Below are 252,130 nucleotides of genomic sequence, written 5' to 3'. Positions count from 1 at the left end.
AACCAGTAAACGTAAGTAAGTGTTTCCCTAAGTTTTGTGAACCACTCCAGCAAGTTAAACAAACTCAAAGAGGGAACTCCAACTTGAAGCCAGTCAGTCAGAAGTTCCAAAGGCGCAACTGGGGAACCTGGTGTCTTGGGGACTGAGCCCTCAACTTCTGGGATCTGACACTATCTCCAAGTAGATAGTTTGATTTGGGGAACATCCAGCTGGCGTCCACTGCTTGGTATGTGAGGAAAAACTCAAACACCTTTGGTCACAGAAGTCCTCTATGCTGATTATTGTTGTGGTGGTGTGAGAACAGATGGTTTTATGGTTTAAAAGAGTTTTCCTGAAATAACATCATGATCTAAAATTAAAAGGCAGGCTGGCTGCAGTGACCCATGCCTGTAATCCCAGCACTTTGGGAGGCCAAGGCAGGACAATCACTTGAGCTCAGGAGTTCGAGACCAGCCTGGCCAACATAGTGAAACCCTGTCTCTACTAAAAAAATACAGAAATTAGCCAGGCATGATGGCACGTGCCTGTAGTCCCAGCAACTCGGGAGGCTGAGGCAGGAGAATCACTTGAACCCAGGAGATGGAGGTTGCAGTGAGCTGAGATCACTCCATGGCCCTCCATCCTGGGCAATAGAGCAAGACTCCATCTCAAAAAATAAACTAATTAATTAAAACAAAATATAGCGTTATCATACCTAACAAAGGGTTTCTTTCTTTCTTTCTTTCTTTCTTTCTTTCTTTCTTTCTTTCTTTCTTTCTCTCTCTCTCTCTCCCTCTTCCCTCCCTCCCTCCCTCTCCTTCCTTCCTTCCTTCCTTCCTTCCTTCCTTTTTTATTATCATTTTTTTTTTTTTTTTTTTTTTTTGAGACAGAGTCTGGCTCTGTCGCCCGGGCTAGAGTGCAGTGGCCGGATCTCAGCTCACTGCAAGCTCCGCCCCCCGGGTTTACGCCATTCTCCTGCCTCAGCCTCCCGAGTAGCTAGGACTACAGGCGCCCGCCACCTCGCCCGGCTAGTTTTTTGTATTTTTTAGTAGAGACGGGGTTTCACCGTATTCGCCAGGATGGTCTCGATCTCCTGACCTAGTGATCCGCCCGTCTCGGCCTCCCAAAGTGCTGGGATTACAGGCTTGAGCCACCGCGCCCGGCCCCCTTCTTTCCTTTCTTTCCTTTCTTTCCTTTCTTTCCTTTCTTTCCTTTCTTTCCTTTCTTTCCTTTCTTTCCTTTCTTTCCTTTCTTTTCTTTCTTTTCTTTCTTTTCTTTCTTTCTTTCTTTCTTTCTTTCTTTCTTTCTTTCTTTCTTTCTTTCTTTCTTTCCTTTCTTTCCTTTCTTTCCTTTCTTTCCTTTCTTTCACAAAAGACAAGGTCTTGCCCTGTCACCCAGGTTGGAGTGCAGTGGTGGGATCTTAGCTCACTGCAGCTTTGACCTCCTGGGCTCAAGCGATCCTCCCACCTCAGCCTCCTGAGTAGCTGGGACTACAGGTGTGCACCACCACACCCAGCTAATTTTTTTTTTTTTTTTTTAAACAGATGGTGTCTCATTATGTTGCCCAGGCTGGTCTGGAACTCCTGGGTTCAAGCGATCCTCCCATCTCAGCCTCCCAAGTGTTGGGATTACAGGCATGAGCCACCACCCCCAGCCCAAAGGGCCTTTGTCTTTAATATATAAAGAGATTTCACAAAGTAACAGTAAAATATATAGGCTAAGAACAGAAATAGTTGCCAGGCGCAGAGGCTCAGGCCTGTAATCCCAGCACTTTGAGAGGCCAAGGCGGGCGGATCACAAGGTCAGGAGATGGAAACCATCCTGGCTAACACGGTGAAACCCTGTCTCTACTAAAAACACAAAAAATTAGCCGGGCATGGTGGCAGGCACCTGTAGTCCCAGCTACTCGGAGGCTGAGGCAGAAGAATGGCGTGAACCTGGGAGGTGGAGCTTGCAGTGAGCCGAGATTGCACCACTGCACTCCAGCCTGGGTGACAGAGCGAGACTCCATCTCAAAAAAAAAAAAAAAAAGAAGAACAGAAATAGTTAATTTATAAAAGAAGAAATAACAAACATGAATTTGGCCGGGCGTGGTGGCTCAAGCCTGTAATCCCAGCACTTTGGGAGGCCGAGATGGGCGGATCACGAGGTCAGGAGATCGAGACCATCCTGGCTAACACGGCGAAACCCCATCTCCACTAAAAAATACAAAAAACTAGCCAGGTGAGGTGGCGGGCGCCTGTAGTCCCAGCTACTCGGGAGGCTGAGGCAGGAGAATGGCGTGAACCCGGGAGGCGGAGGTTGCAGTGAACTGAGATCCGGCCACTACACTCCAGCCTGGGTGACAGAGCGAGACTCCGTCTCAAAAAACAAACAAACAAACAAAAAAACCCATGAAATTAACAAACAAAAGTTCAAAGTCACTAGTCTTTCAAGAAATATATATTTGGTGGGGCGCAGTGGCTCATGCCTGTAATTCCAGCACTTTGGGTGGCCGAGGCGGGCAGATCACCTGAGGTCAGGCACTCAAGACCAGCCTGGCCAACATGATGAAACCCTGTTTCTACCTAAAAAATACAAAAATTAGCCAGGCATGATCCCAGGTGCCTGTAATCCCAGCTACTCCATAGGCTGAGTTGGGAGAATCGTATGAACCCGGCAGGCGGAGGTTACAATGAGCCGAGATTCTGCCATTGCACTCCAGCCTGGGCGACAGAGCAAGACTCCATCTCAAAAACAAACAAACAAATAAACAAACACTCATGCTGGCCGGGCGCAGTGGCTCACGCCTGTAATCCCAACACTTTGGGAGGCTAGGTGGGCGGATCATGAGGTCAGGAGATCGAGACCATCCTGGCTAACACGGTGAAACCTCGTCTCTACTAAAAATGCAAAAAATTAGCCTGGCCTGGTGGCAGGCGCCTGTAGTCCCAGCTACTTGGGAGGCTGAAGCAGGAGAATCACTTGAATCCGGGAGGCAGAGCTTGCAGTGAGCTGAGATTGGGCCAGTGCACTCCAGCCTGGGCAACAGAGCCAGACTCCATCTCAAAACAAAACAAAACGAAACAAAACAAAACTCATGCTGAAGAATAGAAATATACTTAGTAATATATATGTTGATCTTGGTTATGCCAGAAAAATACTGTCTGAGGCATAGGCATGGGAAACATTTAAGAGGATATTTGCCAAAACATGAAAACTGATTTTCTCCAACTAGTGGATTATAAATTATTCATTTTATCAAATCTATTGCATCTAATAAATTTGGACAGTGTCAGATAATACGTCTTTTCTTTTGTGTGGGGGAGGGAGTCTCACTTTGTCACCAGGCTGGAGTGCAATGGCACGATCTCGGCTCACTGCAACCTCTGCCTCCCGGGTTCAAGTGATTCTCCTGACTCAGCCTCCCTAATAGCTGGGACTACAGATGTGCGCTACCACGCCCAGCTAAGTTTTGTATTTTTAGTAGAGATGGTGTTTCACCATGTTGGCCAGGATGGTTTCCATCTCTTGACCTCTTGATCTACCCACCTCGGTCTCTCAAAGTGCTGGGATTACAGGCATGAGCCGCCGTGTCTGGCCAATATGTCTTTTTTGATTGCTATTGTACCATGACCTCTTTTTGGCCTTAAAAATGTTTCTTTGGTATTTATAAGAGACATTGTTGGATTTCTACCTCACATTCCTTTCCCCTCCTTTCCTTTCCCACAACTCCAGTTTTATCCAGGTGCTCACATTCTTCTTTTGGTTTGGGGAGGCTAACGCCAGTTGCAGGCCGAGAGGTAAATCTTTTTTTTTTTTTTTTTTAAGCGACAGGTTTCATTCACTCTGTCACCCAGGCTGGAGTGCAGTGGCAGGATCATAGCTCACTATAATCTCAAACTCATGAGCTCAAAGGATCCTCCTGCCTCATCTTCTTAAGCAACTGGGACTACAGGCACATATCACCACTCCTGATTAATTTTTTATTTCCTTTTTTTGAGACGAAGTCTTGCTCTGTCGTCCAGGCTGGAGTGCAGTGGCGCGATCTTGACTCACTGTAACCTCTGCCTCCCAGGTTCCAGAAATTCTCCTGCCTCAGCCTCCCAAGTACCTGGGGCTAAAGGTGCATGCCACCATGCCTGGCTAATTTTTTGTATTTTTAGTAGAGACGGGGTTTCACTGTGTTGCCCAGGCTGGTCATGAACTACTGAACTCAGGCAATCTGCTTGCCTTGGCCTCCCAAAGTGCTAGGATTACAGGTGTGAGCCACCACACCCAGCCAATTTTTTTATTTAAAAATTTTTATTACTACTTTGTATTTATTTTGAAATAAATAAATAACAAAAATTTATTTATTTATTTATTTATTTATTTATTTATTTTTTTTTTTTTTTTTTTGAGACGGAGTCTCACGCTGTTGCCCAGGCTGGAGTGCAGTGGCGCGATCTCGGCTCACTGCAAGCTCCGCCTCCTGGGTTCACGCCATTCTCCTGCCTCAGCCTCCTGAGTAGCTAGGACTACAGGCGCCCACCACCGCGCCCAGCTAATTTTTTGTATTTTTAGTAGAGACGGGGTTTCACTGTGGTCTCGATCTCCTGACCTTGTGATCCGCCCGCCTCGGCCTCCCAAAGTGCTGGGATTACAGGCTTGAGCCACCGCGCCCGGCCAATAACAAAAATTTAAAACACAAGTAAGACACTTATAACACATTTATTTTGAAATAAATAAAAATTTAAAACACTATTAAGTAAAACACTTAAAACTCATTTAAAACACTATTAAAACACACTATTAACTATTTGCAATCATAAGATTTTACTTTCATGTAGCTAAATATATTACAAGGTCTCACTCTGTCACCCAGGCTGGAATGCAGTGGTGCGATCGAGGCTCACTGCAGCCTCAACCTCCTGGGCTCAGGTGATCCTCCCACCTCAGGCTCCTGAGTAGCTGGTACTACGGGCACACACCATTATGCTCAGCTAATTTTTTGCAGAGACATGGTTTCACTTTGTAGCCCAGGCTGATCTCGAACTCCTGGGTTTAAGTGATCCTCCTGCCTCAGCCTCCCAAGCAGCTAGGATTACAGGCGTGAGCCACTGCGTGCAGCCATAGGGGTATATCTTGATTGGGCGAAGTCTTAGACTCTAAGCCAATTATGATTATATCAGTCCCCTTGCCAGGGATTGTTTAAGAGTAAGGATGTGACCCATTTCTAGTCCATGAAATACGAAAAGTATATGAGAGGGAGGGGTCGCTTCTGGGCAGGTTTTTGGGGTTTTTTGTTTTTTGTTTTTTGTTTTTTTTTTGAGACGGAGTCTCTCTCACTGTATCACCCAGGCTGGAGTGCAGTGGCGCGATCTCGGCTCACCAAAACCTCCACCTCCCGGGTTCAAGCCATTCTCCTGCCTCAGCCTCTCGAGTAGCTGAGATTACAGGCATGTACCACCACACCCAGCTAATTTTTAGTAAAGACAGGATTTCACCATGTTGCCCAGGCTGGTCTTGAACTCCTGACCTCGTGATCTACCCACCTTGGCCTCCCAAAGTGCTGGGATTACAGGCATGAACCATGGTGCCCAGCCTGGGCAGGGTTTTTTTTGTTTGTTTTTTTGTTTTTTCTGCTTGTGGATGTTGTTACGTCAAGGTGTAAAACCTAGAAATACTGAAGTCATCTTGGATCATGAAGAGAAGCAGCCTTGGAATGAGATTGTTACTGAAGGTGGCCGAATGGAGAGTTGGAAGAAATCTGGGTCCTTGATGACACCATTACCCACAGGTTGTACTATGCCCAGAAACAGCTAGTTTCTTGATTTTTGTTGTTGTTGTGGTGGTGGTAAAATAATAAATTTCTTTACTGCTTAAGTTTATTTGAATTGGTGTTATCTGTTACTTGCAGCTAAAGGCATCCTGATTGATACAGTACATCTTGGAAATAACAGAGTTCAGCAATCTTCCTATAGAGAATTTTGTTGTAGCATAACTCCTGTGGAGTAGGAGGAAAAAATTAGGATCCACAGGTTATTCAAAACAAAAAGGGATCTTCTAGAATTTGAGGAAGTTAGAAATTGGCAAAAATATGTTTTGGTGAAATCTTCTTTGATCAGAACATGATAAAAGGAAAGGAATTAAACATTTTTCTTCTATAATTAAATAATTGTCATTTTATATTAAAATTGTTTTCTAGAAAAAAACTTGATTTTTGTTTGACAAAAATGTTCAAAGCAAATACTATTTTTTATTTTTAAAATTTAAAAATAACATTCATTATTCTCTAAAATTTTACTCTTCTCTAAAATCTTCCAATACATTTGTTTTTGAAGAACACTATTTACTATTCACAATCATAACATTTTACTTTAGTGTAGCTAAATCTATTAAGTAATCAGACAGCAATTCAGCATAACTAGTTCATTACATTTGTATAGAAGTAGATAATTTCATAGAAATCTATCAAAACAAAATGAAAAATTGATTATTTGCTTACAAATATTAGAAGAGTGGTTCAGCTTTAATGTCTTCTTTATTTTATCAGTAGCAGAAAAATCTGTCATGTAAACTTTTCTTAACTTCTTTTCTTCCGAAATTCCTTACTTTCTATAACTTGGCCTTTTGACAGTTGTTAGAATCAGTTACTGACAATTCCTTTTTATCATTCACAAAATATAGCTGGACACCTTTGCTCAGAAAGGAAAGCTCTGGTATTAATTATCAAGTTTATTGTTTCAAGCTTGGGTTCTGTACTCATGTGAGTTTTCAGCTATGAATTATAGCTGCAGTAATTACCATGCCTTTGTTGATAATTTTAGTTGAGTTACTTGTACTTTAGATCATACCTCTTTTTTTCATAACTAATGATTTTAAAGTTTTGGCATTTGGGAATTATAATGTTTCTGAACTTTGTTTACTTTTTTTTTCTTTTTTTTTAGTTAGGGTCTCACTCTGTTGCCCAGGCTGGAGTGCAGTAGTTTGATATGGCTCACTGCAGCCTCAGCCTCCCTGGGCTCAAGTGATCCTCTCACCTCAGCCTCCCAAGTAGCAGGAACCACAGGTGTGTGCCACCATGCCTGGCTAGTTTTTGTATTTTTTGTAGAGATAGGGTTTTGCCATGTTGCCCAGGCTGGTCTTCAACACCCAGGCTCAAGCAATCCTCCCACCTCAGCCTCCCAGTGTGCTAGGATTACAGGGGTGAGTCACCATGCCCAGGCTGGACTTTATTTAAATGTTGAAATTTAAAACTCTTGGTTAATGATAGGAGGCATTTCAGGTGGTTCTCTGTGGCACTTCTCAACTTTTGTCCACAAGGATGCACTTGGCCTTCCTATAAGTTATATGTAAATCCCTCTAATTTATTGTAGCTCCACTTCTTTCTCTCCACCTAGGAAGAGCTTTACAGACATTACCTTTAATCTAAAACCAAACCGATAGGAAATAGTGGCACTTTTAATCAGTAGCAAATTACTGGAACATTCCTCCTGACACTTCATCACTCTACAATGACGCCACATGATGCCTCATGACTCCCAGTGAAAAAGACTACTTTAGTAGTCACCGCAATGCAGTGGGAAACAAGAAACAAAAGACAAAAAATAAAGTCCCTTTCACCCCCCATTTTGTAGAGTAACCTTTGTTGGAGCAGTAACTTAACCTCTCTATACTTCAGTTCTCCTTACATACAAAATGAAAGCTAGAAGTTCTTATGAAAATACCAGTTGAGTGTTTTTTTAATTTTTAATTTTTATTTATTTTCTTTTTGAGACGCAGTCTCACTCTGTCACCCAGTCTGGAGTGTGGTGGCATGATCTCGGCTCACTGAAATCTCTGCCTTCTGAGTTCAAGCAATCTTCCTGCCTCGGCCTCCCTGGCAGCTGGGATTACAGGCACGCACCACCTCACCCAGCTAATTTTTGTATTTTTAGTAGAGATGAGGTTTCACCATGTTGGCCAGGCTAGTCTTGAACTCCTGACCTCAGGTGATCCACCCCTCCTTGGCCTTCCAAAGTGCTGGGATTACAGGTGTGAGCCACTGCGCCCAGCCAAAATATCAGTTAAGTTTAATATTGTTTTCAGAGCTTCACTTCAATAAAATAGGATGGAGGGCCTGGCAGAGTAGAGAGGGATTCAAATGTAGAAGGCTTGAAATCGTAGGCTGAGGAACTGAATCATGGGGGCTTGTAAAGATTACTGAACAGGGTAATAGCATAATCATCAATATCTGTGTTTCAGGAGGAACACTCGCAGCAGTGTGTAAAATAGGAGAGAGTGATGGAAAATAGTAGAGTCAGGAGAGTATTGCAAAAGTCTAGACAAGAGTTGATGGTAATTGCTGTGAGAATTGGAAAAATTTGACTAATTAAAGAGGTATGGAAGACAATCAATTGCAGAAGCCATAGGATTTGGTTGGATATGAGAAGTAAGGGAGAGTAAGGATTTCTTTTTTTCTTTTTTGAGACAGAGTCTTGCTCTGTTGCCCAGGCTGGAGTGCAGTGGTACAATCTTAGCTCACTGCAACCTCTGCCTCCCGAGTTCAAGTGGTTCTCCTGCCTCAGCCTCCCGAGTAGCTGGGATTACAGGCGCACGCCACCACACCCGGCTAATTTTTGTATTTTTAGTAGAGACGGGGTTTCACCATGTTGGCCAAGATGATCTCGAACTTCTGACCTCAGGTGATCTGCCCACCCTGGCCTCCGAATGTGCTGGGATTACAGATGTGGGCCACAGCGTAATCCTAGAGTACGGATTTCAATGGGTTAAGGGTTTCTGGTCTGAACATCTGAAGATGCCATTCCTTAACTGAATGCAAGCTCAGGAACGTGTGGATTCTAGGATTAAGAATGATTTTCTCCTGTTATTTGAAATGTGGATCCCGTGTGATACTAACCACCTGGACAGTTAGAGTAGCTGTGGGGAAATTTCTTCGAACAAAGGAAAGGAATATTCTTGTAATGAAAACAGCTCATTTTTGTAGTTCGCAACCATTAGTGCCCCCAAACTCTGAGGTAGTTATTACCTCGCCAGCAATAAAAGCTTGATTATAGTCCCTGATTACTGACTCTGTGAAGGTCCTTGTTTCCAGCAACTTCCATAGGCAAAATATTATTGTGATTAATTATCGTGTGGCATAATACAAAGACTAGATGATGTATTGTGGCTTCCGGAGGGCGCCTGCTTCGTTTTTTCGCTGGAGCCCTCGGGGCAGGGCTACTGGAGAAATCCCTGCGTGGCCTTCGGCCCTTCCCTGGTCAGAGCCCGCCAGCAGCGAGGTGCTCCCAGCCATGAGGTCTGGGTCCTCAGGATCTCCCGACTTCAGTGCCTTGACCTTGGGCGGAGGGCCCTGTTACCCTTCCTTGCTCACGGACTCCAGCTTTCAGCGCCGGGGACGGGGCGGGACCGCCCTTAGGTCCCGCCCCTCCGCCTCCGCCTCGCCCCGCCCCGCCCCGCTCGCTGCCGCCGGCTCCCGCGGGCAGCAGGGGGATGCGCGCCTGCGCTGGCCCTAGCCTCGGAGCAGCCATGATGGTGGGTGTTCTCCGCGGCGCCGAGCCCCGGGAGCGCGGTGGGGGCGGCGGGCGCGGGGCGGGCGCGGGGACCGCGCCAGCCTGGCACTAATGTCTCCCTTTGTGTCTCCCCCATCCCATCCTTTTCTCCGGCGCGTCGGGCCCGCCGACCCCGCAGGAAGGCCTGGACGACGGCCCGGACTTCCTCTCAGAAGAGGACCGCGGAGTAAGTTCTGCCTCCGTTTCGCTCGCGGAACCCTGCCACCCTCCCTCCCCATCCTGGGTCCACGGGTGTGGTACGGGGAGGGGTCCCCGGCCGCGCCGCACTCCCTCTCCGTAGTCCTCCTTTCGGTTTCCTCGCTGCACCGCGCCCCACCCTCCTGCAGCCCTTCCTCCCTGGGGGCCGCTCGGTTCCGATTCCCGGGGACCCGCGTCTGCTTTCTTGTTCCCCGCCGCTGGTTCGGGCCTTCTGATGGACCTCCACTCCCACCCAGGGCGGGGTGCAGGTGGGGAAGTGGAAGTGGAGGCGGGAGCTGGAACGCCCCCACCCTCCCTCACCACTTTAGGGCCATGAAAACCCATTCTCGGACCTTCCGGCGGCACCCTCAATTTTCACCCGGTGTTGACATCTCGAACTTGCTCCCGCCCACCCTTCTCTCTGTCTCTCAAATAGTACCGGTGTAGTCTACATTACCATTTTGCAAAGATTTTTACAGTAGCCGAATCAACTCCTGTCCAGTGCCCTACTAGATTATACAAAGTGCGGGTAGCCCACGGTATCTTTACTTTTTCTAATATCCAACGAATCCTGTCTTTGGCAGGATTTCCTTGGTGTTTTATTCTCCCTTAGCTTCTTTGAGGTATATTGAAAAATACTATTGATAATTGTATATACTTAAGATATACATTATATTTTAATACACCAATACATTGTGAAATGAGTACCACAATCAACCTAACATATCCACTGCCTCACCTAGTTACCAGTTTTTTTTGTGTGTGAGAACATTTGAGATCTAAGCAAATTTCAAGTCTGTACCCTTTGACCAACATCTATGCTCCACCCCCCCACCCCCCACATACACACCCCGCCAGGCCTTTGATAACCTCCATTCTACTCTCGGTGTTCTGAGGTTAGTTGCATTCTACTTCAGAAAGAGCCTTCCGGTCTCTGATTCCTCCCTTCCACCCCTCTCTCCACTCCCTTTTTTCTTGGCTGAAGGGTGGTTATCTTTATAGTCCCTTGTACAAGTGAGCACTTGGAAAATGTTGATATATGATAATTACTATTCATCAAGGTTTCGTGGTTCCTTCACATTTCACAGCCTGCCCTTCAGTTTTCCCTTTTGCTTTTTCTTAGCCGTCTTAATGTGAAAGAGACATCTGTTAGTGCATATTTGGTAGGTGATAAAATATTGTGGGATGTTATTGCTGTTTGTAATAACAAATTAGGTAGTTAGTATGAACTGATGACTTTTATAAAGCTTTTATTTATTTATTTGGTTTTATGAGACAGTATCTCCCTTTGTTGCCCAGGCTGGAGTGCAGTGGCATGGTTATAGCTCACTGCAGCCTTTACCTCCTGGGTTTAAGTGATCCTCCCACCTCAGCCTCCCAAGTAGCTGGGACTACTGGCATGGGCCACCATGCCTAGCTAGGTTTTTGTTTGTGGTTTGTTTTTTGAGACGGAGTCTTGCTCTGTCACCCAGACTGGAGTGCAGTGGCACTATCTTGGCTCACTGCTAGCTCCGCCTCCCGAGTTCACGCCATTCTCCTGCCTCTGCCGACCGAGTGTAGCTGGGACTACAGGCGCCCTCCACCACGCCCGGCTAATTTTTTGTATTTTTAGTAGAGACGGGGTTTCACCGTGTTAGCCAGGATGGTCTCGATCCCCTGACCTCGTGATCCACCCGCCTCGGCCTCCCAAAGTGCTGGGATTAGAGGCGTGAGCCACCGCACCCGGCCTGTTCGTTTGTTTTTATGGAGACAGGGTCTCACCATGTTGCCCAGGCCAGTGTCAAACTCCTGGGCTCAAGTGGGCCTCTTGCCTCTGCCTTCCAAAGTGCTGAGATTATAGGCATGAGTCACCGTGCCCAACCGAACTTTTAAATAGTAGGAAAGATGGAGAAGGTGCTGCATACTTTATAAATTAAATTCTCAGTGTAAACAAAGACATTATTTAGAATTTCAGGTTAAAGCAAAAGCATCATATGGAATTACTGGTTGTTTCTAAGATTTTTAGTTTTGGCCAGGCACAATGGCTCACACCTGTAATCCCAGCATTTTGGGAGGCCAAGGCAAGAGGATTGTTTGAGGCAGGAATTCAAGATCAGCCTGAGCAACATAGCAACACCCCAACTCTACCTAAAATTTTTAAGATCGGATGTGGTGGCTCAGCCTGTAATCCCAGCACTTTAGAAGGCCAAAGCGAGTGGATCACCTGAGGTCAGGAGTTTGAGACCAGCCTGACCAACATGGTGAAACCCCATCTCTACTAAAAATACAAAAATTAGCTGGGCATGGTGGTGCATGCCTGTAATTCCAGTTACTCCGGAGGCTGAGGCAGGAGAATCACTTGAACCTGGGAGGTGGAGGTTGCAGTGAGCCGAGGTTGCGCCATTGCACTCCAGCCTGGGCAACAAGAGCAAAACTCCATCTCAAAAAAAAAACAACAACAATTTTTTTTTTGAACTTAGGCAAGCTTGGTGGTATATGCCTATAGTTCTAGCTATTTGAGAGACTGAGAGCTTAAGAACAGTGAGCTATGGCTTGAGAGGGCCTGGGTGACACAGTGAGATCATGTCTCTAAAAAAATTTTTTAAATTGTATTCTGGATTTTAAAATAGGGGAAACTAGCAGAGTTACTTAATGAAGTGAGAGGAGTTGATTAGAGCACAATTAAACTGATTTTTCTAAATATAAAGCATATGACCTTTATATTTAGATAACTTTGTGTCCTATTTTTGGGGTCTACTAGCACAAGCAAACAGAATTTGCTTTCTTGAAGGATCTTACTAATAATGTTCAGTAAAAATAAAAATATTAATTTTTGAGTATGTCGATGATGTGAAAAGTATCTTTTGGGGAATATTTGTGTTCATGGCTTTATGCCTTCAGGAAGATTTGCTCATGGATCTGGAAGCACTTAAGTAATTTGTCCAGAAACTTTTTCTTTTTCTTTTTTTTTTTTTTTTTTGAGACAGAGTCTTGCTCTGTTGCCCAGGCTGGAGTGCAGTGGCGCCATCTCAGCTCGCTGCAAGCTCTGCCTCCCAAGTTCATGCCATTCTCCTGCCTCAGCCTCCTGAGTAGCTGGGACTACAGGAGTCCGTGACCATGCCCGGCTAAGTTTTTGCATTTTTTTTTTTTTTTTTTTTTTTTAGTAGAGGCGGGGTTTCACCGTGTTGCTTAGGATGGTCTCGATTTCTTGACCTTGTGATCTGCTTGCTTGGCCTCCCAAAGTGCTGGGATTACTGGCGTGAGCCACCACACCTGGCCCCAGAAACTTTTTTGTGTATTACAAAATTGAAGAGGAAAACAAAAGAGCATGCCTGACGGAGATGTTCTTATAGAATCCTGTAGATGAAAATTTTAATATGGAAATGGAAAAAAAACATGAATTAGAACACTTTTGGAACATCAGGATGGATATGTACACTTGCCCAGTTCTTCCTTATTTTTGTCCCATGGAACTGAGTGAATCATAATAATTATATAATTACAGGTGGGCACAGCATAATCATTGTTTCATTATATTTCATTATATTTCATCATCCCTCTCTAGCCTTTAGTATCCCCCTTTTTCTAATGAGAAATCTGAACTTCAGAGAAACTAAGTTAGTGGTCTGAGGTCACACAGCAATGAGTGGGAGAGCTGGACTTTAAACCACATTTCTGATATCAGAGCCACTGCACAGGTTTCTCAAAGTGGCCTTGAAATACTTGCCTTAGAATTACCTGGGTCGTTTGAAAATCAAAATGAAAGTTTCTGGCTGTCACCTCCTCACTAAATCAGCATTTCTTAGGGTAGGGAATACACAGTATTGAAAACTGTTGGTCACAGTTTGATCTCTTCAGCCCCACCTCTACATAAGGGCAGATAACTGCATTTTTTTGTTTGTTTTTTTTTTTTAATTTTTTTGAGACAGGGTCTCGCTCTGTCACCCAGGCTGGAGTGCAGTGGCATGATCTCGGCTCACTGCAGCGTCTGCCTTCAGGTTCAACCAGTTCTCCTGTCTCAGTCTCCTGAGTAGCTGGGACTACAGGCACATGCTACCACACCCAGCTAATTTTTGTATTTTTAGTAGAGACAGGGTTTTCACCATATTGATCAGGCACGTCTTGAACTCCTGACCTCAGGTGATCCACCTGCCTTGGCCTGCCAAAGTGCTGGGAGTATAGGCCTAAGCCACTGTGCCCAGCTGATAATTTTTTTTTTTTTTTAGAGGGAGTTTCACTCCTGTCGCCCAGGCTGTAGTGCAATGGCACGATCTTGGCTCACTGCAGCCTCCACCTCCCAGGTGCAGGCGATTCTCCTGCCTCAGTCTCCTGAGTAGCTGGGATTATAGGCGCCCACCACCACACCTGGCTAATTTTGTTTTTTTTAATAGAGACAGGGTTTCACCATATTGGCCAGGCGGGTCTCGAACTCCTGACCTCAGGTGATCTGCCCGCCTCGGCCTCCCAAAGTGCTGGGACTACAGGCGTGAGCCACCGCGCCCGGACGATAACTGCTTATTTAACGAGTGCCCAAGGAGTTTCTGTTTGTGACTGAAATTTGATTACTGCTGCACAAAGTTATCCTGCTATTTCCTCATTTTAGAAACAGAAATATCTGGCCTGTTTAAATTTCCTTACATTGTGTTTGTCCTGATAGAAATAGATTGCCATAATTAGAACTTTTAGGCATTGCATTTTTAGTTTAGATCATCTTGTTGAGCCTTTTAAGAAAGGGAGTCTTGGCGGGTCACAGTGGCTCACCCCTGTAATCCCAGCACTTTGTGAGGCGGAGGCGGGTGGATCACGAGGTCAGGAGTTCGAGACCAGCCTGACCAACATGGTGAAGCCCTGTCCCTACTAAAAATACAAAAAATTAGCCGGGCGTGGTGGCGGGTAGCTGTAATCCCAGCTACTTGGGAAGCTGAGGCAGGAGAATCACTGGAACCCAGGAGGTGGAGATTGCAGTGAGCTGAGAGCATGCCATTGCACTCCCACCTGGGCAACAGTACAAGACTCTGTCTCAAAAAGAAAAGGGCGTCTTGATAGAGAAAAAGCATGAAGTACATATTGATACGAGTTGCAAAGGGGGCAGAACATTCAAAAATGATAACTAGCATTTCATGTAAAGCAGTAAGCAATTTTTTTTTTTTTTTTTTTTCTCAGACAGAGTCTCGCTCTGTCGCCCAGGCCGGAGTGCAGTGGCACGATCTTGGCTCACTGCAACCTCTGCCTCCTGGGTTCATGCCATTCTCCTGCCTCAGCCTCCTGAGTAGCTGGGACTACAGGCACCCGCCACCACGCCCTGCTAATTTTTTGTATTTTTAGTAGAGACAGGGTTTCACCATGTTAGCCAGGATGGCCTCGATCTCCTGACCTCGTGATCTGCCTGCCTTGGCCTCCCAAAGTGCTGGGATTACAGGTGTGAGCCACCACGCCGGCCCTTTTTTTTTTTCTAGACACAGTCTTGCATTGTTGCTAGGCTGGAGTGCAGTGATGCGACCTTGACTCACTGCAACCTCTGCCTCCCAGGTTCAAGCTATTCTGCCTCAGACTCCTGAGTAGCTGGTACTACAGGCACTCGCCACCACGCCCAGCTAATTTTTGTATTTTTATTAGAGACGAGGTTTCACCATGTTGGCCAGGATGGTCTCGATCTCTTGACCTCATGATCCACCTGCCTTGGCCTCCCAAAGTGCTGGGATTACAGGCGTGAGCCACCACGTCTGGCTACAGGTAAACAAAATTAAAGTCAGTGTTTTTAAATAAATCTTTAAGTAGCCGCACATTTTCATCATGATGTTTTGCTTAGAACAGAATCTCAGCGCCCTAAGAAAACATTGTTTTGACCAGGCACAGTGTCTTATGCTTGTAATCCCAGCACTTTGGGAGGCCAAGATGGGCAGATCACCTGAGGTCAGGAGTTAAAGACCCTCCTGGCCAACATGGTGAAACCCCATCTCTACTAAAAATACAAAAATTAGCCGCGTGTGATGGCTGGTGCCTGTAATTCCAGCTACTTGGGAGGCTGAGACGGGATAATCACCTGAATCCAGGAGGCAGAGGTTGCGGTGAGCCAAGACCTTGCCATTGTACTCCAGCTTGGGCGACAAGAGCGAAACTGTCTCAAAAAAAATAATAATAAAAAAAAAGGAAAATACTGTTTTGTGAGAAATTTAAAAAACAGGCTTCAAGACTACATAGTGTTGAAAAATATTGGCCACATTTTCATCTCTTTAGCCCTACCTCTATATAATAGGTTTTTCTCCCTCAAATAAAGGACAGTAACATATTATTTGGTAAACAAATGAGCCCTTTGAATTGGACACATTTTTTTCTGATGTGCTTGTTAAATAAGAACAGTGCATGCCAGAGTGATGGCATGATTCTCTTTGCACTTGATTTCAATTCTAAATAATATGTTTATTGTTTTCAAGAATTACTTTAGGTAGAGTAACTACTCGTTCTCCTGTACTTCTAGCCTTGTTCCTACCTCTGTATTCCTTATCTTCGTTAATAGCATCACTTTCCAGTTATGCCGGCAAGAAACCTCTGAGTCATATCCTTCATTTTATATCAGAACAGTCATTGCGGCCAGTTAATTTCACCTTGGAAATGTTGTTTACCCCATCTTTCATGTGCATGGTCCCATTTAAACTCCTTGCTACTTCTTACTTGGACTGTAGCAGTACCTATCCTTAGTCTCTGTCTTTAGTCTTTCTACCTCCAATTCAGTCTTCAAATTACTTATATTACTGAAATGATTAAACCATATAGCACCATTAGTGAAAAGGACTTCCTTGGACCCCAGTTTTTTTGGGGGTAAGGTCCAAACTCCTTAGGCTAACATTAAACTCTGTTTATAACCTTTTCTGACCGGCTTCATTTCTCAATATCTCTTCCCCCATATTCTAGTCTATTCCCCATTGCCCAAGCACCTCTACACTTGACTGTCTGTTTTATGCATGCATTTCAGTGTTTTATTTTCCCCTCACCTTTTCTTTCACTTGAAATTCAACTTGAATTTGGCCCAGATGCTTGCATTTTGTTTTGCACCTGCACACTTTTTAGCTTAAACACATTCCACATTTATTGATAGTTATTTCACATAAAAATGTGACATATATTATGTTGGCTGAGGACTAAAAAGGTGAATAAGACAAAGTTCCTTCCCTGAGACCATCACAGTATAGTGAAGGAGATAGAGTTATAATCCCTTGAAATAAAGTGTATGGGAGTTCAAAGTAAAGTGTTCAACTTTAGGGGAAAGGGTAGTAGTAAAGACATAATGATAGTTACACATTTACATAGCATTCACTGTATGTCAGGCACTTTCCATGTATTAACTCAATTCTCAAATCCCTATGAAATACACCTACTGTTATTCCTATTCGGGAAAGGAAAACTGAGTTGCAGAGACATTAAATAACTTGCCCAAAGTCAAAAGCCAGTAGGAGCTGTGGTCAAATAGGCAGTCTAGCTTTAGGGCCTGGCTTTTAACCACTGTGCTATTGGTCTGCTTTCCAACGGGGAGGATGGCATGTGTTGGTAATTTGGTTCCTCCTAGAGCACTTGTTCTTACTGGAGCAGAGGTTGCAAAGGTACATGCAGCCAGTATGGACAGAGTATAAAGTGCATAGTGAAAGACTCCAGGCAGTGGGAAGTACTGAGGGATTTTAAGCTAGGAAAGACATGCCCAGGCCAGGTGCAGTAGCTCATGCCTGTAATCCCAGCACTTTGGGAGGCCGAGGTGGGCAGATCACCTGAGGTAAGGAGTTCAACACCAGCCTGGCCAACGTGACGAAACCCCATCTATACTAAAAGTACAAAAAAAAAATTAGCCAGGTGTGGTGGTGGGTGCCTGTAATCCCAGCTACTAGGGAAACTGAGGTAGGAGAATCGCTTGAACCCAAGAGGCAGAGGCAGCAGTGAGCCAAGATCATGCCACTATACTCCAGCCTGGGCGACAGGAGCAAAACTCCATCTCAAAAAAAAAAAAGAGGAAAGATATTTCCAGGTGAAAATATCATTGTAGATTATTCTAATATAGAGGATAGATTGATGCTTCCTTTCAGAAAGCAAAGAAACCAGTTAACAGGCTAATGCAACAGTCCAGATGAGAAATGACAAAGGTAGAACTAAGGCAGTGGAAGAGGGATGAAGGAAGGGATGTAGTAAAGAGATGTTTAGGAGATAGAATTGACAGGACATAGTGACTGAATAAGTAAGTACATGGGCTGGGCAAGGGAGAAGGAGAAAATAGGAAGAGCAGGGTTAGAGGTTAGGTCATAAGTCTAGTTCCAAGTATGTTGGATTTAAAGTGCCTGTGAGGCATCTAACCTGCCCCTGCCAAACTAGAATGTAAGATCTGTAAGGTTGAGGATTGTGTCTCTTCACTGCTGTCTCCTTAACATGTAGGACAGTGCTTGATACATTGAGGGCACTGAATTGTTTAATAAGCATATACATCCAGATGGCTATGTCTAGTTGGTAACTTGAAATTAAATTGGGAACTTAGAATAAAAGGTCTGAATTGGAGATGTAATTACTTAGGAATTATTAGTTGAGAATGGCTGATATTTGCAACATTAGATAGCACCCAAGGGAAACCAGCATTTAAGGACCAGAGCAAAGATGATTGCTTAATGGGGCTGAGAGGGATAGGAGGCGAATCAGAGGAGACTTCAGAAGTTGAGAGAAGCTGGGTTAGTGGCTCATGCCTATAATCCCAGCACTCTGAGAGGCTGAGGCAAGAGGATCACTTGAGCCCAGGAGTTTGAAACCAGTCTGGGGTATGTAGAAATATCCTGTCTCTACAAAAACTAAAAATTAGCAGGGTGTGGTCACACATGCATTTGGTCCTAGCTAGCTGCTTGGGAGGCTGAGGAAGGAAGATTGCTTGATCACAGGAGTTCAAGGCTGTAGGGAGCTAAGATTGTACCACTGTACTCCAGCCTGGGCGACAGAGTGAGATGCCCGTCACTTTTTTTTTTTTTTTTTTTTTTGAGGGAGAGTCCCACTTTATCACCCAGGTTGGAGTGCAGTAGCACTATCTTGACTCACTGCAACTTCTTCCTCCCGGATTCAAGCAGTTTCTTGTGTCTCAGCCTCCTGAGTAGCTGGGATTACAGGCATGTACCACCATGCCCAGCTAATTTTTGTATTTTTAGTAGACACAGGATTTCACCTTGTTGCCCAGGCTGGTCTCTTTTTTTTTTTTTTTTTTTTTTGAGATGGAGACTCGCTCCATCGCCCGCGCTGGAGTGCAGTGGCCGGATCTCAGCTCACTGCAAGCTCCGCCTCCCGGGTTTACGCTGCCTCAGCCTCCCGAGTAGCTGGGACTACAGGCACCCGCCTAGTTTTTTGTATTTTTTTAGTAGAGACGGGGTTTCACCGTGTTAGCCAGGATGGTCTCGATCTCCTGACCTCGTGATCTGCCCGTCTTGGCCTCCCAAAGTGCTGGGATTACAGGCTTAAGCCACCACACCCGGCTGAGGCTGGTCTCAAACTCCTGGCCTCAAGTGATCCTCCTGCCTCAGCCTCCCAAAGTGCTGAGATTATAGGCGTGACCACCACGCCTGGCCCCATCTCCAGTTTTTTTTTTTTTTTTTTGAGAGGGAGTCTGGCTCTGTCGCCCAGGCTGGAGTGCAGTGGCCGGATCTCAGCTCACTGCAAGCTCCGCCTCCTGGGTTTACGCCATTCTCCTGCCTCAGCCTCCCGAGTAGCTGGGACTATAGGCGCCCGCCACCTCGCCCGGCTAGTTTTTTTTTTTTTTTTGTATTTTTTAGTAGAGATGGGGTTTCACCGTGTTAGCCAGGATGGTCTCGATCTCCTGACCTCGTGATCCGCCCGTCTCGGCCTCCCAAAGTGCTGGGATTACAGGCTTGAGCCACCGCGCCCGGCCCATCTCCAGTTTTAAAAATAATGATTTTTTAAAAGTTGAGATAGTTTTAAGAAAGGAGTGGTCAGAATGATACCAACGCAGAATACTGCAGAGAGGCCAAGCAGACTGAAAAATATCATTGGTTTGGAAATTAGGTACTCATGTAAAGAATTTTGTTTTTGTTTTTGTTTTTCGACATGGTCTTGCTCTGTTGCTCAGGCTGGCATGCAGTGACACCATCACAGCTTACTGCAGCCTTGACCTCCTGGGCCTCAAGTGATCCTCCCACCTCAGCTTTCCAAGTAGCTGGGACTACAAGTGTGTCCCACAATGACCAGCTGTAAGGCAAAATTTATTTGTAAAAAGGTTTGTTGGTGGGCCTGAGAGAATGAACAGCTGCTGGCATTTATTTCTCTGGGCTGGAGGAGGCAAGTTCACTTGTTGAGGGTGGGGTGTAATGTAGTAAAAGTTGGAATTGTTGCTGCAGGAAATCAAAAGAGGAGCTGAGTGAAGTTGCACAGGACTGGACTGCTGAGTAGTTTTAAAAGAGCATTTGCAATTTGGAGACCGTTAATTTGAAATGGAACAGTACAAACAATGGTGACTTTTCTGTAGCCATACTCAGCAGCCCAAATGTAAAAGTTGAAGATTATATTCATCTTGAGGCCAGGTGGCTCATGCCTGTAATCCCAGCATTTGGGAGGCTGAGGTGGGAGGATCTCTTGAGCCCAGGAGTTCAAATCTAGCTTGGGCAGCATAGTGAGACCTCGTCTCTATACAAAAATAAATAAATAAAAGATAAGTAGATCCTGAATGGGAATTTGTAAGCCAGCTATGGTAAAAGAGCAGTGAGAGTTGAAGGGGCCAGCAGGAAAGGTATTGGAATGGCATTTGCGGAGTAGATTGGAAAAGGAGTGAAGCAGAGGGAGTGCCGACAGACTGGAAATAAATGGAAAGGTCACAGGACTGGAGGTGTTGATGAGGTTACATTGTACATGTGGTAAAAGTGGTGGGGAGAAAGCAGGAAGCAGTTAATTTTATATTACATAAGGTTGATTGTCTTTCTCATTGCAAACAGATTTCTTGAAGGCAGGGCTTTTTGCTCACTTTAAATCTTCCGCAATACCTGGGACAGTTGTTTGCGTATAAGTGCTGCAAAAAAAGTTTATTAAATAACCGCATATTACTGTATTGCCTAGAGAGTCAAGTGTTTATATTTATTCTATCTATATATTTTTTGAGACAGAGTTGTGTTCTGTCACCGAGGCTGAAGTACCATGGCATGATATCAGCTCACTGCAACCTCCACCTCCTGGGTTCAAGTGATCCTTCTGCCTTAGCCTCCTGAGTAGCAGGGGCTACAGGCATACACCACTGCACCCAGCTAATTTTTGTATTTTTAGTAGAGATGGGGTTTCACCATGTTGGCCAGGCTGGTCTCGGACTCCTAACTTCGTGATCCGCCCACCTTGGCCTCCCAAAGTGTTGGAATTACAGGCATGAGCCACTGCACCCGGCCAATCAAATTCGCTTCTATCATGGGGTTTTTAATTGATTGTACTGTAATTACCTGAAAATAGTTTTGCAGCCCAGTTGTGGTTACCACCTTTCTTTCTTTCCTCTTCCCTCCTTTACATTCCACAAATATTTGTTGAGAACTTCTATTGGGAATATAGCAATGAACAAAATAGATAAAAACCTATGTCTTCATGGAGGTGAATTACAGTCATGAAAAGACATTTTTAAAAAGTAAAGTATATTAGGTTTTGAATAAGCATTATGAAGAAAAATGAGGGAGGAGTAAGGATTTTTGGGCTGAAAGGGAGGATGGTTTGAGCTGCACTGTTAGATAGGGTGCCTAGGAAAGGCCTTCCTGAGGAAGACGTAAGGACTTGAAGAAAGTGAGCTGTGCAGATAGATATCTGGGGGCAGAGTGTTCCAGGCAGAGGGAACCAGCGGGTGCAAAGAATCCCTGAGACGGCAGCATGTTTGTGTGTTCAAAGAACAAGGAGGGTGGGGTGCAGTGGCTCACGCCTATAATCCCAGTACTTGAGAGGTCAAGGCGGGTGGATCACCTGAGGTTGGGAGTTCAAGACCAGCCTGGCCAACATGGTGAAACCCCATCTCTACTAAAAATACAAAAATTAGCTGGGCGTGGTGGCGCATGTCTATAATTCCAGCTACTAGGGAGGCTAAGGCAGGAAAATCACTCGAACCAGAGAGGCGGAGGTTGCAGTGAGCCAATATCGCACCACTGTACTCCAGCCTTGGCGACACAGCAAGACTCCATCCCCCCCAAAAAAGGAGGCCATATGGCAGGACTATAGTGAGCCAGAGGAGTGGTAAATTAGATGATATCAGATGGAGATTTTATAGTGCCTGGTAGGCCACTGTAAGGTATTCAGCTTTTCTTCAAGCGGAAACTCCTTAGATTTTGAGCAGAGAAATGATTTCTAGTTTAATGATACCATAGTGGTGACCCTGTAGGGAATAAATTTATGAGGGGCAAGGGCTGAAGTAACATCAGTTCGAATACTATTGTAAGAGTCAAAGTTATTTTCTTTCTTTTCTTCCTTCCTCTTTGCCCCATCCCATCCACTCATCCATCTCTCTACATTTTTTTTCTGTCAAAATATGAACAACTGACTTTTTAGGGATGTTCTAAGCTAGATACTTCATAGTACACTAGTCAGTATAATAACTAGTAGTGAATGTCTTCCTAAGTCTTTTTTTTTTTTTTTTTTTTTGAGACAGAGTCTTACTCTGTCCCCCAGGCTGGAGTGCAGTGGCGCAATCTCGGCTCACTGCAAGCTCTGTCTCCTGGGTTCAAGCTATTCTCTTGCTTCAGCCTCCCAAGTTCCTGGGACTATAGGTGCCTGCCACTACGCCTGGCTCATTTTTTGCATTTTTAGTAGAGATGGGGTTTCACTGTGTTAGCCAGGATGATCTTGATCTCCTGACCTTGTGATCCACCCACCTTGGCCTCTCAAAGTGCTGGGATTACAGGCATGAGCTACTGTGCCTGGCCCAAGTCTTTTTTTTTTTTTTTTGAGACAGGGTCTCACTCCGTCACCCAGGCTGGAGTGCAGTGGGACAATCACAGCCCACTGCAGCCTCAGCCTCCTGAGGAGCTGGGACCACAGATGTGCACCATTACAGCCAGCTAATTTAAAAATTTTTTGTGCAGACAAGGTCACACTGTGTTGCCCATGCTGGTCTCGAACTCCTGGCCACAAGTGGTCCTGCCTTGGCCTCCCAACGTACTGGGATTACAGGCATAAGCTACCGTGCCTAGCCTTTTACTAAGTAATTATATATGGAACAGCAGGTCAAAGTCTTTAAATTGTTCTTCTAATGATACTACATTTATGTTACTTAATTTTTATTTTTTTTTGTCATAATCTTTCTCTTGACCAGTGACACAAATGTTTAACCTAGTCAGCCTCTGACAGAAGACAGTCCAATGTTTATTGTCCCAGAAAAAGATTAAGCCATTGAATGTAATCTAATTAGAAATTTCTTCAAACTGAACTCACTAGTTGCAGAAAGTTGATTAAATTTTTTTTACCTGAGACGTCGTGCTCTCTCAACCAGGCTGGAGTGCAGTGGTGCGATCTCAGCTCACTGCAACCTCCGCCTCCCAGATTCAAGCAATTCTCCTGCCTCAGCCTCCTGAGTAGCTGGGATTATAGGCGCCCACCACCACACCTGGCTAATTTTTTTTTTCTTTTTTGTATTTTTAGTAGAAACAAGGTTTCACCATGTTGGCCAGGCCAGTCTCAAATTCCTAACCTTGCGATCCTCCTGCTTCGGCCTCCCAAAGTGCTGGGATGACAGGCGTGAGCCATCGTGCCCAGCCAATTAAATTTTTATGAAACACATAACATTTTAAAAATTTTTATGAAACACAAGTTGTTTGCTTGACTCCTGTCCTTAGTAAAACCCTCTAAATGATTGACTTTTTGCTAAACTGAGAAGAAAATCTGCCTAGATGATTTGTGTACATTTTATGTAATGAACACTAAATCTCACACCTGTAATCCCACCCTTGGCTAATTTTTGTTCTTGTTAATTGTTTTCGGTTTTTTTTTTTTAGAGACAGGGTTTTGCCATGTTGCCTAAATTGGTCTTGAACTCCTGAGCTCAAGTGATCCAATCGCCTCAGCCTCCCAGTGTTAAGATTACAGGTGTGAGCGCCACACACAGCCAGATTTTTTTTTTTTTTTTTGAGACAGAGTCTCACTCTGTCGCCTAGGCTGGAGTGCAGTGGTGCCATCTTGACTCACTGCAATTTCCGCATCCCACGTTCAAGCAATCTGCTGCCTCAGCCTCCCGAGTAGCTGGGATTACAGGCGCCTGCCACCAGGCCCAGCTAATTTTTGTATTTTTAGTAAGAGGCGGGGTTTCACCATCTTGGCCACGTTGGTCTTGAACTCCTGACCTCGTGATCCACCTGCCTCAGCCTCCCAGAGTGCTGGTATTACAGGCGTGAGCCACCACACCCGGCCCCAGATTCTGTATTTTTAACAAGCAACCAGGTTGATTCTTACTAGGTGTGTTTTGGAAATGCTAGACTAAGCAATGAAAACGTAAGAAGTGGAGAAATGCCGCAGTTATTATTCTAAAACCTGTATGATAAATGAACTAGTTTCCTGTGGCTGCTGTAACAAGTTACCACAAACTTGATGGCTTAAAACTACATAAATTTAGGCCGGGTGCGGTGGCTCACGCCTATAATCCCAGCACTTTGGGAGGCCGAGACGGGTGGATCACAAGGTTAGGAGATTGAGACCATCCTGGCTAACACAGTGAAACCCTGTCTCTACTAAAAATACGAAAAACTAGCTGGGCGTAGTGACGGGCGCCTGTAGTCCCAGCTACTCTGGGGGCTGAGGCAGTAGAATGGCGTGAACCCGGGAGGCAGAGCTTGCAGTGAGCGGAGATCGCGCCACTGCACTCCAGCCTGGGCGGCAGAGCGAGACTCCGTCTCAAAAAAAAAAAAAAACTACATAAAATTATTCTCTCACAGTTCTGAAGGCCAGAAGTCAGAAATCAGTATCACTGAGCTGACGTCAGGATGTCAAGCTGGCAGGGCCAGCTCTCCCTCCAGAGGCTCGAGGGAAGGATTCCTTGCTTCCTCCAGCTTTCAGTGGCTACCAGCAGCAGCAGCCCTTGGTTTGTGGCTGCAGTACTCTAATCTGCCTCCATGGTCACAAGACCTTCTCATTAGTTATTGGAGTATTTTTTTCTGTGTCAAAGTTTTTTTTTTGATACTGAGTCTCACTCTTGCCCAGGCTGGAGTGCAGTGGCCTCATCTCTACTCACTGCCAGCTCCGCCTCCCAGGTTCACACCACTCTCCTGCCTCACCCTCCCGAGTAGCTGGGATTATCGGCATGCGCCACCACACTTGGCTAATTTTGTATTTTTAGTAGAGATGGGGCTTCTCCATGTTGGTCAGGCTGGTCTCGAGCTCCTGACCTCAGGTAATCCACCTGCCTTGGCCTCCCAAAGTGCTGGGATTACAGGCGTGAGCCACCGGCAGCACCTGGCCTCTGCTTTTTGTATATAGATAATGTGCTGGCTCGGCGTTGTGGCTCATTCCTGTAATCCCAGCACTTTGGGAGGCTGAGGCGGGTGGATCACCTGAGGTCAGGAGTTGAAGACCAGCCTGGCTAACATGGTAAAACCCCATCTCTACTAAAAATACAGAAGTTAGCTGGGCCTGGTTGTACATGCCTGTAGTCCTAGCTACTCGGGAGGTTGAGGCCGGAAAATCGCTTGAACATGGGAGGCGGAGGTTGTAGTGAGCCAAGATGGGGCCACTGCACTCCAACCTGGGGGGACAAAGTGAGACTCCATCTCAAAAAATAACATGTGATTGATTGCCTTTAAGGCCCACCTAGATAATCCAGGATAATCTCAAAATCCCCATCTCAAAATCCATAATTGAATGACATCTGCAAAGTCCTAGTCCTTTATTGACATACAAGGTAACATTTACAGCTCCCAGGAATTTGGATGTAGATACCTCCCAGGGAGCTACCACAATAAACATCTTAAAAGTGGCCTCGCCTGGCTCAGTGGCTCACACCTGTAATCCCAGCACTTGGAGAAGCCAAGGTGAAAGGATTGCCTGAGCTCAGGAGTTCAAGATCAGCCTGGGTGACATAGTGAGACCCTGTCTCTATTTAAAACAAAAAACAAAGGCCTGAATGTGATTAAAGAAAAAAAGGAGGCCAGGCACAGTGGCTCACGCCTGTAATCCCAGCACTTTGGGAGGCCGAGGTGGGTGGATCACGAGATCAGGAGATCAAGACCATCCTGGCTAACACAGTGAAACCCTGTCTCTACTAAAAAAAATACAAAAAATGGTGGCAGGCACCTGTAGTACCAGCTACTCGGGAGACTGAGGCAGAAGAATGTGAACCCGGGAGGTGGAGCTCGCAGTGAGCCAAGATTGCACCACTGCACTCCAGCCTGGGCGACAGAGTAAGACTCTGTCTCCAAAAAAAAAAAAAAGAAAAAAAAGGAAACAGGGAAACAGATTTTTTTTTTTTTTTTTTTTTTTTTGAGACGGAGTCTCACTCTGTCACTAGGCTGAAGTGCAGTGGCGTGATCTCCACTTTGTGCAACCTCCGCCTCCCAAGTAGCTGGGACTACAGGCACGCGCCACCATGTCCAGCTAATTTTGGTATTTTTAGTAGAGATGGGGTTTCACCATGTTGGCCAGGATGGTCTCAATCTCTTGACCTCATGATACACCTGCCTCAGCCTCCCAAAGTGCTGGGATTATAGGTGTGAGCCACTGCACCTGGCGTCCCCCCCGCCTTTTTTTTTTTTTTTTTTTGAGACAGGGTTTGGCTCTGTTGCCCAGGCTGGAGTGCAGTGGTGTGATCTCAGTTCACTGCAACCTCCACCTCTTGGGCTCAAGCCATTCCCCACACCTCAGCTTCCCAAGTAGCTGGGACTACAGGTGTACAACATGTGCCAGGCTAATTTTTGTATTTTTTGTAGAGATGGGGTTTTTCTGTGTTGGCCAGGCTAGTCTCAGATTCCTGAGCTCAAGCAATTTGAATACCAAGGTGGGCGGATCACTTGAGGTCAGGAGTTCAAGACCAGCCTGGCCAACATGGCAAAACCCTGTCTCTACCAGAAACTACAAAAAATAGCTGGATGTGGGGGTGTACGCCTATAATCCCAGCTTCTCAGGAGGCTGAGGTGGGAGAATCACTTGAACCCGGGAGGGAGAGGTTGTAGTGAACAGAGATCACCACTGCACTCCAACCTGGGTAACAGAGTGAGACCCTGTCTCAAAAACAAAAAATAAAATTTATATATACACATATATATATTTGAAATCATTGAGTAAACAATTTTGCATTTGCATTCAGCATTTTTTTCATTTACAATATAATTAAAATTTGAGATACTAATGACCAGGTGAGATTCTCTAAGTCCTAGGTTTTACAACTAGAGTACTGTCTTTGAAACAGTCTATTTCGCCGGGCGCGGTGGCTCAAGCCTGTAATCCCAGCACTTTGGGAGGCCAAGATGGGCGGATCGCAAGGTCAGGAGATCGAGACCATCCTGGCTAACCTGGTGAAACCCCGTCTCTACTAAAAAAAAATACAAAACACTAGCCGGGTGAGGTGGCGGGCGCCTGTAGTCCCAGCTACTTGGGAGGCTGAGGCAGGAGAATGGCGTGAACCCGGGAGGCGGAGCTTGCAGTGAGCTGAGATCCGGCCATTGCACTCCAGCCTGGGCGACAGAGCAAGACTCCATCTCAAAAAAAAAAAAAAAAAAGAAACAGTCTATTTCATGTCTTTGCAGCTGGCTAAGACTTACCTTTTAGTGTTTTGAGTCTTATCCTAAGTCTCAAAATTACCCAAACAAGTTACAGTATTTATTGTTTAAAGAGTAAGAAAAACATGAAGTTTAAAAATTTAAAACAAGAAGAGTCTTCTTTTTTTTTTTTTGAGACGGAGTCTCGCTCTGTCGCCCAGGCTGGAGTGCAGTGGCCGGATCTCAGCTCACTGCAAGCTCCGCCTCCCGGGTTTACGCCATTCTCCTGCCTCAGCCTCCCGAGTAGCTGGGACTACAGGCGCCCGCCACCTCGCCCGGCTAGTTTTTTGTATTTTTCAGTAGAGACGGGGTTTCACCGGGTTAGCCAGGATGGTCTCGATCTCCTGACCTCGTGATCCGCCCGTCTCGGCCTCCCAAAGTGCTGGGATTACAGGCTTGAGCCACCGCGCCTGGCCAAGAAGAGTCTTCTTACAGATGAGAAAGTGGAAGCACTATATAGGGAATATATTCATTTCTTCAAATGTAGCTTATGGAGTTATTTATTGAGTACTTACTGTATGTTAGTATTTTTCTTAGCACTTTACATTAATGTATTTAATTATATTTGATAGTTTCATTGTATATTCCTGAATATAAAGAGGCAGGAGTTAAACTTGTTGTTTGATAGTCTTTTTATTATTTTTCTTGTGCTTCAAGACGACACATTCCTTAATTTTAGAATACTTGAACTTAAATGGACCACTTTCTGGAAAATAGGTTTTTTGGGGTTTTTTTGAGACAGGTTTTTTTTTTTTTGGTTTTTTTGTTTTGTTTTGTTTTGTTTTTTGTTTTTTGAGATGGTTTTGCTCCGTTATCCAGGCTGAAGTGCAGTGGCATGATTACTGCTCACATCTCCTGCCTCAGCCTCCTATGTAGTGAGACCACAGATGTGTGCCACCATATTTGGCTATTTTCTTTTTTTCTTTTTTTTTTTTTCAATTTTTGTAGAGACAGGGTCTTGTTATGTTTCCCGGGGTGGTCTTGAATTCCTGGACGCAGTCAGTCCTGCCTCAGCCTCCTAAAGTGCTGGGATTACAGACATGAGACATCACATCTGACTGAAAAGAGTTTTCTTTTTGAATTAAACTGTAACTAAACTATAATTAATCATGATTAGCTCGGTGACTTAAGTAAAGCAAAATATAGTTGAATACTATAAAATGAAAATTCTAGAATTGAATACTACAGTATTAAGGTAATAGCGTTGCCCAAAGCAGCTGCTTCAAAATGTATATAATATGTATATTATATGGACATGAGTACCTCTTTAGACTTAATCTTTTGTTATTTTTGTTTTGTTTTTGTATTGTCTGAGAAAAAAATTATATAAAAGCACATGATTTTCATTAAGATACTGGTTTTCTTCTTCCAGCTTAAAGCAATAAATGTAGATCTTCAAAGTGATGCTGCGCTGCAGGTGGACATTTCTGATGCTCTTAGTGAGCGGGATAAAGTAAAATTCACTGTTCACACAAAGGTAAATGTGATTTTGTACTTTCTATTATTTTAGCCATTTATTATACTACGTATGTGATATGTTGACTGGTACTTGGATTTTAAACATAATTGGAAAGAGACTATTTTAACATAAATAGGTGTAGGAAAATGTACTTTTTTTAGATTAATATTCTGAGAATCAGAACCTAGACAGAGGGCAAATTTAATTTTTTCCAAATTTTTATTAGTATCTTTTATCATTCTTGTTACTTTCAATTTCATTGTTCTTTCTGTCAAATTACTGTCTTACAAATGATTATTATTACTATTTTTTTTGAGATGGAGTCTCTTTCGTCCAGGCTGGAGTGCAGTGGTGTGATCCTGGCTCACTCACTGCAACCTCCGCCTCCTGGGTTCAAGCAATTCTCCTGTCTCAGCCTCCCAAGTAGCTGGGACTGCAGGCACAAGCCACCACGCCCAGCTAATTTTTGTATTTTTAGTAGAGATGGGGTTTCACCATATTGGTCAGGGTGGTCTCTAATTCCTGACCTCAGGTGATCCACCCAACTTGGCCTCCCAAAGTGCTAGGATTACAGGCATGAGCCACAGTGGCCAGGCACAAATTATTATTGTTATTAGATTTCAGTTCTTGAGTGCATTTTCAGATTGCAGATTTCTTTCCTTTGTTTGAATAGGTGAGTTTAATATACACTAGTAACGTAACTTTTAAGTAACTGTAGCAGTACAATATAATAAGAGTCTGTCAGCTTACTTTCCCAACAATCCGAAGATAATTTTGTCCAGATATCTCAGGTTTTATGATAGACTTTAAAGGGCACTGATGGTCTTGAAATAAGATGAATTTTTTTAAATGATAGAAAATATTTATTAAAAACTTTTTAAGGCCAGACACAGTGGCTTGTACCTATAATCCCAGCACTTTGGGAGGCCGAGGCAGGATGATCGCTTGAGTCCAAGAGTTCAAGACCAGCCTGGGCATCTTAGTGAGACCTCATCTTTACAAAAAATAAAATTAACTAGGTGTGGTGGTTCGTACCTATAGTCCCAGCTACTTGGGAGACTGAGGTGGGAGGATTGTTTGAGCCTGAGAGGTTGAGGCTGCAGTGAGCCGAGATTGTTCCAGTGCACTCCAGCCTGGTGGCAGAGCAAGATGCAGTTTCAAAAAACTTTTTAGTGTAAATTTGATTTTTATTCAAGAAAATCTCTATCTTTACAGAGTTCACTGCCAAATTTTAAACAAAACGAGTTTTCAGTTGTTCGGCAACATGAGGAATTTATCTGGCTTCATGATTCCTTTGTTGAAAATGAAGACTATGCAGGTTATATCGTAAGTATTGAGACTCCATTTTAATTCCATTTTCTAGGAGGTTTTAGGTACTTTATTATGTTTTGGAATATTGTTTAGCATTTTTTGTGAACTGTTTTTTTGTTTTGTTTTTGAGATGGAGTCTCACTCTGTTGCCCAGGCTGGAGTGTAGTGACTCCATCTCGGCTCACTGCAGCCTCTGCCTCCCGGGTTCAAGCAATTATCCTGCCTCAGCCTCCCAAGTAGCTGGGATTACAATCACGCACCAACACACCCAGCTAATTTTTGTATTTTTAGTAGAGACAGGGTTTCACCGTGTTGACCAGGCTGGTCTTGAACTCCTGACCTCAAATGATTCGCCCACCTCGGCCTCCCAAAGTGCTGGGATTACAGGCGTGAGCCACCGTGCCCGGCTCTGTTATGTTTTTTAGAGACAGTGTCTCACTCGTGTTGCTCAGGCTGGAGTACAATGGTGTGACCTTTGTTCACTGCAACCTCTGCCTCCTGGATTCAGGCAATTCCCCTGCCTCAGTCTCCCAAGTAGCTAGGATTACAGGCACCCACCACCATGCCCTGCTAATTTTTTTTTTGTATTTTTAGTAGAGATGGGATTTCACCATGTTGGCCAGGCTGGTCTCCAAATCCTGACCTCAGGTGATTCTTCCTGCCTCGGCCTCCCAAAGTTCTGGGATTACAGGTATGAGCCGCCACACCCAGCCTGATATGTTTTTTTAAATTGTCAGTTATGAAACATGTTTGGTTACCACCTTTATCCTGAAATGTTTTCTTAGGGGATGTGGGATATGTTACGTTCCCTCATTTAAACTTAATTTCTTACCGTTTGTTTGAATTGAAATGGGCTTGTCCTAGGGACTAAGGAGATGTTACAAACCATACTGGTTTTAAAACCGTGGTTGGGGCTGGGCGTGGTGGCTCATGCTTGTAATCCCAGCACTTTGGGAGGCTGAGGCGGGTGGATCACAAGGTCAGGAGTTCAAGACCAGCCTGGCCAAGATGGTGAAACCTCGTCTCTACTAAAAATATTTTTAAAAATTAGCCGGGTGTTGTGGCAGGTGCCTGTAATCCCAGATACTCGGGAGGCTGAGGCAGAATTGCTTGAACCTGGGAGGCAGAGGTTGCAGTGAGTCAAGATCTCACCACTGCACTCCAGCCTATGTGACAGAGCGAGCCACTGTCTCAAAAAAAAAAAAAAAAGAGAAAAAACCATAGTTGGACAGATACTTAAGAGTTGGAAGTCTCGGCTGGCCACGGTGGCTCACGCCTGTAATCCCAGCACTTTGGGAGGCCCAGGCAGGCAGATCACCTGAGGTCGGGAGTTTGAGACCAGCCTGACCAACATGGAGAAACCCCCATCTCTACTAAAAGTACAAAATTAGCCAGGCCTGGTGGCACATGCCTGTAATCCCAGCTACTCAGGAGACCGAGGCAGGAGAATCGCTTGAACTCAGGAGGCGGAGGTTGCGGTGAGCCGAGATCACACCATTGCACTCCAGGCTGGGCAACGAGGCACGGTGGCTCACGCTTGTAATCCCAGCACTTTAGGAGCCTGAGGTAGATGAATCACCTGAGGCAAGGAGTTTAAGACCAGCCTGGCCAACATGGCGAAACCCTGTCTCTACCAAAAATACAAAAATTAGCTGGGTGTGGTATTGTGCGCTTATAATCCCAGCTAAAAAAGTAGATAACTTTTTTTTTTTTTTTTTTTTTTTTTTTTTTTTTTTTTTTTGGAGACAGGGTCTTCCTCTGTCACCCAGGCTGGAGTGCAGTGGTGTGAGTTTGGCTCATTGCAACCTCCGACTCCCGGGTTTAAGCGATTCTCCTGCCTTAGCCTCCCGAGTCACTGGGATTACAGGCGCCTGCCACCAGACCAGCTAATTTTTGTATTTTTGTCAGAGACGGGATTTCGTCATGTTGGCCAGGCTGGTCTTGAACTCCTGACCTCAAGTGATTCTCCCACCTCGTCTCACAAAATGCTGGGATTATAGGCATAAGCCACCACACCCAGCCTCAGGTTATCTAATCTTAATATGTACCAGATGTGACCAGTCATGTTTTCTCACGCCTGTTTATCCCAGCAGTTTGGTAGGCCAAGACAGGCAGATTGCTCTAGCGCAGTAGCTCAAGACCAGCCTGGGCAACACGTTGAAACCCTGTCTCTACCAAAAAAAAAAAAAATTAATAATAATAAAATAAATATGTGCCAGATGTTATAGTAAATAATAGATGGTTATTGTGGTCTCAGCTGTTAACCGCATTCAGATTTCTAAAATTTTTTTTTTTTTTAATCATCATGACCTGATTTCATCTCCATCCTTGTGGCTGCCACCCTTTTCAGTAATTTGTTTTCTTTTTCTTTTCTTTCTTTTTTTTTTTTTTTTTTTGAGATAAGGTCTTGCTCTGTCACCTAGGCTGGGGTATAGTGGTGCTAAGCATAGCTGAATGCAGCCTCCAACTCCTAGGCTCAGGTGATCCTCCTGCCTCAGCCTTCTCGGTAGCTAAGACTACAGGTGTCTACACCCAGCTAATTTTCAAATTTTTTTATAGAGAAGGGGTCTCACTCTTTGCTTAGGCTGGCCTCAAGTGATATTCCTTGGCATCCCAAAATGTTGGGATTACAGGCATGAGCCCCCACCATGCCCAGCCAACAGTTCTTATTTATGGACCCTTCCTCCTAAGACAGTTTTTTTTCTTACATCTTTCTCTTGAATGATATATCTCTTCTAAATCTTACATTTTTATTTAAGGTAAGTGCTTACTTACTCCCTGACTGTGGATGAATAGAGTGAAGTTAGTCATTAATCTGTGTCTTGTTCTTTTATTTTCTGTATGTGTGGTTTTTTTTTTGTTTTTTTTTTGTTTTTTGAGACGGAGTCTTGCTTTGTCGCCCAGGCTGGAGTGCAGTGGCACCATCTCGGCTCACTGCAAGCTCTGCCTTCTGGGTTCACGCCATTCTCCTGCCTCAGCCTCCGAGTAGCTGGGACTACAGGCACGCACCACCACGCCCAGCTAAATTTTTTTTGTATTTTTAGTAGAGACGGGGTTTTACCGTGTTAGCCAGGATGGTCTCGATCTCCTGACCTCGTGATCCGCCCGTCTCGGCCTCCCAAAGTGCTGGGATTAGAGGCGTGAGCCACTGCACCCGGTTTGTTCTTTTATTTTTAAAACAGTTCTTTCTTCTTGGTACATTCCTCCAATCCAGGACCCGTTTTAACATCCCTTGCTGCATTGTAATGTATTCATTAATTTAAAAATTTTTAATTAGTATTAATTTTAAAAAACACAATAGCATAAAGCTATTAGGAGTTCATTAATTTTTAAAATGCATTTTTGTTGGCCGGGCGTGGTGGCTCACGCCTGTAATCCCAGCACTTGGGGAGGCCGAGTCAGGCAGATCATGAGGTCAGGAGATCGAGACCATCCTGGCTAACATGGTGAAACCCCGTCTCTACTAAAAATACGAAAAGAAATTAGCTGGGCATGGTGGCAGGAGCTTGTACTCCCAGGTACTCGGGAGGCTGAGCAGGAGAATGGCGTGAACCCAGGAGGCAGAGCTTGAAGTAAGCCGAGATTGTATCACTGCACTCCAGACTGGGTGACAGAGCGAGACTCCGTCTCAAAAAAAAAAAAAATACATTTTTGTTTAATCATACCATTTATATACTTTTGGAAAGTGATATGCGTATTTGTTACACGTGTTCAGTCTGTGGTCAGAGCTTAGTACACGCATGAATTTGAGGATTCCAGGTTGCTGTGGGAGTCTGCAGATTGAAATTTATTTAGAATTGCTGTTCTAATAGCAGAAAGTAGTTTACCTATGCTGTATTTCTTCTTTAGTGTACAGGACCTCAGAACTCTTTTTTTGTTTGTTTGTTTTTTGAGACAGAGTCTTGCTTTGTTGCCAGGCTGGAGCGCAATGGCACTATCTCAGCTCACTGCAATCTCTGCCTTCCTGGTTCAAGCAATTCTCCTGCCTCAGCCTCCCGAGTAGCTGGGACTACAGGCGTGCGCCACCACACCCAGCTAATTTTTGTATTTTTAGTAGAGACAGAGTTTCACCATGTTGGCCAGGATGGTCTCAATCTCTTGACCTCATGATCCACTTGCCTCGGCCTCCCAAAGTGCTGGGATTACAGGTGTGAGCCATTGCGCTCGGTCAAAACTCTTAATTTTTGCAACTAGTCAAGTTCTCCAATCTGAATTTGGGTGTTCCTGGTGTTCAGCTCATTCTGGATACCCTTAGCTTTCCCAGACACAGTCTTTTATGGTGGCAGTAGTACAGTGCTTCAAGAAATGAAAATTTCCTTAAAATTAGTGATTTGGTCCTGTTACAGATTCCACCAGCACCACCAAGACCTGACTTTGATGCTTCAAGGGAAAAACTGCAGAAGCTTGGTGAAGGAGAAGGCTCGATGACGAAGGAGGAATTCACAAAGATGAAACAGGAACTGGAAGCGTATGTGATTTTTTTTTTTTTTTCTTTTTGTGGTCGTTGTTGCCTTTGTTAATTGTGCTTGCCTTTTTTGGTGTTTTCTGATATCCCATCATTTTAATTGTTTCACCATGGAGACCCTGTCTGGAAGATGCAGGTTTAAGTCACACAACCAGTATTAATGATCATGATCAGAGCCTACAGGAAAATGATAGAATGATTGTCTCCACTGTAAAATTATTTAAATTCATATTTGAAATAGACCCTGAAAGTTGAAAATGGAAGATCCAAAAGCTTATTTTAAAAAAGTAAAAGGTCCAGTCTGTCTTTGGACTTAAGGGAAAAAGAAATAGAGAACATGACTTTTTAAAGCAGAATAGACATTGTTTTGTTTTATTTCTATTTACAAAGCTTAGTCACTACCAACCTAGTTCTCTTTTTTCAATGTGGACATATTGCCATAATTCTCAAAAGAGAATGTACTGAGCAACTACATATATTCTGTTTTCTTAAAAATGCATGTGTATGCAATGCGAATTATCACAATTTTTTCAAGAATCTAATACATTTCTGGTATATATGAAACTAATACAGTCATTTCATGAAAAACAGTTTTTAACTATTCTCTAGTTACTTTGCTTCTGTATTCTTTTCCCTTTGGGCAGAAGCCACAGGCAGAGAAAGGAAGAAAGGGAAATTATGTACAGGTTGAGTATCAGTTACACAGAATGCCTGGGAGTACATTTTGGATTTTAATTTTTGGTTTTTTTTGGACTGTTTCCTTTATACTTACTGATTGAGCATCCCTAATCTGAAATCTGAAATGTTCTGATGAATATTTCCTTTGAGCGTCATGTCTTTGTTTAAAACTTTTCAGATTTTGGAGTATTTTAGATTTCAGATTTTGGGGTATATTTTCAGATTTTCAGCCTATATTTCACTTTTAGTGTATTTGCTAAACATACAGAATCTTTCCCCTTTTATTAAACATTTGGAGTAATTTTGGATTTGCTGGATATGTTTCTCTTTTTTTTTTTTTTTTTTTTTTTTTTGAGACAGTGTCTTGCTCAGTCGCCCAGGCTGGAGTGCAGTGGCGCGATCTCAGCTCACTACAAGCTCCGCCTCCTGGGTTCACGCCATTCTCCTGCCTCAGCCTCCCGAGTAGCTGGGACTACAGGTGCCCGCCACTACTCCCGGCTAATTTTTTTGTATTTTTAGTAGAGACAGGGTTTCACCATGTTAGCCAGGATGGTCTTGATCTCCTGACCTCGTGATCCGCCCGTCTCGGCCTCCCAAAGTGCTGGGATTACAGGCTTGAGCCACCGCGCCCGGCCTTGGATATGTTTCTCTATTTTGAGAGTTGTACAAGGAAATAATTTTCCTTAGTTATCATCTCTGTCACTTTTTTGGGTCATTTCTCCCCTTCATACATTTCCTCTCCTCTTCTTCCACTAGTTTCAGTTATCAGTTATATATTGACACTGCTACTAGACTCCTCTTCAGGATGCTAAACTCTTGAAAAGATAAATCAGCAAAGCAGGTCTTGGATGCAAGCAGTGGTCTGATAGCAGACAGATATATATTCAAAGTTTATAAGACTGAAAACTGGAAATGAGCAGAGCACATTAATATAGAAGAATCTGTGATTTTCCAGTGGCCCTGATCATGATTCTTTTGTGGTCTGGTTAGGGGTTGGATAACAGAGAACCTTGGGTTTATTCTACTGCTACCTCCATCCTCTGCATCCTTCTTTTTTGTCTTCACTGAATGACTACCCTCACAGAGATCAAACTTCTCCCAACATTGGTCCTGCTGGTTTGCTGGTATGTAAAACTTACCCTTCTTGCACGTAGTTGAAGCAAGAATATCAGGCCTTTTCCTTGAATGTTTGGTTTTTTTTTTCCCCCAAACTGACATGTATTACTTTGTGGTCTCTGAGATTCACTGCTGGTATTAAAATATTTTAGGCCGGGCGCGGTGGCTCAAGCCTGTAATCCCAGCACTTTGGGAGGCCGAGACGGGCGGATCACGAGTTCAGGAGATCGAGACCATCCTGGCTAACACGGTGAAACCCCGTCTCTACTAAAATACAAAAAAAATTAGCCGGGCGAGGTGGCGGGCGCCTGTACTCCCAGCTACTCGGGAGGCTGAGGCAGGAGAATGGCGTGAACCCGGGAGGCAGGGCTTGCAGTGAGCTGAGATCCGGCCACTGCACTCCAGCCTGGGCAACAGAGCTAGACTCCGTCTCAAAAAAAAATAAATAAATAAAAATAAAATAAAATAAAATAAAATATTTTAAACACATTTCCTTGGTGTAATGGCAAAAAAAATCAGTTTCTTCGTAGTGTGTTTCTTGTGTGTTTAGGTAATTAGATGAAAATAATTATTAACGTTGAAAATATGCTCACTGAGGTTTGGGTTTTAATTTTTTTGTACTAAGTTGTTTAAAAGCAGTAATTGGATATTGAATCATTAAGATTCTATCAAATAATTTGTAGCATACTTTCTCTAGAGCTGAGAACAAGCAGCCCTATAGTTAACTTTAACATCAACTCTCATAGTAAGAAAAATTTGTAAAACTTAAAAATATTAACAATCAGATATAAATATTATTAACTGGCATGAAATCTTTTTCAAACTGGGTTTTATGTATTTCATTAACAGTTCAACTAAAACCTTTGTTTACATGAATTATATCTTTGTATCTCTAATTTTGCATTTGGAATAATCCAAAGAATATTTTCTGAAAAAAATTGTTGCAGGTGACTTTTTAGTTGATGGAGTTTTTTACCTTTAATTTTCTGTATTGTTTCTAGTGAATATTTGGCAATATTCAAGAAGACAGTTGCGATGCATGAAGTGTTCCTGTGTCGTGTGGCAGCACATCCTATTTTGAGAAAAGATTTAAATTTCCATGTCTTCTTGGAATATAATCAAGATGTGAGTATCAGATTGATTGGTGGTCAAGTTTTCTTTCTTTTTTTGTTTTTGAGACGGGATCTCACTCTGTTTCCCAGGCTAGAGTGTAGTGGCATGATCTTGACTCACCGCAAGCTCCGCCTCTCAGGTTCACACCATTCTCCTATCTCAGCCTCCCTAGTAGCTGGGAGTACAGGCGCCCGCCACCACACCCGGCTAATTTTTTCTATTTTTTAGTAGAGAGGGGAGTTCACCATGTTAGTCGGGATGGTCTCGATCTCCTGACCTTGTGATCTGCCCGCCTTGGCCTCCCAAAGTGCTGGGATTACAGGCGTGAGCCACTGTGCCTGGCCCACGTTTTGTTTTTAAAGAGTCATTGGAAAAGGCAAGAGTAGTTAGAAAAGGCTCAAGGCCTTTTTTTAGAATGTTTGTATTTTTCTCTTTTTTTTTTTTTATTGAGACAGAGTCTTGCTCTGTCATCGAGGCTGAAGTGCCATGGCACAATCTCTGCTCACTGCGACATCCTCCTCCCAGATTCAAGTGAATCTCGTGCCTCAGCTTCCCAACACTATGCACCTGTAGTCCCAGCTAATTTTTTTTTTTTTTTTGAGATGGAATTTCGCTCATGTTTCCCAGGCTGGAATGCAATGGTGTAATCTCGGCTTACCAAAGCTTCTGCCTCCTGGGTTCAAGCGATTCTTCTGCCTCAGACTCCCAAGTAGCTGGGATTACAGGAATGCGCCACCATGCCAAGATGATTTTTGTATTTTTAGTAGAGACGGGGTTTCTCCATGTTGGTCAGGCTGGTCTCGAACTCCCGACCTCAGGTGATTCACCCACCTCAGCCTCCCAAAGTGCTGGGATTACAGGTGTAAGCCACTGCGCCCAGCCTAATTTTTGTATTTTTAGTAGAGATGGAGTTTCACCATGTTGGCCAGGCTGGTCTCGAACTCCTGACCTCAGGTGATCCACCCGCCTCAGCCTCCCAAAGTGCTAGGATTATAGGCGTGAGCCGCGCCTGGCCTGTTTGTATTTTTCAAGTTAAGTGACACTTTTTCAGTAGTAATGCAGTTATTTCAGTAGAACTTGAGTAGATTAATTGACAGAATGATTGTTAAGCATGTTACTAGCCAGGCATGGTGTCTCATGCTTGTAATCCCAGCACTTTGGGAGGCTGACCCAGACAGATCACCTGAGGTCAGGAGTTTGAGACCAGCCTGGCCAACATGATAAAATCTCATCTCTACTAAAAATACAAAAATTATCTGGGCATGGTGGCGGGTGCCTGTACCAGCTACTTGGGAGGCTAAGACAGGAGAATCACTTGAACCCGGGAGGCAGAGGTTGCAGAGAGCTGAGATTGTGCCATTGCACTCCAGCCTGGGGGACAAAAGTGAAATTCCCATCTCAAAAACTAAAAATAAAAAATAAAAAAATTGTGTTACTGGTTGGGCGTAGTGGCTCACGCCTGTAGTCCCAGCACTTTGGGAGGCCGAGACAGGTGGATCACAAGGTCAGCAGATCGAGACCATCCTGGCTAACATGGTGAAACCCCCGTCTCTACTAAAAATACAAAAACAATTAGCCGGGCGTGGTGGCGGGTGTCTGTAGTCCCAGCTACTCAGGTGGCTGAGACAGGAGAATGGCGTGAACCCGGGAGGCGGAGCTTGCAGTGAGCTGAGATCGCGCCACTGCACTCCAGCCTGGGCGACAGAGAGAGACTCCTTCTCAAAATAAATAAATAAATAAATAATCGTGTGACTTCAAGGGACACTGATTTTTTTTTTTGCAATCCTTAATTGCAAATCTCTTGAGAAGTAGGGGCGAGGCACGGTGACTCAGCCTATAATTCCAGCACTTTGGGAGGCCGAAGCGGGCGGATCACGAGGTCAGGAGTTTGAGACCAGCCTGGCCAATATGGTGAAACCCCGTCTCTACTTAAAATACAAAAATTACCTGGGCTTGGTGGCTACATGCCTGTCATCCCAGCTACTTGGGAGGCTGAGGTAGAAGAATTGCTTGAACCTGGGAGGCGGAGGTTGCGGTGAACCAAGGTTGCACCACTGCATTCCAGCCTGAGTGACACAGCGAGACTCCGTCTCAAAAAAAAAAACAAAACAAAAACAAAAGAAATAGGGTTATCACATTGACTAATGTTCTTAAATTTGAGTTCGGAGTCTTCTGAAGCCTTGTAGAGAATTCTGAGGAGGTGATTGAGCTAAAGAATTCCAGATTTGGGTAAATCATTGACTCTCAATCTGTTTAACTGACCATTGGTGCTGATCAGTCGTTATTTTTCCCTTCCCTACCTAAAAACTTTTTTTTTTTTTTGAGATGGAATCTCTCTCTGTCGCCCAGGCTGGAGTGCAGTGGCACAATCTTGGCTCACTACAACCTCCGCCTCCCAGGTTCAAATGATTCCTCTGCCGCTCCTGAGTAGCCACCATACCCAACTAATTTTTGTATTTTAGTAGAGACAGGGTTTTGCCATGTTGATCAGGCTGGTCTCAAACTCCTGACCTCAGGTGACCTGCCTGCATCAGCCTCCCAAAGTGCGGGGATTACAGGTGTGAGCCACCGCGTCAGGCCAGGGTGGTTGCACTTTAACGATTTCTTCGTTCATAGTGCTGGCAAAAAATTTTTTACTGAATCACTGATACAAATCTTGGAACCTATGTTTGGATGACAAGATTAATTCATAATTTTCGCAGAAAATAAATGTAGCATAGTGCTCATGTACTTACAGGTTAACCTCAAGATCAAAGAATTTGGGCCAGGTGTGGTAAGTCACACCTTTAATCCCAGTACTTTAGGAGGCCGAGGCAGGAGGAGTGCTTGAGCTGAGGAGTTCGAGACCAGCCTGGGCAACATAGTATGACTCTGTCTGTTTAAAAAAAGAAAAGAGGCCGGGCGCGGTGGCTCAAGCCTGTAATCCCAGCACTTTGGGAGGCCGAGACGGGCGGATCACGAGGTCAGGAGATCGAGACCATCCTGGCTAACACGGTGAAACCCCGTCTCTACTAAAAAATACAAAAAACTAGTCGGGCATGGTGGCGGGCCCCCGTAGTCCCAGCTACTTGGGAGGCTGAGACAGGAGAATGGCGTAAACCCGGGAGGCAGAGCTTGCAGTGAGCTGAGATCCGGCCACTGCACTCCAGCCTGGGTGACAGAGCGAGACTCCGTCTCAATAAAAAAAAAAAAAGAAAATGAAAAGAAGAAAGAAAAAAGCCGGGTGCGGTGCCTCATTTCTGTAATTCCAACACTTTGGCAGACTGAGGCAAGACATTCACTTGAGGCCAGGAGTTCAAGACCAGCCTGGGCAACATGGTGAAACCCCCATCTCTACTAAAAACACAAACATTAGCTGGGCGTGGTGGCGCTTGCCTGTAATCCCAGCTACTTGGGAGGCTGAGACATGAGAATCACTTGTATGTGGGAGGTGGAGGTTGCAGTGAGCTGAGATTGTGCAACAGCATGGGTGACAGAGAGGTTCTGTCTCAAAAGAGAAAAAAGAGAAAAGAAGCTAAAGTTTGTGAGTAAGGATGAGATGCTCAAAATTTGATTTGGGAAAGCTGTCCCAGGCAATAGAATGGATTGGAATAAGATGAGAATTATTAACTAATAGATCAGTCTAGGAAAGAGATGATGAAGAGTTTACTAGGAGAATAGGAGTGGAAAGGGACAGTTTTCAGTCATTTGCTGGTAGAATTTGAGCTATGAGGAAAAGGAAGAAGTTGTAGAAATTTCAAGATTTAAATGAGAAGTGTGGAATTTTAGGGAACATGTTGGAGTCAGACTGTTCGGATGAAGGGGCCACAACTCAAAGAGGGAAGACAGAAATTTTGGAGTTTAGATTTTTTTTCTTTTTTTCTTTTTTTTTGAGATGGAGTCTTGCTCTGTTGCCCAGGCTGGAGTGTGGTGGTGCGATCTCAGCTCAGTACAACCTCTGCCTCCCAGGTTCAAGTGATTCTCCAGCCTCAGCCTCCCGAGTAGCTGGGATTACAGGCACGTTTCACCATGCCTGGTTAATTTTTTTTTTTTTTTTTTTTTTGAGACGGAGTTTCGCTCTTGTTGCCCAGGCTGGAATGCAATGGTGTGATCTCGGCTCATGGCAACCTCTGCCTCCCGGGTTCAAAAGATTCTCTTGCCTCAGTCTCCCTAGTAGCTGGGATTATAAGCAGATGCCACGACGCCCAGCTAATTTTAGTATTTTTAGTAGAGATGGGGTTTCACCATGTAGGTCAAAGGTAGTTTCGAACTCCTGACCTCAGGTGATCCACCGGCCTCGGCCTCTCAAAGGGCTGGGATTACAGGCGTGAGCCACTGCGCCCAGCCCAGAGATTAGATTTTAATGAGCACTGTGTTAGAGTCATCTAATGTGAGGTTACAGTCACAGTCTCCATGTAAGGAAATCATGTGGGCAATTGGATATAACATGTAAGGTTAAGGAACGAGCTTATGGGTAGTATTCTAGTCTGTTTGGCTGCTATAGCAAAATACCTTAGACTGGCTAATTTATAAACAACAGAATTTATCATTTACAGTTCTGGAGAATGGGAAGTCCAAGATCAGGGTGCTGGCAGATTGCGTGTCTGGTGAGGGTGCTGTGCTTCATAGGTGGCACCTTTTTGTTGTGTCCTCACATGGCAGAAGGAAGGGGCAAGAGGGTACCATTCCCTCAGCCTCTTTTTTTTTTTTTTTTTTGAGACGGAGTCTCGCTCTGTCACCCAGGCTGGAGTGCAGTGGCGCAATCTCGGCTCATGGCAAGCTCCGCCTCCCGGGTTCACGCCATTCTCCTGCCTCAGCCTCCCGAGTAGCTGGGACTACAGGCGACCGCCACCTTGCCCGGCTAGTTTTTTGTATTTTTTAGTAGAGACGGGGTTTCTACTTGACACCTGAACTCCTGACCTCAGGTGATCCAACCACCTCGGCCTCCCAAAGTGCTGGGATTACAGGCATGCGTCACCACAACTGGCCCGTATCTTGAAGCTTAACTCCCAAGGTAATAATAATTAAGAGGAGGTGGGCCTGAGCCAGGTGCAGTGGCTTGTGCCTGGAGTCCCAGCTACTTGGGAGGCTGAGGTGGGAGGATCATTTGATGCCAGGAGTTTGAGGCTGCAATGTGCTATAACTGCACCTGTGAAAAGCCATTACATTTCAGCCTGGGCAATACAGCAAGACTCCATCTCTTAAAAATAGGTGGGGCTTTTGAGAAGTGATTAGGTCATGAGGGTGGAGCCTTCATAAATGGGATTAGTCCTTATAAAAGAGGCTGAGGGAGGCCGGGCGCGGTGGCTCAAGCCTGTAATCCCAGCACTTTGGGAGGCCGAGACGTGCGGATCACGAGGTCAGGAGATCGAGACCATCCTGACTAACACGGTGAAACCCCGTCTCTACTAAAAATACAAAAAACTAGCCGGGCGTGGTGGCGGGCGCCTGTAGTCTCAGCTACTTGGGAGGCTGAGGCGGGAGAATGGCGTGAACCCGGGAGGCGGAGCTTGCAGTGAGCCGAGATCATGCCACTGCACTCCAGCCTGGGAGACACAGCGAGACTCCGTCTCAAAAAAAAAAAAAAAAAAAAAAATTTTTTTTAGCATATGAATTTTAGGGGGACACATACATTCAGACCATAGCAGATAGTGATAGAGAGTTGTGAGTCATTTACATAAAGGTGGGCATTGAAGCAATGGAAGTACACAGGAATTAGATGGGTTGCTCCTTTATGGAGCACCCTGATGCAGCAAGTGCTAGGAGTCAAAGAGTTAGCTGCTGCTTGTTGGTTTTGCCCTTGGATAACCATTCATGTTGTTCAAAGTCATCTTTTTTGTGTCCCTTGTGCTATAAATTGCTGACCCCAAAAGCCAGACAAGAGACACTTGGATGAGTGCAGAGTTCCAAATGTATAGGATATGTATTCAGAGTTATTGTACAGTAGTATATTGTGCCCCAATAAATTTTACATGTTTAAAGGAATTCCCGAGCCAAAATTTTAATTGTCTTTTAAAATTTTATACAGCAGTGTTTGACAAAATATGGTGAAAGGGCTGCTTGCAACAGAATTATCAGATATGCTCATAAAATGTGAAATATCTAGGCCTTCTTGTTGACCAGCTGAACCTGAATCTTTGAGAGTGAGTCCTGAATATCTATATTATTACCAAACTCCTTTTTATGCCCTAAAGTTTGAAAATCATTGATGTACATGATGAAATTGCCACTTATATATTAAGATTAAAAACTAGGATCCTTTTGAGATTGCCATTTAAATATCAAAGAAAAAGGAGGTACTGCTTTCCTTTTGTAACCTTAAAAAATGTTAAATTACCTTTCAGTTGAGTGTGCGAGGAAAAAATAAAAAAGAGAAACTTGAAGATTTCTTTAAAAACATGGTTAAATCAGCAGACGGAGTAATCGTTTCAGGAGTAAAGGTAAGATTTTACTTGATTAACTGTGATATTGAGACTTCTTTTAAAAGGGAGATAGATTGAGATTTCAAATGTGCAGAATTAGAGTAAAAGACATTTGTACGGTTAGAATCTTTAGTCCTAGGAACAGGAGGAATCCACTTGACCTGGATTCCTCTCCTTAGAGCGTCCCCTTCTACAATGGATGAGAAGTCTTAAGCTAAGGGAATTTGCCCGACTGCAGCCCACACCCCTTCCCTTCACATCAGACCAGGTTACAGGTTTCTAGAATCCCCTATTTCCCTACCCAAATCCCAAGCCTTGCAGTTCCTACGTGGGCAACGTCCCTGAGTTCATGCCATTCATGTGTATTCCATGAGTGGTTAAGGGGCGATCATGGGGCAGGTGGGTGGAGGGGAGGGACAGTGTGCAATTTGGAATGTCCACCCACATGCACATGAAGTCCTCCTAGATGCAGGACAGACAGAGCTGCAGAGCGTACCAAGAGATGCTGCCTCTTTTTTCACATTTAACGTTTAGCCTTGGAAATGTTAGGGGCAGACCTAAGTTCAGCTTAGAGTTAGAAGATCTCTGTTGAGGCCGAGCACGGTGGCCCACGCCTGTAATCCCAGCACTTTGGGAGGCCAGGGTGGGTGGATCATTTGAGATCAGGAGTTCAAGACCAGCCTGGAGGTCTCGGGAGGCTGAGGAACCTAGGAGGTGGAGGTTGCGGTGAGCTGAGATTTTGCCACTGCACTCTAGCCTGGGCGACAGAGTGAGACACCCTGTCCCAAAAAAAAAACCAAAAAAAAGATCTCAGTTGGGGTTTTGGTGTTGCTTCAAGCTACATGTCTTTGGGAAAAGTTACTTTCTTTTATTTTTCTGGATCTTGGTTTTCCCGTTTTCTCTCTTTTTTCTTTTTTTTTCCCAAGATAGAGTCTTGCTCTGTCGCCCAGGCTGGAGTGCAGTGGCATAATCTCGGCTCACTGCAACCTCTGCCTCCCAGGTTCAAGCAATTCTCCTGCCTCAGCCTCCTGAGTAGCTGGAATTACAGGCACCCGCCACCATGCCCGGCTAATTTTTGTATTTTTAGTGGAGACGGGGTTTCACCATGTTGGCCAGGCTGGTCTCAAAGTCTTGACCTCGTGATCTGCCTGCCTTGGCCTCCCAAAGTGCTAGGATGTTACAGGTGTGAACCACTGTGCCCTGGCAGATTTTCCATTTTCAAAATGGGGTTAATAATACTACCCACCTTACTGACTTAATAAAAAGATTGAGATAATATGTGTGGAAAACACCTATTTTTTTTTTTTCTTCCTTTTTTTTTCTTTTTTTTTTTTTTTTTTTTTGAGACGGAGTCTTGCTCTCTCGCCCAGGCTGTAGTGCAGTGGCATGATCTCGGCTCACTGCAAATTCCGCCTCCCAGGTTCACACCATTCCCCTGCCTCAGCCTCCCAAGTAGCTGGGACTACAGGCGCCCGCCACCACACCCAGCTAATTTTTTTGTATTTTTAGTAGAGACAGGGTTTCACTGTGTTGGCCAGGATGGTCTCGATCTCCTCACCTCGTGATCTGCCTGCCTTGGCCTCCCAAAGTGCTGGGATTACAGGCGTGAGCCACCGCGCCCGGCCGAAAACACCTGTATTTTTCTTAATGATGTTCTAAAAATGGTACAAGAGTTGATTTATCTGAAGATTCTTACCATTAAAATATGAGAACAATGTTTCTATTATCAAGCAAATACTAGGAAGAAAAGAATGCTGCTTTGTCATCATTGCCTGTTTTTTTTTTTTTTTTTTGAGACGGAGTCTCACGCGGTTGCCCAGGCTGGAGTGCAGTGGCGCGATCTCGGCTCACTGCAAGCTCCGCCTCCCGGGTTCCCGCCATTCTCCTGCCTCAGCCTCCTGAGTAGCTGGGACTACAGGCGCCCGGCACCGCGCCCGGCTAATTTTTTGTATTTTTAGTAGAGACGGGGTTTCACTGTGGTCTCGATCTCCTGACCTTGTGATCCGCCCGCCTCGGCCTCCCAAAGTGCTGGGATTACAGGCTTGAGCCACCGCGCCCGGCCTGCCTGTTTTTATAGACATAATAAAATTGGTGTGTAGAGTACTATTTGATTTATACTCTGATTTTTCAGAGACAGGTCAGTGGATACTTGACAGTGCATGTGCTATGGCTGCTTTCCAATAAGGACTCAGCTTACTTCCATTTGATGCTGCTTATGCATTAATATCAACCATTTTTCTTAGCCATTAAATGTAAACCACTATGTTGATTATAATTTTGATAATTTTGTTAATAGAGTAATAACATTTTTGAACACTTATAATGTGTTGATTGGTAGCCCACATTTTCTTGTGTAATCTTCACAACAACCCTGCCAGTTTTATCCACATTTCTACAGTTAAGAAAACTGGCCTGGCGCGGTGGCTCACGCCTGTAATCCTAGCACTTTGGGAGGCCAAGGTGGGCGGATCACCTGAAGTTGGGAGTTTGAGACCAGCCTGGCCAACATGGAGAAACCCTGTCTCTGCGAAAAATACAAAATTAGCCAGGCATGGTGGCTCATGCCTGTAATCCCAGCTACTCGGGAGGCTTTTGAGGTAGGAGAATCGCCTGAACCCCAGAGGCAGAGGTTGCAGTTAGCCAAGATTGTGCCATTGCACTCCAGCCTGGGCGAAAGAGAAAAAGAGAGAGAACTGTTACATATGAGTTATGAATTTTATTTTAATATTTATTTTTTATTTTATTTTGTGTTTTGAGACAGGGTCTTGCTCTGTTGCCTTAGGCTGCTGTGCAGCCCCAATCTCGGCTCACTGCAACCTCTGCCTCCCAGGCTCAAACGATCCTCCCACTTCAGCCTCCCAAGTAGCTGGAACTATAGGTACATGCCACTGCACCCAGCTAATTTTTGTATTTTTTGTAGAGACAGTTTCTCCATGTTGCCCAGGCTGAACTCCTGGGCTTAAGTGATCTGCCCACCTCGGCCTCCCCAAAGTGCTGGGATTACAGGTGTGAGCCACTGTATCCAGCTGAATTACAGTTTTCAATGACATTTTGTCAGTACTGACTCTTGCTGCTTGTGTTCTGTTGATACTGGTCTCCAATTATATCCTGTCAGCTGATGCTTTTTCACTTAATTATTGGTAATTTTCAAGGGGGTAAAATACTATTAATTTCATTTTTGTGCCAGGTGCAGTGGCTCACTCCTATAATCCTAACATTTTGGGAGGCTAAGGCAGGTGGATCACTTTAACTCAGGAGTTTAAGACCAGCCTGGGCAACATGACAAAACCCTGTCTCTACAAAAAATACAAAAATTATCTTGGCGTCGTGGCATGCACCTGTAGTCCCAGCTACTTGGGATGCTAAGTCAGGAGGATTGCTTGAGCCAGGGAGGTTGAGGCTGCAGTGAGCCATGTTTGCACCACTGTAGTCCAGCCTGGATTACAAAGCAAGACTCTGTCTGAAGATAATAATAATAATTTTTATTTTTAATGTATAGCTAGCTTTGTTTCAAAAAAAAAGATTGAAGACAGTGGTTAATCGTATTATTGCCCTCAGATAGTTTGGCCAGGGTCCTCAGTGCAGTAAGAAAGGGCCTTAATGACTAAGGCTAGGCAGCCTTCAGGAATGGCCAGTAGAATACGTAACAGGCCAAGAAAAATAGATTTTCACTCTGTCCACCAGAATTGTTTTATTTTTCCTTAAAAACAATTGATCACTTCTGCTGGCAATAGTATGTTTACTGAAGAGGCAGAATTGTAGAGGCAGATCACAAATAAGTACATCATATGAGGCCAAGCGCGGTGGCTCATGCCTGTAATCCCAGCACTTTAGCACTTTGGGAGGCCGAGGCGGGCAGATCACTTGAGGTCAGAAACTTGAGACCAGCCTGGCCAACATGGCGAAATTCTGTCTCTACTGAAAAATACAAAAATTAGGCTGGGCGCGGTGGCTTACATCTGTAATTCCAGCACTTTGGGAGGCCAAGGCGGGTGGATCACGAGGTCAGGTGTTCGAGACCAGCATGACCAACTGGTGAAACCCCGTCTCTACTAAAAATACAAAAAAAAATTAGCTGGACGTGGTGGCATGCGCCCGTAGTCTCAGCTACTCAGGAGGCTGGGGCAGGAGAATCGCTTGAACCCAGGAGGCGCAGGTTGCAGTGAGCTGAGATCGTGCCACTGTGCTCCAGCCTGGTGACAGAGCGAGACTCTGCCTAAAAAAAAAAAAAAATTAGCTGGGTGTAGTGGTGTGCACCTGTAGTCCCAAGCTATTGGTACACCGAGGCAGGAGAATCGCTTGAACCCGGCAGGCAGAGGTTGCAGTGAACCAAGATCATGCCACGGCACTCCAGTCTAGGCGACAGAGTGAGACTCCATCTCAAAAAAAGAAGAAAGAATGTGAACTTGGACCTATTTGGGGAGCACATACAGCATGTGAACTTGGACCTATCTGGGGAGCCTTCAGTTACAAAATCATAGAAGATTTCTTACTTGATAGATAGAAATGCATGTCTATTAAAGTCTTGCTGGTGAAATTAGTACAGTAACATCTGACTATTAGAGGATAGCTGTGCTATTTTACTGATAATCTCTTATATTTATAAAGTTATTTACATATTAAACTAAAGCAAGTAAGTGAAAAAAGTTTGTATTTTCTTTTGATCTTATAGGATGTAGATGATTTCTTTGAGCATGAACGAACATTTCTTTTGGAATATCATAACCGAGTTAAGGATGCATCTGCTAAATCTGATAGAATGACAAGATCCCACAAAAGTAAGATGTTTCTGTGGCTAAAGCTTATATCTTTTAATGGAATAATTATAAAGTTCATATTATAGTTTGAAAAAGTCTTAATATAGAGCAGTAGTTCTCAAACTGTGGTCTGTTGGAGTCTAGGCTCCCTGGCTCTTTTATAGTGAGCCTGTGAGGTCAAAACTATTTTCAACTGTGCACAGTGGCTCACGCCTGTAATTACAACACTTTCGGAGGCTGAAGCGGGAAGATCACTTGAGCTCAGGAATTCAAGACCAGCCTGAGCAACAGAGTAAGACCCTGTTTGTATTGCACCAGCCTAATACAAAAAATAAAATTAACCAGACGTGGTGGCCCATGGCTGTGGTCCCAGCTACTAGGAAAGCTAAGGTGGGAGGATGCCTTGGGCCTGGGAGGTTGAGGCTGCAGTGAGCTGTGGTCGATCGTACCACCACACTGCAGTCGGGGTGACAGAGTGAGACTGTCTAGACAACAACAACAAAACAATAACTATTTTTATAATGATACTGTGATAGTTTTTGCCTTTTTCACCATGTTGACGTTTACACCAATGATGGATAAAGCTGCTGCTGCATAATTACATACAAATCGAGGCAGTGGCAACAAACTGGACTAGTAGTCTCTATATTCTTTCCTGCCATGCACTAGCTTTTTTTTTTTTTTTTTTTTTGAGACGGAGTCTCTTGTCAGCTAGGCTGAGTGCAGTGGCGCGATCTCAGCTCACTGCAACAACCTCTGCCTCCCAGGTTCAAGCAATTCTCCTGCCTCAGTCTCCCAAGTAGGTGGGATTACAGGCACCTGCCACCGCGCCAGGTTAATTTTTGTATTTTTGGTAGAGATGGGGTTTCACCGTCTTGGCCAGGATGGTCTTGAACTCCTGACCTCATGATCTACCTGCCTTGGCCTCCCAAAGTGCTGGGATTACAGGTGTGAGCCACTGCACCCAGTCACTTACAATTTTTTTAAAATGTGACTTTCACTTAAGAATGCCCTTAATGAGGCCGGGCGCAGTGGCTCAAGCCTGTAATCCCAGCACTTTGGGAGGCCGAGGCAGGTGGATCACGAGGTCAGGAGATCGAGACTATCCTGGCTAACATGGTGAAACCCCGTCTCTACTAAAAATACAAAAAACTAGCCGGGCGTGGTGGCGGGCGCCTGTAGTCTCAGCTACTTGGGAGGCTGAGGCGGGAGAATGGCGTGAACCCGGGAGGCGGAGCTTGCAGTGAGCCGAGATCACACCACTGCACTCCAGCCTGGGAGACACAGCGAGACTCCGTCTCAAAAAAAAAAAAAAAAAAAAAAAAAAAAAGAATGCCCTTAATGAAACAGTAAAAATTGATTGTAATCTCTACCCTTGAGTATACATTTTTAAATATTCTGAGTGATGAAATAGGAGGTATGCATAAAGCACTTTGGCTACATACTCAAGTATGATGGTTCTGTAGAAAAGCATTTTAGTGATTGAGTTGTGGTTGAGCTAGCTAATTTTTTCATAGAACACTACTTTTACTTTAAAGAATGACTGATAGACAAACTATGTTTATGAATATTTGGCAAATGTTTTCTCAAAAATCAGGTAATTATTTAAATTGGAGGAACCTGGCCAAAAAAAATCAGCTATTTCAAGAAAAACAAAGATAGTATTTGTTGCCAATGAAAAGTCAAACTTCAAGCGATAATTAGAATTTTGGAACTTTCTATCTCTCACCATGAGCTTACTTCCCAATAGATACTAGACTAGTAGTCTCTATATTCTTTCCTGCCATACACTTGCAATTTTTTTTTTTTTTTTTTTTTTTTTTGAGACGGAGTCTCTGTTGCCCAGGCTGGAGTGCAATGGTGCGATCTCGGCTCACTGCAACTTCTGCCGCCCAGGTTCAAGCATTCTCCTGCCTCGGCCTCCCAAGTAGCTGAGATTACAGGCGCCTGCCACTGTGCCCAGCTAGATGGGCCAGTGAAGACCTATATAGAGATTGATAATGTTACTAGTGAGTGTGATTTTTTAAAAAATTGTACATTTAAGTGTGTCACCACTTAGAACATCTGCATAATTCATTGGACCAATGTTTTCTAAACGGCCAAGTACATAATGCTACAAAATCATATATGTAAAAGAACCACTCAAAGTGCAAAATAGACCAATGAGGTTTTTTTTAACAGCTGTGTTGAGTGTAATTGATATCAGTAAGCTGCAGTAGTCAAAATGTACAGTTTGGTAAGTTTTGACATGTGTGAAATCCTTACCACAGTCAAAATAATGAACACACACATCACCCCCAAAAGTTTCTTGTGGCCCTTTGAAATCTCTCCCTCCCGCCCTATTCCCAGATAGCCACTGGTCTGCTTTTTGTCACTATAGATTAGTTTGTATTTTCTAGTATTTTATATAAATTGAATCATACAGTATGTATTCTTTATTGTTTAGCTTTGAAACTCAAAAAACTATTTTGAGATTCATCCAAGTTGTTGTGTACATCGATAGTTCATTTCTTTTTGTTGCTAAGTAGTGTTCCATTGAATGGATATACAAAAATTATTTGTTTCTAGCTTTGACTATTACAGATACAATTTATATGAGCCATTTGTATATAACTCTTTATGTGGACATCCTTTCCTTCTCTTGGGTAATACCTAGAAGTAGAATGCCTGAGTCATGTGGTAAATGAATATTTAACTTTAAGAAACTACCACATTTTTTTCCCACAATGATTGTACCATTTTGCATTCCCATGAGCAGGGCATGAGAGTTCCAGTTGCCCCACATCTTTGCCAACAAGGATAGTCAGTCTTTTTCTTTTTCCCAGTGGAATTTGAAGTCTTTTTTAACTTTATTCAAATAGGTCAGTGGTGGTAACTCAATGTGGTTTAGATTTGTATTGTCCTAATGACTGTTGAGGTTCAACATCTTTTCTTTTTCTTGTGTCCTTCCTTCAGCTTTACTCTTTCTTTTTTTTTTTTTTTTTGAGACGAAGTCTTGCTCTGTCACCCAGGCTACTGGAGTGCAGTGGCGCAATCTCGGCTCACTGCAAACTCCACCTCCCAGGTTCATGCCATTCTCCTGCCTCAGCCTTCCCGAGTAGCTGGGACTACAGGTGCCCACCACCACACCTGGCTAATTTTTTGTATTTTTAATAGAGACAGGGTTTCAGCGTGTTAGCCAGGATGGTCTCGATCTCCTGACCTCGTATTCTGCCCGCCTCAGCCTCCCAGAGTGCTGGGATTACAGGCATGAGCCACCATGCCCAGCACCAGCTTTATTGTTTTTTGTTTTTTGTATTTTGTTTTTTTTTGAGACAGGGTCTTGCTCTGTCACCCAGGATCAGTGTATTGGTGCAAACATGGCTCACTGCAGCCTCAATCGATCCTTCCACTTCAGCCTACCGAGTAACTGGGACCACAGGCATTCGCCACCATGCCTGGCTAATTTTTGTTGTTGTTGTTGAGGGGGTAGAGACAGGGTCTTGCTACGTTGCTCGGGTTGGTCTTAAACTCCTGGACTCAAGCAGTCCTCTCACCTTGGCCTCCCAAAGGGCTGGAATTACAGGCATGAGCCACCAGACTCCTTTTTTTTTTTTTCTCCCTAGACGGAGTCTCACTCTGTCATCCAGGATGGAGTGCAGTGGCACAGTCTCAGCTCACTGCCACCCCTGTCTCCTGGGTTCAAGTGATTCTCATGCCTCGACCTCCCCAGTAGCTGGGATTACAGGTGTGCACTACCACGCCTGGCTGATTTTTGTATTTTTATTAGAGATGGGGTTTTGCCATATTGCCCAGGCTGGTCTTGAACTCCAGGTTTGAAGTGATCCACCCAACTCAGCCTCCCAAAGTGCTGGGATTACAGGTGTGAACCACTGTGCCCAACTTTATTCTTTATCAAAGTGGTTTTTGACCCCTCTTAGAATCTTTATGTTTTCTTTGTTTTGTTTTGCTTTGCTTTTTGTTTTTGTTTTTGTGAGACAGAGTCTCACTCTGTTGCCCAGGCTGGAGTGACTGGCACGATCTCAGCTCACTGCAACCTGCACCTGCTGGGTTCAAGCAATTCTCCTGCCTCAGCCTCATGACTAGCTGGGATTACGGGTACTTGCCACCAAGCCTGGCTAATTTTTGTATTTTCAGTAGCGAGGGGTTTTCACCATGTTGGGCAGGCAGGTCTCAAACTCCTGACCTCAGATGATCTGCCCACCTTGGCCTCCCAAAGTGCTGGGATTACAGGCGTGAGCCACCACCCCCAGCCCTAGCATCTTTATACTTTTTCCTTTTTTTGAGACAGAATCTCACTCTGTCACTAAGACTGGAGGCTGGAGTGCAGTGGTGTGATCTTGGCTCACTGCAACCTCCGCCTCACAGGTTCAGGCAATCCTCGTGCCTCAGCCTCCCGAGCAGCTGGGACTACAGATGCGTGCCACCACACCTGGTTAATTTTTGCATTTTTAGTAGAGACAGAGTTTTGCCATGTTGGCCAGGCTGGTCTCGAACCCTTGACTTCAAGTGATCTATCCACCTCGGCCTCCCAAAGGAGGGAGTGATTACAGGTGTGAACCCACTGCCCTCAACCCTAGAATCTTTATATTTTCATATAAATTTTTAGAATCAGCTGTCTTTTTCTACACAAGTGGCTGCTGGGATTTTGATTGGGATTGTGTAGATTCTATAGATTAATTTGAAGAGAATTGCTATCTTAACAATATTGATCCTTCTGGTACATTAATATAGCATATTTCCACTGAGTTGGGTCTTTGTTAATTCATCTCAGCAGTGTTTTGTAGTTTTCATTGTATAGCTCTTATACATCTTTAGTCAGATTGGTTCCTGATTATTTGGTTTTTGATGCTATTATAAATGTTATGTTTTATTAAGCTGAAGACAGTGACTCGAACCCGTAATTTCAGCACTTTAGGAGACTGAGGTGTTTGGATCACTTGAGACCAGCCTGGGCAACATGATGAAACCCAGTCTTTGCAAAAAATAGGTGCCAGGCGTGTTGGCTCACGCCTGTAATTCCAGCACTTTGGGAGGCTGAGGCAAGCGAATCACCTTAAGTCAGGAGTTCGAGACCAGCCTAGCCCACATGATGAAACCCCATCTCTGGCTGGGCGCAGTGGCTCACACCTGTAATTCCAGCACTTTGGGAGGCCAAGGCAGGCAGATCATGAGTTCAGGAGATCGAGACCATCCTGGCTAACATGGTGAAACCCTGTCTCTACTAAAAATACAAAAAATTAGCCGGGCGTGGTAGCAGGCGCCTGTAGTCCCAGATACTCGGGAGGCTGAGGCAGGAGAATGATGTGAACCCGAGAGGCAGAGCTTGCAGTGAGCCAAGGTTGAGCCACTGCACTCCAGCCTGGGTAACAGAGCGAGACTCCATCTCAAAAAAACAACCCCATCTCTGCTAAAAATACAAAAATTAGCTGAGCATAGTGGCGTGCCCCTGTAGTCCCAGCTACTTGAGAGGCTGAGGCATGAGAATCGCTTGAACTCGGGTGGCGGAGGTTGCAGTGAGCCAAGACCCTACCACTGCACTCCAGCCTGGACGACAGGGTCAGGCCTTATCCCTCCCCTGCCAAAAAAAAAAAATAGCCAACCGTGGTGGCATGCGCCTGTGGTCCCAGCTACTCGGGAGGCTGAGGTGGGAGAATCGCTTGAGCCCAGGAGCTTGAGACTGCAGTGAGCCATGATCACACCATGGCACTCATGCCTGAGCAACAGAGTGAGACTCTGTCTCCAAATAAATAAATGTTATTTTTTGTTGGTGGTGGTGGTGGGTTTTTTTGGTTTTTTGTTTGTTTGTTTGTTTTGAGACAGAGTCTAGCTCTATCGCCCATGCTGGAGTGCAGTGGTGTGATCTCGGCTTACTGCAAGCTCCGCCTCCCGGGTTCACTCCATTCTCCTGCCTCAGCCTCCTGAGTAGCTGGCACTACAGGCGCCCGCTACCACACCTGGCTAATTTTTTTGTATTTCAAGTAGAGACGGGGTTTCACTTTGTTAGCCAGGATGGTCTCAATCTCCTGACCTCATGATCCGCCTGCCTCAGCCTCCCAAAGTGCTGGGATTACAGGCGTGAGCCACCGCGCCAGGCCATGTTATGTTTTTTAAAATTTCAATTTCAAATTGTTCTTTGCTAATACATAGAAACACAGTGTATTTTTTCAGTATTGATCTTATATTCTGCAATCTTGCTAAACTCACTTATTAGTTCTAGTAACTATTTTGTAGATTCCTTAGTATTTTCTATGTAGATGATCATGTCACGTCTGTTAATGAAGAAAGTTATATTTCTTGCTTTCTACTTTGTTTTTTTTGATTGTTTTTTGTTTGTTTGTTTTTTGAGACGGAGTCTCGCTCTGTTTCCCAGGCTAGAGTGCAGTGGCGTGATCTCGGCTCACTGCAAGCTCTGCCTCTCGGGTTCACGCCATTCTCCTGCCTCAGCCTCTCAAGTAGCTGGGACTACAGGCGCCCGCCACCACACCCAGCAAATATTTTGTATTTTTAGTAGAGATGGGGTTTCACCATGTTAGCCAGGATGGTCTCGATCCCCTGACCTCGTGATCCACCTGCCTTTGCCTCGCAAAGTGCTGGGATTACAGGCGTGAGCCACTGCACCCAGCCTCCAGTTTGTTTTTTTGTTTGAGATAGAGTCTTGTTCCGTTGCCCAGGCTGGAGTGCAGTGGCGTGATCTTGGCTCACTGCAACCTCTGCGTCCTGGGTTCAGGTGATTCTCCTGCCTCAGACTTCTGAGTAGCTGGGATTACAAGCATGCACCGTGACACCTGGCTGATTTTTAAATTTTTGGTAGAGATGAGGTTTCACCATGTTGGCCAGGCTGGTCTCAAAACTCCTGACCTCAGGTGATCTGCCTGCCCCAGCCTCCCAAAGTGTTGGGATTATTGGCATAAGCCACCATGCCTGTTGTTTGTGTTATTTTCTTTACTAGTGTGTCTCATATTACACATTGTTTGACAGGTGAGTACTCAGTAAGTATTTTTAAATCAAGGAATAGGTATACTAAATTCTTAAAACTTTCTCCATAGGTGCTGCAGATGATTACAATAGAATTGGTTCTTCATTATATGCTTTAGGAACTCAGGATTCTACAGATATATGCAAGTAAGTATTCTAATTTAAAACATGAAATAGGCCAGGCACGGTGGCTCACGCCTGTAATCCAGCACTTTGGGAGGCAAACGTGGGCGGATCAAGAGGTCAGGAGTTCAAGACCAGCCTGACAAACATGGTGAAACCCCTTCTCTACTAAAAATACAAAAATGCACACCTGTAATCCCAGCTACTCAGGAGGCTGAGGCAGGAGAATTGCTTGAACCTGGGAGGCGGAGGTTGCAGTGAGCTGAGATCACACCTTTGCATTCTAGCCTGGGCAATAGAGCAAGACTCCATCTCAGAAAAAAATAAATAAATAAAACTTGAAATATAGCTGGTCACAGTGGCTCATGCCTGTAATCCCAGCACTTTGGGAGGTGGAAAACCTGTCAGGAGTTTGAGACCAGCCTGGCCAACATTGCTAAACCCTATCTCTACCAAAAAATATAAAAATTACCCAGGTGTGGCCGGGCGCGGTGGCTCAAGCCTGTAATCCCAGCACTTTGGGAGGCCGAGGCGGGCGGATCACGAGGTCAGGAGATCGAGACCATCCTGGCTAACACGGTGAAACCCCGTCTCTACTAAAAATACAAAAAGAAATTAGCCGGGCGTGGTGGCGGGCGCCTGTAGTCCCAGCTACTCTAGAGGCTGAGGCAGGAGAATGGCGTGAACCCGGGAGGCGGAGCTTGCAGTGAGCCGAGATCGCGCCACTGCACTCCAGTCTGGGCGACAGAGCGAGACTCCGTCTCAAAAAAAAAAAAAAAAAAAAAAAAAAAATTACCCAGGTGTGGGTGGTGTGTGCCTGTAATCCCAGCTAGCTACTCAGGAGACTGAGGCACAAGAATCACTTGAACCCGGGAGGCGGAGGTTGCAGTGAGCCAAGATTATGCCACTGCACTCCAGCCTGGGTGACGGAGCAAGACTGTTTAAAAAAAAAAAAGTGTGTGTGTGTGTGTGTGTGTGTGTGTGTGTATATATATGTATAGGTATATATATATATGTGAAATATAAATAAAGCAGAGAAAATTTTCTATTGGCAGTCTGGATGCACACAATACTTTTGGTTTTTGTTTTAGTTTTTGTTTTGAAATAGGGTCTTACTCTCTCGCCCAGGCTGGAGTGAGGTGGCATGATCATGGCTTTCTGCAACATCCTCTTTCCACGTTCAAGCAGTTCTCCCACCTCAGCCTCCAAAGTAGCTGGGATTACAGGTGCCTGCCACCATGCCTGGCTAATTTTTCTATTTTTAGTAGAGACGGGGTTTCACCGTATTGGCCTGGCTGGTCTCAAGCCCTTGACCTCAAGTGGCCCGCCCAACTCAGCTCCCAAAGTGCTGGGATTACAGGTGTGAGCCACTTCTCCCAGCCAACAATACTTAAAATGCAAAACTTTTGGAATATTTTTGTCAAAACACATTGATAATAAGGACCTCCTTTAAAAACTTGGGTTGAGGGCTGGGCAGGTAGCTCATGCCAGTAATCTCAGCACTTTGGGAGGCCGAGGCGGGCAGAACACCTCATGTCAGGAGTTTGAGACCAGCCTGACCAACATGGAGAAACCCTGTCTCTACTAAAAATACAAAATTAGCCAAGTGTGGTGGTGGGTGTCTGTAATCCTAGCTACTTGGGAGGCCGAGGCAGGTGAATTGCTTAAACCCAGGAGGCGGAGGTGGTGGTGAGCTGAGATCGCACCATTACACTCCAGCCTGGGCAACAAGAGCAAAACTCCGTCTCAAAACAAACAAACAAACAAAAAAAAACTTGGCCGGGCGCGGTGGCTCAAGCCTGTAATCCCAGCACTTTGGGAGGCCGAGCGGGCGGATCATGAGGTCAGGAGATCGAGACCATCCTGGTTAACACGGTGAAACCCCGTCTCTACTAAAAAATACAAAAAACTAGCCGGCCGAGGTGGCGGACGCCTGTAGTCCCAGCTACTCGGGAGGTGGAGGCAGGAGAATGGCGTGAACCCGGGAGGCGGAGCTTGCAGTGAGCTGAGATCCGGCCACTGCACTCCAGCCTGGGTGACAGCACGAGACTCCGTCTCAAAAAAAAAAAAAAAAAAAAAACTTGGGTTGATATTTTTTCTCCTCCCTTTCTGTCCTTTTTTTTTTAAATCTGAGAAATAAAAATCGACTTTACTCTCTCTCTCTATATGTATTTTTTTCTTCCTCCCCTAACTGTGTTTTTTTATGAAAATGGGCTGATTTGTGTGTAAGAGAGTAGAAGAACAGAATTTATATTAGTGTTTTTAGGTTTTGATAAAGCTTATAAATAAGAACTGCTATTTGGAAATTAGAACATATATGTATATATGTATATGTGTGTATGTATTTCACTGGAGGTCAAATTGATTCCGCCCCCCGCCCCTCCCCTGCAAGACAGTGTCTTGCTCTGTCACCCAGGCTGGAGAGCAGTGGCACAATCTCTAAAAACACAAAAATTAGTCAGACGTGGTGGCACACACCTGTAATCCCTGCTACTTGGGAGGCCAAGGCGTGAGAATCACTTGAACCTGGGAGGCAGAGATTGCAGTGAACCGAGATCACACTGCTGCTCCCCAGCCTGGGCGACAAAGCAAGACTTGGTCTCAAAAAAACTAAAAATTAAACACATTTTTAAGCAGGAAAACTATTTTCTCTAGTATATTCTGTCTCAGATATTTAACCTTTTCTCTAGTATATTCTGTCTCAGATATTTAAAAGTCAAGCTTTTTGGCAAAGCACGGTATGATAGCTTACACTAATTAACATGCCATCGGCCAGGCACAGTGGCTCACATCTGTAATCCCAGCACTTTGGGAGGCCAAGGCAGGCAGATCACTTCAGGTCGGGAGTTCAAGACCAGCCTGACCAACATGGAGAAACTCCATCTCTACTAAAAACACAAAATTAGCCAGGCATGGTGGCGCATGCCTGTAATCCCAGCTACTCTGGAGGCTGAGACAGGAAAATCACTTGAACCTGGGAGGCAGAGGTTGCAGTGAGCAGAGATTGCGCCATTGTACTCCAGCCTGGGTAACGAGAGGAACTCTGTCTTAAAAAAAAAAAAAGGAAAAAAGCCACCTTCCCAAAGAGTTAATTCTTCTTATCAGGAAGAAGGAAAAAAGTAAACCTTGCCATCTGTTCTTTAACGTAAATCTGTCAAAGCAAATTCTCTTGAGTGAAAGCAAAGTTCATAAAATTGTTTTTGCTTTGAGTAGTATTTGCCCTAATTCATTTATAATGTCATTTTAATTATATATTTTACAGAATACTTGAAACTGTGCTGTGCCCTTTTTTTTTGAGAGCAGGTCTTCCTGTGTGGCCCAGGCTGGCATACAGTAGCTATTCGCAGGTGCAGTCATAGAGCACTGCAGCTTTGAACTCCTGTGCTCAAGCGATCCTTTTGCTTCAGCCTCCTGAGTAGCTGGGACCACAGGTTTGTGCCGGAACTGGGTGACAGAACAATAGCCCATCACAAAAAAAGAAAAGAAAAAAATGAATAACCAATTTCTACTTAAGAATTTATTTTCACTTTTACCTAGTTTATCTGTCAAATGCTTATACCAACTAAGAAATATCCCAGCACCAGACTTTTTTTGTTGTTGTTGAGATGGAGTCTCACTCTATTGCCCAGGCTGGAGTGCAGTGACGCAATCTCGGCTTACTGCAAGCTCCGCCTCCCAGGTTCACACCATTCTCCTGCCTCAGCCTCCTGAGTAGCTGGGACTACAGGCGTGTGCCACCACGCCACCTGGCTAATTTTGTTTTGTATTTTTAATAGAGACAGGATTTCACCATGTTAGCCAGGATGGTCTCGATCTCCTGACCTCGTGATCTGCCCACCTCGGCCTCCCAAAGTGCTGAGATTACAGGCATGAGCCACTGCACCTGACCAAGCACCAGAGTATTAAAGGGTAGTTCAATTACAGGATTGTGACACTGTGCCCCACTAATTTTTTGTATTTTTAGTAGAGACAGAGTTTCACTGTGTTGCCCAGACTAGTCTCAAACTCCTGGCCTCAAGTGAGCTGCTTGCCTCAGCCTGTTTGCTAAAATGAATCTAGATAAATTTTGTTGGCTGGGCACAGTGACTCACGCCTGTAATCCCAGCACTTTGGGAGGCCAAGGTGGACAGATCACTTGAGGCCAGGAGTTTGAGACCAGCCTGGCCAACATGGCAAAACCCCATCTCTACTAAAAACTACAAAAATGAACCAGGTGTGGTGGGTGCCTGTAATCCCAGCTACTTAGGCTGAGGTAGGAGAATCGTTTGAACCCAGGAGGTGCAGGTTGCAGTGAACCGAGATGGCACTACTGCACTACAGCTGGGGCGAGAAAGCGAGACTCAGTCTCAAGAACAACAACAACAAAAACACCTTTAATGTATGGCTTAGGCTGTCATCTTGAAATGGAGCCTGGCGCTCTGGCTCACACCTGTAATCTTAGCAGTTTGGGAGGCCAAGGCGGGCAGATCACTTGAGATCAGGAGTCCAAGACGAGCCTGGACTCAAGCCATCCTTCTGCCTTTGCCTCCTGAATAGCTGGGATTACAGGTGTGCACCACCACACCTGGCTAATTTTTAACCAGGTGAAAACTCGTCTCTACTAAAAATACAAAAATTAGCCAGGCATGGGGGCAATTGCCTGTAATCTCAGCTACTCAGGAGGCTGAGGCAGGAGAATCACTTGAACCCAGGAGGCAGAGATTGCAGTGAGCTGAGATTGCGCCACTGCGCTCTGGCCTGTGCAACAGAGCTAGACTCTGTCTCAAAAAAAAAAAAAAAAAGAAAGAAAAAATCAGGCCTGGGCGCCGTGGCTCACACCTGTAATCCCAGAACTTTGGGAGGCTGAGGTGGGCGGATTATGAGATCAAGAGATCAAGACCATCCTGGCCAACATGGTGAAACCCTGTCTCTACCAAAAAGACAAAAATTAGCTGGGCATGGTGGCAGGCGCCTGTAGTTCCAGCTACTCAGGAGGCTGAGGCCAGCGAATCGCTTGAAGCCAGGAGGCAGAGGTTGCGGTGAGCTGAGATTGAGCCATTGCACTCCAGTCTGGGTAACAAACGTGAAACTCCATCTCAAAAAAATAAATAAATAAATGAACAGATAGTCTTATCTGTAAACAGATTTCAAGTAATCTCTTTTATTGGTAGAAATACAGGGAGATTTTTGTGAAGCTAAATGAAGTCTGCAGTTAATAGGGCTATTGAATATAACTGCAATGAGACAAGGTGTTATTAATATGGTTTGGGAGCATATTCTCATACATTTGAAATGGAAAATTACTTTGAATGTGGCATATGATGAAAATATTTTCCTTTACAGGTTTTTTCTCAAAGTTTCAGAACTGTTCGATAAAACAAGAGTAAGTACTAAATTATAGAGATATATTGCATAATATTGTGCCCAGAGAGCTCATGTTAAAGGTTTTTACCACAATTCATAAAATTTTTTTTAAAAGAGTAATCATTATTGGCCGGGCACAGTGGCTCATGCCTATAATCCCAACACTTTTGGAGGCTGAGGTGGGCAGATCGCGAGGTCAAGAGATCAAGACCATCCTGGCCAACACGGTGAAACCCTGTCTCTACTAAAAATACAAAAATTAGCTGGGCGTGGTGACGCATGCCTGTAGTCCCAGGTACTCGGGAGGCTGAGGCATGAGAATCGCTTGAACCTGGGAGGCCGACATTGCAGTGAGCCAAGATCGCACCACTGCACTCTAGCCTGGCGACAGAGCAAGACTCCGTCTCAAAAAAAAAAAAAAAAAAAAAAGTAATCACTATTAACCTTTTGGCTATTTAAATATCTGCATATGGTAATATTTAACTTGCTATGGTTCTGTTTAACTCTATCGAGGAAGATGAGTATACTTCAGAAGGATGATGAAACAGATTCAGATTTGGATTCCATTGGGAGTTTTTCAGGAAATTCCATTTTTTGTTATGGCCTTTAGGTATTTGTATAAAAGTTCATATTCTTCTGGGTGCAGTGATTTAATGCTTGTAATCCCAGCACTTTGGGAGGCTGAGGCAGGAGGATCTCTTGAGCCCAGGAATTTGAGATCAGCCTGGGAAAACATAGCAAGATGCCATCTCTACAAAATGTTTACAAATTAGCCAGGTGTGGTGGTGCAAACCTGTAGTCCTACTTGGGAGGCTGAGGCAGGAGGATGCCTAAGCTCAGGAGTTTGAGGCTGCAGTGAGGTGTATGATCGTGCAACTGCATTCCATCCTGGGCGACAGGGTGAGACCCTATCTCTAAAAATTAAAGAATACCTCCTGGAACAGACAAACAAATTAATTAAATACTACATACCAATAAGAATAAAGGAACCAGGCCACGTGGCTCATGCCCATCATCCCATACATTGAAGGATGAGGCGGGAGGATCAGTAGAGGCCAGGAGTTCAACTAGCTTGGGCAATGTAGCGAGACTCCCTCTCTACAAAAGTTACCAAAAATTAGCCAGTCATGGTGGCGCACAACTGTAGTCCTAACTACTTGGGAGGCTGAGGCAGGAAGATTCTTGAGCCCAGGAGGTCAAGGTTATAGTGAGCTGTGATTGTGCCAGTGTACTCCAGCCTGGGTAGCAGACCCTGTATCAAAGAAAGAAAGAAAATAAATAGAAAATTACCAGCAACCCAGATGCCTGGCCGCCGCCTCATCTCCTCAGCTGCCTTTCAAGGCACTGCCATTACGGATTCGGGTTTTTTGTTTTGTTTTTTGTTTGTTTGTTTGTTTTGAGATCAAAACCAGGCTGGAGGCTGGAGTGCAGTGGCACAATCTCGGCTCATTGCAACCTCTGCCTCCCAGGTTCAAGTGATTCTCCTGCCTCCCGAGTAGCTGAGGTTACAGGCATGCACCACCACATCAGGCTAATTTTTGTATTTTTAGTAGAGAGGGGTTTCACCATGTTGGCCAGGCTGGTCTCAAAGTCCTGATGTCAAGCCATCTGCCTACCCTGGCCTCCGAAAGTGCTAGAATTAACAGGCATGAGCCACTGCGCCCGACCTGGCCCGTTTTTTAGTTTTATACATAATATAAATGCTTGTGCAACATGTATTCTTTTTCTTTTTTTCTTTTTTTTTCCTTTGGTAGAGACAGGGTCTTGCTATGTTGCCCAGGCTGGTCTCAAACTCCTGGCCTCAGGCAGTCATCCTGCCTCAGCCTCCCAGAGTGCTGGAATTACAGGTATGAGCCACTGTGCCTGGCTTATATTCTTTCATGTCTGTTTAATGTACTCAACATTATATTCATTCATAGGATTAAACCATGTTGTTGCACATAGATGTAGTTCCTTTATTCTTTTTGTTTTAGAGATGGGGTCTCACTTTGTTGCCCAGGTGGGAGTGCACTTGCATGATCATAACTCACTGCAGCCTCAAACTCTTGAGGTCAAGCATCCTCCTGCCTCAGCCTCCCAAGTAGTTAGGACTACAGATGTGTGTTACCATGCCTGGCTAATTTTTGTAGAGAGGGAATCTCACTACATTGCCCAGGCTGGTCTTGAACTCTTGGCCTCTATTGATATTCCTGCCTCACCCTTCAAAGCATTGGGATTATAGGCATGAGCTACCTAGCCTGGTTCCTTTATTCTTCTTGCTGTATAGTATTTTATTAATTTGTTTATCTGTTCTACTGTTGATAGGCATTTGGATAGTTTCTAGTTTGGGTTTCTTTATAACAATACTGCTAAGATTATTCTTGTATATCTTCTGAACACAAGTATACAATTCTGTTGGATATATATAACTAGGAGGGGAATTGATGGATCATAGGATAACCATGTGAAAAGCTTTTGCAGAAACTGCAAAACTTTCCCATAATGATTGTACCAATTTGCATGCCCACAAGAATAAGTATGAGCATTTAGGTTATTCTACAAGCTTGTTAAAACTGAGTGTTTTCTACCTTTATAATTCTTGCCATTCTGGTAGGTGTGTAGTTGTTTTAGTTTAACTTTTTTTTTTTTTTTTTTTTGAGATGAAGTCTCACTCTGTCGCCAGGCTAGAGTGCAGTGACGCAATCTCGGCTCACTGCAACCTCTGCCTCCCAGGTTCAAGCAATTCGCCTGCCTCAGCCTCCCGAGTAGCTAGGACTACAGGTGCACGCCTCCGCGCCCAGCTAATTTTTGTATTTTTAATAGAGATGGGGTTTCACCCTGTTGGCCAGGGCGGTCTTGATCTCTTGACCTCGTGATCCGCCCACCTTGGCCTCCCAAAGTGCTGGGATTACAGGCGTGAGCCACCGCACCTGGCCCCTTAACTTTTTTTTTTTCTTTTTCTTTTTTGAGACAGAGTCTCACTCTGTCATCTAGGCTGGAATGCAGTGGCGTAATCTCGACTCACTGCAACCTCTGCCTCCTGGGTTCAAGTGATTCTCCTGCCTCAGCCTCCCAAACTGAGATTACAGGCACATATCACTACACCCGACTAATTTTTGTACTTTTAGTAGAGATGGGTATCACCATGTTGGCCAGGCTGGCCTCGAACTCCTGACCTCAAATGTTCCACCCGCCTCAGCCTTCCAAAATGCTAGGCATGAGCCTTATTAAGGTGCCAGCCTTACTTTAACTTTTTACTTTGACGATAATTTCAGACTTATGGAAAAGTTGCAGAAAATAGTACAAGAATTCCTGTAATGCATCAGCCAGGTTTCTGAATATTAACATTTTCCCTTTTGTTTTTTTTTTTGTTTGTTTGTTTGTTTTGAGACAGAGTCTTGCTCTGTCGCCCAAGCTGGAGTGCAGTGGCACGATCTTGGCTCACTGCAACTTTCGCCTCCTGGGCTCAAGTGATTCTCATGCCTCAGCATCCCAAGTACCTGGGATTATAGGCGTGTGCTGCCATTCCTAGCTAATTTTTGTGTTTTTGTAGAGATGGGGGGTTTCACCATGTTGGCCAGACTGGTCTCGAACTCCTGACCTCAAATGATCCACCTGCCTTTTCCTCCCATAGTGCTGGGATTACAGATGTGAGCCACTGCACCTGGCGAATGTTAACGTTTTCTACATTGCTTAAAGTTCTTACATTCCAAAAAGTCCATCTTCATTCTGTTTTGAGTCCTTCATGCACATTTGTCTCTTTTTTTAGTATAAGAATTATTTTTAATATAGTCAATACTGTTACTAATGATTCCCCCTTAATGTCATCAAATATCCAGTATATACATTTTCCCAATTGTCTCATAAATGGCTTTTTATTATAGTATAGTTTGTTTGATCAGGATACAAACAGGGTCCCATATATTACATTTGGTTGATGTATTTTTTTTAATCCTCTGTCCAGTCATACTGAAGAGCTATCTTTTTAGTCTGACCTGACTACTTCCCCTTCAATCTCACCTTGTACATACCACTTCTGTTTATTACTCTACAGTGTCTTCAGGCACATTTTACTAATGCTTTGACTGTATTTCTGGTTGTCCTCAGCAGGAGGATTAGATTGAATTAACTAGTCTACCATTGCAAGCCTTCATTCCTTTAAAATTGTGTGTGCATATCAATTACAATAGAAATGAATAGCAGCTGGGCACAGTGGCTCACACCTGTAATCCCAGTACTTTGGGAGGCTGAGGTGGGCAGATCACCTGAGGTCAGGAGTTCGAGACCAGCCTGGCCAACAAGACAAAACCCCATCTCTAATAAAAAAAAATACAAAAAAATTAGCCGAGTGTGGTGACATACACCTATAATCCCAGCTACTAGGGAGGCTGAGGCAGGAGAATCTCTTGAACCCAGGAGGCGGAGGTTGTAGGGAGCTGAGATCATGCCACTATACTCCAGCCTGGCAAGAGCGAGACTCCGTCTGAAAAAGAAAGAAATACCTAGAAAGTTGTTTTTTTCTTTTGAGACAGAGTCTTGCTTCGTCGCCCAGGCTGGAGTGCAGTGGCTCAATCTTGGCTCACTTCAACCTCAGCCTTCTGAGTAGCTGGGATTACAGGCACACACCACCATGCCCGGCTAATTTTTGTATTTTTAGTAGAGACGGGGTTTCTCCATGTTGGTCAGGCTGGTCTCGAACTCCTGACCTCGTGATCCGCCCACCTTGGCCTCCCAAAAGTGCCAGGATTACAGGCATGAGCCACCGTGCCTGGCCTGAGAAAATATTAATGAAGGTAAAAGATGATATTGAAACTCATTTTAGAGTCTGACTGGGCATGGTGGTTCACACCTGTAATCCCAGCACTTTGGAAGGCTGAGGCAGGAGGATCACTTGAGGTCAGGAGTTTGAGACCAGCCTGGCCAACATGGTGAAACCCTGTCTCTACTAAAAATAGAAAAATTAGCTGGGCATGGTGGTGCATGCCTATATTTCCAGCTACTCGGGAGGCTGAGGCAGGAGAATTGCTTGAACCTGGGAAGCAGAGGTTGCAGTGAGCCGAGATTGCACCACTGCATTCCAGCCTGGGTGACAGAGTTAGACTCCGTCTCAAAAAAAAAAAAAAAAAAAAGTTGTCCTTCCATAAACTCACGAGTCTCATTTGATCTGATCTTTTTTCTGTTCATTTTATGTGAGAGTTGCCAAGAAAAGTAGCAGGCTAGTAGAAACAAAAAGGGAAGGAAAGCTAGATAAATAGGAATGGATACTATAGTTAAAACTTCAGTTTTTTTAAACTATAATAATAGTTGTAATTAAGAAGGAAACCACTGAGAGCAGAATGTAGTTGTTGATTAAATATTCAATTTTTTCCTTTCCAGAAAATAGAAGCACGAGTGTCTGCTGATGAAGACCTCAAACTTTCTGATCTTTTAAAATATTACTTAAGAGAATCTCAAGCTGCTAAGGTAATTTTAATCTTTTTTTAAATGAGCCATTTTACAAACAGCCATTTCTTGAGAGTTTGTTAGACTTCAGATTGTTAATGATGATTTATCTCCTTTATGTGATTTTAAATTATATTTTCAAATACGAATTTTATTTCTTCTTTTAGAAATTGTATATATGTATATAATTATACATATTTCACGTGGGAAACCCCACATAAAAGTCTCCTCTTTATTATATTTCTGATATAATCTAGAACTTTAAAAAAATGAATTTGTGGTCAGGTGTGGTGGCTCACGCCTATAATCCCAACACTTGGGGAGGCCAAGGCCAGAGGATCACCTGAGGTCAGGAGTTCAAGACCAGCCTGGCTAACATGATGAAACCCTGTCTCTACTAAAAATACAAAAATTAACTGGGCATGGTGGTGGGTGCCTATAATCCCAGCTACTTGGGAGGCTGAGGTGGGAGAATCACTTGAACCTGGGAGGCAGAGATTACAGTGAGCCGAGATCGCGTGCCATTGAACTCCAGACTGGGTGACAAGAGCAAAACTCCATCTCAAAAAAAAAAAGAGGCCAGGGGTGGTGGCTCATGCCTCTAATCTCAGCACTTTCGGAGGGTGAGGCGGATGGATCACCTGAGGTCAGGAGTTTGAGACCACCCTAACCAACATGGTGAAACCCCATCTCTACTAAAAGTGCAAAAATTACCCGGGCATGGTGGTGGGCACCTGTAGTCCCAGCTACTCAGGAGGCTGAGGAAGAATTGCTTGAATGCAGGAAGTGGAGGTTGCAGTGAGCAGAGATTGCGCCATTGCACTGCAGCCTGGGCAACAAGAGTGAAACTCTGTCTCAAAAAATAATAATAAATAATAAAAACAAAGAAAAAGAAAAAAAGCAAGACCTGGCTGGGCACAGTGGCTCACACCTGTGATCCGAGCACTTTGGGAGGCCGAGGCGGGTGGATCACCTGGGGTCAGGAGTTCAAGACCAGCCTGACCAACATGGTGAAACCCCAACTCTGTCTTAAAAAAAAAATGAATTTGGTATATTTCTTCGGGTAAAATGTCTTGGAAAACAAAAGTAAAATGGTCAAATAGCAGTTGTATTGCTAAAGGATTTCTTTCTTTTTTTTTTTTTTTTTTTTTTTTTTTTGAGACAGAGTCTCGCTCTGCCGCCCAGGCTGGAGTGCAGTGGCGTGATCTTGGCTCACTGCAAGCTCCGCCTCCCGGGTTCACGCCATTCTCCTGCCTCAGCCTCCCGAGTAGCTGGGACTACAGGCGCCCGCCACCTCGCCCGGCTAGTTTTTTTGTATTTTTTAGTAGAGACGGGGTTTCACTGTGTCAGCCAGGATGGTCTCGATCTCCTGACCTCGTGATCCGCCCGTCTCGGCCTCCCAAAGTGCTGGGATTACAGGCTTGAGCCACCGCGCCCGGCCTCTTTTTTTTTTTTTTTGAGATGGAGTCTCACTCTGTCACCCAATTATAACCTCTGCTTTCTGGGTTCAAGCAGTTTTCCTGCCTCAGCCTCCTGAGTAGCTGGGATTACAGGCGTGTGCCACCACGCCCAGCTAGTTTTTGTATTTTTAGTAGAGGCGGCATTTCCCTATGTTGGCCAGGCTGGTCTCGAACTCCTGACCTCAGGTGATCTGCGTGCCTTGGCCTCCCAAAGTGCTGGAATTATGGGCATGAGCCACATACTGCAAAAGGATTTCTTTTTTCTTTTGAGGTGGACTCTAGCTCTGTCACCCAAGCTGGAGCGCAGTGGCGTGACTGCAGCTCACTGCAACCTCCGCCTCCTGGGTTCAAGTGATTCTCCTGCCTCAGCCTCCCAAGTAGTTGGGACTACAGGCGCCCACTACCACGCCCGGCTAATTTTTGTATTTTTAGTAGAGATGGAGTTTCACCATATTGGCCAGGCTGGTCTTGAATTCCTGACCCCATGATCCCCTCACCTGGCCTCCCAAAGTGCTGGGATTACAGGCATGAGCTACCACACCCAGCTGCAAAAGGATTTCTAATTTGGTCTATGCAAGTCCTCCATTGAGAGTCAGAGCACCATAAAACAAAAACCTGTTTTTTTATAAGGCAACTCATGTTTCCCTTTAAAAGCCGTGGGCGGCAGGGCACAGTGGCTCACGCCTGTAATCCCAGCACTTTGGGAGGCTGAGGCGGATGGATCACGAGGTCAGCGGTTTGAGACCAGCCTGGCCAACATGGTGAAACCCCATCTCTACTAAAAACACAAAAATTAGCCAGGCATGGTGGCAGGTGCCTGTAATCACAGCTACTCCAGAGGCTGAGGCAGGAGAATCGTTTGAAGCCAGGAGGGGGAGCCGAGACCACGCCATTCCATTCCAGCCTGGGCAACACAGTGAGACTCTGTCTCAAAAAAAATTAATTAAAAAAAAAAAAAACTGCAAGACTAAAACACTAACCAAAAATTATTATTATTAATAATTAATTTTTTTTTTTTTTTAGACAGAGTCTCGCCCTGTTGCCCAGGCTGGAGTGCAGTGGCGTGATATTGGGTTATGGCAACCTCTGCCTCCTAGGTCCAAGCCATTCTCCTGCCTCTGCCTCCTGAGTAACTGGGACTACAGGCACTTGCCACCATACCTGGATAATTTTTGTATTTTTAGTAGATACGGGGTTTCACCATGTTGGCCAAGATGGTCTCGAACTCCTTACCTCAAGTGATCTACCAGCCTCAGCCTCCCAACATGCTGGGATTACAGGCATGAACCATCCCGCCTGGCCTCAAAAAATTTTTTTGACTGGGCACTGTGACTTATGCCTGTGAGCCCAACACTTTGGGAGGCCAGTGTGGGAAAATCACATGAGGCCAAGAGTTCAAGACCAGCCTAGGCAACAAAATGACATTCTCTGTCTACAAAAAGTTTTAAAAATTAGCTAGGCCGTGGTGGTATGTTCCTATAGTCCCAGGGGAGGTTGACACAGGAGGATTGCTTGAGCCCAGGAGTTCAAAACTGCAGTGAGCCGTGATTGTCACTGTATACTCTTGCCTGAACAACAGAGTAAGATAAGACCTTGTCTTTAAAAAAAAGTTAACACAAGGCCGGGCACGGTGACTCACACCTGTAATCCCAGCACTTTGGGAGGCTGAGGTGGGCGGATCACGAGGTCAGGAGATCGAGACTATCCTGGCTAACACAGTGAAACCCCATCTCTACTAAAAAATACAAAAAATGAGCCGGGTGTGGTGGTGGGCGCCTGTAGTCCCAACTACTTGGGAGGCTGAGGCAGGAAAATGGCATGAACCCGGGAGGCAGAGCTTGCAGTGAGCGGAGATCGCGCCACGGCACTTCAACCTGGGCAACAGAGCGAGACTCCATCTCAAAAAAGAAAAAGTTAACACGAATAACTGAAAAGCACTGAAAACTTAGTGGATCAGATAACCCAAATTCAGTGTTAATTTGTGAATTGAGATATTGTACACAAAATTCCCACCTGATCACTGATGCTGATCATTTTTATTAAATTATAACCTTTTAACTTTGAATTCTTAGGTACTTATAAATACACTGTTCATATCAAATTATATCTTACAAACTATTTACATTGGATGGGCAGTGCTAAAATATTCACTTTTGAAGACTTTAAATTATCAAATGTGGTTGTTTTTTGTTTTAATTTTTTGCAGAGACAAGTGTCTCACTATGTTGCAAACTCCTGGGCTCAAGTTATCCTCCCGCCTCAGCCTCCCAAGGTGTCAGGATTATAGGTGTGAGCCCCTGTTCACAGCCAAATGTGGTCGTTAATAGATAACAATTTCTTAGTAACTTTAAGAAATGATTAAAATGTAGTTGTCAGAATTAAAACTACAACAAGGTATCACTATACACCTTAATTAGAATGGATAAAAGGAGAAAAATTCTGGCAAAGATACATAGCAACTTAAACCATCATATACTGTTAATAGGAAAGTGGTGCACCTCCTTGGGAAATTTCCATAGTTTCTTAAAAGGCAAAATATACTATGCAGTGATCCAGTCAGTTCCCTTCTAGGTATTCACCCAAGAGAAATGAAAGCAGGGCTGGGCATGGTGGCTCACCCCTGTTATCCCAACACTTTGGGAGGCCAAGGCGGGAGGATTGCTGGAGGCCAGGAATTCAAGACCAGCCTGGCAACATAGCATGATCCTATCTCTATTGAAAAGAAGGAAAGGGCCGGGTGCGGTGGCTCACGCCTGTATTCCCAGCACTTTGGGAGGCCGAGACGGGCGGATCACAAGGTCAGGAGATCGAGACCATCCTGGCTAACCCAGTGAAACCCCATCTCTACTAAAAAAAATACAAAAAACTAGCCGGGCGAGGTGGCGGGCGCCTGTAGTCGCAGCTACCCGGGAGGCGGAGTTTGCAGTGAGCTGAGATCCACTGCACGCCAGCCTGGGAGACACAGTGAGACTCCATCTCAAAAAAAAAAAAAAAAAAAAGAAATGTGTTATGGATGCATGATATGTGTCCACCGTTATGTGTCCACCGTCATAATATGATACGTAGTATTTTTGTTGTCCTAAAAATCCTCTATGCTCTCTGCATTCATCCTCCTTTCCCTCAGTCCCTGGCAGCCACTGATCTTTTCACTGTCTCCATAGTTTTACTTTTTCTAGAATGTTATATAGTTGGAATCATATAGTGTATAGTGTTTTCAGATTGGCTTCTTGCATTTAGTTTATGCATTTAAGTTTCTTCTATGTCTTTTTGTTTTTTGTTTTGTTTGTTTTGTTTTGTTTTGTTTTGTTTTTTTGAGACAGTCGCCCAGGCTGGAGTGCCATGGTGGGATCTTGGCTCACTGCAAGCTCCACCTCCTAGGTTCACGCCATTCTCCTGCCTCAGCCTCCCGAGTAGCTGGGACTACAGGCGCCCGCCACAATGCCCGGCTAATTTTTTTGTATTTTTAGTAGAGACGGTGTTTCACCATGTTAGCCAAGATGGTCTCAGTCTCCTGACCTCGTGATCCGCCCGCCTCGGCCTCCCAAAGTGCTGGGATTACAGGCGTGAGCCACCATGCCCAGCCTCTTCTATGTCTTGTCATGGCTTGATAGCTCATTTCTTCTTAGTGCTAAATAATATTCCATTGTCTGGATGTAACACAATTTATATTCTCAGAATATATGAAGAACTCTTAATAAAAAGAGAAGGCCGAGGCCGGGTGCAGTGGCTCACGTCTGTAATCCCAGCACTTTGGGAGGCCGAGGCGGGTGGATCATGAGGTCAGGAGATCGAGACTATTCTGGCTAACACAGTGAAACTCCGTCTCTACTAAAATACAAAAAAAAATAGCTGGGCATTGTGGTGGGTGCCTGTAGTCCCAGCTACACGGGAGGCCGAGGCAGGAGAATGGCCTGAACCCGGGAGGCGGAACTTGCAGTGAGCCAAGATCATGCCACTGCACTCCAGCCTGGTGACAGAGCAAGACTCCATCTCAAAAAAAAAAAAAAAAAAAGGAGAAGGCCAGGTGCGGTGGCTCATGCCCATAATCCCAGCACTTTTGAAGGCTGAGGCGGGTGGATCGCGGAGTTGAGAGTTCAAGACCAGCCTGGCCAACATGGTGAAACCCCATCTCTACTAAAAATACAAAAAAATTAGCCAGACATGGTGGCAGGCGCCTGTAATCCCAGCTACTAGGGAGGCTGAGGCAGAGAATTGCTTGAACCGGGAAGCGGAGGTTGCAGTGAGCCGAGATCGTGTCACTGCAGTCTAGCCTGGGTGACAGAGCAAGACTTTGTCAAAAATAAATAAATAAAAAGAGAAATAACCCAATTTAAAAATGGGCAAAGGACTTAAAGTTTTCTCCGAAGAAGATACACAAATGGCCATTAAACCATCAAAAGATGCTCACAAGCTGTCAGGGAAATGCAAATCGTTAGTATGAGATAGGCCTGGCATGGTGGCTCACACTTGTAATCCCAACACTTTGGGAGACCAAGGCAGGTGGATCACTTGAAGTCAGGAGTTTGAGACCAGCCTGGCCAACATGGTGAAACCCCATCTCTACTAAAAATGTAAAAATTAGCCAGGTGGCCGGGCGCGGTGGCTCAAGCCTGTAATCCCAGCACTTTGGGAGGCCGAGGCGGGTGGATCACGAGGTCAGGAGATCGAGACTATCCTGGCTAACATGGTGAAACCCCATCTCTACTAAAAATACAAAAAACTAGCCAGGCGTGGTGGCGGGCGCCTGTAGTCTCAGCTACTTGGGAGGCTGAGGTGGGAGAATGGCGTGAACCCGGGAGGCGGAGCTTGCAGTGAGCCGAGATCACGCCACTGCACTCCAGCCTGGGAGACACAGCGAGACTCCGTCTCAAAAAAAAAAAAAAAAAAAATTAGCCAGGCATGGTGACAGGCACCTGTAATCCCGGCTACTCAGGAGGCTGAGGTGGAGAATTGCTTGAACTTGGGAAGCAGAGGTTGCTGTGAGCCAAGATCGTGCCACTGCACTCCAGCCTGGATGACAGAGCACGACTCCGTGTCAGGAAAAAAAAAATACGAGATATCACTTTATACCCACAAAGTGGCCTTCATTTAAAAAAGAAAAAAAAAACAAAACAGATAAGGCCAGGCACGGTGGCTTACACCTGTAATCCCAGCACTTTGGGAGGCAGAGGCAGGCAGATTACCTGAGGTCGGGAGTTTGAGACCAGCCTGACCACAGAGAAACCCCATCTCTACTAAAGATACAAAATTAGCCAGGCATAGTGGCGTGTGCCTGTAATCTCAGGTACTCTGGAGGCTGAGGCAGGAGAATCGCTTGAACCCAGGAGGCAGAGGTTGCGGTGAGCTGAGATTGCGCCATTGCACTCCGGCCTGGGCAACAACAGCGAAACTCCTTCTCCAAAACCAAAAAACAGGTAATAAATGTTGGCAAGGATGTGACTGAGGAAATTGGAACTGTCATATGGTGTTAGTAGGAATGTAAAATGTGCAGCCACTATGGAAAACCATATGGCAGTTTCTCAAAGGTTTGATGTAGAGTTACCATATGACTCAGCAATTTCATTCCTTAATAGTGAGAAATGAAGCCATGTCCATATAAACACTTGTATGTAAATGTTCACAGCAGCATTATTAATTATGTCCAAATAGTGGTAATAAACCAAATGCCTATCAACTGATGAATGAATTAATGTGATATAGCCATACGTGAAGTACTATTCAGCAGTAGAAAGGAGTGAAACAGCCGGGCGCGGTGGCTCAAGCCTGTAATCCCAGCACTTTGGGAGGCCGAGATGGGCGGATCATGAGGTCAGGAGATCAAGACCATCCTGGCTGACACGGTGAAACCCCGTCTCTACTAAAAAATACAAAAAAATTAGCCGGGCAAGGTGGCGGGCGCCTGTAGTCCCAGCTACTCGGGAGGCTGAGGCAGGAGAATGGCGTGAACCCGGGAGGCGGAGCTTGCAGTGAGCCAAGATCACACCACTGCACTCCAGCCTGGGCGGCAGAGCGAGACTGTCTCAAAAAAAAAAAAAAAGAAAGGAGTGAAACACTGATTTGTGCTACAACATAGATGAACTTGAAACATGCTAAGTGGTAGAAGCCAGGCACAAAAAACTCACATGATTCCATTTTTATGAAATGTCCAGAATAGGTGAATTCCCCATTTCTACTGAAAATTCAAAAATTAGCCAGGCGTTGTGGCACATGCCTGTATTCCCAGCTACTCAGAAGGCTGTGGCAGGAGAATCGCTTGAACCCGGGAGGCGGAGGTTGTAGTGAGCCAAGTTCACACCACCACACTCCAGCCTAGGCAACAGAGTGAGATTCCATCTCAAAAAAAAAAAAAAGACATGTCCAGAATAGGCAAATCTGTAGAGGCAACAAATAAGCGGTTGTCTAGGGATATGGGCACACATGGGAAAATGGCACATGGCTGTTGATGGGCATGGGGTTTCTTTTTGGGTGATGAAAGTGTTCTAAAATCGATTATGGTGATCCTCAATTCTGTGAGCTTGCTAAAAACCATCGAATTTCATATTTTAAATTGTGAGTTATGTGGTACATGGACTATGTAATTCAAGCTGTTACTTAAAAAACGGGCTGAGTGCAATGACTCACGCCTGTAATACACTTTAGCAGGCTGAAATAGGAGGATCGCTTTGAGGCCGGGAGTTTGAGACCTGCCTGGACAACATAGTGAGGCCGTATCTCTACAAAAATATTTAAAAATTAGAATAACTTTGGGAGGCGGAGGCAGGTGGATCACAAGGTCAAGAGATGGAGACCATCCTGGCCAACATGGTGAAATCCCGTCTTTACTAAAAATACAAAAATTAGCCAGGCGTGGTGGTGCTCGCCTGTAGTCCCAGCTACTCGGGAAACTGAGGCAGGAGAATTGCTTGAATCCGCGAGGTGGAGGTTGCAGTGAGCTGAGGTTGCAGTGAGCTGAGATTGCGCCACTGCACTCCAGCCTGGTGACAGAGCAAGACTCCGTCAAAAAAAAAAAAAAAAAAATTTAGAATAACTTCAGAGGTTGCAGTGAGCCAAGATCATGCCATTGCACTCCAGCCTGGGCCACAAGAGCAAAACTCCGCCTCAAAAAAAAAACTGGAGGCCGGGCGCGGTGGCTCAAGCCTGTAATCCTAGCACTTTGGGAGGCCGAGACGGGCAGATCACGAGGTCAGGAGATCGAGACCATCCTGGCTAACACAGTGAAACCCCGTCTGTACTAAAAATACAAAAAAAAAACTAGCCGGGCGTGGTGGCGGCGCCTGTAGTCCCAGCTACTCGGGAGGCTGAGGCAGGAGAATGGCGGGAACCCGGGAGGCGGAGCTTGCAGTGAGCGGAGATCGTGCCACTGCACTCCAGCCTGGGCGACAGAGTGAGACCCCGCCTCAAAAAAAAAAAAAAACAAAAACTGGAGTAACTAGCATGTAGTATATTCACTGTGTGTTAGCTCTGATGGTTGTGGTGGTGGTGACAGTGGTGGCTGGGTGTGACTACTGGAAACATGCAATATATATACTATTGTGAAGCATTCTGTTTTATAGGATCTCCTGTATCGAAGGTCTAGGTCACTAGTGGATTATGAAAATGCTAATAAAGCACTGGATAAAGCAAGAGCAAAAAATAAAGATGTTCTACAGGCCGAAACTTCCCAACAATTATGTTGTCAGAAATTTGAAAAAATCTCTGAGTCTGCAAAACAAGGTACTGTTATGTTAACTTTCAATCACAAGGTATGCTTTATGACTATTATGTAAATTAAATAATCCTAATTTCTTGTTCACAGAACTTATAGATTTTAAGACAAGAAGAGTTGCTGCATTCAGAAAAAATTTAGTGGAACTGGCAGAGTTAGAACTGAAGCATGCAAAGGTAGAGTTGTAATAAAGATGTAATAATTTAAGTTACTTGTAATTTAGAAATTAATCAGTTATGACATTGATAATTCTTTAATCTTAATTCTCATAGGGATACTGTGACAACTATTCCTGAATTGGAATTACATTTTCCAAGATTATTTCACTGCTTCAAAACAGTTGGTCTGGGTTTTTTGTTTTGTTTTGTTTTTTTGAGACAAGAGTCTCACGCTCTTGCCCAGGCTGGAGTGCAGTGGCACGATCTCAGCTCACTGCAACCTCTGCTTCCCGGGTTCAAGCGATTCTCCTGCCTCAGCCTCCCGAGTAGCTGGGATTACAGGTATGTGCCACCACACCCGGCTAATTTTTGTATTTTTAGTAGAGACATGGTTTCACCATGTTGGCCAGGCTGATCTCGAAATCCCGACCTCAAATGATCCTCCTGCTTCAGCCTCCCAAAGTGCTGGGATTACAGACATGAGCCACTGTACCCAGCTAGTCTGGGGGTTTTTTGTTTTGTTTTGTTTTGTTTTGAGACAGAGTCTTGCCCTGTTACCTAGACTGGAGTGCAGTGTCATGATCTCGGCTCACTGCAACCTCTGCTTCCCAGGTTGAAGCAACTCTCCTGCCTCAGCCTCCCGAGTAGCTGGCCACCATACCTGGCTAATTTTTGTATTTTTAGTAGAGACAGGGTTTTCACCATGTTAGCCAGACTGGTCTCGAACTCCTGACATCAGGTGATACCTGCCTCGGCCTCCCATAGTGCTGAGATTACAGGCATCAGCCACCACACCCTGCCTGGTTTTTTAAAATTGTATTTATTTAATTATGTTTTAGAGCTGGAATGTTGCTGTGTTGTCCAAGATAGCATCAAACTCCTGGGCTCAGTTAATCCTCCTGCCTCAGCCTCCCGAGTAGCTGGGATTACAGGTGTATGCCACCATGCCTGGCCCTCTGGTCTTTTTTACATTAGTTGTTTACTTTGAATTAAGCCTCTTCTTGTAGTTAATATAAAGTTTGGCCCAAACCTTAGAGTAATTTTAAGAATAGAGAATCTTAGAATTGAGAGGGATTTTAAAGATTATTTAATCAAGGTAAGAATAATATCTATATCATCTCCAATGGTCAGCTCTGAAAGAATCTAATACCTAATATGGAAACCAGTATCATTTTTTGACTAGTTTTTTTTTTTTTTAAGTCTTAATAAAAACATTTAAAAATTAGGCCGGGTGCAGTGGCTCACACCTGTAATCCCAACACTTTGGGAGGCCAAGATGGGTGGATCATCTGAGGTCAGGTGTTCAAGACCAGCCTGGCCAACATGGTGAAACCTCGTCTCTACTAAAAATATAAAAATTAGGCCGGGCGCGGTGGCTCACGCCTGTAATCCCAGCACTTTGGGAGGCCGAGGCGGGCGGATCACGAGGTCAGGAGATCGAGACCAGCCTGGCTAACACGGTGAAACCCTGTCTCTACTTTAAAATACAAAAAACTAGCCGGGCGAGGTGTCGGCGCCTGTAGTCCCAGCTACTAGGGAGGCTGAGGCAGGAGAATGGCGTCAACCCGGGAGGCGGAGCTTGCAGTGAGCTGAGATCTGGCCACTGCGCTCCAGCCTGGGCGACAGAGCGAGACTCCGTCTCAAAAAAAAAAAAAAAAAAAAAAAAAATATATATATATATATAAAAATTAGCTGGGCGTGGTGGCAGGCGCCTGTAATCCCAGCTACTCGGGAGCTGAGGCAGAATTGCTTAAACCCAGGAGGTGGAGGCTGCAGTGAGCCAAGATTGCGCCACTGCACTTCAGCCTGGACGCCAAAAAAAAATTTATTTAACATTTGCTATTTTTGTTTTCTGATTTCTTAGTCTAATAACCCTGTCAAAATGTTTTGATAAGTTTGGCATTGTTACTCTTACGGAGCCTGAGCTGGTTTCTAATATTCATTTTTATTTTTATTTTTTTTTAAAGAGAGGCCGGGCACAGTGGCTCACGCCTGTAATCCCAGCACTTTAGGTCAGGAGTTCGAGACCACTAGCTAAGATGGTGAAACCCTGTCTCTACTAAAAATACAAAAATCAGCTGGGCATGGTGGTGCACGCCTGTAATCCCAGCTTCTCCGGAGGCTGAGGCGAGATGATCGCTTGAACCTGAGAGGCAGAGGTTGCCGTGAGCCGAGATCATGCCACTGCACTCCAGCCTGGGCAACAGAATGAGATTCTGTGTCCAAAAATAAAAATAAAAAGTTATGAACTACCAGAAGTTTTGCTATACATCAAGGGTTGGCAAACTACAGCCCATCTTCTTTTGTAAAGTCTGTGAGACAGGAATGGTGTTCCCATTTTTAAATGGTTGGGATTTTTTTGTTTTTTGTTTTTTGTTTTGAGACGGAGTCTCGCTCTGTCGCCCAGGCTGGAGTGCAGTGGCGCCATCTCGGCTCATTGGAAGCTCCGCCTCCCGGGTTCACACCATTCTCCTGCCTCAGCCTCCCGAGTAGCTGGGACTACAGGCGCCCGCCACCACGCCCGGCTAATTTTTTGTATTTTTAGTAGAGACGGGGTTTCACTGTGTTAGTCAGGACGGTCTCTATCTCCTGATCTTGTGATCCGCCCGCCTCGGCCTCCCAAAGTGCTGGGATTATAGGCTTGAGCCACCGCGCCCGGCCTGGTTTTTGTTTTTAAGGTAGAATAATATGTCGGCCGGGCGACGTGGCTCATGCCTGTAATCCCAACACTTTGGGAGGCCGAGGCGGGCGGATCACAAGATCAGGACATCGAGGCCGTCCTGACTAACACAGTGAAACCCCATCTCTACTAAAAAACCAAAACATTAGCCGGGCGTGGTGGCGGGCGCCTGTAGTCCCAGCTACTCGGGAGGCTGAGGCAGGAGAATGGTGTGAACCCGGGAGGCGGAGCTTGCAGTGAGCCGAGATGGCGCCACTGCACTCCAGCCTGGGCGACAGAATGACTCCGTCTCAAAAAAAAAATAAAAATAATAATAATAATATGTCATGACATGTATTAATTATGAAATTCAGATTTAAGTATCTACAAATAAAATTTTATCGGAAGGCAGCCAAGCTCATTCATTTATGCTTTGTGGCTGCTTTTACGTAGTAGCATACTGGAATTATTGAAACAGCCTAAAATACTTATTATTTAGCCTTTTACACAAAAAGTTTGCTGAGTCCTGCTATAGACTGATGTCCGTGTCCAGTTTCCAGATTCTGCACTTTTTTTTTTTATTATTTGATATGGAATTTCGCTCCTGTTGCCCCAGACTGGAGTGCAGTGGCGTGATGTCGGCTCACTGCAACCTCTGCCTCCTGGGTTCAAGCGATTCTCTTCCCTCAGCCTCCCAAGTAGCTGGGACACAGGTGCACACCACCATGCCCGGCTAATTTTCGTATTTTTAGTAGAGATAGGGTTTCACCAGGTTGGCCAGGCTGGTCTCAAACTGCTGAACTCAGGTGATCCGCCTACCTCGGCCTCCCAAAGTGTTGGAATTGCAGTCATGAACCACCGCGCCTGGCCAGATTCTATACTTTTTTTTTTTTTTTTTTTTTTTTTGAGACGGAGTCTTGCTCTGTCCCCCAGGCTGGAGTGCAGTGGCCGGATCTCAGCTCACTGCAAGCTCCTCCTCTCGGGTTCATGCCATTCTCCTGCCTCAGCCTCCCGAGTAGCTGGGACTACAGGCACCCGCCACTTCGCCCGGCTAGTTTTTTGTATTTTTTAGTAGAGACGGGGTTTCACCCTGTTAGCCAGGATGGTCTCGATCTCCTGACCTCATGATCCGCCTGTCTCGGCCTCTCAAAGTGCTGGGATTACAGGCTTGAGCCACCGCGCCGGGCCGATTCTATACTTTTTCAAGTTCTTTCTGACCTGAGTTCTCTGTATTTAGATTTCTGATAACTGTTCTATTAACAGTACTACTCAATCAGAGGTGATTTTGCCCCCCAGAGGACATTTTGCAATAGCTGAAGACATTTGTGGTTATCACAACTGGGTGTTCTATGGTTACTACCAGTACATGGTGGGCCAAGGATGCTGTTAAACATCCTACAGTGAAGGCTGGGTGCCGTGGCTCACCCCTGTAATCCCAGCACTTTGGGAGGCCAAGGCAGGCAGATCACCTGAGGTCAGGAGTTCAAGACCAACCTGGCCAACATAGCGTAACCCTGTCTCTACTAAAAAATACAAAAAATTAGCCAGTGTAGTGGCACACACTTGTAATCTCAGCTACTCAAGAGGCTGAGGCAGGACGATCGATTGAACCCAGGAGGCAGAGGTTGCAGTGAGCCAAGATCATGCCATTGTACTCTAGTCTGGGTGACAGAGCAAGACTCCATATCAAAACAAAGAAAGGCTGACGTGGTGGCTCATGCCTGTAATCTCAGCACTTTGGGAGGCTGAGGCAGGTGGATTACCTGAGTTCAGGAGTTCAAAACCAGCCTGGCCAACATGGCAAAACTCCGTCTCTACTAAAAATACAAAAATTAGCGGAGCATAGTGGCAGATGCCTGTAATCCCAGCTACTGGGGAGGCTGAGGCAGAATTACTTGAACCCGGGAGGCAGAGGTTGCAGTGAGCTGAGATGGTGCCATTGTACTTCAGCCTGGGCAACAGAGTAATACTCCATCTCAGGAAAAAAAAAGAAAAAAAGAAATTTACTGAAGAATCTGGTATGTAGAAAGTATAACTGTATGTGAAACAAATTATGTAATTTTATGTGTTTAACCCTTTATGTGTATATAATGAATGGCTGTTTTTAAAAAGTCATATGACTTCTAACACTATATTTTATGTGGTTTCTAACAGTGTATTTTCAGTAGGAGTCTTCTAGATTGTTTGGACTAAAATTTATAATTTATTTTTTATCCCTTTTTTAGGGTAACCTACAGTTGCTGCAGAACTGCCTGGCAGTGTTAAATGGAGACACATAAGCCACACTCCGCCTTCCTGTTAAAAAGGGCTGCCTTCCTTCAAATGTTATTTTTGTTTTCTTAATGATGTTAAGCATTTATGCTCACTGGAAACCAACAGAAAACAGCTGAAAAAGTGCATCTACTCCTCTTTTTCTGAGAAACATAGAGCAGCACACACCTAGGCGATGCCAGTCTGTGTGCTGTGATGCTGCACTGTGTTCTCCACGACAGTGGTCCATCATCGTGCACTTGTCATACTCAGAAGTCCAAAGTTCATTCTTCTTTAAAGTAGCCTCTATAACTCTGTTTATTTTATAAATACTATTCCTTATGGCTGCCAATCTTATTTACCTTTAAATAATTTCTGAAGTTTAACCTTTTCAGAATGCATTGTTCAAACAAGATGAAGATTGCCTTTTTTGAATTTTTTTTAATTTTGTTTTTAAAAGCATTATATACCACCTTAGTTCATTCATGTATCCTGGTAAAGCATCTTAATCAGACTTATTTTTAATTACTGAATATTTCTTAGAAGTTTTGGGACAGATTTTATGTAATCTTTATAAGTATGATTTCTGAAGAAAAGCAAATGCATTAGTATGTTTGCCTTAAACTTGTAGACTAAACCAATTATTGTAAAATAAACAGCGATAACAGTGATAGTTTTTAACTCTCTGGTAATTGTATCACTCTGGAAAATGTGGAGTAGCTGTAATAAATCTACTCCTATATAATGCTTTACAGTGCAGGTCTTAGTTTTTCTTTTTTCTCGTTTCTTTTGAAATGGCATCTCGAACAAAGTCCACCAATCCCTTTACAAAAGAATGAACTGCTCCTCTGTGTGTACTTCATAGAAGGTGGAATCGGACAGAGGCAGGTTAGCGACAGTTATTCCTGAAATACAGGAGCAAAGTACAGTCTGTTGTGGTTTCCAGGATTCCACGCCTAGCTCAGCCAATTAAGCATGAGACATATACCAGTGAGCCACTTAGTAGTTATGCGAGTGGATAGATTGGTATGTAGAGGGAAAGAGGTCTGCTGTAAAGAACAACACTTGTTTGTCTGTGGGGAAAGAAAAGTAGAATACTTGAGATGAAAGTTGGCATACAAATAGGATACTGTCGCCAGTAGTTATATTACAAACACTGTCGGCCTTTCTAATGTGAATGAACATTACTGTCATTCCTAGTTTAAAGTTAGGTTGCGTGGTTGGATTTTTCCACTATCGTTTTCTAATTTTTCTACCATTTGGAGACCCATAGGGATTTGGGCCTGTCACCCCTTGGATGGGTTCCTAGTTTGTTTACATTTTCCTGAACCCTCCTGAGCGCCCATTCTTGGTCTAGTCCCCGGTCGTGATGATTCCACACTTCCTCAGCAGCATGTTCTCTTGTCTCATTCATGAGCTGATCAGTGTTTCGTCTCTTTAACTGACGTGTTCCCCAGTGCTGTTTGAACTGCTGATTTTCCGTTGCTGGCTGAGTGCGTTTTGTCCTTCACATAACCTTCACTGGTAAAAATAAGCCCATGTGATGTCCACCAGTGGATGAAGGCAGGACCAAGAGCCCTAGCTTCTGGATCCAGGTCTAGCCCCTTCATCTGCTGCTCTGTGGCCCAGGGCAGGTTTGCTTGACCTCTGCCTCAGTTTTCTACTCTAAAGGACATATTGACCTACCTCACAGGGGTGTTGTGAGGATTAATAAACGTTGGTACTGTGCTTTGGAAATGTGAAAACGCTGTGTAAATGTTAAGAAATACTAAGTATAGGGCCAAAAGCTATACAGTGTTTCACTTACCCATTTGCTATTCTGTACCAAGGTGATCTTTTCTGGGGAAGGAAGTAGAGTGGAAGGTGCATCCCTCGGCCCCTGGTTTACATTGTTAGAGTGCTTATTGTGGGAATGCACTCTAAAACGTGGGCGTAGAATGAAAGCAGCAGTCCAGTGGTCCTGCCTTTTCTGCAGTTTCACTTTTCTTCAAGTTACAGCAGTTACCTGAAATCTGAAAACATTAAATGAAAAACTGCAGAAACGATTTATGTTTTAAATTTTATGTTGTTCTGAGCAGCGTGATGAAATCTGTTGCCGTCCTACCTGGAACATTGAGTCACGCCTCTGTCCAGTGTGTCCATGCTGTATACACCGTCCACCCATCAACCACTAAATAGCTGTCTTGGCTGTCAACATAACAGATCACAAGAAGATTGAGGTTGGGTGCGGTGGCTTACCCCTGTAATCCCAGCACTTTGGGGGTCCAAAGTGGGAAGATTGCTTGAGCCCAGGAGTTCAAGACCAGCCTGGGCAACTAAGCGAGATCCTATCGCTAAAAAAATTTTAAAACAACTTTTTGGCTGCCAGCAGTGGCTCACGCCTATAATCCCAGCACTTTGGGAGGCCAAGGGGGGCGGATCACGAGGTCGTGAGATCAAGACCATCCTGGGTAACAGGGTGAAACCCGGTCTCTACTAAAAATAACAAAAAATTAGCCGGGCTTGGTGGCGGGCGCCTGTAGTCCCAGTTACTCGGGAGGCTGAGGCGGGAGAATCACTTGAACCCGGGAGGCGGAGGTTGCAGTGAGCTGAGATCGTGCTACCGCACTCCAGCCTGGTGACAGAGCGAGACTCCGTCTCAAAAGTGTGTGTGTGTGTGTGTGTGTGTATTACATTAGAAGAAAAGCAAACAAGTCTAGAGAGTTGGTTGTGGTCCTAGGACTTGTAACAGGACACGTAAACTGGAGCTGAGGCTGCCATCGTGGGGTGACCTTTGGGGATTCTATGCGCTGATGCTGAGCAAGCAAAGAGAAGCAAGAGTTTGGAGCAAACAGAGAGAAGCAGGGAGGCTTTCCGTGACCCCCCTGTCTAACATGTTAAGCCCTCAACCGCAGCCTTTTCTCTCCACGCCCTCTTCTCTATCCCGTGGTCCACGTTTTTCCCCCTTCTGCTGCATATTACTTGTCTGCTCACTGTCCGTCTCCCCGTTCCATTTCTCTATTGCTTCCCGAAAAGACCACCCTCAAAACGTAAGGGCTTTGCAACAACAATGATCATGCATTTCTATCCCCAAATCCACAGTTTTGATGTTCTGCTCCCTGATGCCTAGGGTCTCGGTTGGGGACTGAAACTGTTTCCATGTATTTCTCTCCACAAAGCCTCGGGCTTCCTCACGACAGGGCAGCCTGCGTAGTCAGCCTTCTTCCATGACGGCGCAAACCTCCCAGACGATTCCCGGAGACCCAGATGCCTTTGGAGCTGTAAGGATGCCTCCCACCCAGGCTCGGGAGCCCCTGGACATGGCTTCTGCCAAATGCCGTTGTGCATAAGGCCAAACCAGATCCAAGGAGAGGGGAATTGGACTCTACTTCTCAATGGGAGAAGTAGTAAAGAAGAAAGTTCTCGGGTTACTGTCCAAAAAAATCGGCCGGGCGCGGTCGCTCTGGGAGGCCGAAGCGAGCGGATCACCTGAGGTCAGGAGTTCAAGACCAGCCTGGTCTGCTAAAATAAAAAAATTAGCCGGGCATGATGGCGGGTGCCTGTAATCCCAGCTACTCGGGAGGCTGAGACGGGAGAATCGCTTGAACCCGGGGAGATCGCGCCACTGCACTCCAGCCTGGGCGGCTGAGCGAGATTCCGTCTCAAAAAAAAAATCGAGGACGGCTCACCATCTGAGCATAAAATGAAGGTTGAACAGATTACCTAGAATATCTCAGATCGGGTGAATTGACTATAAAACATAACAGTGGCCGGGCATGGTGGTTCACGCCTGTAATCCCAACACTTCGAGAGGCTGAGAGTGGGCAAATCACCTGAGGTCGGGAGTTCGAGACCAGCCTACCAACATGGAGAAACCCCGTCTCTACTAAAAATACGAAATTAGCCGGGCGTGGTGGCGCATGCCTGTAATCCCAGCTACTCGGGAGGCTGAGGCAGGAGAATCGCTTGAACCCGGGAGGCGGAGGTTGCGGTGAGATGAAATCGCGCCATTGCACTCCAGCCTGGACAACAAGAGCGAAACTCCGTCTCAAACAACAACAACAACAACAAAACAACAACAACAACAACAACAACAACAATAATAATAATATAATAATAACAACAGTGTATTTACAGATTTTCCCAAGTGTTTAAACACGGTCTGTTGTCCAGCGTTATACACTTAACTCGACCAGTGCACGCACGGTTTGCATAGTGGACAACTTTGTACTTTGTCCTGATTTTTTTTCCTTCAAAGTAAGAGGCTTGATTCTCCTCCGACTCCACCCGGCCCCTCTCCTTTAGGTTCTCCTGTTAGTTGCAGCCATTTCTGACAGGCCTACCAGGGAAGATGCTCAAGGAAAACGATGTTCTGTCAAGCTGCTTGGGGAAATCTTAGTGCTTAATGTTTAACCGGGGGGAGGAGGGGAACCTCATAATAGTTGTGTCCTGTGGGGAAGACTTCTGTTGGGCTGGCGAGAAGAGAAGGGGCCGAAACTTGCTTTTTGCTGAGAGGAAGGTGAGCCCAAACCCGAGCCCCGCCCGGCCCAGACGCTAGGTCCCTCGGGGACTGGGCGGTGGGGCCGCAAGCTCTTTCTCTCTCTCCCCTCCCTCCTCTCTCTCTCTCTCCCTCTCTCCTCCTCTCTCCCCCTCTTCTCTTCTCTTTCTCTCTCTCTCTTTCCCCCTCTTCTTCTTCTCGCTCTCTCCCTCTCGCCCTCTTCTTCTCTCTCTCTCTCTCTCACTGTCTCTCTCTCTCTCTGTGTGTCTGTCTCTCTCTCTGTGTCTCGGTGTCTCTCTCTCTCGTCCTCTCAGGGCTCCCTTTCAGGTCCCAGACTCCCGGCCGCGCCCCCACTTGCGCCCACCCAGCCCCGAGACACCCAGGCCTGTCCCTCAGTAGGTCCCCGGGCAGGCAGCTGGAGAGACCGGAGCGCCGGGGACGTCCCCCAGCGGGGGCGTGGCGTATGCAGATGAGCACGGCGCGCGGAGGCTGCCGGTCACGTTCGGTCTGGAACCCCACGTCCCGTGCGGATTTCCAAGTGCTGCCGGTGTGACTTTCCCTAGCAGCGAGGGTGGAGTAAGGGGACTGGAGAGGGTGAGGCGTCTGGGGCCGCATGAGAGAAGTGACCGTGTGTTAGAGAGTGGTGGGCACGAGAGTGTGAGAGGAAGCGGGAAGAACATCTCATACTTACCTGGCAGGGGAGATACCATGATCACGAAGGTGGTTTTCCCAGGGCGAGGCTTATCCATTGCACTCCGGATGTGCTGACCCCTGCGATTTCCCCAAATGTGGGAAACTCGACTGCATAATTTGTGGTAGTGGGGGACTGCGTTCGCGCTTTCCCCTGGTATTCAAGAGGTTGAAAAAACAGGCGGGAGCAGGTGGTGTTTTTTTGTGTTTTGTTTTTTTGGCCAGAAGACTGCTGTAGTTTCTCTATCCCCGCCCGCGGAAGAGCCTTTGGCAACGGGTTAGCTGAAAACGTTGCCATCTCTTGCTTTTCCAGGTCAAAGCCGCGTTTTTCCTGCAAGTTTGGGGTGTGTACAGGAAAAAGCCAGAACAGCTTTCTCCGGCGTGGACTAGGCCCGTAAGGAAAATGTCCCAGGATCTGTTAACCGCTAGCGGAAACGACAGAGTATGTATGGGCAATTAATCCTGGTACAGGCAAGTATCTTTAGAAAGGACCCGTCAGGGTTGACTTCCCCGCGTCCCCACCTAGGGGGAGATCGACTCCGCGGGAGCTGCTGATCCCACCCAGGCAGGTGCTGGGCTTGTAGGCAGCAGGATCTTCTGGAAGGACTAGAACTGACTCATCCCACTCCCAAAGAGAAGCAGACGTGTCATGCGTGACAGTGAAGGCCGGACTACAATTGTGGCCCTCAAGAACCGTTTGGGTCCTCGCTAATGGCCTTGGGAGACCACGCAAGACTGGTCAGAAAAGCCATGTAGAAAGGCTTTTCATGGGCCGGGCGCGGTGACTCGCCTCTAAACCCAGCACTTTGAGAGGCCGAGACGAGCGGATCACTTGACGCCAGGAGTTGGAGACCAACCCGGGCAACATGGTGAAAATACAAAAAATTAGCTGGGCGTCGTGGCTCGTGCCTGTAATTCCAGCTGCTCGAGAGGCCGAGGCAGGAGAATTGCTTAAACCCGGGAGGCGGAGGTTGCACTGAGCCGAGATGGCGCCACTGCACTCCAGCCTGGGCGACAGAGCAAGACTCCGTCAAAAAAAAAAAAAAAAAAAAAAAAAAAAAAAAAAAAAAAAAGGAAGGAAAGAAGGAAGGGAGGGAGGAAGGGAGGGAGGGAAGGAGGGAGGCTTTTCATGAATACTTTTAGAGTCTCCTGACAGCCTCTGTACATGTTCCCAGGAGGAAACAAGACACTCTGATGTTCAGGGCCACCATCCTGACATGGACCTTTCCTTCAATTATAATGTTGCCATTTTGCTATCTTAAGACCCTTATGTCCAAGCCTTCTCAGACCTCAGCACCCCCGGGATATGTGTAATAGAAGGGTAAATACAGGCTAGGCGCCGTGGCTCACGCCTTGTAATCCCAGCACTTTGGGAGGCCCAGGTAGGCAGATCACCTGAGGTCAGGAGTTCGAGACCAGCTTGACCAACATGGCAAAATCCTGTCTCTACTAAAACTACAAAAATTAGCCGGGCGTGGTGGTGCGTGCCTGTAATCCCAGCTACTCGGGAAGCTGAGGCAGGAGAATCGCTTGAACCCAGGAGTCGGAGAGGTTGCAGTGAGCCGAGATCATGCCACTTGTACCACTCCAGCCAGCCTGGGTGACAGAGCGAGACTCTGTCTCAAAAAAAAAAAAAAAAAAAAAAAAAAGTAAATACAGAACTGGAAGAAGGAAAGAAAAATGTTGGCCGGGCACGGTGGCTCACGCCTGTAATCCCAGCACTTTGGGAGGCCGAGGCGAGAGGATCACTTCTTGAGCCCAGGAGTTGGAGACCAGCCTGGGCAACACAGCGAGAGACCTCGTCTCTAAATTAAACCAAACCAAACCAAACCAAAACAAAACAAAAGGCAGGAGGAGGCTGCAGTGAGCAGTGATGGTGCCACTGCACTCCCACCCGAGTGACAAGAGCCTGCCTCAAAAAAGAAAAAACATGTGCCCCTGGTGCCATAACGAAAAGAGACGTTTCCCCTTCCTTTGAGGCGTGAGTCTCTGCTTTTTGAGACAGGGTCTCTCTCTGTCACCCAGGCTGGGGTGCAGTGGCGTTATCCTGGCTTACTCTGCAGCCTCGAACTCCTGGGTTCAGGCAGTCCTCCGGCCTCAGCCTGCCTCCTAGCTGGAACCACAGGTGTGCGTTACCACACAAGGCTAACTGGCTAATTTTAATTTTGTTTTGTTTTGTTTTGTTTTGTTTTGTTTTGATAGAGACGGTGTCTTCCTATGTTGCCCAGGCTGGCCTCAAACTCCTGGGCCCAAGCGATCCTTCCGCCTCGGCCCCCCAAAATGCTGAAATTACGGGTGTCAGCCGCCACGCCTGGCCTACGTGAGTCATATTAACAGCTAAATAAGCCTCTTGCCAGTTTTACAACCTAGGAAGGTTTACCCTTGAGGGCCTTGAAGCCACCAACTCAAAAGGTAAATATCAAGGAAGATAGTGTCCCCCATCTCCTTTCTATCTCTGGGAATGTACTTGACTGGTTGATTGATATTTATGTACTGGTTTTTTTTTTTTGTTTTTTCTTTTTTGAGACAGAGTCTTGCTCTATCGCCCGGGCTGGAGTGCAGTGGCGCAATCTCGGCTCACTGCAACCTCCGCCTCCCGGGTTCAAGCGATGCTCCTGCCTCAGTCTCCCAAGTAGCTGGGATTACAGGCGCGTGCCACCACGTCCGGCTGATTTTGTATTTGTAGTACAGACGAGGTTTCACCATGTTCGCCAGGCTGGTCTCAAACTCTTGACCTCAGGTAATCCGCCCGCCTCGGCCTCCCAGAGTGCTGGGATTACAGGCGTGAGCCACTGCACCCGACCTCTATCTCTGGGAATTTAGCCTAGGTGGCTGGCTCCAAGTTATCACTACCTCCTTGTCATGGAGGTATCAGAGGCTTTATTTTCCCTTTGGCTAAAGGCAGTTAATAACACAGCTGACTGCTCCAATTAGGAGTTGAATTGAGGATGAACTGTGTGTAGCAAATGGTGCTAAGTTTCCTTCTCGAGGACAAATTCTTGGCAACATGTATTTCAGGGCTTGCATCTGCCTACCTATGTAAAGGGGTGACATTTTCTGGGGCTATAAACGGAATTGTCGGCCGGACGCGGTGGCTCACACCTTCAATCCCATCCCTTTGGGAAGCCAAGGCGGGAGGGTCACTTGAGCCCAGGAGTTTGAGACCAGTCTGGGCAACATATGGAGACTTCCTGTCTACTTAAAAAAAGAAAAGAAAAAAAGAAACATTGCAATTCTGTATCCAGAAGTCCCAGAGTCTACCATTGATTTCCTCAGCAGTTTCTCCAGGCTGTCTCAGAATTTACTGGCATAGATCCAGGAGCAGATCAAAATTCTGCCCAGGTCTTAGCCCACCTTTGTCTCGGCTCTCTTACTGACTATCCAAACTCAAGTTAGGCAAAAAGTGGTAGAGGTCGGGTGCAGTGGCTCACGCCTGTAATCCCAGCACTCTGGGAGGCCGAGGCGGGCGGATTACCTGAGGTCAAGAGTTTGAGACCAGCCTGGCGAACATGGTGAAACCTCGTCTGTACTACAAATACAAAATCAGCCGGACGTGGTGGCACGCGCCTGTAATCCCAGCTACTTGGGAGACTGAGGCAGGAGCATCGCTTGAACCCGGGAGGCGGAGGTTGCAGTGAGCCGAGATTGCGCCACTGCACTCCAGCCCGGGCGATAGAGCAAGACTCTGTCTCAAAAAAGAAAAAACAAAAAAAAAAAACCAGTACATAAATATCAATCAACCAGTCAAGTACATTCCCAGAGATAGAAAGGAGATGGGGGACACTATCTTCCTTGATATTTACCTTTTGAGTTGGTGGCTTCAAGGCCCTCAAGGGTAAACCTTCCTAGGTTGTAAAACTGGCAAGAGGCTTATTTAGCTGTTAATATGACTCACGTAGGCCAGGCGTGGCGGCTGACACCCGTAATTTCAGCATTTTGGGGGGCCGAGGCGGAAGGATCGCTTGGGCCCAGGAGTTTGAGGCCAGCCTGGGCAACATAGGAAGACACCGTCTCTATCAAAACAAAACAAAACAAAACAAAACAAAACAAAATTAAAATTAGCCAGTTAGCCTTGTGTGGTAACGCACACCTGTGGTTCCAGCTAGGAGGCAGGCTGAGGCCGGAGGACTGCCTGAACCCAGGAGTTCGAGGCTGCAGAGTAAGCCAGGATAACGCCACTGCACCCCAGCCTGGGTGACAGAGAGAGACCCTGTCTCAAAAAGCAGAGACTCACGCCTCAAAGGAAGGGGAAACGTCTCTTTTCGTTATGGCACCAGGGGCACATGTTTTTTCTTTTTTGAGGCAGGCTCTTGTCACTCGGGTGGGAGTGCAGTGGCACCATCACTGCTCACTGCAGCCTCCTCCTGCCTTTTGTTTTGTTTTGGTTTGGTTTGGTTTGGTTTAATTTAGAGACGAGGTCTCTCGCTGTGTTGCCCAGGCTGGTCTCCAACTCCTGGGCTCAAGAAGTGATCCTCTCGCCTCGGCCTCCCAAAGTGCTGGGATTACAGGCGTGAGCCACCGTGCCCGGCCAACATTTTTCTTTCCTTCTTCCAGTTCTGTATTTACTTTTTTTTTTTTTTTTTTTTTTTTGAGACAGAGTCTCGCTCTGTCACCCAGGCTGGCTGGAGTGGTACAAGTGGCATGATCTCGGCTCACTGCAACCTCTCCGACTCCTGGGTTCAAGCGATTCTCCTGCCTCAGCTTCCCGAGTAGCTGGGATTACAGGCACGCACCACCACGCCCGGCTAATTTTTGTAGTTTTAGTAGAGACAGGATTTTGCCATGTTGGTCAAGCTGGTCTCGAACTCCTGACCTCAGGTGATCTGCCTACCTGGGCCTCCCAAAGTGCTGGGATTACAAGGCGTGAGCCACGGCGCCTAGCCTGTATTTACCCTTCTATTACACATATCCCGGGGGTGCTGAGGTCTGAGAAGGCTTGGACATAAGGGTCTTAAGATAGCAAAATGGCAACATTATAATTGAAGGAAAGGTCCATGTCAGGATGGTGGCCCTGAACATCAGAGTGTCTTGTTTCCTCCTGGGAACATGTACAGAGGCTGTCAGGAGACTCTAAAAGTATTCATGAAAAGCCTCCCTCCTTCCCTCCCTCCCTTCCTCCCTCCCTTCCTTCTTTCCTTCCTTTTTTTTTTTTTTTTTTTTTTTTTTTTTTTTTTTTTTTTTTTGACGGAGTCTTGCTCTGTCGCCCAGGCTGGAGTGCAGTGGCGCCATCTCGGCTCAGTGCAACCTCCGCCTCCCGGGTTTAAGCAATTCTCCTGCCTCGGCCTCTCGAGCAGCTGGAATTACAGGCACGAGCCACGACGCCCAGCTAATTTTTTGTATTTTCACCATGTTGCCCGGGTTGGTCTCCAACTCCTGGCGTCAAGTGATCCGCTCGTCTCGGCCTCTCAAAGTGCTGGGTTTAGAGGCGAGTCACCGCGCCCGGCCCATGAAAAGCCTTTCTACATGGCTTTTCTGACCAGTCTTGCGTGGTCTCCCAAGGCCATTAGCGAGGACCCAAACGGTTCTTGAGGGCCACAATTGTAGTCCGGCCTTCACTGTCACGCATGACACGTCTGCTTCTCTTTGGGAGTGGGATGAGTCAGTTCTAGTCCTTCCAGAAGATCCTGCTGCCTACAAGCCCAGCACCTGCCTGGGTGGGATCAGCAGCTCCCGCGGAGTCGATCTCCCCCTAGGTGGGGACGCGGGGAAGTCAACCCTGACGGGTCCTTTCTAAAGATACTTGCCTGTACCAGGATTAATTGCCCATACATACTCTGTCGTTTCCGCTAGCGGTTAACAGATCCTGGGACATTTTCCTTACGGGCCTAGTCCACGCCGGAGAAAGCTGTTCTGGCTTTTTCCTGTACACACCCCAAACTTGCAGGAAAAACGCGGCTTTGACCTGGAAAAGCAAGAGATGGCAACGTTTTCAGCTAACCCGTTGCCAAAGGCTCTTCCGCGGGCGGGGATAGAGAAACTACAGCAGTCTTCTGGCCAAAAAAACAAAACACAAAAAAACACCACCTGCTCCCGCCTGTTTTTTCAACCTCTTGAATACCAGGGGAAAGCGCGAACGCAGTCCCCCACTACCACAAATTATGCAGTCGAGTTTCCCACATTTGGGGAAATCGCAGGGGTCAGCACATCCGGAGTGCAATGGATAAGCCTCGCCCTGGGAAAACCACCTTCGTGATCATGGTATCTCCCCTGCCAGGTAAGTATGAGATGTTCTTCCCGCTTCCTCTCACACTCTCGTGCCCACCACTCTCTAACACACGGTCACTTCTCTCATGCGGCCCCAGACGCCTCACCCTCTCCAGTCCCCTTACTCCACCCTCGCTGCTAGGGAAAGTCACACCGGCAGCACTTGGAAATCCGCACGGGACGTGGGGTTCCAGACCGAACGTGACCGGCAGCCTCCGCGCGCCGTGCTCATCTGCATACGCCACGCCCCCGCTGGGGGACGTCCCCGGCGCTCCGGTCTCTCCAGCTGCCTGCCCGGGGACCTACTGAGGGACAGGCCTGGGTGTCTCGGGGCTGGGTGGGCGCAAGTGGGGGCGCGGCCGGGAGTCTGGGACCTGAAAGGGAGCCCTGAGAGGACGAGAGAGAGAGACACCGAGACACAGAGAGAGAGACAGACACACAGAGAGAGAGAGAGACAGTGAGAGAGAGAGAGAGAGAAGAAGAGGGCGAGAGGGAGAGAGCGAGAAGAAGAAGAGGGGGAAAGAGAGAGAGAGAAAGAGAAGAGAAGAGGGGGAGAGAGGAGGAGAGAGGGAGAGAGAGAGAGAGGAGGGAGGGGAGAGAGAGAAAGAGCTTGCGGCCCCACCGCCCAGTCCCCGAGGGACCTAGCGTCTGGGCCGGGCGGGGCTCGGGTTTGGGCTCACCTTCCTCTCAGCAAAAAGCAAGTTTCGGCCCCTTCTCTTCTCGCCAGCCCAACAGAAGTCTTCCCCACAGGACACAACTATTATGAGGTTCCCCTCCTCCCCCCGGTTAAACATTAAGCACTAAGATTTCCCCAAGCAGCTTGACAGAACATCGTTTTCCTTGAGCATCTTCCCTGGTAGGCCTGTCAGAAATGGCTGCAACTAACAGGAGAACCTAAAGGAGAGGGGCCGGGTGGAGTCGGAGGAGAATCAAGCCTCTTACTTTGAAGGAAAAAAAATCAGGACAAAGTACAAAGTTGTCCACTATGCAAACCGTGCGTGCACTGGTCGAGTTAAGTGTATAACGCTGGACAACAGACCGTGTTTAAACACTTGGGAAAATCTGTAAATACACTGTTGTTATTATTATATTATTATTATTGTTGTTGTTGTTGTTGTTGTTGTTGTTTTGTTGTTGTTGTTGTTGTTTGAGACGGAGTTTCGCTCTTGTTGTCCAGGCTGGAGTGCAATGGCGCGATTTCATCTCACCGCAACCTCCGCCTCCCGGGTTCAAGCGATTCTCCTGCCTCAGCCTCCCGAGTAGCTGGGATTACAGGCATGCGCCACCACGCCCGGCTAATTTCGTATTTTTAGTAGAGACGGGGTTTCTCCATGTTGGTAGGCTGGTCTCGAACTCCCGACCTCAGGTGATTTGCCCACTCTCAGCCTCTCGAAGTGTTGGGATTACAGGCGTGAACCACCATGCCCGGCCACTGTTATGTTTTATAGTCAATTCACCCGATCTGAGATATTCTAGGTAATCTGTTCAACCTTCATTTTATGCTCAGATGGTGAGCCGTCCTCGATTTTTTTTTTGAGACGGAATCTCGCTCAGCCGCCCAGGCTGGAGTGCAGTGGCGCGATCTCCCCGGGTTCAAGCGATTCTCCCGTCTCAGCCTCCCGAGTAGCTGGGATTACAGGCACCCGCCATCATGCCCGGCTAATTTTTTTATTTTAGCAGACCAGGCTGGTCTTGAACTCCTGACCTCAGGTGATCCGCTCGCTTCGGCCTCCCAGAGCGACCGCGCCCGGCCGATTTTTTTGGACAGTAACCCGAGAACTTTCTTCTTTACTACTTCTCCCATTGAGAAGTAGAGTCCAATTCCCCTCTCCTTGGATCTGGTTTGGCCTTATGCACAACGGCATTTGGCAGAAGCCATGTCCAGGGGCTCCCGAGCCTGGGTGGGAGGCATCCTTACAGCTCCAAAGGCATCTGGGTCTCCGGGAATCGTCTGGGAGGTTTGCGCCGTCATGGAAGAAGGCTGACTACGCAGGCTGCCCTGTCGTGAGGAAGCCCGAGGCTTTGTGGAGAGAAATACATGGAAACAGTTTCAGTCCCCAACCGAGACCCTAGGCATCAGGGAGCAGAACATCAAAACTGTGGATTTGGGGATAGAAATGCATGATCATTGTTGTTGCAAAGCCCTTACGTTTTGAGGGTGGTCTTTTCGGGAAGCAATAGAGAAATGGAACGGGGAGACGGACAGTGAGCAGACAAGTAATATGCAGCAGAAGGGGGAAAAACGTGGACCACGGGATAGAGAAGAGGGCGTGGAGAGAAAAGGCTGCGGTTGAGGGCTTAACATGTTAGACAGGGGGGTCACGGAAAGCCTCCCTGCTTCTCTCTGTTTGCTCCAAACTCTTGCTTCTCTTTGCTTGCTCAGCATCAGCGCATAGAATCCCCAAAGGTCACCCCACGATGGCAGCCTCAGCTCCAGTTTACGTGTCCTGTTACAAGTCCTAGGACCACAACCAACTCTCTAGACTTGTTTGCTTTTCTTCTAATGTAATACACACACACACACACACACACACTTTTGAGACGGAGTCTCGCTCTGTCACCAGGCTGGAGTGCGGTAGCACGATCTCAGCTCACTGCAACCTCCGCCTCCCGGGTTCAAGTGATTCTCCCGCCTCAGCCTCCCGAGTAACTGGGACTACAGGCGCCCGCCACCAAGCCCGGCTAATTTTTTGTTATTTTTAGTAGAGACCGGGTTTCACCCTGTTACCCAGGATGGTCTTGATCTCACGACCTCGTGATCCGCCCCCCTTGGCCTCCCAAAGTGCTGGGATTATAGGCGTGAGCCACTGCTGGCAGCCAAAAAGTTGTTTTAAAATTTTTTTAGCGATAGGATCTCGCTTAGTTGCCCAGGCTGGTCTTGAACTCCTGGGCTCAAGCAATCTTCCCACTTTGGACCCCCAAAGTGCTGGGATTACAGGGGTAAGCCACCGCACCCAACCTCAATCTTCTTGTGATCTGTTATGTTGACAGCCAAGACAGCTATTTAGTGGTTGATGGGTGGACGGTGTATACAGCATGGACACACTGGACAGAGGCGTGACTCAATGTTCCAGGTAGGACGGCAACAGATTTCATCACGCTGCTCAGAACAACATAAAATTTAAAACATAAATCGTTTCTGCAGTTTTTCATTTAATGTTTTCAGATTTCAGGTAACTGCTGTAACTTGAAGAAAAGTGAAACTGCAGAAAAGGCAGGACCACTGGACTGCTGCTTTCATTCTACGCCCACGTTTTAGAGTGCATTCCCACAATAAGCACTCTAACAATGTAAACCAGGGGCCGAGGGATGCACCTTCCACTCTACTTCCTTCCCCAGAAAAGATCACCTTGGTACAGAATAGCAAATGGGTAAGTGAAACACTGTATAGCTTTTGGCCCTATACTTAGTATTTCTTAACATTTACACAGCGTTTTCACATTTCCAAAGCACAGTACCAACGTTTATTAATCCTCACAACACCCCTGTGAGGTAGGTCAATATGTCCTTTAGAGTAGAAAACTGAGGCAGAGGTCAAGCAAACCTGCCCTGGGCCACAGAGCAGCAGATGAAGGGGCTAGACCTGGATCCAGAAGCTAGGGCTCTTGGTCCTGCCTTCATCCACTGGTGGACATCACATGGGCTTATTTTTACCAGTGAAGGTTATGTGAAGGACAAAACGCACTCAGCCAGCAACGGAAAATCAGCAGTTCAAACAGCACTGGGGAACACGTCAGTTAAAGAGACGAAACACTGATCAGCTCATGAATGAGACAAGAGAACATGCTGCTGAGGAAGTGTGGAATCATCACGACCGGGGACTAGACCAAGAATGGGCGCTCAGGAGGGTTCAGGAAAATGTAAACAAACTAGGAACCCATCCAAGGGGTGACAGGCCCAAATCCCTATGGGTCTCCAAATGGTAGAAAAATTAGAAAACGATAGTGGAAAAATCCAACCACGCAACCTAACTTTAAACTAGGAATGACAGTAATGTTCATTCACATTAGAAAGGCCGACAGTGTTTGTAATATAACTACTGGCGACAGTATCCTATTTGTATGCCAACTTTCATCTCAAGTATTCTACTTTTCTTTCCCCACAGACAAACAAGTGTTGTTCTTTACAGCAGACCTCTTTCCCTCTACATACCAATCTATCCACTCGCATAACTACTAAGTGGCTCACTGGTATATGTCTCATGCTTAATTGGCTGAGCTAGGCGTGGAATCCTGGAAACCACAACAGACTGTACTTTGCTCCTGTATTTCAGGAATAACTGTCGCTAACCTGCCTCTGTCCGATTCCACCTTCTATGAAGTACACACAGAGGAGCAGTTCATTCTTTTGTAAAGGGATTGGTGGACTTTGTTCGAGATGCCATTTCAAAAGAAACGAGAAAAAAGAAAAACTAAGACCTGCACTGTAAAGCATTATATAGGAGTAGATTTATTACAGCTACTTCACATTTTAGAGAGTGCTACGGTGTCTCAGTAGGAGGCAGGAACCCGAGTTCCTCGTTCAGAAACAGGGTTGGAAACAGTCTCCCGATGGAGATCAAGTGGCTGTCATCTGCCTGGTCTCCTCAAGTATCGAGTGGGATCAGTTGAGGGCTGAGCAAAAGTGGGGACTGGGAAGATGACGAGAAAATATAACTTTTCGGTAGATTGTCGAGGCCAAAGTCAGACTGAGGAGTGAACAGTGTGAAGGAGCGGTTGAGAGCCTCACGGTGTGGAAGGCATAAGGGTTAGAGGCGAGGTTGGCGAGATGCGGGTGCTGGTGTCTGAGGACCTATTGGATTTCGGGCCGTGTGTCCCTCAGCGTCTAGATTCCTGCTTCGTAGGTGATGAGACACTGCATGTAGCGTGTTCCCCTCAGAGACTACCACTTACGAGAGTGCCCATCATTATTTTTGGTGGCAAGGTAGCTGCTATTTTCCTGTAAGCAGAAGCCGCGGAAGAAAATGGTGGGATTAAGACCCGCCCCCGTCTCCGCCCCTTTTCGCTCCTGCTCCGCCCCTTCCCCGCCTTCTACGTGCCCCCCTTGCTTTGGTCGGTCTGCGCAGGCGCGCAAGGGGGACTCGGAAGTTCAGACGGAAGTGGCGTCAGGGGAGCTTTAGGGACTGGACCGGCAGTGTAAACAGAGACGCTGCAAATCGCTTGTGGATGGTGTAGGCCGCTGCAGGCCACCATGAACCGGCTTCCGGATGATTACGACCCCTACGCGGTTGAAGAGCCTAGCGACGAGGATCCGGCTTTAAGCAGGTGGGCCCCTGCCCCACCCTGGCCCCCGAGGATTTGGGTCGAGGCCTGGCTTTGATCGCCTCACTCGTTGCGCCTGCCGAGCCTATGCAGACCCTGGCGGCTCGGGAGCCTGTCGTGCCTCACTGTCACTTGTGCGAGGCTAAAGGGCTTTCCTGATGGGGTCGCGCAGCCCCGGGGGGGGGCGGGGCCGATGTCTCCTGTAGGAAGAGGGATATTCCGGAATCACGGGGGATCGCGTGTAAATCTTCAAAAGCAATGAGATCGAAACCTACCTCTACAGCTTAGTAGCAGAGTGACGGAAGGCAAGTCACTTATCCTCGATTACTCACCTGTAAAATTGAACTATAATAACGTATAGTTGTATAACCTATATAGCACAGTGTAACACACTACGTTTGTTGTGAGGCTCACAGGACTTAATGTGAAGTGTCCATCTTGAAGACTAAACTGCCATAAACAGAAATAAGGGAATGTTGAATAGCCTTTTTTTTTTTTAACGGGGACTGTTTTATGCTTGCTCTGAGCAACAGTGGGAAATCGGCCGGGCGCGGTGGCTCAAGCCTGTAATCCCAGCACTTTGGGAGGCCGAGATGGGCGGATCACAAGGTCAGGAGATCGAGACCATCCTGGCTAACATGGTGAAACCCCGTCTCTACTAAAAATACAAAAAACTAGCCGGGCGAGGTGGCGGGCGCCTGTAGTCCCAGCTACTCGGGAGGCTGAGGCAGGAGAATGGCGTAAACCCGGGAAGCGGAGCTTGCAGTGAGCTGAGATCCAGCCACTGCACTCCAGCCTGGGCGACAGAGCGAGACTCCGTCTCAAAAAAGAAAAAACAAAAAAACAAAAAACAGTGGGAAATCATAAGGTCCTTGTCTTCCAGAGGCTTATAGTATAATAAGGGTAATAAGATAAAGTACGGGCCGGGCGCGGTGGCTCACGCCTGTAATCCCAGCACTTTGGGAGGCCGAGGCGGGCGGATCACAAGGTCAGGAGATCGAGACCATCCTGGCTGACACTGTGAAACCCCGTCTCTACTAAAAATGCAAAAAATTAGCCGGGCGAGGCGGCGGGCGCCTGTAGTCCCAGCTACTCGGGAGGCTGAGGCAGGAGAATGGCGTGAACCCGGGAGGCGGAGCTTGCAGTGAGCCGAGATCGCGCCACTGCACTCCAGCCTGGGCGACTAAGTGAGACTCTGTCTCAAAAAAAAAAAAAAAAAAAAAAGATAAAGTACGTATATCTTGGCAGTGCGTTGTAGAAAATATTGACCTGAGATAGTCACAGAAGAAGGTTCGTGGTATTTCCAGAAGGGAGGTCTTTATTCTACCAGGGAAACTTGAAGCTATTTTGCCAAGAGATTTCCACACAAATTTAGTTATTTCTTAAGCTGTCAGCAAATCCTATTGTTAAACTTTAAAACATTCATTCTGTCCAAAGACGCTTTCTGTAAAGCTGTGCTTTCATTAACAACGTTGGCCAGGTGTGGTGGCCCATGCCTGTAATCCCAGGACTTTGGGAGGCTAAGGCGGGAGAATCTCTTGAGCCTAGTAGTAAAGGAACAGCCTGGGCAACATAGTGAGACCTCATTTCTTAAAAAAAGAAAAAAAATATCAAAAGAACAATGTTTCCTCATATTGTCATGGGGAGACATTGGATGCATGGGAAATCAGACTGCTGTTAAGATTTCTTTTGTGGGGAGTGAGGATGAATACCAGGATTCCCTACGAAAAAGAGTTTCAGTTAATGGGTCCTGTCTGTGAAAGGAGATATATATATGTCTTATTTATTTATTTATTTTGAGACAGAGTCTCACTCTGTCAGCCAGGCTGGAGTGCAGTGGCGTGATCTTGGTTCACTGTAGCCTCCACCTCCTGGGTTCCAGCAATTCTCCTGTCTCAGCCTCCTGGGTAGCTGGGATTACAGGCACGAGCTACCACGCCCGGCTTATTTTTTGTATTTTTAGTAGAGACGGAGTTTCACCATGTTGGCCAGGCCGGTCTCGAACTCCTGACCTTAGGCGATCCGCCCACCTCAGGCTCCCAAAGTGCTAGGATTACAAGGATGGGCCACTGAGCCCAGCCTGTTGTATCATTTCTTTAAGGAAGCTTTATAATCCTGTGACAGTTGCCACTGGTAAGGTAACTGTAAAGATAAATATTATAAAAACATAACAGTGTTATCAGACAATATTGCCTGTTGAAGGCTCTGAGCCAAATGGTTATTATTTTAAAAAGGGAGATTAGTGTTAGAGAGGTGTCTGTCAGGATTTAATTTTACACTATTTATAAGCTAATACATTGTAGCCTGTTACTGTTTCACGGTAGCTGACCGAAGACATGAGACTCCTGGGTCAAAGATAAGACTACACATAGCACAGCAAGCAGCATGAGCATCATGTTTGTGTGGCTTGCTCTTGCTTGTCAACCCTACAGGTATTATGCTGATGGTCCTAGAAGAATGCTGCACATTCAGTGGGTTGGCATCGTGGCTAAAGAATACTTGAGCTTGGAGAATCCACCTCTTTCATGGCAGACAGTAAATACACCTGCTCTTTGTCCTGGAAGGAGACATTATCTCATTCCTCAAGGTTGTTTGTTGCAAACACAATCCTGAGAAATGGCTGGAGTGAACAGTGGTCAGAACCTTGCATTCTTGGCATACTTAACTTGCATATCCAGTGTCCATGATTTATTATTGCCTTTCCCAGTAGTGCTGAAAACTGAGACTTTGGTTGAAATAATCAAAAGAATTGAAGAAAATTTGTAGAAAAAATAACTCTCGCTTTGTGATTCAGTTTTTTAAAATTAAACATTTTATTTTGAAGTTTTTGTAGATTCACATTCAGTTATAAGAAATAATACAGGTCTGGTGCAGTGGCTCACACCTGTAATCCCAGCACTTTGGGAGGCCAAGGCAGGAGAATCACTTGAACTCAAGAGTTCAAGATCAGCCTGAGCAACATGATGAAATCATGTCTCTACCAAAAATACAAAATATTAGCTGGGTATGGGGGTGCATATCTGTGGTGAGGGTGGGAGGGTGAGGCAGTTGGTTGGCTTGAGCCTGGGAGGCAGAGGTTTCAGTGAGCCAAGATGGCACCATTGCACTCCAGCCTGGGCAACACAGTGAGACCCCCATCTCAGAAAAAAAAATAATAATAATAATAATACAGAGAGATCCTGTGTACCCTTTCTCCAGTTTCCTCCAGTGTTAACATACTACAAAACTATAGTGCAGTATCACAACCAGGATATCTATCTATTTATAGATCTATCTATGTATTTTTTGAGACGGATTCTGAATCCTGAGGCAGGAGAATTGCTTGAACCCAGGAGGTGGAGGTTGCAGTGAGCAGAAATCATGCCACTGTACTACAGCGTGGGTGACAAGAGCGAGACTCTATCTCAAAAAAAAGAAAAAAAAAAAAAAGAAAAAGAAAAAAAAAACCCAGTCTGGGCAACATGGCAAAACCCCATTTCTACAAAAATTAAAAAAAAAAAGACTGGGAATGGTGGCATGTGCCTGTAGTTCCAGCTACTGGGGAAGCTGAGGTGGGAGGATTGCTTGAACCGGGGAGGTGGAGGTTGCAGTGAACTGAGATCATGCGACTGCACTCCAGCTTGGGTGACAGAGTAAGATGCCATCTCCAAAAAAAAAAAAAAAAAAAAGATTGGAAATATGCAGAACTGGCCTATTAAGTGAGAATAGCTATATGTAATATATAAGTATATCAAATGCAACCATGTAATACTTACAATTGTTGTTGAACAGTGAGATGCTGGGAGTTTTAAATTATTTTAATTTTTAAATATTCATATTCTTTTGGATTTAAATATATACTAGCTCTGAGGATGAAGTGGATGTGCTTTTACATGGAACTCCTGACCAAAAACGAAAACTCATCAGAGAATGTCTTACTGGAGAAAGTGAATCATCTAGTGAAGATGAATTTGAAAAGGAAATGGAAGCTGAATTAAATTCTACCATGAAAACAATGGAGGACAAGTTATCCTCTCTGGGAACTGGTAAACTTTTGGTTCAATTTTATATATATTTTTGTAAGCTCTATAAGGGCAGGAACCTTATTTGTGCTCTTCTGTGTCCCCAGCACTTTCAATAGGTGCTCAATATATATTTATTGAATGAAGGAGTAAATGTATTTGGCAGTCTGAGCTAGAGTCTTCTTTTTCTCATTTAAAAAAGTTATTGATTTATTTATTACTTTAGGTTCAATGTCTCATTCTGTCACCCAGGCTGGAGTGCACTGGCATGATCATAGCTCACTGTAGCCTAAAACTCCTGGGCTCAAATGATCCTGCCACCTCTGCTTCTTGAATAACTGAGATTACAGGCATGTACCACTGTGCCCAGCTAATTAAAAAAAAAAATTTGGCACGGGCGCGGTGACTCACACCTGTAATCCCAGCACTTTGGGAGGCCGAGGCGGGTGGATCACGAGGTCAGGAGATTGAGACCATTCTGGCTAACACAGTGAAACCCCGTCTCTACTAAAAATACAAAAAATCAGCCGGACATGGTGGCGGGCGCCTGTAGTCCCAGCTACTCGGGAGGCTGAGGCAGGAGAATGGCGTGAACCCAGGAGGCGGAGCTTGCAGTGAGCTGCACTCCAAAAAATACATAGATAGATCTATAAATAGATAGATATCCTGGTTGTGATACTATTAGCTGGGTATGGGGGTGCATATCTGTGGTGAGGGTGGGAGGGTGAGGCAGTTGGTTGGCTTGAGCCTGGGAGGCAGAGGTTTCAGTGAGCCAAGATGGCACCATTGCACTCCAGCCTGGGCAACACAGTGAGACCCCCATCTCAGAAAAAAAAATAATAATAATAATAATACAGAGAGATCCTGTGTAGGGCCACTGCACTCCAGCCTGAGAGACAGGGAGACTCCGCCTCAAAATAAAATAAAATAAAATAAAATAATTTGTAGCGACTGGGTGCAGTGGCTCACACCTGGAATCCCAGCACTTTGGGAGGCCCAGGTGGATGGATCACCTGAGGTCAGGAGTTCGAGATGAGTCTGGCCAACATGGCGAAACCCCGTCTCTACTAAAAATACAAAATTTAGTTGGGTGTGGTGGCACGCACCTATAGTCCCAGCTACTCGGGAGGCCAAGGCAGGAGAATGGCTTGAACCCGGAAGGCAGAGGTTGCAGTGAGCGGAGATTGTGGCACTACACTCCAGCGAGGGCGAGGGAGTGAGACTCCATCTCAAAAAAAAAAAAAAAAAAAAGAGGCTGGGCTTGGTGGCTCACGCTTGTAATCCTGGCACTTTGGGAGGCCGAGGCGGGTGAATCACGAGGTGAGGAGTTCGAGACCATCCTGGCCAACACAGTGAAACACACCTCTACTAAAAATATAAAAATTAGCTGCGCGTGGTGGTGTGCACCTGTAATCCCAGCTACTCAGGAGGCTGAGGCAGGAGAATCGTTTGAACCCAGGAGGCAGAGGTTGCAGTGAGCTGAGATTGTGCCATTGCTCTCCAGCCTGGGCGACAGAGCTAGACTCCATCTAAAAAATAAAATAAAATAAAATAAAATAAATAAATTGTAGAGACAGGGTCTCACTATGTTGCCCAGGCTGGTCTTAAACTCTTGGCTCAAGTGATCTTCCTGCACTGGCCTGCCAAAGTGCTGGGATTACAGGTGTAAGCTACTGTGCCTGGCCTGGAGTTTTCTTTGATGACTGTCTTGTGTTCTTGGAAAGAGATTAGTTAATACTGTTTACTTGCATAATTTTGTTTTGCAGTTTTTACCCTAGAGTTAAAAGACACACAAACTTACAGAAGTATTTTTAGGGTTAGATGGCACTAAAATGTGTCAGATTTCATTATGTATCATCACAGATTCCTGTTTCATTTAGTGAGTAATGAAGCATACTTCATTTTGATACTTGGTCTTTATGTAAAATTTACCTGACCTGAAAACTGGTTTGTGAAAGTAGGACTCGCCGGGCGCGGTGGCTCACGCCTGTAATCCCAGCACTTTGGGAGGCCGAGGCGGGCGGATCACAAGGTCAGGAGATCGAGACCACGGTGAAACCCCGTCTCTACTAAAAATACAAAAAAAAATTAGCCGGGCGCGGTTGTGGGCGCCTGTAGTCCCAGCTACTCGGGAGGCTGAGGCAGGAGAATGGCGTGAACCCGGGAGGCAGAGCTTGCAGTGAGCCGAGATCGCGCCACTGCACTCCAGCCTGGGCGACAGAGCGAGACTCCGTCTCAAAAAAAAAAAAAAAAAAAAAAAGAAAGTAGGACTCTTTGACTGGGTGCAGTGGCTCATGCCTGTAATCCCAGCACTTTGGGAAGCTGAGTTGGGTGGATCACGAGGTAAGGAGCTCAAGACCAGCCTGGCCAATATGGTGAAACCCCGTCTCTACTATAAATACAAAAAATTAGCCAGGTGCGATGGCAGGTGCCTATAATCCCAGCTACTCAGGAGGGTGAGGCAGGGGAATCACTTGAACCCGGGTGGCAGAGGTTGCAGTGAGCCAAGATCGTGCTATTGCACTCCAGCCTGGGCAACACAGTGAGACTCAGTCTCAAAAAAAAAAGGAAGTAGGACTCGTCAGCATTGATTTCCATGTTGATATGCTATGTATTAGCTGGAAAGATCTGAAAGCATATAAAAATATAATAAAAACTAAAGCTGATGCTAACTAAGGAATTAGGGATATGGGCATATGATGACGTAAGTATAGGTAATGTCATGGCCCTGGGCACAACTGAGGAGAAGAATGTGTCCTTGACTCATTCCTCCTGACTTCCTGTAGGGTTTTTACCCTTTTTCTCCTAATGTTTCTTAGAACAAAATGTTTGTTCTATGTTCTGCATAGTATATTGCATGACTGAAAGGTAGAGATATGTGTGCTGGTAGCCTGAAAATATGGCTATTTTATTTAATGAGATTTGTAGGAAGGGAGAGAGAAGAATTTTCTGAAGATTTGGAACATTTTAAGGAGGGCCAGTTCTCTGTAACTGTATAGGGCATAGACATCGAGTAAGTCACTGATGTGAAAATATTTCACCATCAAATGAGATTGTGAATGAGTTGATATTGCTTTGAGGTGATGGAAGAATATATGGAGTTTTTCACCTTGTGAATTATGTATGATTTAGTCTGTAAACTTTACTTCTGGTTTGAATAGGATCTTCCTCAGGAAATGGAAAAGTTGCCACAGCTCCTACAAGGTACTACGATGATATATATTTTGATTCTGATTCTGAGGATGAAGACAAAGCAGGTAAGTAGCCTATTTACCAGGTTAAGCAGTTATATTTTATAAAAAAGGGTTTACCTAACAATTATTGGATGTAAGGATTTCCCTCTGAGTTTGGTCTTTTAAGAAATTACGGAGGCCGGGCGCGGTGGCTCAAGCCTGTAATCCCAGCACTTTGGGAGGCCGAGACGGGCGGATCACGAGGTCAGGAGATCGAGACCATCCTGGCTAACACAATGAAACCCCGTCTCCACTAAAAATACAAAAAAATTAGCCGGGCGTGGTGGCGGCGCCTGTAGTCCCAGCTACTCGGGAGGCTGAGGCGGGAGAATGGCGGGAACCCGGGAGGCGGAGCTTGCAGTGAGCCGAGATCGCGCCACTGCACTCCAGCCTGGGCGACAGAGCGAGACTCCGCCTCAAAAAAAAAAAAAAAAAAAAAAAAAAAAAGAAATTACGGCTGGGCATGGTGGTTCACGCCTGTAATTGCAGCACTTTGGGAGGCTGATGCAGGCAGATCACCTGAGGTTGGGAGTTTAAGACCAGCCTGGCCAACTTGGTAAAACCCTGTCTGTACTAAAAATACAAAAATAAGCCGGGCATGGTGGTGCACGCCTGTAGTCCTAGCTACTTGGGAGGCTGAGACGGGAGAATCACTTGAACCCGGGAGGCAGAGGTTGCAGTGAGCCGAGATTGCACCACTGCACTCCAGCTTGGGCAACAGAGTGATACTGTCTCAAAAAAAAAAAAAAAAAAAAAAGTAAATTGGATGCCGTTTATGTGAAAACAAAAGCAGGATTGATTAATAAGAAAAACTGGGGGCCAGGCATGGTGGCTTAATGCTTGTAATCCCAGCACTTTGGGAGGCAGATGTAGGCAGATTGCCTGAGGTCAGGAGTTTGAGACCAGTCTGGTCAACATGGTGAAACCCCATCTCTACTAAAAATACAAAAAAATTAGCTGGGCTTGGTGGCGTGCACCTGTAATCCTGGCTACTTGGGAGGATGAGACAGGAATTGCTTGAACCAGGGAGGTAGAGGTTGTAGTGAGCTGAGATTGCACCACTGCACTCCAGCCTGGGCAACAGAGCAAGACTCCGTCTCAAAAAAAAAAAAAAAGCTGGGGATGCAAGCATGTGAGGACATGGCACCAACAGTGGTGCTACTTGGGTGTACCTAGGAAGTAAGAGAGAGTGTGTCCCAACTCAATACCTCCCCTCCTCGGGGCTCTTGCCCCCTCTTCCTTTAGGTTCCCTATAGCAGCAGTATTTGTTTTCATGCCTGCAAATAGTTTCTATGTTTTCATCCTCCTGCAGATTTTTTTTTTTTTTTTTTTTTTTTTGAGACGGAGTCTAGCTCTGTCGCCCAGGCTGGAGTGCAGTGGCCAGATCTCAGCTCACTGCAAGCTCCGCTTCCCGGGTTTACGCCATTCTCCTGGCTCAGCCTCCCGAGTAGCTGGGACTACAGGCGCCTGCCACCTCGCCCGGCTAGTTTTTTGTATTTTTTAGTAGAGACAGGGTTTCACCATGTTAACCAGGATGGTCTCGATCTGCTGACCTTGTGATCCGCCCGTCTCGGCCTCCCAAAGTACTAGGATTACAGGCTTGAGCCACCGCGCCCGGCCATTTTTTTTTTTTTTTTGAAACGGAGTCTTGCACTGTCACCCAGGCTGAAGTGCAGTGGCCGTATCTCAGCTCACTGCAAGCTCTGCCTCTGGGGTTCACGCCATTCTCCTGCCTCAGCCTCCCGAGTAGCTGGGACTACAGGCACCTGCCACCACTCCCAGCTAATTTTTTGTGCTTTTATCAGAGATGGGGTTTCACTGTGTTAGCCAGGATGGCCTGGATCTCCTGACCTCGTGATCCACCTGCCTTGGACTCCCAACTTTTATTTTTTTTTTTTGAGACGGAGTTTTGGTCTTGTTGCCCAAGCTGGAGTGCAATGGCACCATCTTGGTTCACTGCAACCTCTGCCTCTTGGGTTCAAGCAATTTTCCTGTCTCAGCCTCCCGAGTAGCTGGGATTACAGCCTCCTGCCACCACGCCCGGCTAATTTTTTGTATTTTTAGGAGAAACGGGGTTTCACCATGTTAGCCAGGCTGGTCTCAAACTCCTGACCTCAGGTGATCCACCTGCCTTAGCCTCCCAAAGTGCTGGAATAACTGGTGTGAGCCACCATGCCTGGCCTCCTCTTGCAGAATTTTTCTTAATGCGTTGCTTTTTAATCAGCCTCTGTGTTCTTCAAAATTGAATTTTTATAAAATTTAAGCAAAGTTGAACATAACAAGAGCTAAAACTAATTATTTCAGTAATTACACTGAAATATTCGAGTAACAAATTTCTGTGGTAAACAACAATATTATACTTTTATGCATTATTACTTAAATATTGACCTGCTAGAATGTACGTGTTTGTTTATTTATTTATTTATTTTGAGATTGAGTCTCGCTCTGTCACCCAGGCTGAAGTGCAGTGGTGTGATCTCAGCTCACTGCAAGCTCCTCCTCCCAGGTTCATGCCATTCTCCTGCCTCAGCCTCCCGTGTAGCTGGGACTACAGGCGCCCGCCACCACGACCGGCTAATTTTTTTGTATATTTAGTAGAGACGGGGTTTCATCATGTTAGCCAGAATGGTCTCGATCTCCTGACCTTGTGATCTGCCCGCCTCGGCCTCCGAAGTGCTGGGATTATAGGCGTGAGCCAACCGCGCCCAGCCTTGTTTATTTATTTTTTAGGCAGAGTGCCACTCTGTCACCCAGGCTGGAGTGTGGTGACACAGTCTTCGCTCACTATAGCCTCTGCCTCCTGGGTTCAAGCGATTCTGGTGCCTCAGCCTCCCTGGTAGTTGGGACTACAGGCGCACACTACTGTACCTGGTTACTTTTTGTATTTTTAGAAGAGACAGGGTTTCGCCATGTTGGCCATGGTGGTTTGAAACTCCTGATCTCAGGTTGTCTGCCCACTTTGGCCTCCCAAAGTGCTGGGATTACAGGCATGAGCCAGCACTCCCTGCCTGCTAGAATATATTCAAAAAGTCTAGTGTATGTAGATGGCCATAGTGTTTTTTTTGTTTTTTTTTTTTTTTTTTTTTTTTTTGTAGAGATGGGGTCTTGCTTTGTTACTTAGGCTGGTGTCGAATTCCTGGCTTCAAGCGATCCTCCCAAAATGCTGGGATTACAGATGTGAGCCACTGTGTCGGACCTCATACTGTGTTTTTTTTTTTTTCAATTTACTTTTGAAATATTTTTGTTCTAATTTTAGTAGCATTTTATATGTGAGAATGCATGGAGAATTCATACATCAAAAATAATTTATATTCTTGGCTTGTTTTGAGTGGCTCTTTTGAGTTTCTGAATTCTCATTGTTTGAACTTAGTCCTTGAAATACCAGTTTTGGGTAAATAAACAATTTTTGCCTCCTTTGTCATTTTATTGCCTTATTAGTTGGAGAAGAACTTTATTTTTTACATTTTTGTTGAATTTTTTACTTTTTTAGAGATAGGTCTCACTCTGTCACCGAGGCTCCAGCAGTGCAGTGGTGCAATTATAGCTTACTACATCCTCAGACTCCTAGGCTCAAGCCGTCCTCCCAGTTCAGCTTCCCTAGTAGCTAGGACTACAGGTGTGCTAGGACTACAGGTGTGCCTGGCTAATTTTTAATTTTTATTTGTGTAGAGATGGGGTCTCATTATGCTGGCCAGGCTGGTTTTGAACTCCTGGCCTCAAGTGATCCTCTTGTCTCAGCCCCTCAAAGCTCTAGAATTATAGGTGTGAACTACCGCACCCCACCTGGACAAGCACTTGTTTAGATGAAGGGTTTTTTTAACTTTTTTTTTTTGAGACAGAGTTTCGTTTTTGTTGCCCAGGCTGGAGTGCAATGGCACAATCTCGGCTTACCGCAACCTCCACCTCCTGAGTTCAAGTGATTCTCCTGCCTCAGCCTCCTGAGTAGCTGGGATTACAGGCATGCTCCACCATGCCCGGCTAATTTTGTAGTTTTAGTAGAGACAGGGTTTCTTCATGTTGGTCAGGCTGGTCTCAAACTCCCAACCTCAGTTGATCTTCCCCCCTTGGCCTCCCATAGTGCTGGGATTACAGGCATGAGGCACTGCGCCTGGCCTCTGGCCTTTTTTAACTTGTTTTTTTTTTTTTTTTTTTGAGACGGAGTCTGGCTCTGCCGCCCAGGCTGGAGTGCAGTGGCCGGATCTCAGCTCACTGCAAGCTCCGCCTCCCGGGTTCCCGCCATTCTCCTGCCTCAGCCTCCCGAGTAGCTGGGATTACAGGCGCCCGCCACCTCGCCCGGCTAGTTTTTTGTATTTTTTAGTAGAGACGGGGTTTCACCGTGTCAGCCAGGATGGTCTCGATCTCCTGACCTTGTGATCCGCCCGTCTCGGCCTCCCAAAGTGCTGGGATTACAGGCTTGAGCCACCGCGCCCGGCCTTAACTTGTTTTTTTTTTGGAGACAGAGTTTTCGCTCTTTTGCAGAGGTTGGAGTGAAGTGGCACGATTTCAGCTCACTGCAACCTCTGACCCCCTACCCAGATTCAAGCGATTCTCCTGTGTCAGCCTCCCAAGTAGCTAGGATTATAGGTGCCTGCCACCAGGCCTGGCTAATTTTATATTTTATTTTATTTTTTTTCTTTTTTGTTGAGACAGAGTCTCGCTCTTGTCACCCAGGCTGAAGTGCAGTGGCATGATCTCGGCTCACTGCAACCTCTGCCTCCTGGGTTCAAGCAATTTTTCTGCTTCAGGCCTCCAAGTAGCTGGGATTACAGGTGCCCGCTACCATACCCAGCTAATTTTTGTATTTTTAGTAGAGACAGGTTTCACCATGTTGGCCAGGCTGGTCTCAGACTCCTGACCTCAGGTGATCTGCCCGCCTTGGTGTCCCAAAGTGCTGGGATTACAGGCGTGAGCCACCGCCCCTGGCCCTAATTTTGTACTTTTAGTAGAGACAGGGTTTTGCTATGTTGTCCAGGCTGGTCTCGAACTCATGACGTCAGGTGATGCACCCACCTTGGCCTCCCAAAGTGCTAGGATTATAGGTGTGAGCCACTGCGTCCGTCCCTTTTAAAACTTTTTAGGGAAAATAAAAATAAATGTGTAGCTTGGGAAATGAGACTATTCATTTAAAGAAGTGTGAACTTGACACATGATTCTTAGCCATATCCTAACATTTTCAAAATTAGTACAGGTGACCAAGAAAAAAAAGAAGAAACAACACAAGATTCCAACAAATGACGAATTACTGTATGATCCTGAAAAAGATAACAGAGATCAGGCCTGGGTTGATGCACAGAGAAGGGGGTAAGAACTTAATGTTTAGAATCTTTAGGAAAAAATGATTGAAAGATGATTTTTACTACATTCACATTTTGAATATATGTGTATATGTTTACACAAACACATACACACACACAAACAAAAAAGTTTGAGGAAAAAACTGCTCAATAGTTTATTTTGAAAATAACCAGCAAATTTTAGTGAGACAATTTATTTTTAAATTTTAAATTTTATATTTTATTTTATTATTATTATTTTTTGAGACGGAGTCTTGCACTGTCACCTGGGCTGGAGTGTGGTGGCGCGATCTCGACTCACTGCAACCTCTGTCTCCCGGGTTCAAGAGATTTTCCTGCCTCAGCCTCCTGAGTAGTTGGGATTACAGGCGCCCGCCACCGCGCCCAGCTAATTTATTGTATTTTTAGTAGAGACAGGGTTTCACCATGTTGGCCAAGCTGGTCTCAAACCCCTGACCTCGTGATTCACCCACCTCGGCTTCCCAAAGTGCTGGGATTATAGGCGTGAGCCCCTGCACCTGGCCCGACAATTGTTTTATTTTTTAAAAAAACTCGTTGAATTCAGGCTGTGTTAGTCAATCTTTCCTTCAAGAAAAACTGACTTTTTTTTTTCAGATGTCGTTTTAAATTACTTTGAGATTCAGAGTTTATGTGGATGAGCCAGGGTAGTGGCTTATGCCTGTAATCCCAGCCACTTTGGGAGGCTGAGGCAGGTGGATCACCTGAGGTCGGGAGTTTGAGACCAGCCTGGTGAACATGGTGAAACCCTGTCTCTACTAAAAATACAAAAATTAGTGGGGCAATGGTGGTGCACACCTGTAATTCCAGCTACTCAGGAGGCTGAGGCGGGAGAATCGCTCGATCCTGGGAGGTGGAGGTTGCAGTGAGCCGAGATCACGCCACTCCACTCCGGCCTGGACGACAGAGTGAGACCCTGTCTCAAATAATAAAAAGCTTTTGTGGATGAAGAGTGGATTTAGCAAATTGTTCTTTTTAAGTACTTACAAATTTGATTTTTAAAAATTGAGATGAGGCTGGGCATGATGGCTCAAGCCTATAATCCTGGCACTTTGGGAGGCCAAGGCGGGTGGATCACTTGAAGTCAGGAGTTCAAGACCAGCTTGGCCAACATGGCAAAACCCTGTCTCTACTAAAAATACAAAAGTTAGCTGGGTGTGGTGGTGTGCGCCTGTAATCACAGCTACTCTGGAGGCACAAGAATTGCTTGATCCCAGGAGGTAGAGGTTGCAGTGAGCCGATATTGTACCACTGTACTCCAGCCTGGTTGACTGAGTGAGACTGTCTGAAAAAAAAAAAAAAAAAAATTAAGATGAAGCTACTCTAGGTACACTGCTTATGGGGTATCCCTGCTCTGCAAGGAGCAGTTAAAATTTTTTTTTTTGAGATGAAATTCACATAACAACATTGCCCACTTTAAAAGTGAACAATTGGCCGGGTGCGGTGGCTCAAGCCTGTAATCCCAGCACTTTGGGAGGCCGAGACGGGCGGATCACGAGGTCAGGAGATTGAGACTATCCTGGCTAACATGGTGAAACCCCGTCTCTACTAAAAATACAAAAAACTAGCCGGGCGTGGTGGCGGGCGCCTGTAGTCTCAGCTACTTGGGAGGCTGAGGCGGGAGAATGGCGTGAACCCGGGAGGCGGAGCTTGCAGTGAGCCGAGATCACGCCACTGCACCCCAGCCTGGGAGACACAGCGAGACTCCGTCTCAAAAAAAAAAAAAAAAAAAAAAAAAAATTTTTTTTTTAGTGACGAGGTCTAGCCATATTGCCCAACGTGATCTTGAATTCCTGGCCCCAGGTGATCCTCCTGTCTTCACCTCCTGTGCTGGCATTACAGGTGTGAGCCATTGTGCCAGGCCTTTTTTTTTTTTTTTTTTTTGAGATGGACTTTTGCTCTTGTTGCCCAGGCTGGAGTGCAAATGTGAGCTCAGCTCACTGCAACCTCCTCCTCCCAGGTTCAAGCGATTCTTCTGTCTCAGCCTCCTGAGTAGCTGGGATTACAGGCATGTGCCACTGCGCCTGGCTAATTTTGTATTTTTAGTAGAGATGGGGTTTATCCATGTTGGTCAGGCTTGTCTCGAACTCCTGACCTCAGATGATCCGCCCACCTCGGCCTCCCAAAGTTTTGGGATTACAGGCGTGAGCCACTGCACCCAGTCTTCTTTTTTTTAATTTAAAGACAGGGTCTTGCTCTGTTGCCCAGACCGTAGTGCAGTGATGCTATCATACCTCAATGCAGCCCTGAACTCCTGGGCTCAAATGATCCCCCTGCCTCAGTGTCCTGAGTGCATGTTTGTTTTTTTTGTTTCTAATTTAATTTTTAATAGACACGAGGTCTTGCTATGTTGCCTAGGCTGATTGATCTTAAACTCCTGGGCTCAAGCAATCCCCTCCTGCCTTGGCCTCCTTAAGTGCTGGGATTACAGGTGTGAGCCACCATGCCCAGTTTATGCTTATTTATTTTTATTTTCATTTTATTTTTTTAATTTTCTTATAGAGACAGGGTTTCACCATGTTGCTCAGGCTGGTCTCAAACTCATAGGCTCAAGTGGTCTGCCCACCTTGGCCTGGGATTACAGGTGTAATTCCAGCATGGCTCTATGCTTATTTTTGTTTTTGTTTTTTTGGGATGGAGTCTCGCTCTGTCACCCAGGCTGGAGTGCAGTGTCAAAATTTCGGCTCACTGCGACCTCCACCTCCCGGGTTCAAGCAGTTATCTGCCTCAGCCTCCCAAGTAGCTGGGATTCTAGGCACCCGCCACCACGCCCAGTTAATTTTTGTATTTTTAGTAGAGACGGGGTTTCACTGTGTTGGCCAGGATGGTCTCAATCTCTTGACCTCGTGATCCACCCACCTCGGCCTCCCAAAGTGCTGGGATTACAGGCGTGAGCCACCACTCCCAGCCTTGATACATTATTATTAATCAAGGTTCATAATTTAAAAAAATTTCCTTAGTTTTTATGTACTGTTCTTTTTCTGTTTGAGGATCCCATGTAGGATAGTACATTACTTTTAGTTATCATGCCTCCCTAGGCTCTTCTTGACTATGTCAGTTTCTTAGACTTTCCTTGTTTTCAGTGCCCTTAATTACTTTGAGGAGCACTAATCAGGTATGTGTAGGAGGCCCCTCTGTTGGAATTTGTCTGTTGTTTTCTCTCATAATTAGGATGGGATTATGGGTTTTTATGAGTGAGAACATAGAAGTAGAGAGCCATTTTCATCACGTTGTATCAAGAGTACATACTACCAACCTGAGTTTTGTGTGTTGATGTTGACCTTATCACCTTGTTGACCAGCGTTAATGTTCTCTACTGTAAAGTTAGTCTTTACCTGCCTTACCTTACTGTACTCTTTGGAAGGAAGTCACTGTGTCCAACCCAGACTTAAGGACTAGGGAGTTATACTCCACCAATGTGAGGGAAGAGCATCTTTATAGATTATTTAGAATTCTGTGTAGGGATTTGTCTGTTCTCCCCCATTTATTTATCTATTCAGTACATTTATATTAGCATGGACTCGTGGGTATTTATTTTATACTTTGGGTTGTATTCCAATACTGCTTTATTTTGTTGCTCAGTTTGTTTCAGCTTTGGCAGTTGGTGACTCGTTCAGTTGGCTCCTGTTTCCCTTTGTCATAACCACCTCACTGTTTTGTTTTTGTTTTCTTGAACATCTTTTCTGGCACTAAAAGATGCTCCTGGTTCATCTTGTGTTCCTCATTCCTAGAATTAGCCATTTCTCTGAAGAGTACTAGTTCTTTTTATTGGAAAATGACACTAGAAACCAAGATCTGGTTTTAATATGTTTTTCTCCCCACTTTCTTCTTCTGTTCTAGTTACCATGGTTTGGGACTACAGAGGTCATGTCAACAACAGCCTGTTCCAAATAGTGATGCTGTCTTGAATTGTCCTGCCTGCATGACCACACTTTGCCTTGATTGTCAAAGGTAATGGATGAAGGACACACACACACACACATTTTGTTTAAATCAGAAACAGACTTTTTTTTTTTGAAGACAGAGTCTCGCTCTGTTGCCCAGGCCTGAGTGCAGTGGCACAATCTCGCTTCACTGCAGCCTCCGCCCCGTGGGTTCAAGCGAGTCTCCTGCCTCAGCCTCCCAGGTAGCTGGGATTACAGGTGGCCACCACCATGCCTGGCTAGTTTTTGTGTGTGTGTATATCTAGATTTAGATCTATCTATATATGTAGATCTAGATCTAGATCTATATATATATTTTGTTTTGTTTTGTTTTGTTTTTTTGAGATGGAGTCTCACTCTGTCGCCCAGGCTGGAGTGCAGTGGTGCAATCTCGGTTCACTGCAACCTCTGCCGCCCAGGTTCAAGTGATTCTCCTGCCTCAGCCTCCCAAGTAGCTGGGATTACAGGCGCCTGCCACTACACCCGGCTAATTTTTGTAGTTTTAGTACAGACAGGGTTTCACCATCTTGGCCAGACTGATCTTGAACTCCTGACCTTGTGATCCACCCGCCTTGGCCTCCCAAAGTGCTGGGATTACTTAGGTGTGAGCTACCACAGCCAGCCTTATTTTTGTATTTTTAGTAGAGACAGGGTCACACCGTGTTGGCCAGGTTAGTCTCGAACTCCTGACTTCAAGTGATCTGCCCACCTTGGTCTCCCAAAGGGTTGGAATTACAGGCGTGAGCCACTGCGCCCACCCCAGAAACAGATGGGTACTCAGGAATTCTGATAAGGTTCTGTACTTATATTCTTGGTGCTGTGTGATTAATCTTTATACAATTAATTTTGGTTATATATAGTTCTATTAAAAGTAGCTTTTATACTTTTAAAGCTGGGCACAGTGACTCATGCCTGTAATCCCAGTACTATGGGAGGCTGACGCGATCACTTGAGCCCAGGAGTTTGAGACCAGCCTAGGCAACATAGTGATATCTCATCTCTACAAAAAATAAAAAATAAAAAAAATTAGCTTAGTATAGTGATGTATGCCTGTAGACCCAGCTACTCGATAGGCTGAGGTGAGAGGATGGCTTGAGCTCAGGAATTCAAGACTGCAGTGGGCTATGATCATTGCACTCCAGCCTGGGCAACAAAACAAAGGTGAGATCCCCATCTCTAAAAAAAAAAAAAAAAAAGGTTCTTTTCTAGTGCAAAATAGCAGCATAGAAGCAAACTGGCTTTCCTTCCACCTGCAGAATACCAAAACCAAATATACAGCACTGAAGCTATCACCACCAGTATCCCAGATCGCAGTATAAGGAGGAGACAGTTTCTAGGGCCATGGAGAAGTGAAAAAAACTTAAAGCAGACAGTAAGAGAATTGTTCTTCCATATCTGCTTATCATTCTCCACAATCTGCCTGGCACCAAGTGAGCAGAAAAATTCCCCTGAGCTCAAGATTTTTACATTAGAAAAAGTGAGATTGAAGTGTACAACCAGCTTCTTTACCTTTTTGAGTTCTCTAGTAAGAGATTTGTCCCTGCCTCAACCCATAGGAAGCACTGAGAGTGGCTGAAGGAAAAAATATCACTGAGGATAGCCAGAGACAAAGAAGGATATAGGCAGAGACAAAGCCAGGTCCCAAGTGTGAACCCTTAGCCAGCATTCCCATCCTACTAGGATATCCCTGTCCTCTTTGGGACCCACCCACGGCTTCATTTGGAACAGGCAGCACTCTCAGTGTTTACTAGAACTGTGGCTTAAAGTGCCATCTAGTGCCAAAAAGGAAGCAGTGACATAGTGGGAAGAAAGAAGAAAGAATATCAACATGCAAATTGCAAATTACAAAGTATCTCTAGGTAAACATAACTAATAACCAAAAAAAGCCAAGCAGAGAAGACTGGAATAAATAATCCTTCAATACAAAGACATATACATTTACATCCACAAGACACAGTAGCAAATGGAACCATGACCTCTTCAAATGGATAAAACAAGGAATCAGTGACTGACCCCAACAATACTATGATGTGTGAACTCTCTGACCAAGAATTCAAAATAGCAGTTTTAAGAAAATTCTCCAAGACAGCCCAGACAATTCAGAAATTTATCAGAGAAATTTAACAAAGAGATCAAAATAATTAAGAAATTATGGGCACAGTGGCTCATATCTGTAATCCCAGTACTTTGGGAGGCCAAGGTAGGAGGATGGCTTGAGGCCAGGAGTTTTGAGACCAGTCTGGGCAACATAGTAAGACTCTGTCTCTACAGAAAATGAAAAAACTTAGTTGGTGTGTTGGCATACGCTTACAGACCCAGCTACTTTGGAGGCTGAGGTGGGAAGATCACATGAGCCCAGGAAGTCGAGGCTGCAGTGAGTCATGATTGTGCCACTATATTCCAGAATGGGTGGCAGAGTCAGACTCTGTCTCTAAAAGAAGAACAAAATAAAATACAACAGAAATCTGGGAACTCGGACGGGCGCAGGGGCTCATGCCTGTAATCCCAGCACTTTGGGAGACTGAGGCGGGCCAATCACGAGGTCAGAAGATTGAGACCATTGTGGCTAACACGATGAAACCCCCTCTCTGCTAAAAATAAAAAAAATTAGCTGGGCATGGTGGCAAGCGCCTATCATCCCAGCTACTTGGGAGACTGAGGCAGGAGAATCGCTTGAACCCGGGAGGCAGAGGTTGCAGTGAGCCGAGATCATGCCACTGCACTCCAGCCTGGGCGATGGAGCAAGACTCCATCTCAAGAAGAAAAAAAGAAATCTGGGAACTCTGAGAAATACATTTGCTGAACTAAAAAATTCATTAGAGGCTCTCAATAGCAGAAAGGATCAACAAAAGAAAGAATCAGTGAGCTTAAAGATACACTGTTTGAAAATGCACAGAGGAGAAAGAAAAGGAATGAAGATCTCCTACAAGATATAAAATATTACCTCAAAAGATTAAATCTAAGAATTGGTACTCAAGAGGGAGTAGAGCAAAAGCAAGGGGTAGAAAGCTTATTCAAAAAAATAATAGCAGTAGCTGGGAATGGTGGCTGACACTTGTAATCCCAGCACTCTGGGAAGCGGAGGTGGGTGATCACCTGAGGTCAGCAGTTCAAGACCAGCCTGGCCAACATGGTAAAACCCTGTCTCTACTAAAAATGTAAACAAATTAGCTGGGCGGGGTGGTGCATGCCTGTAATCCAAGGTACTTGGGAGGCTGTGGCAGGAGAATCGCTTGAACCCAGGAGTCAGAGGTTGCAGTGAGCTGAGATCACACCATTGCACTACAGCCTGGGCAACAAGAGCAAAACTTGGTCTCAAAAATAATAATTATAATAATAATAGCAGAAAATGTCCCAAAACTTAAGAAGAAGATATTTATGGCCAGAGAACACCAAACACATTTGACCCAAATAAAACCACCCCCAGGCATATAACAATAAAATAATAAAACTGTCCAAAGGTTATGGACAAAGAGAGGATCTTGAAAGGAGCAAGAGAAATGAAGCAAATAACATAAAATAGCTACAGTTCATCTGGCAACAGACTTCTCAATGGAAACTATACAGATAAGGAGGGAGTAGAATGAAAAAAAAAAAAATGCCAGGCTGGGTGTGGTGGCTCATGCCTGTAATCCAAACGCTTTGGGAGGCTGAAGCGGGTGCATCACTTGAGGCCAGGAGTTTGAGACAAGCCTGGCCAACATGATGAAACCCCTCTCTACTAAAAATATTTAACAATTAGCTGAGCGTGGTGGGATTTGCCTATAATCCCGGCTATTTGGGAGGCTGTGGCACGAGAATTGTTTGAACCTGAGAGGCACAGGTTGCGGTGAGCTGAGATTGCACCACTGCATTCCAGCCTGGCAGACAGAGTGAGACCCTGTCTCAGAAATAAAGGACTGGGCATGGTGGCTCACGCCTGTAATCCTAGCACTTTGGGAGACAGGGGCGGGTGGATCACCTGAGGTCAGGAGTTCAAGACCAGCCTGGCCAACATGGTGAAACTCCGTCTCTACTAAAAATACAAAAATTAGCTGAGTGTGGTGGCACGTGCCTGTAATCCCAGCTACTGGGGAGGCTGAGGCAGGACAATTGCTTGAACCAAGGAGGTGGAGGTCGCCGTGAGCCAAGATCACGCCACTTCACTCCAGCGTGAGTGACAGAGTGAGACCCTGTCTCAAAAAAAAAAAGAAAAAAATAGAGAAAAGAAAGAACTGGGCCAGGCATGGTGGCTCATGCCTGTAATCCCAGCACGTTGGGAGGCTGAGGCAGGTGAATCACCTGCGGTCAGAAGTTTGAGACCAGCCTGGCCAACACGGTAAAACCCCATCTCTACTAAAAATATAAAAAATTAGCTGGGCATGGTGGCAGACACCTGTAATCCCAGCTACTCAGCAGTCTGAGGCAGGAGAATCACTTGAACCAGGGAGGTGGAGGTTGCAGTGAGCCAAGATTGTGCCACTGCACTTCAGCCTGGGCAACAAGGGTGAAACTCTGTTTCAACATTAAAAAGAAAAAAGAAAAGAAAAGAAACTTGTTATATCTGTAAGATTTTTTTTGTGAGCTTTATGATAACCATAATGCAAAAACCTATAATAGATTCACCAAACTCAAAAAGCAATGGATTAAAACATACTACCAGAGAAAATCACTTAATCACAAAGGAAGACAGTAAGGAAGGGAAGAGTTACAAAACAACCAGAAAATAAGTAGCAAAATGCCAGTAGTTGTATTAGTCTGCTCTTGCACTGCTATAAGGAAATAACCGAGACTGGATAATTTACAAAGAAAGAGGTTTAATTGGCTCACAGTTTCACAGGCTGTATAGGAAGCATGGCTGAGGAGGCCTCAGGAAATTTTTTTTTTTTTTTTTGAGAGGGAGTCTTGCTTGTTACTCAGACTGGAGTGCAGTGGCACAATCTTGGCTCACTGCAACCTCCACCACCCAGGTTCACGCAATTCTCCTGTCTCAGCCTCCCAAGTAGTTGGGACTACAGGCACACGCCACCACTCCTGGCTAATTTTTGTATTTTTAGTAGAGATGGGGTTTCACCATATTGGTCAGGCTGGTCTTGAACTCCTGACCTCAGGTGATCCACCTGCCTTGACCTCCCAAAGTGCTGGGATTATAGGTGTGAGCCAGCACGCCTGGCCAGGAATCTTTTTTTTTTTTTTTTTTTTTGAGACGGAGTCTCGCTCTGTCGCCCAGGCTGGAGTGCAGTGGCCGCATCTCAGCTCACTGCAAGCTCCGCCTCCCGGGTTTACGCCATTCTCCTGCCTCAGCCTCCCGAGTAGCTGGGACTACAGGCGCCCGCCACCTCACCCGGCTAGTTTTTTGTATTTTTTAGTAGAGACGGGGTTTCATCGTATTAGCCAGGCTGGTCTCGATCTCCTGACCTTGTGATCCGCCCGTCTCGGCCTCCCAAAGTGCTGGGATTACAGGCTTGAGCCACCGCGCCCGGCCGCCAGGAATCTTTTAATGATGGCAGAAGGCAAAGGAGAAGCAGGCATATCTTACACGGCCAGAGCAGGAGGAAGAGAGACAGGGAAGGTGCCACATACTTTTTTTTGTTTTGTTTTGTTTTGTTTTGTTTTGTTTTTTTGAGACAGAGTCTCGCTTAGTCGCCCAGGCTGGAGTGCAGTGGCGCGATCTCGGCTCACTGCAAGCTCCGCCTCCCGGGTTCACGCCATTCTCCTGCCTCAGCCTCCCGAGTAGCTGGGACTACAGGCGCCCGCCGCCTCGCCCGGCTAATTTTTTGCATTTTTAGTAGAGACGGGGTTTCACAGTGTTAGCCAGGATGGTCTCGATCTCCTGACCTTGTGATCCGCCCGCCTCGGCCTCCCAAAGTGCTGGGATTACAGGCGTGAGCCACCGCGCCCGGCCGGTGCCACATACTTTTAAACAATCAAATCTTGTGAGTACTCACTATCACAAGAGCAGCACGAGGGGAAATCTGCCCCCAAGATCTAGTCACCTCCCATCAGGTCCTACCTCCAATGTTGGAGATTACAATTTGACATGAGATTGGGGTAGGGACACAAACCCAAGCCATATCAGTAGCAAATCCTTACTTATCAGTAATAACACAATGTGAATGGACTCACTTCTCCAAATAAAAGGCAGACAGTGGCTGAATGGATCAAGAAACAAGACTCAACTGTATGCTGCCTAGAAGAAACTTACTTCACTTGTAAGGACACATGGACTGAACATGAATGGGAAAAGATATTTCATGCAACTGGAAACCAGTATAGGAATAGCTGTCCTTAAAACAGACTATAAATCAAGGACTGTAAAAAGGAAACAAAGAAGTTTACTATATAAAGGGATCAATTCAGCCAGAGGAATTTATATAACAGTATAAATATCTATGCAGCCAACATTGGAACTCCCAGGTACATAAACATTAATAGATCCAAAGGGGCCGGGCACAGTGGCTCGCGCCTGTAATCCCAACACTTTGGGAGGCTGAGGTGGGAGGATTACCTGAGGTCAGGAGTTGAAGACCAGCCTGGCCAACATGGTGAAACCCCATGTCCAAAAAATGCCAAAATTAGCTGGGCATGATGGCAGGTGCCTGTAAGCCAGCTACTCGGGAGGCTGAGGCAGGAGAATCGCTTGAAGCTGGGAGGTGGAGGTTGCAGTGAGCCAAGATTGTGCTATTGCACTGCAGCCTGAGTGACAGAGTGAGACTCCATCTCAAAAAAAAAAAAAAATCTGAAGGGAGAGACACAATACAGTATTAGTATTGCAATACAATAATAGTAGGGGACTTCAACACCCCACTCTCAGTAATGGACGGATCATCCAGATAGAAAACCATAAAGAAACATCAGAGTTAAACTACACAGTAGACCAAAGAAGCCCAACTGACATTTACAGAACGTTTCACCCAAATAATCTAATGATATACCTCAAAGAACTAGAAAAGCGGGACAGACCAAATCCAACGTTAATAGAGGGAAAGAGGCTGGGCATGGTGGCTCACACCTGTAATCCCAGCACTTTGGGAGGCTAAAGCAGGTGGATCACGAGGTCAGGAGTTTGAGACCAGCCTGACCAACCTGGTGAAACCCCGTCTCTACTAAAAATACAAAAATGAGCTGGGTGTGGTGGCGTGCACCTGTAATCCCAGCTACTCAGGAGGCTGAGGCAGGAGAATCGCTTGAACCCGGGAGGCAGAGGTTGCAGTGAGCCAAGATCGCACCATTGCACTCCAGCCTGGGCAACAGAGAGGACTCCATCTCAAAAAATAAATAAAAGGGGCCGGGCGCGGTGGCTCACACCTGTAATCCCAGCACTTTGGGAGGCCGAGGCGGGCGGATCACAAGGTCAGCAGATCGAGACCACGGTGAAACCCCGTCTCTACTAAAAATACAAAAAATTAGCCGGGCGCAGTTGTGGGCGCCTGTAGTCCCAGCTACTCGGGAGGCTGAGGCAGGAGAATGGCGTGAACCCGGGAGGCGGAGCTTGCAGTGAGCCGAGATCGCGCCACTGCACTCCAGCCTGGGCGACAGAGCGAGACTCCGTCTCAAAAAAAAAAAAAAATAAATAAATAAATAAATAAATAAAAGGAAAGAAATAATAAAGATCAAGGCAGGGCCGGGCGCGGTGGCTCAAGCCTGTAATCCCAGCACTTTGGGAGGCCGAGACGGGTGGATCACGAGGTCAGGAGATCGAGACCATCCTGGCTAACACGGTGAAACCCCGTCTCCACTAAAAAATACGAAAAACTAGCCGGGCGAGGTGGCGGGCGCCTGTAGTCCCAGCTACTCCGGAGGCTGAGGCAGGAGAATGGCGTGAACCCGGGAGGCGGAGCTTGCAGTGAGCTGAGATCGCGCCACTGTACTCCAGCCTGGGTGACAGAGCAAGACTCTGTCTCAAAAAAAAAAAAAAAAAAAAAAAAAAGATCAAGGCAGGAATGAATGAAATTGAGACCCCAGGAAACCCAAACAAACAAGCCAGATTAATGAAATTAAAAGTTGACAAATTTAAAAGATACAATTGACAAACCTCTTAGACTAAGAAAAAAAGAGAAAAGGCCCAAATAAATTAGAAACAGAAGAGAAGGCATAACAACTGAGACCACAGAAATACAAGGAATCAGGCTAGGCGCGGTGGCTCATGCCTGTAATCCCAGCACTTTGGGAGGCCGAGGTGGACAGATTACCTGAAGTCAGGAGTTCGAGACCAAACTGACCAACATAGTGAAACCCTGTCTCTACTAAAAAACACAAAATTAGCCAGGCATGGTGTTGCATTCCTGTAATCCCAGCTACTTGGGAGGCTGAGGCAGGAGAATCACTTGAACCCAGGGGGCAGAGGTTGTGGTGAGCTGAGATCACACCATTGCACACCAGCTTGGACAAGAGTGAAACTCCATCTAAAAAGAAAAAGAAATACAATTGGCCAGGTGTGGTGGCGCACACCTGTAATCCCAGCACTTTGGGAGGCCAACGTGGGCGGATCACGAGGTCAGAGATTGAGACCATCCTGGCTAACACGGTGAAATCCCATCTCTAATAAAAATACAAAAAAATTAGCCAGGCATGGTGGCGGGTGCCTATAGTCTCAGCTACGTGGGAGACTGAGGCAGGAGAATGGTGTGAACCTGGGAGGTGGAGCTTGCAGTGAGCCGAGATTGCACCAGTGCACTCCAGCCTGGGCGTCAGAGCGAGACTCTGTCTCAAAAAAAAAAAAGAAATACAAAGAATCGTTAGACACCATTACAAACAATTATATGCCAACAAATTAGAAAACCTAGAAGTGAATAAATTCCTGAACACATACAGCCTACCAAGATTGAACCATGAAGAAATAGAAAAACTCAACAAACCAATATTGAGTAATGAGATCAAAGCCATAGTAAAAAGCCCCTTATCAAAAAAAAAAAAGAAAGAAAGAAAAAAGCCCAGTACCTGATGGCTTAAAGAGCTAATACCAATTTTACTCAAACTTCAAAAAAAAAAAAAAAAAAAAAAAAAATTGAGCAAAATATTGGAATACACATTTCTCAAAAGAAGACATAGAAATGGCCAACAAGTATATGAAAAAATGTTCAACATCACTAATCATGGATGGAAATGGACATCATGGAAATGGAAATCAAAATCACAATGAGATATCTCACCCTGTTTAGAATGGCTTTTATAAAAAAGACAGGGAATGTGGGATGCTGGTGAGGATGCAGAGAAAGGGGAACCCTTGAACACTGTTGGTGGGAATGTAAATTAGTATAGCCACTATGGAAAACTATGGAAGTTCCTCAAAAAACTAAAAATAGAACTACCATATGATCCAGCAATTCTGCTACTGGGTATATATCCAAAAGAAAGGAAATCAATATATCAAAGCAATATCTGTACTCTCATGTTTATTGTAGCACTAGTTACAATAGCCAAAATAAAAAGTGCCTATTGATCAGCAGGATGAATTATAGTTTAAAATAATCTATTGTAGAAAAAATTATTGTATATTTCACAATAGCTAGAAGAGAATAATTCAAATGTTTCTGGCATAAAGAAAAGATAAATATTGGCTGGGCATGATGGCTCATGCCTGTAATCCCAGCACTTTGGGAGGCTGAGGCGGGCGGATCACCTGAGGTCAGGAATTCAACACCAGCCTGGCCAACATGATGAAACCCTGTCTCTACTAAAAATACAAAAATTAACCGGGCATAGTAGCACGTGCCTGTAATCCCAGCTATTCAGGAGGCTGAGGCAGGAGAATCGCTTGAACCTGAGAGGTGGAGGTTGCAGTGAGCTGAGATCACAACATTGCACCCCAGTCTGGGTAAGAGTGAGACTGTCTTAAAAAATAATAAATAAATAAATATTTAAGGTGATGGATCTCTCAATTATACTGATTTGATCTTTACAAATTATATGAATATGTTAAATTATCACATGTACCCCCTGAAAATATGTGCATCTATGATATATCGATAAAAATTTTTATTTAAAAAGTAGCTTTGCTAATAAAGCACTTGACAGTGCTAATAAGGATTCGGTGAAACTGCGTATGTGTTGTGCAATGATGTAATACCTTAAAAGAAAAACTATATCTCTACTCACAGCACTTCTGATACCAAATGTGTGGAGCTTCCGCCCCCCCATATCAAACAATTTTCAATTTTCTGTGGACATGGAGTGTCCTGCAATATAATTCGGACACTACCTGGAGTTAGTGCAGAACCCACAGGTTGAGATCAGTCTTATTAAGACTGCCTCCACCACTTCAGATGCCATTGCAAGTAGGAGGTCCCTAGGTTACCCATGCCTTTTATCCAATTGGCCTGTAAATTAGGGGTTCCTTTTTTTTTTTTTTTTTTTTTTGAGACAGGGTCTCACTCTGTCACCCAGGCTGGAGTACAGTGGCACCGTCTCTGCTCACTGCAACCTCCGCCGCCCAGGTTCAAGCGATTCTCGTGCCTCAGCTTCTCAAGTAGCTGGGACTACAGGTGTGCGCCACCATACTCCATTAATTTTTGTATTTTTAGTACAGATGGGGTTTCACCATATTGGCCAGGCTGGTTTCAAACTCCTGGTCTCAAGCTATCTGTCCACCTCGGCCTCCCAAAGTGCTGGGATTATAGGCATGATTTTTTTCTTCTATTAGTAGCCTTATAAGTGGCTGTCTTAGTACATCTTTTGAATCAAGTTAACTGAAAATAAATAATGATATGGGTGGTCGATTTGTTCTAGGAACTAATGAGTAACCATTTGTGGTTTATTCTTATTACCTGGCTTGAGGTTTGTGATGATTTGTAACAATTTTTTACTGTACATATGAGCCTTAAGCATTTTGCATATAAGTTAACAAAGACTTTGTTTATGAGATGAGGTCTTTGTACTTAAGTTGCCTCTCTTCCAATTAAACCATAACACGGGGTTCCTATATTCAAAAGTTTCTTCATGATCTAATTGGCCCTGGTGAAAATTACGTTCCATATTAATGCAAGGTTCTAATACAATGGAGTAATTTTTTTTTTAATGAAAATTTTATTTAAAGTTTGGGGAAATGATTTAAGACTTCTAAGGGTGTTCTTTTTTTTTTGAGCTGGAGTCTCATTCTGTCACCCAGGCTGGAGTGCCGTGGTGCAATCTCGGCTCACTGCAACCTCCACCTCCCAGGTTCAAACGATTCTCCTGCCTCAGCCTCCTGAGTAGCTGGGATTACAGGCATGTGACATCATGCCTGGCTACTTTTTGTATTTTTAGTAGCGACGGGGTTTCACCATGTTGGTCAGGCTGGTCTTGAATTCCTGACCTCGTGATCCGCCCGCTTCGGCCTCCCAAAGTGCTGGGATTACAGGCGTGAGCCACTGCACCCGGCCTTCACCAGTGAGTGTTCTTTAAGAAAATAGTTTAGGTTGGGCGTGGTGGCTCACACCTGTAATCCCAGCACTTTGGGAGGCTAAGGTAGGAGGATCGCTTTAGGCCAGGAGTTCGAGACCAGCTTGGGCAACATAGGGAGACCCCCCCCCCACAAAAGAAAAAATTAGCCACACATGGTGGTGTATTCCTGTAGTCTTAGCTAATTGAGAAGCTGGAGTGGGAGGCTCACTTGACCCTGTGAGGTAGAAGCTGCAGTAAGTCATGATTGTGCCACTGCACTGCAGCACTCTTGCTCTGGGCAAGAGAGTGAGACCTTGTCTCAAAAAAAAAAAAAAGAGGCCGGGCGCGGTGGCTCAAGCCTGTAATCCCAGCGCTTTGGGAGGCCGAGACGGGCGGATCACGAGGTCAGGAGATCGAGACCATCCTGGCTAACCCCGTGAAACCCCGTCTCTACTAAAAAATACAAAAAACTAGCCGGGCGAGGTGGCGGGCGCCTGCAGTCCCAGCTACTCGGGAGGCTGAGGCAGGAGAATGGTGTAAACCCGGGAGGCGGAGCTTGCAGTGAGCTGAGATCCGGCCACTGCACTCCAGCCTGGGCGACAGAGCCAGACTCTGTCTCAAAAAAAAAAAAAAAAAAAAAAAAGAAAGTTTAGAAAAAATTATTTGTTCTGATGCACAAGGGATACAGAGAAAGGGAAAAATATATATTAACGTGATAAGGGATTCTTAGAGATCTGAGACAGATGAAGTCATGCAAGCAGTTACAGTTAATACAAGAAACTAGAACTATTTATGTTTGAAGATATTTTTTGAAAGGTTAGATTATTTTTCCCTGAGAAGTGCCCACTTGCACATTCTTACTTCCTGGTGGTTTTGATGGTAGTGAAGGTGAAGGTTAATATTTGGAGCTAGTGAGTGCACAGTTTGAGCTCACTTTTTTAGCCAGATAGGTATTTTTGTTACATGAGGTCTAAGGGAAAAAAAAAAAAAAAAAAAACTTACTAAGTGGGAAAATAAGTAGGAAAATATTACATATATGAGGTGAACAAAGTCGGGGGATGGTTTCTGGATGAAATTGTTCTACCTTGGATCATCAAGCATTAGTTAGATTCTCATAAGGAGCACGCAACTTAGATCCCTCGCATGCGCAGTTCACGATAGGGTTCACACTTATAAGAATGCAATGCTGCCGCTGATCTGACAGGAGGCAGAGCTCAGTTGGCAATGCTTGCTTGCCCGCTGCTCACCTCCTGCTGTGCTGCCCAGTTCCTAACAGGCCACAGGCTGGTACTGGTCTGTGGCCCGGGCTTTGGGGACCCCTATGTTAGACTGATCAAATATATAATAGCTAAGAGTAGACATTATAAAGTCAGAAGCTCCTTAAGCTTTTAAACCTGTAGCTTTTACTAAAATGTTGATCACAATGGCGCCATCTAAAATGAGAAGAGGGCAGAGTCTCAGGCCACAATGTGAAAAGACAGTAGTCAAAGATTAGTGCACATTACCTGGCAAGTTTCCAACAACTTTTTTCTAAGTTTAAAGAGCAAATAAATTTTTTTTCCCTTGAGATAAAAGTTACGTCCAAAAAGCAGAAGGAAAGAGACACATTTCTTTTTTTTTTTTTTTTTTTTTTTTGAGACGGAGTCTCGCTCTGTAGCCCAGGCTGGAGTGTAGTGGCCGGATCTCAGCTCACTGCAAGCTCCGCCTCCCGGGTTCACGCCGTTCTCCTGCCTCAGCCTCCCGAGTAGCTGGGACTACAGGCGCCAGCCACCTCGCCCGGCTAGTTTTTTGTATTTCTTAGTAGAGACGGGGTTTCACCGTGTTAGCCAGGATGGTCTCGATCTCCTGACCTCGTGATCCGCCCATCTCGGCCTCCCAAAGTGCTGGGATTACAGGCTTGAGCCACCGCGCCCGGCCAACACACATTTCTTCTTTATACTGTTATATACTAAAATGTTTCTTCTGCCTGGTGCAGTGGCTTGTGCCTGTAATACCAGCTACTAGGGAGGCTGAGGCAGGAGGGTCACTTGAGGCTAAGAGTTCAAGGCTGCAGTGAGCTGTGTTCACAAGTTTTAATTATTCTTAAAACAACTGTTTAAAATTTCTTTAAACTTGCTTCTTTATTCCTCTGTCTTTACTTTGGTTGGTATTTCAGTTAAGTTTTTGGTGTTCTCAAATTTTATCTAAATGGATAAACTATTAACATAGAACATAAACCCCAATTCTCCATTTCATTTTTCTCTTAGGCATGAATCGTACAAAACTCAATATAGAGCAATGTTTGTGATGAATTGTTCTATTAACAAAGAGGAGGTTCTAAGATATAAAGCCTCAGAGAACAGGAAGAAAAGGCGAGGCCATAAGAAGATGAGGTCTAACCAGGAAGATGCTGCCGAGAAGGCAGAGACAGATGTGGAAGAAATCTATCACCCAGTCATGTGCACTGAATGTTCCACTGAAGTGGCAGTCTATGACAAGGATGAAGTCTTTCATTTTTTCAATGTTTTAGCAAGCCATTCCTAAACAGCCCAACTGGCATTTAATTACCCAATACTGTATATAAGGCAAATATGGACAGTTACTTTCCTCCTGCCTGTTCATAAGTGACACTGAGGAAGCAGTGTTTCTCTTTATAAAGAAGAATAGTTGTCAGCCTTCATTCATCTCTTACATCTCTCACCCTCTCCTTTTCTTTTTTCCTTTGATTTCCCCCCCTTATTGATGAGACTGATTCATTCTGTTTTTGATGAACATTTGGAAATGGGGGGCTTTTTGTTAAGGCTCTTTAGAATTAAAATGTTATGGAATTATAAGCAATCTTTGTTTCTGAGTATTATTTTTACTTTGGATGTAGCTTTGATGTAATTAAACTGGAAACTCTTTCCTGAATTGTCTGTATTGTTTTTGCTAAGATGTATCTTTATTCACCTCCACCCCACAGGATGGAATGACAATATTTAGTAACTGTTACAATTGTGTGGAGTACGCCACTAGCCTTGGCTCCTGCCTGTAATCCCAGCACTTTGGGAGGTCAAGGGGGTGGATCAGGAGTTCAGGAGTTTAGGAGTTTGAGACCAGCCTGGCCAACATGGTGAAACCCTGTCGGTCTCTACTAAAAATAGAAAAATCAACTGGGCATGGTGGTACGCACCTGTAATTCCAGCTACTCAGGAGGCTGAGGCAGGAGAATTGCTTGAACCTGGGAGCCAGAGGTTGCAGTGAGCTGAGATCGTGCCACTGTACTCCAGCCTGGGTGACAGAGTAAGACTTTGTCTCAAAACAAACAACAAAGAAACAAACAATTGCATGGAGTAGGTACTGTCAGATACTTTAAGAAATAAAGGTCCTTCTCTGAAAAAAGAGGACACTTAGCAGTATTCTAAACTTAATGAATGCACATTTTAAAATATAAATTTATGGTGAGTTTAACTAGACTTAAACATTCTGGCGGGGCACGGTGGCTCACCACTGTAATCCCAGCACTTTGGGAGACATAGGTGGGCTGATCGCTTGAGGTCAGGAGTTCCAGGGCAGCCTGGCTAACATGGTGAAACCCCATTTCTACTAAATATACAAAAATTAGCCAGGCCTGGTGGTGGGCACCAGTAATCCCAGCTACTTAGGAGACTGAGGCAGGATGATCACTTGAACCTGGGGGGCAGAGGTTGCAATGAGCCGAGATTGTGCCACTTCATTCCCACGTGGGTAAGAAACGAAGACTCTGTCTCAAAAAAAAAAATTCTGCTGCCACCTCTTGTGCCTACTATTTATTCTGTTGCAAACAACCAAGATATAATTTTTTTTGGTATTAATATAAAAACCATCAGTGGCAGCTTGAGGGGAAATTGCATTGTAGGCATCTGTGTATTTTATTTTCAGTCTTTAAAAAAATGATATGGCCGGCCGGGCGCGGTGGCTCAAGCCTGTAATCCCAGCACTTTGGGAGGCCGAGACGGGTGGATCACGAGGTCGGGAGATCGAGACCATCCTGGCTAACACGGTGAAACCCCGTCTCTACTAAAAAATACAAAAAACTAGCCGGGCGAGGTGGCTGGCGCCTGTAGTCCCAGCTACTCGGGAGGCTGAGGCAGGAGAATAGCGTAAACCCGGGAGGCGGAGCTTGCAGTGAGCTGAGATCTGGCCACTGCACTCCAGTCTGGGCGACAGAGTGAGACTCCGTCTCAAAAAAAAAAAAATGATATGGCCGAATGCAGTGGCTCATGACTATAATTCCAGCACTTTGGGAGGCTGAGGAAGGAGGATTGCTCGAGCCCAGGAGTTCAAGACCAGCCTGGGCAACATGGCAAGACCCTGTATCTAAAAAAAAAAAAAATTAAAAATTAGCTAAACGTGGTGGTGTCTGCTTATAGTCTCAGCTACTTGGGAGGCTGAGGTGGGAGGATCACTTGAGCTTGGGAGACGAAGGCTGAATTGAGCTTTGATCATGCCACTGCATTCTAGCCTGGGTAACAGATTGAGGCCCTCTCTTAGAAATAAAAGAATGATATGATTTGGGCTGTTTCTTTCTTTCTTCCTCTTTTTTTCTAGACAGAGTCTCGCTCTGTCACCCAGGCTGGAGTGCAGTGGCGCGATCTCAGCTCACTGCAACCTACGCCTCCCAGGTTCAAGTGATTATCCTGCCTCACTCTCCTGAATAACTGGTACTACAGGCACGTGCCACCACGTCCGGCTAATTTTTTATATTTTTAGGAGAGGCAGGGTTTCACCATGTTAGCCAGGATAGTCTCGATCTCCTGACCTCGTGATCCACCTGCTTTGGCCTCCCAAAGTGCTGGGATTATAGATGTGAGCCACTGCACCTGGCCCTTTTTTTTTTTTTTTTTTTTTTTTTGAGACAGAGTCTCGATCTGTCGCCCAGGCTGGAGTGCAGTGGTCTGATCTCAACTCTCAGCTCACTGCAACCTCCACCTCCTGGGTAGCTGGGACACCTGGCTAATTTTTGTATTTTTAGTAGAGATGGGGTTTCACCATGTTGGCCAGGCTGGTCTTGAACTCCTGGCCCCAAGTGATCCACCTGCCTCGGCCTCCCAAAGTGCTGAGATTACAGGCAGGACAGCACTTGGCCTCTATTTTTTTATTTTGTTTATTTATTTATTTATATTTTTTAAGATAGAGTTTTGCTCTTGTGGCCCAGGCTGGAGTGCAAAGGCGTGATCTCAGCTCACTGCAACCTCTGCCTCCTGGGTTCAAGTGATTCTCCTGCCTCAGCCTCTCCAGTTGCTGAGATTACAGGTATGCACCACACCACCGAGCTTATTTTGTATTTTTAGTGGAGATGGGGTTTCACCATTTTGGCCATGTTGGTCTGGAACTCCTGACCTCAGGTGATTCACCTGCCTTGGCCTCCCAAAATGCTGGGATTACAGGCATGAGCCACCGTGCCCAGGCTATTTTTATTTTTTATACATTCTTTAAATGTTTCCATTTATAGCCAGGTGATACACTGCAGAATAGCACTTCCAGTCTATTCCTTGTAATCTGTGTTTGCCATATCGTACTTTGAAAGAGCTCCTGTATTACCGTCATTGCAAACCTTACTTCCTTTCCAGGTACCCGCCCAACAACCACCCCTCCATCGCACCCTCATCCCACTTCTACTGGAAATTTCTCAGTGGTTTTACACATAAACATCACTTTGGACTAGAACAGTGGTTCATGCCTATAATCATAGCACTTTGGGAGGCTGAGGCAGGAGGATCCCTTGAGCCCAGGAGTTTGAGGCCAGCCTGGTTAACAGGGAGACCCTATCTCTATATAGTACAAACACAAATAAAAAAAATCACCTGGGCCGGGCACAGTGGCTCACGCCTGTAATACCAGCACTTTGGGAGGCCGAGGTAGGCAGATCACGAGGTCAGGAGATCAAGACCATCCTGGCTAACACGGTGAAATCCCGTCTCTAATAAAAATACAAAACAGCCGGGCGTCGTAGCAGGTGCCTGTAGTTCCAGCTGCTCAGGAGGCTGAGGCAGGAGAATGGTGTGCATCTGGGAGGTGGAGTGTGCAGTGAGCCAAGATTGCACCACTGCACTCCAGCCTGGGCGACAGAGCGAGACTCCTTCTTAAAAAAAAAAAATCGGCCGGGCGCGGTGGCTCAAGCCTGTAATCCCAGCACTTTGGGAGGCCGAGACGGGCGGATCACGAGGTCAGGAGATCGAGACCATCCTGGCTAACACGGTGAAACCCCGTCTCTACTAAAAAATACAAAAAACTAGCCGGGCGAAGTGGCGGGCGCCTGTAGTCCCAGCTACTCGGGAGGCTGAGGCAGGAGAATGGCGTAAACCTGGGAGGCGGAGCTTGCAGTGAGCCGAGATCGCGCCACTGCACTCCAGCCTGGGTGACAGAGCCAGACTCCGACTCAAAAAAAAAAAAAAAAAATCACCTGGAGCAGACCATGTGCAATGGCTCATGCCTGTAATCCCAACACTTTGGAAGGCTGAGGTGGGTGGATCACCTGAGGTCAGGAGTTCAAGACCAGCCTGACCAACATGGGGAAACCTTGTCTCTACTAAAATAGAAAAATTAGCTGGGCATGGTGGCATGTGCCTATAATCCCAGCTACTCAGGAGGCTGAGGCAGAGAATCACTTGAACCCGGGAAGTGGAGGTTGCAGTGAGCCGAAATCGAACCACTACACTCTAGCCTAGGCAACAGAGCAAGACTCCATCTCAAAAAAAAAAAAAAAAAATCAGTTGGGTGTAGTGGCAGGTACCTGTAATCCCAGCTACTCAGGGAGGCTGAGGGAGGAGAATCGCTTGAACCTGGGAGGTGGAGGTTGCAGTGAGCTGAGATCATACCACTACACTCCAGCCTGGGCAACAGAGCAAGACTCCATCTCAGAAAAAAAAAAAAGTGAGGCAGCAAATCACAGTATATGAAGTTATAATTTGTGATCATCACAACATAAAGGAGAGGGAGATAGCTATATAGGAACAGGGTTTTATATGCTATTTAACCTCAGCTGATTTTTTTTTTTTTCTGAGACGGAGTTTCACTCTTGTTGCCCAGGCTGGAGTGCAATCTTGGCTCACCACAACCTCCCACTCCCAGGTTCAAGCGATTCTCCTGCCTCAGCTTCCCGAGTAGCTGGGATTACAGGCATGCGCCACCACCCCGGCTGGTTTTGTATTTTCAGTAGAGACGGGGTTTCTCCATGTTGGTCAGGCTGGTCTTGAACTCCTGACCTCAGGTGATCTACCTGCCTTGGCCTCCCAAAGTGCTGGGATTACAGGTGTGAGCCACTGCGCCTAGCCTAAGCTCAGTTGTTATTGATTCAAGCTAGTTTGTTATAAATTTAATATGATGGGTAGGCACGGTGGCTCATGCCTGTAATCCCAGCACTTTGGGAGGTTGAGGTGGGTGGATCACTTGAGGTCAGGAGTTCAGAACCAGCCTGACCAACATGGTGAAACCCTGTCTCTGTAAGAAAATTTAAAAAATAAAATGATGCCGGGCGCGGTGGCTCACGCCTGTAATCCCAGCACTTTGGGAGGCCGAGGCGGGCGGATCACAAGGTCAGGAGATCGAGACCACGGTGAAACCCCGTCTCTACTAAAAATACAAAAAATTAGCCGGGCGCGGTGGCGGGCGCCTGTAGTCCCAGCTACTCAGGAGGCTGAGGCAGGAGAATGGCGTAAACCCAGGAGGCGGAGCTTGCAGTGAGCCGAGATCGCGCCACTGCACTCCAGCCTGGGCGACAGAGCGAGACTCCGTCTCAAAAAAAAACAACAAAACAAAACAAAACAAAAAAAAATAAAATGATTATAAAAATAAACAAGCATACACTGGGCATGATGGCTCACACCTGTAATCCAGCACTTCAGGAAACCAAGGCAAGAGGGAATTGCTTGAGGTCAGAGAATCACTTGAATCCAGGAGGCGGAAATTGCACTGAGCCGAGATTGGGCCACTGCACTCCAGCTTGGGTGACAGAGCAAGACGTGTCTCAAAAAAAAAAAAAAAAAAAAAAAAAAAGATTTATCTTTCTTTCTGAATTCATTTTGATAAATGACCATTTATCAGGATGATTTATCAGGATTTTAGGTAATTAATTTATTAACTATCTTTTTTTGAGACAGAATCTCATTCCTTCACCCAGGCTGGAGTGCAGTGGTGCCATCTCAGCTCACTGTAACCTCTGCTTCCCAGGTTCAAACGATTCTCCTGCCTCAGCCTCCTATGTAGCTGAGACCACAGGCATGTGCCACCATGCCCAGCTATTTTTTTGTGTTTTTTGGTAGAGACGGGGTTTCACCATGTTGGCCAGGCTGGTCTTGCACTCCTGACCTCAAGTGATCCGCCTGCCTCAGCCTCCCAAAGTGCTGGGATTACAGGCGTGAGCCATCACGCCCAGCCAATTTATCGGGATTTTAAAAGAATTTGTTCATTTTTTCTGTTTTCAAATTTATTGAATAAAGTTATTCATACCTTTCTCTCATTATCTTTAATATCTGTTGGATATATAGTGGCACCTTCCTTTTCCATTTGTAATACTTAATTCTCCTTCTTTTTTCCTTGATGGAATTTTGGTCTTATTTCATTAATTTTTAATATTATCTGTATCATCTCCTTCATTCTAGTCAACTTGCATTTATTCTGTTGTTTTTTTTCGATCTTCTTTTTTTTTTTTTTTTTTTCCTGAGACAGAGTCTTGCTCTTGTCGCCCAGGGTGGAGTGCAGTGGTACAATCTCACCTCACTGCAACCTCTGCCTTGCGGGGTTCAAGCGATTCTCTGGCCTCAACCTCCCAAGTAGCTGGGATTACAGGCGCTCACCACCAGGCACAGCTAATTTTTGTATTTTTAGTAAAGATGAGGTTTCATCATGTTGGCCAGGCTGGTCTCGAACTCCTGACCTCAGGTGATCCGCCTACTTTGGCCTCCCAAAGTGCTGGGATTATAGGCGTGAGCCACTGCAACTGGCCTTTTTCTATCTTCTTAAGGTAGATGCTTCGCTCATCTTCAGCCTTTCTCTTTTTTAATGTAAACATTTAGGGCTATAGGTTTTCTCTCCTTTCATTGCATCACACAAGTTGTATATGTAGTCTTTTTGTTCAGTTTCAACTATTGTTATTTTTCAATTATGATTTTAAAAGTTATTAGTTATTGAGAAGTATTTTTACAATTTCTTTTTTTTTTCTTTCTTTTTTTTTTTTTTTTTGTGAGACACAGTCTCGTTGTGTTGCCCAGACTGAAGTACAGTGGCACAGTGGCGTGATCTAGGCTCACAGCAACCTCTGCCTCCTGGGTTCAAGTGATTCCCCTGCCTCAACCTCCTGAGTAGCTGGGATTACAGGCGCCTGCCACCACGCCCGGCTAATTTTGTTTTGTATTTTTAGTAGAGACGGGGTTTCACCATATTAGCCATGATGGTCTCAATCCCCTGACATCGTGATCCACCCACCTCGGTCTCCCAAAGTGCTGGGATTACAGGCGTAATTAATTAATTAATTTATTTATTTGAGACAGAGTCTCACTCTGTCGCCCAGGTTCTAGTGCAGTAGTGCCATCTTGGCTCACTGTAACCTCTGCCTTCCAGTTGCAAGTGATTCTTGTGCCTCAGTTTCCTGAGTAGCTGGGATTAAAGCTGTGTACCACCACACCTGGCTAATTTTTGTATTTTTAGTAGAAAGGGGGTTTCACCACATTAGCCAGGGTAGTCTCGAGCTCCTGACCTCAGGTGATCTGCCTGTCTTGCCTCCCAAAGTGCTGGGATTACATGTGTGAGCCACCACACCCGGCCAAGGTACAGTTTAAATATTGGTTAAGACTGTAGTTATCTGAAGGCTTGACTGGGGCTGGAGGATCTGTTGGCAGGAGGCTTTAGTTCCTTGCTATATGGACCACCTGTGCAGGTTTGGATCATAATCCTGAAAGACATAATCATATATTAGATAGAAACAGGTTCTCACTGTTTTGCCCAGGCCAGTCTCACTCCTGGCCTCAAGAGATCCTGCTTTGGCCTCCCAATGTGTTGGGATTATAGGTGTGAGCCACCACACCAGCCAAAAGACAGAATCTTGAATGCCTTGATTCTGAATGTTGAGACCCCAAAAAAATCAAAATCCCTAAAGTCTAAAATCCCTGACATCAAAAATCCTGAAAATCACAATCCTGAAAGATGAAAATCCCAAAAGCTAAATTCTGGGGAAGGAATTAGTGGATTTTCAGTTGTCCATAAGATAGTTGCATTATGTTAGTTGCATGATGTTAGGTGGAACTATTGCTTTGTTATTGTCTTTATTTGGAAATTAAAAATGGTTTAAATAGGTGTATATGGGTGCCAAGTTGATCAAGGGTAGACTTAATTTTAGGTGTCAGTTTGACTGGTAAGGAATATCTCGAAACCTGTAAAGCACTATTTTGAGTGTGACTATGAGGATGTTTCCAGAGTAGATTACTGTGTGATTCCTAGTGCACTAGGTTGGGAAGATCTGCCCTCAATATTGGTGGGCACCATCCAATTGGCCCAGAAAGAACAAATACAGAATACAATTTGGTCTCTCTGAGAGTTGGGACAGAGTTTTCTTCTGCTGCCTTGGACATCAGAAACTTGACTACATGAATGTGTATTATCACAATGTTGACTTTTTTTTTTTTTTTTTTCAAAGACAGAGTCTTAGTCTGTCGCCCAGGCTGGAGTGCAATGGTGCGATCTCGGCTCACTGCAATCTCCGCCTGCTGGGTTCAAGTGATTCTCATGCCTCAGTCTTCTGAGTAGCTGGGATTGCAGGCACCTGCCACCATGCCCGGCTAATTTTTGTTTTTTTTGTTTTTTTTTTTAGTAGAAATGGAGTTTCACCGTGTCAGCCAGGCTAGTTTCGAACCCCTGAGACCAGCAACAATGTTGATTTTTTTGTGCATAAGCAGTATGCATGTATGTGACAACACTGAAACTTTTGAAACTTCCTCAATAAAGGAAGAGAGAGTCAGGTGCGGTGGCTCACGCCTGTAATCCTTGCACTTTGGGAGGTCGAGGAGGGCAGATCACCTGAGGTCAGGGGTTCAAGACCAGCCTGCTGCACTGCATTCCAGCCTGGGCTGCAGGCTGCTGTGAGCCGAGATGGCGCCACTGCACTTCAGCCTGTGTTGTGACAGAGCGAGACTCTGTCTCAAAAAAACAAAAAAAGAAAAAGAAAAAAGAAGAGATCTTCTTCTTCTTCTTCTTCTTCTTTTTTTTTTTTTTTTGAGATAGAATTTCATTCTTGTTGCCCTGGCTGGAGTGCAATGGCAGGATCTTAGCTCACTGCAACCTCTGCCTCCTGGGTTCAAGTGATTCTCCTGCCTCAGCCTCCCGAGTAGCTGGGATTTACAGGTGCCCGCTACCAAGCCCAGCTAAATTTTGTATTTTTAGTAGAGACGGGGTTTTGCCATGTTGGCCAGGCTGGTCTCGAACTCCTGACCTCAGGAGATCCGCCTGCCTCGGCCTCCCAAAGTGCTGGGATTACAGGCATGAACCACTGAGCCCAGTGAGATGTTCTTTTCATACATCTGCATTTGTGGTAAAATTTCTCCTGATCTCCGGGCGTGGTGGCTAATGCCTGTAGTCCCAGCACTTTGGGAGGCTGAGGCGGGCTAATCACCTGAGGCTGGGAGTTCGAGACCAGCCTGAACAACATGGAGAAACCTTGTCTCTACTAAAATTACAAAATTAGCCGGACATGGTGGCATATGCCTATAACCCCAGCTACTCAGGAGGCTGAGGCAGAAGAACTACTTGAACCTAGGAGGCAGAGGTTGCAGTGAGCCAAGATAGCGCCATTGCACCACTCTAGCCTGGGCGACAAGAGTGAAACTCCATCTCAAAAAAAAAAAAAAAAAGCCTCCAGATCTTGGCTCTTTGGGTGACCGAATATGTGGTGGTGACCCATCAAAGTTTTTGACTGATCTCGTCAAAGACTTAGATTATTCGTCATGGTATTTCAGATGACTTCAGTTATAGAGCTGGGTGCACACAATTACCAACTATAGTGATGTGTGTTTATATGTTTCCCATTTCGACCTATTTCTTTATGAATATGGCTTATCTGCTCATAACTGTTATGCCCATACAGCTGTTGTTAATATATCTGAGTGTTCATACTTGCAAAAAAGTGAATGTTATTGTTGTCTATTTTATTGTGTAAAGTGGTTTATTTTTTTTTTTTTTTTTTTTTTTTTTTTGAGACGGAGTCTCGCTCTGCCGCCCAGGCTGGAGTGCAGTGGCCGGATCTCAGCTCACTGCAAGCTCCGCCTCCCGGGTTCACGCCATTCTCCGGCCTCAGCCTCCCGAGTAGCTGGGACTACAGGCGCCCGCCACCTTGCCCGGCTAGTTTTTTGTATTTTTAAAGTAGAGACGGGGTTTCACCGTGTCAGCCAGGATGGTCTCGATCTCCTGACCTCGTGATCCGCCCATCTCGGCCTCCCAAAGTGCTGGGATTACAGGCTTGAGCCACCGCGCCCGGCCCGTAAAGTGGTTTATGAAGCCTTCTATTGTGTTTTTATATATTTCTCAAATAAATCCCCCTTAAAGACTTTTAAATGATTTTTTCTAGAATTATATTTGTAGGATTTTGATCTTTTAGGATTTCAACATTCAGGATGATGGCGTTCAAGATTGTGCCTTTTCGGACTCTGATTGACCCATAGGACTGCTGAGCGTCCTCACTGCTGGCTTTCCCTGGAGTAAATGATCTAAGACCAAGACAAGGTACAAACGGCAGTATCTTTTATGATCTAGCCTTGGAAACAACACACTGTTACTTCTGCCTCATTCTGTTGGACATACAGTACAAACATGATTCCAAGTGGGAAGGTGTGTAAACTAGTAAGTGAATTCCAGGAAGCAAGGATCACTGGGGCCATTTGGTGACTGGCTACCACGATAACCTTCCAGCTTATCTGAATGGAAAGTTGTAATGACTCTTGTAAACCTTATCTAAAAGGGTTTAACTTAACCCCTACTTTGGGAATGTGATACGCTGACGTTTATTCACTGTATGAGGAGTCTTCCATTTGTCGTATGTTCAAAGTCCATCAGAAACTCATATAATTAGACCATTTAAAAATGGGTTGAGGCCGGGCGCGGTGGCTCACGCCTGTAATCCCAGCACTTTGGGAGGCCGAGGCGGGCGGATCACAAGGTCAGGAGATCGAGACCACGGTGAAACCCCGTCTCTACTAAAAATGACAAAAAATTAGCCGGGCGCGGTTGTGGGCGCCTGTAGTCCCAGCTACTCGGGAGGCTGAGGCAGGAGAATGGCGTGAACCCGGGAGGCGGAGCTTGCAGTGAGCCGAGATCGCGCCACTGCACTCCAGCCTGGGCTGGGCGACAGAGCGAGACTCCGTCTCAAAAAAAAAAAAAATAAAAATAAAAAAAAAAATAAAATAAAAAAAAAAATAAAAATGGGTTGAAATTTATCTTTTTGTTTGTTTTTGTTTTGAGACAGAGTCTCGGTCTGTAGCCCAGGCTGGAGTTCGGTGGTGTGATCTCAGCTCACTGTAACCTCCGCCTCCCAGGTCCCGGTTAAGCAATTCTCCTGCCACAGCCTCCTGAGTAGCTGGGATTACAGGCGTGTGTACCATACCCAGCTAATTTTCATATTTTTAGTAGAGATGGGATTTCACCATGTTGGCCAGGCTGGTCTTGAACTCCTGACCTCGTGATCTGCCCACCTTTGCTTCCCAAAGTGCTGGGATTACAGACATGAACCACTGTGCCCGGCCTTTGTTGTTTTTTCTGTTGAGATGGAATTTCACTCTTGTCATCCAGGCTGGAGTGCAATGGTGGGATCTCAGTTCACTGCAACCTCCACCTCCCAGGTTCAAGCAATTCTCTTGCCTCAGCCTCCCAAGTAGCTGGGATTACCACGCCACCACCCCTGGCTAACTTTTGTATTTTAGTAGAGATGGTGTTTCACCATGCTGGCCAGGCTGGTTTCGAACTCTTGACCTCAGGTGATGCACCTGCCTCAGCCTCCCAAAGTGCTGGGATTACAGGTGTGAGCCATCATGCCCAGTCCTGTTTTGTTTCTTTAAGTGGGTTGAAATTTAACAAAGGCATTCTTCAGTTCCATGGTGCAGAAATAGTCCTTGACAGGATTTTCCTTTAGTCTAATACATAAGGGGATCAAGCAGTAGATCTGTTGGCTGTATGTCTTTTTTTTTTTTTTTAAGACAGGGTCTTCTTCTGTCGCCCAGGCTGGAGTGCAGTGGTGCAATCTCGGCTCACTGCAAGCTCCGCTTCCCAGGTTCACGCCATTCTCCTGCCTCAGCCTCCGGAATAGCTGGGACCACAGGCGCCTGCCACAATGCCTGGCTAATGTTTTGTATTTTTAGTAGAGACAGGGTTTCACCGTGTTAGCCAGGATGGTCTCCATCTCCTGACCTTGTGATCCACCCGTCTCGGCCTCCCAAAGTGCGGGGATTACAGGCATGAGCCACTGCACCCGGCCAGCTCTATGTCTTTAAAGAGGGCACAGTTTATAATCACCATGAAGGGGTTTCAGAGACGTATGCCGCCATGTGAAATCTCTATAGAATATCAAATGTATGAGACAGGCAGGGTATGGTGGCTAACACCTATAAACCCAGCACTTTGGGAAGCTGAGGTGGGCAGATCACTTAAGGTCAGGAGTTCGAGACCAGCCTGACCGACATGGTGAAACCCCGTCTCTACCAAATACAAAAAATTAGCTGGGCGTGGTGGCACATGCCTATAATCCCAGCTACTCAGAAGGCTGAGGCAGAATTGCTTGAACCCGGTAGGCGGAGGTTGCAGTGAGCCAAGATTGTGCCATTGCACTCCAGCCTGGGCAACAAGAATGAAACTCCGTCTCAAAAAAAAAAAAAAGGACGGGCGCGGTGGCTCATGCCTGTAATCCCAGCACTTTGGGAGGCTGAGGCGGGCAGATCACGAGGTCAGGAGATCCAGACCATCCTGGCTAACACAGTGAAACCCTGTCTCTACTAAAAATAAAAAATAAAAAAATTAGCCGGGCGTGGTGGTGGGCACCTGTAGTTCCAGCTACTCGGGAGGCTGAGGCAGGAGAATGGCATGAACCCGGGAGGCGGAGCTTGCAGTGGGCCGAGATCGCGCTACTGCACTCCAGCCTGGGTGACAGAGCGAGAATCCGTCTCAAGGGAAAAAAAAAAAAAAAAACAAAAACCAGGCTGTGCTCAGTGGCTCATGCCTGTAATCCCAACACTTTGGGAGGCTGAGGCAGGAGGATCACATGAGGTCAGGAGTTCGAGACCAGCCTGACCAACATGGAGAAACACCATCTCTACTAAAAATACAAAATTAGCTGGGCGTGGTGGCTCATGCCTGTAATCCCAGCTACTCAGGAGGCTGAGGCAGGAGAATCGCTTGAGCCCAGGAGGCAAAGGTTGCTGTGAGCTAAGATCGCGCCATTGCACTCCAGCCTGGGCAACAAGAGCAAAACTCCATCTCAAAAAATAATAAAAATAAAATAAAATATAGTGTTCCATACTCATCTACTTTTTCATCTAGTCAAACACTAAGTTCGGGTTATTTTCATCCTTTGTGGACCATTACAACCATCTGCCAACTGGTTTTCTTGGTTCCAACCTCCCCTTCATTCACAGTTCCATCTATTCATCATCAGTTGGGTTCCTCCTGTGTGCCAGGTGCAATGTACAGATCAATGATGGGACCCGGCTCTCAATGAGCTGAGATGAACTGGGAAAACAGGTAAACCAACAACCCCAATATTGTGGTTGGCGTGTGCCATGCCACAAATATAACACCAGGTGCCACCAGAGTATAGAAGAGAAGGATTAGGGACAGCTTTCAAGAAGAGAGAATGTTTGAGCCAAATCTTACAGGATTAGTATGAATTGGCCGAGAATTCAGCCCTGTGAGGTTTTCTCTGACCAAACTCTGATAATTTTTTTTTTCTCTGAATGCAAATTTTCCGTATATATATTTTTGAGACAGGGTCTTGCTCTGTTGAGCAGGCTAGAGTGCAGTGGTATAGTCATGGCTCACTGCAGCCTCTACCTCCCACTCTCAAGCAATCCTCCACCTCAGCTTCCCAAGCAGCTGGGACTATAGCTGTGCTCCACCATGCCTTGCTAATTAAAAAACAATTTTTTTTTCTAGGGACAAGGTTTCACTATGTTGCCCAGGCTGGTGTGAAATTCCTGGGCTCAAGCAATCCTCCCACCTTGGCTTCCCAAACTGCTGGGATTACAGGTGTGAGGCACCATGCCTGGTCCCATATATATATTTATTTATTTATTTTTTTAATTTATTTTTTTGAGACGGAATCTCGCTCTGTCGCCTGGGCTGGACTGCAGTGGTGCAATCTTGGCTCACTGCAAGCTCTGCCTTCCGGGCTCACGCCATCCTCCTGCCTCAGCCTCCAGAGTAGCTGGGACTATAGGCGCCCACCACCATACCCGGCTAATTTTTTTGTACTTTTAGTACAGACGAGGTTTCACCATGTTGGTCAGGCTGGTCTCAAACTCTTGACCTCAGGTAATCCGCCCGCCTCGACCTCCCAGAGTGCTGGGATTACAGGCGTGAGCCACCGCACCCGGCCCATTTTTTTTTAAAAGCAGACTTTAAGGCTCTTAAAATGCTATTCGCATATTTTAATAATTTTAATTCAAGGACAGAATTAAGTTTCAAGCTAACAAATGACTACATTAAGAAACTGAAACTCAGGCATAAATTTGCTAAATGTTTTTCCCTGCCACACATGTATAGTCATATCCCAAATACTATACGAAATAGATTGTTATGTAGCCCTTTTGAGACCAGCAGGGTTCTCACAGATTGCGATGCTATCTGTCCCCATTCAGGGAATCTGAGAAAGTCAGGTTTATTAACCCGTTGCAATGAAGTAGACTGTACACCAGAGGACCAAAGGACAGTTTTTTGTTTGTTTGTTTTTCTGTGTGTGTGTGTGTGTGTGTGTGTGTGTGTGTGTGTGTGTTGAGAGGGAGTTTTGCTCTTGTCCAGGCTGGAGTGCAGTGGCACGATCTTGGCTCACTGCAACCTCCACTTCCCAGGTTCATGTGATTCTCCTGCTTCAGCCTCCCGAGTAGCTGGGATAACAGGTGCCTGTCACTATGCTTTGCTAATTTTTGTATTTTTAGTAGAGATGGGGTTTCACCATGTTGTCCAGGCTGGTCTGGAACTCCTGACCTCAAGTGATCCTCCTGCCTCAGCCTCCCAAAGTGCTGGGATTACAGTGTGAGTCACCACGCCTGGCCCCAAAGGACAGTTTATGTAGGATTTGGGGGAAGGCTGGAGATAAAATTTAAATGAAGCAGTGTTTTGACAACCTCAAAGCAAAACAGGGCTTGAGTAAAAGAATCAATATCAGGCCTGAACTGCAAAATGCCCTTAGAGTGTGGTTTCTTTGGAAACTGCAAAGTTTAGATGAGGAATGCTGTGTCCACAGATCCCCATTTGGAAGCCTTGGACTTGGGTTGTCAGTAAAGGCTGCTTCTCTGTATTAAGGTGACTTAGAGTCACCTGGTCAAGAGTGGAATGTTTCATTCTTACTGATAGAATTTCAAACAGCAAAGTTTCTGATACTCTGTATTTCAGAGAACAAAGGCTTTCAGTAAGACAGCAGTGGTTATTCAAAGAAGAAAATACTTTACAGCTGTAATGTGTCATTGGGCGAGATGCTGTCTTGTTAATTTTGTAGATGCCTTTGTGTGTCTGTTATCCTAACCTGGGCAGGGTGGATTTTTAACTTTCTCAGTCCTACCAAATTTTTACTTTTTCGTCAGTGCTCATGTTACAATAAAGCAGGATCTGTAGATGAAATCAAAGCTACCTGAGCGAAGCCTGTGGCTGGTTGGCCTCTGTTGCTGGTGTGGGCTGCTTGCCTTGCAGGGGTAATGGAATTATATGTAATGCTTACGTATCTGGACTGTGAGCTTCTTGATAGCTGGGCCTTTGAAAGATTCCATTCGTTCTACCAGTTCCTGGCACACACTCTTGAGACAACTCAGAAATGAGTCATCGGGGTTGCTCCCAAGTTTTTACTGATCTGCAACTCTCAACAGATCCAAGATGGGGGTAGTGAGCGCCACCTGTCTCCTGACCAGCTTGTCCTCACAATCCCAAGGGCTGTAAAAGCTACTGACTCCGGTTGTTGCTTGATTAGCAAAGAATCATCTGCATATGTGTCAAAATCGGCTCACTTGAGTCTTCATGCAGAGCCTTAAGCCATGCTATGAGCTACTTGCAGAATCTCTGGCCCCGCCTTCCAAAGCAAGGCCTCTCCTTTAGTGATGGAGGCGTGGCACTAATGCTTCCTCTTTGCACAAGCTCTGATGGGAAAATGTGATGATGCTCTTCCAGAACATTCTTAAATAAAATGCCAACAGTTAAGCAGTAGTCATGAATTTCTCAACATTAGCACTTACAGAATCCAAAAGAAGCAGTCTCATGTTTAAATGAATTCTTAACATCTTAGACCACCTTGGTGTATAATTCCTCTGTGTTGACATAGAAGTAGCTAACATGAATGACTTTAAAGACTCTCAAACGAAGTGGCTTTTCCTGTCTCTTGTTCTTGTGTTTTTGTTTGTTTTGTTTTTGAGACAGTTTCTCTCTGTTGCCCAGGCTGGAGTGCAGTCACCTGATCTTGGCTCACTGCAACATCTGCCTCCCAGGTTCAAGTGATTCTCCTGCTTCAGCCTCCCAAGTAGCTGGGATTACAGGTACCCACCACCATGCCCCAGCTAATTTTTGTATTTTTAGTTGAGACGGGGTTTCATCATGTTGGCCAGGTTGGTCTTGAACTCCTGACCTCAGGTGATCCACCTGCCTTGGCCTCCCAAAATGCTGGGATTATAGGCGTGAGACACTGCGCCCAGCCAAACTTCATAATCTTTTAAGAAAGCTTACTAATTTGTGTTGGGCCGCATTCAAAGCCATCTTGGGCTGCATGTGGCCCAGGGACCACGGGTTGGACAAGCTTGCTGTATTCCCAAATAAATATGTTTTCTTTTAGAGAGCCTCAGCAGCTGGGTGAGGTGGCTTATGTCTGTAATCCCAGCACTTTTGGACACCAAAGTGGGTGGATCACTTGAGCTGAGGAGTTCAAGATGAGCCTGGGCAACATGGTAAAACTTCGTCTCTATAAAAAATACAAAAAAGTAGTGGGGAGTCGTGTGGTGGTGCACACCTATAGTCCCAGCTACTCCGGAGGCCGAGGTGAGAGGGCCATTTGAGTCCAGGATGTGGAGGTTGCAGTGAGCTGAAATCGAGTCACTGCATTCCAGCCTGGGCAACAGAGTGAAAACCTGTCTCAATTAAAAAAAGAGAGAGAGAGAGCCTCTCTTTGTTATTTAGGTTGACAAATAATTATCTTCATCCTTAGGTAATACAAAAAATTGCCCTTTATCATCACAGCTATCTTTTTTTTTTTTTTTTTGAGACAGAATCTCACTGTGTTGCTCAGGCTGGAGTGTAGTAGCATGATCTCAGCTCACTGCAACCTTCACCTCCTGAGTTCAAGCAATTGTCCTGCCTCAGCCTCCCAAGTAGCTGGGATTACAGGCATGTACCACCATGCCCAGCTAATTTTTGTATTTTTAGTAGAGATGCGGTTTTGCCATGTTGGCCAGGCTGTCTCGAACTCCTGGCCTCCAGTGATCTGCCTGCCCTGGCCTCCCAAAGTGCTGGGATTACAGGCGTGAGCCAACGTGCCCAGCCTTTTTTTTTTTTTTTTTTTTTGAGACAGAGTCTCACTCTGTCACCCAGGCTGGAATGCAGTGGCACGATCTTGGCTCACTGCAACCTCTGCCTCCCAGGTTCAAGCAATTCTCCTGCCTCACCCTCCCGAGTAGCTGGGATTACAGGCCTGCACCACCACACCTGGCTAATTTTTGTATTTTTAGTAGAGATGGTGTTTCACCATGTTGGCCTGCCTGGTCTTGAACTCCTGACTTCAAGCGATCTGTCCTTCTCCGGCTCCCAAAGTGCTGGGACTACAGGTGTGAGCCACTGTGCCCAGCCCATCACAACTATCTTAAATTTTTTTTTTTTTTTTTTTGAGACAGTCTCGCTCTGCTTTGTTGCCCAGGCTGGAGTGCAGTGGTGCAATCTTGGCTCACTGCAAGCTCCGCCTCCTGGGTTCACACCATTCCCCTGCCTCAGCCTCCCGAGTAGCTGGGACTACAGGCGCCCGCCACCTCGCCCGGCTAGTTTTTTGTATTTTTTAGTAGAGGTGTGTTTCACTGTGTTAGCCAGGATGGTCTCGATCTCCTGGCCTCAAGTGATCCACCGGCCTCGGCCTCCCAAAGTGCTGTGATTACAGGCTTGAGCCACCGCGCCCGGCCCAGTTTCTTGAATTTTATTGTGTGTTTACTATGAGCAAAAACATAGCTGATACTGTCAGAATAATTAATTTTATTCTTAATTACTTTGGGAAGCTGTATGCTTATTGTTCTGATGCTATTCTTGCTAAAACATTTTTAGAACTTTTCTTTTTTCTTTCTTTCTTTTTTTTCTGAGATAGAGTCTTGCTCTGTTGCCCAGGCTGGAGTGCAGTGGCTTGATCTCAGCTCACTGCAACCTCCACCTCCTGAGTTCAGGCAATTCTCCTGCTTCAGCCTGCCAAGTAGCTGGGATTACAGGGTCATGCCACCACGCCCGCCTAATTTTTTTTTTTTTTTTTTAAGTAGAGGCAGGGTTTCACCATGCTGGCCAGGCTGGTCTTGAACTCCTGACCTTGTGATCTGCCCGCCTTACCCTCCCAAAGTGCTGGGATTACAGGCATGAGCCACTGCACCTGGCCATGAACTCTTCATTCTTTTACTTATTCATTCAACAAGAGTTTGTTGAGCGTCTTTTTTGTTCCAGGCACTGCAGGGGACATAAAGATAAAAAAGTCTAGGGCTTGTCATCCAGGAGCTCACTGAACGGTGGATGCAACCCCTGGGTAGACTGCGACAATGCAGGCAGCAGGTGCTCCAGGGCAGGGGTGTGCTAGGGCCTGTGTCCTTGTTCAGGGAGAAAGCGGTGCTTGAGGCCTGAAGGAATTAACAAAGGCAGCATGAAGGAGACAGTGGAGCTAATCCTTAACAGATGAGCTGGAATTCACCGGAAGGACTCAGGTGCTTCCCAGCACAGGGAAGTGAGAAAGAGCGTGTTCCACAGAGAGGAGTCATAATTCAGTGTGCCTGGTGGGGAGACGCCAGAGCAAAAGCATGAAGAACCTTGCCTATCCTACTGAGATGATGAAAAATCACAGAAAGGTTCCAGGAATATTCACTGAGGCAGCAGTGAAGGAGGATTGGGTTATAGGACAAGAGAGGAAGATGAGGTATGAGGCTAATGCAGCTCATTGCACAACATGGATGTGGGGAGGCTCCGTGGGAGGTGCCTAAGGGGAACAGGCACACCTTCCCCACTGATTCCTAGAGGGAGTTGAAAAGCTGTTGTTTTTCAACGATACAGGTGTGGGTGGCTCACGCCTGTAATCCTAGCACTTTGGGAGGCTGAGGCAGGCGGATCACCTGAGGTCAGTAGTTTGAGACCAGTCAGGCAAATATGGCGAAACCCCGTCTGTACTAAAAATACAAAAATTAGCTGGGCGTGGTGGTGCATGCATGTTATCCCAGCTACTTGGGAGGCTGAGGCAGAAGAATCGCTTGAACCCAGGAGGCAGAGGTTGCAGTGAGCCGAGATCACGCCACTGCACTCCAGCCTGGGCAACAGAGCAAGACTGCATCTCAAAAAGAAACAAAACAAAACAAAACAAAAACAAAAACCAATCAAACAAAAAAAGCTGTTGTAAGTCTCAGAAATGTGTTAGAACTATCCGGGCCGGGTGCGGTGGCTCACACCTGTAATCCCAGCACTTTGGGAGGCCGAGGCAGGCAGAACATGAGGTCAGGAGATCTAAACCATCCTGGCTAACATCGGTGAAACCCTGTCTCTACTAAAAATACAAAAAATTAGCCAGGCATGGTGGTGGGCGCTTGCAGTCCCAGCTACTCGGGAGGCTGAGGCAGGAGAATGGCGTGAACCCGGGAGGCGGAGTTTGCAGTGAGCCAAGATCCAGCCTGGGTGACTCCATCTCAAAAAAAAAAAAAAAAAAGAAATGTGTTAGAACTCTCCAATATGGGAACTGTATATATATACACACACACACATATATACATGGTTCCCATATACATATATATACATGGTGAAATATACACGTATATACCATATATACATGGTGAAATATACATATATATACCATACATATGGTGAAATATAACCCACAGTTCCATGTGCTCTTGGAAAGCATTAACAATTAAACATTTTTCATCAAGGTGGAAAATGACAAACTAGTTTCCACCACCCTCCACCCAACCAAAATACAGGCTGCACCTTTGGCTCATCCAGGTGAGAACCAGTGGTTAACTTAAGATACGGCCTGTGGGGAAAAGAAAGAGAGATCAGCCTGTTACTGTGTCTATATAGAAAGAAGTAGACATAAGAGACTCCATTTTGTTCTGTATTTGAGATGCTGTTAATCTGTGACCCTATCCCCAACCTTGTCCTTGCAAGAGACATGTGCTGTGGTGACTCAAGGTTTAATGGATTTTGGGCTGTGCAGGATGTGTCTTTGTTAAACAAGTGCCTGAAGGCAGCTTGCTGGTTAAAAGTCATCACCATTCTCTTAATTTCAACTACCCACGTACAGGTACACAGCCAAAGGTCACAGGGACCTCTGCCTAGAAAAGCTAGGTATTGTCCAAGGTTTCTCCCCATGTGATAGGCTGAAACAATGCTGCTAAAAGGTTTATGGAGATGTTTGCATATGCATCTCAAGGCACAGCATTTTCCTTTAAACTTATTCATGTCACAGAGATTTTTGTTCATATGTCTTACTGCTGATTTCCTCCCTACAATGATCCTATTGTCCTGCCACTCCCTTATCTTTAAGATGGTAAAGATAGTTATCAATAAATACTAAGGGACATCAGAGACGGGTGCCGGCGTGGGTCCTCTGTAAGCTGAGCGCTGGTCCCCTGGGCCCACTTTTTCTTTCTCTATACTTTGTCTATGTGTCTCATTTCTTTTCTCAAGTCTCTCATTCCACCTAACGAGAAACACCCACAGGTGTGGAGGGGCAGGCCACCCCTTCAACGGCCTGGGAAGGAAAGGAGAGAGGTGGCCAGGATAGTGGAGTCATCCAATGGCTGGGGAATGATTATATATCTTGTTCAGTAATCTAAAGTGAAGGTAGAGGCAGAAGGAGGAGTCTAGGAGAATTGCTATACTTCTGGTTTGGTCATTAACTTTTGAAATTGCCTTTTGAATTCCTGTATGGGCCAAGATCAGTTTCATGACTTTATCATGAAAAACATTTCATGACTTTTTTTTACGCATTCAAGAGAGCATGAACCAGTTTGCTAACCTACATGAATCACCAGAGTATTCTCTAATTGACTTTGGGATATTTATAAAAAAGGACCTACTTTCGAAGGATAAGGTTTGCCCCCAGTAAGAGAACATGCCCATGCTTTGTCCCTTTTTTCAAAAAACGTTTTCTTCTGTCATGTGGAAATGGGAAAACATTTCTTAACTGGAAAAATTTAGTGAAAACTCAGCCTTTGACTTAGCCAATGGGCTTGCCATTCTGAAGAGGCCGGGACCTTTCCAGTCCTGGATGTCTCCTGCTCATGCAGTTTCCTTTGTCTGGAATGTCTCCACATGGCCCCCTCCTCCCATTTCCAACTTTAGGCTGGAGAATCCTACACACCCTTCGAGGCCCATGTTAAATGTCATCTCGGCCGGGCGCGGTGGCTCACGCCTGTAATCCCAGCACTTTGGGAGGCCGAGGCGGGCGGATCACAAGGTCAGGAGATCGAGACCACGGTGAAACCCCGTCTCTACTAAAAATACAAAAAAAAATTAGCCGGGCGCGGTTGTGGGCGCCTGTAGTCCCAGCTACTCGGGAGGCTGAGGCAAGAGAATGGCGTGAACCCGGGAGGCGGAGCTTGCAGTGAGCCGAGATCGCGCCACTGCACTCCAGCCTGGGCGACAGAGCGAGACTCCGTCTCAAAAAAAAAAAAAAAAAAAAAAAAAAGTCATCTCTTCTATCAGGCCTTCCTAACACCCAGACATTCCAGGCAGAAAAAAATCCCTGCCTCTTCTGGACTGTTTTCCCTACTAGCCTGTGCATTTTTTTTTTTTTTTTTTTTTTTTTTTTTTTTTTTTTTTTTTTTTGAGACAGAGTCTCACGCTGTTGCCCAGGCTGGAGTGCAGTGGCGCGATCTCGGCTCACTGCAAGCTCCGCCTCACGGGTTCCCGCCATTCTCCTGCCTCAGCCTCCTGAGTAGCTGGGACTACAGGCGCCCGCCACCGCGCCCGGCTAATTTTTTGTATTTTTAGTAGAGACGGGGTTTCACTGTGGTCTCGATCTCCTGAACTTGTGATCCGCCCGCCTCGGCCTCCCAAAGTGCTGGGATTACAGGCTTGAGCCACCGCGCCCGGCCAAGCCTGTGCATTCTTTTAATGGAGGCCCCTCATGCCCATCTCTGAGTTGCCATCATCAAACACCTGGGATATAGCTTTTTTTTTTTTTTTTTTGAGACAGCATCTCACTCTACCCAGGCTGGAGTGCAGTGGTGTACTCATAGCTCACTGCAGCCTTGAATTCTTGGGCTCAAGTGACTCTCCTGCCTAAGCCTCCTTGGTAGCTAGGACCACAGGTATAAGCGAACACACTTGGCTAAATTAAATTAAATTAAATTAAATTTATTTATTTATTGCAACAGAGTCTCGCTCTCGATGCCCAGGGTGGAAAGCAGTGGTGCGATCTTGGCTCACTTCAACCTCTGCCTCCTGGGTTCAAGTGATTCTTCAGCCTTAGTAGCTGGGTAGCTGGGATTACAGGTGCCCACAACCACACCCAGGCAATTTTTGTATTTTTAGAAAAGACGAGGTTTCCCCATGTTGGGCAGGCTGGTCTCGTACTACTGACCTCTGGTGATCTGCCCTCCTCCGCCTCCCAAAGTGTTGGGATTACAGGCATGAGCCACCATGCCTGGCCGACACTTGGCTAACTTTTAAATATTTTTTTGTAGAGATAGGGTCTTGCTATATTGTCCAGGCTGGCATTGAACTCTTGGCTTCTAGTGATCCTCCCATGTTGGTTTCCCAAAGTGCTGGGATTACAGCCATGAGCTGCCATGGCCCAACATACATGTAATTCCTTTGGTTAAGTTGTGGAGGATTCGGAAATATAGTAACTAACGTTCCATTTGTCTGAGAGGGTTGGAACCCAGAGGCCACTATTAGGAGGCTACGGGAAGGTGTCCAGCCGAGGGGCAGAACCTCTTAGCACCTGGCACCAGCAATAGGTAGCCATCAGGGAGCACTGAAATGAAGGTAGGGTGAGCTGGGGTTCAAAGCCAGGATAACTGCCTCTGGAAGGCCTGGAAGGGCAAGGGATAGAGGGACCAAGGCAGGAACTTGGCATGGAGTCAGGGGTGTGGGGAAGAGAAACGGCTACTGGGATGGTTTAGTTGAGGACTTGGGGACCAGAGATAAGGCATTATCCAAAATGTAAGGAAAAGGTTGGGTGCGTCCACCAGGCGAGGTGGCTCACACCTGTAGTTTCAGCATTTTGGGAGGCTGAGGCGGGTGGATCACTTGAGCTCATGAGTTTGAGACCAGGCTGGCCAACAAAGTGAAACTCCATCTCTACTAAAAATACAAAAATTAGCTGGGTGAGGTGGCGTAGGCCTGTAGTCCCAGCTACTCGGGAGGGTGAGGCAGGAGAATTGCTTGAATCCGGGAGGTGGAGGTTGCAGTGAGCCAAGATCATGCCACTCCAGCCTGGATGACAGAGTGAGACTTTGTCTCAAAAAAAAAAAAAAAAAAAAAAAGGGGCTGGGCACGATGGCTCACGCCTGTAATCCCAACACTTTGGGAAGCAGAGGCTGGGGGATCACAAGTTCAGGAATTCAAGACCAGCCTGGCCAATATGGTGAAACCCTGTCTCTACTAAAAATACAAAAATTAGCTGGGCGTCGTGGTGGGCACCTCTAATCCAAGCCACTTGGGAGGATGAGGCAGGAGAATCACTTGAACCCAGGAGGTGGAGGTTGCAGTGAGCCAAGGTCATGCCATTGCACTCCAGCCTGGGCAACAAAGAGGGAAACCCCGTCTCAGAAAAAAAAAAAAAAAAAAAAAAAATGGCTGAGCACGGTGGTTTATGCCTGTAATCCCAGCACTTTGGGAGGCTGAGGCAGGCGGATCACTTGAGGCCAGGATTTCAAGACCAGCCTGGCCAACATGGTGAAACCCCGTCTCTACTAAAAACACAAAAAAATTTAGCTGGGCATGGTGGCGCTTACCTGTGACCCCAGCTACTGGGGAGGCTAAGGCACAAGAATCACTTGAACCTGGGAGGCAGAGGTTCCAGTGAGCCATGATCGCGCCACTGTACTCCAGCCTGGATAACAGAGCAAGACTCTGTCTCAAAAAAAAAAAAAAAAGGGAAAAAATCAAGTGATGGGCCAGGCGCCGGTGGCTCACACCTGTAATCCCAACACTTTGGGAGGCCGAGGCAGTCGGATCACGAGGTCAAGAGATCGAGACCATCCTGGACAACATTGTGAAACCCCATCTCTACTAAAAATACAAAAATTAGCTGGGCGTGGTGGCGAGTGCCTATAGTCCCAGCTACTCGGAAGGCTGAGGCAGAAGAACCGCTTGAACCCGGGAGGCAGAGGTTGCAGTGAGCCGAGATCGTGCCACTGCACTCCAGCCTGGGTGACAGTGCGAGACTCTGTCTCAGAAAAGAAAAAAAAAAATCAAGTGATGAGCCAAATTGTTGGTGCAGACTGCTGCTGTTACTACATTTTGGAAGAGCAGAGTATCATTAAATTCCATTAATTTTTTTTTTTTTTGGTGAAAAGATATGCATATTTAGAATTAGCCAGGTGGACTCAGTTTAGATGATCCCAATTTTTTTGGCAACATCCAGAACGTCGTAATCAGGAGCCAGTTGAACATATGCCTTCTTCTCTCCATCAGGCCAAATCAGGGTGTTGACGTTGGCCACATCAATGTCACAGACCTTCTTCACAGCCTCTTTGATCTGGTGCTTGTTGGCTTTAACATCCACCGTGAACACAAGTGTGGTGTTGTCTTCTATCTTCTTTACGGCGGACTCAGTGGTCTGCAGAAACTTGATGATGGCATAGTGGTCAAGCTTGTTTCTCCTGGGGGCGCTCTTCCAAGGATATGTGGGCTGCCTCGGGAATCACAGTGTCTTAGGCCGCTGGAAGGTGGGTGACGTGGATGTGGGTCTTCTTTTTTTGTGTAGATGTGGACACCTTTCAACACTACCATCTTGGCCTTTAAAGCCTTCACTTCGGCTTCGGCTTTAGGAGGGACAGGGGCTTCCCTCTTGGCATTCAGCGCCATCTTGTGAAAAGGGCAAATTTCATTAAATTTAAGAAGGAAAACTTAAGCTAAATCCGGAAGAACATGATTTAACATAATTTGGACACTTAGAGGCAAGTGGGGAAGAAATTCCAGGCATAAAGGTAGGAGCAAGCATGTGGTGTTTATGAATGGAGGAGCCTTTTGTGGATGTGGGGGCCACCAGCATTTGTGGGGACTCTAGTAACCAGGAGATTGCAGTCTGATGGTGGAGATCTTCAAAAGCACAAGATCTGGTTCCTACCAGATGTGAAAGAAAACAGGGGCCCTGGGCCGGGTGCGGTGGTTCACACCTGTAATCCCAGCACTTTGGAAGGCCATGGCCGGTGGATCACTTGAGGTCAGGAGTTCGAAACAAGCCTGGCCAAAATGGTGAAACCCCGTCTCTACTAAAAACACAAAAATCAGCTGGGTGTGGTGGCATGTGCCTGTAATCCCAGCTACTTGGGAGGCTGAGGCCGGAGAATCAATTGAACCCAGGAGGTGAAGGTTGCAGTAAGCCGAGATCACACCACTGCACTCCAGCCTCGGTGACAGAGCAAGACTCTGTCTCAAAAAAAAAAAAAAAAAAAAAAAAAAAAAAAAAGAGACCAGGTGTGGTGGCTCACACCTATAATCCCAGCACTTTGGGAGGCCGAGGCGGGTGGATCACCTGAGGTCAGGAGTTCGAGACCAGCCTGACCAACATGGAGAAACCCCATCTCTGCTAAAAATACAAAATTAGCCAGGCGTGGTGGCTCATGCCTGTAATCACAGCTACAGGGGAGGCTGAGACAGGAGAATTGCTTGAACCCTGGAGGCAGAGGTTGCGGTGAGCCAAGATCGCGCCATTGCACTCCAGCCTGGGCAACAAGAAAGAAACTCCATCTCAAAGAACAAAATAAATAAATAAAAAATTAAAAAAAAAGAAAATAAAATAGGGGTCCTTATGCTTTGTGAGCAGAAGAATAAGGACAGCCACTTGTTAGGGAAGTGATATGAGCTGTTGATTGAAGCCTACAGATCCTGGAGTCCTGTAACTGCCAGAAAACTTTGATAATCAAATCAGAGCTGAAGGTGAGGTGGGAAAGGCCTGTGGCCAGGTTTTCAAACTAGCATCTAAGTCAGTTTGTGTGCTGGGGAGACTTGAAACCACCAGATAGATTCATGTCTTCCTTGGAACATCAGATTCACTTGGGAGATTTTGGGGGAAAATATATATTGAAACAATATATATTGAAAATATGAACCCCAAATATCTGAGACAGGTCCCAGCAATTTAGAAAGTTCATTTTTCCAAAGTTAAGGATATGTGGCAAGGTGTGGTGGCTCATGCCTGTAATCCCAGCACTTTGGGAGGCCAAGGTAGGAGGATCACCTGAGGTCAGGAGTTCAAGACCAGCCTGACCAACATAGAGAAACCCTGTCTCTACTAAAAATACAAAAATTAGCTGGACGTAGTGGCGCATGCCTGCAGTCCCAGCTACTCGGGAGGCTGAGGCAGGAGAATCACTTGAACCCAGGAGGTGGAGGTTGCAGTGAGCCGAGATGGTGCCACTGCACTCCAGCCTGGGTGACAGAGCAAGACTCTGTCAAAAAAAAAAAAAAAAAAAAAGGATGCGTGCCTGTTAGAAATACAAAAGTTGTTGGAAATAGATAATCAGTGCTGCAAAGAAAAGTCAGCACAGAGACAAAAGATCTCTCAGCAAGGACATCTTTACTGGAAAGGGTGCTCAGTCACAGATGGAAAAACGGCAAGAGCATACCTGAACAAAGGAAAAGCAGACATTTATCGCTTATGCATTTGGGTCATCCTTACTGCTGTGTCCTGCATCCATTGGCTGGCGTGGGACCTCACAATCTTAAACTGATACCTGATTTGCTAATAACCTGAAACTTTCCTAAATAGATAAGTTCAAGGAAGAATAAAGAAGTTGCTTATGAAAGGTTTAAGGAAGCAATAATATTTCCAAATAAGGAAGGGGCGTAGGCTGTGAGCTGGAACATGTCTGTGAGCATGTCCAACAGTTACACAGGATAGAGCTTAACAAAGAGTTATTAGCACAAAGCAAGGAGGCTTGAAGAAAGTTAGTCTTTAAAAGAAACTATTATTTCTAACACTTATTTTAATTTTTTTTTTTTTGAGACAGAGTCTCGCTCTGTCACCCAGGCTGGAGTGCAGTGGCACAATCTTGGCTCACTGCAAGCTCCGCCTCCTGGGTTCACGCCATTCTCCTGCCTCACCCTCCTGGGTAGCTGGGACTACAGGTGCCCGCCACCACGCCTGGCTAATTTTTTCTATTTTTTAGTAGAGATGGAGTTTCACCGTGTTAGCCAAGATAGTATCGATCTCCTGACCTCGTGATCCGCCCGCCTGGGCCTCCCAAATTGCTGGGATTACAGGCGCGGTGGCGCCTGGCCTCTAACACTTATGTTTTATTCTTTAATAAGAAGGGGAACTTTGAAGAGGAAACTTTTTATACTTTCTACGATGCCCATGACACAGCCTCAGGAAGGCCTGACGACATGTGCCCAAGGTGGCTGGGGCACAGTTTGATTTTATACATTTTTAGGGAGACATGAGACATCAATTAAGTATGTAAGATGAGCATTGGTTAGGTCCAGAAAGGCGGGATAACTCTAAGTGCTGAGTTATCTACCTATGACCTAGGAGGGGGCTTCCAGGTCATAGGTAGATAAGAGACAAACTGTTGCATTCTTTTGAGTTTCTGATGAGTCAAAGGAGGCAATCAAATACGCATTTATCTCAGTGAGCAGAGGGATGACTTTGAATAGAATGAGAGGCAGGTTTGCTTTAAGCCTAAGGTTAAGGTTTACCCTAAAAGTCAAGTTCCCAGCTTGACTTTAGCTTAGTGATTTTGGGGTCCCAAGACCATTTCGCAAAACTATATATACACAAAAAACTATAAATATAAAACTATATGTAACTATAAATATAAAACTATATATAATTATATATAAAAAACTATATATATGTATACCCAGCCAAAGGCCTGAAGGGAAGGCTCTCTTCCTGCCTCATGGGGTACCTCAGTGAGCAGTAATGAGTAAGAGCACCAGCTAAGGTATTCTTCGTGGGATTGATGGGGAAGTTAAGGAGATTTAGGACTTGTCACAGTGCTGAAGGTCAGGGGCTAGCACTGACTGGGGCAGCAGAGCCAGGAAACCTCCCTCTATTTTGTGTTGACTTTTTTTTTAAGATGGCATTTCGCTTTAGTTGCCCAGACTGGAGTGTAATGGCACAATCTTGGCTCACCACAAGCTCTGCCTTCTGGGTTCAAGCAATTCTCCTGCCTCAGCCTCCTGAGCAGCTGGGATTACAGGCATGTACCACCATGCCAGCTATTTTTTGTATTTTTAGTAGAGACAGGGTTTCTCCATGTTGGTCAGGCTGGTCTTGAATTCCCGACCTCAGGTAATCCGCCCGCCTCAGTTTCCCTAGGTGCTGGGATTACAGGCGTGAGCCACCGCACCCGGCCTGTGTTGACTTTTTTACTACTGCCATCAAATCAGCAATCCACGTAAAGGGAAAAAAGAAAACTCTCGAGTGTGGTGGTCATCTGTAGTCCCCGCTATTTGGGTGGCTGGGGCAGGAGGTGAGGATGGGAGAATCACTTGAGCCTAGGAGTTGGAGGCTGCAGTGAGCTATGATTGTACCAGTGCTCTCTAGCCAAGTGACATAGCAAGACTGTCTAAAAACAAAACAAAACAAAAAAAACCAAAATCTCACTCAACTATGGAACTGTGGACATGTCATTTTAGAACAATACCCAAATGTTAATTTATGCTATGGTAAAAGCTTTAGCTATTGTTGTATTGGAGAAATGGTGGTTTTCAGGTAATCAAAAATTCGTGTTACCTAAGGCTGAAACTCGTGGACCTGAAGGGATTGTTAATGTAAACAGGCCTGGTCAAGCAGTCATACAGATGCTAATTTTTATTTTTTCCTGGGTTACCTAGAGAGGTTTAGAAGAAAATGGCTTGAGTGAAGTAGTTAAAATGAGAACAATTTGAGGTATAGCAGATTGCAGGATATCATACTTATTTGCCCATGTTTTTCTCAGAACTTCAAGCTTTCTGCTCCCAACCTCTACTATTATGAATTTTCATAACAGTATTACAAGCATGTAAGGTAAACAATATAGCATCATGTAAAGTAAAAAGTGATCTCTTTTCTTTCTTTCTTCAGTATCTCTGTGCTCTGGATTAGCAGCTGATAACTATTGTGTATTTTTTTATTTTTCTTTTTGAGATAGGGTCTCGTTCTGTCATCCAGCCTAGAGTGCAGTGGCACAATCACGGCTTACTGTAGCCTTGACATCCCAGGCTCAATTGATCCTCCCACCTCAGCCTCCTGAGTAGCTGGGATTACAGGTATGTACCACTACGCCTGGCTAAGTTTTAAATTTTATGTAGAGACAGGGTCTTCCTATGCTGCCCAGGCTGGTTTTGAACTCCTAGGCTCAAGTGATACTCCTGCCTTAGCCTCCCAAAGTTCTGAGATTCCAGGCATAAGCTACATCACCAGTCCTGTTATATATTTTTAAAGGACACACTATGGGTCCCTAGGCAATTTCCCAGCCACTGGGAGACTCTAGAGATAATGGTAGACAAGGTTCTAGGCCTCCTACATCTTTCTCTTAACAAGCATTCATCCATTCAACAAATACTTGAATACCTCTTTTATGCCAGGCATTGCTCAAGACATTGGGGTACCTCAATGCACAAAACTGACAATGTGTTCATAGCATATATCCTGTTCTGCAAGTCTGTTGCCTTTAGCTGTACCTTTTTTTTTTTTTTTCTTTTGAGACAGAGTTTCATTCTTGTTGCCCAGGCTGGAGTGCAATGGTGCAATCTTGGCTCACTGCAACCTCCGCCTCCTGGATTCAAGTGATTTTCCTGCTTCAGTCTCCCAAGTAGCTAGGACTACAGGCATGCACCACCACGTTTGGCTAATTTTTTGTAATTTTAGTAGAGATGGGGTTTTGCCATGTTGGCCAGGCTGGTCTCGAACTCCTGACCTCAGGTGATCCACCCACCTCCACCTTCCAAAGTGCTGGGATTACGGGCATGAACCACAACGCCCAGCCAACTCTACCTCTTAGACATCACTGAATTTTATTTTATTTATTTTTTAGAGACAGGATCTCACTATGTTGTCCAGGATGCTTTTGAACTTCGAGCCTCAAGTGATCCTTCCACCTTAGGCTCCTGAGTAGCTGGGATTACAAGCACATGCCACCACACCTGGCTCATCCCATGTTAGTCCAAAATGGACCCAACTCCTTCCTTCCTTCCTTCCTTCCTTCCTTCCTTCCTTCCTTCCTTTTTTGAGACAGAGTCTCGCTCTGTTGCCCAGGCTGGACTCCTTCCTTCCTTCCTTCCTCCCTCCCTCCCTCCCTCCCTCCCTCCCTCCCTCCCTCCTTCCTTCCTTCCTTCCTTCCTTCCCTTTCTTCTTTTTTGAGACAGAGTCTCGCTTTGTTGCCCAGGCTGGAGTGCAGTGGCACAATCTCGGCTCACTGCAACCTCTGCCTCCTAGGTTCAAGCAATTCTCCTCCCTCAGCCTCCCAAGTACCTGGGACTACAGGTGTGTGCCACCACACCCAGCTAATTTTTTGTATTTTTAGTAGCTATGGGGTTTTCCCGTGTTAGGCGGGATGGTCTTGATCTACTGACTTCCTGATCTGTGCACTTTGGGCTCCCAGAGTGCTGGGATTACAGGCATGAGCCACTGCACCTGGCCCAACTCATTCTTTTCAAAAGCTTGTCCATTGTATGAATGTATCATAATTTATGTAATACCCTATACTGTACATTTATACCTGCGGCCTATTTTTTTGCTATTGTAAATGTATTAACACAGAGACAGTTTTCTGTTGTCAGCAGTTAATATGACAATCCTTCCTCTTTGGCAGAAATGATCTGGTCTGACAAACTCTGCCTGTGGAGCAAATGCCAGCCTCTGGGGCTGGCTTTTCAAGACTGGCCACCTGATTTTCTGAATAATAAGGGATTGAAGGGACCTCAGGGTGGGTCAGAGGAGAGCTGGAGGCTGAAGTGAAGAGGCAGATCTTTAGAGGATTTTCCGGTGAAATGCCACTGAGAGATGTGATGTCCCACCTGTGTTCCTGCCTACCTTGGCAAGCTGCAAAAATCCCTGCATCCTCACTGTGACTGGGTTCCTGGTGGAATCCCCTGAAGGGGTGAGGTTGTGTGTTGAGGTTGATGCAAGGTGGAACCAGAGTCAGTCTGCAGCCACATCCTGTGTTCCATAAACAATATTTATGTGCTTTTGGTCACCAGGATGGATTTATCGCCTTAGGGCAAATTCTCAGAAGTGAAATTTCTGGTTCTTATATAGGTTGCCAAATCACACTCTTTCAGCAATTTGCAATAAATTACACCTTTATTAATAGTGATTAAAGTCCTCCTCAACCTATAATAACAGTGACTATCGTTTTCACTTTTGCCAATCTTTTAGGATAAAAATAATATCTAATCATTGCTTTAATTTGAATTTCTTGAGTTATTGCTGATGTCAAGCATCTTTTCATGTTTATAAGTTGTAATTCTTCTGTGAAACACTCGTTCATTCATTTCTATTGTCTATTTTTTTTTTGAAACGGAGTCTCGCTCTGTCGCCCAGGCTGGAGTGCAGTGGCGCGAAATCAGCTCACTGCAAGCTCCGCCTCCCGGGTTTACGCCATTCTCCTGCCTCGGCCTCCCAAGTAGCTGGGACTACAGGCGCCCGCCACCAGGCCCGGCTAATTTTTTGTATTTTTAGTAGAGACGGGGTTTCACCATGTTAGCCAGGATGGTCTCAATCTCCTGACCTCGTGATCCACCGCCTCGGCCTCCCGAAGTGTCTTTTTTTTTTTTTTTTTTTTTTTTTTGAGACGGAGTTTCGCTCTTATTGCCTAGACTGAAGTGCAATGGCACCACCTCGGCTTACTGCAACCCTCACCTCCCGGGTTCAAGCGATTCTCTTGCCTTAGACTCCCGAGAAGCTAGGATTACAGACACGTGCCACCACGCCAGGTAATTTTTTTTTTTTTTTTTTTTTTTTTGAGATGGAATCTTGCTTTGTCACCTAGGCTGGAGTGCAGTGGTGAGATTTCGGCTCACTACAACCTCCAACTCCTGGGTTCAAGCGATTCTTCTGCCTCAGCCTCCCGAGTAGCTGGGACTACAGGTGTGTGCCACCACGCCTGGCTAATTTTTGAATCCACGCCTGGCTAATTTTTGTATTTTTAGTAGAGACGGCGTTTCACTATATTGACTTGGCTGGTCTCAAACTCCTGACCTCGTGATCTGCCATCTCAGCCTACCAAAATACTGGGATTACAGGCATGCGCCACCATGTCCGGCTAATTTTGCATTTTTAGTAGAGATGGGGTTTCTCCATGTTGGTCAGGCTGGTCTCAAACTGCTGACCTCAGGTGATCTACCCCTCTCTGCCTCCCGAAGTGTTGGGATAGTTCATTTTTTTTTGTTCTTTTTTTTAGACTCTTGCTTCTCTCTGCCTTTTTTTTTTTTTTTTTGAGACAGAGTCTTGCTCTGTCACCCAGGCAAGTGTAATGGGGTGATCTAGGGTCACTGCCACCTCCACCTCCTGGGTTCAAGCAATTTTTGTGCCTCAGCCTCCTGAGTAGCTGGGAGTACAGGCACGCTCCACCACGCCTGGCAAATTTGTGTGTGTGTGGTGTGTGTAGTTGTAGTAGAGATGTGGTTTTGCCATGTTGGCCAGGCTGATCTTGAACTCTTGACCTCAGTGATCCACTTGCGTCGGCCTCCCAAAGTGCTGGGATTACAGGTGTAAGCCACCATGCCGGGCCTTTTTTTTTTTATTTTTAAAGGAGTAAAGTGAACATTAACAAAGATTCTGTAGGAAGACAGAAGGATCTATGCCACTAGTTTATCTTTTTTACTGTTGATTTGGTAAGAATTCTTTGTATATTATTGGGAATATTGGAGCCAGATTATTATTATTATTATTATTATTAGCTTGCTGGCCCAAAGTTCCTAGCTTCTGTCTCTTTTCTTTTTTATTTTCATTTTTAGTTTTGGAGACAGAGTCTCGCTCTGTCACCAAGGCTGGAGTGCAGTGGCGCGATCTCGGCCCACTGCAACCTCTGTCTCCTGGGTTCAGGTGATTCTTCTGCATCAGCTTCCCAAGCAGCTGGGACTACAGGGTCATGCCACCACGTCTGGCTAATTTTTGTATTTGTAGTAGAGAAGGGTTTTCACCATGTTGGTCGGGCTGGTCTCGAACTCCTGACCTCAGGTGATCCACCTGCCTCAGCCTCCCAAAGTGCTGGCATTACAGGCTTAAAATATTTTTTAAAGAGACAGAAGCAGGCTGGGTGCAGTGGCTCACGCCTGTAATCCCAGCACTTTGGGAGGCCAAGGCGGGTAGATCACCGGAGGTCAGGAGTTCCAGACCAGCCTGGCCAACATGACGAAACCCCATCTCTACTAAAAATACAAAAATTGGCTGGGTGTGGTGGTGATGGGTACCTATAATCCTAGCTATTCGGGAGGCTGAGACAGGAGAATCACTTGAGCCTGGAGGTGGAGGTTGCAGTGAGCCAAGATTCTACCACTGCACTCCATCCTGCACAACAGAGTGAAACTCTGTCCAAAAAAAAAGAAAAAAAAATTATTTTAATAGCTTTTGGGGGTATAAGTGGTTTTCTGTTACATGGATGAATTAAGTAGCAGTGAATTCTGAGATTTTAGTGCACCTGTCACTTGAGTAGTGTATATTGTGCCTAATATGTAGTTTTTCATCCCTAGTCCCCCTCCTACCACCCCGTTCTGACTCTCTAAAGTTCATCCATTATGTCACTCTAAATGCCTTTGCATACTCATAGATTAGCTCCCACTTACAAGTGAGAACATTCAGTTTTTGGTTTTCCACTCCTGTGTTAGCATAATGGCTTAGCATAATGACTCCAGCTCCATCCAAGTTGCTGCAAAAGACATTATATTTCTTTTTGTGGCTGAGTAGTATTCCATGGTGTATATATACCACATTTTCTTTATTCATTCATTAGTTGATGGGCATTTAGGTTAGTTCCACACCTTTGCAATTGTGAATTGTGCTACTGTAAACATATGTGTACAAGTGTCTTTTTCTTTTTATTTATTTTATTTATTTATTTACTTATTTGAGATGGAGTCTCGCTCTGTCACCCAGGCTGGAGTGCAGTGGTACAATCTCGGCTTACTGCAAGCTCCACCTCCTGGGTTCATGCCATTCTCCTGCCTCAGCCTCCTGAGTAGCTGGGACTACAGGCGCCTGCCACCATGCCCAGCTAATTTTTTTTGTATTTTTAGTAGAGACGGGGTTTCACTGTGTTAGCCAGGATGGTCTCGATCTCCTGACCTCGCGATCCACCGGCCTCGGCCTCCCAAAGTGCTGGGATTACAGGTGTGAGCCACTGCGCCTAGCCACACGTGTCTTTTTCATATAAAGTCTTCTTTTCCTTTGAATAGATAACCCAGTAGTGGGATTGCTGGATGGAATGGTAGATCTACTTTAAGCTCTTTAAGGAATCTCCATACTGTTTTCCACAGAGGTTGTACTAATTTACATTCCCACCAGCAGCATATAAGCATTTCCTTTCCCCTACATCCATATCAACATTTACTGTTTTTTGACTTTTTAATAATGACTATTTTTGCTGGGTGTGGTGGCTCACGCCTACAATCCCAGCACTTTGGGAAGCTGAGGCGGGCAGATCACCTGAGGTTGGGAGTTTGAGACCAACCTGACCAACATGGAGAAACCCCATCTCTACAAAAAATACAAAATTAGCTGGGCATGGTGGCGCATGCCTGTAATCCCAGCTACTCAGGAGGCTGAGGCAGGAGAATCGCTCGAACCCGGGAGGCAGAGGTTTCAGTGAGCCAAGATGGCACCATTGCACTCCAGCCTGGGCAACAAGAGCGAAACTCTGTTGCAAAAAATATAAATAAATAAATAAATAAAAATAATGGCCATTTTTGCAGGAGTAAGGTGGTATCTCACTGTGGTTTTAATTTGCATTTCCCTAATGACTAGTGATGTTGAGTATTTTTTTCCATATGTTTGTTGGCCATTTGTATATCTTCTTTTCAGAAATATCTATTCATATTCTTTGCCCACTTTTTGATGAGATTATTTGTTTTCTTCTTGCTGGTTTGTTTGCGTTCCTTGTAGATTCTGAATACTAGTCATTTGTTCTATCCATAGTTTGCAAATATTTTCTCCCATTCTGTGGGTTGTCTGTTTACCCTCCTTATTTCTTTTGCTGTGCAGAAGCTTTTTAGTTTAATTAGGTCTCATTTACTTATTTTTGTTTTCATTGCCTTTGCTTTTGGGGTCTCAGTCATGAATTCTTTGCCTAGGCCGGTGTCTAGAAGAATTTTTCTAATGTTGTCTTCTAGAATTTTTATGGTTTCAGGTCTTAGATTCAAGTCTTTGATCATCTTGAGTTGATTTTTGTATAAGGTGAGAGATAGGGGGTACAGTTTCAGTCTTCTACATGTTGGCTTGCCAGTTTTCCCAGCACCATTTATTAAACAGGGTATCAATGCCACAATTTATGTTTTTGTATGCTTTGTTGAAGATCAGTTGGCTTTACATATTTAGCGTTATTTCTGGGTTCTTTCGGTTCCATTGGTCTGTGTGGAAGTCAGATTATTTTAATGAATATTCTGCAGTTGATTTCCCTTTTCTGTAATTTTCTTCAGTTTCCTATGTTGTGTAATCATATTTAATGTATTTTTCAATTATTTCAGTTTTTAGTTTTTTGTTTTTGTGGAGACAGGGTCTCACTCTGTTACCCAGGCTGGAGTGTAGTAGTGTAGCTTACTGCAGCCTTGAACTCCTGAGCTCACGTGATCCTCCTGCCTCAGCCTCCCAGTAGCTAGGACTACAGGTGTGTGCCACCATGCCTGGCTTTTTTTTTTTTTTTTTTTTAAGTTTTCGTAGGGATAGGGGTCTTGCCATGTTGCCCAGGCTGGTTTTGAACTCCTGGCCTTGAGCATTTTTCCTAAAGCACTGGAATTATGGGTATAAACCATCATGCACAGCCTAAAAGAGGAATTTCTAATGAATCTCTGAAGTTTTTCTTATTGTTTGAATTTTGGGAGAAAGGTTTTTTTCCCCTGGCTTACTCTGCTTATCTTAAGACTTTGAAACAACTCTGACATCTTCAAAATGTGTTGACATTTGTTGAATTTCAGCATTAATAGCTGTATTAGTCTGTTCTCACACTGCTGATAAAGACCTACCTGAGAGTAGGTAATTTATAAAGGAAAGAGGTTTAATTGACTCACATTTCCACGTGACTGGGGAGGTCTCCTAATCATGGTTGAAGGCGAATGAAGAGCAAAGTCACGTCTTACATGGCAGCAGGCAAGAGAGAATAAGTACCAAGTGAAAGGGGAAACCCCTTATAAAAAAATCATCTGGTCTCATGAGACTTATTCACTACCAGGAGAACAGTATGGAAAAAAACTGCCCTCATGATTCAATTGTCATCTCCCACTGGGCCCTACCCTTGACACATGGAGATTATTACAATTCAAGGTGACATTTGAGTGGAGAGACAGCCAAGCCATATCAGTAGCCAACTAGCATGAAGATTTATTTTGGGAGGGTGTCAGAGATTCTAATTCCTAGAACTCATTAGATCAATGACAGATAATCCAACTTCATTGTACACACAATTTATAAAATTATAATGAGTTAGGGCCGGGCATAGTGGCTTATGGCTGTAATCTCAGCACTTTGGGAGGCCGAGGCAGGCGGATCACAAGATCAGGAGTTCGAGACCAGCCTGGCCAACATAGCCGAACCCCGTCTCTACTAAAACTACAAAACATAGCTGGGTGTGGTCGCTGGCACCTATAATCCCAGCTACTCGGGAGGCTGAGGCAGGAGAATTGCTTGAGCCTGGGAGGCGGAGGTTGCAGTGAGCAGAGATAATGCCACTGCACTCCAGTCTGGGCGAAAAGAGCAAGATTCCATCTCAAAAACAAAAAACAAAAAACATCAGATAGGGCAATATCAGATAATCCAGCCTTTATTGTACATATAATTTCTAAACTTGTGATTAGATAATATATAATGTGATAGAATGATACGGTACAGCTGCTCCTAAGTCCCTGGCCTATATAATACACATTCCAGATGAGACTGAAGTTAAGCAGTAGGAAGCTCAGCATTCTAGCGTCAATGACATAAAACACTAATTTGCTTTAATGACCAGATGTGCAATTTAAGCAAATAGTTGGAAACCACCTCCACTTTAAATTTGTACAAACTCTTTCAGGACCTTAAATTGATTCAGTTATGTCCAGCTCAAACAGCACAGTCTAAAAACTATTTGATATAATTTTCAGAGTTATAGAAGGGAAGTTACTTTACTTTATCAAATTATTATTTTATAGAATTCTGCCTCATAGTGAACTGCTAATCGAATCATCTCTCTCTAAAATAGCCAAATCACTTACATATGAATTTTAGACTTTAGGTAAGCACCCTAAAATTTCTGGTCACCTGTCAAAGTGATTCACTTTTCACAGCAAGTTTCCAAGACAAATTATTTTACATTCTATTCTATCTGTATCCCCAGAGGTTATTATAAAGGATACAAAGAATGACACAATGGGCATGGACTGATATTTATTTGCAACATAAAGTAGGCTAACCATGAAATCACTACTGTATTTGGACTTGGAAATTAGAATGAGTCAGAAGAAGTAGGAGATGTTATGTGAAACTTGTTTAAATAAAGCCTCTAGTTTACATTCATTTGCTAAAGAGACAGGCCGGTTCGAGACTGATGGCATCTGACAGGGCACACTTGGCTCTTGCTTTTGGACTTCCCTTCCTCCAAACAGCAGAGCCCCACCCTTCCAGCCAAATACTGCACCTCCAGGCCTTCGCCTTCTCATGGCAGCCTCAGCACCTCAGCCTCCTCAGCCTTTTCTTCAACTACTAGCTTCTTCAACTTCTTCAGCTTCCTCAGCTTTCTCTGCTTCCCCAGCCTCCACAACCTTTTTTGCATCCTTGGAGTCTCAGCCTCTTCGTCTCCTTGTATCCTCAGCCTCTGACTTCTTGAGGCTTGGCTCCTTGGCCTCCTCCGTTCTCATTGGCTTTCGCGGTCTGGACCTCCCTCCCTCAGCCTCCTCTTTGATTTATCTGGGTATTTGAATGAACTCTTTGCATTTATTTCTGGTGGGAAGAGGACAAGATCCTGCCACCCTTCTCCTCCCACAGGTCTGTAGATATGCATTTTGCAAGGAAAATCAAGTTTTCATTTTCCTGAAGATTTGAGGTCAGAGTAGGGACTGATGGTGCTGACAGTAAAGCCCCTGTGTGGTGGGATAAAAGCCTTCACTGCCAGCTGCCCATCTAGAAAACCATCTAAAAGACTGTCAGCTGACATCAGGGGTCCTCGTTTACCAGGACATCCTCAACTGCTCCTTGGTTTCTCATAAGTGACTATTGAGTAGGCTGGTGCCAAACAAGAGTGTTAGACATCAGGCCTTGGAGGCCAGGTGCAGCCTCAGCTGGGCGTGGTGGCACACGCCTGTAGTCCCAGCTACTCATGAGGCTGAGGCAGGAGAATCGCTGGAACCCGGGCGGCAGAGGTTGCAGTGAGCCAAGATCGCTCCACTGCACTAAAGCCTGGGCGACAGAGTGAGACTCGGTCTCAAAAAAAAAAAAAAAAGAAATCAGGCCTTGGGGCCTGGCATACAGTAGTTAAGTGATTAGCTACTATATGTATGGTGGTTAGATAAACCTTCTTAGAACTCCTTTATCTTGAATGAAATTACCATATTTAGCCATGGTTCAATGTGTTTACCTTTACACATAACATTGCTGAGAGAAACTCCAAATTTGATTCTGCATCCGCCTGCTGCCTTGGTTTTTTTTTGAGACACAGTCTTGCTCTGTCGCCCAGGCTGGATTGCAGTGGCGTGATCTCAGCTCACTGCAACCATCACCTCCTGGGTTCATGCAATTCTCTTGCTTCAGCCTCCCAAGTAGCTGGGATTACAGGGGCCCATACCACAACCAACTAATTTTTGTATTTTTAGTAGACATGGGGTTTCACCATGTTGGTCAGGCTGGTTTTGAACTCCTAACCTCAAGTGATCTGCCCATTTTGGCTTCCCAAAGTTCTGGGATTACAGGCGTGAGCCACCGCGCCTGCCCGCTGCCACCCCCACCTGTTTTTTTTTTTTTTTTTTTTTTTGAGATGGAGTCTTGCTCTGTTGCCCAGGGTGGAGTGCAGTGGCATGATCTCGGCTCACTGCAACCTCCACCTCCCGGGTTCAAGCGATACTCTTGCCTCAGTCTCCTGAGTAGCTAGGACTACAGGTGCACACCACCACTAATTTTTGTATTTTTAGTAGAGACAGGGTTTCACCACGTTGGCCAGGCTGGTCTTGGACTCCTGACCTCAAGTGATCCACCTGCCTCGGCCTCCCAAAGTGCTGGGATTACAGGCATGAGACCGAACCTGGCTGATTCTGTTCCATTTTGAGGCACATGCATTTGCTGAACTCTCTTATTCCACAATGAGAGCCTATTTGAATAAAATACATATGGATGAAATGTTGATTGTAGTTCTGTTTATTTTCTTTATTTGTGCCTTTCAGTATTTACTATAATAAAAAATGCATAAAAGTTTTAGCAACCTTTTACTGTGTTTTGAGACATTGTGTAATACATCTTGAGGGTTTTCTTTCATTTATACTTGAATTTACTAGACTTGCTTGATCTTTTTCTTCACTATATCAAGCGACCAGATCAGCACTTTTTCTGCCCTGGGAACCAAATGTCACCCCTACTTTTCCATCTGCTGGCCCCGGAGCTCTCCAGCTTTTCAGCTCCTCCTTTTCCTTCTCATTCCCTCACAAACAGTTCCATCACTGCTCCTGGAATAGCTCAGCTGAGTCCTGGCAGGAGGGACTCAGACCTAGAACCCAGAGGTTACTGTGGCTGTCAGTCTAGGAATATCATGAAAACCTAGCAGGCAGGAGGAATCCCATATTTTGTGGCCTTCCTGTGTGCACATGTCTCCTACACTGGGCCATGAACTCCTCAAGTGCTGGCTCTATGCTACCTGCCCTACCACTCCCACAGCCCCTGGCAAAGGTAGGCCCTTAATACAGTCTTTTTTTTTTTTTTTTTTTTTTTTTAAGATGGAGTTTCACTCTTGTTGCCCAGGCTGGAGTGCAATGGCACAATCTCTACTCACTTCTACCTCAGCCTCCCGGGTTCAAGCGATTCTCCTGTCTCAGCCTCTGAAGTAGTTGGGATTACAGGTGCCCACCACCATGCCCGGCTAATTTTTGTATTATTTATTTATTTAGAGATGGAATTTCGCTCTTGTTGCCCAGGCTGGAGTCCAATGGCGTGATCTTGGCTCACTGCAACCTTTGCCTCCCAGGTTCAAGCGATTCTCCTGCCTCAGACTCCCGAGTAGCAGGGATTACAGGCTTGCGCCATGATGCCCGGCTAATTTTGTATTTTTTTTTTAGTAGAGACAGGGTTTCTTTTTTTTTTTTTTTTTTTTTGAGACGGAGTCTTGCTCTGCCGCCCAGGCTGGGGTGCAGTGGCCGGATCTCAGCTCACTGCAAGCTCCGCCTCCCAGGTTTACGCCATTCTCCTGCCTCAGCCTCCCGAGTAGCTGGGACTACAGGCGCCCGCCACCTCACCCGGCTACTTTTTTGTATTTTTTAGTAGAGACGGGGTTTCACCGTGTTAGCCAGGATGGTCTCGATCTCCTGACCTCGTGATCCGCCCGTCTCGGCCTCCCAAAGTGCTGGGATTACAGGCTTGAGCCACCGCACCCGGCCTAGAGACAGGGTTTCTTCATGTTGGTCAGGTTGGTCTCAAACTCCCAATCTCAGGTGATCCGCCCACCTCGGCCTCCCAAAGTGCTGGGATTACAGGCGTGAGCCACCACACCCGGCCTAATTTTTGTATTTTCAGTAGAGACCGGGTTTACACCATGTTGGCCAGGTTGGTCTCAAACTCTTGACCTTAGGTGGTCTGCCTGCCTCAGCCTCCCAAAGTGCTGGGATTACAGGCGTGAGCCACCATGTACAGTCTTAAACTTAATTACACCATCGTTTCCATAGGCCATATGAACGTATTTCTTTTTAGATCATAGACTCTCTGAGAGCAGAGGTCATGTGACATTGATCTTTCTGTAACTTGGCACTGGCTCAGCTGCTGTATTGTGGGTACATTGTAATGGGCAGTAAGTGAAGGGGTTGGTGGAACTACTGGGTAATTGGAACTGAAAAGACAACTTAAGTGAAAACTTTCCGGATACAGACAACATGGAATAGTTTTCTGAAAACCTGTCATTTTTTTCGCATAGGTTGGAAGTATTTTTAGTATAAAAGTTTTCTTCGATCTGAAAGTACAAGATGAGCCATGGTTAATAAACAGGGATAGCCAGCGACAGCAGGTAAGCCACATTTGGGTGACAACGGTCAGCTCACGCACTTGATGAGAGTGAGGTTGTATGGGGACATGTCCTAACAAAGGAGGCAGACCTGAGACACTTGGAGGAATGACTTGTCGTCACCTAGGAACAGAAACAAGGGGTCGGGGGAGGAGAAGGGATGTAAAACTGGTATGCCATTTCTGGCCTGAAAATCAAGGTTCTTTCTGCCATAAACAGGAATGAGAAAGGTGGAAAGAAAAGTTAGTTTTTGGTGCAAGATTAGTTTGTGTCCTTGAACTTCAGTGTCCATAATTATTAAATAGGAGCCATACTTGCTCTGAGGAAATGAGATAATGAAAGCACTTTGTAAACTAGGAAGGACCAGATGATTGTAATGTGTTAGTGATAATTGTTATCATTTTAATTATATTTAAATACATCCTGTCAGCAGGTAGAATAAAGACCTGAAGTGCTGTTTGGGATCCAAAGGGAGGGCCGAGCCACCTGAGGAAGCAGGCATGAATGGGGAGAGGCAGAGGAGACAACAGATCTTTAGGAATACAGAAGAAAATAGTTTTTTTCAAAGGAATCCAAGGAGCAGTGAGAACTCCAGGAGAAGTTTGGATAGTGCAGTGTGTTAGAAACCAAGACTGTGGGGAGTTTTTAGAAGGTAGAAATGTTCAGTAGTGGCTGGGCACGGTGGCTCATGCCTGTAATCCCAGCACTTTGGGAGGCTGAGGTGGGTAGATCACCTGAGGTCGGGAGTTTGAGACCAGCCTGGCTAACATGGTGAAACCCTGTTTCTACTAAAAATATAGAATTAGCCAGGCGTGGTGGTGCGCGCCTGTAGTCCCAGCTGCTAGGGAGGCTGAGGCAGGAGAATCGCCTGAACCTAGGAGGCAGAGGTTGCAGTGAGTCGAGATTGTGCCATTACATTCCAGTCTGGGTGACAGAGTGAGACTCCGTCTCAAAAAAAAAAAAAAAAAGTTCAGTAGTGTGAAGTGCTGCAGAGAGGTTCAGTAAGAAGATGATTAAACTTTATTGAATTTGGCTTGAAGGAAGTTTTGGTGAACTTGAGGAAATGGTTTCACTAGAGGGTAGAAAGAGAACCCAGATTTTGTATGTTTTGGAGGGGTGGCTGGGCTAGGTCTTAAGGTACCCAACGAGAGGAATGGTGGCTTTAGGTATCACCACAACTGCAGGTACTTCGCAGCCAAAAAATGATAGCTTAATGTAATTTTGTAACTTTCATTCCAAAAAAAGGATTTGGACCCGCAAAGTGGGGAGAAGTAGTTCAAAAAGGGCAGAAAGATTAGCTGAGAATGTTTGAAAGGTGCAGGAAAGTGGGAGAGGAAAGTGACGAGACTCTTGATCTGTGACAGAAAGTGACAAAGTCCAAGAGGAGGGCATAGCTTTACAGATTAGAGACAACTCTCATGAGGCTGGGAGAAAATGTGGGGTGGTAAGTGTAGGGTGGTGATGGTTGTGAGGAAGGGGAGGGCTTGTAAAGGATGTTTGGAGGATCTCAGAGCATTGGGAGCGCACAAGACAGGCAGAGCAGGAGGGAGGCTGCCCACTGAGTGCAGAGTAAGAGAGAAATGGATAGAATTGGGCAGTTTAAGAAGAGAAGCTGTGAAACCGTACTGGAAAAAATGCTAGATATTTAGCAAATGTTTCTTGTAGTATAAAGAGCATACAAAAATTGGAAAATATAAATATTATTATTATTATTATTTTTTTGAGACACAGTTTCACTTTGTTGCCCAGGCCGGAGTGCAGTGGCCGAATCTTGGCTTACTGCAACCTCTGCCTCCCAGGTTTAAGCGATTCTTGTGCCTCAGCCTCCAGAGTAGCTGGGACTACAGGTGCGTGCCACCATTCCCAGCTAGTTTTTGTATTATTAATAGAGATGAGGTTTCGCTATGTTGGCCAGGCTGGTCTCAAACTCCTGACCTCAAGTGATCTGCCTGCCTTGGTCTCCCAAAGTGCTGGGATTATAGGTGTGAGCCACCATGCCCGTCTCAAATATTCATTGTTTATACCCATCTAAAAACTGTTAATTTTCATACAACTCTGAAAATATATAGTAACTAGATCCTTAATAAATGTTGGTTGAATTAAGGTCTATTTATTAGATTTCAGCTAGGCACTGACCTCATTTATGAATACAACTATGTGGTTGTGTGTGTGTGTGTGTATGTGTGTGTATGTGTGTGTTTCTTTTAAGTTGCTGCAGTTGGCATTCTATTTTTATTTGAAATTTTTTGCATACCCAACTCAGACCTAATTGTGTCAGTAGCTTTGACCCAGGGCTCTGCTTTGAAGAGGCTGGCAGCCCTGGGCTGACATGCTTTCCTATGCCCCTTCTCCTCTGGGCAGAGGGCCTGAGGTTGGGCAGTCTTCATGGGCTATTGGTTGCTTCCATCACCTGCCTCACCTGCTACCTCAGGGCTGAGCTTTGCTAACGCACAAAATGACTTCTTAGTAACATGTATTTGAAAGACTAAAACTGAGTCAAGGTCCTGGTTTGCTGATTGGACAGCAATCAGAGGTTGCTCCATAGCCCTGGAAACCACTTGGGTTCTGCTGGTGTCTGTCCTGATGCTGCTTTGAGTCAGATGTTGAGGTCAGCCTGGCCCACTTTGCCATCAGCATTACGTTGCTAAGGTACCAATGTTCTGCCTTCCCATTCTGCCCTGGTATTTTCTTTTTTTTTTTTTTTTTTTTCCTCCAAATTCCTGGTTTAATAAGGACTTGTTTATTTTGAGGAAAAAAGGTCCCAAACATCAGGCTGTTCACAAAAATAACCCACAGTATCAACTTTAGAAAACAAATCTTAAGACTATAACACTAACTATTTTTCTAGAGGATGCATTTGACATGCCAACTCTCATTCACAAAAATACATTGTTACATTCGTGTTGAACTGCCCCACACAGCACACTAATGTGGGGGTGTAACACACATACTTCTAACTCAAAGCTGCTTTCAGGAGCTACTCAACTAAATGAGATTGCCTTTGCAGTTAGGGAAGCAACTACTGAACTTATGTATGAATGAAAAGAACTGTACTCCCTGCATAACAAGAGATTATTTTGGAGACAGTTGATAAAAACCATACATCCTTTTTATTGTTAAGTCATAAAGAGGTATCAAAATTAAAAGCAAAAATTACAGGGTAAGACTTAACAAAACTACTAGGAGCGTCAAAGGAAGTGAAAATGGGACTAGGCGCGGGGCAATATGAATTAATGAACATGGGAAGGACAAGGATGGGGAGTGAGCATGTGCTGAAGATACTAGGGGAGAGGATCTGGTGAAAAATTTGATCTTAGACAAGCGCCTAGGTAAAGAAATAATGGGATAAGATTTCTAAACCCCACTATGTGCTTAAGAGTCATCCTCGACATTGGCGCTGTCTCTGTCATCCTCTCCTTCCTCAGCCTCTTTTTCATCATCCTTGATCAACTCCAGCTGGTCATCCCCCCGATCTTCATTATCATCATCATCCAGTAGGTCCCCCTCCTCAGCAGAGTCATCTGCACCCGCCTCGGACTCCATCTTCACATTAGTCTCATCTTTCTTCACGGAGCTGCTGCTCTGCTCCTCTTCTGACTTATCGTTCTTCATTTCTACTGCTTGTTTGCTCTGTTCCTTTTCAGTTTTTTCCAGGTTTTCCAGGAGAGAATCCACTTTTTGTTTAATCTGGGTCAACTCCTTCTTAATGGCCTGAAGGTCATCTCCTTTCAACTTTCCAGACTTGGAAGATCCCCGCTGTCCACTCTTAGAATTGAAGCCACTTTTGCCCCTTCGTGAGGTGTTTCCTGATACACGCTGACGTTTCGAGGGCACTACAGCCCGAGCAATAGGAGGAGGAGGAGGTACACGTGCTGGGTAACTGTACATCCTATCATAATAGTCCCGTTGAAAGTCATAGTCCAAGTCAAAAGAGGAGCCGTACATCTCCGCTGCAGATCGTTTCACACCTGCTTTTCCTTGGTTCACTTTTGGCTCTGCAGCCAGGTTAATATCTAAAACCTGGCCAGCAATCATTCTCCCATTCTCTCCTGCTACAGCAGCCCGGGCATTTCTCTCATTATCATATTGAACGAAGGCAAAGCCCTTATGAACAGAGCAGCCCACAATTTTGCCATACTTCGAAAAGATTGCCTCCACATCAGATTTCTTGACCACAAGAGTGTTGAGATTCCCAATGAACACACGGGAGTTCATGGAGCGAGGATCTGTCTTGTTGGTAACGTTGCTGGCCGTTGTGTTTGATGATAAGGTTTCTCACAAAGCTGAAAATGTAGCTGAAGATCAAAAAAATCTCACAGGAGCGGGGAGGGAGAAGAGATTCAATTCTGAGTCTCCTACTCCCGGATTCTGCGTGGAGAAACCGACTGCTGGTCGAGGTCGGCAGCGCGGCCACAACCGCTCAGTCTTCGTCTCTTCACCTGCCCTGGTATTTTCATCTTCCAGGAACATCACTGCAACTGAACCCTTCTTGCCAACCCTCTCTCTCTTGCCCCCGAATTCACTTTCCTGTATAAACAAAGACTCCTCTGCTGTCACCCTCTTTGGGAACACTCTATCTCTTTCTTTTTCCCTGAGGATATGACCTAAGTCCTCCTACCACAGAGCTGGGGGTGGGACTGGGGGTGGGGTGGGATTGGCTTTCTGCTTGCTCTCCAGTACTGCCTCCTAACCAAAACCATGTGCCACTGGGCTTTGCCCCCTTCATCCGCCTGTCTCCTGAGCTTTTCTCTACGCTCACTGCAGACTTTGACATTTGCTTTATAGACTTTCCCTCTCGACACTTAGTCCTGCCATCATCCTGGACAACTTTATCTTTCCTGTGGTCTTTACTATCCCCTCCACTCCACTTTAGCTGCCTATCCCATGGTCACAACCTGTGCCTGATCTTTGTCTAAGACTGGCCTATTTCTGTGCTCCTAAGCTTCAGAAGCACAGCTGTGGCCTTCCTCCTCCAACACAGACTGTCTCCCATGCACCTACTCCTACAGTTTCCAACCTCACACAGCTCTGGACTACTCCATTTTACCTTTTTATCATTTACTTCCCTCTGCGACCTAATTCTTGTAGTCATTATTTCAATTATTCTCTCTCCAGCAACCTTCTTGCTTATTTCTCCCTTGTATCCATCCAGCAAACTCTGCCTTGGAGGAAGTCTCCTAACCCAACTTCTCTAGTTCTATATATACTCGGTATTTGTGTATTGTTGGTAAAAACTGTATGGTTTTTCTGCCTGACAATCCTTAGGCAGCTTTAGGAAGCTTCCCCCATCTCCCTTTTTCTTTTTCATACCCTCCGCACTTCAACATCTTGCTCACTCTCAACAACAGGCCTTAATTTTTTCACTAAGAAAACTGAGGTTGTAAGGTAGGGAGTTCCTTAACTTACTCATTTGTGTTTGTGTCCATCTGGCTCCCATCTTTCCATCCTCCTCCTCTTGGGGAAAGAGCTACCAGTTCCTGTTTATTAAGGGTTTGGATCTGGTCCCCCAGCCCATCATCTTTATCCATCTCTTTACTCTAAGCCTATAAATGTGCTTACCCCTTTCCCATCTGAAAATGAAACCAAACTGAAACCCTTGCCACCATTCTATCTCCTTCCCTTCACAGGCAAGCCTCCTGCAAAACTAAGCCTGAATGAACTGTCTTCATTGTTTTACTTCCCATTCTCTCCTCAGCCTTCTATAATCTGGCTTCTGCCCTATCATCATTCCACAATGAAATGCCGAGTCATTAATCTAGCTCCATGTGGACAAAACAAATTGGCGCTTCCCTTCTTCATTTTGCTTATCCTCCCTGAGCCATTTGCTCTGCTGGCTGTCCCTTCCTCCGTTAGCTTCTCCTGTATGTCTCTCCTCATTGCTGTCAAATCTTAAGTAGCTCCTTTCCTGTATTGGCTTCCTTTGGACTCTCATTGGCCAAATGCCAGAATCTCTGGGTTTATTCTGTACCCTGCTCTTCCCGTTCTATGTGCTTTCCTTGGGTGACCTCATCTGCTCTTCTGGCTTCAATGACCAGTGACATATTGAAAATTCATATGCCTCTAGTTCTGTTCAGGCTTCACTTCTGAGTTCCAAACCATGTGCTCAGTTGTCCCGTGGATACCTCCACTTAAATATCCCTCAGGTACCTCAGACATAGTTTCATCCTAACAAAATCAATACCTTTTCAGCCAAACGTCTTCCCTCGGATTCTCTGTATTGTCATCATCCAGGATCTCAGCCTCTTTTCCTCATTTCTAGTCAGTCACCAACTTTAGTGAGATGAGGTGGTAGGGCTGGTTTCCAAGAGACACGCAGTGGATTGGGAGCTACTAACAGTGAGGACAACCATCTGGCAGAAATGCTGCTAGGGAGAGGGCCCAGTAAAGGAAGGGTGGCTATGGGTGATGCTTCCAATCTTGGGTAAATTTTACATAGCATCACCAGATGCTGAGGGTACTTGGAGTTCTCGAGGAAAAAGGAACAGAGCTTGCCTGTGCTGGAACAGGAATAGGGACAGAAAGAAGTCCAAAACAGTTAAGTTTGAAAGTAGGAGGGCATGTGTACCTGGACCTCTGAGGGGTAAGGAGGTTCCAAGCGAGGGGTAAGGAAGACTACTTTTGTGATGTCTTCTCAACCTGTTTTTTTCCTCAGTAGCCTCCAGGCTACTACCCCCACCCAAGTCTTGTTCTGAAAAGCAATTTTTTTTTTTTTTTTTTTAAACGGAGTCTAGCTCTTGTTGCCCAGGCTGAAGTTCAATGGCGCGATCTCCGCTTACTACAACCTGCGCCTCCTGGGTTCAAGCAATTCTCCTGCCTCAGCCTCCCAAATAGTTGGGATTACAGGCACCCACTACACACCTGGCTACTTTTTTGTATTTTTAGTAGAGACAGGGTTTTACCATGTTGGCCAGGCTGGTCTGGAACTCTTGATCTCAGGTGATCCACCCGCCTTGGACTCCCAAAGTGCTGGGATTACAGGTGTGAGCCACTGTACCCAGCCCTGAAAGAAAATCTTATTTAAGCTGTTGGCTCTAGTAACTTTTGGACATCAAGTTAAAAATTTCTTAGTTTCTCAAACAAGGTCCCTCAGAATATAGTCCCTGTTTGCTATCTACGCCCATCTCTTGCTACTGCATACACATTATTTTTGCTCCAGCCACATGGAAGTTCTTCCAGTCTTCTAAAAACATTACAACTTCATCCTTAGAATGTCTGTCTCACCCACTCTTCCCCAGGCTCATTCATTCTTCCATTTCTGCTTGTCCTTCAACACTCAGTTCAAGCACCATCTCCCAGAAGCCTTTCACAGCCCGATCTGATTTTGTCTGGGCTATCTTGGTATCCTAAAGGATAGGATCCACAAAAATATCATTTACCACACCTCACTGTAATCCATTAAGTTGCCTCTCTTCCCCAGTAGACTGGGTACTTCATGAAGGCAGGTCTCAGTCTATCTTGTTTGCTATCCCCAATGTCTGGCACTTGATATTACTTACTCTTTTCTTTCTTTCTTTTTTTCTCCTTCCTTCCTTCCTGCCTTCCTTCCTTCCTTCCTTCCTTCCTTCTCTTTCTTTCTCTCTCTCTCTCTTTCCTTTCTTTCCTTCCTTTCTTTTGCTCTGTCACCTAAGATGGAGTGCAGTGGTGCCATCCTGGCTCACTGCAACCTCGACCTCCTGTGCTCGAACAATCCTCCCGCCTCAACCTCGTGAGTAGCTGGGACTACAGGTGCAGGCCACTACCCCTGGCTAACTTTTTTTTTTTTTTTGTAGAGATGGAGTTTCACCATGTTGCTCAGGCTGGTCTCGACCTCCTGTACTCAAGAGATCCGCCAGCCTCAGCCTCCCAAAGTGCTTGGATTACAGTCATGAGCCACTGCGCTTGGCCGGCACTTGATACTTTTAAATAAATAGTTATTAACCGTGAAACTTTTAAAGTTTAAGCAATAGGCTGTTTAACCTGGAAGACTTTTAACATTTAAACAGCAGACCATTTAATTGTGGCATTTCACATGCTACACCAGTGTATGGAGCTCCTGGTGGCCAGTGCAATGTTGCTGACCCATTTGGCAGTGGGAAAATCCGGGCATCCAGGAGTGCATTTCTAGGAGGTATCTCCAGCCCTCACACCAATCTCAAACTGCCTGTCATCTGCAGAACCCACTAGATCAGCGCGCTTCTGGCCTTGACCCACTTGGTGGTTAACTACAGCCACTAAGAGGTGGGCAGATAGATACTTTTGGTAAGTGGTCTTTGGGTTAGGGAGTGCATGGGTTATGCCTGTCTAGATGGGTGTGTTTTTGTGTGTGTGCATGGGCGGGGGAAGGGAGGAAGGAGGCCGAATGTGCATCCCTTCTACAGGGACGCCTTTCCAGACCTCCTTATTAGATGGCGTTCACCTCCTCACCCTCTCTCAGTCCCTTATTCTCCTCTTACACCGATCACGACTTGATTAATGCCTGTCTCCCAGCTAGGCCGCCAGCTGCACGAGGTAAGGAACCGAAGGCATTTCGGTTCTCCCTGGCAATCCCCCTCCTCAGAAGGATGCCTGAGGCATAACAAGTGTTCCAGAAATATTTATTCCGCAACCGCTCTGGGCCAGTCTGGATGGACCCGGCGCCCGCTGGGCTGGGGGCCCCCGGCCGGCACTGACGCCCCGCCCACCACCGGCCGGCCCAGGCGGGGCGGGGCGCGGCCGGGCGCTCTCGCGGGGACCGTTCTCCGGCTCGCGTGGGCGATGCCCGGGCAGGGAAGCGGGAGGGGACGACGGGACGCGAGGTAGCGGCCTGGCCAATGAGCGCGGGTCGGGCGGGGCTCGGGGACGGCGGCCTGGGCGCGCGCCGGGCTGGGCGTGCCGCGGGTGACGGCGGGGCCGGGCGGGCCAATGGGCGCTGGGTGGCGGGCGGGCGGGCCTGGCTGCCGGGGGCTTTAGGACGTGAGCGGGCGGCCGGCCGGACAGACTTACGTGTGAGCTGCATCGCGGGAGGCGCATGGCGGGGATGGCGCTGGCGCGGGCCTGGAAGCAGATGTCCTGGTTCTACTACCAGTACCTGCTGGTCACGGCGCTCTACATGCTGGAGCCCTGGGAGCGGACGGTGTTCAGTATCCTGTCCGGGTCGCGGGCGCGGGGGCCGTGTTGGGGGCGCGGGCCGCGGGGCCGCAGCTCCCAGGCCCGGGGCCTGGGGTGGAGGTTGGAGCGGCGGCCCCGCGGGTCCTGTGCGCGGAAGCCGAGGAGTCGGGGGGCAGGGGGAGGTCTGGGGGCCTAGGGCCGGGCTTGCGGGGTTAAGTGGGAGGTGGGGGAGGCGAGAACTCTTGAGATCCGGAGTCACCCGTGAGTCGCTGGACCCAAGGAGGAAGCGTCTTGATTCCTGGAGAAAATCTCCGAGGGTGATGTGTAACCCAGTGTGTCGCCTGCACTTCGGCCGCGCCTGCCTTTGGTTCAGTCCCCTGTTCCTGTAGGAGGCGGGGATCATGTAACAGTGGAGTACATCGCTCCCGGCTTGGACGCCGTTGACCTTTAAGTGTTCCTGATGTAGTTGGCTTTGGGTCTACCAAGAATTCTAACCAGTTAACCAGCTTTTAAGCCAGATTCTGAATTTGTAGGCATGACACTCCAGTAGTTTTTGACAGCAGTTTAAGTTATTGTATCTTTTTGGTCTTCAAGGTGGGGAGTTTTAAAAGTATATTGCTTCTTTGCACCGTCCGTAGAAGTCGGCCTGAAAAGTGGTGCAATTTGCGGTTAGTTGTCGGTAGGGTTTGAAACTGTTGTGGTGGATAGTTAGTAAATTATTAATGACTGTTGAGTGGTTACTATAAGCAAAGCATTTGTGCAAAGCACATTTTCTGTATCTTAACTCATCTAACTTTGAGAACTTCAATTAATAACTCAGGATTGTGAAGATAGGCTCCCTGAAAGTCTGATGTTTCTTGTCTCTACTTGTCCATATTGACATCCTTTGATGATATTCTTGCAGATTGAATACTGATAATGAATGAGATGCAACTTTTTACAAACTCAGGCCAATACGAAACAGATATTTCGCAAAACATGTTTAGTTTATCCACGTTCTCTCCTTTTCAGTGTGGTTTAGTTGGAGTAGCTTACTTCAGAACAACTTTGCGAATGCATTGTTGCATTCCAGTGAGTGACTGAGGTAATTTCATTCCAAGCCTTATCAAGTGTGTTTGTTTTGAAATAGCTTAAGGTTGTACTCAAAGCTGAGTCTTTTGTTTCAGCACTTTTGAAGAATTTGAGATGCTTTCAAAGCAGTTTATTTATTAGGAATTTAAGAACCAGAATGCATATTTTGGATTTAGACACTGAAGATAGTTTGCTTTGATTTCCTGCACCATTTATTTGTAGCTGCACTTTAGTCTCACTCTTTAGGGCTCACAGGGCCATGCCTTGTAAAATACATACTTAAATGTATATTTAATAGAAGTCTCTCTGTAGAAGCAAGCGTATCTTGACTCACATAACACATCCTAAAATTAAACAATGCTGGGTTACATTGAAGCTCTTTAAATCAGAGATTGAATGTAGAGTGCACTATTAGAATATAGTATAGATTTTACACCTAAAAGCTTTTACACCTAAAATCTAATATAGATTTTACACACTAAAATGCTACAGTTATCAATGATGTTAAGATTTTTCTGTTATGTTGCAATAGTGATAGTATCCTATAAAGAACTAGGTGATGGCTTTTTTGGGGTATGGAGAAATAAATTATGAAATGAAATTCAGTGCCTTAGTAGATATTTGCCTTTAATGGTTTTGAGTTACCATTGGTTTAGCAACCAAGTAGTTTCAAATTTTTTTTTCAAATAGGTGACACCTGCAACCAACTGACATCCAGTATTATAGAACCTTATGATTTTAAACTTGAGATTAAAAAAAGTCTTATTTCAAATTTCATGTTATTGGGGTTAGAAATGCAATTATTTGACATAAGCCAGTCTTGAATTACTATCAGCTGTTATATTTATATTTTTCCACTTCAACTTCTAGAATCATTTAAAACTATCTGGTAGTTTGGAACATCAATTTGAGATTGAATCCTCGTTTTAGCTTGACGGAAGAACTGAATAAGAAAGCTGGATTTTTTTTCCCCCAACTTGTCAGGAGGCTTACTGTCAAGTACTTTGAATTTCATAAATCCATTAACGATTAGTAAGCTTCACCCAGAACTATTTGTGGCCAGCTACATGATGTTAAAGGAAAGAGGCATACTTTCTACAGCTTAAACATTACATTCAACTTAATCATCAATCCTAGAAACCTAAAATTTAGAGAAATTTGCCTCTGCCGGTCTGAAAATTGGTGTCTGTCTGAGTTAGAAGTCCTGAACAGAGTAAGACTTTAGATTGATTTCTTCTCTCTCTCTCTCTCTCTCTCTCTCTCTCTCTCTCTCTCTCTCTCTCTCTCTGTCTGTCTCTCTGTGTGTGTGTGTGTGTGTGTGTGTGATGGAGTTTTGCTCTTGTTGCCCAGGCTGGAGTGCAATGGCACGATCTCAGCGCACTGCAACCTCCGCCTCCCAGGTTCAAGTGATTCTCCTGCCTCAGCCTTCAGAATAGCCAGGATTACAGGTGCCTGCCGCCACGCCCGGCTAATTTTTGTATTTTTAGTAGAGATGGGGTTTCACCACATTGGCCAGGCTGGTCTTGAACTCCTAACCTCAGGTGATCTGCCCGCCACAGCCTGCCAAAATGCTGGGATTACAGGCATGAGCCACCATGCCTGGCCAGATTAATTTTCTTTTTTTTTTCTTTTTCTTTTTTTTTGAGATGGAGTCTCTGTCGCCCAGGCTGGAGTGTGGTGGTGCAATCTTGGCTCACTGCAACCTTTGCATCCCGGATTCAAGCAATGCTCCTGCTTCAGCCTCCCAAGGTAGCTGGGATTACAGGTGCCCACCAACACGCCCATCTAATGTTTGTATTTTTAGTAGAGCCAGGGTTGGGGGTGGGGTGGGGGAGTGGTTTTACCATGTTGGCCAGTCTGGTCTCAAACTCTGACCTCAAGTGATCTGCCCACCTTGGCCTTCCAGAGTGTTGGGATTACAGGCGTGAGCCAACGCGCCTGGCCCAGATTAATTTCTTAAAGAGGATAGGTGCATTAGTTTACATTTCCTTGCTATATAATGCCTTTTTAAAAATTTGAAGTTGTGGGCCTAGTGCGGTGGTGGGTGCCTGAAATCCCAACTACTTGGGAGGCTGAGGCAGGAGAATCGCTTGAACCTGGGAGGCGGAGGTTGCAGTGAGCCGAGATCACGCCACTGCACTCCAGCCTTGGTGACAGAGCAAGATTCCATCTCAAAAAAAAAGAAAAAGTTGTAATTTCAGGGGAAATTGATAACGTACTATCACTGTACTTTCCAGGGGCATCCTTGAGCATCTGAATGGATGTTTAGAAATTCTTTGCTTCTTGACTTCCCAAATCAAATAGCTAGAAGTTAGTTAAAAGCTGTTGTAAATTGAAAGTCAATCTCGGCCGGGCACGGTGGCGGTTCACCAGCCTGGCTAACATGGTGAAACCCCATCTCTACAAAAAAAAAAAAAAAAGCCGGGTGTGGTGGCGCACGCCTGTAGTCCCAGCTACTTGGGAGGCTGAAGCAGGAGAATCGCTTGAACCCAGGAGGCAAAGGTTGCAGTGAGCTGAGATCGCGCCACTGCACTCCAGCCTGGGCCACAGAGCAAGACTCCATCTCAAAAAAAAAAAAATGTCAATCTCAGGTCTGGTGCGGTGGCTCACACCTGTAATCCCAGCACTCTGGGAGGCCGAGGTGGGCAAATAGCTGAAGTCCAGGAATATGAGACCAGCCTAGGAAACATGGCAAAACTCTGTATCTACTAAAAATGCAAGTATTAGCCGGGTGTGGTAGTGCACGCCAGCTACTTCGGTGGCTGAGGCACCAGAATCTCTTGAACCTGGGAGACGGAGGTTGCAGTGAGCTGAGATGACACCACTGCACTCCAGCCTGGGTGACAGAGCGAGACTCCGTCTCAAAAAAAAAAAAAAAATTGCAATTTATAAAAAAGATTTTAAGATGTGTTTTTAAGGAAAAGCCTCTATTGGGTCAAGTCAGACACATTGTAAATAGTTCTTGAAACAGTGAGATTTATGAATAAGTTTTGTAAATTCTTCCTCACTAGGGCCTATATGCTAAGTTTTCTTTTACCATCTGTCTTGTCTTTTCTTTCTTTGTATTTTTTTTTGAGACAGTCTTGCTCTGTCACCCAGGCTGGAGTGCAGTGGTGTGATCTCGGTTCACTGCAACCTCTGCCTCTGGGACTTAGGCGATTCTCCTGCCTCAGCCTCCTGAGTAGCTGGGACTACAGGCCGTGCCACCATGCCCAGCTAAATTTTTGTATTATTAATTGAGGTGGGGTTTCACCATGTTAGCCAGGCTGGTCTTGAACTCCTGACCTCAAGTGATCCACCCACTTCAGCTTCCCGAAGTGCTGGGATTGATTATAAGCATGAGCCGAGATGCCCGGGCTACCATCTGTCTTCTAATAAGACATTTGAAGTGATACATTAGCGTTTGGTTTGTCAAGGAATATTTGAACTTTTTCCACGTGCAGACATGTTTCTATCTTACAGAGAAATGGGACATGACACCTGCATTAAGACAAAAGATAACAATAAAAAAGAATCTGGTAAGTGCTAATTAGTATTACAGTATGTACTACAAAAGGAGACCTACCATAGACTGAGAACCACTTACCTCATCTCAGGAGGAGACATTTTTAACAGACGTTTCAAAAGTTTCCTTTCCCTACCGGCATCCAAAGGTGGGAAAGAAAAGACCAGGTTTTGGCCAGGCGTGGTGGCTCACGCCTGTAATCCCAGCACTTTGGGAGGCCGAGGCGTGCAGGTCACAAGGTCAGGAGATTGAGACCATCCTGGCTAACACAGTGAAACCCTGTCTGTACTAAAAATACAAAAAACTAGCCGGACATGGTGGCAGGTGCCTGTAGTCCCAGCTACTCGGGAGGCTGAGGCAGGAGAATGGCGTGAACCTGGGAGGCGGAGCTTGCAGTGAGGCGAGATTAAGCCACTGCACTCCAGCCTGGGCGACAGAGGGAGACTCCGCCAAAAAAAAAAAAAAAAAAAAAGACCAGGTTTTGTAACCAAGAGAGGCTTTTGTAACAGTGAGATTGGCCCTGAAGTATCTCACTGGATAACATTGTAACCATGCCTGTTGAGAGGTGAAAAAACTAAGAATAGTTTGTTAAAATAATTTGAATCAACTTTGGGAGGCTGAGGTGGGTGGATCACCTGAGGTCAAGAGTTCAAGGCCAGCTTGGCCAACATGGTGAATTCTTGTCACTACTAAAAATACAAAAATTAGTGGGGTATGGTGGCTGGCACCTGTAGTCCCAGCTACATAGGAGGCTGAGGCAGGAGAATTGCTTGAACCCGGGAGGCGGAGGTTGCAGTGAGCCAAGATTGCGCCATTGTACACCAGCCTGGGCAACAGAGCAAATACTCTGTCTCAATAATAATAATAATAATTCGAATCAGAAGTATGCTATTTTAATCGTTTTTCTTTTTTTTTTTTGAGATGGAGTCTTGCTCTGTTGCCCAGGCTGGAGTGCAGTGGCGCCATCTTGGCTTACTGCAACCTCTACTTCCTGGGTTCAAGCGATTGTTCCGTCTCACCCTCCCGAGTGATCCACCTGCCTCGGCCTCCCAAAGTGCTGGGATTACAGGCATGAGCCACTGTACCCGGCCAAGAGTACAGGTGTGTGCCACCACACCTGGCTGATTTTTGTATTTTTTAGTAGAGACAAGATTTCACCATGTTAGCCAGGCTGGTCTTGAACTCCTGTCCTCAGGTGATCTGCCTGCCTCGGCCTCCCAAAGTGCTGGGATTGCAGGCATGAGCTACCGTGCCCGGCCTATAATCTTGTTTTATTGATTAAAAAATAGAGTCATATTAGTCTATAATCACGGCTATATTTGCCCATCTCTCTGCTGCTGCTGATGTTTCCATGGCATTTTATTTTAAGCAAAATGTGGGCAGTTTTTTTGGTTTATGTTAGGAATTAGATTCCCCCTGAAAGACAGTTCATGTGTCTTGAAAACATTTTTTTTCCACTTTTAAACCACAGTGCTGGGCACACAAATAATGCTTAAAAAACATTCGTTTATATATTGATTTGTTATTTTATTTATTTATTTATTTTTTTGAGACAGGGTTTTGCACTTGTTGCCCAGGCTGGAGTGCAATGGTGCGATCTCGGCTCACTGCAACCTCCGCCTCCCGGGTTCAAGTGCTACTCCTGCTTCAGCCTCCCAAGTAGCTGGGATAACAGGCATGCGCCACCACGCCTGGCTAATTCTTTGTATTTTTAGTAGAGATGGGGTTTGTCATGTTGGCCAGGCTGGCCTCAAACTCCTGACCTCAGGTGATTCACCCACCTCGGCCTCCCAAAGTGCTGGGATTACAGATGTGAGCCATTGCACCGAGCTGATTTGTTATTTTATTTTATTTTATTTTTTATTATTTATTTATTTATTTATTCATTTATTTCTTTATTTTTTTTTTTTGAGACGGAGTCTCGCTCTGTTACCCAGGCTGGAGTGCAGTGGCCGGATCTCAGCTCACTGCAAGCTCCGCCTCCCGGATTTACGCCATTCTCCTGCCTCAGCCTCCCAAGTAGCTGGAAATACAGGCGTCCGCCACCTCGCCTGGCTAGTTTTTTTTGTATTTTTTAGTAGAGACGGGGTTTCACCATGTTAGCCAGGATGGTCTCGATCTCCTGACCTCGTGATCCACCCGTCTCGGCCTCCCAAAGTGCTGGGATTACAGGCTTGAGCCACTGTGCCCGGCCTGATTCGTTATTTTAAAGCAATTGCAGAAGTATTTGAGAGTGGGAAAAGAGACCTGATTTTTTTTTTGTTTTGTTTTTTTTGAGATGGAATCTCACTGTTGCCTAGGCTGGAGTGTAGTAACGCGGTATCGGCTCACTGCAGCCTCCGCCTCCCGGGCTCAATCGATACTCCTGCCTCAGCCTCCCAAGTAGCCGGGATTACAGGCATCTGCCACCATGCCCAGCTAATTTTTGTATTTTTAGTAGAGACGAGGTTTCACCATGTTGGCCAGCCTGGTCTTGAACTCCTGATCTCAGGTGATCTACCTGCCTTGACTTCCCAAAGTGCTGGGATTACAGGCACGAACCACCGCGCCCGGCCAAGAAACCTGGTTTTAAACCACTTTTAGAGTGGTTTTGGAGCTTGGCTGCTTCTGATGAACAGAATGCAGTTCTCAGAGAGAACTTAAATTTAAAGGGATTAGGTGAACTTTTTTTCTTTATTATTTTATTTTTTTAAGAGACAGGGTCTTGCTCTGTCACCCAGGCTGGAGTGTTGTGGTGCAATCATAGCTCACTGTAAACTTGAACTCTTGGGCTCAAGTGATCGTCTCGCCTCAGCCTCTTCCTCAGCCTCCTGAATATCTGGGCTAATTTTTTTTTTTTTAATTTTTAGTAGAGACAGGGTCTTGCTATGTTGCCCAGGCGGTCTCAAACTCTTGGCCTCAAGTGATCCTCCCACCTCGGCCTCCCAAAGCATGGGAGAACTTCTTTGACTTACCTTGGAGCTGTTAACAAAATTTACATTGCTCTGTTTACTCATTTGTAAAATGTGTATGTTTGTTGAATTCTGTACTCCACAAGTATTATGTACCTTCTATTTGCCAGATACTATTCTAGAAATTGGGGCTATAACTGTAATAAAACATAAATTTTTTCTTCTAATGCCGCTAGATAAAGAAATGAAATATATAGATTATTAGATTGTTACAACTGTTATGGATAAAAATAAAGCAGAACAGGATGGAAAGTAAGGCAGAAGGACATTTTTCTTTTTCTCCTCTTCCCTCCCTCTCTTCCTTCTTTCTTTCCTTTACTTTCCTGCTTTCTTTTTTTGACAGAGTCTTGCTCTGTCACCCAGTCTAGGGTGCAGTGGCATGATCTCGGCTCAAGCTTCTCTGCCACCTCAGCCTCCTGAGTAGCTGGGAATACAGGCATGCGCCACCACACCTGGCTAATTTTTTTTTTTTTTTTTTTTTTGTAGAAACAAGGTTTTGCTATGTTGCCCAGGCTGGTCTCCAACTACTGGGCTCAAGTGATCTGCCAGCCTTGGGCTCCCAGAGTGCTAGGACAAGTGTGAGCCACCCACCATGCCCAGCTGAGTTTTTTTTTTTTTTATTCCCTGCTCCCCAGTTTTAGCCAGAGTGGCCAGGAGAGGACATTTGGAAATATTTAAGGAGGGAGATAATTCTAGAGGAATGAGCATTCCAGGCAAAAGGCACAGGAGGTGCAAATGGCCTGAGGCATGTTTCAGGACTAGCAGAGAGGCCAGTTTGGCCGGAGCCAAGTGAAGCGGGGTGTGAATAGCAGGAAAGGTCAGATGATGAAGGGCCTCTCAAGCTAAGATTTGAGGAGATGAAGGCAGGTGCTCATACCTTTTGAATACTTTCACTGGTTAAAATTCAGTAATACTTTTTTTCACTGACATTTTAAAATTTAATAAAGTAGGCAAGTGAACCATAAGAATATACATTTTTGTTGGGAAGGGTAAGGGAAGTCCGCTTCCCCTTTTGTTGGGAAGGGGGTAGCCAGAGGTTGGTTAACAAATACGAAATTACAGCTAGATAAGAGGAGTAAGTTCTAGTACTGTAGGGTGACTCTAATTAATAATTTATTGTATATTTTCAGATAGCTAGGAGTGCAGATGTTGAATGTTCCCAACACAAATAAAGATAAATATTTGAGGTGATAGATATGCTAATTACCTTGATTTGAACATTATGCACTGTATACATGTATCAAAATATCACACTATACTCCGTAAATAGGTATAATAATAATAATTTTTTTTTTTTAGATGGAGTTTCACTCTTGTCACCCAGGCTGGAGTACAGTGGTATGCTCTCCCAGGTTCAAGCAATTCTGCCACATCCTCCCAAGTAGCTGGGATTACAGGCGCCTGCCACCATACCTGGCTAATTTTTGTATTTTTAGTAGAGATGGGCTTTCGCCATGTTGGCCAGGCTGATCTTGAACTCCTGGCCTTAAATGATCCTCCTGCCTTGGCCTTCCAAAGTTCTGGAATTACAGGCATGAGCCACCATGTCCAGCCAATAGGTACAATTACTTATTATGTGTGAATTAAAAAAATAATAAGTGCTGAGTACAGTGGCTTGCACCTGTAATACCAGCTACTTGGTTGGCTGAGGTGGGAGGATCACTTGAGCCTAGGAGTTTGAGACCAGACTAAACATAGCAAGACCTGTCTCTAAAAAAAAAAAAAAAAGATAAAAAAATATACATTTTTGGGGCCAGGTGCGGTGGCTCACGCCTGTAATCCCAGCACTTTGGGAGGCCGAGGCGGGTGGATCACGAGGTCAAGAGATTGAGACTATCCTGGCTAACACGGTGAAACCCCGTCTCTACTAAAAATACAAAAAAATTAGCTGGGTGTGGTGGTGGGTGCCTGTAGTTCCAGCTACTTGGGAGGCTGAGGCAGGAGAATGGCATGAACCCGGGAGGCGAAGCTTGCGGTGAGCTGAGATCGCGCCACTGCACTCCAGCCTGGGCAACAGAGGGAGACTCCGTCTCAAAAAAAAAAAAAAATATATATATATGTGTGTGTGTGTGTGTATATATACATATATATGTATATACACTTTTTTTCCTCCCTGGGATTCCAAGCTATTTTCATTTTGGATGGAAAAAAATAGAACCTAAAAGCATTTTTTTTTTCATTTTTAATGTATTGTCCTGAGTTCTGTCTGAGTTTCCAAGAAGATGGATTTCATTTCTTCCTTTAGAGAAACTAGGGAGTAGTTTCAGGAAAAATAAGAATTTACACATGTTATCAGATAGAGCCTTCTGGTGTTATTTCAGCTGAAGGAGCCGGGCAGCAGGTGCTTTGGGATGTAGGGCAGGAAGAGCATGATGGATTGGGAGTGCTCAGAGAACTTTCAGGGAGGCATTTGAGTGGGTTTGTTTCTCTTCCCACAACATGGATAAGAAGGTACAGACCAGGGTACAGAGGCGTACTGGGATGGTGAGTACTCCAGTCAGACTGGCTGCAGCAGGCATTCTTTTGGGAAGAATAGGTGGGAAATAAAGTTGAAAAAGTAGGCTGGGGCCATCTATTAATTCAACAAATACTGTGTGCATTCCTTGTACCAGATGCTGGCTTTGGTGCTTGTGATACATCAGTGAGCAGAAGAGACAAAGATTCCTGCCCTCATGGAACTTTCATAGTAACGAAGTAATAGAAAAGTAGATCATGGCCCGGGGTGTCAGAAATGTGGGGGTGTGATGGAGTTGTTGGTTTTTGTTTTTGTTTTTGTTTTTTTGTTTTTTTGAGGCGGTCTCACTCTGTCACCCAGGCTGGAGTGCAGTGGCATGATCTTGGCTCACTGCAACCTCTGCCTCCCAGGTTCAAGTGATTCTCCTGCCTCAGCCTCCCAAGTAGCTGGGATTACAGGCATCTACCACCATGCCCGGCTAATTTTTGTGTTTTTAGTAGAGATGGGGTTTCGCCATGTTGACCAGACTGGTCTTGAACTTCTGACCTCAGGTGATCTGCCTGCTTTGGCCTCCCAAAGTGCTGGGATTATATGCATGAGCCTCTGCGCCCAGTAGAGTTGCTGGTTTTTAAAGAGAATATCAGGAGAGGCTTCATGGAGGAGGGAGGGGTATTTGAGCAAAATATAAAGGTGGTAAAGGAGTTAATGTGGGGGAAGAGCAGAGCTGGAACAGTCAGTGCAAAGTCCCTGAGTCAGGAGCCTGCCTGGCATATGTGAGGAGGGTCACTGAGGCAGGTGTGGCTGGAGCAGAGTGAGCCTGGACCAAAGTGGTGGGTAGTGAGGCCAGAGAGTCAATGGAGGGCCTGTAAGGGCCAGAGTAAGAATAGACCTTGAGTGAGGAGTGATCCAATTTACCTTTATTTAAGTTTTTTTTTTTTTTTTTTTGAGACGGAGTTTCACTCTTGTTGCCCAGACTGGAGTGCAATGGTGCGAACTCGGTTCACCAGAACTTCCACTTCCCAGGTTCAAGTGAGTCACCTGCCTCAGCCTCCCAAGTAGCTAGGATTACAGGCATGTACCACTACAGCCGGCTAATTTTGTATTTTTAGTAGAGACAGGGTTTCGCCATGTTGGTCAGGCTGGTCTTGAACTCCCGACCTCAGGTGATCCGCCCACCTCGGCCTCCCAAAGTACTGGGATTACAGGCGTGAGCCATGGCACCTGGCCCCTTTTATTTAAGTTTTTAAAGGTTAACTCTGGTTATGGGGTTTGGAATAGGTGAAGGTCTGTGAGAGGAGGCAGTGGTAGAGGCAAACGTCAGTGTTTTGGTTTGAGGGTAGTCTTTGAATGATAATGAAAAAAGAGCATTACAAATTTTAAGCTATATGTTATTTTCAGCAGCAACTAAATTATTTTCTTAGATTTTTGCTATATCCTCAGATGCTTACAACTTAGCATTTTTTAATTCTCACAGGATCCTCCCCGCTTCGGCTTCCCAAAGTACTGGGATTACAGACGTGAGCCACCACTCCTGGCCAAAAAGGACTTTTTTTGCATCTCAATATACTAATTAAAGTATTTGGGAGTTTGGAAAATATGAATTTTTAAGTCGTAGATAAAATAGATTATACATTCTTATGGTTGAAACACAAAAGACACAAAAAGGTAGTTGGTGACAGTCTTCCTTCCACCCCTGCCCGAGCCACCCCGTGACAACCAGTGTCAGCAGTTTCCTGTGCATCTCTCCTGAGATATTCTGTGAATGTATAAAAAATATACTCTTTTTTTTTGAGACAGAGTTTCGCTCTTTTGCTCAGGCTGGAGTGCAGTGGCGCGATCTCATCTCATTGCAACCTCTGCCTTCTGGTTTCAAGTGATTCTCCTGCATCAGCCTCCCCAGTAGCTGGGATTACAGGTGCCTGCCACCATACCCTGCTGATTTTTTGTATATTTAGGAGAGACGGAGTTTCACCATATTAGCCAGGCTGGTCTCAAACTCCCGACCTCATGATCTGCCCGCCTTGGCCTCCCAAAGTTCTGGGATTACAGGCGTGAGCCACCGTGCTGGCTCCCATTTTTTTTTTTTTTCTCAAGATGGAGTCTTGATCTGTCACCTAGACTGGAGTACAGTGGTACAATCTTGGCTCACTGTAGCCTTGGCCTCCTGGGTTCAAGCAATTCTGCCTCAGCCTCCCGAGTAGCTGGGATTACAGGTGCCCACCACCATACCTGGCTAATTTTTGTATTTTTAGTAGAGATGGAGTTTCACTATGTTGGCCAGCCTGGTCTTGAACTCCTGACCTCAAGTGACCCACCCACCTTGGTCCCCCAAAGTTCTGGGATTACAGGCATGAGCCCCTGTACCTGGCTGGGAAATGCACAATTGTAAGATTAGGAAGTAATGTGGGAGAAGTAAATACATTTATAAGGGAGAATGGGAAGGACAACCAGCAAACCACAAGAATTCTCAGACAGATCAAGCTCTGGGAGTACAGTGGAAGCAGACCACCTTTAACTGGTTTCTCCTTAAACTATCCTAACCTCCTGAAAAGTTGTCTTGTTACCTCCAGGGCCCCACTGCTTTAGTTTGAAGAAAACTGCTTTAGCCTGTTTTACATGTTAGCCTTTATATTTGGCTGATTCAGTGAGAATGTTAGGATATCTCTTAACTGTACTCCTTAGAATATTGACTTTTTCTTTAGTAGTTTTTGGTTGGTAAAGGTAGAAAATAATGAAACCTGTGCTTAACAAGAACTAAATGGTCTATACCAGGACAGGCAGAGAACATCATGGTTGGGTTAATGGCAGTGGGAGCCACACATTGATATTCCGCAGCAGTGTTTCAGCATGTGATTCTAGTGATTTGTGAGTAGTGATCACTATAGGCCCTGTCTCCATTTTCTTAAAGACTTTATGATTCCTCCAGACTATGAGTGTTGTAACATTTATGGTACATAGGAGCTAAGATAGGTGTTTTTTTTTCCCCCCTAAAACAGGGTCTTGCTCTGTTGCCCAGGCTGGAGTTCAGTGGCTGGCATAATCTTTAGTTCACTGTACCCTTGAACTCCTGGGCTCAAGCGATCTTCCCGCCTCAGCTTCTCAAGTAGTGGGGACTACAGGCACACACCACCATTCCTAATTTTTAAATTTTTAGTAGAGACAGGGTCTCACTATGTTGCCTAGGTTAGTCTTGAACTCCTGGCCTCAAGCAGTCCTCCTGCCTCAGCTTTCCAAAGTGCCGGGATTATAGGTGTGAACCATTGGAACTGGCCTCTTTTTTTTTTTTTTTTTTAAAGAACAAAGCCCAAATGCTCAAATTTAATAATTTAAGCTGGCCGGGCGCGGTGGCTCAAGCCTGTAATCCCAGCACTTTGGGAGGCCGAGACGGGTGGATCATGAGGTCAGGAGATCGAGACCATCCTGGCTAACACGGTGAAACCCCGTCTCTACTAAAAAATACAAACAATTAGCCAGGCGTATTGGCGGGCGCCTGTATTTCCAGCTACTCGGGAGGCTGAGGCAGGAGAATGGCGTGAACCTGGGAGGCGGAGTTTGCAGTGAGCCGAGATCTCGCCACTGCACTCCAGCCTGGGCCTCAAAGCGAGACTCTGTCTCAAACAAACAAAAAAATAAATAAATAATTTAAGCTATGTGTTCCAGAAGATGTACTTGATAGAGGATATACACTTTTTATAAATTGGCATGTTGAAAAAATAGTAGTTATGGAATGGTAGAAAGATAGTATTTATGATCAATAGTTATGAGAAATAGAAGTTTTACTAATACAAGGATTTTGGTCAGCATGTATTATATATGCTTCTGAAAAATTGCAAAATAATTGGGTTTATGGGAAAATAGTATTGAGGCAGACCACTCAAAATGTATGCAATTTAGTTAGTATGCAAGCACTAACAAACACAATACTTGGCATCTTGAGGGAATAACTTGGATATCCCAGACAGGCAGGCAGCTCAGCTTCACTGGAAGCTGCCCGAGGGGACATGACCAAAGCATGGACAAAGTTGAATGGAAATGTCAGCAGTAGGTACTGATGTAATGCAGATAGTGTGGGCTGCCATTGAGGCAGTGTAGGGGCAGTGCCACCTGCCACACTAGCTGAGAGCTGTGCTACCCTGGAGGTGCCTTTCTCTGAAGAGGGAGACTGGGTGCAAACGTGAATTTCTGATTTTCTTAAAATAGTTAAAAGGACTTCTGTCTGTATAGCTGAGTTGAGAGATGTTTCCTGCTTGAGGTGATACAGTTGACCCTTGATCCACTTGGGGGTTAGGAGTGCTGCCCCCAGGCCCTCATCCTCACCCCACAGGCAGTTGAAAATCTGTGTATAACTTTTGACTCCCCAGAAACTTTGCTAATAATCTACTTTTGACCAGAGCCTTACTGATAACATTAACAGTCGATTAACACATATTTTGTATGTTATGTGTATTATATATTGTATTCTTACAGTAACGTAAGCTAGAGGAAAGAAAATCATGAGGAGGAGGAGGGGGTCTTGCTGTTTCAGGGGTGGCAGAGGCAGAAGAAAATCCATGTATAAGTATAAGTAGACCTGCACAGCTCAAACCCTTGTTTTCAAGCGTCACCTAATTATTTTCCCACTAATCTGCTCCCCTAACTGATGAAATATCCCATATGAAGGAATACAGCTCGTATACTCTACTAGTCATATGTGAAGTGAATTATCTGATGTTACAGAAACATGTGCTGTAGCAGAACAGATTATATTTCAGAGCAGACTGAGAATTTTTTTTCCCATAACAATGGGACTTCAAATCTTCCTGAGGGTAATAGAAGCTCAAATCAGTAAAGGTGTGCCAGAGACACCATAGCCTCAGTGTCTTCTGGGATTAGAGCTACAAACCATTTCCAGGATTTTAGTCCATAGTGAAAAATATTCAGTTTGTAATCATTACTGATTTCAGCAGCATGCTTTGTTGTTTGTTTAGTTTTAAAAGAGCTTGTCATCAAGTTGTAGTTTCTAAAAACGGTTTTCATACTTAGGTTTGTATAATCAGCACACTATAGAAAGCTTAGAGAATGGATTTTGCTTGCTAAACACTAACTTCTGATGGTGATGTGCTATCCTTTAACATGACCCATGAATATCAAATTGGTTAACATACAGAGGAATGTGACAGTATAATAATTGTGACAGTATAATATTTTCCACTTGCTTCAATGTAAGGAAACTAGAAAAGTACCAAGGGATAGTCAATATATCTAGGAAAAATTAACTTTCTTTTTTTTTGTGGGGGATGGAGTCTCACTCTGTTGCCTAGGCTCCAGTGCAGTTGCATGATCTCGGCTCACTGCAAACTCCACCTCCTGGGTTCAAGTGATTCTCATGCCTCAGCCTCCCGAGTAGCTGGGATTACAGGTGTGCACCAGCATGTCAGGCTAATTTTTGTAGTTTTAGTAGAGATGGGGTTTCACCATGTTGGACAGGCTAGTCTCGAACTCCTGATCTCAGGTGATAATGCCCGCCCTGGCCTCCCAAAGTGCTGGGATGGAATTACAGGCGTGAGCCACCACTTTCTTTACATTTCTGTTGGTGATGATCTGCAGTTTTTTAAGGTCAAGGGAAAAGAAAACTACAGTAATAAGGAAGATTTCCTGTTTGGGGCCTCATTTAGTAGCCTGCAGCTGCTTTCACTTAGGGCTTTGATTGCTTTTCAGTAAACAGCATGTGATAATACTTCGACAAATGCTTTGTTTTCTCTTTTCATTAAGATGATTTCTTAGATTTATCACAACTTTTGAGTATTTCTAAGGTTAAATAACATTCTAGAATTGATTTTTTTTTTTTTTTTTTTTTTTAATGGAGTCTCATTCTGTCACCCAGGCTGGAGTGCAGTGGCGCGATCTCACTGCAAGCTCCGCCTCCCGGGTTCACGCCATTCTCCTGCCTCAGCCTCCCGAATAGCTGGGACTACAGGCGCCTGCCACCATGGCCGGCTAATTTTTTGTATTTTTAGTAGAGATGGGGTTTCACCATGTTAGCCAGGATGGTCTACATCTCCTGACCTCATGATCCACCCGCCTTGACTTCCCAAAGCGCTGGGATTACAGGCGTGAGCCACCGCGCCCGGCCTAGAATTGATTTTACAAAAGAAATTTGATTAATATAGGATTGGATTGCTTTAAATGTTTTAGCTTTGCTTTTTAATGTGACTAGTGTAATCAGACTTAAATCATTAAAATTATTTAGAGTAGTGAAGATGTGTAAGTCATACCCACTGGAACAAATGTCTATGACCTTTTCCCAATGAGAAACTACCTTTAATTTTTCCAAAGTCTTGTGATTAGATTACTAAGGTGGGTGATGATAGTTTAGAGTTACTGATTGGAACAGGAAATGTTAGTTGCTATGGTTTTGTTTCTAATGTACTGTATTTATATGTAAAGCATTTCGTCTCTTTATTACAGGACTTTTTTTTTTTTTTTTTTTTTAAGTTGCTGATAATGGCCTTTTTATGGGCCAAAAAAAAAAAAAAATCTTTCTTTCTTTCCTAGCTTGCTGGAAACTTAGCTTATGTTTAGGAGATTCCTCTTAAAGAAGAGAAAACAACATATAGATTCTATATATGGCTTCACATCTACTTGCTTTTATGTCCATGGAACCCATAAAATATTTATGTTATGCCCAGGTTATAAAGAACCTCTGATTGTTCATTTAGCCCTTGAACAAACATTTGTCTTCAGCACCTGCACAGTATCCTGGCACATTATTTGCTCAGTTCTGGGATGGTTCATGAAGCACCTGCTTTATCAAGTGATGCACTATAGCTGGAAGCAAAGGCTCAGTAGAGGTGCTCTGTCAAACACTTAAGTCAGTGTTTACAGACAAGTCATAAACACAAAACAGAACAGCCCATTTTTTAGTTTTTGAGGTTGTATTCTAGATTGCACTTTGTTCTCTATTGCTTGAGTCATGGAACCCCCTCTAGAATATAGACCTGAGTAATTTGTATATAGCTACTGGCACTTATACAAACAGCAAGAAGAGTTTGGTAAATAGAAAGATTACTCTAGTACTTTGTATATTATCTTCCAATATATGTGTATTGCATAAAACTGATGAATTTTTACATTTTTTCTTTGTGTACATGTGAAACAGAAGATTGCCTTATGGACGATTGACAGGTGGTACCTAAATGTCCTCTTCAGACAAGTGGGATCCCATGTTAATGAAAGAAAGGACCTCATTTTATGAAGAAACTCAGGTCCAGAGAAGTTGTGACATCCCAGGATTACACTATAAATTAATAACAAATTAGTAGCAGGATGAACTTGGGCAAACATAGGTCTAAGTCATGATGTTAAATGCTCAAACCCTCAAAGAACAGTTTTAATAAGGATTACATTGCCTTCTCTTGCAGAATAGGTTTGATTCTGAATTCTCACAATCCTGAAAGATAGGTGATGTATGTCCACATTTTATTGATAAGGAGACTAATGTTCAGAGAGCTTTTGACACAAACAGATGGCAGAGTTATGACTCAAACCTGGGTCTCCTCTAGTGCTGTACTGTTTCTACTACCCATTTCTTAAAATTCAGTGTGTCAAGGATACTTTAAATTTTGAGAGGCTTTTTATAGAATGAGATGGATTGAGAAATCTATACCAGATAGCAAATTATAGCCGGTACACTTTGTTATATATATGTTTAGCTTTGTGAGAGCACTTCTGAATGTCATAATAAAACCAATGCCTAGGCCGGGTGTGGTGGCTCACGCCTATAATCCCAGCCCTTTGGGAGACTGAGGTGGGTGGATCACCTGAGGCCAGGAGTTCAAGACCAGCCTGGCCAACATGGTGAAACCCCGTTTCTACTAAAAATATAAAAATTAGCCCCATGCAGCCCGGGCATGCCCAGTGCGGGCACAGTGGCCCCGGCCCTGGAAGCGCCCCCGACAGAGCCAGCCGCGGTGGGTGAGGGGCCGGGCCGGAGCCGCGGATCCTTCATGATGAGAGATTTGGGGACACTTCTCTCTCCTCTGTGTAGTTGATAGTTTGGTGGTGAAGAGATGGCTGACAGTGTCAAAACCTTTCTCCAGGACCTTGCCAGAGGAATCAAAGACTCCATCTGGGGTATTTGTACCATCTCAAAGCTAGATGCTCGAATCCAGCAAAAGAGAGAGGAGCAGCCTCGAAGAAGGGCAAGTAGTGTCTTGGCACAGAGAAGAGCCCAGAGTATAGAACAGAAGCAACAGAGTGAGCCACGTATTGTTAGTAGAATTTTCCAGTGTTGTGCTTGGAATGGTGGAGTGTTCTGGTTCAGTCTCCTCTTGTTTTATCGAGTATTTATTCCTGTGCTTCAGTCAGTAACAGCCCGAATTATCGATGACCCATCACTACATGGAGATGTTTGGTCGTGGCTGGAATTCTTCCTCACGTCAATTTTCAGTGCTCTTTCGGTGCTCCCCTTGTTTGTGCTTAGCAAAGTGGCGAATGCCATTTGGTTTCAGGATATAGCTGATCTGGCATTTGAGGTATCAGGGAGGAAGCCTCACCCATTCCCTAGTGTCAGCAAAATAATTGCTGACGTGCTCTTCAACCTTTTGCTGCAGGCTCTTTTCCTCATTCAGGGAATGTTTGTGAGTCTCTTTCCCATCCATCTTGTCAGTCAGCTGGTTAGTAGTCTCCTGCATATGTCCCTTCTCTACTCACTGTACTGCTTGGAATATCGTTGGTTCAATAAAGGAACTGAAATGCACCAGCGGTTGCCTAACATAGAAAGGAATTGGCCTTACTACTTTGGGTTTGGTTTGCCCTTGGCTTTTCTCACAGCAGTGCAGTCCTCATATATTATCAGTGGCTGCCTTTTCTCTATCCTCTTTCCTTTATTCATTATCAGCGCCAATGAAACAAAGACCCCTGGCAAAGCATATCTCTTCCAGTTGCGCCTCTTCTCCTTGGTGGTCTTCTTAAGCAACAGACTCTTCCACAAGACAGTCTGTCTGCAGTCGGCCCCGAGCAGCTCCACTTCTGCAGAGAAGTTCCCTTCACCTCATCTGTCGCCTGCCAAACTGAAGGCTGCTGCAGGCCACTGAGTTGCCTGCCATCCAAATGGAATGGGCGGGATTGGAAGAAAGCTGTGGCAGCTCTTTTCCCTGTTCACCTCCCCCTGCCAGGGAAGGCAGGACCCACTCTGCCAAGGGCCCTCTGCATACTCCCTTCTCTCTGAGGAACTGAAATTTTTGTCTCTGGTACACGTAAGGCAGAATGTTCCCTGACACCAGTGTGTGGATTTTTAACATCACCGTGAGTCTGAAAGGACCACAAGTTTTTCTGCAGCTATTTTCTAGCATTTGCCAGTCCTCGTGCCTGGACTGATTTGAATACTTTGTTTTTCTCCCTGTGCCATTTACCCTTCCACCTTTCCATCCTGCCTTCCACCACCCTTGGATGAATGGATTTTGTAATTCTAGCTGTTGTATTTTGTGGATTTGTTATTATTATTATTTTTTCTGTGAGGCACATACATTGGATATGGGAGGTAAAGGAGTGTTCCGATTGCTCCTGGTCACTCCCTTTATAGCCATTACTGTCTTGTTTCTTGTAACTCAGGTTAGGTTTTGGTCTCTTGCTCCACTGCAAAAAAAAAAAACCCTGAAGAAATGAGATAGGAGGAAAGACCTCACAGCCAGTTCTGCTGGGTTTTGAGGAGTGATTTTCTTTCTTCCCCTTGAAGGGGAAAAAGCTATTTTCACTGGTACATTTAACGTCCCCCAACTATGGGGAGGTACCAATTATGGACAAGTGCCACTGCAACAACACTAAACCTGAACTTTTCAACTCCGTTGGGGGTGGGAGGCGGTGGGCAGAAATTTACTGTTGGCTACTGCCAGGTCTGTTTCATATTTCAAAGGAATATTGGGTGCTGCAAATAGGAACTGAAGAGATAAATGTATTAAACCTGTAATTGGTTGTTTTCCTGTCATTTTAAGACTAAATGTGGGGGGCAGATATCAAAATACTTGTACAATTTTAAAGTGTCACAATTAAACGTGAGCTGGTTTCCCACACAAAAAAAGAAAAAATTAGCTGGGCATGGTGGCACATGCCTGTGATTCCAGCTGCTCGGGAGGCTGAAGCAGAGGAATTACTTGAACCTGGGAGGTGGAGTTTGCAGTGAGCCAAGATCGTGCCATTGCACTCCAGCCTGGTTGACAGAGCAAGACACTGTCTCAAAAAAAAACCAAAAAAAAAGAAAAAAAAAAAAAAAGAGGGGCCAGGTGCAGTGGCTCACGCCTGTAATCCCAGCACTTTGGGAGGCCGAGGTGGGTGGATCACAAGGTCAGGTGATCGAGAAATTAAAAAAAAATTTTTTTTTCTTTGAGACAGGGTCTCAGTCATCCAGGCTAGAGTGTACTGGTGTGATCTTGACTCACAGCAACCTGGGCTTTCTAGGCTCAAGCAATACTCCTGCCTCATCCTCCTGAGTATCTGGGACTACAGGCATACATCACCATGCCTGGCTAATTGTTTTCTTTTTTTTTTTTGTAAAGACGGCTTCACTGTTGTTGCCCAGGCTGGTCTTGAACTCTTGACCTCAAGTGATCCTCCCACCTTGGCTTCCCAAAATGCTGGGATTACAGGTGTGAACCACCACACCCGGCCCGCATTTTTTGATTATTAGAAGTTCCTCACTGTCCTGTTATCTGCTTGTTCACTTACTGTGTCCCTGTATAGCTAATTTATTATTTTTTTAAAAACTTTTTAGATAGAGTCTCACTCTGTCGTCCAGGCTGGAATATAGCCGTGTGATTTCAGCTCACAGTAGCCTCAACCTCCCAGGCTCAAGTGATCCTCCCACCTCCGTCTCCAGAGTAGCTGGGACTACAGGTGTGTGCCACCACGCCCAGCTAATTTTTGTATTTTTTTGTAAAAGAGATGGGGTTTTACCATGTTGCCCAGGCTGGTCTCATATTCTTGGTGTTAATGGTGGAGGGTATCCCGGTTCTTGGTGTCTTGAACAAAGAATTGGTCAAAACGCACAAACAAAGCAAGGAAGGAATGAAGGGTTTTATTGAGAATGAAAGTACACTCCATAGTGTGGGAGCGGGCCTGAACACAGGGGCTCAAAGGCCCGGTTACAGAATTCTGGCGAGTTTAAATACCCTCTAGAGGATTCCATTGGTTGCTTGGGGTATGCCCTATGTAAATGGAGAGGATGAAGTAAAGTTACAAAGTCATTTACTTGGCATACACCCTATGGAGAGGATGTTTCCTGTCATGGCTGAAGTGTGAATCGGCCTTATGTTCTCTGCCTCCAGACACTATTTTTCTGCCTCATCTCCCCACTGAGAGATGTGATTCCCATAAATCTTTATGGGAGGCAGAGGGACCAATGTTATTTTTCTATAACTACTTCATGCTGCCTTGTGGCCTAGTCCCTACCTATTGGGGACCACAGAACTCTCGCCCTGCTCTATCTAGTGAAGGTAGGGTAGCTTTTTTTTTTTTTTTTTGAGATGGAGTTTTCGCTCTTGTTGCCCAGGCTGGACTGCAATAGCATGATCGTGGCTCACTGCAACCTCCGCCTCCCAAGTTCAAGCGATTCTCCTGCCTCAGCCTCACAAGTAGCTGGGATTATAGGTAACCCACCACCATGCCTGGCTAATTTTTGTGTTTTTAGTAGTGATGGGGTTTCACCATGTTGGTCAGGCTGGTCTTGAACTCCTGACCTCAAGTGATCCACTCACCTCAGCCTCCTAGAGTGCTGGGATTACATGCGTGAGCCCCTGTGCCCTGCCAGCAGGGTAGCTTCTTGATGGCCAGGGGTGGTGGCTTCACTTGGAATTGGCTGGAACCTTTGTTGCATGGTCATCTGAAGCTTGATGGTCTCTAGGTGAGAGGGAATTAATTTGGTTAAAAGATTTAATGGGAACTTCAGAGGTAGATGCCTATACTATCAGAAATGTTTGTTACAGAGATTTGCAGAAGAAAAAACAAAACCTTGTCTGTTCTAGAACCCATGTGTTTCCTTAAAGTCTTAGCACAAACAACCCCGTTTTGGTTTGGTTTGGTCTGTTGGGGCCCAGTGGATGAGCTTAGTCCAAAACAATGGCCTCCCAGGATTTTGTTGAAAAAATTCCCCCTTTTTGTTCAGATTCTCACTTAGGTGAGAGTATGACCAAAACTTAGGGCTGTAGGACCACTCTCAGTTACCGTCATTTTCGTTTCCAGTCTCAGCACATCATTTATAGGTTAAGTCCTCATGGTTGCACATTTCCTTCAGCTCTTGTCATTCCAGTTGAAGAGAGATAATATGACATTCTAGAGATGGCTGCACGCAAGCATTTAAAACCTTTCAGACAATACAGCACTTCAGGGAGACGATTATTATGACTGTTGGGAGGATAATACCAAGAGTTCAGAGTATGATCCTTACCCGGGTCCCCATACCAAACCACCTAAAATTACATAGATTAAAGAATGACCTGGGTGAAGAGTCTACTTGCTTGACCAAATGGTTTTTTTTTGTTTTTAAAGAGATGGAGTCTCGCTCTGTCACCCAGGCTGGAGTGCCACGGCACAATCTCGGCTCACTGCAATCTCCACCTCCCAGATTCAAGCGATTCTCCTGCCTCAGCCTCATGAGTAGCTGGGATTACAGGTGCCCACCATCACGGCCAGCTAATTTTTGTCTTTTCAGTAGAGATGAGGTTTCACTATGTTGGCCAGGCTGGTCTCGAACTCCTGACCTCAGGTGATCAACCTGCCTCAGCCTCTCAAAGTGTTGTGATTGCAGGCGTGAGCCACTGCGCCCAGCTGATTAAGTGGTCTTTTCATTAATCCCCTGCAATTGAATTTTTATAATATGCAATCTGTATTTCTCCATAGGCCACAGGTGCCAGCAGCTGCACAGATACTTCTCTGTTTAGCCAATTCTATTATTTAGTGTAACTTTCACAAGAGAATTTAAAGTCTGTTGTGTGATATAGCTTTTAAAGTAGAATGTGCTATAGAGCCTTCGGGATACATTTCTAATCATTGCTTCTTTCACTTTAAACCATGGAAAAAGAGCCAAATAACTGATGCCTTTCTTTTTTTTTTTTTTTTGAGACTGAGTCTGGCTCTGTCGCCCAGGCTGGAGTGCAGTGGCCGGATCTCAGCTCACTGCAAGCTCCGCCTCCCGGGTTTACGCCATTCTCCTGCCTCAGCCTCCCGAGTAGCTGGGACCACAGGCGCCCGCCACTTCGCCCGGCTAGTTTTTTGTATTTTTTTTTTTAGTAGAGATGGGGTTTCACCGTGTTAGCCAGGATGGTCTCGATCTCCTGACCTCGTGATCCGCCCATCTCGGCCTCCCAAAGTGCTGGGATTACAGGCTTGAGCCACCGCGCCTGGCCCTAACTGATGCCTTTCTAGAAGAGTGAAGGCCTCCTGGCAATGTTCTCTTTAACCCATGATGTGGGTTAAGAGGAGTGAACCAGTGTTTTGTTTTTGACTGATTATGAGGCAATGTATGTACCATTAAGGTTTCTTACCTACATTGGGCCTTCATTTGTTATCTGTCAAAGTATAAGGTTATCCAGGTAGAAGGCTGGCTGCAGACGCCTTCATAAATAAAAGTATACCCCATAAATGCACATAACAGACCCCTTTTCCACTTCTATTGTTCGTAGAGATGTAGGCAAGAAAAAAATATTCAAAGATAAGAGTTTCATGATAGTAGAAGTCTTAATCTGTGAACTTGGAAAAGCTGTTCACATCAAGGATGCCATCTTCTTGGGAGAAATTTCCCTGGTTGGCTTTATCTCAAAGGTGCCAATGGATGCAGTTCCAAAAGCGTGGAGGGACCCCTCTCAGTTGCGAGACCATGAACCCAAAGCCCAAGGTCCCAAAGTTTTGTTGTAGTGTGGATGGGAAGGACAGTCTTTCTCTAATGTTCTCAGAAGATTCAAATGATAAAAAGCTTTTTTTACCTGGTGAAAATACACTGTAGCATAGAAATCTACTGTTACAACATCAGCCCTCTTGCATGGGAAAGCTTTATACAACCAGATAGCAGTGGAATGAAACCACTTTATAAAATGTTTAAATGGTGCACCAGGTGACCAAATGTGCGTGAAGCTTTAATTGTCTTCCCAGTAATATGGCACCAAGTATTAGTTATAAAGTATTTTAAACAATTTTAGTATCAACTGGTTTGATTTGGTTATTTCTGTGATTTACAATAACTTAACATAATAATTATAGTTGATAGCATATACTTAGACATTAGAATTTTAGAAATCCCATACAATTTTGGAACATAGTATTATTAACAAAAATATAACCTAAAGAAGATTGAACATCGTTTTGGCAATCCCATGTACCTAAACATGTCAAATAATCCTGTTTACCTCTTTTCTGGATGTTTTCAGGGATCCTCTGATCCATCCAGAAAGTCAGGCATTTGGAAAGACAATTTTGAAACTGAAGTTTGATTTTGGAATTCCAGATTACCATACATTATATATTTTGCCAAAATGGTGACTCAGAAATTTTATTTTATTTATTTTTTTTGAGACAGAGTCTTGCCCTGTTACCCAGGCTACAGTACAGTGGTGTGATCTCGGCTCACTGCAACCTCTGCCACCCAGTTTTAAACAATTCTCCTGCCTCAGCCTCCTGAGTAACTGCGATTACAGGTGCATGCCACCACACCCAGCTATTTTTTGTATGTTTTCGTAGATGGGGTTTGGCCACACTGACCAGGCTGGTCTCGAACTCCTGACCTCAGGTGATCTGCCTGCCTTGGCCTCCCAAAATGTTGGGATTATAGGTGTAAGCCCCTGCGCCTGGCCTAGAAATTTTAAAGAAGCAAAAACCTTTTATAACCTTTTACCAAAAAGAAAAAATATTTTTTTTCTACTATTTTTACACAGCTTGCATGTAAAACATTTTTAGTAGTCTTTTTTTTTTTTTTTTTTTTGAGACAGAGTCTTGCTCTGTCGCCCAGGCTGGAGTGCAGAGGCGCGATCTCGGCTCGCTGCAAGCTCCGCCTCCCGGGTTTACGCCATTCTCTTGCCTCAGCCTCCCAAGTAGCAGGGACTACAGGCACCTGCCACCTTGCCGGGCTAGTTTTTCGTATTTTTCAGTAGAGACGGTTTTTTTTTTTTTCCTTTTAGATGGAGCCTGATTCTGTTGCCCCAGGCTGGAGTGTAATGGCGTGATCTTGGCTCACTGCAACCTCTGCTCCCAGTTCAAGTGTTTCTAGTGTCTCAGCCTCCCAAGTAGCTGGGATTACAGGTGCCCACCACCACCCCTGGCTAACTTATATTTTTAGCTGAGATGGGGTTTCACTATGTTGGCCAGGCTGATTTCGAACTCCTGACCTCAAGTAATCCGCCTTCCTTGGTCTCTCAAAGTGTTGGGGGATTACAGGCATGAACCATTGTGCCTGACCTGTTTCTGGTAGTCTTATTGCATGTTACAATGATGACTCTTAGCAATTTTTTTTTTTTTTTTTTTTTTTGAGACAGAGCCTTGCCCTGTGGCCCAGGCTGGAGTACAATGGCACAATCTTGGCTCGCTACAATCTCTGCCTCCGGGGTTCAAACAATTCCCCTGCCTCAGCCTCCCAAGTAGCTGGGGTTACAGGAGCCCGCCACTACGCCCAGCTAATTTTTGTATTTCAGTAGAGACGGGGTTTCACCACTTTGGCCAGGCTGGTCTCAAACTGTTGACCTCAGGAGTCGCCCACCTCGGCCTCCCAAAGTGCTGGGATTACAGATGTGAGCCACCGTACCTGACCCGATTCTTAGCAATTTTAACTTTAGTGTAAAACCTGGTAAGTTATGTTCTGGTAAGATTTGACTGTTTCTAGCATAACTAGGGGTGTGGCCAACTCCACATGTCCCCTGGCCTTACCTAGCTGGAAGGCAGGCAAGTTAAACAATTTTCAAAAGCGAAGGAAGCAGTTTATGACCGTAAAGCGTTTAGCAAACCTAGTATTTGAACATAATTTAGACCAAATGTTTACATTTTGAATACATTTTTACCAATAATCTTTAAAACCATCTTTATTTCCCAAAGATTGCTAAAGTCACATGAACTAAAAGGCGTTACACTTTCTATTTTCTGACAAAATATTTGATTTAAGCTCTTGTTATTATTAAACCAATTAATTTAAAACTTTACAGAGATTAACCATTTTGCTTATAGAGAAAGCAGGCCAGAAACTGAGTGGTAAGAAATTCTTACCCTTTTGCTGGCATGCCAGGTTGCTGGGTTCTCTGTCCCTGAGCGGCCCTAGCAACCCTGTTTGACCGTATGCAAACAGACACATTACCATGAATTAAGAATATTCACAAATAGTTTGCAAATTTTGGAGAAATTAGGCAGAGAGAGAGAAAAATATGACTCAAATTCTATTTATGAAAGTATCCTTCACCAGGAGCGGTGGCTCACGTCTGTAATCCCAGCACTTTGAGGGGCCCAGGCAGGTGGATCACCTGAGGTCGGGAGTTAGAGACCAGCCTGACCAACATGGTGAAACCCCATCTCTACTAAAAATACAAAAATTACCCGGGTGTGGTGGTGGGCACCTGTAATCCCAGCTACCTGGGGGGCTGAGGCAGGAGAATCACTTGAACCTGGGAGGCAGAGGTTGCAGTGAGCCAAGACTGTGCCATTGCACTCCAGCTGGGTAACGAGAGCAAAACTCCATCTCAAAAAAACAAAAAAACAAAACATATCTAGACATGTATACACACACACAAAGGAAGATCCAATAGCTTGGAACCTTGACCGCGAGATAGCAATACAAGCTTGGCGGTTTTACTTTACCCCAGGAGATAATCCAAGGAAGACTGTGAACCAAAATTTCGGGTAAAGCAATCTCCATGGCAGTTTGATTTTTAAAGGCCAAACCTCCCCAGACTCCAAGGAGCACTGGGGCCAAACGGTAGCAAAGGAGCGTGTCACCTGTTAACCAGGCCCTCTGCTTAGAACCACAGCACAAAAGCCTGGATGCATGTAATGCCATTCCACTTTCCCATTCAACAGTAAACTCCAGATTCCAAACAATGTTGGGGTCAAACAGCATTCATTGCAACTGCGAGAGTAAATTCTAAGGAGGGCAGAGTATTAGACCTCAGAACCTCTGCCAAGAGCATCCCCTCTGGGCAGGTTGAGGTCTGCAGGACCCCTGGAGCGTCTCCTGTGGGGTCCAGTCTTAGAGTGCCAATGTCTCTGATCGTAGGTGGGCACCAGTGCCACATGCAGGTTTTCCCTTCCAGAGCCTACTATGAGCTTTAGAAGAATAGCCATGAACTGTAATGAGAACTGGATGCTGGGTGGGCCTTTTCCTTAGCCAGTTGAGTATGATAAGGGAAAAATTTAGTCTAAGAAAAGAAGGTTTAAGTCCCCTGAAACATGGGTGACTTTGCTCTGAGCTGCACCACATGTAGGAATCAGGGACCATGTGCGGAAAAGATTAAAAAAAAAAGAGTCCAGGGCAATTATAAACAGGTGCTGAGGCCTCACAAGGTGGCTCACACCTGTAATCCCAGCATTTTGGGAGGCCAAGGTGGGGGGATTGCCTGAGGTCAGGAGTTTGAGACCAGCCTGGCCAACATGGTAAAGCCGCGTCTCTACTAAAAATACAAAAATTAGCTGGGTGTGGTGGTGGGCACCTGTAATCCCAGCTACTCAGGAGGCTGAGGCAGGAGAATCGCTTGAACCTGGGAGGTGGAGGTTGCAGTGAGCTGAGATTGTGCCATTGCACTCCAGCCTGGGCAACAGAGTAAGACTCTGTCTCAAAAAAACAGCCGCTAAAAGACTGAAAAAGAAAGAAAGGAAAAAAAAAAAGAAAAAAGACCCAGGTTCCTTAAGTGGACTGGGCAGTGGTAGTTAGGCTTCTCCACATGGAAACCCCTTAGTTTCACTAGCCATGGTCAGAAACCTGCAGTTGCTTCCATGTTTAGGTGCTACCCATATGGGTCCTGGGTGGGAAAGGAAAAGAGAGAGCGTGATATTCCCCTGTATGGAGCAGAAAAGAAAAGGAGAAAGGAAAAAAAAATTCCCAAACTTGAGGCTTACCTCTTCCTCCTGGCTGGCTTGCCAAAATATGTTAACTGTGGAGGGTGTCCAGGTTCTTGGCGTTTTGAACAAAGAACTGGTGAAAATGCACAAACAAAGCAAGGAAGAAATGAAGGGTTTTATTGAAAATGAAAGTACACTCCACAGTGTAGGAGCGGGCTTGAGCATAGGGGCTCAAAGGCCTCGTTACAGAATTTTTGAGAGTTTAAATACCCTCTAGAGGATTCCATTGGTTACCTGGTGTACGCTCTATGTAGATGGAGCGGGTGAAGTAAAGTTACAAAGTCATCTGCTTGGCCTACACACTATGGGGAAGCTATTTTCTGTCATAGCTGAAGTGTGAATTGGCCTTATGTTCCCTGCCTCCAGATCCTATTTTCCTGCCTCACTGGTCTCAAGTGATCCACCTGTCTTAAGTTCCCAAAGTGTTGGGATTACAGGTGTGAACTGCCTCGCTGGGCAACTTTTTTTTTTTTTTTGAGAGACAGGGTCTCACTCTGTTACCCGTGCTGGAGTGTGTATACAGTCTTGAACTCTAGTATCTTATATTTTAACCAGGCAAAAAACCTGTTCAAGTTTTGATAAGTTACTATTTCAATTAGAATTTTAAAATCATGCTTTTATATGCATGTAAAAAGTTTAAAAGCTTGAAAATTTAATGTTCAGAAAATTGAGCTTAAGTTTCAGATTCTTTTTTTTTTTTTTTTGAGATGGAGTTTTTGTTCTTGTTGCCCAGGCTGGAGTGCAATGGCGCCATCTCAGCTCACCGCAACCTCCACCTCCCGGGTTCAAGCAATTCTCCTGCCTCAGCCTCCCAAGTAGCTGGGATTACAGGCATGCGCCACAACACCTGGATAATTTTGTATTTTTAGTAGAGACAGGGTTTCACCATGTTGGCCAGGCTGGTCTCGAACTCCCGACCTCAGGTGATCCACCCACCTTGGCCTCCCAAAGTGCTGGGATTACAGGCGTGAGCCACCATGCCCGGCCAAGTTTCAGATTCTTGATTTGTAGTGGAATAATCCCTGTTAGGCTAATTTATGCATATTCCTTAAGTGATATATTCTCCATACTAAATTGAAGAATTAGTACCTTAAAGACTATGTAACATACATATTCAGATAGCTGATTTATAGTAATCACTCCTATTGGAGTTGAAATTGAGCCAATGACCTTAAGATTATTACTATACCATTTTCATTTGTTTGGTATATATATTTATAAGGTTTCCATAAAAGCTGTAAAAAAAGCAAAATTTGTTCTTAACTACCATATTGCCTGGAAACTGGTTTTGTCTTTTCTGTAGTCGTCATCAAGTTTGTCAGCCACAGTAATGTGTGGAATATGTAGAAAGCATCATAATGAATTTAGTCACATGACCGTCTCTAGTCATCAAATGTCTATTTAGCATGTTTTTTGTTAGATGCTGGAGATACAAAAATAATATTATTTCTCTGTTTAAGGAGTTGATAAGTTTAGTGAGATAAGTACATCTACAAATAGGTAACGTCAGGTGGTAAGTGCTGTGTTACTCACTTTCATACAAAGTATTAAAGGAGCTATATGAGCATTAAGGAATAATTAGTTCTGCCAAGGGGCTGGGGTAAGAATGGGAAAAATTATGAACGCCAGGGAAGGCCTAAGGCCTAATAGAAGAGGAGATAACTACTGAGCTAGAATTATTAGGTTTTACCAGGGAGAATAGGGCATTTCCTATGTAGGAAAGTGTAGTGTAGTGGTTAAGAACACAGACACACCGGAGTTGGACTGATTTGGTTTGGAACTGGCCCCTTTACTTTGTTGTTGGGGAGGTTACTGGAACTTGATGAAGTGCTTAACTAGTACCAGACACACACTAGACATTCGCAAACTGAAAGCTGCTGCCGCCACTGTTATTCTTACTTATATTATTATTAAAAAATAAGCAAAACCAGAGCAGTATGGAAATATATAATGTTGTTTTCTGAGACTCTTGTAATATGGCTGCAAGTAGGATATATGTGTATTAGGGAGTGGTTTGAACTGTTGGGAAGTACAGTGGAAAAGTAGCATGGTACTTGTGGTTGGTCCTCACCTAGGTCTCCTTTCTTTTTTTTTTTAATTTTATTTTTATTCTTGGTAGAGACATTGTCTTACTATGTTGCCTAGACTAGTCTTGAACTCCTGAGTTGAAGTAATGCTCCCACCTCAGCCTCCCAAAGTACTGGAATTACAGGTATGAGCCACTACACCTAGCTTAAGTCCCCTTTAATAGCTGATGTACCCCACCCCCCCAGCCTCCGTGAGTGTTGGCTGCTAATGACTTATAGCTCCCTCTTTCTCCACAGTATTGTCCTCTGCCAAGCAGCTTTCTTGCTTAGGTGGATTTTCTGTATCCCACCCTATAGCCAGTGATTGACAGGTAAGCAGATACCTGTCATGCCTTAATCATTTATCATTGATTAAGGTTGGGGGGTGAGATTTAAGAGTCATTTGTAGGGGTTGGGGGAAGAACTGAGAAGTCATAATTTGAATGTGGGGAGAAGGAATAAAAAGCCTTCTAGACTGGATGACTTGGCAAATAGTTGTGTCAATTGGAAAAATAGGACTCATAGGAAGAGGTAGTTTTGGAGAAGGTTAATGAGTTCAGTTTGAATTTAAGTTACCTTGTTGAATGCCATAGATGGAAATGTACAGTAAGTAGGCAGAAATATCTGTCTGCAGTATGGAAGGTGAGGTCAGGTTGACAACATTAAGGTGCAGATTGGACATCCCTAATCTGAAAATTGAAAGTCTGAAATGCTCCAAAATCCAAAACTGTTGAGCAACAACATGATAGTCAAATGAAATGACCACTGGAGCATTTTTGATATTGAATTAGGTATGCTCACCTGGTAAGTATAATGCAGATATTCTAAAAATTTTTTTTAAATCTGAAATTTGAAATGTTTGTCATCTTAAGCATTTAGGATAAGGGATACTTATCTTGTAGTTGTTTAAGTTATGAGAGAGTGTGGGGCCCAAGACAAAACGATGGGAATTCCATTTGATCTGGAACGTTTTCAGCCTCAAGTAACAAAATTGAACAAGCTGCTTTAAGAGTAAAGGGGATTGACCAGCCAGGCCTGGTGGCTCACACCTGTAATCTCAGCACTTTAGGAGGCTGAGGTGGGAGGATTGCTTGTCCCCAGGAGTTCAAGACCAGCCTGAGCAACATAGGGAGACCCCATCTCTACAAAAATAGTAAATCAGCTGGGCATGGTGGTGTGTGCTTGTTGTCCCAGCTACTTGGGAGGCTGAGGTAGGAGGATTGCCTGAGCCTGGGAGGTCGAGGCTGCGTAAACTCTGATTGTGTCACTGTACTCCAGCCTGGACAATAGAGTGAGACCTTGTCTCAAAAAAAGTAAAGGGGATTTATTAGGTTAGTATGTAAAAATCCAGAGGTAGGGCGGGCTTAAGGGTTTTTTGGTGAGGATTCTGACTCCATTTTTCTGTGATTATTTTTGTTCTGCCACCTTCTTGAGTTAGCTTTGTTCTGAATCTTGCTTTCCTCATGGAGGTAAAGTGACTCTAGTGATTGCAAGATTCCATCAGCAAGCTGCATATTCTAGGAGAGAGCATCTATGTTCCTGAATTCCTGGCAGAAGTCCTAAGCTTTGAGCTGATTAATCAGTTTTGAGGTAGGGCATTGTTACCAAGAGAAAGAGATCCCTCTAATTGGTTAAGACCAGTCAGGGGTTATCCATGAAGATGGGTTAGTCCAACCAAAAGGGCATGGCTGCTATACTAGGAGGAGAGGTAGAGTGGATGTTTGCAAAGAAAGCACAAAGTTCACTCTTATCATCTATCATCCATCATAAAGGAAAGAGCCAATGAAAAACAGGAAAATGGTAAGAGAGATTAAAAGAGCGCCTTAGAAAATACCTCAGCCCAGAGTAGAGTTTTGAAGAGTGGAAGGGGTTGTTTTGTTTTGTTTTCTGTTTGTTTTTTGAGACAAGGTCTGGCTCTGTTGCTCAGGCTGGAGTGCAGTGGTGCCCTGGCTGACTGCAGCCTTGAACTCCTGGGCTGAAGTGATTCTCCCACTTCAGCCTCCAGAGTAGCTGGGACTACAGGCATAAATGCAAAGGGTTTTGAAGAAGAAGGACTAAAACAGTGTCAATTCAAACAGCCTTTGGATTTAGTGGAGACCACCAGTGACCTTAGGACAATGCCTACAGTCTGGAGGAGTAAGAATCAGATGGTGTGTTGGTGATGAACAAATATATGCCAATGACATAGAAGCAGCAAATCTTCCTTCCTTCCTTCCTTCCTTTCTTCCTGCCTTCCTGCCTTCCTTCCTTTCCTTCCTTCCCTTCCTTCCCTTCCTTCCCTTCCTTTCCTTCCTTTCCTTCCTTTCTTCTTCTTTTTTTTTTTTTTTTTTTTTTTTGAGACGGAGTCTGGCTCTGTCGCCCGGGCTGGAGTGCAGTGGCCGGATCTCAGCTCACTGCAAGCTCCGCCACCCGGGTTTACGCCATTCTCCTGCCTCAGCCTCCCGAGTAGCTGGGAGTACAGGCGCCCGCCGCCTCGCCCGGCTAGTTTTTTGTATTTTTTTAGTAGAGACGGGGTTTCACCGTGTTCGCCAGGATGGTCTCGATCTCCTGACCTCGTGATCCGCCCGTCTCGGCCTCCCAAAGTGCTGGGATTACAGGCTTGAGCCACCGCGCCCGGCCCCTTCCTTCTTTCTGTCTCTCTCTCTCCCTCTCTCTCCCTCCCTCTCTCCCTCCCTCCCCCCTCCTCCTCTTTCTTTCTTTCTTTCTTTCTTTCTTTCTTTCTTTCTTTCTTTCTTTCTTTCTTTCCTTCCTTCCTTCCTTCCTTCCTTCCTTCCTTCCTTCCTTCCTTCCTTCCTTCCTTCTTCCTTTCTTTCCTTTCTTTCTTTCTTTCTTTCTTTCTTGAAATTAGTAAATAGAAGGTGGCAGTTTAAGGAAGAACTGGATTAAGGGAGGTTAAAAAGTAAATTGTAAAGAAAGATTGTGAAAGACTTTCTGCCCTTGTTTGCTGGGTGAAGAGAATGAGTTTATGGTTTCAGTCAGGCAGTCTTGATTTGACCTCTGGCTCCAAAGACAACTTCCTTTATGGCCCTGAGCAAGCTACTCAGTTTTCTCAGTTTCTGATTAATAATGAACATAATAAACATTTCATAGGAAAGCTATAAGGGTTAAGTAAGATAATGTAATTGTGGAAGAGATTTGTCAACTAACCTGTTATACAAATATTAGTTGGTAGTAAGCACATTGCTTATTTAAACCCTATCTTCTCATAAAAGAATGTAAGTTATTTTAGAAATAATAGTATGTAAAGGTATGTAGAGTTGAGAAAGGGGAAAGGCAAGTGGAAGAGGAGAGAGAGAATAAATGAGAATATGAATGAATTAATAAAGCATGACCCCAGTTCAAAACCAGTTATTCCTCTTAGCATCCTATGTAACTGTGCAAAGCCAAAAGCCCTTAGATTTGACATAATTTTTGCTAGCAGTATTTTGTGTGGCCCCAGAGGAGAGACCTCTTGTTGACTTCCATATATGCAGTTTCAGTTCCTTTTGTAATAAAGGAGCACAGTACAGAAAGGTTATTGTTTAGGTTATCAAGATAACTTTTATTTGAAGTTGTTGCAAATAGTAGCAATAGTGATAATGATGTTTAATAGTGATAATAATAAATAAACGTTTGATAGTAGCAGTTGCTGTCATTTTATATATCCCTAAGCTAGTGTATGATTGATTTTAGCTCTGTGTGACTCTAAAAATACTTTTAGCCACATTCTAGTCTAACTAATTCTAAAATTCTTTGATCATACATTCTTATTAGTTAAGTTGGTAGATCTTTTACAGTCATTAAATAGAATTTTATTCCTGTATATTTATTTCTTAGGTAGAACAGTGTCACATCCTGTGCTTCATTTTAAGCAGTCCTGCTGGGTGCAGTGGCTCACGCCTGTAATCCCAGCACTTTGGGAGACCAAGACTGGTGGATCACCTGAGGTCAGGAGTTTGAGACCACCCTGGCCAACATGGTGAATCCCTGTCTCTACTAAAAATACAAAACTTGGCTGGGCGTCGTGGCGGGCGCCTGTAATCCCAACTACTCAGGAGGCTAAGACAGGAGAATCGCTTGAACCCAGGAGGCAGAGGTTGCAGTGAGCCGAGATCATGCCACTGCATTCCAGCCTGGGCAACAAGAGCAAAACTCCGTCTCCAAAAACAAAAAAAGAAAAAAAAGAAAAAAAAAAGAGAAGAAAAAAAAACATTTTAAGCAGTCTGATGTTTTTGACTACACAGGGAGAATAACAGTACCTACCTTATATGGTGGTAGTAAAGATGAATGAGCTAAAAACAAAACAAAACAAAACAAAAACCAACTTAGAATGGTGCCAGGCATAGTTGTTAGTAGCTAGCATTATCGTTCTTGTTTTTTTTTTTAATCAGTGCTTGATATAAATGAGAAAGTACTAAGTGAATGGGTACTTCATCATAAAAGAGTTGTTGAAAACATGTGGGGATTTAGTTTTGAATAAATTAATAATAATAAGTTTCCTTAACTACAACTCAGATTCAATGCTGGTTTCCATTGTGGGGATGGCACTATACACAGGATACGTCTTCATGCCCCAGCACATCATGGCGATATTGCACTACTTTGAAATTGTACAATGACCAAGATGCGGCAGGATCAGAGGTTCCTTGGGGAAGACCCACCCTACGAAGTTGGAATGAGACCATCAGATGTGATAAGAAACTCTTCTAGATGTCAACATAACCAACCTTATAAAGACTAAAATTCATGAGTAGAACAGGAAAATCATCCTGACTCATGTGTTGTGTTCTTTATTTTTAATTTTCAAAGAGGCTCTTGTATAGCAGTTTTTGTCTATTTTAACATTGTAGTCATTTGTACTTTGATATCAGTATTTTCTTAACCTTTGTGACTGTTTCAATATTACCCCCGTGAAAGCTTTTCTTAATGTGACTTTGAGTACATTTTAATTGCCTTCTATTTTTAAAACTCAAAATCATTAGTTGGGCTTTACTGTTCTTGCTATTGTATGGCATATACATCTGCCTGGATATATTTCTACTCTTGACCAAAGTTTTGTAAGAACAATATAAGATTTCGGGTAGGGGTATGGGGAGGGAAGATATTTTATTGAGAACTACTTACAAAAGATCTGTAAGCTTGAACTCAGGAGTACAGTTTTAGCTATCTAGACTCTAACAGCTTTTGCTTTAAAATTATTAAATTGTTTCTTAATGAAAAAGAAAAGATCTTGCTAAAGTTAAAATAAAGAACGTTTCACCTTTTAAATATTTTATTCTTATGTGGACTTATTTCCACAAAACTTTGGTGATAATTCTTGAGACAAAAGGTGGTTAAGTAGCATTATTATGTAATGCTTATATACCATAGAGTTTTTAATAGAAGAGAAATCCATTTCTTCTGAGGGTCACTATTAACAGTGGACTTCCTTAAATTTAGTTTAATGATTGTAATGGGTGCTGCATTTGCACATTGCATTAAGTTATGATGAGACGAATTGTTGTTAAAAATTATAGCAAAAAGAAATGTAAACTTGGTTAAAATCTTTTCACTCTTTGTATTGTTTTTTTTAAGGTTTTTATTCCTTAAATGTAAAATGACTACCTAATTTTTTGATGTAAATACATTAAATTCAAAGAGAAAAAAATCAGCTGATGTAGCAGTATATCTTTTCCTTAATGGTTAAATATTGATCTAGTATTTACATTTCTGAATTATTTTCTGTGGAGGACCAGATAAGCAGTAAGTATGTTTTATCCTATATGTCTTGCAACATGAAAATGTTGCTAATTTAAAAAAAGTAGGCATTATGTGTGTGTGTGTTTTTTTTTTTTTTGAGACGGAGTCTCACCCTGTCGCCCAAGCTGGAGTGCAATAGCATGATCTTGGCTCACTGCAACCTCTGCCTCCTGGGTTCAAGTGATTCTCCTGCCTCAGCCTCCTGAGTAACTGGGATTACAGGCACGCACCACCATGCCTGGCTAATTTTTTGTATCTTTAGTAGAGATGGGGTTTCACTATGTTGGCCAGGATGGTCTTGAACTCCTGACCTCCTGATCCACCTGCCTTGGCCTCCCAAACTGCTGGGATTACAGGCGTAAGCCACCGTGCCCGGCCAAAATTGAGGTATTTTTTGCCCAACATTTTAAGGACTAGACTTTTGAAGTATTTTATAGTCTAGAGGTCTCAAGTAATATATACATGTTTAATATTTTTAGAGTCAATTGATATCACAATTAGGAATAGTGAGAATAATATGTAATTACTTGGTTTGAAGTAGTTAAAACTTGGATATGGTTATATCTGAGCTATGGTCATACTATCTCAAGAAAAATAATATGAGGATTTAACTTAAGATTTGTTCTATTAATGCCCAAATTTGGCTTTCCTCTACTATCCCCCATAGAGAACCACTAACAAGTGGATGTCTAATATTCCTGTGGTGAGTTGAAGGCAGGAAAAGTCGAGAATCATTAGTTTCAATGGGTATCCAGATGACCTATCCTGGCCCTCTACTCAGAAACCTGCAATTTGTCCTCACTCTGCTGAAATTCATTAAATTGCTGTTGTATAACTGATGGTTATTATGAACACTGACCTGTGAGACATACGGAAGATAAAATTTAGTCTTACAGGAAATCTTTAGGAGAGTCAAAAGAGAAATGGGAGCATGTCTCTTGAGAGGTGATCAGGGAAGTTTATGCTCACTGTCTGATGCAAATGTCTAGTCTATTTGTTAGTAAATAACAAACAGGGAAATAATTTTCACTTTTTGTTTAAAATAAGGTATTTACAAGCATACCTTGTAGTTATTGTGGGTTCAGATTCAGACCACTGCAATAAAGTGAATATCTCAATAAAGTGAGTCACATGAAGTTTTTTGGTTTTCCCCTGCATATAAAAGTTACATTTACACCATCCTGTAGTCTATTAAGTGTGCAATAGTGTTATGGCAAAACAAAAACAAAAACAAAAACAAAACCCATATGTACCTATCTTAATTTAAAAATTATCTATTGCTAAAAAAAGCCAATGATTATTTGAGCCTTCAGCAAGTCATAATTTTTTGTTGGTGGAGGGTCTTGCCTTGATGTTGATGGCTGCTGACTGATCTGGGTCATAGTTGCGGAAGATTGGGGTGGCTATGGCAATTTTAAAAAATAAGACAACAATAAAGTTTGCTGCATTGATCGACTCTTTATTCATGAAAGATTTATCTGTAGCATGTAATGCTATTTGATAGCCTTTCACCCACAATGGAACTTCCCCCAAAATTGGAATCAATCCTTTCAAACCCTGCTGTTGCTTTATCAACTAAGTTTATAAAATATTCTAAATCCTTCGTTGTAATTTCAACAATGTTCATAGCATCTTCAGCAGGAGTATAGGCCATCTCAAGAAACCACTTTCCTTGCTCATCCATAAAAGGCAAAATCTTGTCTGTTCAAGTTTTATCGTGAGATTGCAGTAATTCAGTCACATTGTCAGGCTCCATTTATAGTTCTCTTGCTATTTTTAGCAACTACAGTTAACTCCCTCACTGAAGTTTTGAACCCCTCCAAGACATCCATGAAAGTTGGAATCAACTTTCCAACTCGTGTTACTGTTGATATTTTGACCTCCTTCCATGAATCATAAATCATCTTAATGGCATCTAGAATGGTGAATCATTTCTGGAAGGTTTTCAGTTGACTGCCTAGGTCCATCAGAGTAATCACTACCTACGGCAGCTATAGCCTTACAAAATGTCTTTCTTAAATAATAAAGACCTCGAAGTCAAAGTAAATCCTTGATCCATGGGCCACAGAATGGACGTTATGTTGGCAGGCATGGAAATGATATTAATCTCTTTGTACATCTTCAGAGCTCTTGGGTGACTAGATGCAGTATTAATGAACAGTAATATTTTGAAGAGAATCTTCAAAATAGTAGTAGGTCTCAACAGTGGGCTTAAAATATTTAGTAAACCATGTTGTAAATGGTTTTTTACAACACAGATGTGCTGTCACCAGTCTTTATTGTTCCATTAATAGAGCACAGGCAGAGTAGATTTAGCATAATTCTTTTTTTTTTTTTTTTTTTTTCCGAGCCAGAGTCTGTCGCCAGGCTGGAGTGCAGTGGTGCGATCTCGTTTCACTGCAACCTCTGCCTCCCAGGTTCAAGCGATTCTTCTGCCTCAGCCTCTTGACTAACTGGGACTACAGGCACGCACCACTGCACCCAGCTCATTTTTGTATTTTTAGTAGAGATGGGGTTTCACCATGTTGACCAGGATGGTCTCAATCTCTTGACCTCATGGTCCGCCTACCTCAGCCTCCCAAAATGCTGGGATTACAGGCGTGAGCCACCATGCCTGGCCTGATTTAGCATAATTTTTAAGGGCCCTAGGATTTTTGGAATGGTAAATAAACATTAGTTTCAACTTAAAGTTACCAGCTGCACTAACCCCTAACAAGAGTCAGCCTTTGAAGTTTTGAAGCCAGGCATTGACTTCTCCTTCCTAGCTATGTAAATTCTAGAGGGTGTCTTCCAATATAAGGCTGTTTTATCTACAGTGAAAATCTTATTTAGTATAGACATCTTCATCAATGATATTAGCCATAGCTGCATTATTTGCCACATCTTCTAAATCGGTATTTGCTGCTTCACCTTGCACTTTTATCTTACGAAGATGGCTTCTTTGCTTAAATCTCGCGAACCAACTTATACTAGCTTCAAACTTTTCTTCTGCAGCTACCTCACCTCTCTCAGCCTTTATAGAATTGAAGAGAATTAGGACCTTGCTCTGGATTAGGCTTTAGCTTAAGGGAATATTGTGGCTTGTTTGATGTTTTATCGAGACCATTAAAACTTTATTTATTTTCAGCAATAAGTCTGTAATACTTTCTTACCATTGGTGTGTTCCCAGGATTAGCATTTCTAGCTTTAAAACAATTTATTATTATTTTTCCCTATCTTTCAGCAGCCTGGAACATTTCTAGCTTTTGATTTAAAGTGAGAAATGTGGCAAGGCACAGTGGCTCGTGTCTGTAATCGCAGCACTTTGGGAGGCTGAGGCGGGAGGATTGCTTGAGCCTAGGAGTTAGAGACCAGCCTGGGCAACATGGCATGACCCCGTCTCTACAAAAACTTTTTAAAAAAATTAACCAGGCATGGTGGTGTCACCTGTAGTGACAGCAAGTTGGGAGGCTGAGGTGGGAAGGTCGCCTGAGCCTGGGAAGTCGAGGCTGCAGTCAGCTATGATCGCACCACTGCACTCCTGCCTGGCGACAGTGAGACCCCATCTCAAAAAATGATAAATAGATGCGTGACTCTTATTTTCACATGAGCATTTAGAGGCCATTGTAGGGTTATAACTCTAATTTCAATAGCGTTACGTCTCGGAATGAGGAGGCTTGAGGAGAGGGAGAGAGACAGAAGAACTGCTGGTCAGTGGAGCAGGCAGAACATACACAACATTTATCAATTAAGTTCACCTGTTATATAGGGATGGCTTGTTGCACCCCAAAATAGTAGCATCACAGATCACCATAAAGGATATAATAATAGTGAAAAAGTTTGAAATGTTGCAGGAATTACCAAAATGTGGCACAGAGATATGAAGTGAGCACTCGAGGCTGGAAAAATGGTGCCATAGACTTGCAGGGTCGATTGGAAGAGTTGCTACAAACCTTCATCTTGTAAAAAATGCCATGTCTGTGAAGCACAACAAAGTGATGTGCAATAAAACGAGGTATGGCTAATTAGATAATTCTCCATGGACCACTAGTGTTTCTGTATATCTTATAAGCAGATGTACTGACTGCATTATTTTTCAAGGATGTTTATATGATAGAGAAGATAGAGACAGTATCTCCCTCCAAAATGAAGGGCAGGTTTATTTAGAGCCTTAGAAGATAAAGGGTGTTTCTTTCTGGACCAAAGGGCATTATAAAAGCTTTAGGTTCCCTATGCTCAGGGTTCCTTTCCTGTAATGCAACCATCTGCACGTACAGATATCACCTGGTCTTTGCATTGCCCTGTGGAAACTGGGGTTTGGGAACCAGAACAAGAAAATGTTGATATTTTGACTATTTCTGTGAGTAATAAAGTTCTTTGTCTCTAACCCTGAATCTCATGTCTTCTGCTAACATCTACAAAACGGTCAGACTAGCTTGCAAGTAGAGTAGAATTTCAGACTCTTCATAGTTTTTGACAGTTTAGGTGATGAGGATGGGATGTTGGCAGATGTGGTCTTCTGGAAGAGGAGGGATAATGGACCCACAAACTAGGTTTGAAGATGAGACAACTTGGATCAAGAGGTAAATACATTTGCCCAAGTATTGGGTGAGTTAAGAGAATAACGATTCCCCAATATCCTACTTGTTAATTAATAGTTAGGGGCTGTACAGTGAGAAGTAGAATGCAAACAGCTGTCTAAACGGTGCCTCAGTTGTTACTCTCCTCTGGGCAGATAGAAAAAGGGATCTTATGACAATGGGACAACAGGTGCCATGGTCTTGGACTAGGTGCAATGGTAGCTATGGCTACTAAGCTAAGCTTGGGTGGTCCAAAACCTCAGAAGCTCATTTAGATGAGCCATGAGTGAGGGCCACTTGAAATTGAATGCAACGCCTCAATTTTCTCAAAAAAAAGCTGCTCTTCTTCTGTACGCTTGATCTTTCCTTTGCCTCCTACCCTAACTTAAGAGTGAGACCTGGCCATGCGCAATAGCTCATGCCTATAATCCCCACACTTAGGGAGGCGGAGGTGGGCGGATCACTTGAGTTCAGAGTGAGAAACCAGTCTGAACAATGTGATAAAATCCCGTCTCTACAAAAAATACAAAAATTAGCCAAGCATGGTGGTGCACACATGTAGTCCCAGTTATTGAGAGGCTAAGGTGGGAGGATTGCTTGAGCCCAGGAGGTTGAGGTTGCAGTGAGCAGTCTTTGCACTGCTGCACTCCAGCCTGGGTGACAAAGCAAGACCCTGTCTCAAAAAAAAAAAAAAAAAAAAAGAAAACAAAAAAAGAAAAAAGATCCAGTATGCACTTATGCACTGCTTGAATGTGCTGGGGAACTGTGGAGGAAATATTTCAAACTTTGTGTGCTGTTGCATATAACTACTCAAGGCACTAGTAGTCTTTGCAGCCGCTTGGGAAGAAGGGGCACCTTAATTCAACTGATGGGATTTGGGCAATTTTTGCAGTGAAGAGAAATTAAGTGACCCTGTTGCATGTGGCCCTTTGGGTCTGTTTAGTGTTCTGTTGTAGCTTCCACTGATGAATGTATAATTGGTATTAATGTTTTACATGATTGTAATTTGAATGCTTATAAGTGCCCGAGGTGATTCTACTGATTGGGAAGAGATGTTGTATTAGTCTGTTTTCATGCTGCGGATAAAGACATACCTGAGGCTGGGAAATTTACAAAAAAAAGAGATTTAATTGGACTTACACGTGGCTGGAGAGGCCTCACAATCATGGCAGAAGGTGAAAGGCACGTTTCACATGGTGGCAGACAAGAGAAGAAAGCTTGTGCAGAGAAACTCCCCCTTATATAATCATCAGATCTCATGAGACTTATTCACTATCATGAGAACAGCACAGGAAAGACCTGCCCCCGTGATTCAGTTACGTCCCACTGGGTCCCTCCCGCTACATGTGGGAATTCAAGATGAGATTTTGGTGCGGACAGAGCCAAACCATATCATTCTGCCGCTGGCCTCTCTCAAATCTCATGTCCTCACATTTCAAAACCAGTCATGCCTTCCCAACAGACCCCCAAAGATTTAACTCATTTCAGCATTAACTCAAAAGTCCACAGTCCAAAGTCTCATCTGAGACAAGGCAAGTCCCTTCTGCCTATGAGCCTGTAAAATCAAAAGCAAGTTAGTTACTTCCTAGATACAATGGAGGTACAGACATTGAGTAAATGCAGTCATTTCAAATGGGAGAAATTGGCCAAAACAAAGGGGCTACAGGCCCCATGCAAGTCTGAAATCCAGCAGGGCAGTCAGATCTTAAAGCTCCAAAATGGTCTCCTTTGACTCCACCTCTCACATCCAGGTCACGCTGATGCTAGAGATGGGTACTCCCGTGATCTTGGGCAGCTTCATCCCTGTGACTTTGCAGGGTACAGCCTCCCTCCTGGTTGCTTTCATGGGCTATCATTGAGTGTCTGCAACTTTTCCAGGCACATGGTGCAAGCTGTTGGTGGATCTACCATTTTGGGGTCTGAAGAATGGTGGCCCTTTTCTCACAGCTCCACTAGGTAGGGCCCTAGTAGGGACTCTGTATGGGGGCTCTGACCCCACATTTCCCTTCTGCACTGCCCTAGCAGAGGTTGTCCATGAGGGCCCTGACCCAGAAGCAAACCTGCCTGGGCATCCAGGAGTTTCCATACATCCTCTGAAATCTAGGCGGAGGTTCCTAAACCCAATCTTGGCTTCTGTGCACTCGCAGGCTCAACACCATGTGGAAGCTGCTGAGATTTGGGCTTGAACCCTCTGAAGCCATGGCCTGAGCTCTGTGTTTGTCCCTTTTAGCCGTGGCTAGAGTGGCTGGGATGCAGGGCACCAAATCCCTAGACTTGGTTAAGCTTCAAACTGACGGTACTCACTGAGTTGCTGCCACTGTTCAGCATCAGTGCCAGCTCTGCCGAACCAAACATGGGTGGGGTTGCTCCATTCCCTTTGCAGAACTTAAGGCTATCTCATATCTCTGGCCAGTGTTCCTTTTGATAAAGCTTGTTACATTTTTACTGACCTCTGGGCTATAGCCAAAGGCCTAGGAGTTTAGTCTGTCACTTGGAAAACTACGGATTGGTAGATTAAAGACACCCTCTCTGGGGCTGCAAAATGTGGTAATAAATCACAGTTAAGCTGTTGGGTTACTCATGTAGATGTCTAGAGTAAGGGCCAGTTCTCTGGTGTCAAGCTGCTGATCAAGACTGCACTGTCCAGATTGCTCCCATTTCTGACTGGATCCATCATTGTACTTGACATGGTGACCTATCTACCACTGTAGGTTTGGCATAAAATAAAGAAAAAGACCCTGTTTCTGACGCATAAGCTACCTGAAAGGCAGACTTGTGAAAATGTTGCAGTGAGGGGGGTCACATAGCGTGAGCCATCACCTCCATCTCCTCACACCTTGTTCTTGGCGGATTGACTACATTAGACTTCTGATCTCTTCTCAGGGCTACCCATTGTGCTGCAACGCTGTTGATATTTTTCAGTGATGATTATACAAGGCAAAGTTTCACTGCACAAGCTCTCTTCTCTTGTCTGCCACCATGTGAAACGTGCTTTTCACCTTCCTTTCAACACAATATTGCTGTTTTAACCTGATCATCAGATTCCAGCTATAATATTGCAGCCCTTGAAACAAATCTGTGTCATGTGTTTGGCCTTCTGGGCCTTTGCAGCTTGACAATGGAGCAGGTTTTTTTTTTTGTTGTTGTTGTTATTGTTGTTGTTTTTTAATCACAAAAGCTACTCAACAAAGTGCTGATAGTCAAGGTATTTGATGGACATTCCATACTCCCTACCATTCACAGGCATCTGATATTGAATACTGGAATGGCCTCTTCAAAAATCAATTCAAATAGAATTTTACTCTAGCTCTCTCTTCTCCTTCTGGGCATGTAGCTTAATTAGGCAGTTTGGTCATTGAATGTGGCTATGCTCAGAAAGAGATAATCTCTCAGCCACTTTCTGTTTAATGATCAGGATGACCTATTGCTATTTTAAAATTTGGATTCCTCCCTGTTAGAAACAAAATGCTTGTTCCTTGGTGCTGCAAAGAAATAGCACTTGAACATAAGTTTAATTTTCCCAGCAAGGCAATGTTTACTTCTATAGAAGGGTGCGACTTGTGAATGGACTAATGGTGAGAGGACATCTGAACAAGACAGGGGAAGGGGTTCTTATTCTTGATGCAAGTAGCCGCTACTGCTCTGTCATTCCCCTATTGGCTAGGGTTGCACTGCACAGTCTAAGCTAATTCTGATTGGCTATTTTAAAAAGAGCAGAGGTATGAGCCAGAGTGGCGGGGTGAGTAGTTTGGCAGGAAGGACAGTTAGGGACAGGTAACTAAATGTGACTTAGGTCAGAGCAGGTGACCAGGGGTGATTCAGGTCAAAGCAGGTGACTGGGATGAGTCAGGACGGAGCAGGTGATCAGGGGAACAGATGTGAACTACTGATTAAAACTGGTGTAAAAGGTTTTTTACTGAAACTACTAGGAAGTTAAACTTTAAAAGGGAGGACAAAGAACTGAACATACTGACATAATTATTCTTTAAAGAGAAATTTAGAACTCATTGTATCCAACACTCCCTGACCATGCTGCTTTTCTGTTCACTATTGGCAGTCCCAGGCCAGTGCGTTGCTAGCCCAGCCAGAAGGGGCCTAGGGATTTCAACTTAATTCTGGCTCAGTCCCCTAGATTATGTAGTTGAGTTGCTGTGACTCTGTATCATGAGGCTAATCACGACTTGGTTGAGTACATTTGCTTCATGAGTCACCCAGTGGCTCATGTAGGCCAAAGTAGGTGGCATGAGTCTCCCTGTACGTTTTATAAAATTGCCTTATCCCTTTTTCACCTGACTCTTTTGGATGAAAGGTTTGGGTATGAGTAGAGATGACTGGAAAAAGGTGAATGATAATTATTGGAATAGGACAAACTGATTTTATAGTGATGGAGAGAGAGCAACTCCAATACATGAGGGGAGAATACCTTAGATGCCAGGAGTGGGGAGAAGGATCTCTAATAACGTCCTTCAGAGCCACCCCTGGGTCTTTCCTCAGGAAGAAAAATGCCCAGATACAACTCTCCCAAACTGTAGCAAAAACTTTAAATGGTGAAACTGCTGAATCTGCCACCCCCCACGATGGTGCTCACCATAATTTTGATTGTCATTCCCCTTCACCTTAACGAGAATCTATCAGATAAAGCAGAGGATTTCCCCATTTTCTACATCTCCCATGCAAGACATTGATTAACACCACTGGATATCTTCCTCACCTCCCTTCCCGTAGCTATTGCTTAGTCATTCTGTGGGGGGAATGAGCAACACCTGTCTGATGGCATAGATAAATAGGACAGTTTGACTGACAGCCCTCAGGCAATTTCAGAAAAAACAGAGACTAGCCTCAATTATTCAAACTGAACCGGGAACCATAAGGCTTACCAGCTTGCCAGGAGGCCAAGCTGGAGGAACTGTCAAACTATGCCCTCTGAATGATGTATGTCCCACTTAGAGAGGCCAACAACACTTTCTTTCCAGGGGCACCCTGTGTGCCCTCAGGTCTTTATTTCCTGTGTGGAATCCAGGAGTTATTTTGTCTCCCCTAAAAGCACCCTTAGGGGTAATCATAAGATCCCTTTAAGTGTTTAAGGAAGCACCACTGACAGATCATGTAGCCCTCAGGTGACTACAGAGATCTCTTCAAAATGAGGCTTTTCTTAGGTAATGGAGAGATCTCTGCAGTAAGATAACAGATTCATAGGCTGGGCGTGGTGTCTCGTGCCTGTAATCTCAGCACTTTGGGAGGTGGGCAGATCACTTGAGGTCAGAAGTTCAAGACCAGACTGGCCAACATGGTGAAACCCCGTCTCTACTGAAAATGCAAAAACCAGCTGGCTTGGTGGCATGTGCCCGTAATCCCAACTACTCGGCAGGCTGAGACAGGAGAATCGCTTCAACCTGGGAGGCGGAGGTTTCATTGTGCCGAGATCGTTCCACTGCACTTTAGCCTGGGTGACGGAGCGAGACTTGGTCTCAAAAAAAAAAAAAAAAAAAAAAAGATCAAACAGATTCGTTATTTATGTATCCTTTGCTGGCAGTTATCCCTGTAACAGTAGTCATCCGACTAGAAAAGTGAAGTGGTAAAAATTTTGCTGAAGTTTTCAATGACATGCCTGGACGCTGAAAGGAAAAGCAGGTCAGCCTCAGCTCACTAGCTAGGGTTGTTATGAATGAAATAATTGCCCCAGACTTCCCAATTATGATTCTCCCTTTAGAAGTAACCTCTTTCCTGAGTCTTATATCTGCTAGAACTATGGGCTGTCTAATATGGTAGGCATTAGCCACATGTGACTACTTAGCACTTGAATTTTGGTTAGTCTGAATTGAGATGTTTTGTAAGTGTAAAATTTACCCTGGATTTTCAAGACTTAGTGTGGGGGAAAAAAAAAGAACGTAAAAAAATACTTTTATTTTATTTTATTTTATTTATTTATTTATTTTTTTGAGACAGAGTCTGGCTCTGTCACCCAGGCTGGAGTGCGGTTGTGCAATCTTGGCTCACTGCAACCTCTGCCTCCCAAGTTCAAGCTATCCTTCCATCTCAGTCTTCCACCTCGGCCTCCGGAGTAGCTGGGACTACAGGTACATGCTACCATGTCTGGTTAATTTTTGTATTTTTTAGAAATGAGGTTTCACCATGTTGCCAAGGCTGGTCTTGAACTCCTGAGCTCAAGTGATCCGTTCGTCTCTGCCTCCTAAAATGCTGGGATTAAAATGCTGTGAGCCTTCACACCTGGCCACTTTTAAATATTAATTATATGTTTAAGTGATGATATTTCGAATATCTTAGGTAAAATAAAATGTATTTAATTTCAACTATTTCTTTTTACTTCATTTAATGTGGCTACTAGAAAACTTAAAATTAAACTTACAGCTTACTTCGTAGTTCACATTATTTTCACATTGGGTAGCTCTGCTCCATAGGTAACCACGATCTGGACTTTGTGAAAACGATTTTCTTCCTTTTCTTTAGATTTCTATCACCTGTGTGTGTGTCCATAAAATAATATATTTTGGTTTTGCCTATTTTTGAAATTTATATAAATGGAAAGTGCTTCACGTATTCTTTTGCATCTTGCTTCTTTTGCTTATGTTCGTATAACTTATCCTGCTGTTATATGTAGGTGTAATTCATTCATTTTCCTTGTTGTATATCCTATTCCATTTTATGACTATGCACAGCAATTTGTTTATCCATTCCATTATGCTAATTTATAATCCTATCAGCAACGTATGTGTCTACAGCCTTGCTTTTAATCATGAAAAATTGGAAATATTTCAAATGTCCATCATAGGGATTGATAGGTAAATTATAGTATATCTATACAATGAAATGCCATAAAATTATTTATTAAAAGAATTAGATGGCCGGGCATGGTGACTCACGCCTGTAATCCCAGCACTTTGGGAGGCCGAGGCGGGCGGATCACCTGAGGTTGGGAGTTCAAGACCAGCTTAACTCACATGGAGAAGCCCCTTCTCTACCAAAAAAATACAAAATTAGCTGGGTGTGGTGGCGCATGCCTATAATCCCAGCTACTTGGGAGGCTGAGGCAGGAGAATCGCTTGAATCTGGGAGGCGGAGATTGTGGTGGGCCAAGATTGCACCATTGCACTCCAGCCTGGGCAACAAGAATGAAACTCTTTCTCAAAAATAAATAAATAAATAAATAAAATTACTCTATCTGAAATAATTTGAAAAGATGTTTATAATATATTGAAAAATTCTAAAAATTTGTTGGCATATAATTCTTCATGGCAGTTTCTTATGATCACTTGTACTTCTGTGGCATCAGTTATAATGTTTCCTTTTATTTCTGGTTTTATTTATTTGAGTCATCTCTCTTTTTTCTTAGTCTAGCTAAAGGCTTGTCCATTTTACTTTTCTTTTCAAACACCAACTTAGTTTTTCTTTTCTATTGTTTTTCTAGTCTCTATTTTATTTATTTCTGCTCTGATCTTTATTATTTCCTTCCTGCTGCTGACAATGGGTTTAGTTTGTTCTTTTTCTTAGTTCCTTGAGGTGTAAAGTTATTAATAGTTTGCTTATTTGAGATCTTTTCAGTAGTGTGTTGTTTAAGTTCCACATGTTTGTGAATTTTTCAATTTTCCTCCTGTGATTGACTTTTGCTTTTATACCATCGTGGTGGGAAAAGTTACTTGATGTGATTTCAATCTTATTTTTTTGTTTTTGAGACAGAGTCTCACTCTCGTTCTTCAGGCTGGAGTGCAAAGGGGTGATCTCGGCTCACTGCAACCTCCTGGGTTCAAGCGATTCTCTTGCCTCAGCCTTCCCAGTACCTGGGACTACAGACACACACCACCACTTCCAGCTAATTTTTTATTTTTAGTAGAAATGGGGTTTCACTGTGTTGGCCAGGCTGCTCTCGAAGTCTTGACCTCAGGTGATCCACCCGCCTCGGCCTCCCTAAGTGCTGGGATTACAGGCGTGAGTCACTGTGTCCAGCCAGATTTCAATCCTCTTGAATTTGTTAAGACTTGTTTTGTGGACTAACATATGATCCATACTGGAGAATGTTCTAGGTACTTAAGAAGAATGTGTATTCTCTCTCTCCTGCTCCGCCATATTGAAGATTGTGCCTGCCTGCTCTTCACCTTCCACCATGATTTTAAGTTTCCTTAGGCCTCCCCAGCCATGCCTCCTGTACAGCCTGCAGAACTGCCACTGAATTTTGGAAGACTGAGAGACATCTTTAGTAAAATTTAAAGGATATTGTCTTCAATATGATAGCATTGATGTTGACTTTTTAGAAAATTTAGATGAGTTTGAAATTAGAGATGATGATGTCTTCGTAGTCACATACCCTGAATCTGGAACTGTCTGGTGTCAGCAGATATTAAGCTTGATTTATTTTGAAGAACACTGGAAGAGAAATGAACATCTGGAAACACTGTATCAAGCTCCCTTTCTTGAGTACAGCAGCAAAAACATGAATTTTTGTGAAAGACCATCTCCTCATCTCTTTGCAACCCACCTCCCATCCTATTTGGTTCCAAGAGGGATAAAGAACAAAAAAGTCAAAAGGAAATATCTATACAGAAACCCAAAGGATGTTATGTGCTCATATTTTCATTTTTCAAAGATGGTGACAATGTGTAAGCCTACAGCTACCACTGATAATTTTGTGAAACAATTTTTTGAAAGAAAGGAGGTAGGAAGCCTTTGATTTGACCATATCAAATGTTGGTATGAGCACAAAAGCCACTTCAACATTCAGTTCTTAATGTATGAGGAGATGAAGAAGGATCTCAGAGGTTCTGTATTAAAACTCTGCAAGTTTCTGGGGGAAAGAACTGAGTGAGGAGGCCATGGATGCTGTGGTGAGATAGGCCACATTTGAGAACATGAAGGAGGACCCACCAGCAAATTATGCAAACCTACTAAACATTAGAATTAGGAGAAAAAGTAAAGGCATTTCCTTCACAAAAACACCATTGGAGACTGAAAAATTTACATGACTTTTGAGCAGAATGAAAGGTTTGACAAGATTTTCTGAAGTCAGATGAAAGATTTTCCACTGATATGGAATATGGGACTTAAATGAAGTTCATCTGTGATACAAGTGAAGTATAGAATTCTAAGCTCAGCACACAGAATCCTAAGAAGTCACTTTTGGAAGGAAATACATTAAATTTTACACTTTAATCTTTGACTATCATTGAATCACAGTGAAAAATCTCAGTGATTAAGGAAGATTAATATAGTGACTTTTATATGTCATCTACCACCTGCAGAGTTTTTAATTTCTAGAGATTCCTTAGTTTCTGATCAAATGAAGATTCCCTGTATTGTTTTGGCATATCGTTATGAATAATTTATTTTATTTGTAGTAATTCCTAAGTTCTTAAACAGAAGGGGAAGTTTTAATGTGTGAGCAATGTGCTGTCTTGAAATAGAAACCTTTTCAATTTTTACAAACTGCTTATGACCTGTTTGTCATATTCAAGATTTTAATTCTTATGTAATAACATGTTATTTTTATGTAATCACATTTCATAGCTTCTAGGTTCTATATTTTACTTTGGAGGGTTGATACCCCAAAATATTCACATATGTTGTATCTTTTTTATTTGGATATTATTCTAATGTTGTGAGAAAGCTATTTAATTACCTTTACAAAGAGATAACAAATTGGCCCAACATCATTTATTGAATAGTCCATCATTTTCTTACTGCTTAAAATACACATGATCGTGTTCTAAAGAATTGTGTCTACATGAGTTGACTCTGTATACATTGTTCTGTGGATGTACTTAACACTTCTTCTATCAAGACAATGATGTTTAAATTTCTAAAATAATTTTATAAACTCTCATAGAGGAAAAAAAGTGTGTATTTTGCTGCTGTTGGATGGGATGTTTTGCATATGTGTATTAGGTCTATGGTGCTGTTCAAGTTTGCTGTTTATTAATTTTCTTTCTAGATGATCTGTACATTGTTAAAAGTAGGATATTGAAGTCTACTATTATTGTATTGCTATTTCTCCCTTCAATTCTGTTAATATTGGCTTTATATAGTTAGGTGCTCTGATGCTGGGTACATATATATTTAGAGTTGTTATATCCTCTTGATGCATTGACCCTTTTATTGTTATATAACAACCTTCTTTGTCTCTTTTTACAGTTTTTCACTTAAATTCTATTTTGTCTGATATAAGAATTGCTACTCCTACTCTTTTTTGGTTACCATTTTCTTTTTTGTATGTGTGAGAATGGCATGACCACGGCTTACTGGAGCCTTGACCTCCTAGGCTGAAGCAATCCTCTCACCTCAGCCTCCAGAGTAGCTGGGACTACAGGTGCCTGTCACCATGCCCAGCTAATTTTTTAATACTTTCTAGAGATGGAATCTCACTATGTTGCCAGGGCTGGTCTCAAACTCTTGTGCTCAAGTGATCCTTCTGCCTCAGCCTTCCAAAGTGCTGGGATTATAGATGTGAGCCATTTTACCCAGTCTACCATTTTAATACAATATCTTTTTCTATTCCTTCACTTTCAGCCCATGTAGATCCTTAAAACTAAAGTGAGTCTCTTGTAGGCAGCTTATAGTTGAATCTTGTTTTTATTTTTTATCCATTCAGCCCCTCTGTGTCTTTTGATTAGTGAATTTAATCCATTTATACTTAATTATTGCTAGGTAAGGGCTTATCATTGTGATTTTGTTGTTTTCTGACTGTATTTCTTTTGTTCCTTTCTTTCTTGCTTGTTCCCTTCCTTTGTGATTATGTATATGTATATATCTTTATATATATATATATATATATATATAAAGATAAAGGAATCAAAGCATACTACTACAAAATATATATAGTGGTATGCTTTGATTCCTTTATCTTTTGTGTATATATTACATGTTTTTTATTTTGTGGTTATTATGTGACTTACATTAAACATCTTAAAGTTATAACAGTTTCTTTTAAGCTGAAAAGAACTTAACTTTAACTGCATACAATTCTACACTTCAACATCTGCTTTTCCTGCATTTTTTTTTTCTTTTTTTTGAGATGGAATCTCACTCTGTTGCCCATGTTGGAGTGCAGTGGCGTGATCTTGGATCACTGCAACCTTTGCTTCCTGGGTTTAAGCAATTCTTCTGCCTCAGCCTTCCAAGCAGCTGGGATTACAGGTGTGTGCCACCACCCCTGGCAAATTTTTGTATTTTTAGCAAAGATGGGGTTTCACCATGTTGGCCAGGCTGGTCTTGAACTCCTGACCTCAAGTGATCTGCCCGCCTTGGCCTCCCAAAGTGCTGGGATTACAGGCATGAGTCACCAGGCCCAGCCTCCTTCCCCTGTATTTTGTGTTATTGGCATCACAATTTACACTTTAAAATTGTGTATCCATTGACAAATTATTATAGATATAGTTATTTTTAATAGTTTTGTCTTTTAACTTATATCTGAGTTAAAAGTTATTTATATATTCCCATTACAGTATTAGAGTATTGTGAATTTGATTATACTCTTACCTTAACAGTGAGTTTTATACTCTTATAGTTTTCATGTTGTTTGTTGGTATCCTTTTGTTTCAACTTGAAGGAATCCTTTTAGCATTTTTTTTTTGTAAGACAGATATAGGGTGGTGAGCTCCTTTAGCTTTTCTTTGTCTGGGAGTCTTTATCTTTCCTTCATGTCTGAAGGACAGCTTTGCCAGGTGTAGTATTCTTGGTTGGCATTTTTTTTCTTTTAGCACTTTGAATATATTATCTCACTCTTTCCTGGCCTATAAGTTTTCTGCTGATAAACCTCCTGATAGTTTTATACAGGTTCTTTTGTATGTGATGAGTTGCTTTTCTCTCATTGCTTTCAAAATTCTTTTTGTGTTTGACTTTTGAGAATTTGATTATAAATTTGTGTAGGTGAATAACTTTTTATATTTAATCTACTTGGGTGTTCTTGGTATTCCTTTTTGTTTTTTTTTTTTTTTTTTTGAGGCAGAATTTTGCTCTTATCGTTCAGGCTGGAGTGCAATGATATGATCTTGGCTCACTGCAGCCTCCACCCCCTGGGTTCAAGTGATTCTCCTGCCTTAGCCTCCCAAGTTGCTGGGATTACAGGAGCCTGCCACCATGCCCAGCTAATTTTTCTATTTTTAGTAGAGACGGGGTTTCTCCATGTTGGCCAGGCTGGTCTCAAACTTCTGATCTCAGGTGATCCCCTGGCCTTGGCCTCCCAAAGTGCTGGGATTACAGGTGTGAGCCGCCAAGCCTAGCCTCATATTACTATTACATGGATCTGGATATTCATTTTCCTCTCCAGATTTGGGAAGGTTTCTCCCACTGTTTCTTTAAATAAGCTTTCTGCCCCTTTCTCTGCTCCTCTTGGCCTGCCACAATTGTACATTTATTTACTTGATGGTATTCCATAAGTCCTGTAGACTTTCTTCACTCTATTTAAATCATTTTTTTCTTTTTGTTCCTCTGAGTAATTTTAAATGACCTGTTTATATGCTCACTTATTCTTTGTTCTCCTTTATTGAATCTGCTATTGAAGCTCTCAATGGAATTTTTCAATTAATCATTATATTCTTTAGCTCCAGACCATCTGATTAGCTCTTTTTTATGGTTTCTATATCTTTGTTGAACTTCCAATTTTGTTCATGTATTGTTTTCCTGGTTTTTTTTTTTTTGTTTTTTTTTTTTGTTTTTTTTAACAGAGTCTCACTCTGTCACCCAGGCTGGAGTGCAGTGGCAGGGTCACAGCTTACTGCAGTCTTGAGGTCCTGGGCTCAGGTGATTCTTCCGCCTCAGCCTCCTGAGTAGCTGGGACTACAGGCATGTGCCATCATGCCTGGCTAAGTTTTTGTATTTTTTGCAGAGACAGGATTTTACCATGTAATCCAGGCTGGTCTCAAACTCCTGGACTCAAGCGATCTGCCTATCTTGGCCTCCCAACATATTAGGCATGAGCCACCACAACTGACCTTCTAATTTTGTTTAGTTGCCTATCTGTGTTCTCTTGTAGCTCACTGAAATTCTTTATTAATTAATTAACTAATTAATTAAGGCAGAGTCTTGCTCTGTTGCTCAGGCTGGAGTCCAGTGGCATGATCTCAGCTCACTGCAACCTCCGCCTCCAGGGTTCAAGTGGTCCTTGTGCCTCAGCTTCCCAAGTAGCTAGGATTACAGATACATGCCACCATACCCAGCTAATTTTTGTATTTTTAGTAGAGCTGTTTTGGCGTATTAGCCAGGCTGGTCTCAAACTCCTGGCCTCAAGTGATCCACCCACCTTGGCCTCCCAAAGTGCTGGGATTACAGACATGAGCCACTGAGCCTGGTCTGAACTCATTAAAGATGATTATTTTGAATTCTTTGTCAGGCAGACTGTAGATCTCCATTTCTTTAGGGTTTGTTTCTGGTGCTCTATTCTGTTCCCTTGGTGGTGTCATGTTTCCTTGATTATTTATGATCTTCATGTTCTTATGTTGGTGTCTCTGTGTCTGAAGTAGGTACCTCCTCCAGACTGGCTTTGTCAGGGAAAGCCCTTCACCAGTTAAACTGTCCAGAGGTTCTGGGCTGGCAGAGTCTGTGAACAGGTTTGCTGATTGAGTCCTTGGGTGGGCTGGCCAAATGCCTATGTCAATGCGCAGATGGGCCTGGTACCCACATCTACAAGAGCTGGCCTGGGTTGGGCCTTGGGGTAGGCCAGGTATCTGAGTCTACTGGGGTAGGTCTAGAACCTGGGTCTGCAAGGGTGGCCTGGTGCTGGAATGGGCTTGGAGCTTGAGTTTGCAGGAGCAAGCCCGAATCCTGGGTCTGTAGGGGACCGGCTTGGAGCTTGAGGTCATGGGGTGGCCCTAGAACGTAGGTCCACAGGTGCCAGCCTAGAGTTTTGCTTCACAGGTACTGGCCTGGTACCTGGGGCTGCAGAGGCCAGTCTGGAGCCTGGGTCCATGAGGGCCAGCCTAGTCCTTATGTTCACTAGGGTAACCCTGGTGTTGGGGTCTGCAGTAAAATTAAAATTAGGTGCTCAGTTTACTTTCCTTCTCCACACAGAGGCCATCTCTCTCTATGCTGCACTATGTGGGCTTAGGGTAGGAGTGAAGTGAGTAATGTAAATTGTCCTTCTGACTCTCTTCAATGAGTCTTTTCTTATTTATGTATCTCACTTAGGTGCTGTAAACTCTCACCTGGATTCTGTAGCTCTTGTGAAATTATTTTTGTGTGTTGATGGTTGTCTAAATTGATGTTTCTATGAAAGAATGAGCACTGGAAATGTCTTTTCATTTTTTCTAATCTTTAAAGCCACATTCAAAGCACTGGAAACTTCTATTCCATTGTTTTGCTGATATCACTTGTAGAAGTCAAGATAGTAAATTTTATGTTATGTGTTTTACCACATGAAAAAATTGGAAAAAATTGATGACATTTTAAAGAAATTTAAGGAGAAAATATATAAGATAAAGTACTATTTAAAAAAAAAATTTACTCAGATAATTTATCCTCTTGGTCTTTATTTCTTTATGCAGTACTGGATTTCTACCAGATTTTATTTCCCTTCAGCCTGAAGATTCAGCCTGAAGAACTGCTTTCCATGTTTCTTATAACGAAGAGCTATGGAGACAAATTCTCTCAGCTTTCATCTTTCTAAGGATGTCTTTAGTTTTTCTTCATTTTTGTAATGTATTTTCACTGAATAGAGAGTTCTAGATTGACAGTTCTTTTTCTTTTAGTACTTTCAATATATTTCTCCATGTCATCTGACTTTCATCATGTCTGAGGGAAAGTCAGCCTTTGCGTGTATCTTTTCCCACCTGTATATGATGTATTTACCAGCCCCCTTTTCTGGCTACACTTATTTATTTATTTATTTATTTATTTATTTATTTATTTATTTTAAGACAGGTTCTCACTCTGTCAGCCAGGCTGGAGTGCAGTGGTACATTCATAGCTCACTACTGCCTCGAATCCCTGGACTCAAGCCACCCTTTCACTTCAACCTCCAAACTAGCTAGGACTATAGGTGCCTGCCACCATGCCCAGCTAATTTTTTTTTTTTTTTTTTTGTAGAGATGGAGTCATGCTGTGTTGCCCACAGCAAGTCTCGAAATCCTGTGCTCAGTAGCTCCTCATGCCTCAACCTCCCAAAGTGCTGGGATTACAGGTATGAGCTGCTGTGCCCAGCGCTGCACTTTTAAAGATCTGCTTTATACTTTTGTTTTCAGAAGTTTCATTTTGATATGCCTGCATGAGTTCTTTACATTTATTCTGCTTGGAATGTATGAAAAAATTTGAACTTTTGAATTGCTGTCTTTTATCAAGTTAGAAACGTTCTTTGCTAATATCTCTTTAAATATTTCTTATGGCTCATGTTCTCCTGCCTCTGCCACTGGAACTCCAATTACATGTATGTTGAACCATTTGATACTGTCCCAAAAATCTGTTCTTTTTTTTTTTCCTCACTTTTCTTTCCTCTTTGTGTTTCAGTTGGGTGCTTATATTGACCTGTTTTCTGGCTCCATGATCCCATCCTCTGCTTTGTTTTTTTTTTTTTTTTTTAATTTATTTATTATTATTATACTTTAAGTTGTAGGGTACAAGTGCATAACGTGCAGGTTTGTTACATATGTATACTTGTGCCATGTTGGTGTGCTGCACCCATCAATTCGTCATTTACATCAGGTATAACTCCCAATGCAATCCTGCTTTGTTTAATCTGCTCTTAACACACATCTAATGAACTCCTCACTTATGATGCCATAATTTTCCTTTTTAGCATTTCCATTTGGGTTTTCTTTTTATAGTTTCTATATCTCTCTTGAAATTCTCCATTTCTTCAGACATTTTGTCTTATCTTTCCCAATAGATTTTTTTTTTTTTTTTTTTTTTTTTTGAGACGGAGTCTCGCTCTGTCGCCCAGGCTGGAGTGCAGTGGCCGGATCTCAGCTCACTGCAAGCTCCGCCTCCCGGGTTCACGCCATTCTCCTGCCTCAGCCTCCCGAGTAGCTGGGACTACAGGCGCCCACCACCTCGCCCGGCTAGTTTTTTGTATTTTTTTAGTAGAGACGGGGTTTCACCGTGTTAGCCAGGATGGTCTCGATCTCCCGACCTCGTGATCCACCCGTCTCGGCCTCCCAAAGTGCTGGGATTACAGGCTTGAGCCACCGCGCCCGGCCCCCAATAGATGTTTTAACTATAATTATCTTAAAATCTCAGTCTGATAATTTCAACATCTGCCACATCTCTATTTGTTTTTATTGATTATTTTTATGACTATACATCATCTTTTCTTGTTTTTATATATGTCTTGTGGTTTTTAATTGCATTCTGGGCATTTAATATAAAAGATAGTAGAGATTGAAGTAAATAATATTTACCGTCAGAAAGCAGCATACCCTTTCATATCACCCTCCTAGAGTGGGAAGAGAGTCAATTTGATCTGTTGTTGAGCTGGGTATGCAAGATTTTGAAGTTTTAGTTTACTACAGACCTTAAATGTTTTGTGGTTGGGATCTGGATTTTTTCTTTAGCAGGACCTGTATCTTAGTACTGGTGAGCTACCATAAATCTTCTTTTGCTTCATAGCTCACCATCAACTTGTGGAGCTATTGAATATCTCTCCTTGTTCTACAGACCAGCTGCCCACCTTTTGGGTTGCTGAGGACTCTCCTTTGCTCTTAATTCCTGCCATTTCATCCTGATTTTTATTTTTATTTGTTTATTTTGAGATGGAGTCTCACCCTGTCACCCAGGCTGGAGTGCAGTGGTGCGATCTTGGCTCATTGCAACCTCCATCTCCTGAGTTCAAGGCATTTTCCTGCCTCAGCCTCCCAAATAACTGAGATTACAGGTGTGTGCCACCATGCCTGGCTAATATGTGTGTGTGTGTGTGTGTGTGTGTGTGTGTGTGTGTGTGTGTGTATATCTTGAGAGACAGCGAGAGAGAGAAAGATGGGGTTTCGTTATATTGGCCAGGCTGGTCTTGAACGCCTAAATGCCTGGCCTCAAATGATCCGCCCGCCTCGGCCTCCCTGGGATTACAGGTGTGAGCCACCATGCCTGGCCTCATCCTAATTTTTAAAAAGGTTTTCCTGAAATAACCTTTTAGTTAGGAGCCTGGAAAGTAAAAGCCCACTTACATTATTTACTATAAAGTTTATCTAGCAGAAGAAACCATATTTTCAGAACATTTTCCCCCTTAAGATTCTTCTCTATTTTTAGTACTATTTTGTCAGCATAAATATAAAAAAGTAATTAAGCCTAAGATATATAAAAGTATTGTGATTTTTAAAAACTTATGACAAATAGTAGTGCAACCAGAGTTTTTTATTTTATTTTTAATTGACAAAATTGCATATATTTGTTGTGTACAACATGGCATTTTGAAAGTGTATACATTGTGGAATGGCTCAATCAAGCTAATTAACATATGCATTACCTCACATACTTATCATTTTTTATGATAAGAGCACTTACTATTCTCATGTTTTTCAAAATACAATAAATTGCTATTAACTATAGTCATCATGTTGCACAGTAGATCTCTTGAACTTATCTCTCCTATTGAATTGAAATTTTGTATCCATTGACCATTTCATCACTCACTCCTAATCCCTAAGCCATTGGTATCCACCATATTATAATTTGACATGTTGGTGTGATACATCACAATATTCTGGCAAAAAATTATACTTACAACTGAAAGAATTCTACAGCAAAGTGTCACTCAGTAATTAGAAATATATGTAGGCTAGTAAGACTTTGAGATGTAGTGAAAGATGATAAACCTAGCATTTCCAATGGATCACTTTAGTAGACAATAGTGTCCAACAATAGTGGGGAAAAGCAGTGGGAGATTGCCAAGTGGTAAAATGTGAAACTTTGAAAGTTTTCATGCCCATGTGCTTCTAGGTTTATGCCTGTAACCCCAGCATTTTGGGAGCCTGAGGCGGTGGATCACTTGAGGTCAGGAGTTCAAGACCAGTCTGGCCAACATGGTGAAACCCTGTCTCTACTAAAAATACAAAAAAATTAGCCAACATGGTGGCGCTGTGGGAGGTTGAGGCAGCAGAATCACTTCACCCTGGGAGGCAGAGGTTGCATGAACTGAGATCATGCCACTGCACTCTGGCCTAGGTGACACAGTGAGACTCAGTCTCAAAAAAAAAAAGAAAAAGAAAAAATTCTTGTTGGTACAATGCGAGGTATAAAAGCTTCAGTATCCATAAAAATAGAAACCACTTATTATGCTAATAAAAATTCACATAACTATTCTGTAAGAAAACCAGAAATACACAGAGTACCCAAAATTATTCATGGATCAAATCACAGCTACTTTTACTATAGTACTAGCCATGAGAAGATTTGAAAAAATAACTTTAAATTGGAATATTTTCAGTCATTCTGAAAAGTTGAAACATGGTACAAGTAATACATATGTAGTTGTTACCTAGATTTACTAATTGTTAATGTATTCTTATGATTCTAAAAAGTTACAACGCATCTTTTATTTGGGAAGTTCAGAATTATAATTTGTTTCTCTTTTCTTTTTCAGTTTTGTTTTTGTTTAGACATTAGTTACAGAGACAAAAAGACACTATGATAGAATTAGTCAGTGCCAAACTCATGATATCTGCTATTTGTGACCCTTTCCCAATCATTTAGGTCACAGGTTCTTATGGATCATAGCAAGGGAAGAGGAGGAAAAATGAGAGAATCTTTCTTCTATAAAGTATCTTTTCCTCCTTTTTGATGAGTACTTGCTGGTCTGAAGAATTAACCATGTGCATCAAGGCAGGGTGAATTTAATTTTCTTCTTATCAAGTGAAAAAACTTCAATCTTTTTGAGGTTGTTCTGGTATACTATATTATCCATCAGAAAGTTCACTATGATTTTGGATTCTGTTATATTTTCCACAAACCTGTCTTCAGGATTAATAGTTTACAGCCCTTTCATTCAGATAAGAAGAATTGGTGCTGGGGGATTTATGATATGTAACCTAATTTTCCATCACCATATTTTGACCTTGGCCTTATAAGTTGTAGCCCATACAAAGCAATTGATTGCTACCCTATAGAGGCAAATGACCCTTTTAAATTCTAGAACAATAGCTAATAAGTTCTTGATAATTGTGACTTATCCTCTGTCAGCTGTGACTGCATGCATCTCTCTGAAGCTGCCTTGGATTGATGGATGCAACTTGTACGACAGGAGCCAGTTCCAGTGGCTTTATCCTTTATCCTTAACCCCACCAGGGCTCCTGGAGGGGGATTGATGAGGTCATTTTTCTTTTATTGTGGTCTTCTATAATGAAATATGGTAAAAGTTCATCTTCTCTTGAACATGATATTTTTTCCTTGACAGATCTGCAGTCTTTCTTTTACTGAACAAATTTTTTTTTTTTTTTTTTTTTTTTTTTTTTTGAGGCGGAGTCTTCACTCTGTCGCCCAGGCTGGAGTGCCGTGGCACCATCTCGGCTCACTGCAAGCTCCGCCTCCCGGGTTCTGGCCATTCTCCTGCCTCAGCCTCCGAGTAGCTGGGACTACAGGCGCCCGCCACCGCGCCCGGCTAATTTTTTTTTGTATTTTAGTAGAGACGGGGTTTCACCGTGTTAGCCAGGATGGTCTCGATCTCCTGACCTCGTGATCCGCCCGCCTCGGCCTCCCAAAGTGCAGGGATTACAGGCGTGAGCCACCGCGCCCGGCCACTGAACAAATTTGTTATCTACAAAAGCAGTGGTCATGTACTTCCCTTTTGATTCAAAGAGCTCTGGAATGGCTAAAAGGAGTTTTCTTCTAAAAATTTAGTAGTCAGCTCTTTCTTTAGCCAAGACATTTGGTCTCCCTTTTAATGAATTTGAGAGAAACATAAATGTGTGTTATTGGTGACCTCTGGAATACTTCAAACTGTCTCATTCTTGCAAGCATAGTTGAGCAAACCTCTAGGCAAGTCATGTTAGGAGAAACCAAAACTAATTTTTCTATATGTCCCGGGGTGGATGGATACCTTAGTCAGTAGTAGAAATGAGGATGGGATAGTTTGGATCCCCCTCATTTGAATAAATCATCACTTATGAACTTATGGAAACCTCAGAGTCAAGCTCTTTTTGCTTCTGGCTTGTCTGAAGCGAGAGCCCACTAGCATATAAAGTGTTGGATCATGAATAATACTGGATTTAATATTAACATGTGAAAGCAGCTGCTGCAAGAAGAGAAGATCTTATTTCCTGATGTTCAGCCCTGCCACAATTATACATATTTATATATTTTTCCCACTGGCTTTTGCTTGGGAGTACTTCAAATATTACAATCTGAACCCATATTTGTATTTGCATTTGCATAGATTTATCACCTAAATAAAGCCATATTAAACATTTCTTGGGTACAGGAAAATGAAGACTCCTTATATTTAAACAAGGTAGCATGTTTTGGTTATCTTACTAAATGTGTGGCCTCTTGTTGTCAAAGATGATGTTGATTGCAACATGATAATTGATTCTTAGACAACGCCTTACATATGATCTAAGATACCTTACTATTAGTAGAAATGGAATCACAGCAATCATAATGACTCGAATGACACTGGCTCTTATCTCACCCACTCCAGCAGGAATTCACCATGTCAAATATTTCTGGGAGTCCCAGGAGGCATCTACCATGTGCTAATCAATGAACACTCTCCAGCCTGCCATTGCTACTGTTCTGCCACCTCCGTAGAGTCCTCTTTGGGTCCTGCTGTCTCATTTGGTGCCAGTGCTACGTGTCTGTGTCTTGCATCCCGACATTGCCTCTGAAACCCCAGAGTTGCCACAGAGCCAGAACTGTGTGGCATCTGTGAGGTGAGGAAGAATGTCCTTGCACCTTGGAGCTCGGTGTTGGACTCAGCTAGAGAGTTCACAAAGCCCTGTGTGTGCAAGCATACCAAGAGAGCTCTTTCCTTTTTATGGTACCTGTTCTCCGTAGGACCTAGGTGTGAAGAGTATTAACTATCATAGTTAGTCAACAATTATTGCTTATGTACTTAGCAATTTGATAAGCCCTACAGTTACTCATTAAGACTTATTCTATAAGCTCTTTCACAAAATTATGTTATCTGTACAAAGTAGATGCAGTAATTATTTCTATTTTATAGAGGAGGACACTAAGGCTTCAAGAGGTTGAATAATTTGCTCAGTGTTACTCAGCAAACACTGCAAGTCTTACCTTAAAGCCCATTATCTTTTTTTTTTTTTTTTTGAGACAGAGTTTTGCTCTTTTGCTCAGGCTGGTGTGCAGTGGTATGATCTCGGCTCATTGCAACCTCCACCTTCTGGTTTCAAACAATTCTCCTGCCTCAGCCTCCCCAGTAGCTGGGACTAACAGGCATGCACCACAACACCCAGCTAATTTTATATTTTTAGTAGAGATGGGGTTTCTCCATGTTGGTCAGGCTGGTCTCGAACTCCCAACCTCAGGTGGTCCACCCGCCTTGGTCTCCCAAAGTGCTGGGATTATAGGCATGAGCCACTGTGCCCGGCCAAAGCCCACTATCTTAATCACTAAATCTAAATACTTTCCTTGGCATCACCCCTAGCCTCTAATAACCAAATATTATTATTATTATTATTATTTATTTATTTATTTTTTTTTTTTGAGACGGAGTCTCGCTCTGTCACCCAGGCTGGAGTACAGTGGCCGGATCTCAGCTCACTGCAAGCTCCGCCTCCCGGGTTTACGCCATTCTCCTGCCTCAGCCTCCCGAGTAGCTGGGACTACAGGCGCCCGCCACCACGCCCGGCTAATTTTTTGTATTTTTAGTAGAGACGGGGTTTCACCGTGTTAGCCCGGATGGTCTTGAACTCCTGACCTCGTGATCCGCCCGTCTCGGCCTCCCAAAGTGCTGGGATTACAGGCTTGAGCCACCGCGCCCGGCCCAAATATTATTATTTTTTAAATAAAATTAATTGTTAATTTTTGTGGGTACATGCTAGGTGTATATATTTATGGGGTACATAAAATATTTGGTATAAGTAAACAACATGTAATCATCACATCAGGGTAAATGGGGTATCCCTCACCTCAAGCATTTATCCTTTTCTTTGTGTTACAAACAATCCAATTATACTCTCTTAATTATTTAAAAATGTACAGTAGGCTGGGCATGGTACCTTTTTTGGTGGTGAAACCCTGTCTCTACTAAAAATACAAAAATTAGCCAGATGTGATGGCATGCGCCTGTAGTCCCAGCTACTCAGGAGGCTGAGACAGAATGGTTTGAACCCAGCAGGCAGAGGTTGCAGTGAGCCGAGATCATGCCACTGCACTCTAGCCTGGGCAACACAGCGAGACTCCGTCTCAAAAACAAAAAAAAGGTACAATAAATTATTGTTGACTGTAGTCACCCTATTGTGCTCTCAAATACTATAATCTTACTCATTCTATCTAACTATATTTTTGTACCCAATAACCATACCCACTTACCCCTGACTACCCTTCCCAGCCTCTGGTAACCATTATTCTATTCTATCTCTCATGAGTTCAATTGTTTTAATTTTTATTAGCTTGGTGCAGAAGTACTCATTACTTTTTTGCCATTAAAAGTAATGGTGAAAACTGCGATAACTTTTGCACTAACATAATAGCTCCCACAAATAAGTGAGAACATGCAAAATTTGTCTTTCTGTGCCTGGCTTATTCCACTTAACATAATGACCTCTGGTTTCATCCATGTTGTTGCAAATGACAGGATCCTGTTCATTTTTTATGGCCAAATAGTACTCCATTGTGTATATGTACCATATTTTCTTCATCCATTCATCTGTTGATGGAAATTTAGGTTGCTTCCAAATCTTGGGCATTGTGAATAGTGCTAGAGTAAACATGGGAATGCAGATATCTCTTCGATATACTGATTTCCTTGCATTTGGGTGTATACCTAGCAATGGGATTTCTGGATCATATGGCAATTCTATTTTTAGTTTTTTTTTTTTTTTTTTTTTTGAGACAGAGTCTTGCTCTGTCACCCAGGCTGGAGTGCAGTGGCTCAATCTCGGCTCACTGCAAGCTCTGCCTCTCGGGTTCACACCATTCTCCTGCCTCAGCCTCCCGAGTAGCTGGGACTACAGCTACTGGGACTACAGCCTCCCGAGTAGCTGGGACTACAGCTACACCACGCCTGGCTAATTTTTTGTATTTTTAGTAGAGATGGGGTTTCACTGTGTTAGCCAAGATGGTCTCGATCTCCTGACCTTGTGATCTGCCCACCCCGGCCTCCCAAAGTGCTGGGATTACAGGCATGAGCCACCATGCCTGACCCTATTTTTAGTTTTTTGAGGAACCTCTAAACTGTTTTCCATAGTGGTTGACTAATTTACATTCCCACCAATAGTATATGAGGGCTCCTCTTTCTCCATATCCTTGTTAGCATTTGTTATTTCCTGTTTTTTGGATAAAAGCCATTTTAACTGGGGTGAGATGATATTTCATTGTAGTTTTGATTTGCATTTCTCTGATAATCAGTGATGTTGAGTATCTTTTCATACAGCTATTTGCCATTTATATATCTTGTTTTGAGAAATATCTACTCAGATCTTTTGCCCATTTTTAAATTGGATGATTAGATTGTTTTCTATGGAGTTGAGTGCCTTATACATTCTGGCTCTTAATCAAATGGTCAAAAGGATAGTTTGCAAATATATTCTCCTATTCTGTGGGCTCTCTCTTCATTTTGTTGATTGTCCCCTTTGCTGTGCAGAAGCTTTTTAACTTGATGTGATCCCATTTGTCCATTTTTTGGCTTTGGTTGCTTGTGCTTATGGGGTATTACTCGAGATACCTTTGCTCAGTCCATGTCCTGGAGAGTTTCCTGGATGTTTTCTTATAGAAGGTTTATAGTTTGAGGTCTTAGGTTTAAGTCTTTAATCCACATTTTTTTTTTTTCTTTTTGAGGCAGAGTCTCACTCTGTTTCCAAGGTTGGAGTGCAGTGGTGTGATCTTGGCTCACTGCAACTTCCACCTCCCGGTTCAAGCAATTCTCCTGCCTCAGCCTCTCACATAGCTGGGATTACAGGTGCCTGCCACCATGCCCAGCTAATTTTTGTATTTTTAGTAGAGACGGGGTCTCACCATGTTGGCCAGTCTGATCACGAACTTCTGACCTCAAGTGATCCGCCCACTTCAGCCTCCCAAAGTGCTGAGATTACAGGAATGAGCCACCATGCCCGGCCCCATGGTTTCCTTTTTCAGGTTTTTTTTTTTTTAGTTTTTTTTTTTTTTTTTGTGACGGAGTCTTTCTCTGTCACCCAGGCTGATATGCAGTGGCACAACCTTGGCTCATTTCAACTTCCACCTCCTGGATTCAAGCAATTCTCCTGCCTCAGCCTCCTGAGTAGCTAGTATTATAGGCATGTACCACCACACCCACCTAATTTTTTTTTTTTTTTGTATTTTTAGTAGAAATGGGGTTTCACCATGTTGGTCAGGTTGGTCTCGAACTCCTGACCTCAGGTGATCTGCCCGTCTTGGCCTCCCAAAGTGCTGGGATTACAGGCATGAGCCACTGTGGCTGGCCCCAGAGTTTCTTTTTTTTTCATGTGTCTTTGTCTGGTTTTGATATCAGGGTAATACTTGCCTCACAAAGTGAGTTTGGAAGTATTCCCTCCTCTGTTAATTTTTTTTTGGAATAATTTGGGTAGGATTTATATTAGTTCTTTAAAAGTTTGCTAAAATTTGGCAGTGAAGCCATTGGGTCTGGACTTTTCTTTGCTAGGAGACTTGTTACTTGTTTGTTTGTTTGTTTCTTTGAGACAGAGTCTTGCTCTGTCACCCAGGCTGGAATGCAGTGGTGCAATCTCAGCTCACTGTAACCTTCATCTCCTGGGTTCAAGTGATTCTCATGCCTGAGCCTCACAAGTATCTGGGACTACAGGCGCCTGCTGCCACACCCGGCTAATTTTTATATTTTTAGTAGAGATGGGGTTTCACTATGTTGGCCAGCCTGGTCAATCTCATTGCTTGTTATTGGTCTGTTCAAGGTTTTGGATTTCTTCATTTTTCAATCGTGGTAGGTTGTATGTGTCTAGGAATTTATACATTTCTTCTACTTTTCCCAATTTATTGGCATATAGTTGCTCATAGTAGCCTCTAGTGATCCTTTGAATTTCTGCAGTATCTGTTGTAATGTCTCGTTGTTCATCTCTAATTTTATTTATTTGGCACTTGTCTCTTTTACTTAATTAACCTGTTAATTTTGTTGATCTTTTCAAAAAAACAATTTTTCATTTCAGTGATAGTTTATATTGTTTTCTTTGTTTCAATTTTGTTTATTTCTGCTCTGATCTTTGTTATTTCTTTTGGAGTGCAGTGGCATGATCATGGCTTACTGCAGTCTTGACCTCTCAGGCTCAAGTGATTCTCCCAGCTCAGCCTCCTGAGTAGCCGGGATCACAGGCATGTGCCACCATGCCTGGCTATTTAATTTTTTTTTTTTTTTTGTAGAGATGTGGTCTTTCCATGTTGCCCAGGTTAGTCTTGAACTCCTGGGCCTAAGTGATCTTCCTGCCTCAGCCTCCGAAAATGCTGGGATTACAGGCATGAGCCCCTGTGCCTTGCCAATATTATTTCTTTTCTTCTACTAATTTTGGGTTTTGTTTGCTCTTACTCTTCTAGTTCTTGAAGATGCATCATTAGGTTATTTGAAGTTTTGCTACTTTTTTGATGTAGGTGCTTGTAGCTATAAACTTTCCTCTTAGTACTGCTTTCACTGTATCCCATAGGTTTTGGTATGTTGTATTTCCATTATCATTTGTTTCAAGAAATTTTTAAATTTCCTTCTTAATTTTTTTATTTGCCCACTAGTCATGCAGGGGCATATTCTTTAAATTCCATGTGTTTATGTAGTTTCCAAAATTCCTCTGGTTATTGATTTCTAGTTTTATTCCATTGTGGTCAGAAAAGATACTTGATATAATGTCATGTTTTTTGAATTTTTAAAGGCTTGTTTTGTGGACTAACATATGGTCTATCCTTGAGAATGATCTATATGCTGAGGAGAAGAATGTGTATTCTGTAGCCACTGGATGAAATGTTCTATAGATATGTTACATCCGTTCGGTATATAGAGCAGGTTAAGTCCAAGATTTCTTTGTTGATTTTCTAGCTGGATGACTTGTTCAAATGCTGAAAGTGGGGTTTTGAAGTCTCTAGCTATTATTTTATTGGGATCTATCCTCTTTTCAACTCTAAAAATATTTGCTTTATATATTTGGATGCTCCAGTGTTGGGTGCATATACATTTAGAATTGTTACATCCCTGTGCTGAATTGACGACTTTATAATTATATAGTGACCTTTTTGGCCTCATTATAGTTTTTTTTTTTTTCCAATCTATTTTGTCTGATATACATACTGTTATTCCTTCTCTTCTTTGGTTTTCATTGGCATGGAACATCTTTTTCTATCCCTTCATTTTCAGTCTATGTGTATATTTATTTATTTTTATTTTTATTTTTTGAGATGATGTCTTGCTCTGTTGCCCAGTCTGGGGTTCAGTGGTGTGATCTCAGGTTACTGCAACCTCTGCCTTAGAAGTTCAAGTGATTCTCCTGCCTCAGCATCCCAAGTAGCTGGGACTACAGGCACGCCAACCATGCCCAGCTAATTTTTGTATTTTTGTTGTTGTTGTTGTTATTCTTTTCTTTTTTAAATTATTATACTTTAAGTTCTGGGATACACGTGGAGAATGCACAGGCTTGTTACATAGGTATACATGTGCCATGGTGATTTCCTGCACCCATCAAGCCGTCATCTACATTAAGTATTTCTCCTACTGCTATCCCTCCCCTAGCCCCCACCCCCTGGCAGGCCCCAGTGTGTGATGTTCCCCTCCCTGTGTCCATGTATTCTCATTGTTCAACTCCCACTTATTAATGAGAACATGCGGTGTTTGGTTTTCTGTTCCCGTGTTAGTTTGCTGAGAACGATGGTTTCCAGCCTCATTCATGTCCCTGCAAAGGACATGAACTCATGCTTTTTTATGGCTGCATAGTATTCTATGGTGTATATGTGCCACATTTTCTTTATTCAGTCTATCGTTGATGGGCATTTAGGTTGGTTCCAAGTCTTTGCTATTGTGAACAGTGCTGCAGTAAACATACGTGTGCATGTGTCTTTATAGTAGAATGATTTACAATCCTTTGGGTATATACCCAGTAATGGGGTTGCTGGATCAAATGGTATTTCTGGTTCTAGCTCCTTGAGGAATCATTACACTGTCTTCCACAGTGGCTGAACTAATTGACACTCCCACCTACAGAGTAAAAGCGTTCCTATTTCTCCATATCCTCCCCACCATCTCTTGTTTCCCAACTTTTTAATGACCACCATTCTAACTGGCATGAGATGGTATCTCATTGTGGTTTTGATTTGTGTTTCTCTAATGACCAGTGATGATAAGCCTTTTTTCATATGTTTGTTGGCCACATAAATGTCTTCTTTTGAGAAGTGTCTGTTCATATCCTTTGCCCAGTTTTTGAAGGGGTTGTTTCTTTCTTGCAAATTTGTTTAAGTTCCTTGTAGATTCTGGATATTAGCCCTTTGTCAGATGGATAGATTGGAAAAACTTCCTCCCATTCTGTAGGTTGCCTGTTCACTCTAATGATAGTTTCTTTTGCTGTGCAGAAGCTCTTTAGTTTAATTAGATCCCATTTGTCTATTTTGGCTTTTGTTGACATTGCTTTTGGTGTTTTAGTCATAAAGTCTTTGCTCATGCCTATGTCCTGAATGGTATTGCCTAGGATTTTCTTCCAGGGTTTTTATGACTTTAGGTCTTACGTTTAAGTCTTTAATCCATCTTGAGTTAATTTTTGTATAAGGTGTTAGGAAAGGGTCCAGTTTCAATTTTCTGCATATGGCTAGCCAGTTTTTCCAACACCATTTATTAAATAGGGAATCCTTTCCCCATTTCTTGTTTTTGTCAGGTTTGTCGAAAATCAGATGGTTGTAGCTGTGTGACATTATTTCTGAGGCCTGTGTTCTGTTCCATTGGTCTATATATCTGTTTTGGTACCAGTACCGTGTTGTTTTGGTTACTGTAGCCTTGCAGTATATTTTGAAGTCAGGTAGTGTGATGCCCTCAGCTTTGTTCTTTTTACTTACGATTGTCTTAGCTGTACAGCCTCTTTTTTGGTTCCATATGAAATTTAAAGTAGTTTTTTTCTAATTCTGTGAAAAAAGTCAATAGTAGCTTGATGGGGATAGCACTGAATCTCTAAATTACTTTGGGCAGTATGGCCATTTTCATGATAGGATTCTTCCTATCCATGAGCATGGAATGTTTTTCCATTTGTTTATGTCCTCTCTTATTTCCTTGAGCAGTGGTTTGTAGTTCTCCTTGAAGAGGTCCTTCATGTCCCTCGTAAGTTGGATTCCTAGGCATTTTATTCTCTTTGAAGCAATTGTGAATGGGAGTTCACTCATGATTTGGCTCTCTATTATTGGTGCATAGGAATGCTTGTGATTTTTGCACATGATTTTGTATCCTGAGACTTTGCTGAAGTTGCTTATCAGCTTAAGGAAATTTTGGACTGAGACAATGGGGTTTTCTAAATATACAATCATGTCATCTGCAAACAGAGACAATTTGAATACCCTTTATTTTTCCCATCTGAATACCCTTTATTTATTTCTCTGACCTGATTGCCTTGGCCAGAACTTCCAATACTATGTTGAATAGGAGTGGTGAGAGAGGGCATCTGTGTCTTGTGCTGGTTTTCAAAGGGAATGCTTCCAGTTTTTGCCCATTCAGTATGATATTGGCTGTGTGATTGTCATAAATATCTCTTAATATTTTGAGATATGTTCCATTATTACTTAGTTTATTGAAAGTTTTTAGCATGAAGCTGTGTTGAATTTTATTGAAGGTCTTTTCTGCATTTATTGAGATAATCATGTGTTTTTTGTCATTGGTTCTGTTTATGTGATGGATTACGTTTATTGATTTGCCTATGTTGAACCAGCCTTGCATCCCAGGGATGAAGCACACTTGATTGTGGTGGATAAGCTTTTTGATGTGCTGCTGGATTTTGTTTGCCAGTATTTTATTGGGGATTTTTGCATCGATATTCTTCAGGGATATTGGCCTGAAATTTTCTTTTTTTGTTGTGTCTCCGCCAGGTTTTGGTATCAGGATGATGTTGGCCTCATAAAACGAGTTAGGGAGGATTCCCTCTTTTTCTGTTGTTTGGAATAGTTTCAGAAGGAATGGGACCTGCTTCTCTTTGTACCTCTGGTAGAATTTGGCTGTGAATCCATCTGGTCCTGGGCTTTTTTTTGTCGTTGTTGTTGGTAAGCTATTAATTACTGCCTCTATTTCAAAACTTGTTATTGGTCTATTCAGGGATTTGGCTTCTTCCTGATTTAGTCTTGGGAGGGTGTATGTGTCCAGGAATTTATCTGTTTCTTCTAGATTTTCTAGTTTATTTGAGTGAAGGTGTTTATAGTATTCTCTGATGGTAGTTTGTATTTCTGTGGGATCAGTGGTGATATCCCGTTTATCATTTTTTATTGTGTCTGTTTGATTCTTCTCTCTTTTCTTCTTTATTAGTCTGGCTAGTGGTCTATCTATTTTGTTAATCTTTTCAAAAAACCAGCTCCTGGATTTATTGATTTTTTGAAGGGTTTTTTTGTGTCTCTATCTCCATCAGTTCTGCTCTGATCTTAGTTATTTCTTGTTTTCTGCTAGCTTTTGAATGTGTTTGCTCTTGCTTCTCTAGTTCTTTTACTTGTGATGTTAAGGTGTCGATTTTAGGTCTTTCCCACTTCTCCTGTGGGAATTTAGTGCTATAAATTTCCCTCTCAACATTGCTTTAGCTGTGCCCCAGATATTGTGGTACATTGTGTCTTTGTTCTCACTGGTTTCAAAGAACTTATTTATTTCTGCCCTTATTTCATTATTTACCCAGTAGTCATCCAGGAGCAGGTTTTTCAGTTTCCATGGGGTTGTGCAGTTTTGAGTGAGTTTCTTAATCTTGAGTTCTAATTTGATTGCACTGTGGTCTGAGAGACTGTTATGATTTCCGTTCTTTTGCATTTGCTGAGGAGTGTTCTATCTCCAATTATGTGTTCAATTTTAGAATAAGTGTAATGTGGTGCTGAGAAGAATGTATATTCTGTTGATTTGGGGTGGAGAGTTCTGTTGATGTCTGTTAGGTCTTCTTGGTCCAGAGCTGAGTTCAAGTCCTGAATATCCTTGTTAATATTCTGTCTTGTTGGTCTGTCTAATATTGACAGTGGGGTGTTAAAGTCTCCCACTATTATTGTGTGAAGTCTATGTCTCTTTGTAGGTCTCTAAGAGCTTGCTCTATGAATCTGGGTGTTCCTTTATTGGGTGCATATATATTCAGGATAGTTAGCTCTTCTTGTTGCATTGATCCCTTTACCATTATGTAATGCCCTTCTTTGTCTTTTTTGATCTTTGTTGGTTTAAAGTCTGTTTTATCAGAGACTAGGATTGCAACCCTTGGTTTCTTTTGCTTTCCATTTGCTTAGTAAATATTCCTCCATCCCTTTATTTTGAGTGTATGTATGTCTTTGCACATGACACGGGTCTCCTGAATACAGCAAACTGATGGGTCTTGACTGTATCCAATTTGCCAGTCTGTGTCTTAATTGAGGGCATTTAGCCTATTTACATTTTTTTTTTTTTTTTACATACAGCAAGTCTTTTCATTTTTATTACTCAAAAAAGTTTCATTTTTTTATTTAGCTTTTTGACTCTGTGCTTGTGCCTTCAACACTTTCACAACGATTTTCTGCTCCTCGATAAGGAAAGCACGCTTGATCCTGTCACGAACACATTTAGCACACATGGAACCACCATAGGCCCTGCTGACATGTTTCTTTGTTTTGGACAAACTCATAAGAACTTTAGGTCTTACAGCACGAACCCCTCGAAGTCTGCCTGGGCACACACCACATGCAGATTTTGGTGCTTTCCCAACCTTCTTGGTATAAAGGTAAACAATTCTATTACCAGGGGTTCGGGACAGCCTAGTTTTGTTAGAGGCTGTATTGTAGGAAAGCCTACGTCGGTATGTCAAACGTTGGACCATTCTGAGTGCCTGCAGACAACGTCCCCGGAAGAGCTAGCCTATTTACATTTAAGATTAATACTGTTATGTGTGAATTTGATCCTGTCATTATGATGCTAGCTGGTTATTTTGCCCATTAGTTGATGCGGTTTCTTCATTGTGTCGTTGGTCTTTATAATTTGGTATGTTTTTGCAGTGGCTGGTACCAGTTTTTCCTTTACATATTTAGTGTTTCCCCCAGGAGCTCTCATAAGGCAGGCCTGGTGGTGACAAAATCTCTCAGCATTTGCTTGTCTGTAAAGGATTTTATTTCTCTTTCACTTATGAAGCTTAGTTTGGCTGTATATTAAATTCTGGGTTGTAACTTCTTTTCTTTAAGAATGTTGAATATTGGCTCCCACTCTATTCTGGCTTGTAGGGTTTCTGCAGAGAGATCCACTGTTAGTCTGATGGGCTTCCCTTTGTTGGTAACCTGACCTTTCTCTCTGGCTGCCCTTAATATTTTTGCCTTTATTTCAACCTTGGTGAATCTGACGATTATGTGTCTTGGGGTTGCTATTCTTTTTTTTTTTTTTTTTGAGACGGAGTCTCACGCTGTTGCCCAGGCTGGAGTGCAGTGGCGCGATCTCGGCTCACTGCAAGCTCCGCCTCCCGGGTTCCCGCCATTCTCCTGCCTCAGCCTCCTGAGTAGCTGGGACTACAGGCGCCCGCCACCGCGCCCGGCTAATTTTTTGTATTTTTAGTAGAGACGGGGTTTCACTGTGGTCTCAATCTCCTGACCTTGTGATCCGCCCGCCTCGGCCTCCCAAAGTGCTGGGATTACAGGCTTGAGCCACCGCGCCCGGCCGGGGTTGCTATTCTTGAGGGATATCTTTGTGGTGTTCTCTGTATTTCCTGAATTTGAATGTTGGCCTGTCTTGGTAGGTTGGGGAAGTTCTCCTGAATAGTATCCTGAAGAGTGTTTTCCAGTTTGGTTCCATTCTCCCTGTCACTTTCAGGTACACTGATGAAATGTAGGTTTGGTCTTTTCACATAGTCCCATGTTTCTTGGAGATTTTGTTCATTCCTTTTCATTCTTTTTTCTCTAATCTCGTCTTCACGTTTATTTCATTAAGTTGATCTTCAATCTCTGATATCCTTTCTTCTGCTTAATTGATTCAGCTATTGATACTTGTGTATGCTTCTCGAAGTTCTCATGCTGTATTTTTCAGCTCCATCAGGTCATTTATGTTCTTTTCTAAACTGGTTAGTCTCGTCAGCAATTCCTCTAACATTTTTTCAAGGTTCTTAGCTTTCTTGCATTGGATTAGAACATGGTCCTTTAGCTCAGAGGAGTTTGTTATTACCCACCTTCTGAAGTTTACTTCTGTCAGTTCATCAAACTCATTCTCCATCCAGTTTTGTTCCCTTGCTGGTGAGGAGTTGTGATCCTTTGGAGGAGAAGAGGCATTCTGGTTTTTGGAATTTTCAGCCTTTTTGCACTGGTTTTTCCTCATCTTCATGGATTTATCTACCTTTGGTCTTTGATGTTGGTGACCTTCGGATGGGGTTTTTGTGTGGAGGTCCTTTTTGTTGATGTTGATGCTATTCCTTTCTATTTGTTAGTTTTCCTTCTAACAGTCAGGCCTCTCTGCTGCAGGTCTACTGGAGTTTGCTGGAGGTCCACTCCAGACCCTGTTTGCCTGGATATCACCAGCGGAGGCTGCAGAACAGTAAAGATTAGTGCCTGTTCTTTCCTCTGGAAGCTTTGTCCCAGCAGAGTACCCACCAGATGCCTCCCAGATGAAGTGTGTCGACTCCTGCTGGGAGGTGTCTCCCAGTCAGGAGGCACAGAGGTCAGGTACCCACTCGAGAAGGCAATCTGCCCCTTAGCAGAGCTCGAGCACTGTGCTGGGAGATCCACTGCTCTCTTTAGAGCTGGCAGGCAGGAATGTTTAAGTCTACTGAAGCTGTGAGCATAGCCTCCCACTTCCCCCAGGTGCTCTGTCCCAGGGAGATGGGAGTTTTATCTATAAGCCCCTGACTGGGGCTACTGCCTTCCTTTCAGAGATGCTCTGCCCACAGAGGAGGAATCTAGAGAGGAAGTCTGGCTACAGCGGCTTTGCTGAGCTGCGGTGGGCTCTTCCCAGTTTGAACTTCCCGATGGCTTTGTTTACACTGTGAGGGGAAAACCGTCTACTCAAGCCTCAGTAGTGGTGGATGCCACTCCCCCTACCAAGCTCAAGCATCCCAGGTAGACTTCAGACTTCTGTGCTGGCAGCAAGAATTTCAAGCCAGCAGATCTTAGCTTGCTGGGCTCCATGTGGGTGTGATCCGCTGAGCTAGACCACTTGGCTCCCTGGCTTCAGCCCTCTTTCCAGGGGAGTGAATGATTCTTTCTTGCTGGTGTTCCAGGTGCCACTGGGATATGATTTAAAAACTCCTGCAGCTAGCTCAGTGTCTGCCCAAAAGGCTGCTGAGTTTTGTGCTTGAAACCCATGTGGTGTAGGCACCTGAGGGA

The 252,130-nt window shown here is 44.4% G+C and overlaps 4 protein-coding genes, 8 long non-coding RNA genes, 2 other non-coding genes and 3 pseudogenes across 25 annotated transcripts; 9 read left to right on the top strand and 8 right to left on the bottom strand.

Moving 5' to 3' along the window:
* Positions 1 to 9,400: 9,400 nt before the first annotated feature.
* On the top strand, positions 9,401 to 82,536 carry SNX6 (sorting nexin 6). Of its 6 annotated transcripts, none has more exons than XM_077940886.1 (15): positions 9,401 to 9,477; positions 9,634 to 9,681; positions 28,767 to 28,871; positions 30,069 to 30,179; positions 34,511 to 34,632; positions 37,425 to 37,548; positions 43,860 to 43,955; positions 48,610 to 48,715; positions 55,744 to 55,819; positions 61,118 to 61,157; positions 62,893 to 62,985; positions 66,494 to 66,580; positions 75,573 to 75,732; positions 75,815 to 75,900; positions 80,767 to 82,536. In XM_077940886.1, exons 1-15 carry the CDS (start codon positions 9,436 to 9,438, stop codon positions 80,818 to 80,820), a joined length of 1,350 nt encoding a protein of 449 aa, XP_077797012.1. In that variant the 5' UTR covers positions 9,401 to 9,435; the 3' UTR covers positions 80,821 to 82,536. The 6 variants fall into 6 exon arrangements, with proteins under 6 accessions (XP_077797012.1, XP_028707321.1, XP_077797014.1 ...); XM_077940888.1 differs by lacking the exon at positions 62,893 to 62,985 and adding an exon at positions 15,288 to 15,404 and having other exon boundaries at positions 9,440 to 9,477; XM_028851488.2 differs by lacking the exon at positions 62,893 to 62,985.
* LOC144330207 (uncharacterized) lies at positions 13,561 to 23,354 on the bottom strand. Its single transcript, XR_013396167.1, has 2 exons — positions 23,260 to 23,354; positions 13,561 to 14,036 (listed from the first exon to the last, which is right to left on the bottom strand). It is a non-coding gene; the product is annotated as an uncharacterized LOC144330207 (long non-coding RNA).
* Positions 71,306 to 72,589, top strand: LOC144330208 (uncharacterized). Its single transcript, XR_013396168.1, has 2 exons — positions 71,306 to 71,429; positions 71,901 to 72,589. It is a non-coding gene; the product is annotated as an uncharacterized LOC144330208 (long non-coding RNA).
* Positions 82,537 to 85,951: 3,415 nt separating the features above from the next.
* LOC114679864 (U1 spliceosomal RNA) lies at positions 85,952 to 86,115 on the top strand. Its single transcript, XR_003731956.1, has one exon. It is a non-coding gene; the product is annotated as a U1 spliceosomal RNA (small nuclear RNA).
* Positions 86,116 to 92,016: 5,901 nt separating this feature from the next.
* Positions 92,017 to 92,180, bottom strand: LOC114679853 (U1 spliceosomal RNA). Its single transcript, XR_003731945.1, has one exon. It is a non-coding gene; the product is annotated as a U1 spliceosomal RNA (small nuclear RNA).
* Positions 92,181 to 97,279: 5,099 nt separating this feature from the next.
* Positions 97,280 to 128,121, top strand: EAPP (E2F associated phosphoprotein). 3 transcript variants are annotated; one of them, XM_015143525.3, is made up of 6 exons: positions 97,280 to 97,426; positions 101,267 to 101,448; positions 104,586 to 104,681; positions 109,841 to 109,958; positions 113,810 to 113,920; positions 127,479 to 128,121. In XM_015143525.3, exons 1-6 carry the CDS (start codon positions 97,353 to 97,355, stop codon positions 127,753 to 127,755), a joined length of 858 nt encoding a protein of 285 aa, XP_014999011.1. In that variant the 5' UTR covers positions 97,280 to 97,352; the 3' UTR covers positions 127,756 to 128,121. The 3 variants fall into 3 exon arrangements, 2 of the variants coding, with proteins under 2 accessions (XP_014999011.1, XP_028707323.1); XR_013396164.1 differs by lacking the exons at positions 109,841 to 109,958; positions 127,479 to 128,121 and adding an exon at positions 121,748 to 121,945 and having other exon boundaries at positions 113,810 to 114,048; XM_028851490.2 differs by lacking the exon at positions 109,841 to 109,958.
* LOC144330205 (uncharacterized) lies at positions 101,568 to 102,505 on the top strand. The gene is made up of 2 exons (XR_013396165.1): positions 101,568 to 102,045; positions 102,282 to 102,505. It is a non-coding gene; the product is annotated as an uncharacterized LOC144330205 (long non-coding RNA).
* LOC144330210 (uncharacterized) lies at positions 107,792 to 109,590 on the bottom strand. Its single transcript, XR_013396171.1, has 2 exons — positions 109,097 to 109,590; positions 107,792 to 108,786 (listed from the first exon to the last, which is right to left on the bottom strand). It is a non-coding gene; the product is annotated as an uncharacterized LOC144330210 (long non-coding RNA).
* On the bottom strand, positions 127,285 to 131,839 carry LOC144330212 (uncharacterized). Its single transcript, XR_013396173.1, has 3 exons — positions 131,612 to 131,839; positions 130,587 to 131,314; positions 127,285 to 128,196 (listed from the first exon to the last, which is right to left on the bottom strand). It is a non-coding gene; the product is annotated as an uncharacterized LOC144330212 (long non-coding RNA).
* A 20,221-nt stretch (positions 131,840 to 152,060) lies between these two features.
* LOC114679674 (large ribosomal subunit protein uL23 pseudogene) lies at positions 152,061 to 152,670 on the bottom strand (annotated as a pseudogene).
* A 19,174-nt stretch (positions 152,671 to 171,844) lies between these two features.
* LOC717494 (heterogeneous nuclear ribonucleoproteins C1/C2 pseudogene) lies at positions 171,845 to 173,599 on the bottom strand (annotated as a pseudogene). The gene has a single exon (XR_003731557.2). The product of XR_003731557.2 is annotated as a heterogeneous nuclear ribonucleoproteins C1/C2 pseudogene (transcript).
* Positions 173,600 to 177,998: 4,399 nt separating this feature from the next.
* SPTSSA (serine palmitoyltransferase small subunit A) lies at positions 177,999 to 215,175 on the top strand. Its single transcript, NM_001193346.2, is given in 2 exon segments — positions 177,999 to 178,258; positions 212,826 to 215,175. Coding segments are annotated over 2 exon segments (216 nt in total). The 5' UTR covers positions 177,999 to 178,146; the 3' UTR covers positions 212,930 to 215,175.
* Positions 194,665 to 197,282, top strand: LOC717601 (etoposide-induced protein 2.4 homolog). Of its 2 annotated transcripts, XM_077940891.1 has the most exons (2): positions 194,665 to 196,930; positions 197,043 to 197,160. In XM_077940891.1, the coding sequence occupies exons 1-2, from the start codon at positions 196,257 to 196,259 to the stop codon at positions 197,158 to 197,160; spliced, it is 792 nt and encodes a 263-aa protein (XP_077797017.1). In that variant the 5' UTR covers positions 194,665 to 196,256. The 2 variants fall into 2 exon arrangements, with proteins under 2 accessions (XP_077797017.1, XP_077797016.1); XM_077940890.1 differs by having other exon boundaries at positions 194,665 to 197,282.
* On the top strand, positions 201,563 to 203,973 carry LOC144330211 (uncharacterized). Its single transcript, XR_013396172.1, has 3 exons — positions 201,563 to 203,229; positions 203,423 to 203,627; positions 203,670 to 203,973. It is a non-coding gene; the product is annotated as an uncharacterized LOC144330211 (long non-coding RNA).
* On the bottom strand, positions 204,820 to 206,040 carry LOC144330206 (uncharacterized). Its single transcript, XR_013396166.1, has 2 exons — positions 205,949 to 206,040; positions 204,820 to 205,231 (listed from the first exon to the last, which is right to left on the bottom strand). It is a non-coding gene; the product is annotated as an uncharacterized LOC144330206 (long non-coding RNA).
* On the top strand, positions 208,739 to 212,565 carry LOC144330209 (uncharacterized). Of its 2 annotated transcripts, none has more exons than XR_013396170.1 (3): positions 208,739 to 209,434; positions 210,266 to 210,675; positions 212,443 to 212,565. It is a non-coding gene; the product is annotated as an uncharacterized LOC144330209 (long non-coding RNA). The 2 variants fall into 2 exon arrangements; XR_013396169.1 differs by having other exon boundaries at positions 208,741 to 209,424; positions 210,259 to 210,675.
* Positions 215,176 to 249,223: 34,048 nt separating the features above from the next.
* LOC144330204 (large ribosomal subunit protein eL34 pseudogene) lies at positions 249,224 to 249,684 on the bottom strand (annotated as a pseudogene). The gene has a single exon (XR_013396163.1). The product of XR_013396163.1 is annotated as a large ribosomal subunit protein eL34 pseudogene (transcript).
* Positions 249,685 to 252,130: the final 2,446 nt, after the last annotated feature.

Source organism: Macaca mulatta, chromosome 7 (genome assembly GCF_049350105.2).
Source record: "Macaca mulatta isolate MMU2019108-1 chromosome 7, T2T-MMU8v2.0, whole genome shotgun sequence".
In the NCBI taxonomy this organism is placed as follows: Eukaryota; Metazoa; Chordata; class Mammalia; order Primates; family Cercopithecidae; genus Macaca; species Macaca mulatta.
The sequence above is the reverse complement of the archived record's forward strand: the minus strand, read 5'-3'. Positions and strand labels throughout refer to the sequence as shown.

Coding starts and splice junctions, on each gene's coding strand:
- SNX6 (XM_077940886.1), top strand. CDS start 9,436: ATGCGCGCCTGCGCTGGCCCTAGCCTCGGAGCAGCCATGATG. Junction 9,478..9,633: donor GCCTCGGAGCAGCCATGATG/GTGGGTGTTCTC, acceptor CCGACCCCGCAG/GAAGGCCTGGACGACGGCCC. Junction 62,986..66,493: donor CCAGAGTGCTGGAATTACAG/GTATGAGCCACT, acceptor TTTCCTTTCCAG/AAAATAGAAGCACGAGTGTC.
- LOC717601 (XM_077940890.1), top strand. CDS start 196,257: ATGGCTGACAGTGTCAAAACCTTTCTCCAGGACCTTGCCAGAGGAATC.
- EAPP (XM_015143525.3), top strand. CDS start 97,353: ATGAACCGGCTTCCGGATGATTACGACCCCTACGCGGTTGAAGAGCCT. Junction 97,427..101,266: donor GAGGATCCGGCTTTAAGCAG/GTGGGCCCCTGC, acceptor AATATATACTAG/CTCTGAGGATGAAGTGGATG. Junction 109,959..113,809: donor GTTGATGCACAGAGAAGGGG/GTAAGAACTTAA, acceptor CTTCTGTTCTAG/TTACCATGGTTTGGGACTAC.